General features: G+C 37.3%; 2 protein-coding genes, 2 non-coding genes and 2 pseudogenes across 6 annotated transcripts; 4 read left to right on the top strand and 2 right to left on the bottom strand.

The window, feature by feature from the left end:
- The first annotated feature begins 18824 nt into the window (after positions 1–18824).
- Positions 18825–18931, top strand: LOC119868577. The gene has a single exon (XR_005386572.1). It is a non-coding gene; the product is annotated as a U6 spliceosomal RNA (small nuclear RNA).
- A 225-nt stretch (positions 18932–19156) lies between these two features.
- LOC119868644 lies at positions 19157–19314 on the top strand. Its single transcript, XR_005386623.1, has one exon. It is a non-coding gene; the product is annotated as a small nucleolar RNA SNORA62/SNORA6 family (small nucleolar RNA).
- A 2220-nt stretch (positions 19315–21534) lies between these two features.
- Positions 21535–25240, top strand: LOC100684236 (SH3 domain-binding glutamic acid-rich-like protein 3). 2 transcript variants are annotated; one of them, XM_038587786.1, is made up of 3 exons: positions 21535–21707; positions 24373–24546; positions 24944–25240. In XM_038587786.1, exons 1-3 carry the CDS (start codon positions 21660–21662, stop codon positions 25007–25009), a joined length of 288 nt encoding a protein of 95 aa, XP_038443714.1. In that variant the 5' UTR covers positions 21535–21659; the 3' UTR covers positions 25010–25240. The 2 variants fall into 2 exon arrangements, with proteins under 2 accessions (XP_038443714.1, XP_038443715.1); XM_038587787.1 differs by having other exon boundaries at positions 21537–21707; positions 24373–24540; positions 24944–25222.
- A 40431-nt stretch (positions 25241–65671) lies between these two features.
- SH3BGRL (SH3 domain binding glutamate rich protein like) lies at positions 65672–203832 on the bottom strand. 2 transcript variants are annotated; one of them, XM_038587784.1, is made up of 4 exons: positions 203630–203832; positions 86900–87085; positions 82363–82443; positions 65672–67970 (listed from the first exon to the last, which is right to left on the bottom strand). In XM_038587784.1, exons 1-4 carry the CDS (start codon positions 203672–203674, stop codon positions 67938–67940), a joined length of 345 nt encoding a protein of 114 aa, XP_038443712.1. In that variant the 5' UTR covers positions 203675–203832; the 3' UTR covers positions 65672–67937. The 2 variants fall into 2 exon arrangements, with proteins under 2 accessions (XP_038443712.1, XP_038443713.1); XM_038587785.1 differs by lacking the exon at positions 203630–203832 and adding an exon at positions 103347–103476.
- On the bottom strand, positions 94331–94656 carry LOC100688917 (annotated as a pseudogene).
- On the top strand, positions 147780–149061 carry LOC491985 (annotated as a pseudogene).
- Positions 203833–288358: the final 84526 nt, after the last annotated feature.

The following is a 288358-nucleotide window of genomic DNA, read 5'->3' as shown; positions in this document are numbered from 1 at the left end:
AATTTGGATTACAATTCAATGTCAGGGAGGAGGGGCAAGATGGCAGAAGAGTAGGGTCCCCAAATCACCTGTCCCCACCAAATTACCTAGATAACCTTCAAATCATCCTGAAAATGTACGAATTCGGCCTGAGATTTAAAGAGAGAACATCTGGAATGCTACAGTGAGAAGAGTTCGTGCTTCTATCAAGGTAGGAAGACGGGGAAAAAAGAAATAAAGAAACAAAAGGCATCCAAGGGAGACGGGCCCTGCGAGGAGCCGGGCTAAGGCCAGGGCGAGTGCCCCCAGGACAGGAAAGCTACATCCCGGAGAAGCAGGAGCTGCACCAACCTTCCCGGGCAGAAAGGGGCTTCCAGGGAGTTAGAGCAGGACCCCAGGAGGGCGGGGATGCCCTCAGGCTCCCTGGGACACTAAAAGACACCTGCGCGCCCAGGAGAGTGCACTGAGCTCCCTAAGGGCTGCAGAGCGCACTGCGGGACCCGGAGCAGCTCGGAAGGGCTCGGGCGGCGGCTCCGCGGAGAATGGGCTGCGCGGCCGGGAGCGCGATCCTAACAGCGCAGACCAGGAGCACAGGGCGCCGGACACAGCCCAAGATCCGTCCTCCCCTGGGGACAGGCAGAGGCCGGGAGGGCCCAGGACAGCAAGGACGCTCCTGCCCCCAGCTGAGCAGATCAGCGGCCCCGCCCCCGGAGCCTCCAGGCCCCTGCAAACTGAGTAGTTCCTGCGGGAGCTGAATCCAGGGTTCCTGAGCTGGCACCACCACTGCGGTTGTTCTCCCTGGGGCCTCACGGGGTAAACAACCCCCACTGAGCCCTGCACCAGGCAGGCGGCAGAGCAGCTCCCCCAAGTGCTAACACCTGAAAATCAGCACAACAGGCCCCTCCCCCCAGAAGACCAGCTAGACCGACAAGGTCAAGGGGAAGTCAAGTATATAGAATCAGAACATACTCCCCGGTGTTTTTTTTTTTTTTTCTTTTAGATTTCTGATTGCTTCCCCCACCATTTTTTTCACCTTTCTTTTTCTTTCTCTTTTTCTTCTCTTTTTTCCTTTTTTTCTTCCTTTTTTCTTTTTTCATTTTCTCTTTTCTTTCCTTCTCTCTCTCTCTTTTTCACCTTTTCCCAATACAACTTGGTTTTGGCCACTTTGCACTGAGCAAAATGACTAGAAGGAAAACCTCACCTCAAAAGAAAGAATCAGAAACAGTCCTCTCTCCCACAGAGTTACAAAATCTGGATTACAATTCAATGTCAGAAAGCCAATTCAGAAGCACTATTATACAGCTACTAGTGGCTCTAGAAAAAAGCATAAGGGACTCAAGAGACTTCATGACTGCAGAATTTAGATCCAGTCAGGCAGAAATTAAAAATCAATTGAATGAGATGCAATCCAAACTAGAAGTCCTAACGACGAGGGTTAACGAGGTGGAAGAACAAGTGAGTGACATAGAAGACAAGTTGATGGCAAAGAGGGAAACTGAGAAAAAAAGAGACAGACAATTAAAAGACCATGAAGACAGATTAAGGGAAATAAATGATGGCCTGAGGAAGAAAAACCTACGATTAATTGGGGTTCCCGAGGGCAATGAAAGGGACAGAGGCCAGAATATGTATTTGAACAAATCCTAGCTAAAAACTTTCCTAATCTGGGAAGGGAAACAGGCATTCAGATACAAGAAATAGAGAGATCTCCCCCCCTAAAATCAATAAAAACTGTTCAAAACCTCGACATTTAATAGTGAAGCTTGCAAATTCCAAAGAAAAAGAGAAGATCCTTAAAGCAGCAAGGGACAAGAAATCCCCGACATTTATGGGGAGGAGTATTAGGGTAACAGCTGACCTCTCCACAGAGACCTGGCAGGCCAGAAAGGGCTGGCAGGATTTATTCAGGGTCCTAAATGAGAGGAACATGCAACCAAGAATACTTTATCCAGCAAGGCTCTCATTCAGAATGGAAGGAGAGATAAAGAGCTTCCAAGACAGGCAGGAACTGAAAGAATATGTGACCTCCAAACCAGCTCTGCAACAAAATTTAAGGGGGACTCTTAAAATTCCCCTTTAAGAAGAAGGTCAGTGGAACAAACCACAAAAACAAGGACTGAATAGATATCATGATGACACTAAACTCATATCTGTCAATAGTAACTCTGAACGGGAACGGGCTTAATGACCCCATCAAAAGGCACAGGGTATCAGACTGGATAAAAAAGCAGGACCCATCTATTTGCTGTCTACAAGAGACTCATTTTAGACAGAAGGACACCTACAACCTGAAAATAAAAGGTTGGAGAATCATTTACCATTCAAATGGTCATCAAAAGAAAGCAGGGATAGCCATCCTTATATCAGATAAACTAAAATTTACCCTGAAGACTGTAGTGAGAGATGAAGAGGGACACTATCTCATACTTAAAGGATCTATCCAACAAGAGGACTTAACAATCCTCAATATATATGCCCCGAATGTGGGAGCTCCCAAATATATCAATCAATTAATAACCAAAGTTAAGACATACTTAGATAATAATACACTTATACTTGGTGACTTCAATCTAGCTCTTTCTACCCTCGATAGGTCTTCTAAGCACAACATCTCCAAAGAAACGAGAGCTTTAAATGATACACTGGACCAGATGGATTTCACAGATATCTACAGAACTTTACATCCAAACTCAACTGAATACACATTCGTCTCAAGTGCACATGGAACTTTCTCCAGAATAGACCACATACTGGGTCACAAATAGGTCTTAACCGATTCCAAAAGATTGGGATCGTCCCTGCATATTCTGAGACCATAATGCCTTGAAATTAGAACTAAATCACAACAAGAAGTTTGGAAGGACCCCAAACACGTGGAGGTTAAGGACCATCCTGCTAAAAGATGAAAGGGTCAACCAGGAAATTAAGGAAGAATTAAAAAGATTCATGGAAACTAATGAGAATGAAGATACAACCATTCAAAATCTTTGGGATGCAGCAGAAGCAGTCCTAAGGGGAAAATACATCGCAATACAAGCATCGATTCAAAAACTGGAAAGAACTGAAATACAAAAGCTAACCTTACACATAAAGGAGCTAGAGAAAAAACAGCAGATGGACCCCACGCCCAACAGAAGAAGAGAGTTAATTAAAACTCAAGCAGAACTCAACGAAATTGAGACCAGAAGAACTGTGGAACAGATCAACAGAACTAGGAGTTGGTTCTTTGAAAGAATTAATAAGATAGATAAACCATTAGTCAGCCTTATTATAAAGAAGAGAGAGGAGACTCAAATTAATAAAATCCTGAATAAGAAAGGAGAGATCACTACCAACACCAAGGAAATACAAATGATTTTAAAAACATATTATGAACAGCTATACGCCAATAAATTAGGCAATCTAGGACAAATGGACGCATTCCTGGAAAGTCACAAACTATCAAAACTGGAACAGGAAGAAATAGAAAAACTGAATAGGCCAAAAACCAGGGAGGAAATTGAAGCAGTCATCAAAAACATCCCAAGACACAAGAGTCCAGGGCCAGATGGCTTCCAAGGGGAATTCTATCAAACGTTTAAAGAAGAAATCATACCTATTCTACTAAAGCTGTTTGGAAAGATAGAGAGATGGAGTACTTCCAAATTTGTACCATGAGGCCAGCGTCACCTTAATTCCAAAACCAGACAAAGACCCCACCAAAAAGGAGAATTATAGACCAATATCCCTGATGACCATGGATGCAAAAATTCTCAGCAAGATACTAGCCAATAGGATTCAACAGCACATTAAGAAAATTATTCACCATGACCAAGTAGGATTTATCCCCGGGACACAAGGCTGGTTCAACACTCCTAAAACAATCAATGTGATTCATCATATCAGCAAGAGAAAAACCAAGAAGCATATGATCCTCTCATTAGATGCAGAGAAAGCATTTGACAAAATACAGCATCCATTCCTGATCAAAACTCTTCAGAGTGTAGGGATAGAGGGAACTTCCCTCGACATCTTAAATGCCATCTACGAAAAACCCACAGAAAATATCATTCTCAATGGGGAAGCACTGGAATCCTTTCCCCTAAGATCAGGAACAAGACAGGGATGTCCACTCTCACCACTGCTATTCAACATAGTATTGGAAGTCCTAGCCTCAGCAATCAGACAACAAAGAGACATTAAAGGCATTCAAATTGGCAAAGAAGTCAAACTCTCCCTCTTCGCCGATGACATGATACTCTACGTAGAAAACCCAAAAGCCTCCACCCCAAGATTGCCAGAACTCATACAGCAATTTCGTAGTATCGCAGGATACAAAATCAATGCCCAGAAATCAATGGCATTTCTATACACTAACAATGAGACTGAGGAAAGAGAAATTAAAGAGTCAATCCCATTTACAGTTGCACCCAAAAGCATAAGATACCTAGGAATAAACCTAACCAAAGAGGTAAAGGATATATACCCTAAAAACTGTTGAGCACTTCTGAAAGAAATTGTGGAAGACACAAAGAGATGGAAAAATATTCCATGCTCATGGATTAGCAGAATTAATATTGTAAAAATGTCAATGTTACCCAGGGCAATTTACATGTTTAATGCAATCCCTATCCAAATACCACGGACGTTCTTCAGAGAGTTAGAACAAATTATTTTAAGTTTTGTGTGGAATCAGAAAAGACCCCGAATAGCCAGGGGAATTTTAAAAAAGAAAACCATATCTGGGGGCATCACAATGCCAGATTACAGGTTGTACTACAAAGCTGTGGTTATCAAGACAGTGTGGTACTGGCACAAGAACAGACACTTAGATCAATGGAACAGAATAGAGAACCCAGAAGTGGACCCTGAACTTTATGGTCAACTAATATTCGATAAAGGAGGAAATCTATGCATTGGAAGAAAGACAGTCTCTTCAATAAATGGTGCTGGGAAAATTGGACATCCACATGCAGAAGAATGAAACTAGACCATTCTCTTACACCATACACAAAGATAAACTCAAAATGGGTGAAAGATCTAAATGTGAGACAAGATTCCATCAAAATCCTAGAAGAGAACACAGGCAACACCCTGTTTGAACTCGGCCACAGTAACTTCTTGCAAGATATATCCATGAAGGCAAAAAGAAACAAAAGCAAAAATGAACTATTGGGACTTCATCAAGATAAGAAGCTTTTGCAGAGCAAAGGATACAGTCAACAAAACTAAAAGACAACCTATAGAATGGGAGAGGATATTTGCAAATGACGTATCAGATAAAGGGCTAGTTTCCAAGATCCATAAAGAACTTCTTAAACTCAACACCAAGGAAACAAACAATCCAAACGTGAAATGGGCAAAAGACATGAAGAGAAATCTCACAGAGGAAGACATAGACACGGCCAACATGCACATGAGAAAATGCTTTGCATCACTTGCCATCAGGGAAATACAAATCAAAATCACAATGAGATACCACCTCACACCAGTGAGAATGGGGAAAATTAACAAGGCAGGAAACCACAAATGTTGGAGAGGATGCGGAGAAAAGGGAACCCTCTTACACTGTTGGTGGGAATGTGATCTGGTGCAGCCACTATGGAAAACTGTGTGGAGGTTCCTCAAAGAGTTAAAAATAGACCTGCCCTACGACCCAGCAGTTGCACTGTTGGGGATTTACTCCAAATATTCAGATGCAATGAAACGCTGGGACACCTGCACCCCGATGTTTCTAGCAGCAATGTCCACAATAGCCAAACTGTGGAAGGAGCCTCGGTGTCCATCGAAAGATGAATGGATAAAGAAGATGTGGTTTATGTATATAATGGAATATTACTCAGCCATTCGAAACGACAAATACATACCATTTGCTTCAATGTGGATGGAACTGGAGGTTATTATGCTGAGTGAAGTAAGTCAATCGGAGAAGGACAAACATTATATGGTCTCATTCATTTGGGGAATATAAATAATAGTGAAAGGGAATAATAGAAGGGAAGGGAGAAGAAATGTGTAGGAAATATCAGAAAGGGAGACAGAACATAAAGACTCCTAACTCTCGGAAAAGAACTAGGGGTGGTGGAAGGGGAGGAGGGCGGGGTGTGGGGGTGAGTGGGTGGCGGTCACTGAGAGGGACACTTTACGGGATGAGCACTGGGTGTTATTCTGTATGTTGGCATATTGAACACCAATAAAAAATTATTTTATTTAAAAAAAAGTAAATAAAAAAAACAATTCAATGTCAGAAAGCCAATTCAGAAGGACAATTATTAAGCTACTGGTGGCTCTAGAAAAAAGCATAAATGACTCAAGAGACTTCATGAGTGCAGAATTTAGATCTAATCAGGCAGAAATTAAAAATAAATTAAATGAGATGCAATCCAAACTAGAGGTACTAACGATGAGGGTTACCAAGGTAGAAGAACGAGTGAATGACATAGAAGACAAGTTAATGGCAAAGAGGGAAACTGAGGAAAAAAGAGAAAAACAAAAGATTATGAGAATAGGTTAAGGGAAATAAATGACAGCCAAAACTAGACAAACACCCCACCAAAAAGGATAATTATAGACCAATATCCCTGATGAACACAAATGCAAAAATTCTCAACAAGATTCTAGCCAATAGGATCCAAATGTACATTAAGAAGATTATTCACCATAAATCCCACCATAAAGTGGGATTTATCCCTGGGATGCAAGGCTGGTTCAACACTCATAAAGCAATCATTGTGATTGATCATATCAGTAAGAGAAAAAACAAGAACCATATGATCCTCTCAATAGATGCAGAGAAACTATTTGACAAAATACAGCATCCATTCCTGATCAAAATTCTTGAGAGTGTAGGGATAGAGGGAACATTCCTCAGCATATTAAAAGCCATCTATGAAAAGCCCACAGCAAATTTCATTCTCAATGGGGAAACACTGGGATCCTTTCCCAAGATCAGGAACAAAACTGGGATGTCCACTCTCACCACTGCAATTCAACATAGTAGTAGAAGTCCTAGCCTCACCAATCAGGCAACAAAAAGAAATCAAAGGCATTCAACATTGGTAGAGAAGAAGTCAAAATCTCCCTTTTTGCAGGTGACAAGATACTGTATGTAGGAAACACAAAAGCCTCCACCCCAAGATTGCTAGAACTCATACAGCAATTTGGCAGTGTGGCTGGATACAAAGTCAACGCCCAGAAATCAGTGTCATTTATAAACACTAACAATGAGACTGAAGAAAGAGAAATTAAGGAGTCAATCCCATTTCCAATTGCACCCCAAACCATAAGATACCTAGGAATAAACCTAAGCAAAGAGGTAAAGGATCTGTACCCTAAAAACTACAGAACCCTTCTGAAAGAATTTGACGAAGATACAAAGAGATGGAAAAATATTCCATATTCATGGATTGGAAGAATTAATATTGTGAAAATGTCAATATTACCCAGCACAGTTCACATCTTTAATCCAATCCTTATCAAAATACTATGCACTTTCTTCAGAGAGTTGGAACTAATCATCTTAAGATTTGTGTGGAATCAGAAAAGACCCTGAATAGCCAGGGGAATATTAAAAAAGAAACCATAGCAGGTGGCATCACATTGCCAGATTTTAGGTTGTACTACAAAGCTGTGGTGATGAATAGAGTGTGTTCGCACAAAAACAGTCACATAGATCAATGGAACAGAATGGACAGTCTAGATGTGTACCCTCAACTTTATGTTGAACTAATAATTGACAAAGCAGGAAATACTATCCACTGGAAAAAAGACAGTCTCTTCAATAAATGGTGCTGGGAAAATTGGACAGCAACGTGCAGAAGAATGAAACTGGACCATTCTCTTACAATACACAAAGATAAACTCAAAATAATATCCTCCAGTTCCACCCACATTGAAGCAAATGGTGGGTATTCGTCCTTTCTGATGGCTGAATAATATTCCATTATATAATATATAAATTTTTTATAAAATATAAAATACAAATGTATATTATATATATATATATATATATATATATATATATATATATCACATCTTTATCCATTCATCTGCTGAAAAACATCATGGCTCCTTCCACAGTTTGGTATTGTGGACATTGATGCTATGAATATCAGGGAGCGGGTATTCTGCCGTTTCACTGCATCGGTATCTTTGAGGTAAATCCCCAGCAGTGCAATTGGTGGGTTGTAGGGTAGTTCTATTTTTGACTCTTTGAGGAACCTTCACACACTTTTCCAGAGTGCTGTACCAGTTCACATTCCCACCAACAGTGTAAGAGGGTTCCCCTTTCTCCACATCCTCTCCAACATTTGTTGTTTAACGTCTTGTTAATATTCACCATTCTCACTCGTGTGAGGTGGTATCTCATTGTGGTTTTGATTTGTATTTCCCTGATGGCAAGTGATGCAGAGCATTTTCTCATATGCTTGTTGGCCATGTGTATGTCTTCTTTGGTAAACTCTCTGTTCACAACTTTTGTGCAATTCATGATTGGATTGTTTGTTTCTTTGCTATTGAGTTTAACAAGTTCTTTATTGATCTTGGATACTAGTCCTTTATCTGATAGGTCATTTGCAAACATCTTCTCCCATTCTGTAGGTTGTCTTTTAGTTTTGTTGACAGTTTTTGTTTTGTTTTGTTTTTTGCTGTGCAGAAGGTTTTTATCCTGATTAAGTCCTAATAGTTCATTTTTGCTTTTGTTTCCCTTGCCTTCACAGATGTATCTTGCAAGAAGTTGCTGTGGCCCAGTTCAAAAAGGGTGTTGCCTGTGTTCTCCTTTAGCATTTAGATGGATTCTTTTCTCACATTTAGATCTTTCAACAATTTTGAGTTTATCTCTGTGTATGGTGTAAGAGAATGGTCTAAGAGAATGGTCTAGTTTCATTCTGCATGTGGTTGTACAATTTTCCCAACAATATTTATTGAAGTGACTGTCATTTTTCCAGTGGATATTCTTTCCTGCTTTGTTGAATATAAGTTGACCACAGACTAGAGTGCCCATATCTGAGTTCTGTATTCTCTTGCACTGATCTATGTGTCTGTTTTTTTTTTTCTTTGCCAGTACCATACTGTCTTGATGATCACAGCTTTGTAATACAGCATGAAATCCAACATTGGGAGGTCCCTGACATTGATTTTTTTTTCTTTTTCAATATTCCTCTGTGTATTCGGGGTCTTTTCTGATTCCATACAAAACTTAAGGTTATTTGTTCCAACTCTGTGAAGAAAGTCCATGGTATTTTGATAGGGATTGCACCGAACATGTAAATTGCCCTGGGTAGCATAGAAATTTTCAGTATATTAATTCTTCCAATCCATGAGCTTGGAAAGTTTTTCCATCTCTTTGAGTTTTCCTGAATTTCTTTCAGAAGTGTTCTGTAGTTTTTAGGGTATAGATCCTTTACCTCTTTGGTTAGGTTTATTCCTAGGTATCTTATGCTTTTGGGTGAAATTGTAAATGGGATTGATTCCTTAATTTCTCTTTCTTCAGTTTCATTGTTAGTGTACAGAAATGCCACTGACTTCCATGCATTGATTTTGTATCCTACCACATTGCTGAATTGCTGTATGAGTTCTAGCAATCTTGGGGTGGAGTCTTTTGGGTTTTCTATGTACAGTGCCATATCATCTGTGAAGAGGGAGAGTAGAACTTCTTTGCCAATATGAATGCCTTTTATTTCTTTTTGTTGTCTGATTGCTGAGACTAGGACTTCCAATACTATGTTGAATAGCAGTGGTGAGACTGGACATCGGTCTCATGTTCCTGATCTTAGAGGAAAGGCTGTCAGTTTTTCCCCATTGAGAATGATATTCACTTTTGGCTTTTCACAAATGGCTTTTGAGATATTGAGGAATTTTGCCTTTACCCCTACACTTTGAAGAGTTTTAATCAGGAATGGGTGCTTTATTTTGTCAAATACTTTCTCTGCATGTATTGAGAGGATCATATCGTTCTTGTTTTTTTCTTATTGATATGATCTATCACGTTCATTTTTTACAAGTGTTTAACCATCCTTGCATCCTTGGTATAAATCCCACTTGGTCATGGCGAATAATCTTCTAAATGTACTGCTGGATCCTATTGGCTAGTATCCTGTTGAGAATGTTTGCATCGGTGTTCACCAGGGATATTGGTATTTAATTCTCTTTTTTGGTAGGGTCTTTGGTTTTGGAATCAAGGTAATGCTGGCCTCATAAAACAAGTTTGGAAGTAATATATCCCTTTATATCTTTTGAAACAGCTTTGGAAGAATAGGCATTATTTCTTTTTATACTTTTGATAGAATTCCCCTTGGAAGACATCTGGCCCTGGACTTTTGCCTCTTGGGATGTTTTTGATGACTGCTTCAATTTCCTTTCTGGTTATTGGCCTCTTCAGGTTTTCTATTTCTTCCTGTTCCAGTTTTGGTAATTTGGGTTTTCCAGAAATGTATCCATTTCTTCCAGATAATCTAATTTGTTGGCATATAGTTGGTCATGATATGTTTTTATTATTATTTGTCTTTCATTTTTATTGGTTGTGATCTCTCCTCTTTCATTCGTGATTTTATTAATTTGAATCTATTTTCATTTTAATAAGCCAGGCTACGGGTTTATCTATCTTACTAATTCCTTCAAAGGACCAATTCCTGGTTTTGTTGATCTGTTCTACAGTTTTTCTGGTCTCTATTTCATTGATTTCTGCTCGAATCTTTATTATCTCTCTTCTTCTGCTTGGTGTAGGTTTTACCAGCTGTTCTTTTCCTAATTCCTTTAGGTGGGAGGTTAGCTTGTGTATTTGAGTTTTTTCCAATTATTATTGTATTGCTATGTATTTCCCTCTTAGGGCTGCTTTTGCTGTATGCCAAAGATTTTGAATGATTGTATCTTCATTTTCATTAGTTTCTATTAATCTTTTTAATTATTCTCTAATTTCCTGGTTGATCCATTCATCTTTTAGTAGGATGGTCTTTAATCTCCATGTGTTTACGTTTCTTCCAAATTTCATCTTGCCATTGAGTTCTAGTTTCAAATCATTGTGGTTTGAAAATATGCAGGGGACAATCCCAATGTTTTGGTATCAGTTGATACCTGATTTGTGACCTAGTATGTGGTCTCTTCTGGAGAAAATTCCATGTGCACTTGAGAAAAATGTGTATTCAATTGTGTTTGAAAGGAAAATTCTGTATATATATGTGAAATCTATTTGTTCCAGTGAATCATTTGAAGCCCTTGTTTCCTTGGTGATATTTTCCTTAGAAAATCTGTCATTTGCTGAAAGTGCTGTGTTGAAGTCTCATACTTACAACTATCTAAGTATCTCTTTACTTTGGTTATTAATTGATTGATATACTTGGCAGCTCCCACATAGGGCCATTAATATTCATGATTTTTAGGTCTTCTTGTTGGATAGACCCTTTAAATATGATTTAGTGTCACTCTTCATCTTTTATTACAGTCTTTGATATGAACTTTAATTTTTCTGATATGAGGATTGCAACCCCAGCTTTCTTTTGAGGACGACTTGAATAGTAAATGGTTCACCACCCCTTCATCTTCAGGCTGTAGGTGTCCTTAGGTCTAAAATGAGTCTCCTGTAGACAGCATATAGATGGGTCTTGCTTTTTATCCAGTCTGATACCCTGTGTCTTTTGATGGGATCATTTAACCCACTCACATTCAGAATAACTATTGAAAGATACGAGTTTGGTGTCATTGAAATAACTATTCAGTCCCTGCTTTTTTGGATTGTTTCTTTGGGCTCCCTCTCTCTTTTACATGGTCACCTTTAATATTTCTTGCACATCCAGTTTGGTGGTCACATATTCTTTCAGTTTCTGTCTATACTGGATGCTTTTTATATCTCCTTCTATTCTGAATGAGAGCCTTGCTAGATAAATTATTCTTGGTTGCATCTTTTTCTCATTTAATACCCTGAATATATCATGTCAGCCCTTTCTGGCCTGGCAGGTCTTTATTTAGAGACCTGCTGTTTATCTCATATTTCTCCCTATATAAGTAAAGAATCTCTTGTCCCCATCTGCTTTAAGATTTTTCTCTTTATCTTTGAAATTTACAGTTTCACTATTTTTTTTATAAATTTATTTTTTATTGGTGTTCAATTTACTATTAAATGTTGAGGTGTTGAAAGGTTTTTATTGATTATTTTTTGGGGGTTCCTCTCTATTTCTTCTTTCTGAATGCCTGCTTCCTTCCCCAGATTTGGGAAGTTCTCAGCTATTATTTGTTTGCATATACTTTGTGGTCCTTTCTCAGCCTCTTCTGGAATCACAATTAGATGTATATTCTTCCTTCTCAAGCTATCATTTATTTCCCTAAATCTTTCCTCAGGGGCTCTTAATAGTTTTTCCTTTTTTTCCTCAGTTTCCTTCCTTATCATCAACTTATCTTCTATGTCACACTCTCTCTTCCACCTCATTAACCCTAGCAGTTAGATCATTCAGTTGGGTTTTCATGTCATTTAATCTATTTTAAAGTTTGGCCTGATTAGATCTCAATTCTACAGTCACAATGTCTCTAGAGTCCTTTACGCTTTTCTCCAGAGCCACAAGTATCTTTATAATTGTACTTCTGAATTGACCTTCTGACATTGTATTGAAATTCAAATTCTGTAATTCTATGGCAGAGAGTACCATTTCTGGTGGTGAATTCTTCCTTCTAGTCATTTTGTCCAGTGCATAGTGGCTGTATGAGCGGGCTGAGTCAAATATATCAACCACGACATAATCAAAACACACTCTAGATGATTCTGAAGAGGTCAGAGACCAGAAAATAAAAGAAAAAGAAGAACACAGCAAAATAAAACAAAAGGACCACTAAAGAAAAAATCAAAATTTTGAAACAAAGTAAAAATAAAAGGCCAAAAACCAAAAACAAAGTAGAAAAAAGAAAAAGAAAAAAAAGTCATGAAAAGAGAAAAAAGCGGGGGGATTCTGGTGGTGAGGAAGTGGTAGTCGAGAGAGAATGTAATCTACCTGAGGGGTCTTAGAGGGTGATCCTCTTGGTTCTGAGTATATTTTGTTCTGTATGTTAGGAGATTCTCAATCCCAAATTTATATAAAACAGCGATACTTATAGCAAGCTCCAACATTGACCACCAGAACATAAACAATATAAAAGAGGAGGGCAGAGTAGGAAGAAAGAGAGAATATAATATCATAGAATTAAACAACAGGGTGTTCCACTTGGTTCTCGGTGTATGTTGGTCCTCTTTTGGAAGGTACTAAATTCCACCATTGTAAAACAAAATAAGGCAGAAAAATAAAAAACAAAAAACAAAAAACAAAAACCCATATCTCATATATTTGCCAAAATTAAATTGAATATGCAGAAGGGAATCCAGAAGTTAAAAATATATCTAAGACATGTAATTATAGAAAATGAAGAGCTGATAAAATGTTGCAGTTAAGGTGGGAAAAGAGAAAAATATATTGGAAATCTTTTTTTTATAATAAATTTATTTTTTATTGGTGTTCAATTTGCGAACATACAGAATAACACCCAGTGCTCATCCCGTCAAGTGCCCCCCTCAGTGCCCTTCACCCATTCACCCTCACCCCCTGCCCTCCTCCCCTTCCACCACCCCTAGTTCGTTTCCCAGAGTTAGGAGTCTTTATTTTCTGTTTCCCTTTCTGATATTTCCCACACATTTCTTCTCCCTTCCCTTACATTCCCTTTCACTATTATTTATATTCCCCAAATGAATGAGAACATATAATGTTTGTCCTTCTCTGATTGACTTACTTCACTCAGCATAATACCCTCCAGTTCCATCCACGTTGAAGCAAATGGTGGGTATTTGTCGTTTCTAATGGCTGAGTAATATTCCATTGTATACACAAACCACATCTTGTTTATCCATTCATCTTTCGATGGACACTGAGGCTCCTTCCACAGTGTGGCTATTGTGGCCATTGCTGCTATAAACATCGGGGTGCAGCTGTCCAGGCGTTTCATTGCATCGCTATCTTTGGGGTAAATCCCCAACAGTGCAATTGCTGGATCGTAGGGCAGGTCTATTTTTAATTATTTGAGGAACCTCCACACAGTTTTCCAGAGTGGCTGCACCAGTTCACATTCCCACCAACAGTGTAAGAGGGTTCCCTTTTCTCTGCATCCTCTCCAACATTTGTGGTTTCCTGCCTTGGAAATCTTTAGTCTGATATAAAAATAAGTTGTAAGAAAGGGAGACAGAACATGAGAGACTCCTAACTCTGGGAAACGAACTAGGGGTGTTGGAAGGGGAAGTGGGCGGGGGGTGGGGGTGACTGGGTGACGAGCACTGAGGGGGGCACTTGATGGGATGAGCATTGGGTGTTATTCTATATGTTGGCAAATTGAACACCATAAAAAATAAATTTATAAATTAAAAAAATGAGTTGTAATGGAAAAGAAAAAAGGAAAACAAAAGACCCTGTAGTTCTATATACTATTTTCCCTTAGTTCTGGAGCTTTCCAATACTGCTTGATCAATAAAGTTGCTCTCCCCTTGTTCTTCTAGCTGGTCTGGGGCAGGGGTCTGCTGTACTGATTCTCAAGTGTCTGTGCCTGGGCAGAGATGCCTGCCCTTGCCTGACTCTGGGCTGAGTATGAGCTGTTTATTCTGTGAAGCCTTTATTGTGTAGAGGCCCTGCCTCTCCCAGGCATAAGTTGAAACAAAGAGGAGAAACAACAATGGTTGTGGTCAGATTTCCAGCTCTGGAGTTGATCTTCCCACGAGTAACTAACCATAGTCTCCAGTCCTCACTTTCAGAGATGCTCCCAGGAGCAGGCACAGGTACAGTGATTTGTAAAGTTGGGGGGTGCCCAGTGGGAGGAGAGTTCTTGCTTTCCTGTGAACTCCTTGCTTCCGTGTGTCCCTGGGGAATGTAGGATCGCCAGTTTTGTCCACTTGGGCACCCTGGAATCCAGGGCCTTGTGCTGCTGGACCTGCACTCCTGGGGACCGCCTCTCCCGAAGAGAATGGGGGCACAACCACCTCAGTCCACAGCTGGCCTACCTAACTGACTTGCTTCTTCCAAATCCCCCAGAGGGCTGTGTCGCTCCAGCCCTTTACCATTTTCGGACCTTGGTTTTGTAGTAAGCTTTCCCCGGTACCTCTCCTCTTATAGTGACTCTGGGAATCTTGAGACTTCACTGCCCCTCCTAGGATTCTGCCTGATTCCTCTGCTAAGCACTTTTCCATGAGGGAAAACTCTGGCATGGATTCCATTCTGGTATCAGCTTTTTCTCTATAGACAACACTCTATAGACAACACTCTACTTTTTTTTATAATAAATTTATTTTTATTGGTGTTCAATTTGCGAACATACAGAATAACACCCAGTGCTCATCCCGTCAAGTGCCCCCTCAGTGCCCGTCACCCATTCACCCTCACCCCCCGCCCTCCTCCCCTTCTACCACCCCTAGTTCGTTTCCCAGAGTTAGGAGTCTTTATTTTCTGTTTCCCTTTCTGATATTTCCCACACATTTCTTCTTGGTTTGCCTCTCTCTCTTTTTTTGTACCTTTTTTCAATTTTTTACATTCCACATATGAGTGAAGTAATATGCTATTTGTCTTTCTCTGACTGACTTTTTCACTGAACATAATACTCTCTTAGTTCCATCACTGTCATTACAAATTGCAAAATTGAATTTTTTATGGCTGAGTAATTATGTATCTTCTTTATTCTTTATCCATTCCTCTATCAGTGAACACTTGGGCTGTTTCCATGATTTGGCTCTTGTAGATAACGCTGCTTTAAACATCCAGGAGCATGTACTCCTTTGAATTAGTATTTTTGTATAGTTTGAGTAAATACTTAATAGTATAATTGATGGACCATAAGGTAGTTCTACTTTTGAATTTTTGAGGAAACTCCACTCTCTTTTCCAGAGAGGCTACACCTGTTTGCACTCCTACAAACAGTGCAAGAGGGGTTTCCTTTTCTCCACATCCTTGCTAATACCTCCTGTTTCTTGTGTTGTTGATTTAGGCTATTCTGAGACATGCGAGGTGATAGATATCTCACAGCAGTTTTGATTTACATTTTCCTAATGATGTTGAGCATCTTTTCCTGTGCCAGCTGTCTGTATGTCTTATTTTTTAAAATGTCTTTTCATGATTTCTGCCCATTTTTAATTGGATCATTCATTTTTTGGGGGTATGAAGTTCTATAAGCTTTTTATATATTTTGGATGCTAACTTTATTATATATGTTATTTGAAAATATCTTCTCCCATTCAGTAGATTTCCTTTTAATTTTGGTGATTATTTCCTTCTCTGAGCAGAAGTTTTTATTTATTTATTTGTTTATTTGTTTTTATCATTTTTTTTAGAAAGGGGGAGAGAGAAAGATGAGGAAGAGGAATAGGGAGAGAGAGAATCTTAAGGCTCCAGCATGGAGCCCAACAACAGGGCTCAGTCTCACAGCCCTGAGATCATGACTTGAACTAGAATCAAAAGTTAGACACTTAACCCATGGTGCCACCCAGACACAAGATTCATTTTTACAGGTCATGGACTTGGAATGTCTTTCCATTTATTTGTGTAATCTACAATGTCTTTCACAAACGTTTCATAGTTTTTAGAGTAGAGACATTTCACCTCTTTGATTAGGTTTATTCTTAGGTAAATTAATGAGTTTTGACGTAATTTTAAATGAGATTGATACCTCGATTTATCTTTCTGCTGCTTAATTATTGGTGTATAGAAATGCAACAGATTTCTGTATGTTGATTTTGTATCCTGTGACATTACTGAATTCATGTATTAGTTGTAGCAGTTTTTTTTTGGTGGAATTTTTCAGGCTTTCTATATATAATATCATATCATCTGCAGATAGTGAAAGTTTGACTTCTTCCTTATTGATTTGAATACAATTTTATTTTTCTTGTGGTTGTTTGATTGTTGAGGCTAGGACTTCCCGTACTATGTTTAACAGTATTGAGAGTGGGCATCCCTGTCTTGTTCCTAACCATAGAGGAAAAGATCTCAGTCTTTCTCCAATTGAAGATGGTATTAGTTCTGGGTTTCTCATATATAGTCTTATGATATTGAGGTATGTTCCCTCTAAACCTGCTTTTTGAAGATTTTTATCATAAATATATGTTGTACTTTGAGAAATTATTGTTGTGCATCAATTGAAATGATCATATGGTTCTTATTATACTTTCTTTTATTAATGTAATATATCATGTTGATTGGCTTGTGAATAATGAACCACCCTTACAAACCAAGAATAAATCCAACTTGATCATAATGAATGATTTTTTTAATGTACTGTTGGATCTGTTTTGATACTATTTTATTGAGAATTCTTGCATCAGTGTTTCTCAGAGGTATTGGCCTTTAGTTTTATCTTTTAGTGGTGTGTTTATTTGGTTTTGGAATAAGGATAACGCTGGCCTGGTAGAATGATTTTGGAAGTTTTCCCTCCTTTTGTATTTTTTTGAATAGTTTGAGAAGACTACGTATTAATTCTTCTTAACTCCTCTACTATCCAGCAATTGTACTGCTAGATATTTACCCAAAGAATACAAAAATACTAATTCAATAGGATACGTGCACCTCAATGTTAATGGTAGCATTATCTACAACAGCCAAATCATGGAAACAGCTCTAGTGTTCATATACTGAAGAATGGATAAAGAAAATATGATATCCAGATACAATGGAATATTACTGAGCCATAAAGATAATGAAATCTTGCCTTTTGGAACAACATGAATGAAGCTGGAAAATACCATGCTAAGTGAAATAAATCACAGAAAGACAAATGCCATATGATTTCACACATATGTGGTATTTAACAAAAAGAAAAACAAGCAAAGGGACTGGGGGGGAGGGGCAAATCAAGAAACTGAATCTTAACTATAGAGAACAAACTGATGGTTACCAGAATAGAGGTGGGTAGGGGCATATGTTAAATAGGTGATGGGGGTTAAGGAGTGCACTGGTGTCATGAGCAGCAGGTGTTGTATGGAAGTGTTAATTAGTATATTGTACACTTGAAACTAATAGTACACTATATATTGACCAACAGGAATTCAAATAAAAACTTAAAAAAAACAACCTATTACTTCCATTTTACAAAGGAAACAGGCATAAAAATATTATATACTTGTTAAAGTTCAGAATTCTAATAAGTGGTGAAACTAGGGTTTGCACCAGGCAATCAGATTTAGAACCCCTGCTTTTTCTTTTAAAATTTAAATTCTATTTGCCAACATATAGTATAACACTCTGTGCTCATCACATCAAGTGCTCTCCTCAGTGCCTGTCACCTGGCTACACTATCCCCCCACCCACCTCCCCTTCTGCAACCCTTTTTTTTTTGTTTCCAAGAGTTAGGAGTCTCTCATGGTTTGTCTCCCTCTCTAATTTTTCCCTCTCAGTTCCCCACCTTTCCCTTATAATTCCTTTCACAATCTCTTATATTCCATGTATGAATGAAATCATATGATGATTGTCCTTTTCTGATTGACTTATTTCACTCAGCATAATACCCTCCAGTTCCATCCATGTGGAAGCGAATGGTGAGTATTCATCTTTTCTGTTTCCTGCGTAACATTCCATTGTAGAACCCCTACACTTAATCAGTACACTGTATTGACTTTATCTGTACTAACGGAATGCAAGTTGTGGAACAATGTATACAATATGATTATATCATGTAAATAGTGTTCTATGTGCCACTTTTCTAATATTTCACATACACTAATTTAACCCTCATTGCATCTCTATAAAACAGATATTTTAATTTCCATTTCATCTATGAGAAAATAGAGGAACAGAGAAATTAGATAGGATGCCTTATAATACACAGTTATAAGTGTATAGTATGGGTTTGAACTCAGGCAGTTTTACTTCAAAGCAGATTTACTTGTGTTCATTTTGGTAGCACATACACTAAAATTGGAACAATACAGAAAAGATTAGCATGGCCCCTGTGCCAGGATGACATGCAAGTTTGTAAAGCATTCCATATTTTTTAAAGCAGCCTTTGTACTTAACTTTCCTATTATAAGTGACCTTTTTCTCTTCAAACTGACCAAAACTAATACAGATCAAACTATTAATAGTGATTTCCTCTGGAAGGGAGGTAGCAGAGAGGTGAAGATCCAATTTTACTTTTTACTATCTATATATCTATATGGTTTGACTTCTATTATGTGCATGAATTCATGTATTATTTGCAAAATCAAAAATAAATAAATCATTCACATTGTTAGAACTTGGAGTGGAGGCCACTGGCTGGCTGACGAACTCACAATTGTATGTAGTATGCTACATGAGGGGCGAATCTTTCTTTCACTAACACCACAAGGGTCTCTGGCTCGATGAGTGGAGTTAGATAGTAATTCTCATTATAAGAAAAAAAAACTCAATCAATCAATCAGTCAATCACATACGTAAAAGGACAAGATAAAGTTTACTACCATCTTTAGAATATATTTTTTCCAAACCTACAAGTGTCTGGTCTATTCTTCAAAATGATTATGAACTCAGATACAAACTTCTGAAGTAGACTTGGATGCATAAACAAAAATCTACATTGCTGATACTTTCAGCTTGATTATCAATAGAACTGCTGCTGCTGTTGTTATTTTTACAAATAATGCTTTCAAATTAATTATCACAAATATCCTATATAATAGGTTAATTCAAATTTTGTATGTCATACCAACCAATTTGTTTTAGGATATCAAAGACATCCTCTTATAAGACAGAGTGCATTAATTCAGCTTGGCACCAAAGGTACAGCTCATAGCAAATCGAGAAAATAAGTCATAATTGCACACCAGAAAGATAATGAAAATAATTTTAAAAATTAGATTTTCTATCACTGCTACCACAAATGAATGTTAAAAGGAAATGGATATCTCAAATTGTTCCTAACCTAGACTCCTTCATTAGTTATGTCCCATCTCCTTTGCCTTTTTCACTTCTATATCCAAATTCTATCAGTCTCCTGTCCTAAATATCTTTGCCTTTCACTACTGTCATTTCATTTTTGTATTGCTGCAGCTGCTTCCTATCTTTCTCCCTTCAAATCCACTTGACATGCTAGATTGATCCACCTTTCATGCCTACAGCTAAATCCTTCATGGTGTCTAATCATCCATGGATTATTAATAAGAGATATAATTTATTGAGTGTCTCATAAGTGAAAGATGCTCTTAGACAACATCTGTACTCATTTAATCTTCACAGTAAATCTGAAAGTTATGGTTTTCTGCATTTTTATAAACAAGAAACAGCCTTGAAAATACTAAAAGTCAAAATCTGACATGAAACCTGAAGGTCTGTATGTTTTTTCCTGTTTATTTCCTCAGTTTCTATTCCTGTGACTTGCTCTTAAAAGCTCCAATTACCACATTGCTTCATGACTGTTCCTTTCACCTTAAACTTCTTTATTCTTATAATTTCCTGGCATATTATACATCTTTCAGGTTTCTGATTAGCTCTCACTTCTTCAGGGATACATGCCTTGACCTACCTAGCATGGTTTAGGTTTCCCTACATTGCATTTACCACATTTGATCAGTTATCACTCTGTGAGTCACTCAAAGATAAATGCTTCATCTTATTCATATTTATATGCTTGTTCTCAAACTTTATACAAGCAGTCTGACACTTATCATCAATAATTATTATCATTTTCTGAACTACTGACATATCAGATCATGTGCCAAACATGTTACATACTTAATTCATTTAATCTTCACCATGATGCTGTCAGGTAGGTATCACTACTCACACTCTAATGATTGATAAAATGACATTCAGAAGAAAGTAATTTGCTAAAGATGCATAGTTATAAGTGGTAGAGCCATAGAATCCAAATTTGCCTAGCACATAAGCTGGTCCTTTACTGTCAATTTCCATTGTTCATTTTTGGCAAATCCAAAAAATCTTTTAAATATTATTGCTTTCTTCAGCCACTTGAAAATAAAGGCTATAATAATGAGCTACAAATGTATTGAAGAGGAAATGGACATTAAAGCATGAGGTCATCTTTTTCCACAGGGTGAACGGAGGAAGTGCTAGAAGAGTTGGTATGTATTGCACTCAATATTACATAAGCCAAAAGGTCAACTACCAGAAGGAAAGCACGTTGTCCCCAAGAAAGGAGGGGCACTGGAGAGGGAAAGGAGGCACTTCAGTGGGCTAAGAAAAAAATGTATCAAAGGCTACTTTGGTGGTCCCCTCCCGTCCAAGTAAGCATTGGCACCATTTACTCTGTCCCTACAAACTTAGGCAATACAAGTTTTAATTTCTCTCTTTCTTTACTCATCCCATTTTATTTTGGTCATTTTATTCCTCAGATGTCTCAGCCCTTCATTGCGGCTGCAGTTGCCAGACACAAAAGCTCACGCTTACCACCATTCCAAAGCAGCAGGAATAGGAATCCGTTAGTTCTACTGTCCAGTTCTTCCCTGTGCCTCGCAGATGAGAGAAAAGAGGCCTTAACAGGAGTTTATTAATCAAGAATTCTTCCCCTCCCCCCCCAGGCCTGCAGTCACCTGGCACCGGAGTTCCTGCATCACAAGGGCACTAGTTTCTCAGCCAATCCAGAGTGCTCAGGCCAATGGCCCTTAGCAACAGCTTTGGAAAAGGGCAGGGCCAGGCTTTGGAACTTTGCATAGCTCAGCCTGAAGCAGTAGTGAAGTGACTGATTCTGGGTTACTTCTCCAAAGTAGCCTTGTAGTGAAAATAATGAGCTCCATTATAATCTATTATACCAGCGTGTCAGGGTCCAGGGAGGTAAGTGGAAAGAAAAGGGCCTTAGAAGGCAAAAAGACTAAATACACTCTAATTGGGGACTTCAGGATTGTGCTAAGACATTACCATCCTCTTCTTGCCTTTCAGTCTTCACCTCTCACCTCTCTAGGGTTGGGAAATGCAGGGGAGAAAAAAGAATGTGGTTATTGCCCTCACCAAGGCTGTACTCTAAGAATTGACTGATCTGGGAAGTTTCTGGGTCCTGAGCTCAGCCAACTTAAGTATTTCCAATACTTCTGCAGATTTTTCAAATGGAAGAGATAAAGAACCCTGTTCTTTAGAAGAGATAAATAACACTGTTTAGGATAGGAAAGGGAAAATGTCAGTGATTAAATGGCCAAAATCCTCAGAAAAGATTGAGTAATCATAAAAGATAAACTGGTAATTTCTAAGAAGAATATCCATTTGCATAGATAAAACATGTCTTAGATTACAGTTTAGATGAATCATGTTGACATTATAAGAGATGTACAGCAGTGGTTTCTAACAGGAATACATTGTGAGCCACATATGTTATTTTATTTATAGTAGTGACTTAAAAAAGGATGAGACTAATTTTAGTATATTTTGTTAAACTCAAAATAGATAAAATTTTACTGTTGCAACATGTAATCAATATTTAAAGAGATATTATATAAATATATTATTCTTATATTAAGTCCTTGAAATCTAGTATGTATATTGTACTTATATAATATTTTATATTGGATTAGCCATACTTCAGGTGCTCAATAGTCACATATAGCTGGCTAATAGTTATAGAAGGACCATTATATGGTTAAGAACCTCATTCTGGAAAAAAAATAAAAGAACCTCATTCTGCAAAGGTTTTGGAGAAGCATGAAAACGAAAGAATTTTGAATTGATTATAAATGTTTAACATTCATCACACGTCTTTTGTGTGTCAAGACACTATGATAGATGCAGGGAGCAATGAGATTTGATATCAGTCTAGAAAGAGTGCATTGCTTTTGTATAAGCTTTATCAATTAGATTAGGGATTTTACCCAGATACTAAGAAACAACAATAACAAGAAGCACTTTTAAAAAGAAAATTATGGGCCTTTTGACTATTTAACATTGTGATTTATGTTATCAGATATGGTACAAAGAGTCTGTAAGAGGGAATGACTCAAAATCAATAAGGACCACAATGTATACAGCAGAAGACTCACACAACTGTTGGTCTGTGACTCTCAAACTGTAACATAAAAATCATCTGGAGGGCTTGATAAAATATTCCTGAGAGCCACTCCCAAATTCTGTAGTTTTGGAGTGGGATAAGGATGATGTTGCCAATTTTATAATCTACATTCAGACTAGCACTTGTCTAAGCAACTGTTCTTATCTTAATGAGGTTCCGCTGAAAAAGTTTTGAAAAAAAAACACTATTAATATGACTTAAATCACATGCACCATGCCTTCGCAATTTTTAAAAATAATGAGCCTTAGAAAGTAGAAATGTTGTATAATGGAATTTCAGAAACTTCTTAGCTATCAATTACAAATAGACAGGGTTTTCTAACCATGATTGTATTACATTTTTAAGTCATCAAACAAAAAACCTTCTGCCATGCACCTTTTCAGAAATCATACTTGAATAAGCTGGAGTTTGTATTTGTCAAATTGCTTTTACATGTATTCTCATTCTAGTATCAGAGATTTTATTTGGCAAAATTGCCCAAGAATGTCATGTAAAATAGGTAGAAAACTCAAATTTTAAAATTTATGGTATAGTTATTTACCAAAAATTGCAATTATAAAATATGATTAAAAGATAACTAATTAGGAATGCCTGGATGGCTCAGCGGTTGGGCGTCTGCCTTCAGCTCAGGGCATGATCCCGGGGTCTCAGAATCAAGTACCGCATCAGGCTCCCTGCAGGGAGCCTGCTTCTCCTTCTGCTTGTATCTCTGCCTCTCTCTGTATGTCTCTCCTGAATAAAAAAATAAAATATTTTTAAAAAGATAACTAATTATTACAATTTTACTTCTTGGTAGTGTTTCAGAAAAAAAGACAGTGTAAGAATATACAATCTTTCAGCAGATAATACAAATCTAATAGTTCATATAAGAGGATATAACAAGAACTCCACTTTTATACACTACGCTATTTTTAAATCGTAATCTCCTGATATACTTTATTTTCTCATTCTGTGGATTTTATCTCTGTACTTAGGTATAGTCTCTGATTATGGTTTAGCACATGTAGTATGTTTCTTCAAAATTAAAAACCTGGTATGTTCATTTCTTACACAGAGCTACCATAGATATTAGTATAAATTAATGCAGTGATAAGTTGAAAAGTGTGCTTCAACTGTTAGAAGAATGTTATACTACTTCATGTGCAGTATGAAATCAATATGGTAAATATATATATATATAGCCCATTAGAGATTTTTAGTTCTTACTGAAACCTTACTGTATTTCTTAATATACATATTAAACATATTTATATATTACATATATCTACTATATATGTATGTATGTGTTTATCACAAGAAAATTATGTAATTTTTGCTCCTCAAAGAAACACCACACTATTAAAAGCTATTCCTCTTCCATAGCATAATGGATGGGGAAAATAAAACATAAATCATTAGAGTCAGTTGATTAACATCATTTTATCTCTTTATATACTTGTTTAGGTGAAGCAGAGACAGGAAGAAGTTACCAGAATTCTAGATACTTATAAAATAAAGTATGAATTAATAGATATTTCCATCAGTTTGAAGGTACTTCAAGAAATGAGGATGAAAGTTTCCACTCCTAAGGCTCTACCACCTCAGATATTCAATGGCCAAGAATATTGTGGAGTAAGAGTAAATGTCCATTTTTATTTTATTTTCATTTCATGTCCTAAGGTCAAATACATGGAGAAAAAATACAATTATGGGCTGTGAGGGCCAGTATTCTTCATTTATACAATAACTTAATTATGTTTCTAAATATAAGGCAATATGTACTACATTATGAAAAAAGTATCATAAAAGAAAAGTATATCATGCTGCTTGTTTTGAGATACATAGTATTCTCCTTCATACATTATAGTATGAAATGATTGCGGCTAGGGGGAATATTTTTTTTACCTTAGATGGCAGATATTTGCAAAGGCCCAGATAAGATAATTAGCAAACTTACCCAAACACTTGAATTTAATTATTTCATAAGTGGAAATAATCGGCATTGATATTACAAGTTAATTTTAATTTCTTTTAGGATTTTGAAATGTTTCACAAGGCAAAGGAGAACAAAGAGATTTTGAAATTCCTGAAGATTGAATGAATATGTGGTGATGATACAAAAGATATTTACTGAGATCGATCTGCATATACCTCTGTATACACTGGTTACTTTTAATTATAACAATAGAAATATTCCATTAAAGTTAATTGATACCTAGATTAATTTGCAATCACTAACATGGGGGCTTTTACAATTTCAATTTTGCATTAAAATCATTTCTTTTTTACAGAGTGAAAATTTTATAAAGCTATGAAAAAAAACACATTAAATTTCTATCAAGATCAAGCTTTTGGGATGCCTGGGTAGCTTGGTGGTTGAGTGTCTGCCTTCGGCTCAGGGCATGATGCTGTATTCCCAGGATCGAGTCCCACATAGGGCTCCTTGCATGGAGCCTGCTTCTCCTGTCTCTGCCTCTCTCTATGTCTCTCTCTGTGTCTCTCATGAATAAATAAATAAAATCTAAAAAAAAAAAACAAACTTTTAAGTCACTAGTAGCTGTTAATTTATAGGCATAAAATAGACTTTTAGTGCAATTTTCAATTTACTTTGAGCTTTATTTTTAAATATTTCTCAGTATATTTTTTAAAAGTTTACATACTATACTAAGGTTGTTTAAAGTTTTTATTTATTTATTATTAGAGATAGAAAGAGGGAGCACCAAGGGGCAGAGGCAGAGGGAGAATCTCAAGCAGACTCCATGCTGAGTGTGGAACCTGAGAGGAGGCTCCTATCTCATAACACTGAGATCATGATCTGAGTTGAAATCAGTCGGAAGTTTAACTGAGTGAGCCACCCAGGCACCTGTACTGGAGCTATTTTAAAAAGGAAAGAAAAAAGCATATGACTGGGTCCCATTCCAAGTCTTCCTAAATGGAAATAAGGGAGAGAATTGCAATTTGTATTTTAACAGACACTTCAGGTATTTTTTTTTTTTTGGTATACTAAGATTTGGGAACCAATATTAAGGAATAACAACTTTAGATCACTCCTCTCTTTACCTCCACATTTGCTATAAAATGGTAGTTTTCTTCCAAATTTGTTTCTACACCTGTGGTTTCTATCTTGTTGCATTGTACCTCAATCCACTCAAACCCCAAGTCAGAAACCTGGGTATCATCCAAAATATCACCCACACCCCTCACTCTCGTATGCAATCAATCATCAAACCCTACATGAGCTAGTCTTGATATCCGTTATCCCACTATTCTTTAGCTCTCCAGCTGTTTACCTTGATCATGCCCTAATCATTCTTCCTTATACTATTGCAGTAATATCTTAACTCTCTTCTTCCAGTTTTATTATTCTATATCTGTCCTCTGCTGCTAAATCAGTGCGTTTCAACCTTTACTGAACTTTGTAATTATCTGAGGACTTTGAAACACCATAATTTCTGGATCCTATCCTTATTTATTTATTATTTATTTATTTATTTATTTATTTATTTATTTATTTATTTTACTATTTAATTTTTTAAATTTAAATTGTAATTAGTTAACATAAAGTGCAACATTGGCTTCTGGAGTAGAATTCAGTGATTCAACACTTACATACAATGCCCACTGCTCATTACAAGTGCCTTCTTTAATACCAAACATCTGTCTGGCCCACTGCCCACCCATTTCCCTCCATCAGCTTTGTTTGCTCTTTATTGTTAAGAATCACTTTATGGCTTGTTTTCCTCTCTCTTTTTTTCCCCTTTCTCAAATGTCCATCTGTCTTCTTACTTAAATTCCACATATGAATGAGATCATATGGTATTAAATATGACTTACATATTTCACTTAGAACTATAGCTCCATCCATGTCTTTGTAAATGGCAAAATTTCATTCTTGTTTGTAGCTGAATAATATTCCAGTGTGTATGTACATATACATATATATACCCACATCTTCTTTATCCGTTCATCGGTCAATGGACATTTGGGATCGTTTCATAATTTGACAATTGTTGATAATACTGTTAGAAACACCAGGGTGCATATGTATCCCTTTGAATTAGTATTTTTGCATCCTTTGGATAAATGCATGGTAGCACAATTGCTAGATCATAGGGTAGTTCTATTTTGTAGTTTCTGAGAATCCTCCTTACTATTTTCCAGAGTGGCTGCACCAAGTTTACATTCCAACTAACAGTGCAAGAGGGTTCCATTCTTACCACATCCTCACCAAAACTTGTTTGTTGTGTTCACTATAGCTATTCTAACAGGTGTGAGGTGATATCATGATTTTGATTTGTATTTACATGATGATCAGTGATGCTAAGCATCCTGAAATGTGTCTCTAAGCCATTTAGATATCTTCTTTGGAGAAGTGTCTATTCATGTATTCTGTCCATTTCTTAACTGAATCATTGGTGATTTTGAAAACTTTTTTTTATAGACTGTAGATACTAACCCTTTATCAGATATGTCATTTGCAAATATTTTCTCCCATTATGTAGGCTGCTTTTTAGATACATTAATTGTTTACTTTATGTTGATGAATTCCTAATTCATTTTTGCTTTTGTTTCTCTTGCTTCCATCGACATGTCTAATAAGAATTTATTACAGCTGAGGTCAAAGAGGTTGATTCCTGTTTTATACTCTAGGATTTTGAAGATTTCCTGTCTCACTTTTAAGTCTTTCATCCATCTTGAATTTTTTTTTGATTATGGTGTAAGAAAGTGACCCAAGGGCACCTAGGTGGCTCAGTGGTTGAGCCTCTGCCTTTGGCTAAGGTTATTATCTGAGAGTCTTGGGATTGAGTCCTGCATCAGGCTCCCCACAGGGAACCTGCTTCTCTCTCTGCCTATGTCTCTCCCTCCTTCTCTGTCTCTCATGAAAAAATAAATAAAATCTTTAACACAAAAAGTGGCCCAGTTTCATTCTTTTGCATGTTGCTGTCCAGGTTGTTCAACACTATTTGTTGAATAGACTGTCTTTTTTCCATTATCTATTTTGTGCTTTGTCACAGTTTAGTTAACCAGATAGTTATGGATCCATTTCTGGGTTCTCTATTCTGTTTCAATCTTCTATGTATCTGTTTTTATGCCAGTACCATACTATCTTGATGACTACATATTTGTAAATATAGCTTGAAATTTGGAATTGTGATGCCTCCATTTTTTTTTCTTTTTTAGAATTACTTTGGCTATTCAGGTTATTTTGTGGTTCCACACACATTTTAGGATTGTTTGTTCTAGCTCTGTGGAAAATGCTGGTGGTATTTTGACAGAGATTGTATTGAATGTGTAGATTGCTTTGAGTAGCATAGATATTTTAACAATGTTTGTTCTTCCAATCCATGAGCATGAAATGCTTTTCCATTTCTTTGTGTCTTCTTCAGTTTCTTTCATGAGTACTCTATAGTTTTCAGAATATAGATCTTTTACTTCTTCAGTTAGGTTTATTCTTAGGTATCTTATGGTTTTTGGTGCAATTGCAAATGAGAGCAATTCCTTGATTTCTTTTTCTGCTACTTCATTATGGTTGTATAGAATAAAACAAATTTCTGCACATTGATTTTATATCTTACAACTTTGCTGAATTCATGTATGACTTCTAGCAGCTTTTTGATTAAGTCTTTTAGAATTTCTATATCAATCACGTCATTTTCAAAGAGTGAAAATTTGACTTCTTCCTTGCCAATTTAGATGCTTTTGTTGTCTGATTGCTGAGGCTAAGACTTCTAGTACTCTGTTAAATCATAATGTTGAGACTGGACTTCCTTGTCACGTTTCTGACTCAATTTTTCTCCATTGATGATATTATCTTGGGGTCTTTCATTTATGGCTTTTATGATGTTTAGTTAATCCTCCATCAATCCCAATTTTGTGAGGGTTGTTATCAAAAAAGGATGCTAGGGGCACCTTTGTGGCTCAGTCAGTTATGCATCTGACTCTTGATTTTAGCTCAAGTCATGATCTCAGGGTCGTAAGAGCCAGCCCCACACAGGCTCCACAATGGGCATGGAGCCTGCTTAAGATTCTCTCTCTTCCTCTCCCTCTACTCCTCCCCTCACCTCTCTCTGAAAAAAGAAAGTAAGAAAGGATGTTGTATATTGTCAAATGCTTTCTACATCTGTTAATAGGACTATATGGTTCTTATTCTGTCTTTTGTTAATGTGATGTATCCCATTGATTGCTTTTTTAATATGAACCACCCTTGTAGCCCAGGAATAAATCCCACTTGATCATGGTGAATAATACTTTTAATATACTGTTGAATTCAACCTGGTAGTATTTTATTGAGAATTTTTGCATCCATGTTCATCAGGGATGTTGGCCTGTAGGTCTCTTTTTTAGTAGGGTATTTGTCTAGTTTTGGAGTCAAGGTAATGCTGGCTTCTAGAATGAGTTTGGAAATTTTCCTTCCATTTCTCTTTTTTACAACATTTTAAGGAGAATAGGTATTAATTATTTAAATGTTTGGTAGAATTCCCCTAGGAAGCTATATGGCTCTGGCTTTTGTTCTTTGGGAAATTTTTGATTACTGATTCAATTTCTTAGCTGATTATGAGTATGTTCCATTTTTCTATTTCTTCCTGTTTCAGTTTTGGTAGTTTGTAGGCTAGCAGGAATTTTTCCATTTCCTCCAGGTTGCCCAGTTTGTTGGCATATAATATATATTTTTTTTTTTTGCATTTCTGTGGTGTTGGGATGTCTCCTCTTTCATTTTTTATTTTTATCTATTCTAGTTCTTTCTCTTTACTTTTTCACAAGTCTAGCCAGGAGTATATCAATTTTATTAATTCTTCCAAAGAACCAGCCCTTAGTTTTGTTCATCCATTCTACTTTTTTTGTTTGTTTCCATATCATATATTTCTGTTCTAATTTTTATTATTTCCTTTCTCCTGGCTTTAGACTTTATTTGCTGTTACTTTTCTAGCTTCTTTAGGTATAGTGTTAGATTATATATTTGAGACTTGTTTGCTTCTTGAGGTAGGCTTTTTTTTTTAATTTATTTTTTATTGGTGTTCAATTTACTAACATACAGAATAACCCCCAGTGCCCGTCACCCATTCACTCCCACCCCCCGCCCTCCTCCCCTTCTACCACCCCTAGTTCGTTTCCCAGAGTTAGCAGTCTTTACGTTCTGTCTCCCTTTCTGCTATTTCCCACACATTTCTTCTCCCTTCCCTTATATTCCCTTTCACTATTATTCATATTCCCCAAATGAATGAGAACATATAATGTTTGTCCTTCTCCGACTGACTTACTTCACTCAGCATAATACCCTCCAGTTCCATCCACGTTGAAGCAAATGGTGGGTATTTGTCATTTCTAATAGCTGAGTAATATTCCATTGTATACATAAACCACATCTTCTTTATCCATTCATCTTTCGTTGGACACCGAGGCTCCTTCCACAGTTTGACTATCGTGGCCATTGCTGCTATAAACATCGGGGTTGAGGTAGGCTTTTATCGCAATATACTTCCCTCTTAGGACTACCTTTGCTGCTTCCCAAAGATTTTGGACTAACATGTTTTCATTCTCATTTCGTTTCATCTATTTTTTTATTTCTTCTTTACTTTTTGGTTAATCCACTCATTCCTTAGTAGGATATTCTTTAATCTCCATGTATTTGTAGTCTTTCCAAAAGTCTTCTTGTGTTTGACTTCAAGGTCTGAATCATTTTGATCTGAAAATATGCATGTTATGATCTCAATCTTTTTGTACTTTTTTAAGGCCTGATTTCTGACACAGTATGTGTTCCATTCTGGATAATGTCCCATGTATACTCGAGAAGAATATGTATGTATTCTGCTGCTTTGGTTGAAATGCTTAGTATACATCTGTTAAGTCCACCTGGTCCAGTGTGTCATTCAAAGCCCTTGTTTCCTTGTTGATTTTATTTAAATGATCTGTCCATTGTTGCATGTGGGGTGTTAAAATCCTCTACTATTATTTTAGTATTATCCATGAGTTTCTTTATGTTTATTATTAATTGATTTATATATGTGGGTGCTCCCAAGTGGGAGGTATAAATATTACAATTGTTAGACCTTCTTGATGGATAGATCCCTTAACTATGCTATAATGTCCTTCTTCATCTCTTGTTACAGTTTTTGTTTTAAAATCTAGTTTGGGGCAGCCCCAGTGGCTCAGCGGTTTAGCACCGCCTTCAGCCAAGGGCAGGATCTTGGAGACCCAGGATTGAGTCCCATGTCACCCCCTCAGAATTAAATAAAATTAAAATCTCAGGATTAAATAAATTAATTAAAGAATGTATGTATGTATTTATTTATTTTAGAATTTCCTGGAACATAAGTAAGCACTGAAGTACTGACTATTATGACTTTCAAGGGAGGCAATAGTTCTAAACTGTTACTAATGCTGTGATAGAGGTAGGTACTGGAACTCAGCAGCATACCAAGAATAAATAAATAAATAAATAAATAAATAAATAAATAAATAAATAAAATAAACTCAGATATAGGCAGGGTGAATGCAGGGTTCTAAGGGAAACCAGGGATGCAAGAGTGATTGATAGCTCTTCTATGAAGGCTCACTGAAGGATGGGCAGTGCAAACTTTCAGCTTCCCATCTAGAGGTCCTGGGCACCACCAGGGCCAGGATCATTGTTTAAAGCCTTCTGGGAGGAAAACATTGCAGTCATTTGGAAGCCAGAGTTGCTTACACCAAGCTTGGGTTGTATATTCAGTCTCACACTCTACTAAGAGAATATCAAAGATGGCTGAGTGTAAGCTAGCAGTTATGGAAGCCCTTTAAGATCAGGAAATGAATAAGACTTTTTTGAACATAGTGACTAGAGAGTAGAAGGATACAGACATATCAGTCACAGTTAAAACCAGTTTATCTTTTAAAATATAGAAAATAACTACCGTGTGCATTTTTCCCTTTAACACGTTATTTGTCTAGCTAAGAGACTAAGAAAACTGAGGGGGATTGTCACCCATCATGATAACGTTAACTGGAGATGTCCATAGGAATGTTAATCTGGGCAATATAAAAAGTCTGCTGATTTTCAGATAATGCACTCTAATAGCCATCTACTGAAAAGGTCTTTTTCTCATCTCCTAAACCCCCTGTAATGAATTGAATCGCAGTCCCTGGGGCACCTGGGTGGTATTGTCAGTTCAGCATCTGACTCTTGATTTTGGATCTAGTCATGATCTCAGGGTCATGAAATTGAGCCCTTCATGGGGCTCCATGTTCAGCACAGAGTCTGCTTGAAATTCTATCTCCTGTCCATCTGTCCCTGCTGCTCATATTCTCTCTCTCCACCTTCCTCTCATTAAATAAATAATTAAATAATATATCTATACAGTCACATTCTAGTTCCTGGCATCTATGAATCTTACCTTATTTGGACAGAGGTTTTACAAATGTAATTAAGGCTCTTGAAATGAGAGAAGGTCATCCTGGATTTCCCAGGTAGGTTCTAGATACAATGAGAATCCTTATAAGCGTAAGGCAGAAGGTTAGTAAATAGAAGAGAAAGCACTGTGGCCACTAAAGAAAAGATTGGAATAATATTGGCATATGCCAAGAAATTCTTGGAATCAAAAGCAGCTGAAAGAGGAAAAGAATAGATTCTCCCTTAGAACCTCCAGAAGGAATACAGAATTACTGACACTTTGATTTCAAACATCTGGCCTCTAGGACTCTGACAGATTAGTTTGTTCTTTTAAGCTGCCCAGCTCATACTAATATTTTATGAGACTCATAGAAAACAAATATGCCCCATGTACAATTTCCTAAAATTAAGACAAAAAAAATACCTGGGGTCATGGATGAGGTTAAAAGAGGTTTTCCTTTATACTGTTAAAGAAGAGACACAGGTATATTCCTAAGGTCATGCTATAAATGAGAAAGCTGCTGGAATAACACAAGAATCACTCCAAGTCCCAAGTATTTTTCATTAATTTATTTATTTTTTCCAAGTAGTTTTTGTAAATTTTGTAATGCAGAGATTTTCAAAAGGTAGGTGGATACATAATAAAATTAATAGAGTTGTATGCTATGAGCATTTTTTGAAAACGGAAATAAAACAGTGGAAGATACTCCATTATATGGCACATACTTTTATTTTAAAAGTTTGTTGTATTAAATTTATTAATTGTAATATTAACTATTAATAACACTGACTTCAATATATTGATTATTTAATGTGCCAGCCATGTGTTATCTCATAGGTGAATGGGTCTACATCTTATAGCTGATGAAAAGAAAGTTTAGAGGATTAAATTAAGTAATTCAGCAATGTCTAAAACTAGTAAGTGATATAATAAGCAGAATTTGCAATTAAGTAGGTGGAAATAGAAGGTATTATACTAAGCAAAATAGGTCAATCAGAGAAAGAAAATTATCATATATAATTCCACTCATATGTGGAATTTAAGAAACAAAACAGAGGACCATAAAGGAAGGGGGGAAATAAAATAAGATGAAATTAGAGACAGAGACAAACCAAAACAGACTCTTAACCATAGAAAACAAACTGAGGGTTGCTGGAGGGGAGAGGGGCTGGGAGTACTGTGTGATGGACAATAAGGGGGGTACATTAAAAAAAGGAGGGTATATGATGTAATAATGTAATGTAGCACTGGGTATTATATACAACAGTTGAATCACTGAACTCTACCTCTGAAACTAGTATAACAGTATATGTTAGTTAATTGTGTAAAATTAAAAATGAAAGAAAGAAAGAAAGAGAAAGAAAGAAAGAAGAAAGAAAGAAAGAAAGAAGAAAGAAAGAAAGAAAGAAAGAAAGAAGAAAGAAAGAAGATAAAGTGTGGGAAATGTTTACAAGCTTAATGTCCCCATGTTGAAAGTTTAGAAAGACAGACATAGTATTGAATATGAATAAGTGTTATTGGGAATATTAGCTGTATGACTCTGGGAAAATAATGTAATTCATTTCATCTGTAAAAAGTAGATAATAATATCTACTTTGTATATTTGCATAGATTAAAGAAAATAACCCTTGGAAATAATTTCAAGGAAATCTGATCACAGATTTTTAAAAAAGATTTTATTTATTTATTCATGAGAGACCATAGACACAGAGAGAGAGGCAGAGACACAGGCAGAGGGAGAAGCAGGCTCCATGTGGGGACCCCGACGTGGGACTCGATCCCGGATCTCCAGGATCATGCCCTGGGCCGAAGGCAGGTGCCAAACCACTGAGCCACCCAGGGATCCCCCTGATCACAGATTTTAATATAGTTTAGCAGTTTTTGTTTTAATTTTGGAAGAAAAAATTAAAAGTGTATGGTACCAACTTTTAAAAAATATTTAAAAGTAGTAGACATTGTTCAGAATCTTATTGAAAGGCAAATAAAAAAAAAACTACCTGGGACAAATGATTATGATTAAGACATACAATATATTGTTTGGGAGGAAAATCTGGGGAATGAATTTTGGAGGGAAATTAAGGCATCAAAAGTACACGTTTACTAGAGAATTTAGAAAGCCACTCAATGCCAAGAATGAAAAGTATGCCCAGAGAAGACTTGGCAAGGCCCTGAACAGCACTCATTTTGGTAAAAAAGTTAAACTATCTCTTATTTTAGATGACATGATCTATACATAGTAAATCATAATAACTCCACCAGGAATCTACTGGAAGTAATACATAAATTCAGAGGAGTTGCAGGATACAAAATTAATACCTAGAAATCAGTTGCATTTCTATACACTAATAATGAAGTAACAAAAAGAAAAATTAAGAAGACAACTCCATTTACAATTGCACCAAAAAGAAAAAAAAATGCCTAATAAACTTAACCAAACTGGTAAAAAAATGTATACTCTGAAAACTATAAAATATTGATGAAAAATTTGAAGAGAATACAAAAAGTGAAAAGAGATTCCATACTCATGAATTGGAAGAATTAATATTGTGAAAATGTCCATATTAAAAATGTCCAATTATAAGGCAGTGCACAGACTCAACACAATCTGAATGCCAACAGCATTTTTCACAAAACTAGAACAGATAATCCTAAAATTTGTATGGAACCACAAAAGACTAAATAGCCAAAGCAATCCCTTTTTTAGATGTAATTTATTTATTCATGAGAGAAACAGAAATCTTTTTTTTAAAAGATTTTATATATTTATTCATGAGAGACACAGAGAGTGAGAGAGAGGCAGAGACACAGGCAGAGGGAGAAGCAGGCTCCATGCAAGGAGCTCGATGTGGGACTTGAACCCAGGAATCCAGGATCATGCCCTGAGCAAAGGCAGCGCCCAACCACTGAGCCACTCAGGCATCCCAAAGAAATCCTGAGGAGAAAGCAAAAAACAAAGGTGGAGGTACCACAATTCCTGATTTTAATACAGGCTACAAAGCTGTAGTAATCCAAAGAGTATAGCAATGGCACAAAAATAGACACATAGACCTATGGAACAGAATGGAGGTCCCCCAAAAAAACCCATATTTATATGATCAATTAATTTATCACACAGAAGGCAAGAATATCCTATGGCAAAAAGACAGTCTTCTCAATAAATAGTGCCAGGAAAAATGGACAGCTATATATAAAAGAATGAAATTGGACCACTTTCTAACACCATGTGCAAAAACAAACTCAAAATGGGTTAGACTGAAATATGATATCTGAAACCATGAAACTCCTAGAGGAGAATACATGCAATAATTTCTGTGACATTGGCAAAACTAATGTTTTTCTAGATATGTCTCCTAAGGCAAGGGAAATAAAACAAAAATACACTATTAGAAGTACCTTAGAATAAAAAAGCTTTTGCAGACTGAAGTAAACCATCAATAAAATTATTTTTTATAATAAATTTATTTTTTAATTTCAATTTGCCAACATACAGAATAACACCCAGTGCTTATCCCGTCAAGTGCCCCCCTCAGTGCCCGTCACCCAGTCACCCCCACCCCTGCGCTCCTCCCCTTCCACCACCCCTAGTTCGTTTCCCAGAGTTAGGAGTCTTTATGTTCTGTCTCCCTTTCTGATATTTCCCACATACTTCTTCTCCCTTCCCTTCTATTTCCTTTCACTATTACTTGTATTCCCCAAATGAATGAGAACACATAATGTATGTCCTTCTCCGATTGACTTATTCACTCAGCATAATACCCTCCAGTTCCATCCACGTTGAAGCAAATGGTGGGTATTTGTCATTTCTAATGCCTGAGTAATATTCCATTGTATACATAAACCACATCTTCTTTATCCATTCATCTTTCGATGGACACTGAGGCTCCTTCCACAGTTTGGCTATTGTGGACATTGCTGCTAGAAACATTGGGGTGCAGGTGTCCTGGCGTTTCATTGCATCTGTATCTTTGGGGTAAATCCCCAACAGTGCAATTGCTGGGTCGTAGGGCAGGTCTATTTTTAACTCTTTGAGGAACCTCCACACAGATTTCCAGAGTGACTGCACCATTTCACATTCCCACCAAGAGTGTAAGAGGGTTCCCTTTTCTCCACATCCTCTCCAACATTTGTGGTTTCCTGCCTTGTTAATTTTCCCCATTCTCACTGGTGTGAGGTGGTATCTCATTGTGGTTTTGATTGGTATTTCCCTGATGGCAACTGATGCAGAGCATTTTCTCATGTGCATGTTGGCCATGTATATGTCTTCCTCTGTGAGATTTCTGTTCATGTCTTTTTCCCATTTCATGATTGGGTTGTTTGTTTCTTTGGTGTTGAGTTTAAGAAGTTCTTTATAGATCTTGGAAACTAGCCCTTTATCTGATATGTCATTTGCAAATATCTTCTCCCATTCTGTAGGTTGTCTTTGAGTTTTGTTGACTGTATCCTTTGCTGTGCAAAAGCTTCTTATCTTGATGAAGTCCCAATAGTTCATTTTTGCTTTTGTTTCTTTTGCCTTTGTGGATGTATCTTGCAAGAAGTTACTGTGGCCGAGGTCAAAAAGGGTGTTGCCTGTGTTCTTCTCTAGGATTTTGATGGAATCTTGCCTCACATTTAGATCAATCATTTAGATTGACTCCTTAAATTCTCTTTCTTCAGTCTCATTGTTAGTGTATAGAAATGTCACTGATTTCTGGGCATTGATTTTGTATTGTGTCTGCCACATTGCCGAATTGCTATATGAGTTCTAGCATTCTTGGGGTGGAGTTTTTTGGGTTTCCTACGTACAGTATCATGTTATCTGCGAAGACGGAGAGTTTGACTTCTTTGTCAATTTGAACGCCTTTTATTTATTTTTGTTGTCTGATTTCTGAGTGTAGGACTTCTAGTACTATGTTTACTAACAGTGGTGAGACTGGACATCGGTCTCATGTTCCTTGTATAAGGGGAAAGGCTCTCAGTGTTTTCCCATTGAGAAAGATGTTTGTTGTGGGCTTTTTGTAGATGGCTTTTAAGATGCGGAGGAGTGCTGTCTCTATCCCTACACTCTGAAGAGTTTTGATCAGGAATGGATGCTGTATTTGGTCAAATGCTTTCTCTGCATCTATTGAGAGGGTCATAGGATTATTGTTTTTTCTCTTGTTGATATGATCTATCACGTTGATTGTTTTACCAGTGTTGAGCTAACCTTGCATCCCAGGGATAAATCCCACTTGGCCATGGTGAATAATCTTCTTAATGTATTATTCGGTCCTATTGGCTAGTATCTTGTTGAGAATTTTTGCATCTGTGTTAATGAGAGATATTGGTCTATAATTTTCCTTTTTGGTGGGGTCTTTGTCTTGTTTTGGAAATAAGGTGATGCTCGCCTAATAAAATGAGTTTGGAAGTATTGCATCCCTTTCTATCTTTTGAAACAGCTTTGGTAGAATAGGTATAGTTTCTTCTTTAAACATTTGATAAAATTCCCCTGAGAAGCCATCTGACCATGGACATTTGCGTCTTGGGAGGTTTTCGATGACTGCTTCAATTTCCTCCCTGGTTATTGGCTTGTTCAGGTTTTTTTTTATTTTTATTTATTTATGATAGTCACACACACACACACACAGAGAGAGAGAGAGAGAGGCAGAGACATAGGCAGAGGGAGAAGCAGGCTCCATGCACCGGGAGCCCGACGTGGGATTCAATCCCGGGTCTCCAGGATCGTGCCCTGGGCCAAAGGCAGGCGCTAAACCTCTGCGCCACCCAGGGAACCCCTGTTCAGGTTTTCTATTTCTTCCTGTTACAGTTTTGGTAATTTGTGGTTTTCCAGAATTGCGTCCATTTCTTCTAGATTGTCTGCTATATTGGCTTATAGCTGCTCATAATACGTTTTTAAAATCGTTTGTATTTGCTTGGTATTGGTTGAGATCTCTTTTATTTGTGATTTCATTAATTTGAGTCTTTTCTCTTTTGGTTTTAATAAGGCTGGCTAATGGTTTATCTATCTTATTAATTGTTTCAAGGAACAAACTCCTGGTTTTGTTGATCTGTTCTACAGTTCTTCTGGTCTCTATTTCATTTAGTTCTGCTTGAATCTTTATTAACTCTCATCTTATGCTTGCTATACTTTTTACTTGCTGTTCTTTCTCCAGTTCCTTTAGGTGCGAGGTTAGCTTGTGTATTTTTCTCCAATTTTTTGAGGGATGCTTGTATTGTGGTGTATTTCCCTCTCAGGACTGCTTTTGCTGTATCCCAAAGACTTGACAGGTTCTATCTTTATTTTAATTAGTTTCCATGAATCTTTTTAATTCTTCTCTAATTTCCTGGTAGACCAATTCATCTTCTAGCAGGATGCTCTTTAACCTCCACTGTTTTAATTTCTTCCAAATTTCTTCTTGTGTTTGAGTTCCAGTTTCTAAGCTTTGTGGTCTGAAAATATGCAGGATAAAATCAATCTTTTGGTATGGGTTGAAACCTGATCTGAGACCCAATATGTGGTCTATTCTGGAGAAAATTCCACATGCACTTGAGAAGAAAGTCTATTCAGTTGTGTTCAGATGGAAAGTTCTGTATATATCTGTGAAATCCTTCTGGTCCAGTATATCATTTAAAGCTCTTTTTTCTTTGGAAATGTTGTGCTTAGAATATCTGTCATTTACTGAAAGTGCCATGTTGAAGTCTGCTATAATTAGAGTTTTATTATCTAAGCATGTTATTAATTGATTGTTGTACTTGGCAGCCCCCACATTCGGGGCAAAAATATTCATGATTGTTAGGTCCTCTTGGTCCTCTTGTTGGATAGATCCTTTAAGTATGATACAGTGTCCCTCTTCATCTCTCACTACAGTCTTCGGGATAAACTTTAGTTTATCTGATAGAAGGATGGCTACCCCTGCTTTCTTTTGAGGACCATTTGAATGGTAAATGGTTCTTCAACCTTTCATTTTCATCCTGGAGTTGTCCTTAGGTCACAAATGAGTCTCTAATAGACAGGAAATAGTTGGGTTTTGCTCTTTTATCCAGTCTGAAACTTTATGTCTTTTGATGGGATTATTTAGCCCATTCACATTCAGAGTTACTATTGAAAGATATGAATTTAGTGTCATAATAATACTTATTCAGGCCCTGTTTTTTGGATTATTTCTTTGGGATTTCTCTTTCTCTTACAAGGTCCTCCTTAATATTTCTTGCAGAGCTGGTTTTGTGGTCACATATTCCTTCTGTTTCTGCCCATTTTGGAAGCTCTTTATCTCTCTTTCTATTGTGACTTACAGCCTTGCTGGAAAGAGTGTTCTTGCTGCATGTTCTTCTCATTTAGGACCCCGAATATATCCTGCCAGCCCTCTCTAGCCTGCCAGGTCTCTGTGGAGAGGTCCGCTGTTAATCTAAAATTTCTCTCTGTATAAGTTAGGAATCTCTTGTTTTTTGCTGCTTTAAGGATCTTCTCTTTATCTTTGGAATTTACATGTTTCACTCTTAAATGTCGAGGTGTTGAACAGTTTTTATTGATTTTGGTGGGGACCTTTCTGTCTCCTGGATCTAAATGCCTTTTTCCCTCCCCAAATTAGGGAAGTTCTCAGCTATGATCTGTTCAAATATGCTTTCCGGTCTTCTGTCCCTCTTGGCTCTCTCTGGAACCACAATTATACGTTGATTTTTTCTTCTGAGGCTTATTTATTTTCCTTAACTTTTCCTCATGGTCTTTAATTGTTTTTATCTTTTTTCCTCAGCTTCCTTCCTTGCCATCAACTTGTCTTCTATGTCCCTCCCTCTTCTAACTCATTAACCCTCATCGCTAGGACCTCCAGTTTGCATTGCATCTCATTTACTTGATTTTTAATTTCAGCCTGATTAGATTCAATTCTGCAGGCATGAAGTCTCTTGATTCCTTTATGCTTTTTTCCAGGGTAACCAGTAGGTTAATAATTGTGCTTATGATTTGGCTTTTTGACATTGAATTGTAATCAAAATTCTGTAACTATGTAGCAGATAGTACCATTTCTGATTCTTTCCTTTGTGGTGAGTTCATCCTTCTAGTAATTTTGCTCTGCACAGAGTGGTGTATGAGCAGGCTGAGTCCAGAATATCAACAAAGACCTAAGTAAATTTCACCCTAGGTGATTCTGCCGAGGTCAGAGACCAAAAATTGAAAACAAAGATCAGGACAAAAGACAACAAAAGGACTACTAAAGTGAAAAACAAATTTTAAAACAAAGTAGTAAAAAATAAAACGCCAAGAATCCCAAAGAAAAAGAAAAAAAATGGCGTGGGTACTTGTAGATGGTGGTGGTGATGAAGTTGTAGTGGAGTGACAATGTAATCTCCCTGAGGGGTTCTAGAGGATGATCCTCTCAGTTCTGAGTTTATTAAGTTATGTATGTTTGAAGATGCTCAGTACCAAATTTATATAAACCAGAAATATTTGTAGAGAGCCCTACCATTGACCCCCAAGGCAAATTAGATAAAAGAGGGGGTTAGTATGGGAATAAGGAATCTCACAGAATGAGCCAGCACAGTATAGCACCTGGTTCTGGATGCATGTTGGTCATGTTTTAGAAGATATTAACTTCTGCCATTGTAGAACAAAATGAAGTAGAGAAAACAAAAAACACACACAAAAAAATATCTTGTATATCTCCCCAAATTAAGTTGAGTATGTTGAAGGAAATCTAGAAGTGGAAAATATATCTAGGACCTGTAATTGTAGAAATATGAAAGTCAAAAAAAAAAAAAGAACCTTAAAAATAAAGAGGTGGTAAAATATTGTAGTTAATGTGAGAAAGGAGAAAAAGATGGCAATTTACAGTCTGATATAAAAATGAGTTGTCCTGGAAAAAGGAAGAAAAATAAAATAGGAGGGTTAGTCTCTGGCTTTGTATACTGTAAATCCCACGACTTTCCCTGGAGATTTATAGTGCTGCTTCTCAAGAACCTGCTCTTCCCCTGTCCTTCCAGCTGGTCTTTGGGGGAGTTGCCCCCTGTGCTGATTCTCAGGTGTGTATACCTGGGGGAGCTGCCCCACCCCCTGTCAGTTTCCAGCTCAGTGAGCACTGTTTACCCCATGAGGCCTTTGTTCCCTGGTGGCCCCACCTCTCCCAGGGAGAGGATGAAACCAGGAGGAACAACTCTGGCAGCAGCCAGGTCTCCATCCCTGGAGTCAGATCCTGCAGTAACTAACAGAGTCTCCTAGTGTGCACTGGCCTAGATGCTCTCGGGGTGGCACTGGGGTGCTGATCTACACAGCTTGCAGGGTGCCCCACATCAGGAGTGTTCTCATGTCCTGTGCCCTCTCTGCTTCTTCCTGTCCCAGGGAGCGTGCATGATCATAAGCCGTGTCTGTTTGGCATCCTAGGGTCTGGGGCCTGTGCTGCTGGAATCCTGTTCCTGAGTCCATGACTCCCAAAGGAAGCAGGGCGCAGACACCTCCATCTTGAGCTGCCCTCCTGACCAAGAGGCTTCTCCTGAATGCCCCAACTTTGTGCGCTACAGCCCTTTACCAACATTGACCTGCATTGTGTGGTGCACTCTCCCCAGGTGCACTTCCTCTATTAGTGACTCCAGGAATCTGGAGGCTTCTCTGGCCCTCCTGTAACTCTGCCCGATTTCCCTGCTAAGTGCCTTTCTGTCCTGGAAGAACCCAGTTCAAATTTTTTAAAGTTCCCGCATCTCCGGGGGTGGACTTTCCTGTCCCAGAGGCTTTCACTGCCTGGATTTAGCCAAGCTCCTTGCAGTGCCCCTCCCCAACTTGGTTCTTTTTATTTTATTTTTTTTCCAGCTTCCTACCATGTTAGAAGTGAAAATCCTTCTCTCTGTAGCATTCCAGCTGTTCTCTCTTTAAATCTCAGGTCGAATTCGTAGATTTTCACGACAGTTTAAAAGTTATCTAGGTAAGTTGGTGGGTCCAGGTGAGGTGAGGACCCCTACTCCTCCGCCATATTGCCCCCTTTTTTCCTTTTTGACTTTCATATTTCTACAATTACATGTCTTAGGTATATTTTTCACTTCTGGATTCTCTTCTACATATTCATTTTAATTTTGGCAAATATACTAGATATCGTTATTCGTTTGTATTTTTTTAATTTTTCCCCCTCAGTTGGTTTTAAAACGGTGGACGTTAGTACTTTGTAAAACATGACCAATATACAGCCAGAACCAAGTGGAACATGCTGTTGGCTCATTCTGTGAGATTATATTCATTTTTCCTTCACACTCTGCCCCCCTCTTTTATTATGTTTATGTTTTGGTGGTCAATGTTGGGGCTTGCTAGAAGTATTGCTGGTTTATATAAATTTGGGATTTATCATCTTCTAACATACAGAACAAAATACATTCAGAACCAAGAAGAGATCACCCTCTAGTACCCCTCAGGTAGACTACATTCTCTCTCAACTACCACTTGATCACCAGCAGCATCCTCCCTTTTTTTCTCTTTTTCCTTACTTTGCTACTTTTTCTTCTTTTTTTCTTTTTTCTTCTTTGTTTTTGGTCTTGGCTTTTTATTTTTAGTACTTTGTTTCAAAACTTGTTTTTCTCTTTAGTGGTCCTTCTTTTTAAAATTTTGTTGTGTTCTTCTTTTTCTTTTATTTTCCGGTCTCTGACCTCTTCAGAATAATCTAGAGTGTATTTTAATTAGGTCATGGTTGATAGTTTTGACTCAGCCCACTCAAACAGCCACTATGCACTGGACAAAATGACTAGAAGGAAGAATTCACCACAAAAAAAAGAACCAGAAATGGTAATCTCTGCCACAGAATTACAGAATTTGGATTTCTTTTGTTTGTTTATTTGTTTGTTTGTTTTTCCCAGAATTTGGATTTCAATACGATGTCAGAAGGTCAATTCAGAAGTACAATTATAAAGCTACTTGCAGCTCTGGAGAAAAGCATAAAGGACACTGGAGACTTTGTGACTGCAGAATTGAGATCTAATCAGGCCAAAATTAAAAATACATTAAATGAGATGCAAGCTCAACTGGATGATCTAACTTCTAGGGTTAATGAGGTGGAAGAGAGAGTGTGTGACATAGAAGACAAGTTGATAGCAAGTAAGGAAGGAAGGTGAGGGAAAAAGAGAAAAACAGTTTAGAGCCCATGAGGAAAGGCTTAGAGAGAAATAAATGGTAACTGGAAAAGGATGAATTGCATCTAATTGGGATTACAAAAGAGGCTGAGAGAGAGAGAGAGAGGACCACAAATATATGTGAACAAATCATAGCTGAGAACTTCCCAAATCTGGGGAAATTCAAAGGCATTCAGATCCAAGAGATGGAGAGACCCCCCAAAATAAATAAAAACCGTTCAACACCTCCACACTCAATAGTGAAACTTGCAAATTTCAAAGATAAAGAGAAAATTCTTAAGCAGATGGAGACAAGGGATTCTTCACTTCTGGGGAGAAATATCAGAGTAACAACAGACCTCTACACAGAGACCTGGGAGTCCAGAAAGAGCTGGCAGGATATATTAAGGGTACTAAATGAGAAGAACATGGAAAGAAGAATACTTCATCCAGCAAGGCTGTCATTCAGAATAGAAGGAGAGATAAAGAGCTTCCAGTATAGGGAAAAACTGACAAAATATGTAACCACCAAACCGACTCTGCAAGAAATACTAAGGGGGACCCTGTAAAAGAAAGAGGGATCCCAAAGAAACAATACACAAAAATAGGGACTGAATAGATAATACTATGAAACTAAGTTCATTTCTTTCAATAGTTTGAATGTGAATGGGATAAACGGTTCCATCAAAAGACGCAAGGAATCAGACTGGATAAAAAGCAAGACTCATCTATATGCTGTCTACAAGAGACTCATTTTAGACCTAAGGACACCTCCAGTCTAGAAAATGAAGGGATGGAGAACCATTTACCATGCAAGTGATCCTCAAAAGAATGCTGGGGGTAGCAATCCTCATATTAGATAAATTAAAGTTTATGCCAAGACTGTAGTAAGATATGAAGAGTGACAATATATCATATTTAAAGGGTCTATGCAACAAGAAGACCTAACATGTATTAATATTTATGTGCCTAATGTGGGAGCAGTCAAGTATATCAATGAATTAATAAGCAAAGTAAAGAGATACTTAGATAATAATACACTAAGAGGGACTTCTTGATGGCTCAGTATTTGAGCACCCACCTTTGGCTCAGGTCATGATCCCAGGGTCCTGGGATCCAGTCTTACATTGCACTCCCCACAGGGAGCCTGCTTTTGTCTGTGCCTGTGCTTCTGCTTCTCTTTGTGTTTCTCATGAATAAATAAATAAAATCTTTTTAAAAAAATACAGTAATGAGACTTCAACATGGCATTTTCAGGAAATGACAGGTCTTCTCAACAGGACATCACCAAGGAAACAAGGACCTTAAATTATTCACTGAACCAAAGAGATTTCAAAGATATATACAGAGCTTTCCATCCAAATACAACTGAATACATATTCTTCTCAAGTGCACATGGAACTTTTTCCAGAATAGACCACATACTGGGTCACAAATCAGGTCACAACTGATACCAAAAGATTCAGATTGTCCCCTGCATATTTTCAGACCACAATACTTTGAAACTAGAATTCAATCACAAGGAAAATTTTGTAAAAAACTCAAACACATGGAAGTTAAAGACCATCCTACTAAAAGATGAATTGGTCAGCCACGAAATTAGAGGATAATTAAAAAGTTTCATAGAAACTAATGAAAATGAAGGTACAACTGTTCAAATCTTTGGGATACAGCAAAAGTGGTCCTAAGAGGGAAATACATGGCAATAAAAGCCTCCCTCAAAAAATTGAAAAAAAAAAACCACAATCAAACCTCAAACCTCAAGGAATTGCAGAAAGAACAGCAAGTAAAACCTACACGAAACAGAAAGAGAGATAATAAAGATTCGAGCAGAACTCAATGAAATAGAGACCAGAAGAACTGTAGAACAGATCAACAAAACCAGGAGTTGGTTCTTTGAAACAATTAATAAGATAGATAAACCTTTAGCCAGCCTTATTAAAAAGAAGAGAGAGAAGACTCAAATTAATAAAATCATGAATGAAAAAGGAGAGATCACAACCAAATGATAGTATTATCCAAAATATTATATATTATTATTATTTTCTTGGAAATACAAACGATTTTAGAAACATATTATCAGCAACTATACACCAACATATTAGGCAATCTAGAAGAAATGGATGCATTTCTGGAAAACCACAAATTGCAAAAACTGGAACAGAAAGGAATAGGAACCCTGCACTGGCCAAAAACCAGCAAAGAAATTGAAGCAGTCATCAAAAGCCTTCCAAGACACAACAGTCAAGGGTCAGATGGCTTCCTAGGGGAATTCTATCAAACGTTTAAAGAAAAAATACCTATTCTACTAAAGCTGTTTCAAAGGATAGAAAGAGATGGAATATGTCCAAACTTGTTTTATGGGCCAGCATCACATTGATTCTAAAAACCAAGACCCCACAAAAAGGAGAATTATAGACTAATATCCTTGATTAACACGGATATAAAAATTCTCAACAAGATACCAGCCAATAGGATCCAGCAGTACATTTAGAAGATTATTCGCCATGACCAAGTGCGATTTATACCCAGGATGCAAGGATGGTTAAAATCATGTAGTATAATGAACTTCATAGATCACATCAACTAGAGAAAAATAAGAACCATACGATCCTCTCAATATATGCAGAGAAAGTATTTGACAAAATACAGCATCCATTCCTGATTAAAACTCTTCAAATTGTAGGCGTAGAGGCAACATTCCTCAAAGTCTTAAAAGCTATTTATGAAAAACCCACAGTGAGTATCATTATCAATGAAGAAAAACTGACCACCTTTTCTCTAAATCAGGTACATGACAGGGATGTCCATTCTCAACACTGATTTCAACATAGTGCTAGAAGTCCCAGTCTCAGCAGTCAGACAACAAAAGGAAATAAAAGGAATTCATATTGGCAAAGAAGAAGTTCAACTTTCCTTCTTTCAGATGACATGATACTGCATGTAGAAAACCCAGAAGAATCCACCCCAAGATTGCTAGAATTCATCCTGCAATTCAGCTATGTGGCAGGATACAAAACCAATTCCCAGAAATCAGTGGCATTTCTATACACTACCAATGATACTGAAGAAAGAGAAATTAAAGAATCAATCCCATTTACAATTTCACCCCAAAGCATAATATACCTAGGAATAAACCTAACCAAAGAGGTAAAGGATCTATATCCTAAAAACTACAGAACACTTCTGAAATTCAGGAAGACAGAAAGACATGGAAAAACATCCCATGCTCATGAATTTAAGAATAAATATTGTGATAATGTCTATCCACCCAGGAAAATTTACATGTTTAATGCAATCCCTATCAAAATACCATGGACTTATTCACAGAGTTGGAACAAATCATCTTAAGTTTTGTATGGAACTAGAAAAGACCCCAAATATCCAGAGGAATATTAATAAAGAAACCCAATGTTAGGGACATCACAATGCTGGATTTCAAGCTGTATTACAAAGCTGTGATCATCAAGACAGTGTGGTACTGGCACAAAAACAGACACATGGATCAGTTGAAGAGAATAGAGAACCCAGAAATGGGCACTCAACTCTATCATCAACTAATATTTGACAAAGCAGGAAAGAATATCCACTGAAAAAAGACACTCTCTTTAACAAATGGTTTCAGGAAATTTGGACAATGTGAGAGAAGAATCCATCTAAATCTTAGAGAAGAACACAGGCAATATCCTTTTTGAAGTTGGCCACAGCAACTTCTTGCAAGACACATCTATGAAGTAAAAATAAAACAAAAGCAAAAATGAACTATTGGGACTTCATCAAGATTAAAAGCTTCTGTACAGCCAAAGAAACAATCAACAACACGAAAAGATAACCTACAGAATGGGAGAAGATATTTGCAGATGATGTATCAGATAAAGGGATAGTATCTAAGATCTATAAAGAACTTATTAAATTCAGCACGCAAGCACCAAAAAATCCAATCATGAAATGGGCAGAACACATGAACAGAAATTTCACTAAAGAAGTCATACACATGGCCAACAGGCACATGAGAAAACTCTCTCATTGACTTTCTATCAGGGAAATACAAATCAAAACCACAATGAGATACCACCTCACACCAATGAGTATGGCAAAAATTAACCAGACAGGAAACATGAAATGTTGGAGTGGTTGTGGAGAAGGTGAACCCTCTTGCACTGTTGGTGGGAATGGAAACTGGTGCAACCACTCTGGAAAACAGTGTGAATATTTCTCAAAAAGTTACCCTTTTTGATTCAGCATTGCACTACTGGGTATTTACCCCAAAGATACAGATGTAGAGAATTGCTGGGACATGGACACCCACATGTTCTTAGCAGCAATGTCCACAATAGCCAACCTGTGGAAGGAGCCTCAGTGTCCATTGAAAGGTGAGTGGATAAAGAAGATGTGGTATATTTATAAAATGAAATATTACTGTGCCATCAGAACAGACAAATACCCACCGTGTGCTTCAACATGGATGGAACTGGGGGGGTATTATACTGGGTGAAGTAAGTCAATTGGAGAAGGGCAAGCATTATATGGTTTCACTAATATGGGGAATATAAGATATATTGATAGGGATTATAAGGGAAAGGAGAGGAATTGGGAAAAATTAGAGAGAGATACAAACCATGAGAGGCTCCTTACTCTGGGAAACAAACAAAGGGTTGCAGAAGGGGAGGTGGGCTGGGGGTTCGGATAACTGAGTGATGGGCACTGAGGAGGGCACTTGATGGAATGAGCACTGGGTGTTATACTATATGTTGCCCAACTGAACTTCAATAAAAACAAATGCAAATAGACAAATGGATAAGGCAGTTGTGGAACACACACACACTGGAATATTATGCAACCACAAAATTTTGAGACCGTATGATATGTGACAACATGGGTGGCTCTAGAAATTATTATACTAAGTGAAATAAGTTAGACATTGAAAGACAAATACCATATGATTCACTCATAGATGGAAGCAAAATAGAGAAAAGGAAAGAAAGAAAAGAAAGAAGAAAAGAAAGAAAGAAAGAAAGAAAGAAAGAAAGAAAGAAAGAAAGAAAGAAGAAAAGAAAGAAAGAAGAAAGAAAGAAGAAAGAAAGAAAGAAAGAAAGAAAGAAAGAAAGAAAGAAAAGAAAGAAAGAAAGAAAGAAAGAAGTGAATAAACAAACAAATTAGAATTGGACTTTTAAATACAGAGAACAAAGTGATGGTTGCCAGAAGGGATGGGTAGAGTTGGGCCAAATGGGTAAAGGAAAATGAGAGATACAGGCTTCCTGTTATGGAATGAAAAAGCACGGGATGAAAAGACAGAGCATAAGGAATATAATCAATGACATTATAGTAGAGTTGTATGGAGATAGATGATACCTACACTTGTGAGCATAGCATAATGCATAATAAAGTTTGATCACCATGTTTTACACCAGAACCTCAAATAAAATTTCATGTCAATTGCACTCAAACAAACTTATCTTAAAAAGCACTGCGACTTGAATGAACAAAGAAAAAAAGAGATAAATAAACATAGATTCTTAAACACAGAGAACAAACTGGTGGTTACCAGAGGTGAGGTCAGTGGGAGGATGGGTGAAATAGTTGAATAGGATTAAGAGTATACTTATGAGGAGCATTAAGTAATGTATAGAATTGTTGAATAACTATATTGTACACCTGAATTTCATATAACACTATATGTTAATTATACTCAAATTAAAAAAAAATTAAAAAGGATAAAAAACCTGTAGCTTGATTGACAAAAAGAGAAAGTATTCAAAATACTAAAATAAAAAAAATAAAGATGAAGACACTACTAATCTTAAAGCAATTTAAAGGATAAGAAAATACTATAAAACTATGTTTATACTATATAAACAATTGTATACCAACAAATTAGAAAACTTAGATGAAATGGAAAAATTCTGAGAAAAAAGTTCCAAAATTGACTCAAGAAAAAAAAAAAACAGAAAATATGTACAGTACAGAACTAGAAAGAGTAGATATTGAATCTGTCATCAAAATCCTCCACTGCTGTGGTTAGGACACCCAAAACTAAATTAAATAACAGTGGTGAGAGTGGACATCCCTGTCTTGTTCTTGACTATAGAGGAAATCCTTTCAGTTTTTCCCCATTGAGGACGATGTTAGCTGTGGGTTTTTTTGCATATGGTCTTTACTTAACTGTAAAGAGCAAACTGATGGTTACAAGACGAGATATGGGTGGGGGAATGGGTTAAATAGGTAATGAGGATTAAGGAATGCACTCATTGTGACGAGCACTAGGAGTTGCTTGGCAGTGTTGAATCACTAAATTGTACACCTGAATCTAATATAACACTGTATGTTAACTAACTGGAATTTAAATAAAAACTTTAAAAAATCCCCCCAACAAAGAAAAGTCCAGGACCAAATAATTTTAATGGTGAATTCCACCAAACATTTGAAAAATAATTAAAACCAACTTTCAGAATCTTCTGAAAAATAAAAGATAGAATGCTTTCTATTACATTAGATGAGACCAGCATTACTATTAAACTAAAGGCAGACAAAGACAGCAAATGAAAGGAGAATTTCAGATCACTATTTCTTATTAATATACATCTAAAAATCTTCAACAACCTACTTGGACACTGAATGTAACAGTATATGAAAATACACCATGAACAAGCAAGATTTGTCCCACAAACGTAAGGTGGTTCATCATAAGAAATTCAATTATTTCAATACAGAATATTAATAGACTGAAGGAAAAAAAACACATGATCATCACAATTCATGTAATAAAAACATTTGACAAAATTCCATACCATTTCATGATGAAAAGACCCAGAGAACTAGGCTAGACAAATATAATACAGAATGCTATAAAGGACACTTATGATAACCTATAGCTAAAATCATTTTCTTTTTTTTTCTTTTTTTTTTTTCTAAAATCATTTTCAATTGTTAAAAGACTGAAAACTTTTCTCCTAAGATCAGGAACAAGACAAGGATACCTGTTTCACCACTGCTGTTCAACATTTTACTAGAAGCTCTAACCAGACAAATGATGAATAAATAAAAAATAAAAAATCAACAAGAGGTACCCAAATTAGAAAGGATGAAGAAATACTATTTCTACTGACAGATATCAAGATATATATATTCTCTCAAAGAAGTCACAAAGAAGCTACTAGAGCTTAAATATGTGATTTAGTTCTAATTTCAAGGCATTATGATCTGAAAATACGCAGGGAACGATCCCAATCTTTTGGTGTTGGTTAAGACCTGATTTGTGAACCAGTATGTGGTCTATTCTGGAGAAAGTTCCATGTGCACTTGAGAAGAATATGTATTCAGTTGCGTTTCAATGTAAAGTTCTGTAAATATCTGTGAAATCCATCTGGTACAGTGTATCATTTAAAGCTCTTGTTTCTTTGGAGATGTTGTGCTTAGAATACCTATTGATTGTAGAAAGTGCTAAATTGAAGTCACCAAGCATAAGTATTATTATCTAAGTATTTCTTAACTTTGGTTATTAAGTGATTGATCCTGAATATATCCTGCCAGCCCTTTCTGGCCTACCAGGTCTCTGTGGAGAGGTCTGCTGTTAATCTAATATTTCTCCCCATAAAAGTTAGAAATTTCTTGTCTCTTGCTGCTTTAAGGATCTTCTCTTTATCTTTGGAATTTGCAAGCTTCACTATTTAATAAAATGTCAAGGTGTTGAGCGGTTTTTATTGATTTTAGGGGGGGATCTCTCTATTTCCTGTATCTGAATGCCTGTTTCCCTTCCCAGATTAGGAAAGTTTTCAGCTATGATTTGTTCAAATACATATTCTGGACCTCTGTCCCTTTCGGCGCCCTCGGGAACCCCAGTTAAATGTAGATTTTTTTCCTTTTGAGGCTGTCACTTATTACCCTTAACCTATCCAAATGATCTTTTAATTGTTTTTCTCTTTTTTCCTCAGTTTCCCTCTTTGCCATCAACTTGTCTTCTATGTCACTCACTCGTTCTTCTACCTCATTAACCCTCGTCGTTAGGACCTCTAGTTTGGATTACAACTCATTTAATCGATTTTTAATTTCTGCCTGATTAGATCTAAATTCTGCAGTCATGAAGTCTCTTGAGTCCTTTATGCTTTTTTCTAGAGCCACCAGTAGCTTTATAATTGTGCTCCTGAATTGGCTTTCTGACATTTAATTGTAATCCAAATTTTGTAACTCTGTGGGAGAGAAGACTGTTTCTGATTCTTTCTTTTAAGGTGAGGTTTTTCTTCTAGTCATTTTGCTCAGTGCAGAGTGGCCAAAAACAAGTTGTATTGGGAAAAGGAGAAAAAGAAGAGAAAGAAGAAAAGAAAAAGAAAAAAAAAGAAGGAAAATGAAAAAAAGAAGAAAAAAAGGGGGGGAAGCAAACAGAAACAAACAAACAAACAAACAAACAAAAAACAAGGGAGAGTATCCTCTGATTCTGTATACTGTAAATCCCTCGACTTCCCCTGGAAGTTTCCAGTGCTCCTTGGTCAATAATTTGTTTTTCCCTTGTCCCTATAGCTGGTCTTCTGGGGGAAGGGCCAGCTGTGCTGATTTTCAGGTGTTAGCACTTGGGGGAGCTGCTCAGCCCCCAGCCTGGGGCAGGGCTCAGTGAAAGTTGTTTAACCTGTTTATCCTGTGAGGCCACTGTGAGTCTCAGTGGAGGTTGTTTATCCTGTGAGGCCCCAGGAGGAACAACAACAGTGATGGCGGCCAGCTCTCCAGCCCTTGAGTCAGCTCCTGCAGAAACTAGGGAGCTCTCAGTCTGCAGGGCCTGGATGCTCCGGGGGTGGGGGCCACTGATCTTCTCAGGTGGGGGCCGCCCAGTGGTAAGAGCGTCCTTGCTGTCCTGTGCTCTCCTGGCTTCTGCCTGTACCGGGGGTAGCGCCAGATCTTGGGCTGAGTCCCTGGCGCCCTGTGCCCCCGGGCCTGCGCTGTTGGAATCGCGTTCCCGGCTGCGCAGCCCCCTTCCGTGCGGAGCCTTTGCCGGAGCCACTCCCGAGCTGCTCCTGGGGCTGCGCAGCCCCCTCCGAGCATAGCCTCCGCCAGAGCCGCTTCCGAGCTGCTCCCGGGGTGCGCAGCTTCCTCCCAGCTGAGCTGCCGCCTGAACCGCTTCAGAGCTGCTCCCGGGTCCAGCTGGGTACGCGCTGCAGCCCTTTAGGGAGCTCGGCCGCGGGGTGTGGCGTGCTCTCCCCAGGGCGCAGGTCCTCTGTTAGTGTCCCAGGGAGCCTGAGGGCATCCCTGCCCCTCCTGGGATCCTGCTCCAACTCCCTGTGAGCGCCTTTCCCTCCGGGAAGATTAGTGAAGCCCCTGCTTCTCCCGGGCGGTGCTTTCGTGTCCTGGGGGCACTCGCCCCAGCCTTAGCCCGGCTCCTCGTGGGGACCCTCCCCCTTGGATGCCTTTTGTTTCTTTATTTTTCCCCTGTCTTCCTACCTTGATAGAAGCGTGAACTCTTCTCACTGTAGCATTCCAGATGTTCTCTCTTTAAATCTGAAGCCGAATTCATAGGTTTTCAGGATGATTTGAAGGTTATCTATGTTTATTGGGGACAGGTGACTTGGGGATCCTACTCTTCCTCCATCTTGCCCCGCCCCTGTTAACAGTTTATTTTTAATTTTGTTTCAACATCATTAATAATCAGGGAAATGCAAATCAAAACCGCAACGAGAGATCAATTTATACTTGTCAGAATGGCTAGAATAACAAAGACAAGAAATAAAATGTTTTGGCAAGAATATGGAGGAAAAGGAACCCTCATGTCTTGTTGGTAGAAACACAAATTAGTGCAGCCATTGTGAAAAACAGAATGTAGATTCCTTAAAAAAATTAAAAATAGATTTACTATATGTCCAATAATACCACTACCCGGTATTTAAACAAAGAAAATGAAACACTCATTCAAAAAAGTATATGCACTCTTATATTTATTGCAGCATTGTTTAGCCAAGATACGAAAGTAACCGAAGTATCCACTCATAGAAAAATATATCAATAAAATGTGGTAATGGAATATTACTCAGTCATAAAAAAGAATGAGATCTTGCCATTTACAACAGCATGAATGGACCTACAAGGTATAATACTAAGTGAAATATGTCAGATTGAGAAAGACAAATATCATATGATTTCACTCATATGTGGAATTTAAAAAAACAAAATAAATGAACAAAGAAAAAAGAGACCAAAAACAACTCTCAAGTACAGAGAACAAGCTAGTGTTTGCCAGAGTTGAGGTGGGTGGAGAGAGGGGTTAAATAGACAAAGAGGATTAAAGAATGCTTATCTTGATGAGTGCAGAGTAATGCATAGAATTGTTGAATCCCTATATTATAAAATGTAGATATTATAAAATTTGGAGAGTAATATTTTTAAGACAGAGTTACTTGATGACCCAGAATACCCTTTCCTTTTCATAGCTCCTTAGAACATATCAAACAAATTGTAAGGAGCAAAAAATGTAGAATGGAGTGGGAGGGCTATTCACCACTTAGCTATATAGACTGATGTACCACATGCTGAGTTGTCATTTACCATACCAGATGCTTAATTTGTATTTTTTCCATGTCCACTCTACTCTAGCTATTATAGATTTAATATAAATAATCTTTCCCAGTGCTTTATTATTTTTCTCTTTCAAAGATGTTATTTATTTATTTATTTATTCATGAGAGACACACAGAGGCAGAGACATAGGCAGAAGGAGAGGCAGGCTCCCTGTGGGCAGCCTGATGTGGACTCGATCTCAGGACCTCAGGATCATGACCTGAGCCAAAGGCAGACATTCAACCACTGAGCCACCCAGGTGACCCTTTCTCAGTCATTTCATTTAATATTTTATTAATATTTAGAAATATTGAAATCATGTATGATATGTATACATTTAATCTGATATTGTGAGGGAATGTGAAAAGAAATGAACTTATCCATTATTTCTCACAAGCTTCATCTACATGAACAAACAAGTTTGATTATTTTGACAGACTTAACCAATTCAAACCAGGACAGAAGCTGTGAATCCAGTACATCATTTGACATTTTTCCCTGACAGATGAAAAACAATCAGTGCAAGAATCAAAATACTTTGTGAGTATAAAGCCAGATTAAAATTAGAAAAACAAAACAATGGAGGTAAAATCTGCACTTCCTTTTGTTTCCTAAGTTATTTGCATCAATTGCCTTAAAATTCCATTTCACAGAGCACAGTTTCTGCTGCCATAGTAATAGCAATATTTAGTAGGACCAGGATCTAATTTTTAAATATACATAAATTTAAAATAAGTTTTAAAAAGTTTTTGAACTCCAGAATTTTACTCTTTATTAACCTTTTTCAGAAATATAATTATTTTATATATGGGGTCTGGGAGTGTAGGGGGCATAAAAAGACAATTTCATTCATGCTAACTTTTAATGTGATGAAATGAGAGGCAAAACTACAGATTTTGGAGTTACGAGGACTTAGCTAGCTGCCATTTCTCAACTGTGTGTTCCTGGGAAAGTTATATCACTTCACTTTATTCATCAAAAATATGGAGATAATGATACCTACTGCATAAATTAGGGTTCTCATAGAAAAAAATAGCAATAATACAAACAATCCTTCTCTCTCTATATATATATCTCCTATTGGTATGTGTGTGTGTGTGTGTGTGTGTGTGTGTGTGTGTATTTGGTTTAAGTGATAGTTCAGGTTGGAGTCTGGAAATTCCAGTAGCAATTGATGTTGCAATCTTGAATCCTGAGGCTGTCTGGAGGGAGAATTCCTTCTTCCTCAGGGGGCCTGAGACTTTCTCTTAAGGCCTTCAACTGATTGAATGAGGTCTCTCTACATTATGGAGAGTGATCTGCTTTAATAAAAGTCTACTAGATTAAATGTTAACCATATCTAAAAAATACCTTCACAGCAATATCTAAACTGATGTTTGAACAAACATCTGGGAATTAGAGCCTAGCTAATTTGACACATAAATCTAATCATTACACCTGCTTATGGTTGTTGTGAGGATTAACTGAATTTATGTGGGCAGGGGACCTATGGAGTGCTTAGAGTATGTGCCCAGCTTTCACCATACCCAGTCACAATCTAATAATTGGGATTTGAGTGAAGAAAAGAAGGAAAAAGTGCTCTGTATGTTCTGGTGTTATTTTTGATTTACTTAAAAGTGGGGAAATGGAAATAAATTTACTAAAACAAGCTCCCATTACAGTTTCTCTGCTTCTTCCCCTACATTAACCAAGTACTAGTGCAAATTAATTATTCCCATGGTAATGCAAATTAATAACTCAAGGTCTTCTAGAATCTCACACAGTTAAGTAGTTTGACCAATTTCTGGAATTAAGGCCTTTTCTTTATCCTTACATTTTTAATAAGGGTAATTAGGTTAACCTTCTCACAGTGTGGACTTTTTAAGAAACCAAGAAAGATCATGTACTTTTAAGGTTATGATATTTGGTTAAAATTTTGGGAAACGTATTTTTTTCCATAAATCACGTGGCATGATTGGTTGGAGGGATTAAATATTTTGACCTTAGGGCATACAGCTATACTAAAATAAGAAATGGTACCAGATGGTAACTTAATTCCATAGGAAGAGATTAAAAGAATCAAAATGGCAAATAAGGTTAATATGCTCATAAAAAATCCTCTATATTTTTGCTGTTCTCTCTTCTCAGACTCTTAGATCCATAAGATTAAATAAAGTAATAATTAAAACAATGTTTTTTTGAATTTGTAATATATGGTCATAATAAACATAATAATAACAGTACAAAAGGGACAGAGAGAATAGAATTATATTGCAGTAAAGTTTTTATATCTCATTGGAATTAGGTCAGTATGAATCTGGGGTGATTTTGACTAAAATGCATATTGGGACTCTAGGCAAACATTAAAAAGTTAAAATATAATTTGAAAATTATCAAAGACATTAAAAGATTATAAGAGAAAATAACTAATTCAAAAGAAAACAACATGAAAGGAAGAGAGGAACAAAAAGACATGAGGTATAGAAAACAAAAGGCAACAAGACAGATGTCAATCCATCAATATCAATAATAACATGAAAATGGGTTAAAAACCTCATCTAAAAACAAATTATATCAGATTGGATAAAAAAACACAACTTCTAAGATTAAACTGCCTATGGGGGACACATTTTGGATTCATAGATAATAACTGTTTTTTTTTTTTTTTTTTTTTATTTATGATAGTCACACAGAGAGAGAGAGAGAGAGGCAGAGACACAGGCAGAGGGAGAAGCAGGCTCCATGCACCGGGAGCCTGACGTGGGATTCGATCCCGGGTCTCCAGGATCGCCCTGGGCCAAAGGCAGGCGCCAAACCGCTGCGCCACCCAGGGATCCCGATAATAACTGGTTTAAATGAAAGGATGGAAAAGATATAGTATGCAAACAACTACCATAAGAGAAGTAAATCAATAATATCATAAAAATAGACCTTCAAAAAACAAAAATGTCATTAGAGAAAAAGAGGAACATTTTATAATTATTTAAATCATTCCATGAAAAAAATAAAGCAGTTATGAAATTATATACACCTAACAAATTACCTCCAAAATAAATAAAGCAAAAAATGGCAGAATTGAAGTGAAAAGTAGACAGCTGAGCAATAATAGTTGGAGAGATTAAAAGCCCTGTATTCAATAATAATAGTATAATTACTCAGAAAATCAACAATGAAATAGAAGAAAAAAATACATCAATAAGTCCAAATAATTACCTTTAGAATACTCCAGTGAACAACATTAGACTACTTGCTCTTCTCAAGTATACATAAAATATTCTCCAGAAATCATGTTAGGCAATAAAACAAAGCTTAACAAATTTAAAAGGACTGGAATCATATAAATATGTTATCTAACAACAAGAAATTGAATTAGAAATTAATAACAAGAAATTTGGGAAACTCAAAGAAGATAAAGATTTAAAAAAATAAACATCGGGGTGCAGGTGTCCCGGCGTTTCATTGCATTTGTATCTTTGGGGTAAATCCCCAACAGTGCAATTGCTGGGTCGTAGGGCAGGTATATTTTTAACTGTTTGAGGAACCTCCACATATACAATGGAATATTACTCAGCTATTAGAAATGACAAATACCCACCATTTGCTTCAACGTGGATGGAACTGGAGGGTATTATGCTGAGTGAAGTAAGTCAGTCGGAGAAGGACAAACATTATATGTTCTCATTCATTTGGGGAATATAAATAATAGTGAAAGGGAATATAAGAGAAGGGAGAAGAAATGTGTGGGAAATAGCAGAAAGGGAGACAGAACGTAAAGACTGCTAACTCTGGGAAACGAACTAGGGGTGGTAGAAGGGGAAGGAGGGCGGGGGGTGGGAGTGAATGGGTGACGGGCACTGGGGGTTATTCTGTATGTTAGTAAATTGAACACCAATAAAAAATAAATTAAAAAAAAAGATTTAAAAAAATAAAAATAAAAACCTCCTGAGTAATCAATGAGTCAAAGAAGAAGTCATCAAAAAATTAGAAAATACTTTGATACAATTACATGGTAGAAGAGATACCATACTCAATAAAATACCTTGATATAAGTGAAAACAAAGTCATAACATTCCAGAACTTATGGGATACAGCTAAAACAGTTCTCAGAGAAAAATTTACAAATAATATTTTAAACTAAGAAACATCTCAAATTAATACATTAACCTTCAGCTTTAAAACGCTAAAATAAGCATTTTAAATGCAAGAAAGCTGAAAAACTAGTGTGGAAATTAGTAAAAAGGGAATAAAGAAATAAAGTAAAACAAAAATTCACATAAGTTGGTTCCTTGAAAGAGCAATGAAGTTGGCAATTATTTAGCTAGACTAACCAACAAAAAGAGCAAGGACTCAGGAAAGAAAACAGGGACATCACCATCAACTACAAAGAAATAAATAGGTTCATATTTAGGAACAGAATTAACAACTTTATTTCAACAAATAAGGTAATAGATAAAATGGACAATTTCCTAGAAATTAAAAAACTATAAAACTAATTAAGAACAAAGAGTATCAGAACAGATCTGTAACAAATGAAGATATTTAATTAGTAATACAAAAAATGTCCATATAAAAAGGCCTCAGATAAGGTGTCATTACTGGTAAATTCTGCAAAACATTTAATGAAAGATTAGCACCAATCCTTACAAAAAGAAAAATAGAAGAGGAGGATGAATTCACAATTCATTCTACAAAACCAGTATTACTGTGATGCTGAAAGTAGACAGAGTCATCACGAGGAAACAATGACAGAACAATATTCCTTATGAATATAGGTGCAACATTGCTCAAAAAACCAAATCCAGAAAGGTATTATGCATCATGGCCCAGAGGTACTTTTCTCAGGAATGCAAATTTGGTTCAACATATTAAAATCAATTTATGTCTATAGCTAATATCACCCTCAATGGGAAAAACTGATAACTTTCCCTCTATAGTCAGGAAAAAGACAGGGATTTCCACTCTCGCCAATGTAATTTAATATAGTACTGGAAGGTTTACCCACAGCAATCAGACTAAAGTCATAAAAAGTCATCCAAATCAGCAAGGAAGAAGTCAAACATTCACTATTTGCAGATAACATGATACTCTACATAGAAAACCTGAAAAACTTCACCAAAAAATTGCTAGAACTGATACACAAATTAAGTAAAGTTGCAAGATACAAAACCAACTTAAAGAACTCTGTCGCATTTCTATACACCAATAATGAAGGAGCAGAAAGAGAAATCAAGGAATCAATTCCAAATACAATTGTACCAAAAACAATAAGATACCGAGGAATAAACCTAACCAAGGAGGTGAAAGACCTATATCCTGAAAACTATAAAACGCTGATGAAAGAAATTGAAAATGAGACAAAGAGATGGAATGACATTCCATGCACATGTATAGAAAAAATAAATACTGTTAAAATGCCTCTACTACCCAAAGCAATCTATACAATTAATGCAATACCTATCAAATACCAACAGCATTTTTCACAGAGCTAGAACACACACAATACTAAAATGTGTATGGAAAATCAAAAGACCCTGAATAGGGGCATCTGGGTGGCTCAGTTAGTGAGAAGATAACTCTTGATTTTGGCTCAGATCATGATCTTTGGTTCATGGGATCAAAACCCTCTTCAGAATCCTCACTCAATAGAGTATTCTGGAGATTCTTTCTGCTCTTCACTCCCACTCTCACTTTCTCCTAAATAAATAAGTGAAACTTAAAAAAAGACCCTGAATAGTGAAAGCAATTATGAAAAAGAAAAGCAAAACTGGAGGCATCACAATTCTGGACTTGAAATTATATTACAAACATGTAGTGACCAAAGCAGTATAGTACTGGCACAAAAACAGACACATAAATCAATAGAATAAATATAAAACCCAGAAATTAACCCACAATTATATGGTCAATTAATCTTCAACAAAGCAGGGGACGATATCCAGTGGGGGAAAAACAGTCTTTTCAATAAATGGTGTTGGGAAAACTGGACAGCTACATAGAAAAGAAAGAAACTGGACCACTTTCTTGCATCATATGCAAAAATAAATTCAAAATGGATGAAAGATCTAAATGTGAGACAGAAAATCATCAAATGCTAGAGGGAACAGAGGCAGTAAACTCTTTGGCACTGGCCATCACAACTTTCTATTAGATATGTCTCTTGAAGCAAAGGAAACAAGAAAAATAAGCTATTAGACTTCATTTTAAAAAAGCTTCAGCACAGTGAAGAAATAACCAACAAAACTAAATGGCAATCTACAGAATGGGAGAAGATATTTGGAAATGACATATCTGATAAAGGAGAATGTATATATCCACTGTATATTCTTTTCTGCTTTGTCAAGATTAGTTAATAATATAGTTGTGAGTTCATTTCTGGGTTTTCTATGCTGTTCCATTGATCACATGTCTGTTTTTGTGCCAGTATCATACTGCTTTGACAACTATAGTTTTGTAATATAGTTTGAAGTCCTAATTTGTGATGCCTCCAGGTTTGCTTTTCTTTTCCAGGGATGTTTTCGCTATTTGGAGTCTTTTTTAGGCCTATACAAATATTAGGGTCTTTTGTTCTAGCGCTATGGAAAATGCTGGTGGTATTTTGACAGGGATTGCATTGAATATGTAGATCGCTTTGGGTAGTATAGACATCTTAACAACTTTTGTTCTTCCAATCCATGAACATGGAATATTTTTCCATTTCTTTGTGTCCTTTTCAATTTCTTTCATAAGTGTTCTGTAATTTACACATCTTTTACCTCTTTGTATTCCTAGATATCTTATGGTTTTTGGTGCAACTGCAAATAGGATGGATTCCTTGATTTATTTTTCTGCTTCTTCATTATTGGTGTATAGAAATGCAACCGATATCTGTACATTGATTTTATATCCTGCATTCTTGCTAAATTTATGTGTTAGTTCTAGCAATTTTTTTGGTGAAGCCTTTCAGGTTTTCTACTTAGAGAATCAAGTTACCAGCAAAAAGTGAAAGTTTGTCTTCTTCCTTGCTGATGTGAATGCCTTTTGTTTCTTTTTGTTGTCTGATTGCTAAGGCTAACACTGTCAATATTATGTTAAATGATAATCCCGATCTTGTTCCTGACCATAGAGGAAAAGCTCTCAGTTTTCCCCATTGAGGATGATATTAACTATGGCTCTTTTGCATATGGCCTTTATATTGTTGAGGTATGTTCCATCTATCCCTATTTTGTTAAGGGTTTTTATCAATAGGGGATCCCTGGGTGGCTCAGCGGTTTAGCGCCTGCCTTCGGCCCAGGGCATGATCCTCGAGTCCCAGGATCAAGTCCCGCATCGGGCTCCCTGCATGGAGCCTGCTTCTCCCTTTGCCTGTGTCTCTGCCTCTCTCTTTCTCTTTGTGTCTCTCATGAATAAATAAATAAAATCTTTAAAAAAAAGGGTTTTTATCAATAATGGATGCTGTATGTTGTCAAATGCTCTTTCTGCTTCTATTAAGAGAATCACATGATGCTTAATATTTTATTAATGTACTGTATCACATTGATTTGTGAATATTAAACTGCCTCTGCAGCCCAGGAATAAATCCCATTTGATCATGGTATATAATTAATTTAATGTAATTTGAATTCAATTTGCCAATATTTTATTGGGAATTTTTGCATCCATGTTCTGTTGGTGTAATTATTTTTGGTGGGATCTTTTTTTTGGTTTAGGAATCAAGGTCATGTTGGCCTTGTAGAAGTTTGGAATTTTCCTTCCATTTCTATATTTTGGAACAGTTTGAGAAGAATAGGTATTGACTCCTTTTTAATTATCTGGAGGAATTCTCTTGGGGAACCTATCTGGCCCTGGACTTCTGTTTGCTGGGGTATTTTTGATTATGGTTTCAATTTCTTTGCTGGTTATGAGTCTATTAAAATTTTCTACATCTTCCTGTTTCAGTTTTGGTGGTTTGTGTGTTTTCAGGAATTTATTCATTTCTTCCATATTTCCCAGTTTTTTGGCATATAATTTTTCATAATATTTTCTTATAATTGCTTATATTTTTATGGCATTGTTTGTGATCTGTCCTCTTTCATTCATGATTTCATTTATTTGGGTCCTTTATTCTTTTCTTTTTGATATGTCTGGCTAAGGTTATATCAATTGTATTAATTCTTTCAAAGAACTATCTCTTAGTTTTGTTGATCTGTTCTACTAGGTTTTTTTCCCTATATCATTTATTTCTGCTCTATTCTTTATTATTTCTCATTCTCCTCTGGCTTTAGGCTTTATTTGCTGTTCCTTTTCTAGTTCTTTTACGTGTAAGATTAGGTGTGTATTTGAAACTTTTCTAGCTTCTTGAGGTAGTCCTGTATTACTATGTAACTTCCTCTTAGGATCTCCATTTATGCATCCCAAAGGTTTTGGACCATGGTGTTTTCATTTTCATTTGCTTCCATATATTTTTTTTTAAATTTACTCATTAACCCATTCATTCTTTAGTAGGATGCACTTTAACCTCCATGTATTAATAGTCTTTCCAAAATTTTTCTTATGATAACTTGAACTTTCATAGCCTTGTCATCTGAATATATGCATATGTGATTTTTATCTTTTTGTATTTAATGAGGGCTTATTTGTGGCCCAGTATGTGATCACTTCTGGGAAATGAGCTATCTGCACATGAAAAGAATTTGTTTTATGCTGCTTTACGATGAAATGTTTTGAATATCTCTGTTAAGTTCATCTGGTCTTATTTGTCATTCAAATCCATTGTTTCCTTTCTGATTTTCTACTTAGAAGATCTGTCCATTGCCGTGAGTGGGGTGTTATAGTCCCCTACTGTTATTGTAGTATTATCAATGACTTTCTTTATATTTATTATTAATTGATTTATATATGCATGTACTTCCAAGTTGGGGGCATAATAATTTACAATTATTAGATCTTCTTGATGGATGGATCCCTTAATTTTGATATCATGCCCCCCTTCATATTTTGTTACAGACTTTGTTTTAAAATCTAGTTTGTCTGATATAAGTATGGCTACTTCACCTTTCTTTTGACCTCCTTTAGCATGATAGATGGTTCCCCATCTCCTCAGATGTTTTTAGGTCTAAAATAAGGCTATTGTAAGCAGTATATAGATGGGTCTCTTTTTTTTAATCAACTGTATGCCTTTTGATTGGAATATTTAGTCTACTTACATTCAGAGTGATTATTGGTAGATATGAATTTAATAGTATTGTGTTACCTGTAAGGTTGATGCTTCTGATGATCTCTGTTCCTTTCTAGTCTTTGTTGCTTTTGTTCTTTCTTTCCTACTCAAAGAATTCCCTTTAATATTTCTTGCAGGGCTGGTTTAGTGGTCACAGACTCCTTTGGTTTGTGTTTGGCTTGGAAACTTCTTATCTGAATGACACCCTTTCTGGGTAAAGTATTCTGGATTGCATATTTTTCCCATTCAGCACATTGAATATATTATGTCTCTGTCTTCTGGCCTGCCACCTTTTTGTGGAAAGATCTTCTGTTAGCCTTATTTGTCTTCCGTTTATGCTTTCAGGACTCTTTCCTTGTCTGTGTATTTTGTGAATTTGACTAGGGTATGTCACGGTGTGGGCTGGTTTTCATTGAATGTGATGAGTTCTCTGTGCCTTTTGGATTTTGATGTCTGTTTCCTTTCCCAGATTCAGGAAATTTTCAGCTATAATTTGCTCAAGTAAACCTCCTATTCCTTTTTTCCCCCCTTCTTCAGGGGCTCCTATGATATAAATGTTATTACATTCTAATATGTCACTTAGTTCCCTAAGTCTACCTTCATGTTCCATTACCTTTTATTTTCTTACTTTCATCTTTATTATTTTACATAATTTTTTCTTCTGTATCACTGATTTGTTCCTCTGCTTTGTTCATCCTCATTGTCTTTGCATCAGTCAGTTTCACTTCTCAATTATAGTATTTTTAAAATTTCAGCCCAACTAATTTTTAGTTCTTTTATCTCTGCAGGAAGAGATTCTTTAGTGTGTTCTATGCTTTTCTCAAGCCCAGCTGGTATTTTTATGATTGTTGTTTTAAATTCTGATTCTAGCATCTTACTTATATCTGTTTTGACTAAGTCCCTGGCCATTACTTCTTCCTATTCTCTGTGGGTGGGGTGAATTCTTCTGGCTTGTTATTTTATGAGTCACTGTTGGTGTTTTGTTTTGTTTTGGTGTGTGTGTGTGTGTGTGTGTGTGTGTGTGTGTGTGATAACTAGGTAAGCCTGTTATATTCCTGCTCCTGAGAGTAATTGCTATATTTAGAAGAGGTCCTACACTGTCCTAGGCCTGATGCTTGACAAGGTGTATCAGAGTGTGTGCTCTACTTTTGTGTTTTGGCTACTCCTTCCCTTAGGTGAGTCCTCTGCAGAGTTTCTCCTTGTAGTGGAGAGTGGACATTTTATCCTGTGTGACAAGTTTAACCTAAGCATATTTTGGTCTGCTTTTTAAAAAGAAACCTGATACTATTTGTCCTAGAGCTGAAGCTTTGCAGCATTTTGTGATCCATAGATCTGGTATGTGCAAGGGGTTTGTGCTGATCTTCTGGGGGAGGGTCCTGCTGTGCTAATTTCTCAGTTGGATTTGCTCTAGTGAAGATACACCTGCAGGGCTCCCTGATGGTGGTTTTTGTAAGTGGCTGGAGACTCCACCAGGGGTGCTGTGTTGCTCACTGAAGTTGGTCAGTGATGATGAGGGGGGATGGCAGGGTCTTATTCTCTTGGTCTCATAGCAAGGAGTTCACACCTGCTGCACTTTATGAAGCTCTCAAAGAAGAGAAAACAATCTTCCCTCTAATGTTCCTAGCTTCCATCAGATCCCTGCCTTCACCATGTCTGTTCAAGCTGTCTATCTTCCAGGCAGCACAGTACTCCTGAGTTTTATCTCAGGCCCATGGCTGGGTTTCAAAACTCCAAATTTTGGGGACCTACTTGGCACAGACCTACACTGATCCTCTAAGAGACAGTCTTGCCAAACTGTGTCTTGTGCCAGTCTGTCCCAGAAAAGTAGTCACATGACCATGCAGCAGTTCAGAATTTATGGTACATTGAAAAAAAAACTGGCACTAAATTTTGCTGCTATCAGCAGTTGTCTCTGTTCCTATGGTAGTGAGCAGGGCTGTACATTGGCTCCTGCCAGCTCTTTTGTCCCCAGAGAGGCCATGCCACCATTTCCAAATGCACTCCAAGAGGGGAACTGTTTCTCCCCATGTAACCCAGAGGATCCTCAGACCACACTGCCTGCTCTTAGGCCTCAGCCCTCCTTCCCCTTAGGTGCACCACTAAGCCCATGAGGCATGACTCTGGCAATGGGTGTAGACTTCTAAAACTTCAGACTTTGAGCTCTTCTAGGTTATAAACTTACAGTAGTCCACCCCTCTTCTTTTCTCAGTCAATGGGTCTGGGAAAGAGTTTTTCCTAGGCAATCTCTTGCATGCTTTTACTCTTTCTCTCTTTCTCACATCTGTCTGTGATCAGGACTCCCTCCTCTCTGCAACATCTGCAATTATTTTCTCCTCCAAATGAACTCTCCACAGCTCCTACAGTTCATGATTAGCCATTTTACTACCTCTAGATATGCAGTTTGTTTTGTCAGTTCTCAGATTGATTTTTGGGTGTTTAGAATAATTTGATATTTATCTTAACTCTGAAGCCAAAAGTGTCATTTTCTTTTGACGGATTCCATTTTGACATTGTTAACTTAGTCTATAGTAAAAAAATCCCAGTGCAATAAAACATACAGTGGTGTATTGGTTTTAGGTGTATAATGTAGCAATTCAACAATTCCATATATTTTTCAGTACTCATCAAGATAAATGTGATAGATGTCTCTTAACACTATAATTCATCGGCCTGTATATATAGTATACTGATCCTTTTATTTGAAACAACCTATTCATATAACAGAAAATATGCTTTTATTTTTCAAAATGTCATAGTAGCAACAGTATGAAATTTATTTCTCCTATGAGAAAACACACCAATGAAGGTATAATTCCAAAGGTATTATAGTGTCTAGTTCCATCTTGTGAAAATCTGGATTGGAATGAAAAATAGATTTTTAAAGACAAACTATATAGAATGCTTCAATGGAGACAAGGTAATCTTGAAGGATGAAAAGTGGGTTGACATTGTTTTCAATAATCCACTTTCATTACTCTGAGTATATAACTCCAATATTATATTAAACAATTGGATTAAATGTTAATTTCTTTCTCTTTTTGCATGTCCGTGTCATGAATAACAATGATTTCAAAAATATAAGGGAGGTATTTATAAGACTATGAATTGCTAGTTGGTAGTATTATGTCTTACACTCCCATTTATAATATCAAAATAATTCACCATGATTAATGTTAGGATAGTGAGCCGACAAAAGCAATAGTGATTTGCCACGTATTATTTATCATTTAAGAATATTGCAATTTAGTACTATTACTTTTCTTACAATTTAAATGAACTGAAATATAATTTTTGAATAAATAAGTCTAAAAAATATCCGCATAGATGAGTACAAACAGCATCATCAGTATTTAATAAAGCTCAAGAGAAATTATTGACCAAACGTTTTTTTAGTATTTTCCAGAATCTATTACAAGGCACCCTGTTTCATTTATTGTTCTTCATGGCCTATTTTTGTAGAGAAAACAATGGAATAGTTCCTTGTGCGATTCTAGTGTATACAGCAAAGTTTAGAATCTTAAAAAAGGAAACTTAGAAACTGTATTCAAATTATTTTCTTTCTGTTATTGTTCTTTTCTCCTTTCACACCTTCTGAAACATGTATTACTCATCTTAAATTACTATTATACTTAGAAACTCTGGGAACACATAAATTATGTTTCTAAAGGACTGACTTTATTTTAAAACATTGCATCACGTTTGAATCTCAGTAAGCAAAGCCATGTATTCATTGTATGTTGATTTTGGCAAAAAGAACAGACTTGCATACATCAAATGATATGATAAAGTAATTTAAAGTAAAAGATTTTTTTTAACATAATAAAGTAGTGTGGAATTAAAGCACAATATGTATATCTTCTGGGTAAGTAATTTAAGCCATAATGTTTCTTGTTTTCTTAGAAGTTCTAATAATTAACATTTTTTTAAATGGGCCCTTTTATAGATACTTGTGCTATTCACTGGAATAGAAGCACAGAAAAGATTCTCTCTGCTTAGATTAACAAATTCACACAATATGTGCCTAACCTGAAATAAATATATCAAATATCTGAGAAGTAGTGTGATTCATGATGACAAGTTATTTTAAAAGGGGGATTGCTAAGATTTTTTTTTTAGCAAAGACCCTACAAAAACCAGTCTTGGGCACTGAGTGCTGAACTATTTTATAATAGCTAATTAAAAGTCTGAGTTCTTTGCCAAAGTATGCTGTTTTAAACTTACATGCTATCCCACATTCATAACATATATATGCATATTTCACTGGGGCAAGCAACTTAGAAATATGATTGCATCATAGCTGTGCAGTTATACAAGGAACTTGTCAACTTAATGCATTTATTTTTTGTAAAAGTTCACCTGTCTAATCACTGAAATATACAATGAAAGGCTACATTTAGAGGCCTAGAAAACCCATGGTTTAGTATAAAGAAATTTCAATTACAAAATAATGGGAATGTTATAATTACCAAAAAATATGATATCTAATATATCATAAACTTTACCTGCAACTACTTTTTAATCACAATAACATCACACCAAAAGAGTACATATTTTTGTTAACTAAAATTAAAGAGGCAATTTGGGAACAAGAGACAGATTCCTTCTCTCTGTGTTTTAAATTCCTCCACATCGAACTACAGATACATTTAAGCTGTCAATCACAATACCAAAAAAGGGACAGGACTTTGCTTTTTAAAATCATTGAAATACATAAAATGCCTTGGAAGATAATGATACTATTCCATAACATCTAAATATTTTATGTGCAGTTCCCATTCTCCTATCATAGTATTCATATTTTAATTATGTATTTATTTTGATTGTTTGCATGTGAAAAACTAATCTATTATCTCAACATTAGGCTAATTTCTTTTAGAGCCAAGATAATTTTAAAATCAATAAAGACTCCTTTTTCAAGATGCTTAAGGCAGAGTGCATAAGATTCATGCTTGCTGCTTTGCCTGAGCTTCTGCCTCCTGAAATGAAAAACAAACAAAACAGATATATTTAAATATCACAAAGCATACATTTTTGTACATTTTGTATAAACTATATGAGCTCAAATTATTAAGAATATTTAAAAGCAGGGGGCCCTGTGTGGCTCAGTTGTTTGAGCATCTAACTCTTGGTTTCCACTCTGGTCATGGTCTTAGGGTCCTGGGATTTAGTCCTGTGTCTGGCTCTACGTTCTGGAGGGAGTCTGCTTCTTTCCTGCTCTCCCTCTTCCTCTGCCCCTCCCCCACCCATGTGCTCTCTCTATTTCAAAAATAAATAAATACATCTTTAAAAAATAATATTCAATGGCAAATAATGGCTCCCAGAGAAGATTGCTTAAAAATTATTAATAGAAAAACTATAAAATAGAAACTTCTGTTTAGAAGCATATATAAGACTGACTAATCATTACTAATTGTTTGAAATAATTCCAAAAAAAGTGATTTATAAGTATAGTTCATATTTTATTTAAAAGTAGATGATTTCTGGGATCCCTGGGTGGCTCAGCGGTTTAGCGCTTGTCTTTGGCCCAGAGTGTGATTCTGGAGTCCCCGGGTCGAGTCCCGCATCAGGCTCCCTGCATGAAGCCTGCTTCTCCCTCTGCCTGTGTCTCTGCCTCTCTCCCTCTCATGAATAAATAAAATCTTTAAAAAGAAAAGTAGATGATTTCCTTTCTGTGTGATTTTTCACCAAAATTGAGTGTTCAAAAACATTGTCATCTAAAGTTTATAATTAATTGTTTTTGTTTAATTAAGGTTTAAGTTCCTTGGAAAATATATTATTTGTTAAACGATTGTTGTTTTTAAATTTTACAACAGTAGGCAGGAAAAGAGGTCAAGTTGTTTTCTTCTCCTTGGGCAATGAGTATCTGTAGCGTTGGAACTCTGACCTATAGATGTGCTCTGGCTCCTACTACAGTACTCAACACAAAATATGCTTCAAGGAAAGTTTGAAACTAAAGATGGGTGGCAAGAGTGACTTTGGTGAAAGCAACTTCAGAGTTAGGTTGTAGAAATCATGTATGCTGGACAATATCATTCTAAATACACCTTCCATAAGTTGAATACTTGATAATCTCAGGAGTGGAAATAGTTGAATACACCCAAATGAGCCTCTGACACTATGCCCAGAAAAAGGAGAAAAATAAAAAACTAAAACAAAAAAAATGATAGATTTTTACAAAACAAAAAAGGTAGAAATGAAAAGAAAAAAGGACACTGAAATTCATTTTTAATATATCTTTAATAAAACAGATGTAAAATATTATTTGACTCACCTCCCAAAACCCTTCACCAAGAAAAAGGTCCTAAGCTCTTTTTTAAAACTCCAAACATAGTATTTGGGTGTCAAAATGAATATATCTTAGACCCACATTATATATATTTTTTTCATATTATAGAACAACCTTTCAAGAATTTCCTCACACGCAGAATGAATTTTACACTAAGACCTCTCAAAGGCTTAGCACATATAGCTGGGGAAATAGTTATATAAAGATGTAAATATGTCCTAATGTGAAATCCTTCTTCTTGTGCACATCTAATACCTCTGAGTAACTAGTATTTTGGAAACAGCCTAATTCCCTAAAGTCACATCCTATCAATCTTTGCTGTAATTAGTTATATTTAACTCTCAGTCATTCCTTTTAATGGAAGAAATTATTAGCACAAACATCCAAAACAAAATGGCAATTCAAAATTCTTTGTAATATCTTCACATCATATTTAAATTATTTATCTTTTAAATTACATTATCCATCAAATATGTATATTGTGCTAAAATATTTGTTACTACATAGATGTAAGTATCCAATATTCATAGTTCATAGATTATCTAACCAAGTAGAGATATTTGGAAACAGGAGTATGAGGTATCCTCCCCCTATATTCCTAATATAAACATCATTGGATAAATGCACTGATTTTGAGTCAGATAATCCTGGGTTCAAATTCGAGCTCTGGTACTTAATTATTATGTATCCTTGGACAAATTACTTAAATTACCTGAGCATCAGTTTCCTCCCCTGTAAAATGCCATAGAGGACACTTAGCTCATAAGGATGGTATAAGGATAAAATGAAATGCATGTGAAGTGTCTAGTTTAGCGTTTGGCCCATTGCAGGCAACTATCCTACTTTCCTGCTTTTCTCCTCTCCAATTTTTGCCTAGTAACTAGGACCAATACCACAGCTAAGTGATGTTAATATAAAATTTCTCTTGGAGAAAAAAATAGGATGGACTTAGTGGAAATAGGACTAACTCTAATTTCACAGCAGAGGCAGATTCCATTTCTTCTCCCTACAGAAAGTTCAACCAAAGCTAATGAGAAAGTTTCTCAAACCAGCATTCTCTATTCTCTCAAAATACTAGTGAACATCAGTTAATGGTTTTTCTCTCAACATGAACATAACCAAATTTTTACTATTTAGTAAAAATACATTATTTCATATCTGAAAATCATCACCTCTACTATAAAGAAATGCTAGTGCTAAGGAATTATCTTTTGTATTAATAAAATAAATAGTAAATATCAGCCTACCCTGTTTTAAATGCACCCAATATAAAAATAATATAAAAATTGTTTTCCACAGGAGGATTCCTTATTCTATGGAAATATTTGTCATAAGGTACTTTTAAATATCAAGTTCTCCACTGCATTGGCTTTTAATGATTTTTATTTTTATTTAATTTTTTTTATAAACACAATTTTTTATATTTTTTAATAAAATAATTTTTATTGGTGTTCAATTTGCCAACAAACAGAATAACACCCAGTGCTCATCCCGTCAAGTGCCCCCCTCAGTGCCCGTCACCCATTCACCCCCACCCCCCCCCGCCCTCCTCCCCTTCCACCACCCCTAGTTCGTTTCCCCAGAGTTAGGAGTCTTTATGTTCTGTCTCCCTTTCTGATATTTCCCACACATTTCTTCTCCCTTCCCTTCTATTCCCTTTCACTATTATTTATATTCCCCAAATGAATGAGAACATATATTGTTTGTCCTTCTCCGATTGACTTATTTCACTCAGCATAGTACCCTCCAGTTCCATCCACGTTGAAGAAAATAGTGGGTATTTGTCGTTTCTAATGGCTGAGTAATATTCCATTGTATACATAAGCCACATCTTCTTTATCCACTCATCTTTCGATGGACACCGAGGCTCCTTCCACAGTTTGGCTATTGTGGACATTGCTGCTATAAACATCGGGGTGCAGGTGTCCCAGCGTTTCATTGCATCTGTATCTTTGGGGTAAATCAGCGCAATTGCTGGGTCGTAGGGCAAGTCTATTTTTAACTCTTTAAGGAAGCTTCACACAGTTTTCCAGAGTAGCTACACCATTTCACAAGGCTTTTCTTCCTCAGGCTGTCGTTTATTTCCCTTAATCTAACCTCATGGTCTTTTAATTGTTTGTCTCTTTTTTCCTCAGTTTCCCTCTTTGCCATCAACTTGTCTTCTATGTCACTCACTCGTTCTTCCACCTCCTTAACCCTCGTCATTAGGACTTCTAGTTTGGATTGCATCTCTTTCAATTGATTTTTAATTTCTGCCTATTAGATCTAAATTCTGTAGTCATGAAGTCTCTTGAGTCCTGTATGCTTTTTTCTAGAGCCACCATTAGCTTTATAATAGTGCTTCTCAATTGGCTTTCTGACACTGAGTTGTAATCCAGATTTTGTAACTCTGTGTGAGAGAGGACTGTTTCTGATTCTTTCTTTTGAGGTGAGGTTTTCCTTCTAGTCATTTTGCTCAGTGCAGAGTGGCCAAAAGCAAGTTGTATTGGGAAAAGGAGAAAAAGAGAGGAGAGAAAGAAGGAAAGAAAAGAAAAAAAGAGAAAAAAAGAAGAAAAAGAGAAAGAAAGAAAGGGAAAAAAAGGTGGGGGAAGCAAACAGAAATCAAAAAGAAAAAAAAAAAAAAACCACGGGGGAGTATCTTCTGTTTCTGTATACTTTAAGTCCCTTGACTTCCCCTGGAACTTGTCCGTGTAGCTGGTCTTCTGGGGGAGGGGCCTGTTGTGCTGATTTTCAGGTGTCAGCACTTGGGGGAGCTGCTCTGCCCCCTGCCTGGTGCAGGGCTCAGTGGTGGTTGTTTACCCCGTGAGGCCCCAGGAGGAAGTACCACAGTGGCCTTGGCCAGCTCTGGAGCCCTGGATTCAGCTCCGGCAGTAACTACAGAGCTCTCAGCCTGCAGGGCCTGGATGCTCTGGGGGCGGGGCCGCTGATCTGCTCAGCTCGGGGCAGGAGCGTCCTTGCTGTCCTGGGCCCTCCTGGCCTCTGCCTGTCCTGGGGGGAGGCCGGATCCTGGGCTGTGTCCCCGGCGCCCTGTGCTCCTGGGCCTGCGCTGTTGGATTCCCGCTCCCGGCCACGCAGCCCCCTCTCCGCGGAGCACCCACCCGAGCCCCTCCGAGCTGCTCCCGTGCATGCGCTGCAGCCCTTTAGGGAGCTCGGCGCACTCTCCCCGTGCCCAGTTGCTCTGTTAGTGTCCCAGGGAGCCTGAGGGCATCCCTGCCCTTCCTGGGGTTCTGCTCTAACTCCCTGTGAGTGCCTTTCTGCCGGGGAATATTGGTGAAGCTCCTGCTTCTCCGGGAAGGTGCTTTCCTGTCCTGGGGCTGCTAGCCCAGGCCTTAGCCCGGCTCCTCGCTGGGCCCCTCCGCCTTGGATGCCTTTTGTTTCTTTAATTCTTTTTTCCCCATCTTCTTACCTTGATAGAAGTGCGAACTCTTCTCACTGTAGCATTCCAGCTGTTCTCTCTTTAAATCTCAGGCCAAATTCATAGATTTTCAGGATGATTTGAAAGTTATCTAGGTAATTTCGTGGGGACAGGTGATTTGGGGACCCTACTCTTCCGCCATCTTGCCCCTATCCTACAAACCCATTTTTAATGAAAGCACTAGTTCATTCAGTGAATAAACTATTTTTTTGACCCTAAGTTTGGACATTTAACTTGTTTTCAAAGTTTCAAAGTTATATAACACTTTGAAACATACTTTTTATCCATAAAACTCATTCAGTATTTCATTATTTTGGTTGACCCTACTGTTAGATATTTAACTTGCTTCTCAAGTTTTAGGATTCCAAATAACATTTTGATATGTGTTTTTATCCATAAAGCTTTTTCCATGTATAGAATGATTTCAATAGACTATAATACCCAACGTGAAATTACTGCATGAAGGACCATAAGCATGTGAAGGTCCTTGATATCTATTTGCCATTCTGGTTTTCAAAAGGAAATACTAATTTATACCACCACCAGTATTATGTGAGAGCATTTGTTTCAATGCACCCTTCTTGGCATTAATCATTATCACCTTGTTTTTTCTTCACTAATTTCACAGATGAAAATTGAATCTCATTTTATCACGTGGTCTTTATTGTCAGTGCATTTTTCTAATGTGGGTTAACTAGTTGCATTTCTTATTTTGTTTATTTTCTATTCACCAGTTCTTTCTGGAAAGCTTATTGTCCTATTAAATTAAAGGGAAAAAACCCTCTGAAAGTTTAGTCAAAGAATAGAAAAATAATTCTGGAATCAAATTTATCACTTATAGTCTTGGAACAAATCTATTAAATAATAACATTCAAAATCTCCCCTACCACCAAATAAAATGCACAGCATAGGGAATATACTCAATGGTATTGTAATAGTGTTGCATGATGACAGATGGTTACACTTGTGAGTTTAACATAACTTATAGAAAAGTTGAATCACTATGTTGTATACCTGAAACTTATGTAACATTGTGTGTCAACTATGTTCAAGTAAGTAAAACAAAAACAAATCTTCCTATAATCACTCCACCTTTCTACTCCACTGTCAATTTCAGATCTCTTCTTCTTATTCCAATCTATTTGCTCTCTCCTTGATAAAATGTACTGTTCTTTTACTTTATTCCTATTCCTAGGCATAAGGATGGGAAAAAAAAAAAGAAACCACTATAACCAAGCTGACTGGCTCCACTATGAATTCATCAACTCTAACTTTAGCTGGACTCTCTATTTTGCTCAGCCATGCTTCCATTCTCAATCTTAATCAACTCGTTAGTCTGTTTTCAACAACTGAATCCATTCAATTATCCTCAAAGTTTTAATACCTTAAATTTCCCATCACTCCTAGCAGATGATCTTATGCTCACAATATGACATTTTCAAATATGAACTTCGCTAGCCTCCCCACATATTACAATTTCTATTTTTATCCATGCTCTCTTCATATTCTCCAGTCTCAGAAAAAAAAATACATGTCATCTCCTTTCCAAACTAACTCTTCTCCTCGATCACTCACTTTTTTGTTTCCTCCATGACGTTTATTTCCCAGTCACTCAGGTCAGAAGCCCTAGAGACAGCTTCACTTTGTCCCAGTTCCTTATATACATCTCATAAGTTGCTATGTTTTATCATACATAAGTTTTCTATATCTTCTAAATTCATCTTTTCCTTCCCATGGTGCTCCCCCACTTAGGTCCTCTCCATTACTTATTCTGGATTCTTAAGTTACCCTCTAATGGGTTGGCTTATCTCTAATATCTAATTTCTCAAATGTTTTACAATCCTTACAGAGGCCAATTTTCTTAAGACATGGATCAAATAACATCTTAAAAATGCAGAGATAATTTTACTATTATCTTCCCCCATTTCCTACCATGACTTTTGGATACCTAAAGGATAAAGATGAAAGTACTTAACACAGCATTCATAATTTAGTCCAAACTACCTAGCCAACCTCAAATCCTCTATTTAATATGCCCTATTCTGCAGACATGCTGCCCTTCACTCTGCTTCGTGAACATACATACCATCATGTGAAACTATATCTCAAAGCAGTGGTTCCTGTTGCTGCCTCTGTGAAAGACATCTTAGCTCCATTTCAGTATTTTTGAATGCCTAACAACTCAAATGCCATTTCCTCTGTGAAAATTTCCCCAACTCCACAGTAATAATTTATTATTATTTCTTCTGGACACCTACAGCCCTTTAGTCAGGGCATCCAGAATTTACCATAATATGTGTTTGATCATAATTATTTGTAGACATAGTTGTTGTAGAATTATTGTAATACTTTCCCTTCAGGATGTTGAAAACACTTTGAAGGTAGTGACCATTCATTCTCCATATTTGTCCCACCATTAAAGTCAAGTTAGGGCTTGACAATCAATACTTGCTGAATGAATAAGTGAATGAATGAATCATACTTTAAAGTGAAGGAAAGGGAGTAATTCATCACAGAAAATAGATTAGTCTTTTTTCATACTTCCTCTTATATAAACAAATCAATGACTTAACATGGGTTTTCCTAACCTGATTTTTTAAGTTTTTTAAATTGGAATTCAATTTGCCAACATGAAGCATAACACTCAGTGCTCATCCCGCCAAGTGCCCCCCTCAGTGCCTGTCACCCAGTGACTCGAACCGCACACCCACCTCCTTTTCCACAATCCCTTGCTCATTTCCTGCAGTTAGCTGTCTCTCATGTTTTGTCACCCACACTGAGATTTCCCCCTCATTTTCTCTCCTATCCCCTTTATTCTGTTTCAATATTTTTTATATTCCACAAGTGAATGAGACCATATAATCTTTGTCCTTCTCCGATTGAATAAATTCACTCAGCAATGGGAACCCTCCAGTTCCATCCACATTGGAGCAAATGTTGGGTATTTGTCATTTCTAATGGCTGAGTAATATTACATTGTATACATATAACACATCTTCTTTATCGATTCATCTTTTGATGGACACCGATGCTCCTTCTACAGTTTTGCTATTGTGGACATTGCTGCTATAAACATTGGGGTGCAGGTGTCCCGGCTTTTCACTGCATCTCTATCTTTGAGGTAAATCCCCAGCAGTGCAAATGCTGGGTCATAAGGCAGTCCTATTTTAAACTCATGGAGGAACCTCTACACAGTTTTCCAGAGTGGCTGCACCAGTTCACATTCCCACCTACAGTGCAAGAGGGTTCCCCTTTCTCCACATCCTCTCCAACATTTGTGGTTTTCTGCCTTGTTAATTTTCACCATTCTTCCTGGGGTGAGGAGGTATCTCATTGTGGTTTTGATTGGTATTTCCCTGATGGCCAGTGATGCAGAGCATTTAATCATGTGCCCATTGGCCATGTGTATGTCTTCCTTTGTGAGATTTCTGTTCATGTCTTTTGCCCATTTCATGATTGGATTGTTTGTTTCTTTGCTGTTGAGTTTAATAAATTCTTCATAGATCTTGGATACTAGCCCTTTATCTGATAGGTCATTTGCAAATATCTTCTCCCATTCTGTAGGGTGTCTTTTAGTTTTGTTGACTGTTTCTTTTACTGTACAGAGGCTGTTTATCTTGATAAAGTCCCAATAATTCATTTTTGCTTTTGTTTCCCTTGCCTTTATGGAAGTATCTAGCAAGAAGTTGCTGTGGCCAAGTTCAAAAAGGGTGTTGCCTGTGTTCTCCTCTAGGATTCTGTTGGACTCTTGTCTCAATTTAGATCTTTCATCCATTTTGAGTTTATCTTTGTGTATGGCATAAGAGAATGGTCTACTTTCAGTCTTCTGCATGCAGCTGTCCAATTTTCTTAGCACCATTTATTACAGAAACTTATCTTTTTTGCAAAGGATACTATTTCCTGCTTTGTCGAATATTAGTTGACCATAGAGTTGAGGGCCCATTTCTGGGTACTCTGTTCTTTCGCTGATCTATGTATCTGTTTTTGTGCCAGTACCACACTGTCTTGATGACCACAGCTTTGTAGTACAACCTGAAATCTGGCATTGTGATGCCTCCAGCTATGGTTTTCTTTTTTAATATTCCCCTGGCTATTAGGGGTCTTTTATGATTCCACACAAATCTTAAGATGATTTGTTCCAAGTCTCTGAAGATTGTCCATGGTATTTTGATAGGGATTGCATTAAATGTGGAAATTGCCCTGGATAACATTGACATTTTCAGAATATTAATTCTTCCAATCCATGAGCATGGAATATTTTTCCATCTCTTTGTGTATTCCTCAATTTCTTTCAGAAGTGTTCTATAGTTTTGAGGGTATAGATCCTTTACCTCTTTCGTGAGGTTCATTCCTAGGTATCTTATGCTTTTGGGTGCAAATGTAAATGGGATTGACTCCCTCATTTCTCTTTCTGCAGTCTCATTGTTAGTGTATAGAAATGTCGCTGATTTCTGGGCATTGATGTTGTATCCTGCCACACTGCCGAATTTCTGTATGAGTTCTAGCAATCTTGGGGTGGAGTATTTTGGGTTTTCTATGTAGAGTATCATGTCATTGGCGAAGAGGGAGAGTCTGACTTTTTCTTTGCCAATTTGAATGCCTTTTATTTCTTTTTGTTGTCTGATTGTTGAGGCTAGGACTTCTAGTACTATGTTGAATAGCAGTGGTGAGAGTGGCCATCCCTGTCTTGTTCCTGATCTTAGGGGAAAGGCTCCCAGTGCTTCCATATTGAGAATGATATTTGCTATGGGCTTTTCGTAGATGGCTTTTATGATGCTGAGGAATGTTCCCCCTATCCCTACACTCTGAAGAGTTTTGATCAGGAATGCATGCTGTATTTTGTCAAATGCTTTTTCTGCATCTAATGAGAGGATCATATGGTTCTTGTTTTTTCTCTTGCTGATAGGATGAATCACATTGTTTTACGAGTGTCGAACCAGCCTTGCATCCCGGGGATAAATCCTACTTGGTCATGGTAAATAATCTTAGTGTATTGTTGTATCCTATTGGCTAGTATCTTGTTGAGAATTTTTGCATCCATGTTCATCAGGGATATTGGTCTATAGTTCTCCTTTTTGGTGGGGTCTTTGTCTGGTTTTGCAATTAAGGTGATGCTGGCCTTATAGATCGAATTTGGAAGTACTCCATCTCTTTCTATCTTTCCAAACAGCTTTAGTAGAATAGGTATGGTTTCTTCTTTAAACGTTTGATAGAATTCCCCTGGGAAGCCATCTGGTCCTGGCCTTTTGTGTCTTGGGAGGTTTTTGATGACTGCTTCAATTTCCTCCCTGGTTATTGGCCTGTTCAGGTTTTCTATTTCTTCCAGTTCCAGTTCTGATTGTTTGTGGTTTTCCAGAAATGTGTCCATTTCTTCTAGATTGCCTAATTTATTGGTGGATAGCTTCTTATAATATGGTTTTAAAATCGTTTGTATGCCCTTGGTGTTGGTGATGATCTCTCATTTTTCATTCATGATTTTATTAATTTGAGTCTTTTCTCTTTTGTTTTTAATAAGGCTTGCTAATGGTTTATCTTATTAATTCTTTCAAAGAACCAACTCCTGGTTTTGTTAATCTGTTCCACAGTTCTTCTGGTCTCTATTTCTTTGAGTTCTGCTGGAGTATCTATTAACTTTCTTCTGCTGGGTGGAGGATGTATTTGCTGTTCTTTCTCTAGCTCCTTAAGGTGCAAGGTTAGCTTTTGTATTTGAGTTCATTTCAGATTTTGGATGGATGCTTGTATTGCGATATATTTCCCCCTCAGGACTGCTTTTGCTGTATCCCAAAGATTTTGAATGATTGCATCTTCATTCTCATTAGTTTCCAAGAATCTTTTAAATTCTTCTCTAATTTCCTGGTTGACCCTTTCATCTTTAGCAGGATGGTTTTTAACGTCCACGTGTTTGAATTCCTTCCAAATTTCTTCTTGTGATTTAGTTCTAGTTTCAAAGCATTATGGTCTGAAAATATCCAGGGGACAATCCCAAACTTTTGGTATCTGTCAAGACCTGATTTGTGACCCAGTATGTGGTCTATTCTGGAAAAAGTTCCCCGTTGACTTGACAAGAATGTGTATTCAGTTGCATTTGGATGTATAGTTCTGTAAATATCTGTGAAATCCATCTGGTCCAGTGTATCATTTAAAGCTCTTATTTTTTTGGAGATGTTGTGCCTAGATGATCTGTCAATTACAGAATGCACTCTGTTCACGTCTCACAATATAAGTGTATTATTATCTAAGTATGTCTTAACTTTGGTTATTGATTGATATACTTGGCAGCTCTCACATTAGGGGTATAAATATTCATGATTGTTAGATACTCTTGTTGGATAGATCCTTTAAGTATGATATTGTGTCCCTCTTCATCTCTCACTACAGTCTTTGGGGTAAACTTTAATTTATCTGATATGAGGATGGCTACCCCTGTTTTCTTTTGAGGACCATTTGAATGGTAAATGGTTCTCCAACCTTTCATTTTCAGGCTGTAGGTGTCCTTACTTCTAAAATGAGTTTCTTGTAAATAGTTGGGTCTTGCTTTTTTATCCAGTCTGAAACCCCGTGCCTTTTGTTGGGATCATTAAGCCCATTCACACTCAGAGTTACTCTTGAAAGATATGAATTTAGTGTCATCATAATACCTATTCAGTCCCTGTTTTTATGGATTGTTTCCTTGGACTTCCTCTTTCTTTTACAGAGTCCCCCTTAATATTTCTTGCAGAACTGGTTTTGTTGTCACATATTCTTTCAGTTTCTGCATATCTTGGAAGCTCTTTATCTCTCCTTCTATTCTGAATGAGAGCCTTGCTGGATATTGTTTCCTTGGCTGCATGTTCTTCTCATTTAGGACTCTGAATATATCCTGCCAGCCCTTTCTGGCCTGCTAGGTCTCTGTGGTGACGTCTGCTGTTAACCTAATACTTCTCCCCACAAAAGTTAGGGATTTCTTGTCTCTTGCTGCTTTAAGGATCCTCTCTTTATCTTATGAATTTATAAGTTTCACTATTAAATGTCGGAGTTTTGAATGATTTTTATTGATTTTTGGCGGGAGGGGGGGTGGATCTCTCTATTTCCTGGATCTGAATGCCTGTTTCCCTTCCCAAGTTAGGGAAGTTCTCAGCTATGATTTGTTCAAATACACTTTCTGGTCCTCTGTCCCTTTCGGCACCCTCTGCAATCCCAATTAAATGTAGTTTTTTCCTTTTGAGGCTGTCATTTATTTCCCTTAACCTTTCCTCATTATCTTTTAATTGTTTTCTCTTTTTTCCTCAGCTTCCTTTCTTACCATCAACTTATCTCCTATGTCACCCACTTGTTCTTCTACCTCATTAACCCTCATTGTTAGGACTTCCAGTTTTGATTGCATCTCATTTAATTGATTTTTAGTTTCAGACTGATTAGCTCTAAATTCTGCAGTCATGAAGGCTCTTGATTCCTTTATCCTTTTTTTCTGGAGCCACCAGTAGTTTTATAATTGTGCTTCTGAATTGGCTTTCTGACATTGAATTTTAATCCAAATTCTGTAACTCTGTGGGAGAGAGGACTGTTTCTGATTCTTTCTTTTGTGGTCAGTTCTTTCTTCTAGTCATTTTGCTTAGTGCAGAGTGGCTATAAACAAGTTTACTGGGAAAATGAAGGAAAAGGGGAAGAGGGGAAATCAAACAAAAAACAACAAAAAAAGAAGGACTTATACTGTAAGTCCCTAGACTTCCCCTGGAGCATTCCAGAACTTCTTGGTTAAGAACTTGCTTTTCCCTTGTCTTTCCAGCTTGTCTTCTGGGGGAGGGGACTTCTGTGCTGATTCTCAGGTGTGTGCACCTGGGGAAGATGCCCTGCCCCCTGCCAGGTGCACTGTTCTGTGGGAACTGTTTATCCCATGAGGCCCCTACTCCCTAGCATCCTCACTCAGTCCCAGGTACAAGGCGACATCAGGAGGAAGAACAGTGGTGGCAGCCAGATCTCCAGCTCTAGAGTCAGCTCCAGCAGTAACTACCACAGCTCCCAGTCCGCAGGGGCCGTGATGCCCTGGGGGCGGGGGGGCGCTGATCTGCATAGCTCCGGGCGCCTGGTGCTAGTAGCGTTCTTGCTGTCCTGTGTCCTCCCGGCCTCTGCCTGCCCCAAGGGGAGCACTGGATCCTAGGCTGTGTCCCGTGCGCCTTGGGATCCGGGGTCTGTGCTGCTGGAATCATGCTCTTGTGGCCGTGCAGCCCCCTCCACATGGATCTGCCACCTGAGCTGCCACTTGACCTGCTCCCAAGGCCCCACTGGGCTTGTGTTCCATCCCTTTAGGGAGCTCGGTCAGAGTGTGTGGTGTGCTCTCCCCCTGTGCGCACTTCCTCTGTTAGTGACCCTGGGAACCTGCGGTCTCCACTGCCCCTCCTTGGATCCTGCAGGAGCTACTGCAATCACCTTTTCTTCCGGAAGATTGGTAAAGCTCCTGCTTCTCCGGGACTGGGGTTTCCGGTCCTGGAGGCACTCACCACCTGATCTTAGCCAGCCTCCTCACTAGGGCCCCTCCCCCTTGGATGCTTTTTTATTTAATTTTTTCCCTGTCTTCCTACCTTGTTGGAAGCATGAGCTCTTCTTACTGTGGCATTCCAGCTGTTCTCTCTTTAAATCTCAGGCCGAATTTGTAGGTTTTCAGGATGATTTGAAAGTTATCTAGGTAAGTTGGTGGGGACATGTGACTTGGGGATCCTACTCTTCTGCCATCTTGCCCTGCCTCCCCTAACCTGATTAAACAAAATATCTTACCTAACATTTCTTATGCCTTAAATTATACAAAGTCTAAAAGAAGATATTTTATGCTTGGAAAAAGAAAATTCATCAAGGAAACAGAATTTCACAGTGACTCAGACAACATTGCTAGTAAATGGTCTCTGCTGAGAACATGAACAACAGACCCTCAAAATTGGAGAAGGAGCTGGAGTTCAATGAATCTGTTCAACATAAAATTAGTTGCTAACAACAAAAGATAAAATGGTAGAACAGGAATCATACATTCTGATTAAGCCAGCGTGTGTAGAAAAGAACATGGTAAAAGGCAAAGTATATTTAATGTCCATAGCTTTAAGACATTTCATTAAATAGGAAATTTAATTTTTCATTCTTTTCTTTATATGATATCCCCTGGAAATACTACCACTTGAAAAATTAATTTGTTATTGGCAGCAAGAAAGCCTCAAGTTTAGCCAGCAATTTAGTGACCAGTTTTGAAACTCAAATGCTTTTACTTGATTTGAATGCATGACTCTAGCATTTGCTTTCACACAAAGACAATAGAGGCTGCCAAGAAGATTACTATGTACTAAGATGAGTTCTGTTGATGTAGAACCATGCATGACAGCTGAAATAATGGAGTCTTTAAAATTGGTAACCACTTATTATTTATAAATGGGTCAATAAGAAATTTGCTGCTTTGGATAACTTGATGGAGAAGTCACTCCACCTACATCCTACTCATATACTTTATGTATTTGATTATGCATTGTGTGCCCTACCTGTGTGCCCTACCTGGATTTAAGTACATGCAGAGAAGGAAGAGTTCTGTTACCTATGTTACACTGCCTCTGGCTTAACTTGAATACTTGATAAAGGTAGAAATCTCACTGACTAAAAATTCCAGCAGTAATATAATAGATTATAAAGCAAGAAAACAAAGGAATCATACCTTTGAACCAGGTGGGGCTGTCAAGCCCAAAAAGGCATACACTGCATTATTTTCTCTAGCTTCAAAGAAAGCATCATAGTCCTTAATGAAAAGAAGGCAAGAAGAATTAGCAGTATGCAACCAACAAAGGAAATGAAAGATTAAATTATTCAAAATTAACTCATTGGTCAACCTTTTGGGGGGCATACAAACTATCTAACTTCCAAAATGCTACAATTTTGGAAAGACTAGTAAAGAGGCAAGACATATTACATCCCACTTAATATAGGTTAGAATATATGCTGTTTGGTGGGGCAGAAATGGCAAAATGACTTATTCCATATCACATAGCATTTAAGTCTGTTTGAGGTCAAGTAACTTTCTCCACAACCCAAAGCAACCAACTATTTGTCAGTAAGAGTTTGGTTATTTCTGGTAGGAGGCTGTTGTTTCTGTTTCCCATTATTTCTCTTTCATTATTTATTAAGGTAGAGATATCCTCAGAACCTACAGTATACCTCATATTAACTAGGCCATGCATGTAATAAATCTATGCTGTATTTGGAGGAAGGGAATGTAATTTTCATGAAATATGACCAGAAGAGCAAACAAACTACTTAGATGTTTCAATTCAAGGATCCAAGAAAAACCTCACATGACTGAATTTGGTTGGGCTTCCCACTGTCATCCTCTAAGCCACCAAGTATGTTTTAGAAGTGACAAATAGAATTGCCTAAATTTGACTATGACATATAATCAGTAGCAAATCTACTTAGAAAACACAGCCATTGTCGGTACCTGGCTTATTTTGTTTAAAACACACAAAAATAAGTTTGTCATCTCGGTGGATTTATTGTGGGTGAAAAATATTCATAATTTGCTGGTTTCTCTAGAGATTGCCTCATGAATAGATTGTTAATTACAGGGTTAAGTCCTGGCACTTGAAGAATCTGGAGATATACAGTTTAGATATATGTATAATTTCTGGTACTTGGAGAATCTCTCAAGCCATTAATGACCCTAAATTGGAACCTTACTCCAAGAAATAGCAAAGTTTCTCTTTTATTTAGGGATCTTCTAACGCAATCAGAATTGTTTAGCACTACTGAAATCTCCCCAAGGATTGACTCAAAGCATCTTATTGTGTACCCTACATGTTGGCAAAGGAATAAACCCTAAACAACAGGCATTTATGAACAGCCTCCTATGAGTTTACTCTTCAAAAGTGAAACTATTTTGATATTGATAGCAATTTCATACTGAGACACATGACCTATAAACTACTCAAAATAAACAAACAATATACATCATTTCTACACTCAACCACTTGGAAGGAACTTCAAAATGCTAGCTGAAAGAGTCACAGAAGAGTTATTTCTTACCTTTTGTTCAAAAATAACTCAAGCCAGTCTTTAAATTCATGTGAAAGAATATAGATTCAACTATATTGAAATATCATAAAATGCTACTATAATTGTCTGTTTCAAGATCACAGTATAATATCATTTTGGGGGCCTGGACTTAGCAAACACAAACAGATTTGTAACTCCGAGACAAAAGAACATCACCAGATTCTCAATTAAGTCAGATTAAATTAGTTTATTTTGCAAATACATATTGAGTACCTACTACATACCAATCATTGTTGGTGCTAAGAATACAAGAGTATACAAAACATTAAGATCTTCATATCTATTCATGGCTCAATCCTAGGGAATTCAAATTTAAAATATTTACAAAGAGTAAACAAAACAGATTGTGATATAGTCTGCTTCTTCTATAGGAATTTGCTTGAGGGAAAAAAAAAGATATTTTGTTTACACCTCTGTGATTCCACTAACATTAACCTGTATATTGGTATCATAATCATTATCAATTCATGAAAATGCTCTAGTTCTTCATATACATAGCATAAGCTCTTTCAGAATCAAGATTATCCTTAAAAATGTACCTATGTAATAGAGCCTCATCTATGTAGTAGGTTAGTTGTTTTAGTCACATTCCAGGCTGGAAATAAGAACCTAATCCATAGTTCAGTGTTCTCAACAGGATATAACTCCCCACCCCCACCCCCAGGGAAATCTGGCAAAGTCTAGAGATATTCTTGGTTTTTCACAACTGGGAGGGTGCTACTGGCACTCACAGACAGAAGACAGGGTTGCTGCTAAACTTTCTATGATGCACAGGGTAGCTCCCAACAACAAAGTATTCTCCAATCCAATATCTCCATAGTGCCAAGTTTGAGAAACCTTCAGATATTTTAAACAACGGAATTCAATACAAAATATGAAGAATTTATTTACAAAGGAACTGATGAAAGGCAAACAGGAAATGGTAAGGGAACCCAAAGATTAGCAACAGCAAGAGGCTGCTACCACAGCTATACAGCTAATGGAAAAAGTGCAGAAGATGATATTACAGAACCCAAGAGTTGGGATACCTGGTACCACAAAGCAGACACAGCCACTGTCATGGACATCTCCAGAAGCCAGGAGGGTTACACCTTGGCTTTTCCTTTCCTCTGTCCTCCAATCTTTCAACCAGTATCTCCCATTATTGGCCAAACCTAATAGCCAGTCAGCAATGAATACTGCGAAATTTAATTTACTGAGGTCAGCAACCCTTCCATAATATAGAATGGAGGAAGAAAATAAAGATAGGATCTTTGTATAAACAGGAAAATGAAATATACACTGGTTTAAAAGAAAAAGTAAGAGCTTTAGAATAAAACAGATTTAGCAAGTCAGTTAGCCTTCTTCTAGGCCTCAATTTCTTCATCTGTAATACAGGAATAAAAATACCTACGTCATGGGATTAGTATGAAAACTAACTATATAATACACATAAAGCATGTAATATAATAACTGACATAGCATATATTTTCTATGAATGGTTACTATATACGCTTCTCCCTAAGAGTCTGTATAGGGACAAATCTTAATTTTCATTGTTATTAAAATCCTAACTTAGTGCCTGGTACACAGCAGACATTCAATAAAAATGTGATCCTTTATCCATTAACAAATATTTGTTTGGTCGAGTCTCACCTCCTGCTCCATCCTTTCCAGCTCCCTATTTCTCACTGATACCTGATTTCTGTAACATACTACATTCCCTTACATTGTGGCTTCTGATGGAGAAATTAGCCAGGTCAATGTGGTTTCTCAACTGTTACCCTTATAACCTAAAATGTGTTTGTTTTCAAGTCCAAACAAATTAAAATTCCTGCTTCAAAAAAAGTTAAGAAAATATTTGCTGGCTTATATCAGACTGGATGGCCTCTGAGGCCTCTTCCAGCTCCTGGGATGCAGCAATTTGCAGAAATTAGAGAATCACTGAGGTTTTATTATCTTAATGAATAGCCTTATTGCCTTTTCCTTATCTGCAGAGTATGTCTTTACATATCGGCCCTGTTGGCAGCAACAGATGAAATATTCAGGACCCTCCTCAGAACTTAAAAATTCAATTCACAGAGAAAATATTTTGTGTCAATAAAGTTCTCAATTTTTCCATGCTCCCTTCCCTAGATTTTCAGAATTGACACACGAATAAAGATCCCCACCAAAAAGTGTCCTTTTACTTGCATATATATATCTATGAACTAAAAGATTTGGATTGCTGACTCTAATACAGTTGTTCTTCAGTCATGCTAATTCTGAGGATATAGCAGGGCAAACAATTCCTTACTGGAAATTCCTATAGCCCTCACATTTGCTTCTTGTACTATCTCATCACATAGAAATGGATTCATAACCACACTCCAATTGTTTCAGGCGTGTATGATTCTTCCCACACCTCACTCCCAACAGCTCCTTAAGAGAAGAAAACTATTATATTTATACTTGTACTTGCCATGGTAGCAAGAATGGTCACCAGCTTCAAATGTTAAATATATAGTGACAGAAGAATAAAGGAAACTACTCTATGGTTTAAATAAAGACTAAAGATGGTATACATGAAAGCACCAGTCACAAAGCAAAACTCCATTTTTGTTTCCCTTGTTCTTTACATGAGTTAAATTAGCTAACTTAACATTTTATGAAAATTCATTAATAATACCAAAATAAAAGTATTATTGACTTCAAGGAGAAAATAAGGTATTATTATTTTTAAACTATTTTTCATCTAAATATGCAGTTGACTTCTCAAAAGCTTCTTCATGGACATAGCAGACACAATGCAATTGCTCTATATAGAATTAAGAAGAAATGGAAAAGCAGGGTGCCTGGCTGGCTTAGTTGATAAAATATGCAGTTCTTGATCTTGGGGTTGTGAATTCAATACACAGGTTGTGTGTAGACACTACCTAAAAGTAAGATCATAAAAAAAGAAATGGAAGAACAACTCTGTGTTCAAGGTCTATATTATCCATTTACAGGAAATTTCAGGGGGCATGATTCATCCATTTGCTTCCTAGTAAAAATATCCCAGCTGCCTAATATGGATGAAGTGATGAACAAAAAAAAGCCTGTATACAAATTTGGGATAAAAGGGATTTGATGTATTTGAGGTGATACATTTGATAAAACAAGAGTTTAGATTTTAATTTTTTTCTTACCCCACGGTACTGGCTTTCATTGAAAATCTGAGGTGGCAGCGGGTACCCTGTGGCTGGTCGATTGTTTTCAGGTACATTTTCTCTCATCCACTTCCGATTCTCTTCATTGGCTGCAATATCTTTTTCTTCAAATCCTATTTTGTTAGCTTCTAAAAAACCAAGCACATCTTGCTGTTTCTTCTTAATCTAGAACCCAAAGGACAAAGAAACTATGTTGTTGAACAAACATTTTGTTGTTTTCATTTTTCAAATTAAACAAAAGTCAGTGTTTGAGAACTAGCAGAAATGAATTCAGACAGGGATAAAAAATTGTGGCTTCACAAAAGACGTGGTTTTTCCACTTTATTATTTTGCTGTTAATGGTGTCTCATAAGTCGATTGAATAGCTTTCAGCCCATAGATCCTTTTATCAACCTCTTTTTTTCTTTTTCCATCAAAAACTCCACATCAAATGACACAAAAGTAAGGCTAGCTAAAGTGTATCAATAGCCTAAACCACAGTTAAATAAAAATTGAGTAATGGAAGCTGTGCTTTCTGATTATCTCTAAGCCTCTCTTAGTTTCAGCCCTTGTAGGAAGTCTTTCCAAAAGATTCAAGTCTATACGGTGTCTTTTTTTTTTGCCTTAAATTTTATCTTTAACTATAATTTTACATTTTTAAATTAAAAACTTTATAATTATTATACCTCCTAAGTGCTTTAGGTTTGCTTCATAGCAGAATAGTTTTTAAAAATATACTTGCTATCATTTTTTCCACTTATTATTCATTAACTTTTTATTTTATTCCCAGTGTATTTAGCATGCAGTGTTATATTAGTTTCAGATTTACACTATAGTGATTCAACAATTCCATATATTACCCAGTTATCATCACAAGTGCACTCCTTAATCCCTATCACCTATTTCACCCATCCTCCCCAACCACCTCCCAAATGGTAACCGTAAGTTTGTTCTCTATAGTCAAGAGTCCGTTTCTTAGTTTATTTCTCTCTTCCTTTCTCCTTTGGTCAATTTTTTTTTAAAATTCCACATATGAGTGAAGTCAATATGGTATTTATCTTTCTCTAATTGACATATTTTGTGAGCATAATACTTTCTAGCTTCATCCATGTCCTTGCAAATGGCAGGGATTTGGGTTTTTTAAAATAGCTGAATAATTTTCAATTATGTATATAAAACCGCATCTTCTTTATCCATTTATCTAGCAATACACACTTGGGCTGCTTCCATAATTTGGTTATTGTATATGCAGCTGCCATAAACTTAGGGGGTGCGTGTGTTCCTTTGAGTTAGTGTTTCTGTATTTTTGGAGTAAATACTTAGTAGTGTAATTACTGGATCATAAGGTAGTTCTATTTATAAATTGTTGAGGAAACTCCATACTGTTTTCTGCAGTGGGTGCACCAATTTGCATTCCCACCAACAGTGCAAGAGGGTTTCCTTTTCTCCGTATCCTTACCAATAATCATTATTTCTTGTGTTTTTCATTTTAGACAATCTGACAAATGTGAGGTGATATCTCAATGTGGTTTTAAACTGCACTTCTCGGGGCCCCTGGGGGTCTTGGCTAAAACTCTGTCTTTGGCTCAGGTCATGATCCTAGGATCCTGGGATCAGGCCCTCATTTGATTCCCTGTTCAGCAGGGAGTCTACTTCTCCTTCTCCCTCACCCCTCACCCGTGCTCAGGTGCCAGTCTCAATAAATAAATAAATAAATAAATTAATTAATTAATTAATCCTTAAAAATAAAATAAATTGCATTTCTCTGATGATGAGTAATATTGAGCATTTTCTCATGTGTCTGTTGGCCGTTTATATGTCTTTTGTTTCTTTTCTTCCAAATTTTAATTTAATTCTAGTTAGTTAACATATAGTGTAATATTGATTTCTACTCATTATCAATACTCATTGGTAATGAGTAGAATTTAGTGATTCATCACCAACATATAACACCCAGTGCTTACTATAACAAGTGCCTTCCTTAATACCCATCACCAATTTAGCCCATTCCCCACCCACCTCCCTTCAACAACCCTGTTTGTTCTCTATTGTTTAGAATCTCTTATGGTTTGCTTCCCTCTCTTTTTTTCTCCTTCACATACGTTCATCTGTTCTGTTTCCTAAGTTTCACATATGAGTGAAGTTATATTGTCTAAATCTGACTGACTTATTTTGCTTAGCATGGTTCACTCTAGCTCCATTCACATCATCGCAAATAGCAAGAATTTTTTTTATCTTTTTGATGACTGGTTAATATTCCACTGTGTATATATATCTCCTCTTCTTTATCCATATATCAGTCAGTGTACATTTGGGCTATCTCCATAGTTTAATTATTACTGATAACGCTGCTATAAACATCAGGGTGCATGTACACCTTTGAATCTGTAATTTTGTATCCTTTTTGTAAATACCTTATAATGCAATTGCAAATAGCAGGATCTTATTCTTTTTTAATGGCCGAGTAATATTCCATTGTATTATATATATATATATATATATATATATATATATATATATCTTATTATACAGCAATTGCACTGTATGTATAGATGTATTATACATATATAATATATATACATATATACACACATACATATATAACATTTATGTATATAATACATATATGTCTTTTGTTTCTTTTCTTCCAATATATGTATATATAATACATATATACATACAGTGCAATTGCTGTATAATAGGATACTTCTATTTTTAACATTTTGAGGAACCTCCATAATATTTACAGAGTAGCTGCACTGGTTTGCATTCCAGCAACAGTGAAAGAGGGCTCCTCTTTCTCTGCATCCTCACCATCATCTTTTGTTTCCTGTGTTTATTTTAGCCATTCTGGCAGGAGTGAGTTGATATCTCCTTGTGGTTTTGATTTGTATTTCTCTGATGGTGAGTGATGTTGAGCATTTTTTCATGTGTCTGTTAGATATCTGAATGGAAAAATGTCTATTTATGCTTTCTGCCCATTTTTAAAATAGAGTATTTGTTTTTTCTGTGTTGAATTTGAGAAGTTCTTTATGGATTTTGGATACTAGCCCCTGATCTGATATGTCATTTGCAAATATCTTCTCCCATTCTGTAGTTTGTATTTTAGTTTTCTTGATTGTCTCTTTCTCTGTTTCTCCATTTTGAATTTATTTTTGTGCATAGTGTAATAAAGTAGTCCAGTTTCATTCTTCTGCATGTTGCTGCCCAGTTTTACCAATAGCATTTGTTGAGTAGACTTTTTTCCATTGGATATTTTCTACTCTGTTAAAGATCAGTTGACCATATAGTTATGGATCCATTTATGGGTTTTCTACACTGTTCCATTGACTTATGTATCTGTTTTTGTGCCAGTACCATCCTGTCTTGATGACTTTGTAATATAGCTTAGAATTCCAGAATAACAATTCCTCTAGTTTTGCATTTATTTTCCAATATTGCTTTGGCTATTCAGCATCTTTTATGGTTCCAAACAAATATTAGGATTGTTTGTTCTAGCTTTGTGAAAAATGCTGTTGATATTTTGATAAGGATGGCATTAAATGTGTAGACTGCTTTGGGTAATTTAGACATTTCTACAATGTTCTCCTAAGACATGAACATGGACTTTTTTTGTATTTTTTGGTGTCCTATCCAATTTCTTTCATAAGTTTCCTATAGTTTTCAGATCTTTTACCTCCTTGCTTAGGTTTATTTCTAGGTATCTTGTTGTTTTTTTGGTGCAATTGTAACTGAGATAAATTTCTTTTTCTGCTGCTTCATTATTGGTATATAGAAATGCAACAGATTTCTGTACATTTTACACTGCAACTTTACTGAATTTATCTTTTCTAGCAAGGTTTTTATGGAGTTGTTTGGATTTTATACAGAATATCGTGTTATTTGACTTTCTTGCTGATTTGGATGCTTTTTATTTCTTCTTATTGTCTGATTGCCAAAGCTAAGACTTCTAGTACTATGTTAAATAATAACAATGAGAATGGACATTCCTGTCTTGTTCTTGACCATAGAGGAAAAGCTTTCAGTTTTCCCCTCTTGAGGATGATATTAGTTGTGGGCATTTTGTATATGGCCTTTATGATGTTGAGGTATGTTTATAACTACTCTTTTCAAGGGTTTTTATCAAGAATGGATGCTGTATGTTGCTAAATACTTTTTCTGCATTCATTGAGATTATATGGTTCTTTTTCTTTATTTTATTAATGTGGTTGATCACATTGATTGATTTGTGAATATCGAACCATCCTTGCAGCCCAGAATAAATCTAACTTGATTATGGTGAATAATTATTTTCATGAGCTATTAGATTTGATTTGCTCATATCTTCTTAAGAATTTTTTGCATCCATGTTCATCAAGAATATTGGTCTATAATTCTTTTTCATTTTTAATTTTTTTCATTTGTTTTTATTGAAGTTCTATTTGCCAACATATAGTATAACACCTAGTGCTCATTCCATCAAGTGCCCTCCTCAGTGCCTGTCACCCAGTTACCTGAACCCCAGCCCACCTCCCCTTCTGCAACCCTTTGTTCATTTCCCAGATTTAGGAGTCTCTCATAGTTTGTCTCCCTCTCTAATTTTTCCCACTCAGTTCCCTTCCTTTCCCTTATAATCCCTGTCACTATTTCTTATATTCCCCATATGAGTGAAACCATATGATTATTGCCCTTCTCCAATTGACTTACTTCATTCAGCATAATACCCTTCAAGTCCATCCAAGGTGTTATTCAACAGATGAATGGATAAAGAAGATGTGATATATATATATATATATATATATATATATATATATATATATACACACAATGAAATAGTCCTCAGCCATCAGAAAGGATGAATGTGAATCTCCTTTTAAGTGGGGTCTTTGTTTTTGGATCCAAGGTAATGCTGGCTTCCAAAAACAAGTTTGGAAGTCTTCCTCCCATTTCTATTTTTGTGAATAGCTTGAGAAGAATAGGTATTAACTCTTCTTTAAATGTCTACTAGAGATCCTTTGGGAAGCCATCTGGCACTGGACTTTGGTTCTTTGGGAAATTTTTTATTACTGATTCAATTTCTTTGCTGGTTGTGGATTTGTTCCAATTTGTATTTCTTCCTATTTCAATTTTGGTAGTTTGTAGGTTTGCAGGAATTTGTCCATTTCTTTGAGGTTGCACAGTTTGTTGGCATATAATTTTTTATAATATTCTATTATAATAGTATTTTTAAAAAATATTTTATTTATTAATGAGAGGGGGGAGGGAGAGAGGCAGAGAAATAGAAAGAGGGAGAAGCAGGCTCCATGCAGGAAGCCTGAGGTGGGACTCAATCCTGAGTCTCCAGGATCAGGCCCTGGGCTGAAGGCAGTGCTAAACTGCTGAGCCACCCGGGCTGCCCTATAATTGTATTTCTGTGGTGTTGTTTGTGATCTCTCCTCTTTCGTTCATGGTTTTTTGTTTGTTTGTTTTTTGTTTTTGTTTTTGTTTTTGTTTTACTTTGATCCTTTTTCTTTTCTCTTTGGCAAGTCTGGCTAAGGGTTTATCAGTTTTCTTAATTCTTTCAAAGAACCAGCTCTTAGTTCAGTTGATCTGTTCTACTAGGTTTTTTGTTTCTTTCTATATTGTTTATTTCTGCTTTAATCTTTATTATTTCTTTTCTTCTGTTGGCCTTGCTTTATTTGCTATTCCTTTTTTTCTAGCTCCTTTAGGTGTAAGATTAGGTTGTGTATTTGAGAATTTTATTGCTTCTTGAGCTAGAACCATGTTGCAATATGCTTCCCTCTTAGTACTACCTTTGCTGCATTCTAAAGTTTTTGGACTCTTGTATTTTCATTTTCATTTGCTTCCAAGTTTTTTATAAAATTTTAATATCTTAATTTTCTGGTTAACACATTCATTCTTTAGTAGGATGTTCTTTAATCTCAATATATTTTTGTTCTTTCCAAATTTTTTGTGGTTGACTTCAACATTCATTGTGTTGTGGTGTGAAAATATGGGTTATATGACCTCATTCTTTTTGTACTTTTTGAGGGCTGATTTATGACCCAGTTTGTGATCTATTCTGGAGAGTGTTCCATGTACAATTGAAAAGAATTTGTAATTTCCTGCTTTAGGATAAAATTTTTGAATCTTTCTGTTAAGTTAATTTGTTCTAAAACGAGAGAAGGACAAACTAGAAGAGATTCTTTACTATAGGAAACAAACTGAGGGTTGCTGGAGGGGCATTGGGTGGGAGCATGGGGTAACTGAGTGATGGGCATTAAGGACAGCATTGATGTAACGAGCATTGGGTGCTATATGCAACTGATGAATCACTAAGTTTTACCTTTGAGACTAATAATACACTATATGCTAATTAATTGAATGTAAATTAAAAAATAAAAAACATAAATAAATAAAAAGGAAAAAAAGTCATCTGATCTAGTTTCTTATTCAAAACCATTGTTTCCTAATTGAGTTTTTGCTGAGATGATCTCTTGATGTAAGTGGGATGTTAAAGCCTACTACTATTATTGCACTATTATCAGTGAGTTTCTTTATGTTTATTATTAATTGTTTTATATATTTGTATGCTCCCAAGTTGGGGGCATAAATATTTACAGTTGTTAGGTCATCTAGTGGGATAGTCCTAATTATTATGTTGATGATGATCAGATGATTCTTCAGTGCCAGATTTGGTGAGGGAGACACCCTCTCAAACTCACTGAAGACTCTCAACTGATCACCTAGAAGGGATACAGACTTTGGAGTCAGATGGCCTGGGTTTGGATCTCAGGTCTATCACTTTCTAGCTGTGTGACCCCATGGGCAAATCACCTAATCCCTGAGCTATAGTTTCCTCTGCCATAAAACAGACTTCTAACAGGGCTGCTTTAGGACTTAGAGAAGATACAGTACATAAAGTATCCAGCCTGGTGCCTGGCACAGAGAAGATCCCCCATGCACATTACTTTCTCTCCTCTTTATTTGTCCATCCCACGTGGGGAGGCCTGGGCACCTCTGTGTCACAGCTTATGTATGTGGCACTCCAAGGTAGGGTGGGGAACTCATTGTCTCTGTGGTTAGGTGAGGTATTATCTACATCATATCTTCCTTTAAGCACACATGTCAGTATTGATGCACAGAAACTGATGTGAAGACACAGAGGTGAAGTTCCCTACCCGAGTTCACAGCAGAAAATGGTGATAGGTCCAAAAAAGACCTTGGAGCCTTCAGTCTTCAAATTTTAAAAGATTTTATTTATTTGTTCATCACACACACACACACACACACACACACACACACACACAGGCAGAGACATAAGCAGAGGGAGAAGCAGGCTCCCTATGGGGAGCCCCATGCAGGACTTGATCCTGGGACACCCAGGATCATACCCTGAACTGAAGGCAAATGCTCAACCACTGAGCCACCCAGGCAACCCTTCAATTTTTTAAAACAAATTATGCCTGTAATTTACTTTTCAGTTTCCTTTGCAGGATTGAAATGTCTTTTTCGCATCACATTTCCATGTTATTTGCTCTTGGTCCTCTTTTCCAATTACTCATTCTTCAAGTATTTTCTTATCTCTTCATCAAGATCATTGCAATGACCAAAAATTTTCAGAATGCTGTGATTTTTTTTGGTGACATTCCTTCAGCAAGTTAGTCAAGATGTTGCATTCTTCAGTGTGCAAGTGTGGGGATAAGTCAGGATGCATCTTTAGGAGGTGACAGAGCACAACAGAGCAAACTGACTCTCAGTCACACTGGGAGGGCTGAAGTGACAGTCACTAGTGAAGATTCTCCATGCAAAGGCCAGCTGCCTGGATGCTGAAGGCAGGGCAGCTCCGGTGGCAAAGGGTCCCACGCCCTCCACCCCCTCCACCCCCACATGCTGGACAGCATGAAAGTGATTATGCTAGATTAAAATTAATTAAAAACATGTAAATATATAAAAACAAAATGCCACATGACAAAGTTGAGTATGTTGCTGCAGAATGCCCTTCTTCATCTCCTATTACAGGCTTTGCTTTAAAATCTAGTTTGTTAAAAAAGTAAAACAAAGTCTAGTTTGTTTGAGATAAGTATGGCTATTCCAGCTTTTTTTTGTGATTAATTCCTTAATTTCTATCTCTGCTGCTTCATTATTAGTGTATAGAAAAGCAACAGATTTCTGTATGTTGATTTTATATCCTGTGACTTTACTGAATTGATTAGGGGTTCTAATAATTTTTTTGTAAAGTCTTTAGGGTTTTCTATATATAGTATATCATCTGAAAATAGTGAAAATTTTAATTCTTCCTTGCCAATTTAGGTTCCTTTCATTTCTTTTGTTATCTCATTGTTGTGGTTTGGATTTTCAGTATTATGTTGAACAAAAGTGTTGAGAGTGGACATCCTTCTCCTGTTCCTGACGTTGGAGAAAAAGCTCTTAATTTTTCGCCATTGAGTATAATGTTCACTGTGAGTTTTCATGCATGGACTTCAGTATTTTGAGGTATGTTCCCTCTAAACCTAGTTTGTTGAGAGCTTTTTATCATGAATGCATGTTGTACTTTTACAAATGCTTTTTTTCATCTATTGAAATGATGATATGGTTTCTATATTTTCTCTTATTGATGTGATGTATCTTGTTGATTGACTTGTGAATACTGGATCACCATTGAATCCTGGGGAAAAATACCCAATTGATTGTGGTGATCTTAGCTTGTTTTGTTTTGTTTTTGATGAGCTTTTTTTATCCATTCTGTCAATTTATATATTTTGATTGGAGTGTTTAGCCCACTTGAATTCAAAGTAATCATTGATAGATATGTATTTATTACCATTTTGTTACTTGTTTTGTGGTTGTTTCTATCACTTATCTCTGATCCTTTCTTCTCTTGCTCTCTTCATTGTTTGCTGGTTCTTTGATACTTAGATTCCTTTCTATTTATACTTTCTGTCCTAATAAGCATTCTAAAACAAAAAGAAACAAATCTTTCCTTAACCATGCTATAAGTCAGAGTTACTCTACATTTGATTTTCATTGTTTAGAACAGAAATTGGATAATATATGAGCTAAATCTACCTGTATATGAAGTTTGGAATATACCTGTACCACTCATGAGCCATTAGCATGGGCTTCTAAGGTTCTATTTCATGTGTTTGTGCTACTTCTTTGATAGAAGATTTGAAATCCTTACCTTCCCACTCTGTGACATTGGATAAAGTTTGGTCATGTCTGAATCACTTTTTCTGTCCTCAAACACTTCCTTATTCTTTCTTTTCCAAAACTGGTCAAAATATAATAAGAGAATGAACTAATATAATGTCAGCATTTCTACCTGATGTTTTAACAATATTTGGGGGGGTTATAGATTAACACATTGAAATACAAAGCTTTTATTATTATTTCTGTATTACCAGATAGAGATAATACACTTCTTTCGCCTGCTAATCATATGTAGGAGAGAGCTTTAAAATAGTAAAATTAAGACTTTTTAGTTAGGTTTCTCCATTGATATGAATTTTTTTAGAACTTTAATTCACACATCTATGTTAATTAATTAATTTATTTTTTTTATCTATGTTAATTTAAATTTAAAACTATTACTTAACATTTCTGTTAATTTAAATTTAAAACTATTACTTAACATTTCTGAGTTGCAGAGCTCAATCAATAATTTTTTTTAATGGAGTCACACTAAAAAGCTACATGGGGCAGAAGCATCAGAAATATAAAATCAACAGAAGCAGTTCTCTCAAAGGATATAATAATACAAAACATCAACAAAATCACCACCACCAACAACAAACTTCTATACAGTCAAGTTCCCTCTGGATTTGTACCCCTATACTCATTATACACATACATGCATACATACACAGAGGTTGTATTTTTGTCCTTCTAACTTGCTTGTGATTGTGAGTAAACAACTTTCTCTTTCATCACATAACCCCAGGAAAAATTACTCTCTTCTTTAAAGATGCATCACAATCCAACAAAATTTGCAACAAGATATTTTTATTACAAGAAATATATTTCCTTATTAGTTTATAATGTCAAAATTTTCCCCTAAATATAACATATAGGCTTTTATGAATTTTGAGGAAAATCAATGTAAAAATCAGTAATCAGGAGTGAGTATCTAGTGGACTAATGCACTAAGTGGAGGATTCAATTAAATCATTGTTTTCAATCTTCATGATACAATAGGTGTTCAGTTAGTCCAAAATGTGACAAGTGATTTGTCAGCCATTTGTATATTTACAAATTTAGTTTTTTTATAAAGATGATACATAAATATGGTACTTTCAGGCACTTATCATTTTAACAGATATATATATTTTTGGCTTTTTTATTGGAGTTCAATCTGCCAACATATAGCATAACACCCAGTGCTCATCCCATCAAGTGCCCCCCTCAGTGCCCATCACCCAGTCACCCCCACCCCCCCGCCCACCTCCCTTTCCACCACCCCTTGTTCGTTTCACAGAATTAGGAGTCTCTCATGTTCTGTCTCCCTCTCTGATATTTCCCATTTTCTCTCCTTTCCCCTTTTTCCCTTTCACTATTTTTTATATTTCCCAAATGAATGAGACAATATAATGTTTCTCCTTCTCTGATTGACTTATTTCACTCAGCATAATACCCTTCATTTCCATCCATGTCGAAGCAAATGGTGGGTATTTCTTAACAGATATATTTTTAAACAATTTATTTTATTTTAGGGAAAGAGCAAGCTCGTGTGAGTGACAGCATGAGTGAGCACAGAGCCAACACAAGACTCAATCTCGGGACCCTGAGATCATGATCTGAGCTGGAACCAAGAGTCAGACACATGACAACTGAGTCACCTCGGCACCCCTAACAGATATTTTTGAATAAATGAAGAGTTAATGTTATAGCTCACATGCTAAGAATTACACATGGCCCTGGGTAAATGTCATTTGTCATGTCAGTATATTAGAGTAAAAAGGCACAGAGCCTAAATGAATCTTTGAGGCCTTTTGCTCACTATTAAATGCTATGCTGAGAACATTGTACACTCTACTGAGTTAAGATGCTGGTTAGGCCTAGTATCACTGGGCATTATAGCATATGTTCACTGGTATCTTTATCTTTCAACCATCAGCTCCAGACTGAAAATATTTCTTCCATGCTCTGGAAGTACCTAACAGTAAGTATACATGCTTCTTGGAGTGTTTACATTTCTACAAAGCTAGACAGAATGGGCCATAATAATACTTTAAGTAGGTTTTGCCCTGTCAAATGTTCAGCTTTGAATATTCAGGTTATGTATTTTTTTCTAATTAAATCATATCTGTGAGTCCAAATTTTCACATATCATGATTATTTCCAACATGGAATATTTTATATCTAAAGAGTTATTATTGACTTTCTTATATGTCTATAGGCACATGTTCAGTGCAACACATCCTGACAAAAGGGGTTCTGCTGATGCTAATTTCCTAATTTCCTAATGGAACTTAAAATGAAGGGACACAGAGAACATATGTGACTGAAAGCTTCACTTTCGGAACAATTAAGAATGGATGTCATAAGGGTTTACTAAGGAATAAAATTTAAATTCCCTACAGGAAAATAAAAAATAAATTACTTCAAAGTTAAAAGGTTATTAATATCCTTTTCAGCACATAAATGCATTTACAAGTAGAAAATAGCACTGTCCAAGAATTTAAATCTTTTTTTTTTCAGAGCAAACCACACCCTTCACCTCAACCCAAGAATGAAAAATTATTTCTGCCTACATGCCAGGGTTTGAGATTCAATGTATCCTTCCCTCCAAAGACACAGATCAGGGCCTCTGAACAACTAACACCTGGAGGAAACAGCTGCTCTCCAGCTAGCCTCAGTTAGTTTGTCTGTCATGCCAAGAATCAAGCTTCTTTTGAAGAAAGGAAACTGAAATGGTTTCTGCTTTAGTAGGTGCCAATGTGAATGTCTGAATTCCAAGGAAACAATAAAACTTCAGTAATCATGCTTCAAATGGGAAAACAAGAGTATTTTTCATGAAAGTGCCAATCTACCATAAAACATTTAATCTAGGTGGAGGTTTTGTCTTGCTTTATAATCAATATCTGTCACACATTCTCAGCTGACACTTGAATGAACATTGACAGAGGTTCCAATTATGATGTACTAAAATTTAAAATGATTGTCTGAAACTGTGTTTATTTATTTATTTGAAACTGTATTTAGTAGCTACTCAACAATATATCTCAGAGGCCTTTTAAGTGTTTAATAACTTCATTAGTTTCTCTAAAATATCTAAAGAAAGATGTCAGATTCCCTTCCAAGATTACAATCTAATGAAAAGGATTAAATATACTAAACAATACACAACATAGTATTTAAATATGAAGCTAAGACAACCATATGTATAACATGGTGAGAGGGTCCAAATGAATGACAAAGCCAATAGATACAGGGAACTAAGAAGACAGAGCAAGTGCTTATGGCTATTATTGATGTTACTTAGATTAAACTTAATAATACCTAGCACAAATGCTATATATTATATCTATATTGCATGTGACCTATAATTTTATTGAAAGATGTTATACTTAGTAAAGTTCAATATAACTGGCTTATGAAAACTAGGCTTACAAATGTTGTAACATATTGCACTAGAACAACGAAGGTACAGTATTACAAAATAAACTTGGAAACTTTCTAAATGGATGATTCACAATTTCTATGACTAAATGTTTATGCATAATTAGTCTATAATTGAATAAACAATTGTATGGATGTGTATTTTGTCTTTTTAAATAGCTTAAAATTTGTGACCCAGGCAATTTCTGCAATTAGGAATTCAAATATATAGATTCCCTCCAATTGGTTCTGCTTATTTCAAATGCTGCCCTAAACAGGGCCACTCTATTTTGTAGGAAAATAGTAAGACTGTATTTGCCTACTCTGTACCTAAACATTTAACAGTAAAGTGTAGGAGGAGTGAACAAATAATATTTAAATCTGCCAATCTACTTACAAAATACATCCAAAAGGAAAATCACATCTGAATTACTGGTTAGTTTTTTTGATGCTGGACCAGTGCTGTGTTGCCACTGGGTAGTTGTTCAGTAACTAGAGATCTGTATGCATTTTAAGTGAATATGGTCATAAGTCTTTAAGCCACTCTTCCTGTTGCTTAATATAATGCTTAATATAATGATACAACCACAGCAAGACACTTGTTTACATCTTGTCTATTTTGCAATATTTTCAAAAATGCTTTGGTCATAATCAGCCATGTAAAATTTGTAATCCATGTCTATTTGCCAACAAGTCCACAACAAATCTGGGTCAAGATGACGATTAAGAATTTTCTTGGGCAGCCCGGGGGGCTCAGCAGTTTAGTGCTGCCTTCATCCCAGGGTATGATCCTAAAGTCCCGGGATCCAGTCCCACCTCGGGCTCCCTGCATGGAGCCTGCTTCTCTCTCTGCTTGTGTTTCTACCTCTCTGTCTCTGTGTCTCTCATGAATAAGTAAATAAAATCTTTTTTAAAAAAGAATTTTCTTGTTGTTCTCCCACCTCTACCCCTAGCTCCCTGGAATTCTCCTGATTGATATTCCACAAAGTGGCAGCAAAAGAGTACAATCTAAGCCTTGTTATTTCACTGTCACCAAAAGAAAAAAATCTACTGTTATTATTTTTTTTAGTTGTACTTTTACCACATCATGTCAACACAGATGTTAAGGTTCAAGTAATTTTAAAAATAGAGCTTGTGTGAAAAGAAGAAATAGTAGATATTTAAGGTAGTTTCTCAGAAATAGCTATTTCTTAAGGTGGTCATAGTAAGGAAAATACAGTCACGTTTATTTTCTAGGTTAAAAAGGCTTTTCTTGACTAAATGAAATATCAGTTCTGAATAACCTCATTTATCCAGCCCTTTCTTATCTGGCAGTTTTTTCTATCTGTACTTTTTGGCAAGAGTCAGAAGGATTGAAGTTCATAAGCTTCACAAGATTTAGACTATGTGGGCTCACAGAAGCTATGGGTTCATCTAGTATAAAGAGACATTTCGGGGTATTAGCAGATGTTCAGTAACTATTTCCAATTTTATAGGAATTTCAAGTTGTGGTTGTGTTCAGACAAGACTAGGAGACAGATATTTTCTTCTTATTATTTATACCAATTAATCACAACTAACATCTATGGAAGGCCAATTAAGTGACAGCAGCCAAGTTAAGTGTTTTATATGTGCTATTTCATTTAGTATTTATAATAGCCTTATAAGGTAGATATTACTACCTCCACTTTACAGATTAGAATATTGAATAAGTTAAGTTAATTTACCCAAAGTCACAAAGCTAGTGGGTGGCAGGGCTGATATTCAAACCTAGATATCTCTAACTCCAGAGCTTAAGTTTGTTCCACTACGTTTCCCTGTACAGCTTCATGATTATATTATATTGATTTTTAAAATTTATATAAGATTGACAATCTCTTACAAAGATCAATAACACTTTTTGATGTATTCTTACTATATAATTTAATACTAAATTTTACTTACCAGACTATAATTTTGTGTTTATTGTCATCCAAATGAGTGTGTATACAATTTAACCAATCTCACATCATTATAAACAAAGGTGATTTGAATACTCAATTCCAATTCTAGGATCCTTTGCTCCTAGAAAAGGATTAGTGCTGGACCTCTTCCTTTTTTCTGTAAATATTCTATTTTTTTTATTCATGAGAGACACACAGAGAGAGGCAGAGACATAGGCAGAGGGAGAAGCAGGCTCCCTGTGGGCAGCCCAAAGCGGACTCAATCCCAGGACCCAGGATCATGCCCTGAGCCAAAGGCAGATGCCTTACCACTGAACCACCCAGGCATCCCAGTGCTGGACCACTTCCTAAGTAATGTTAGGGGCTACCATTCAATCAAGAATGGTTAGCATAGCATAATGTACAGAGAAGGTGAACCACTATGTTGTATACCTGAAAATAATGTAACATTGTGTGTCACCTATAATGAAATAAAAAAAATATTATATACAAATAGTATAGTTTCTATGTACACACTGGGCCTCCAAGCAATTGTTCTTACCCTAATACACAAGTAAAACTAAAATAAAATAGATATTATTTATAGGCTCAAGGAATTTATAAATTATAAGATTATAAATTCCATACTAGTGGATAATTTAAGCAATGGAATCCAGTCAGCCCCTAATCAAAGTCTGGTCTCTTTCTGCTGCATGGAAATGCATAGATTAAGGCTGGGTTAATAAGGAGAAACAAAAGGATACAGACTCCATGTTAGGGTGTGCTAACAATCTGCTGCAGAATTTTATATATTCCAGGTCCCTGTCTGCATTGCACAAAATATAATCCAACTCTAAAGTCTAATATAGTAATTATTATTTATTAAGGGTTGCTTATGGGCCAGGCATTATACTAAGCCTTTTACACAATTATTTTTTCACATACTTATCTTATTTAGTTTCCACAACAATATTAAGAGGCAACTGCTATTATTTTCATTCCAGATTTATAGACGAAGAAACTAATGCTCAAATGAATTAGAAATTTCCTTCAAAGCACATTTGTCTGATCTGTCAGAGTGAAAAGCACCGCTTAAACACTAAGCATAATGAATAACAAAATAATGCATTGCCATACTTGTTATCTTGTGCTAAATTGCACTGTCAACTTAATGATGGATCTTTGAGTGCAGACATGGTTCATAATTCTTTTGTATCATTCTTAATTCTAAACTTTATCCTAGAATAAGAGCAAGAAAAATCATTGATTGTTTTAAAGGTTTTATACACAGGGTAGACTTTTCTAGATAACTCCTTCAGTTTATTCCCACTCTGAAGTTCTGTAATAATGAAACAAACATACCACAAGTAATAAAATCCTTCTGGCACTTTAAGACTTGGTAAGAAAATGTTACAGTGAGGAAGCAGTCATTCATATGAATCCCAATGCCTTTATATATTACAAATGTCTCCTTCTAAAACTGTCATATATTTGGACAAATAAAGTGTAAAGTTAGGTACATTTCTAAGTGCTTCCACAAAAGTGTTAGTTACTTGTGGCCATAGGTGGCTACAGGAAATTAGTGCTAACAGATAAATATAGCAACAAATATTTTCAGCTATTCTGGCTGCTTTGGGAATGCCATTAAAATAAAAACTTTCCTTGAAACAAATCATGCTATTATAATTAAATATCAAAGCTAAATATTTGTGACAAGTGCTAGGTTAACATATGTGGATTTTATGTTCCAAAAAAAAAATTCAGGCTTTTTGCATTAAGAATTTAAAGATAAACAAACCACCTTATTCCAGCCTTCACCTCCCTGCTCTAACCATTTAAATCATTATTAATTCAGTGCAATGAGTTTCTATACAGATTTCAGTCTCCTTTAGGAGAACTTTCTTATAATAGAATAAAGGAAATTTTGTATATGAAGAGGTATAAAATGCTGGTTATTCTATAATTAGCAAAGATATTCTCCAACTCACCATCTCTTTATGAAACAAATTCTGGCAGTATGGAAACTTAATTACAAAAAATATGGCTTCTTCCTAAAGCCACAGTTCCTACAAATGCTACAGGGTTTCTAATTCTGGTCAGACAGATTCTCCACGAAGCCTTCCCATAAAAGGATAAGCAAAACCACAGGAATCCTCCAACAGGCTAATGTGAGGTCACAGGGCAGGCATATGAAAACCAAATATGGTAGCTAAATTCTCCAACTCACAACACATACTTTAATTTTTTTTTTATTTATGATAGTCACAGAGAGAGAGAGAAAGGCAAAGACACAGGCAGAGGGAGAAGCAGGCTCCATGCACCGGGAGCCCGACGTGGGATTCGATCCCCGGTGTCCAGGATCACGCCCCGGGCCAAAGGCAAGCGCCAAACCGCTGCACCACCCAGGGATCCCACAACAGATACTTTAAAAAGGGAGGGGAGGCTGTAACCACCAACTCCAAACAATCAGTTTGGAATCATAAGAAAAGTAAGCAATTAATATCTTCTCATTAGTGTTAACTGGCTGACAAATACAAACCAATCTACCATGTATGAAATTAGCTTTGCCTTTTTATTTTATATTCCTTTATTTTTATAAATTTATTTTTTATTGGTGTTCAATTTGCCAACATATAGAATAACAGCCAGTGCTCATCACATCAAGTGCCCCTTTCAGTGCCTGTCACCAATTCACCCCCACCCACCGCCCACCGCCCATTCCACCACCCCTCGTTCGTTTCCCAGAGTTAGGAGTCTCTCAAGTTCTATCTCCCTTTCTGATATGTCCCACCAATTTTTAGCTCCTTTCCCCTTTATTCCCTTTCACTATTTTTTATATTCTACAAATGAATGAGACCATATAATGTTTGTCCTTTTCCGATTAACTTATTTCACTCAGCATAATACCCTCCAGTTCCATCCACGTCGAAGCAAATGGTGGATATTTGTCGTTTCTAATGGCTGAGTAATATTGCATTATATACATAAACCACACCTTCTTTATCCATTCATCTTTCTATGGACACCGAGGATCCTTCCACAGTTTGGCTATTGTGGACATTGCAGCTAGAAACATTGGGGTGCAGGTGTCCCAGCGTTTCATTGCATCTGCATATTCGGGGTAAATCCCCAGCAGGGCAATGGCTGGGTCGAAGGGCAGATTTATTTTTAACTCTTTAAGGATCCTCCACACAGTTTCCCAGAGTGGCTGCACCCTTTCACATTCCGACCAACAGTGCAGGAGGGTTCCCCTTTCTCGACATCCTCTCCAACATTTGTGGTTTCCTGCCTTGTTAATTTTCTCCATTCTCGTGGTATGAGGTGGTATCTCATTGTGGTTTTGATTTGTATTTCCCTGATGGCAAGTGATGCAGAGTATTTTCTCATGTGCATGTTGGCCATGTCTATGTCTTCCTCTGTGAGATTTCTCTTCATGTCTTTTGCCCATTTCCTGATTGGATTGTTTGTTTCTTTGCTGCTGAGTTTAATAAGTTCTTTATAGATCTTGGATACTAGCCTTTAATCAGATAGGTCATTTGCAAATATCTTCTCCCATTCTGTAGGTTGTCTTTGAATTTTGTTGACTGTATCCTTTGCTGTGCAAAAGCTTCTCATCTTGATGAAGTCCCAATAGTTCATTTTTGCTTTTGTTTCTCTTGCCTTCATGGATGTATCTTGCAAGAAGTTACGTGGCCAAGTTCAAAAAGGGTGTTGCCTTTGTTCTCCTCTAGGATTTTGATGGAATCTTGTCTCCCATTTAGATCTTCATCCATTTTGAGTTTACCTTTGTCTATGTTGCAAGAGTGTGGTCTGGTTTCATTCTTATGCATGTGGATGTCAAATTTACCCAGCATCATTTATTGAAGAGACTGTCTTTTTTCCAGTGGGTAGTCTTTCCTCCTTTGTTGAATATTAGTTGACCATAAATTGAGGGTCCACTTCTGGATTCTCTGTTCTGTTCCATTGATCTGTATGTCTGTTTTTGTGCCAGTACCACACTGCCTTGATGACCACAGCTTTGTAGAACAACCTGAAATCTGGTATTGTGATGCCTCCAGCTATGGTTTTCTTTTTGAATATTCCCTGGCTCTTCCGGGTCTTTTCTGATTCCACACAAATCTTAAAATAATTTGTTCTAACTCTCTGAAGAAAGTCCATGGTGTTTTGATAGGGATTGCATTAAACGTGTAAATTGCCCTGGGTAACATTGACATTTTCACGATATTAATTCTGCCAATCCATGAGCATGGAATATTTTTCCATCTCTTTGTGTCTTCCTCAATTTCTTTCAGAAGTGCTCTGTAGTTTTTAGGGTAGAGATCCTTTACCTCTTTGGTTAGGTTTATTCCTAGATATCTCATGCTTTTGGGTGTAATTGTCAATGGAATTGGCTCCTTAATGTCTCTTTCTTCAGTCTCATTGTTAGTGTATAGAAATGCCACTGATTTCTGGGCATTGATTTTCTATCCCGCCACACTGCCAAATTGCCGTATGAGTTCTAACAATCTCGGGTGGAGTCTTTTGGGTTTTCCAAGTAGAGTATCATGTCATCGGCGAAGAGGGAGAGTTTGACTTCTTCTTTGCCAGTTTGAATGCCTTTTATTTCTTTTTGTTGTCTGATTGCTGAGGCTAGGCCTTCCAGTACTACGTTGAATAGCAGTTGTGAGAGTGGACATCCCTGTCTTGTTCCTGATCTTAGGTGAAAGGCTCCCAGTGCTTCCCCATTGAGAATGATATTTGCTGTGGGCTTTTCGTAGATGGCTTTTAATATGCTGAGGAATGATCCCTCAATCCCTACACTCCGAAGCATTTTGATCAGGAATGGATGCTGTATTTTGTCAAATGCTTTCTCTGCATCCTTTGAGAAGATCATATGGTTCTTGGTTTTTCTCTTGCTGATATGATGAATCACATTGATTGTTTTACGAGTGTTGAACCAGGCTTACATCCCGGGGATAAATCCTACTTGGTCATGGTGAAGAATCTCTTAATATATTGTTGTATCCTATTGGCTAGTACCTTGTTGAGAATTTTTGCATCCATGTTCATCAGGGATATTGGCCTATAATTCTCCTTTTTGGTGGGGTCTTTGTCTGGTTTTGGAATTAAGGTGATGCTGGCCTTATAGATTGAATTTGGAAGTACTCCATCCCTTTCTATCTTTCCAAACAGCTTTAGTAGGATAGGTATAGTTTCTTCTTTAAAGGTTTGATAGAATTCCCCAGGGAAGCCATCTGGTCCTGGCCTTTTGTGTCTTGGGATGTTTTTGATGACTGCTTCAATTTCCTCCCTGGTTATTGGCCTGTTCAGGTTTTCTATTTCTTCCATTTCCAGTTTTGGTAGTTTGTGGTTTTCCAGAAATGTGTCCATTTCTTCTAGATTGCCTAATTTATTGGCGTATAGCTGTTCATAATATGTTTTTAAAATTGTTTGTATTCCCTTGGTGTTGGTATTTTTCTCTCCTTTCTCATTCATGATTATATTAACTTGAGTCTTCTCTCTCTTCTTTTTAATAAGGCTGGCTAATGGTTTATCTATCTTATTAATTCTTTCAAAGAACCAACTCCTGGTTTTGTTGATCTGTTCCACAGTTCTTCTGGTCTCGATTTCATTGAGTTCTGCTCAAATCTTTATTAACTCTCTTCTTCTGGGTGTAGGATCTATTTGCTGTTTTTTCTCTAGCTCCTTTATGTGTAAGGTTAGCTTTTGTATTTGAGTTCCTTCCAGTTTTTGGATGGATGATTGTATTGCGATGTATTTTCCCCCTCAGGACTGCTTTGCTGTATACCAAAGTTTTTGAATGGTTGTGATTTCATTCTCATTAGTTTCTAAGAATCTTTTAAATTTCTTTTAAATTTCCTGATTGTCCCTTTCATCTTTAGCAGGATGGTTTTTTACTTCCACGTGTTTGAAGTCCTTCCAAATTTCTTCTTGTGATTTAGTTCTAATTTCAAAGCATTATGGTCTGAGAATACACAGGGGATGATCCCAATCTTTTGGTATCAGTTAAGACCTGATTTGTGACCCAGAATGTGATCTATTCTGGAGAAAGTTCCATGTGCCCTTGAGAAGAATGTGTATTTAGTTGAGTTTGGATGTAAAGTTCTGTATATATCTGTGAAATCCTTCTGGTCCAGTGTATCATTTAAAGCTCTTGTTTCTTTGTGGATGTTGTGCTTAGAATACCTAGCAATCGTAGAAAGTGCTACGTTGAAGTCACCAAGTACGTGTATTATTATCTAAGTATGTCTTAACTTTGGTTATTAATTGGTTTAAATATTTGGCAGCTCCCACATTTGGGGCATATATATTGAGGATTGTTAAGTCCTCTTGTTAGATAGATCCTTTAAGTATGAGATAGTGTCCTTCTTCATCTCTCACTACAGTCTTCGGGGTAAATTTTAGTTTATCTGATATAAGGATGGCTACCCCTGCTTTATTTTGAGGACCATTTGAATGGTAAATCATTCTCCAACCTTTTATTTTCAGGCTGTAGGTGTCCTTATGTCAAAATGAGTCTCTTGTAAACAGCAAATAGATGGGTCTTACTTTTTTATCCAGTCTGATACCCTGCGCCTTTTGATGGGGTCAGTAAGCCCATTCACGTTCAGGGTTACAATTGAAAGATATGAATTTAGTGTCATCATGATACCTATTCAGTCCCCGTTTTTATGGATTGTTCCATTGGACTTCCTCTGAAAGAGGAATTTTAAGAGTCCCCCTTAAAATTTCTTGCAGAGCTGGTTTGGTGTTCACAAATTTTTCAGTTCCTGCCTGTCTTGGAAGCTCTTTATCTCTCCTTCTCTTCTGAATGAGAGCCTTGCTGGATAAAGTATTCTTGGCTGCATGTTCTTCTCATTTAGGACCCTGATTATATCCTGCGAGCCCTTTCTGGCCTGCCTGGTCTCTGTGGAGAGGTCTGCTGTTAATCTAATATTTCTCCCCATAAAAGTTAGAGTTTTCTTGTGTCTTGCTGCTTTAAGGATCTTCTCTTTATCTTTGGAATTTGCAAGCTTCACTTTTAAATGTTGAGGTGTTGAGCTGTTTTTATTGATTTTAGAGGGGCTCTCTCTATTTCCTGGATCTGAATGCCTGTTTCCCTTCTCAAATTAGGGAAGTTATCAGCTATGATTTGTTCAGTTACATATTCTGGACCTCTGTACTTTTTGGCGCCCTCGGGAACCCCAATTAAATGTAGATTTTTCCCTCTGAGGATGGTTATTTATTTCCCTTAATCTCTCCTCATGATCTTTGGTTTGTCTCTTTTTTCCTCAGTTTCCCTCTTTGCCATCAACTTGTCTTCTATGTCACTCGTTCTTCTACCTCATTAGCTCTCCTCGTTAGGACCTCTAGTTTTGATTGCATCTCATTTAATTGATTTTTAATTTCTGCCTGATTAGATGTAAATTCTGCAGTCATGAAGTCTCTTGTGTCCTTATGCTTTTTTCCAGAGCCACTAGTAGCTTTATAATAGTGCTTCTGAATTGGCTTTCTGACATTAAATTGTAATCCAAATTTTATAACTCTGTGGGAGAGAGGACCGTTTCTTATTCTTTATTTTGATGTGAGGTTTTCCTTCTTGTCATTTTGCTCAGTGCAGAGTGGCCAAAAACAAGTTGTATTGGGAAAAGGAGAAAAAGAGAGAAGAGAAAGAAGAAAAGGAAAAGAAAAGAAAAGAAAAAAAGGAAAAAAAGAGAAGAAAAGAAAAGAAAAAAAGGCAGGGGGAAGCAAACAAATCATAAAATAAAAAACAAGGGGTATTATCCTCTGATTCTGTATATTGTAAATCCCCTGGGCTTCCCCTGGAACTTTCCAGTGCTGCTTAGTTAGTAATTTGTTTTTCCCCTGTCCCTCTAGTTGGTTTTCTGGGGGAGGGGCATACTGTGCTGATTTTCACGTGTTAGCACTTGGGGGAGTTGCTCAGCCCCCTGCCTGGTGCAGGGGTCAGTGAATGTTGTTTAATCTGTTTATCCTGTGAGGCCAGTGTGAAGCTCACTGGAGGTTGTTTATCCTGTGAGGCCCCAGGAGGAACAACAACAGTAGCAGCGGCCAGCTCTCTAGCCCTAGAGTCAGCTCCAGCAGTAACTACTGCAGCTCTCAGTCTGCAGGGGCCTGGATGCTCTGGGGGCGGGACCGCTGATCTGCTCAGCTCAGGGCTGCCCCGAGGCTGGAGTGTGCTTCCTGCCCAGGGCCCTCCTGGCTTCTGCCTGTCCCGGGTGGAGCGCAGGATCTTGGGCTGTTTCTCTGGCGCCCTGTGCTCCCTGGCCTGCAACTGTTGGAATCGCTCCTGGTTGCGCAGCTCCCTCTGCGTGTACCCTCTGCCCCAGTCGCCCCCAAGGTGCTCCCGGAGCCTTTGCCTGAGCCACCCCGAGCTGCTCCCAGGGCTGCACAGCTCCCTCCCCACGGAGCCACCGCCTAAGCTTCCTCCACGCTGCTCCCGGGTCCAGAGTTGCACGCTGCAGCCACTTAGGGATCTCTGGCGGGGGTTGTGACGCGCTCTCCTGGGGCGCAGGTACTCTGTTAGTGTCCTCAGGAGCCTGAGGGCAGCCCCGCCGCTCTTGGGATCCTGCTCCAACTCCCTGTGATGGCCTTTCAGTCCGGGAAGATTGATGAAGCCCCTGCTTCTCTTGGACGGGGCTTTCCTGTCCTGAGGGCACTTGCCCCGGCCTTTGCCGGGCTCCGTGCAGGGCCCCTCCCCCTTGGATGCCTTTTGTTTCTTTATTTCTTTTTTCCCCATCTTCCTACCTTGATAGAAGGGTGAACTCTTCTCAGTGTAGCATTCCAGCTGTTCTCTCTTTAAATCTCAAAGATTTAGGTTTTCAGGATGATTTGAAGGTTATCTACGTAATTTGGTGGGGACAGGTGACTTGGGGATCCTACTTTTCCATCTTGCCTCTCCAGCTCTGCCTTTTTATTCTTTTCCTTTTCAATTCTAATAAAGGCTACTATGAAATGTGCTAACATGGACACATTCAACAATAGTGTATGGCATGTGAATAAATAAATTAGTAAAATCTGCCCCTGTACAGAAGAAAATATAGATTTTTCAAGTATTTCATGTTAATAGCTTCTGCCCTATTGTTGGGAAGGCACTGTCTTACACTATGACCAAGAAAAAAGTATATAAGTAACATCCTTTGGTACTAAGGATAGGTCCTGAGGGGATTCTGTTCCTTACTTGAACTCCAGGATGGAACAACATCCTGAGATCTGGTCCATGGCCATAAAGAGAGAATTTCCCCTACTTCTCACTACCAAAACCCCATAATTAAGAACAATTAAGTCCCTTTCTTTCCAGGGATCATAGAGTTTCAATCAGAATAATTATATGCCTTTGCAATTTTGAAGCCTGGTTAATTCAGTCAAAGTCAAACAAAATTAGGAGCATTTTGAGAGTGTGCATCAAGAGCCATGGAAACATTCAAGTTCATTGATACAGTAATCTCACTTCTAGATTGCTAGTTTAAGTAAATAAACCAAAGAGGGTATAAACTGTGCCTAAAGAGGTTATGCGATGTTTTGGTATGTTTTTACTGTTGTCATTTATTTGTTTCATTTTCTAGCAGTTCAGGATCGAAAGTGGCCTGCATCCAACCATTTGGGCTTGGCTAAGTAAACAGGTGTGTGGTCATTTGAAATATTGCTGAGTACAATTGAAACTGACCACTGTATGATTATGTAGCAAAAAAAATGATAAAAAGAGTGAACAAGAAAGTCTAGAGAAGTATTTACTATGTCTAGCATAGTATTTGCTATGAAGCCAACTTATAAAAAGGAAAACTCTTTTTAAAGATAAGACAGGTAGGACACCTGGATTGTTCAGCGGTTGAGTGGCAGCCTTCTGCTCATGGCATTATCTTGGAGCCCCTGGATCAAGTCCCACATCAGGCTTCCTGCATGGAGCCTGCTTCTTCCTCTGCCTATGTCTCTGCCTCTCCCTCTCTCTCTCTGTCTTTTTTTGTCTGTCTCTCATGAATAAATAAATAAAATATTTTTTAAAAAAGATAAGACAGGAGTTCAAACACAATTATTATGAGTACTTATATTGATAGCAGGAGTGCTACCTCTTAGCACCTTGCTCAGGAGACTAATTGAGTAGTGTTAAGATCATAAGACTATGGAGATCCCCCACCAAACCTTTTTTTTTAAGAGGAGCTCAAGTGTGCAATGGGGGGAAGGGGCAAAGGGAGAAAGAGAGAGAGAATCTTAAGCAGGCTCCATCCCCAGCGCAGAGCCCAAGGTGGAACTTGATCTCAAGACCCTGAGATCATAACCTGAGTGGAAATCACAAATTAGATGCTTAACTGACTGATCCACCCAGGTGCTCTCTTCCACTACCAAACTTCTTTAGTGATGTTATATTGCTTTACACATTTTTAAGAATATTTCAAATAACAATTTATGTATGTTAAGCTCTTAATAGAGTCAGCATAGTATAGTGCACAGACCATAGATCATGGGACCTGTGGTGAACACACTCTCATGGGATCCCCTCCCATGATCCTTGCCTCATAGTATTGCTTCCTTGTATAATCTCTTCCTCTGGAATGTGGAAATAATTCATTATTTGCTTCCAGCTAATAGAATATGGCAAAGGTGATGGGATATATCTTTACTGATGATGTTATAAGGCTTTATCTTTCTAGCTGACCCACACTGGAGTTTTTCTCTCCTTTTTTTTTTAAATTTTTTTATTTATTTATGATAGTCACACAGAGAGAGAGAGAGGCAGAGACATAGGCAGAGGGAGAAGCAGGCTCCATGCACCGGGAGCCCGATGTGGGATTCGATCCCGTGCCTCCAGGATCGCGCCCCAGGCCAAAGGCAGGCGCCAAACCGCTGCACCACCCAGGGATCCCTTTTCTCTCCTTTTTTGGAAATTAAAAAACAAACTGCCATGATTAGTACAGCCTCAAGGAAATGAATTCTGGCAACAACCATATGAGCTTGAAAGTGGATTCTTCCATAATGGATCCTCTAAATGACAAGCTACTCCTGGTGCACACCTCCATTACAGCCTTGTAGAGAACCCAGCTAATCTATTACAGATTTCTTGAGCCACCGACACTGTGATATAATTAATGTGCATTGTATTGTTTTAAGCCACTAAATTTATAGTACTTTGTTTACAGCATAGAAAATTAATACAGAACATGACTGACTGGGTTTGTATTTATATCTTCCACTTATTATCTGTGTGATTGAGCAAATTAATTACCCTCTCTGAGTTTCAAATGCTTCATTTATTAGTTGAAAGTAACAGCACTCACATACCAGAATGATTATAGAGAAAATTATAGATAAGAGGAGCAATGTACCTCTCACACTGCCTGTCACAAAGCAGCCTAGATTGTAAATTATAAGCACTTTTATATCTGGAACCTTGTCTATTTTGCTCATGGTTTTATCCAGTGCCCATTATCATATTTTACCTATAGCAGGCATTCTATAAATAAATGAAAATAAGCTCTCAAGGAATGGCAGATGCTATTTTAAATATACATAAAGAATCCTTGTTTTCAAGTTACTAACAACAATGAATTACATCATAGTGCACTAATCACAACACAGGGCAGTCTTTCCAGAGCACTATGATAGAGTATGCAGATGAAGAGCTAGACTCTGGAATCAAACTTAAGAATATTGTATCTGCATAATTCAATGTAACTTTTTGATAAGCAGCTATAAATATCAATAGAAATTGCACATGAGAGTGATAAAGAGGTGCTTAAAGCAAATAATGTAGTCCCTAGGTATTCATGATAGGGCTATTGGTCTATAAAGTGCTGGGCTGACATCTGAACATTCAAAAAGTCTAGTAACTTTCCTCACTTCCTGGGGCTCTGAGAAACAAGATGGGCTGTTAAGTATACCCAGAAAATGTTTGAGGGACCACTCAGAGACTGTAAAATTCTTCCAAAAACAACCTTAAAAAGATGAAACTGTTCACTTACTGCATTATAGTAAGATTCCAGAAGTGTTGTGCTTAGAAAAAGTGTCATCCTAAGTAAGAAATTTTATCTTGATAATAGTACATAAAAGATACTACTAATTTAAGAGCATCTGATGGAAAGTTGGATGGCTGTTAGGTATTGTCAAGCAATACATTTCTTGAGTTGTAGAGTAAATTTCCATTAAAAACGTACTGCCTAGAGAACACAGGCAACACCCTTTTTGAACTCGGCCACAGTAACTTCTTGCAAGATACATCCACAAAGGCAAAAGAAACAAAAGCAAAAATGAACGATTGGGACTTCATCAAGATAAGAAGCTTTTGCACAGCAAAGGATACAGTCAACAAAACTAAAAGACAACCTACAGAATGGGAGAAGATTTTGCAAATGACGTATCAGATAAAGGGCTAGTTTCCAAGATCTATAAAGAACTTATTAAACTTAACACCAAAGAAACAAACAATACAATCATGAAATGGGCAAAACTCATGAACAGAAATCTCACAGAGGAAGACATAGACATGGCCAACAAGCACATGAGAAAATACTCTGCATCACTTGCCATCAGGGAAATACAAATCAAAACCACAATGAGATACCACTTCACCCCAGTGAGAATGGGGAAAATTAACAAGGCAGGAAACCACAAATGTTGGAGAGGATGCGGAGAAAAGGGAACCCTCTTACACTGTTGGTGGGAATGTGAAATGGTGCAGCCACTCTGGAAAACTGTGGAGGTTCCTCAAAGAGTTTAAAATAGACCTGCCCTACAACCCAGCAATTGCACTGCTGGGGATTTACCCCAAAGATGCAGATGCAATGAAACGCCAGGACACCTGCACCCCGATGTTTCTAGCAGCAATGTCCACAATAGCTAAACTGTGGAAGGAGCCTCAGTGTCCATCGAAAGATGAATGGATAAAGAAGATGTGGTTTATGTATACAATGGAATATTACTCAGCCATTAGAAATGACAAATACCCACCATTTGCATCAACGTGGATGGAACTGGAGGGTATTATGCTAAGTGAAATAAGTCAATCGGAGAAGGACAAACATTATATGGTCTCATTCATTTGGGGAATATAAATAATAGTGAAAGGGAATAGAAGGGAAGGGATAAGAAATGGGTAGGAAATATCAGAAAGGGAGACAGAACATAAAGACTCCTAACTCTGGGAAATGAACTAGGGGTGGTGGAAAGGGAGGAGGGCGGGGGGTGGGGGTGAATGGGTGATGGGCACTGAGGGGGGCACTTGACGGGATGAGCACTGGGTGTTATTCTGTATGTTGGCAAATTGAACACCAATAAAAAATAAATTTATTATTAAAAAAATAAAAATAAAAATAAAAACATACTGCCAAGAGGGTGCCTGGGTGGCTAATTCAGTTAAGCTTCCAGCTCTTGATTTAGTTCAGTCATGATCTCAGGGTCCTTGAATTAAGGCCTGCATTGGGCTCTGTGCTCAGCATGGAGTCTACTTGTTCTCTCTCTCCCTCTCTCCCTCTCTCTTTCTCATGAGCAAATAAATAAAACCTTATAAAAATACATTAAAAAAAACCCACAACATACTCCCAGGAGTGCCTGCCTGGCTCAGTTGTTAGATCATGGGACTCTTGATCTTGGGATCATGAGTTCAAGCCCCCATGGGGCATAAAGCTTACTTGAAAAAATCCTATCAAATTATAAAACTATTTTTTTCTTAGAATTTGTTACTTTATCTGGAATTTATTAAACTGCTCCAAATGTAAAATAATTCCCACTCCTAACTGATAGATAAATCTGAAGCCATAGAAAAAATTCCAAAGTTAACAAACCCTATATCCACAACACTTAGCTAGTGTTGACCATAAAAATCCACCAACATTTGTAACTGTTAAAAGGGGAAGACCAAAAACATTGTGAAACAATGAGTAGGGAAGTCATTGACTTAACCTCTGAAAGTCCCCCAAATCATTCTATGATGAAGACCAATAATACTCTCAAATAAAAAGACACATGCACATTCTCAGATATGCAATTCCTGTTAACTCCAGGTTGAAAGGAAATTATTTCTCCACTTCCCTTTATTTGTTCAAAGGGAAAGAAAACTGTTTTTGCCTATGTCCTACTACATTTTTAGCCCAGGTAAGATGTTTTACTATGACCAAATTCTGTCTCAGTATAATAAAAACATTTTAAGGCAATGGCTTTTTCAATTAAGAGAGGTATTATGAAAAAAAAAAAAAAAGAGAGGTATTATGGTGGCAACAGAAAGCAGGGGAACAAAACAGAATGATTCAGGAAAGTGTGACCTATTGTTAATTACATTACTAAAATGCAGAGAGAATCTCCATTGGCCACAATGAAACAGAACATCAAATGCAGGGAAAAAAAAACATAATCTTTTTGCATGTTGACCAATTTCATTGAAAAGGCACAAAATGCTCCAATTCAACTCACCCACATTCAATTTATTTAACTTTAAAATTACCATTCTATCAAATACATAACAGGACATATCAAATATTTATACACATTATCTAACTGGGTTAACTTTCACAAATAATTATGCTATATTTTTAGATCACAGGGTCAGCTTCCCAAACAATAAAAACTTTATCTAACTAAATAGCATAGTTTATTAATGTAACAGAATGAGGCAAATAGGTGTGACCTTTTTTTACACACTGAAAACAGTCACTCAATTTAAAGAAAACCCTCAGTCTATTCAAGGTAAAGTATTTCAAGTGGCCTTACACAAACATATGATGATCTCAACTTTTTTTTTCTTTTTTAAAGGAAATTGTAAGAATCTTTACAAAGAAATGCACATTAATAAATGATGTTTAAAATTTAAAAGTTGGGGATGCTTGGGTGGCTCAGTGGTTGAGCGTCTGTCTTTGGCTCAGGGTATGATCCTGAGGTCTGGGATCAAGTCCCACATCAGGCTCCTTGCAGGAAGCCTGCTTCTCCCTCTGCCTAAGTCTCTTCCTTTCTCTCTCTGTGTCTTTCAAGAATAAATAAATACAATCTTTAAAAAAATCTAAAAGTTGTTTATATGACTATTTAAGGTGCACAGGTTCAGTTGGTAGACAATTCTTTGTCCAATTATCTTCACACACACATAAAATGCATGTCCCTGATCACTCTCTCTAGACCCTCCTGGGAAAATAACTGCTAACCATATTCAGCTGATGATGGGTCCATAGCATAATCTTTACACATAAAGTTCTGTCTATGATTTCATAAAGCAAACACAAAGAAGTGAATACTACTTTTTCAGATTACATTAGCAATAATGCTAATTTTGACCTCTATCATTGATGAAGTGATAACATTTCATTACAAATGAAATTAAATACTTTCCTTTCAGGGAAGCATAGCAACATAGAGAATTCTGTATCCTGGGCAAAACAAATTCATTTGCCATAGGAAAAATAACTAGCCTGAAGCCTTAGTTGACCAGTGAACCCCAGGTAAACATTACAGAGAACACTATGAATGTATTCCTGGACTAAAGCCAATATAAATCATGTTCTGAACTGACCAGCTGAGAATAACTATGTGTTACCTAATTAGTTAAATAAAACCAGGATCAAATGGTCCAAGAAGTTAACCAACTAGTAAACTAAGGTTGCTAAACAAAAGAAGCCTGGATCATGCAGTTCTGTCGGCTCATCAGTGAGTTTCTGTGCAATTTAGTTGCTACCATTGTTTTTGGACTTATGACCATCAAGAACCACACCATGAGAAGCAATAAGAACTACTGTAAAGATTTGTGAAAAATCTGATATTTTTACTCTAATTGCAAACTAACAAGTAAACCTGCCATAGTTTTAAGGATGGTGGCAGAAAACATAACCACTTCTAGGTCACAACAGTAGTATCCAGATTATTAGCATTTTCTTGTACCTTTTCTCTGTTCCTCAATTCCTTTATGGTGACACAGGACGCCAAGTGAGGGAACCAGATATTTTATACTGAGTCATATGCAAATTTCCCTTAGCTTTAGAGAGAATGAGAGAGAGAGAGAGAGAGAGACACTATCCCACTTTTCAAGGCTGGTTGCATCCTTAAAATGATAATACAGAACAAAGGTAGTCAGTGCCTTTTTTCACAAGATGTGCACAAATGCAAGGGATCAATGGAGAACTGTCTGCCAATATCTACTATTCACAACGTATTTGTGTATTATACGTTCTCAACTTTTCTACATTTCTTATGAGGAAGCTAGTCTAAACATCAAATGTAATTTTGGGTGATGAAATCCTATAATTTCACCACTTGGTTGCAGAGAAAATTGTAGGAGTTAGGTTAAACAGAAATTATATTAAAAATAGAAATAATGGATTCCTCAAGAATCCATCAACCCAGACTGAACTCTTCTTCTACCAGGGATTGCACAATCATTCAACAGTCCCTCATAAGATAGGTTGTTTATTTGTAAAATCAATTCTTGTTACCAAAGTTACATCTTTAACTTCTCTCTCAAAACCCTAAGTTTAGACAAGCTGCACAGCATTTATTCTCTGTAAACAAGCCTTTGCCTTAAGGGTATTGATTCTGATTCAGGAAATGATTTGTTGAAATAAACTAATACTAGTCAAGTTTTAAAAAAAAGATTGGCATTTATCACTACAAAATTCTTTTTGAAAGTAAATTCTATGAGAAAAAGGACTATAATGTTGGGGCTCCTGGGTGGCTCAGGAGTTGAGCGTCTTCCTTTGCCTCAGGTCCTGATCCTGGGGTCCTGGGATCAAGCCCCACATTGGGCTCCCCACAGGGAGCCTGCTTCTCCCTCTACCTATGTCTCTGCCTCTCTCTTTGTGTCTCTCATGAATAAAGAAATAAAATCTTTAAAAAGGGACTGTAATGTAAATGTTACTACTTAATGTTATATAAAAAGCATTGCATTTTTCTAAAGATTTTATTTACTTGACAGAACACATGAATAGGGGGAGGGGCAGAGAGGGCGAGATAAGCAAACTACCCACCAGGACCTCTGAATCAGGACCTGAGCCTAAGGCAGATGCTTAGCAGACAGAGCCATACAGGGGTTCCCTAGACACACTTTATTTTTTAATTTGTTTTTATTGAAGCTCAATTTTCCAACATAAAGTATAACACCCAGTGCTCACCCCATCAAGTGCTCTTCTCAGTTACTGTCACAGAGTTACCCCAACCCCCCACCCACCTTGACTTCGGCAACCCTTTGTTCGATTCCCAGAGTTGCAAGACTCTCATGGGTTGTCTCCCTAATTTTTCCCACTCATTTCCCCTCCATTCCCTTATAATCCATTACACTATTTCTTATATTCCTTGTATGAGTGAAACCATATGATGATTGTATTTATACAATTGCCTTACTTCACTAAGCATAATACTCTTCAGATCCATTCATGTCCAAGCAAATATTAGGAACTCGTCCTTTCTGATGGATGAGTAATATTCCAATGTGTGTGTATATCTATATGTATATACTCCACATCTTCTTTATCCATTCATCTGTCAAAGGACAATGTAGCTCCTTCCACAGTTTGGATATTGTGGACATTGCTGCTATGAACATTGGTGTGCCAGTGTCCTGGTGTTTCATTACATTTGCATCTTTGGGATAAATAATTGCTGAATCATAGGGTAGCTCGGTTTTTAGCTTTTTGAGGAATCTTCACACTGTTTTCCAGAGTGGCCGGATCAGTGTGCTATCAAACCAACAGTGCAAGAGGGTTCCCCCTTCTCCACAACCTCTCAAACATTTGTTGCTTCCTGTCTTGTTATTTTTAGCCATTCTCACTGATGTAAAGTGCTATCTCATTGTGGTTTTAATTTGTTTTTAATTTTTTTTGTTGGAGTTCAATTTGCCAACATATAGCATAACACGCAGTGCTCATCCTTCCAAGTGCCCCCCTCAGTGCCCATCACCCAGTCACCCCAACCCCCTGCCCACCTCCCCTTCCACTACCCCTTGTTTATTTCCCAGAGTTAGGAGTATCTCATGTTTTGTCACCCTCACTGATATTTTCACTCATTTTCTCTCCTTTCCCCTTTATTCCCTTTCACTAATTTTTATATTCCCCAAATGAATGAGACCATATAATGTTTGTCCTTTTCCGATTGACTTATTTCACTCAGCATAATACTTTCCAGGTCCGTCCACGTTGAAGCAAATGGTGGGTATTTGTCGTTTCTGATGGCTGAGTAATATTCCATTGTATACATATACCACGGCTTTTTTATCCATTCATCTTTCGATGGACACCGGGCTCCTTCCACAGTTTGGCTATTGTGGACATTGCTTCTATAAACATTGGGGTACAGGTGTCCCGGCGTTTCATTGCATCTGTATCTTTGGGGTAAATCCCCAGCAGTGCAATTGCTGGGTCATAGGGCAGTTCTATTTTTAACTCTTTGAGAAACCTACACACAGTTTTCCAGAGTGGCTTCACCATTTCACATTCCCACCAACAGTGCATAGTCTACAGCCATACCACCCTGAAAGTGCCCAATCTTGTCTGGTTTTAATTTGTATTTCCCTGATGGCAGTGATGCAGATCATTTTCCCATGTGCTTAGTGGCCATGTGTATGTCTTCTTTAGTGAAATTTCTGTTCATGTGGTTTGCCATTTCATGACTGGATATTTTGGTGCTTGGGTGTTGAGTTTAATAAGTTCTTTATAGATCTTGGATACTAGCCCTTTATCTGATAGGTAATTTGCAAATATCTTCTCCCATTCTGTAGGCTGACTTTGAGTTTTGTTGACAGTTTCTTTTGCTGTGCAGAAGATTTTTAACCTAATTAAGTCTCAATAGTTCATCTTTGCTTCTGTTTCCTTTGCCTTTATAGATGTATCTTGCAAGAAGTTACTGTGGCCAGCTCAAAAAGGTTGTAACCTCTGTTCCCCTGTAGAATTTTGATGGAATCTTGTCTCACATTTAGGACTTTCAACCTTTTTGAGTTCATCTTTGTGTATGGTGTAAGATAATGGTCTAGTTTCATTCTTCTGCACATGGCTGCCCAATTTTCCCAGCACCATTTATTGAAGAGACTGTGCTTTTTCCAGTGGATAGTCTTTCGTCCTTTGCCGAATATTAGTTGACCATAGAGTTGAGGGCCCATTTCTGGGTACTATATTCTCTTCCACTGATCTATGTGTCTGTTTTTGTGCCAGTACCAACTGGCTGGACGATCACAGAAATGTAATACAGCTTGAAATCCGGCATTGTGATGCCCCTGGCATTGGTTTTCTTTTTCAATAGTCCTCTGGCTATTCTGGGTGTTTTTTGATTCCATACAAAACTTAATATTATGTTCCCAACTCTCTGAAGAAAGTCCATGGTATTTTGATAGGGATTGCATTGAACATGTAAGTTGCCCTGGGTAGCATAGACATTTTCACAATATTAATTCTTTCAATCCATGAGCATGGAATATTTTTCCATCTCTTTGTGTCTTCCTCAATTTCTTTTAGAAGTGTTCTGTAGGTTTAGGGTATAGATCCTTTATCTCTTTGGTTTATTCCTAGGTATCTTATACTTTTGGGTGCAATTGAAAATGGGATTGATCCCTTAATTTCTCTTTCTTCAGTCTCATTGTTAGTGTATAGAAAGGTCACTTATTTCTGGGCATTGATTTTGTATGAGTTCTAACAATCTTGGGGTGGAGTCTTTTGGATTTTCTATATACAGTATCATGTCATCTGTGAAGAGGGAGAGTTTGACTTCCTTGCCAATTTGAAGGCCTTTTATTTCTTTTTGTTTTCTGATGGCTGAGACTAGGACTTCTAGTACTATGTTGAATAACAGTGATGAGAGTGGACATCCCTGTTTGCTCCTGATCTTAGGGGAAAGGCTCTCAGTTTTTCCCCATTGAGAATGATATTCACTGTGGGCTTTTCATAAATGGCTTTTAGAATATCGATGAATGTTCCCTCTGTGCAGTTTGAAGAGTAATTTGTCAAATGTTTTCTCTGCATGTATTGACAAGATCATATGGTTCTTATTTGTTTTCTTATTGATGTGATCTATCACATTAATTATTTTATGAATGTTGAAGCACCCTTGCATCTGGGGAATAAATCCCACTTTGCCATGGTGAATAATCCTCTTAATGTACTATTGATCCTATTGGCTACTATCTTGTTGAGAATTTTTGCATCCATGTTTATCAGGGATATTAGTCTATAATTCCCTTTTTTGGTGGGGTCTTTGTCTGGTTCTGGAATCAGTGTAATCCTGGCCTCATATAACAAGTTTGGAAGTATTCACTTCCTTTCTATCCTTCTAAACAGCTTTAGTAGAATAGGTATTATTTTTTCTTAAACATTTGATAGACTCCCCTAGGAAGCCATCTGGCACTGGCCTTTTTTGTGTTGGGAGGTTTTTGATGACTACGTCAATTTCCTTGCTGGTTATTGGCCGGTTCAGGTTTTCTATTTCTTCTATTCCAGTTTTGGTATTTTTGGTTTTCCAGAAATGCATACATTTCCTCTAGATTGCATAATGTGTTGGCATATAGCTGCTCATAATATATTTTAAAAATTGTTTGTATTTTCTTGGCATTGGTTGTGATCTCTTTTCTTTCATTGGTGATTAATTTGAGTCTTTTCTGTTTTCTTTTTAATAAGGCTGGCTAGGAGTTTATCTGTCTTATTAATTCTTTCAAAGAACCAACTCCTGGTTTTGTTGATATTTTCCACAGTTCTTGTGGTGTCTATTTCATTGAGTTCTGCCCCAATCGTTATTATTTATCTTCTTGGTGTAGGTTTTACTTGCTGTTCTTTTGCAATTCCTTAGGTGCAACATTAGCTTGTGTATTTGAGTTTATTCCAGTTTTTTGACTGAGGCTTTTGTGATATATTTCCCTCTTAGGACTGCTTTTGCTATCTCAAAGATTTTGAATGGTTGTATCTTCATTTTCACTAGTTTCCATGAACCTATTTAATTCTTCCCTGATTTCTAGGATGACCTATTCATCTTTTAGTAGGATGGTCTTTAACCTCCATATGTTTGAGTTTTTCCAAATTTCTTCTTATTGTCGAGTCCTAGTTTCAAAGCATTGTAGTTTGAAAATATTCAGAGAACAATCCCAATCTTTGGTATCAGTTGAGACCTGATTTATGACCCAGTATGCGGTCTATTCTGGAGAATGTTCCATGAGCACTTGAAAAGAATGTGTATTCAGTTGTGTTCAGATGGAAATTTCTGTATATATCTGTGAAATCTATTTGGTCCACTTAATCATTTAAGGCCCTTGTTTGGTGATTTTGTGCTTAGAAGATCTGTCATTTGCTGAAAGTGCCCGGTTGAAGTCTCCTACTATTAGTGTATTATTATCTAAATATGTCTTTACTTTGGTTATTAATTGATTGATATACTTGGCAGCTCCCACATTAGAGGCATAAATATTCATGATTGTTAGGTCTTCTTGTTGCATAGACCCTTTAAGTATGATATAGTGTCTCTCTTCATCTCTTAGTACAGTCTTTGGGATAAACTTTAATTAATTTGATATGAGGATTGTTGCCCCTGCTTTCTTTTGAGGACCAATTGAATGGTAAATGGTTCTCCATCCCTTCATTTTCAGGCTGGAGGTGTCCTGAGCTCTAAAATGAATCTCTTGTAGACAGCAAATAGATGGGTTTTGCTGTTTTATCCAGTTCAATACCCTGAGTCTTTTGATGGAATCATTTAGCTCATTCACGTTCAGAGTAACTATTGAAGGATGAATTTAGAGTCAGCATATTATCTATTCAATCCCTGTTTTGTGGATTGTTCCTTTGAGCTCCCTCTTTCGTTCCCAGGGTCCCCCTTAGTATTGCTTGCAGAGCCAGTTTGGTGGTCACATACTTTTTCAGTTTCTGTGAATCCTGGAACATCTTTATCTCCCATCTATTCTGAATGAGAGCCTTGCTGGATAGAGTATTCTTGGCTGCATGTTCTTCTCATTTACTATCCTGTATATATCATGCCAACCCTTTCTGGTCTGCCAGGTCTCTGTGGAGAGGTCTTCTGTTACTCTGATATTTCTCCCCATATAACTTAAGAATATCATTTCTCATGCTCCTTGAAGAATTTTGTCTTTATCTCTGAAATTTGCAAGTTTCACTTTTAAATATGGAGGTGTTGAAAGTTTTTTATTTATTACTTTTGGAGGGGGGGTCCTCTCTATCTCTTCTAAGTGTTTGTTTCCTTCCCCAGATTTGGGAAGTTCTCAGCTATGATTTGTTCACGTAAACTTTGTGGTCCTCTCTCTCTCTCTCAGACTCTTCTGGAATCCCAATTAGATGTATATTCTCCCTTTGCAAGCTAACATTTATTTCCCTAAGCCTTTCCTCACAGGCTCTTAATTATTTCCCCCCTTTTACCTAAGCTTCATTCCTTATCATCAACTTCTATGTCACTCACTCTCTCTTCCACGTCATTAACCCTAGCAGTTAGAGCATCAGGTGGAATTGCATCTCATTTAATCTATTTTTAATTTCCACCTGATTACATCTCAATTCTGAAGTCACGAAGCTTCTAGAGTTCTTTATGCTTTTTTAGAGCAACCAGTAACTTTATAATTGTATTTCTGAATTGACTTTTTGACATTGTATTGAAATTCAAATTCTTTAACTGTGGCAGAGAGAACCATTTTTAGTTCTTTCTTTTGTGGTGAATTTTTCCTTCTTCATTCTGTCCAGTGCATACTGGTTGTATAAGTGGGCTGAGTCAAAAATATCAACCACATCCTAAATAAAATACACACTAAATGATTCTGATGAGGTCAGAGACCAGAATATAAAAGAAAAAGAACAGAACAAAATAAAACAAAAAGATCACTAAAGTGAAAAACAAATTTTAAAATAAAATTGTAAACATAAAAAGCCAAAAAACAAAAACAAAGAGGAAAAAAGAAAAAACAAAAGGAAAGAGGGAAAAGAGAAATAAAAGGAGGGATGTTGGTGGTGAGATAGTGGTAGTGGAGAGAGAATGTAGTGTACCTGAGGGGTCCTAGAGGGTGATCCTCTTGGTTCTGAGTGTATTTTGTTCTGTATGTTAGAAGATGCTCACTCCCAAAGTTATATAAACCACCAATACTTATAGAAAGCCCTAACATTGACCACAAAAACATAAACAAGATAAAAGAGGGGGGCAGAATGTGAAGTAAGAGAGAATATAATCTCACATAAGGAACCAACATGATGTTCCACTTGGTTCTGGGTGTATGTTGGTCATGTTTTAGAAGGTACTAACTTCCACCATTGTAAAACAAAACAAGTCAGAAAAAAACAAAAACCAAAAACCCATATTCTGTATATCTACCAAAATTTAATTGAATATGTGGAAGGGAATCCAATAATGAAAAGTATGTCTAAAGATGTAATTGTAGAAATATGAAAGTCAAGATGGAAAAAACTTAAAAATGAAGAGCTGGTATAATATTGTAGTTTAGGTGTGAAAAGAGAAAAAATATTGGAGATTTTTAGTTTGATATAAAAACAAGTCACAATGGAAAAAGAAAAAAACAAAACAAAAGAAAACAAAGGAACTCTCCAGTTCTATATACTGTTTTCTCTCAGTCCTGGAGCTTCCCAGTGCTGCTTGGTCAATAAACTTGCTCTTCCTTTGTTCTTCCAGCAGTTCTTCTGTTGGAAGGTCTGCTGTGCTGATTCTCATGTGTCTCTGCCTGGGAGAACATGCCCTGCCCCTTGCCAGGTTCTGGGCTCAGTGAAAGCTATTTATCCTGTGAGGCCTTTGTTCCCTAGAGGCTCCAGCTATCCCAGGCAGAAGGTGAAACAAAGAGGAGAAACAACAATGGTGGTGGCCAGATTTCAATCTCTGGAGTTGAGCTCCCCAGGAGTAACTAACTGCAGGCTCCCAGTCCTCACTGGCCTAGATACTCCTGGTGGCTGGCATGGGTGCACTGATCTGCACAGCTTTAAGGGCACCCAGGGGCAGGAGAATTCTTGCTTTCCTGTGCCTTCCGTGCTTCTGCCTATCCTAGGGGCAAAGCAAGATCGCTGGCTTTGTCCACTTGGGCACCCTGGGATCCGGAGTCCTGTGCTGCTGGACCCACACTCCCAGGGACTATCCCTGCCTAAGGTATCAGGGTACAGCTACCTCCATCCAGAACCTGCCTGCCTAATAAACTGGCTTCTCCCAAATACAACACAAGGCTGTGGCACTACAGTCCTTTACCAGTATCAGACCTTGGTTTGTGGTTAACTATTTCCCAGGCAACCCCTCCTCTTATAGCGACTCTGGGAATCTTGAGGCTTCACTGCCCTTCCTGCAATTCTATCTGATTTCCCTGCTAAGCATTTTTCCTTCAGAGAGAACTCTGGCACGGATTTTAAAGTTCCCACTTCTCCAGTGCTGGGTTTTCCTGCCCCAGAGGCTTTTGCCACTCTGCTTTAACCCTACTATTCATGGTTCCCCTCCACCATTTTATTTATTTTATTATTTTATTTTATTTTATTTTTATTTTATTTTATTTTATTTTCTTATTTTATTTTATTTTATTTATTTATTTATTTTTACTTTTTGCCTTCCAACCTTGGTAGAGGCAAAAACTTTTCTCTGTGTAGCATTCCAGCTGTTCTCTCTTTATTTTTTTAAAGATTTTATTTATTTATTCATGAGAGACAGAGAGAGAGAGAAAGAGAGAGAGGCAGAGACAGAGGTAGAGGGAGAAGCAGGCTCCATGCAGGGAGGCCAATGTGGAACTCAATCCAGGACGTTGGAATACACCCTGAATCAAAGGCAGATGCTCAACTGCTGAGCCACCCAGGCGTCCCAGCTGTTCTCTCTTTAAATCTCAGGTTGAATTCATAGGTGTTCAGGATAGTTTAAAAGTTATCTAGGTAAGGTTGTAGGGCCAGTGAATTGAGGACCCCTATCCTTCTGCCATCTTGCTCCTCCTCCCCTAGCCACTAGGGGAGGCTTTAAATACTTTGTTGTCAAGGGCCATTTCTATCACTACAGAAAGTTTTATCAGACAGTGCTATGTGAGAACTGACAGGAGGGGGAATTCAGTACTTCACAAATCAGAACACAACAGCAGCTTGCTGAAAGGTCTCATGTTTATTACTGAACTAACCTACTGGTATAGAGGAATAGTAACAGAGAAAGTAATTTCCTTGATAAGACATGTCTATTGGCCAGGTAGGAAGGATGTTTTCAACAGTGATGGAATAGGAATATGTGATTTCCATGTAGGTTAAATAGGTGTGCCAATTATGTTTGCTATCTTATGATGTGCAATGCTTCCTCATAGACCAAGCTTGGTTCTTCTCCAGTGCCTCCTCTTGCAGTTGTACCTGATTTTATTACCAGTTTTCATCTGAATCCACTGGGGAATGGGACAATTCTGCTTCTGTTTCTTGGCCAGGAATCGATTGATTCTGAAAGTCTTATGAAAAGACATGGTGAGGAATATCAACCACACACAACCAGGATGGCGGCAGAAAGGAGAGAGCAACAGCATTGCTTTTGTATTTTGTTGTGATTTTAATCAACATTAGAAATAAGCATACACTATGGGGAATAAAAACTACAAAAATGAAAAAACTAATTTTATTTTATGATTTTTAAAAGTGTTTCCCTATGATTACAAATATAGCCAAAACCTGTGAAGAATTCTAGGATAGTTAAATACTGAAAAGTCAGGGTCAATTATCAGCTAGTCTCCATGGTGAGAAAATAAGTTATATTTTCTTCGTTAAGATTCACACGCACAAAGGGGAATGAATTTTAGGACAGTAGATAATTTTTTGAAGTATATCTAAATGCTATGAGCATCTGACTCACTCAGATTATAGCAAAGAATCATGAGTAAAATTAACAGCAAACAGTTATCAAATCCATGCCTATCATGGCCTTTATAAAATTTGAATGTTACTGATTAAGTGTACAAATTACCAAAGCAATAACATTTCATAATATCTATTTGTTGGTTGATAAACATACAGTTTCCTTAAACATTTATGGGTTGTTCAAAAGATCTACATCATACATGTTTGTTAATGAATCTTCATCATAGAATCCTGCCACTTTTTAAGGCTTGAGACTCGCAAACATTTCAGTGACTAGATTTGTAGGGCAGCAGGGAATAAGTAATCAATATTTCCAGCCTTCCAGAATGTGTGCAATTCCATTTTTTGGCATAAAAACAATGAAAATGATGAAAAATTGATTCATTGCTATACTTAATTAAAAGATCTTTTAATTAACTTTTTTTTTCAATGTTCCTCAGTCCATGTTTATATCTTGGTAAGGAAATCCACTCTTTCCTCTAATCCTATAGAGTAATTCTTGTTCTACAACCTAGCTTTCCAGGGAGTATAAAGGACAAAAACACTATTTCTGTTTTATAAAAGTTTAAAATTAAGGAAACTAAATTCAATGTTCCACGCTTCAGTAAAATAGTTATATATCTTAAATACTTACGTCACCTGCTAAATACAACACTAAGCCCTTTAACATTATAACATTTTATGAGGTCAGAAAACATTTCTTAGAGCAGTAAACGTTGTCCAATAAGACATGGCTAGAAAACAGTGGAACAGAGATTCAAAGCAAGTAGTTTTTAATTTTTTTTTCTAGTTCTAAGTTTTTGTTTAAATTCTAGTTAGTAAACAGGAGGAGGCAGGGCAAGATGGCTGAAGAGTAGGGTCCCCAAGTCACCTGTCCCCGGGAAATTACCTATATTACCTACAAATCATCCTGAAAACCTACAAATTCGGCTTGAGATTTAAAGAGAGAACAGCTGGAATGCACAGTGAGAAGAGTTCACGCTTCTATCAAGGTAGGAAGACAGGAGAAAAAAGAAATAAAGAAACAAAAGGCATCCAAGGGGGAGGGGCCCTGCGAGGAGCCGGGCTGAGGAGCTAGGCTAAGGCCTGGGCAAGTGCCCCCAGGACAGGAAAGCCCCAGGAAAGCCCTGCCCAGGAGAAGCAGGGGCTTCACCAATCTTCCCAGACGGAAAGGCGCTCCCAGGGAGTTGGAGCAGGATCCCATGAGGTGCGGGGATGCCCCCAACCTCCCGGGGACACTAACAGAGGACCTGCCCCCGGGGAGAGCACGCCATACCCCCGCGGCCGAGCTCCCTAAAGGGGTGCAGCACTGGCACGGATGGAAACGGGAGCAGCTTGGAGGTGGTTCGGGTGGAGGCTCCCCAGCGGAGGGACCTGTGCAGCCCCCGGAGCAGCTCAGGGGCAGCTCGGGGGCAGCTCGGGCAGAGGCTCCACACGGGAGGGGGCTGCGCGGCCGGGCATCTTGATTCCAACAGCACAGGACCGGGAGCACAGGACCCCGGGGACAGAGCCCAAGATCTGGCGCTACCCTGGGACAGTGAGAAGCCAGGATGGCACAGGACAGCAAGCACGCTCCAGCCACGGGGCGGCCCCGAGCAGAGCAGAGCAGTGCCCCGCCCCCCAGCATCCAGGCCCCTGCAGACTGAGAGCTCCCTAGTTGCTGCAGGAGCTGACTCCAGGTCTGGAGAGCCGGCAGCTGCTACTGTTGTTGTTCCTCCTGGGGCCTCACAGGATAAACAACCCCCACTGAGCTCACAGTGGCCTCACAGGATAAACAGGTTAAACAACATTCACTGAGCCCTGCACCAGGCTGGGGGCCGAGCAGCTCTCCCAAGTGGTATCACCTGAAAATCAGCACAGGAGGCCCCTCCCCCAGAAGACCAGCTAGAGGGACAGGGGAAAAACAAACTATTGACCAAGCAGCACTGGAAAGTTCCAGGGGAAGTCAAGGGATTTACAGTATAGAGAATGAGGATACTCCCCCTTGGTTTTCGTTTTCTGATTTGTTTGCTTCCCCCCTCCTTTTTTTCTTTCTTCTCTTCTATTTTTTTCTTTACCTTCCTTTTGTTTGTTTGTTTTCTTTCTCTTTTGTCCTTTCTCTTTGCTCTTTTTCTCCTTTTCCCAATACAACATGTTTTTGGCCACTCTGCACTGAGCAAAATGACTAGAAGGAAAAACTCACCACAAAAGAAAGAATCAGAAACAATCCTCCCTCCCACAGGTACAAAATTTGAATTACAGTTCAATGTGAGAAAGCCAATTCAGAAACACTATTATACAGCTACTGGTGGCTCCAGAAACAAGCATAAGGACACATGAGACTTCATGACTGCAGAATTTAGATCTAATCAGGCAGAAATTAAAAATCAATTAAATGAGATGCAATCAAAACTAGAAGTCCTAACGACGAGGGTTAACGAGGTGGAAGAACGAGTGAGTGACATAGAAGACAAGTTGATGGCAAAGAGGGAAAGTGAGGAAAAAAGAGACAAACCGAAGATCATGAGGAGAGATTAAGGGAAATGAATATCCTCAGAGGGAAAAATCTACGTTTAATTGGGGTTCCCAAGGGTGCTGAAAGGGAAAGAGGTCCAGAATATGTATTTGAACAAATTCTAGCTGAAAACTTTCCTAATCTGGGAAGGGAAACAGGCATTCAGATCCAGGAAATAGATCTCCCCATAAAATCAATAAAAACGGCTCAACACCTCGACATTTAAAAGCGAAGCTTGCAAATTCCAAAGATAAAGAGGAGAGCCTTAAAGCAGCAAGACACAAGAAATCTCTAACTTTTATGGGGAGAAATATTAGATTAAGAGCAGACCTCTCCACAGAGACCTGGCAGGCCAGAAAGGGCTCGCAGGATATATTCAGGGTCCTAAATGAGAAGAACATGTAGCCAAGAATACTTTATCCAGGAAGGCTCTCATTCAGAATAGAAGGAAAGATAAAGAACTTCCAAGAAATAGACAGGAACTGGAAGAATTTGTGAACACCAAACCAGCTCTGCAAGAAATTTTAAGAGGGACTCTTAAAATTCCTCTTTAAGAGGAAGTCCAATGGAACAATCCACAAAAACAGGGACGGAATAGGTATCATGATGACGCTAAACTCATATCTTTAAATAGTAACTCTGAACGTGAATGGGCTTAATGACCCCATAAAAAGGCACAGGGTTTCAGACGGGATAAAGAAGCAGAACCCATCTATTTACAGTCTACAAGAGACTGATTTTAGACAGGACAACTCCAGCCTGAAAATAAAAGGTTGGAGAACCATTTACCATTCAAATGGTCCTCAAAAGAAAGCAGAAGTAGCCGTCCTTATATCAGATAAACTAAAGTTTATCCCGAAGACTGAAGTGAGAGATGAAGAGTGACGCTTTTTCACACTTACAGGATCTATCCAAGATGAGGACTTAACAATCATCAATATATATGCCCCGAATGTTGGAGCTGCCAAATATATCAATCAATTAATAAACAAGGTTAAGACATACTTAGAAAATAATACACTTATACTTGGTGAATTCAATGTAGTGCTTTCTACAATTGATAGGTATCCTAAGCACAGCATCCCCAAAGAGACAAGAGCTTCAAATGACAACTTGACAGATGGATTTCACAGATATCTACAGAACTTGACATCCAAACGCAACTGAATACATATTCTTTTCAGTTGCACATGGAACTATCTCCAGAATAGACCTCATACTGAGTCACAAATCAGGTCTTAACCAATACCAAAAGATTGGGATCGTCCTCTGCATATTTGCAGGCCATAATGCTTTGAAATTAGAACTAAATCAGAAGAAGAAATTTGGAAGGATTTCAAACACGTGGAGGTTAAGGAGCATCCTGCTAAAGGATAAAGGGTCAACCAGGAAATTAAGGAGAATTAAAAAGATTCATGGAAACTAATGAGAATGAAGATACAACCATTCAAAATCTTTGGTATACCACAAAAGCAGTCCTGAGGGAGAAATACATCGCAGTACAAGTATCCATCCAAAAACTCGAAAGAACTCAAATACAAAAGCTAATCTTACACCTAAAGCAGCTAGAGAAAAACAACAAATAGATCCTACACCCAGCAGAAGAAGACAGTTAATAAAGATTCGAGCAGAACTCAATGAAATAGAGACCAGAAGAACTGTGGAACAGATAAAAAAAAAAAAAAACAGGAGTTGGTGGTTGAAAGAATTAATAAGATAGATAAACTATTAGCCAGCCTTATTAAAAAGAAGACAGAGAAGATTCAAACTAATACAATCATGAACGAGAAAGGAGAGATCACTACAAAAACAAGGAAATACAAATGATTTTAAAAACATATTATGAGCAGCTATTCGCCAATAAATTAGGCAATCTAGAAGAAATGGATGCATTCGTAGAAAGCCAAAAACTACCAAAACTGGATCAGGAAGAAATAGAAAACCTGAACAGGTCAATAACCAGGGAGGAAATTCAAGCAGTCATCAACAACTTGCCAAGACACAAAAGTCCAGGGCCAGATGGCTTCCCAGGGGAATTCTATCAAATGTGCAAAGAAGAAACCATACCATTCTACTAAAGCTGTTTGGAAAGATAGAAAGAGATGGAATACTTCCAAACCCGTTCTATGAAGCCAGCATCACCGTAATTCCAAAACCAGACAAAAACCCCACCAAAAAGGAGAACTATAGACCAATATACCTGATGAACATGGACGCAAAAATTCTCAACAAGATACTAGGCAATACGATCCAACAATACATTGAGAAGATTATTCACCATGACCAAGTAGGATTTATCCCCGGGATGCAAGGCTCCTTCAACACTTGTAAAACAATCACTGATTCATCATGTCAGCAAGAGAAAAAACAAGAACCATATGATCTCCTCAATAGATGCAGAGAAAGCATTTGACAAAATACAGCATGCATTCCTGATCAAAACTCTTCAGAGTGTAGGGATAGAGGGAACATTCTGCAGCATCTTAAAAGCCATCTACGAAAAGCCCACAGAAAATATCATTCTCAATGGGGAAGCACTGGGAGCCTTTCCCCTAAGATCAGGAACAAGACAGGGATATGCACTCTCAACACTGCTATTCAACATAGTACTAGAAGTCCTAGCCTCAACAATAAGACAACAACAACAAAAAAAATAAAAGGCATTCAAACAGACAAAGAAGTCAAACTCTCCCTCTTCACCGATGACATGATACTCTACTTAGAAAACCCAAAAGACTCCACCCCAAGATTGCTAGAACCCATACAGCAATTTGGCAGTGTGGCAGGATACAAAATCAATGCCCAGAACTCAGTGGCCTTTGTATACACTAACAATGAGACGAACGAAAGACAAATAAAGGAGTCAATCCCATTGCCACTTGCACCAAAAGCAATTAGATATCTAGGAATAAAGCTAACCAAAGAGGTAAAGGATCTATACCCTAAAAACTATAGAATACGTCTGAAAGAAAGTGAGGAAGACACAAAGCGATGGAAAATATTCCATGCTCATGTATTGGAAAAATTAATATTGTGAAAATGTCGTTACCCAGGGCAATTTACACGTTTAATGCAATCCCTATCAAAATACCATGGACTTTCTTCAGAGAGTTGGAACAAATTATTTTAAGATTTGTGTGGAATCAGAAAAGACCCTGAATAGCCAGGGGTATATTAAAAAGAAAACCATAGGCCATGCCCATGCTGGGGGCATCACAATGCCAGATTTCAGGTTGTACCACAAAGCTGTGGTCATCAAGACAGTGTGGTACTGGCACAAAAACATACACCTAGATCCATGGAACAGAATTGAGAATCCAGAAGTCGACCCACAACTTTATGGCCAACTAATATTCGATAAAGGAGGAAAGACTATCCACTGGAAGAAAGACAGTCTCTTCAATAAATGGTGCTGGGAAAATTGGACATCCACATGCAGAAGAATGAAACTAGACCACTCTCTTGCACCATACACAAAGATAAACTCAAAATGGAAGATAAACTCAAAATGGATGAAAGATCTTAATATGAGACAAGATTCCATGCAAATCCTAGAGGAGAACACAGGCAACACCCTTTTTGAACTTGGCCACAGTAACTTCTTATAAGATTCATCCATGTAGGCAAGAGAAACAAAAGCAAAAATGAACTATTGGGACTTCATCAAGATAAGAAGCTTTTGCACAGCAAAGGATACAGTCAACAAAACTCAAAGACAACCTACAGAATGGGAGAAGATATTTGCAAATGACTTATCAGATAAAGGGCTAGTATCCAAGGCCTATAAAGAACTTATTAAACTGAACAGCAATGAAACAAACAAACCAATCACGAAATGGGCAAAAGATATGAACAGAAATCTCACAGAGGAAGACATAGACATGGCCAACAAGCACATGAGAAAATGCTCCTCATCACTGGCCATCAGGGAAATACAAATCAAAACCACAATGAGACACCACCTCACACCAGTGACAATGGGGAAAATTAACAATGCAGGAAACCACAAATGTTGGAAAGGATGTGGGGAAAGGGGAACCCTCCTGCACTGTTGGTGGGAATGTGAACTGGTGCAGCCACTTTGGAAAACTGTGTGGAGGTTCCTCAAAGAGTAAAAAATAGACTTGCCCTACGACCTATCAATTGCACTGCTGGGGATTTACGCCAAAGATACAGATGCAATGAAATGCCGGGACACCTGCACCCTGATGTTTCTAGCCGCAATGTCCACAATAGCCAACCTGTGGAAGGAGCCTTGGTGTCCATCGAAAGATGAATGGAGAAAGAAGATGTGGTCTATGTATACAATGGAATATTACTCAGGCATTAGAAACTACAAATACCCGCCATTTGCTTCGACGTGGATGGAACTGGAGGGTATTATGCTGAGTGAAATAAGTCAATCAGAGAAGGACAAACATTATATGTTCTCATTCATTTGGGGAATATAAAAAATATTGAAAGGGAATAAAGGGGAAAGGAGAAAAAATGAGTGGGAAATATCAGAAAGGGAGACAGTACATAAGAGACTCTGTGAAACAAAGTAGGGGTGGTGGAAGGGGAGGTTGGTGGGGGAGGGAGCGGGTGACTGTGTGATGGGTACTGAGGCGGGCACTTGATGGGATGAGCACTGGGTGTTATGCTATATGTAGGGAAATTGAACACCAATAAAAAATAAATTAAAAAAATAAATTCTAGTTAGTAAACATCCAGTGTAAAAGTTTCTGGAGTATTATTTAGTGATTCATCTCTTAGGTACAACACCGTAGGGTAAGTAGCCTTTAATAATTTTTTTAAAATTTTTATTTATTTATGATAGTCACAGAGAGAGAGAGAGAGAGAGAGAGGCAGAGACACAGGCAGAGGGAGAAGCAGGCTCCATGCACCGGGAGCCCGATGTGGGACTTGATCCCGGGTCTCCAGGATGCGCCCTGGGCCAAAGGCAGGCACCAAACCGCTGCGCCACCCAGGGATCCCCACCTTTAATAATTTTTAAGAATTATTTTATTTATTTATTTATTCATGAAAGACACAGAGAGAGCAAGGCAGAGACACAGGCAGAGGGAGAAGCAGGATCCAGGCAGGGAGCTCCATATGGGACTCAATCCTGAGACCACAGATCATGACCGAGCCAGGGTCAGGCGCTCAACTATTAAGCTCGCCAGGCATCCCTTAATTATTATTTAAATTGAAGAATGGTTGACATAGTATTATATTATTTTCAGGTGTAAAATATAGTGATTTGACTTTTTTTTAAAGGTCTTATTTATTTTAGATAGAGAGAGAACACAAGCAAGGGAAGGGACAGAGGGAGAAGTCCACTCTCCATTGAGCTAGAAACCTGACACAGGGCTAGATCCCAGTACCCTGGGATCATGACCTATGCCTAAAGGCAGACATTTAACTGACTGAGCCACCCAGGTGCCCTGTGATTCAACATTTATATACAGGAGATGGCGGAAGAGTAGGTTATCCAAGTCCTGAAAACCTATGAACTCGGCCTGAGATTTAAAGAGAGAACAGCTAGAATGCTACAGTGAGAAGAGTTCGTGCTTCTATCAAGGTAGGAGGACAGGAAAAACATTATAAATAAAAAGCCATCCAATGGGGAGGGGCGCTCATGAGGAACCAGGCTAAGGCCTGGTGGCGAGTGCCTCTGGGGCAGGAAAGCCCAGTCTCAGAGAAGCAGGAACTTTACCAATATTCCCGGATGGAAAGGCGATGCCAGGGAACTAAGGCAGGATCTCAGGAGGGGTAGTGGAACCCACAGGTTCCCAGGGTCACTGAAAGAAAAAGTGCGCCCCAGGGGAGAGCACACCACACACCCAGGGCCAAGCTCCCTAAAGGGATGGAGCACGCACCTGGCAGCCCTCGGGAGCAGCTTAGGCAGCAGGTCAGGCAGCGGCCTTGCACAGAGGGGGCTGTATGGCCCCGGGAGCACAATTCCAGTGGCACAGGCCCCATTGCCCAGGGTGCCAGGGGACACAGCCCAGGATACTGCACTCCCTTTGGGACAGATGGGAGCTGGGAGGCTCAGAACAGCGAGGACACTCCTAATGCAGGGTGCCCTCCAGCTGTGCAGATCAGCGCCCCCAAACCCCGGAGCATCCAGGCCCGGCCCCTGAGGACTGGGAAACTACAGTAATTACTGCTGGAGCTGACTCTAGGGCTGGAGAGTTGGCCACCAACACTATTGTTCCTCCTGGTGTCACCTTGTGCCTAGGACTGAGCAGGGCCTAGTAGTACAGGGGCCTCAAGTGGTAAACAACTCCCACTGAGCCGTGCACCTGGCAGGGGGCAGGGTAGCTCCCCCAGGAAACACACCTGAGAATCAGCACAGCAGGCCCCTCCCAAAGAAGACCAGCTGGAAGGACAGGGGAAAAGCAAGTCCTTGACCAAGCAGTGTTGGAGAGCTCCAGGGGAAGTTGAGGGACTTACAGTATATAGAATCGGGGGATACCCATCCTTGTTTTTTTGTTTTTGTTTTTGTTTTCTTTCATTTCTCATTTTTGTTTTGTTTTTGTTTTTATTCTTTGTTGGATTCTTTCCCTCTTTTTTTCTCTTTCTTTTTCCTTCCTACTTCGAGTACAACTAGATTTTAGCCATTCTGCACTGAGCAAAATGAATAGAAACAAGAACTCACCACAAAACAAAGAATCAGAACAGTACCCTCTCCCACAGAGTTACAGAATTTGGATTACAATTGGATTTCAGAAAGCCAATTCAGAAGCACAATTATAAAGCTACTGGTGGCTCTGTAAAAAAGCATAAAAGATTCAAAGCCTTCATGACTACAGAATTTAGAGCTAATCAGGCTGAAATTAAAAATCAATTACATGAGATGCAATCCAAACTAGAGGTCCTAACGATGAGAGTTAATAAGGTAGAAGAAAGAGTGAGTGACATAGATGACAAGTTGATGGCAAGGAAAGCAGCTGAGGAAAAAAAAGAGAAAAATAGTTAAAAGATCATAAGGAAAGCTCAAGGGAAAAAATGAGAGACTCAGAAGGAAAATCTACATTTAACTGGGGCTCCAGTGGGTGCCAAAAGGGACAGAGGACCAGAATGTGTATTTGAACAAATCATAGCTGAGAAATTCCCTAACTTCCCTGATCATAGGGAGGGAACCAGGCATTCAGATCCAGGAGATAGACCCCCTTAAAATCAAAAAAACACTTTCAACACGGACACATTTAATAGTGAAACTTGCAAATTCCAAAGATAAAGAGAAGATCCTTAAAGTAGCAAGAGATAAGAGATCCTTAACTTTATGAGGAGAACTATCAGGTTAACAACAGACCTCTCTACAGAGACCTGGCAGGCCAGGAAGGGCTGGCAGGATATATTCAGGTTCCTAAAGGAGAAAACCATGCAGCCTGAATACTCTATCCAACAAGATTCTCATTAAGAATAGAAGGAGTTATAAAGAGCTTCCAAGATAGGCAGAAACTGAAAGACTACTCGACCAACAAACCAGCTCTGAAAGAAATATTAAGGGGGACCCTGTAAAAGAGGAAGTCCAAAGAAAAAACGCAAAAACAGGGACTGAATAGGTACTATGATGACACTAAATTCATATCTGTCAATAGAAACTGTGAGTGTGAATGGGCTTAATGATCCCATCCAAAGATGAAGGGTTTCAGACTGGATAAAAAAGCAAAACCAATCTATTTGATGTCTACAAGAGACTCATTTAGACCTAGAACCACCACAGCCTGAAAATAAAAGGCTGGAGATCCATTTACCATTCAAATGGTCCTCAAAAGAAAGCAGAAATAGCAATCCTCATGTCAGATAAATTAAAGTTTATCCCAGAGACTGTAGAAAGAGATGAAGAGGGATACTCTATCATATTAAAGGATCTATCCAACAAGAGGACATAACAATCATGAATATTTATGCCCCTAATGTAGGAGCTGCCAAGTAGATCAATAAATTAATAACCAAAGTTAAGACATACTTAGATAATAACACACTAATCCTGGGAGACTTCAACATGGTGCTGTGTGTAAATGACAGATATTCTAACCACAACATCTCAAAAGAAACAAGACCTTTAAATGATACACTGGACCAGATGGATTTCACAGATATTTACAGAACTTTACATCCAAATACAACTGAATACACATTCTTCTCAAGTGAACATGGAACTTTCTTCAGATTAGACCACATACTGTGTCACAAATCAGGTCTTAACCCATAACAAAAGACTAGGATTGTTCCCTGCATATTTTCAGACCATAATGCTTTGAAACTAGAACTAAATCACAACAAGATGTTTGGAAGAAATTCAAACACATGGAGATTAAAAAGCATCCTGCTAAAAGATGAAAGGACCAACCAGGAAATTAGAGTAGAATTTAAAAGATTCACGGAAACTAATGAAAATGAAGATACAACCATTCAAAATCTTAGAGATACAGCAAATGCAATCCTGAGAGGGAAATACATCGCAATACAAGCATCCCTCAAAAACTGGAGAAAACTCAAATACACCAGCTAACCTTGCACCTAAAAAAAACAGAAGAAAGAACAGCAAACAAAACCTACACCCAGCAGAAGAAGATAGTTAATAATGATTTGAGCAGAACTCAATGAAATAAAGAACAGAAGAACTGTGGAACAGATCAACAAAACCAGGAGTTGGTTCTTTGAAAGAATTAGTAAGATAGATAAACCATTAGTCAGACTCTAAAAAAAAAAAAAAAAAAAAAAGAAGATCAAATTAATAAAATCATGAATGAAAAAGAAGAGATCACCACCAATACGAAGGGAATACAAATGACTGTAAAAACATATTATGAGCAGTTATATGGCAATATATTAGGCAATCTAGAAGCAATGGATGCATTTCTGGAAAACCACAAATTACCAAAACTGGAACAGGAAGAAATAGAAAACCTGAACAGGACAATAACCAGGGAGGAAATTGAAGCAGTCATCAAAAACCTCCCAAAACACAAAGTCCAGGGCCAGATAGCTTCCCTGGGGAATTCTATCAAACGTTTAAAGGAGAAACCATACCTATTCTAGTAAAGCTGCTCTGAAAGATAAAAGGAGATAAAAATACTTCCAAACTCATTTTATGAGGCCAGCGTCCCCTTAATTCCAAAACCAGACAAAGACCCCACCAGAAAGGAGAATTATAGACCAATATACCTGATTAACACAGAGGCAAAAATTCGCAACATGTTACTATCCAATACGGTCCAACAGTACATTAAGAAGATTATTCACCATGACCAATTTGGATTTATCCCTGGAATGCAAGGCTGGTTCAACACTTGTAAAGTAATCAATGTGATAGATCATATCAACAAGAGAAAAAACAAGAACCATATGATCCTCTCAATAGATGCAGGGAAAGCATCTGACAAAATACAGCATCCATTCCTGATCAAAACTCTCCAGAGTGTAGGGATAGAGGGAACATTCTGCAGCATCTTAAAAGCCATCTACAAAAGCACACAGCAAATATCATTCTCAATGGAGAAACACTGGGAGCCTTTCCCCTAAGATCAGGAACAAGACAGGGATGTCCACTCTCACCACTGCTATTCAACATAGTACTGGAAATCCTAGCCTCAGCAATCAGACAACAAAAAGACATTAAAGGCATTCAAATTGGCAAAGAAGAAGTCAAACCCCCGCTCTTCGCCGATGACATGATACTGTTCATGGAAAACCCAAAATCCCCACCCCAAGATTGCTAGAACTCATACAGCAATTCAGCAGGATACAAAATCATGCCCAGAAATCAGTGGCATTTCTATATACTAACAATGAGACTGAAGAAAGAGAAATTAAGGAGTCAGTCCCATTCACAATTGCACCCAAAGCATAAGATATATAGGAATAAACCTACCAAAGAGGTAAAGGATCTATACCCTAAAAAATACAGAACACTTCTGAAAGAAATTGAGGAAGACACAAAGAGATGGAAAAATATTCCATGCTCATGGATTGGAAGAATTAATATTGTGAAAATGTCAATGCTACCCAGGGCAATTTACACATTTAATGCAATCCTTATCAAAATACTATGGATTTTCTTCAGAGAATTGGAACAAATAATCTTAAGATTCGTGTGGAATCAGAAAAGACCCCGAGTAGCCAGGAAAATATTGAAAAAAAATCAGAGCTGGGGGTTTCACACGGCAGATTTCAGACTGTACTACAATGCTGTTAGCATCAAGACAGTGTGGTACTGTCACAGAAACAGACACATAGGTCAGTGGAACAGAATAGGGAATCCAGAATGGCCCCTCAACAATATGGTCTTCTAATATTTGACAAAGCAGGAAATACTATCCCTTGGAAAAAAGACAGTCTCTTCAATAAATGGTGCGGGGAAAATTGGACAGCGACATGCAGAAAAATGAAACTAGACCATTCTCTTACACCATACACAAAGATAAACTCAAAATGGATGAAAGATCTACATGTGAGACAAAAATCCATCAAAATCCTAGAGGAGAACACAGGCAACACCCTTTTTGAACTTGGCCAAAGCAATTTCTTGAAAGATATATCCATGAAGGCAAGAGAAAGAAAAGCAAAAATGAATTCTTGGGACTTCATCAAGATAAGAAGCTTTTGCACAGCAAAAGAAACGTTCAACAAAACTAAAAGACGACCTACACAATGGGAAAATATATTTGCAAATGACATATCAGATAAAGGGCTAGTATCCAAGATCTATAAAGAACTTATTAAACTGAACAGCAAAGAAACAAACAATCCAATCATGAAATGGACAAAAGACATGAACAGAAATTTCATAGAGGAAGACATAGACATGGCCAACGAGCACTTGAGAAAATGCTCCTCATCACTTGCCATCAGGGAAATACTAATCAAAACCACAAGGAGATACATCACACCAGTGAGAATGGTGAAATTTAAGACAGGAAGCAACAAATGTTGGAGAGGATGTCGAGAAAGGGGAACCCTCTTGCACTGTTGGTGGGAATGTGAACTGGTGCAGCCACTCTGGAAAACTTGTGGAGGTTCCTCAAAGAGTTAAAAATAGACCTGCTCTATGAGCCAGCAATTGCACTGCTGGGGATTTACCCCAAAGATACAGATGCAATGAAACGCCAGGACACCTGCACCCCGATGTTTCTAGCAGTAATGTCCACAATAGCCAAACTGTGGAAGGAGCCTCAGTGTTCATCAAAAGATGAATGGATAAAGAAGATGTAGTCTATGTATATATTGGAATATTACTCAGCCATTAGAAATGACAAATACCCACCATTTGCTTCGACATGGATGGACCTGGAGGGTATTATGCTGAGTGAAGCCAGTCAATCGGAGAAAGACAAACATTATATGGTCTCATTCATTTGGTGAATATAAAAGATAATGAAAGAGATTATAGGGGAAAGGAGAGAAAATGAGTGGGAAATATCAGAGAGAGAGACAGAACATGAGAGACTCCTAACTCTGGGAAACGAACAAGGGGTTGTAGAAAGGGAGTTGGGAGGGGTTTGGGGTGATTGGGTGATTGGCAGTGAGGGAGGCACTTGAGAGGATGAGCCCTGGGTGATATGGTGTATGTTGGCAAATTGAACTCCAATAGAAAAATAAGTATAAATGAATAAAAAGAAAAAAGAAGTTCCCAGGGGGAAAAAATGCTCACCAGGATAAGTGTAGTTATCATCTATCACTGCACAAAGTTATCACAGTATTATTGACTATAATCTCTATGCTGTACTTTTCATCCCTATGACTTATCTATCTTATAAGTGGAAGTTTGTACTCTTTACTACCTTCACCTATACTGTCTATTCCTTCTGCCATCCTTATTATGTGTTGACTGTTTCTCGCCATGTATTTCCGCAAGGCTTTCAGAATCAAGTGATTCCTGGCCAAGAAACAAAAGCAGAATCGTCCCATTCTCCAGTGGATTTGGAGGAAAACTGGTAATAAATTCAGGTACTACTGCAAGAGGAGGCACTGTAGAACCTCACCTCTGGGAACCAGCTTGACTTTAGCTGCATGAGTCCATGATTTTTACAATGACAAAATAGAAATAGAAGTTAAATAATTAAGTAAGGTATAGGGAAATAATGCCAGTAATTTATTAAATAATTAGGATTCATTTTTTATTCTAAAAATCAAAAAGGGTCTAATCAGGCAAACCAATGAAAAACCCAATCGCATTCAATTAATAAAAGGAAAATTGTTGGATTAAAATATAAATGTACTTTCTTTAAAGACTTCAAAAACAGTTATTTCCATTTAAATATATACTTTTTTCTAATACATTTTCCCAGCATTTGTTTTCAAGTCTAGAACTGAGGTTAAAAATGGATTTAAAATGCTATGGTATAAAATCCATTAAAAAGCAAGCTATGTTCATACATTTTATTAGATTGCCTAACTTAGGTTATTAGGAGAGTGCTGTGTTCTTCAGGAAAGTCTTAGGAAATTTCTATAATTATGTAGTATCCATTTTATCCTAGCAGGCTTTTTTTAAAATATCAGATGTTTAGACTGGGATATATGGTATGAGTTAAAATTGTATTTTTCCTATTCTTTACCAGATAATATGTTTTCAAATATATTTTTTGAGGCTGTACTAAATACAATCATTTCCTCAGTAAACACAGTGGCTGAATAGTTCAAAGAACAATTATTGTCACAACTTCTGGTCAATATGCACTGTGGGGTTCATCTACATGAAAATGTGATTAGTGAAAGACTGGAAATTCTGTGTGTTTTTTTTTTTAAACAAACTATTATGCAGTCAATTTGACCAAAAGTTAAGACTGGAATATTTCTTGTAATTATTACATATCCAGACATAGATGGAATTTCTTTGTTATGTTTAAATTTCCTATTGAATGGATACCTACAATTTTTTTGACATTTTCTATCAAAATATCTGGTATATTGGGCAGGCCGGGTGGCTCGGCGGTTTAGCGCTGCCTCTGGCTCAGGTCGTGATCCTGGAGACCCAGAATCGAGTCCCACATTGGGCACCCTGCATGGAGCCTGCTTCTCCCTCTGCCTGCGTCTCTACCTCTATCTCTCTCTGTGTCTTTCATGAATAAATAAATAAGATCTTAAAAAAGAAACAAAACACACAAAAAACAAAATATCTGGTATATTAGAGTAATTTTCCCGTCTAACCTAGCAAAGTGTAGAGGCTTCACCAAACCCTCCTTGGCATTTGATAACTTATTCCCATGTAATGATTTGGTCTAGAAAGGAGATGCCCATAATTTCTGTTCATTTGGCAGAGCAAAAGGACACAGAATGAAGGTCTCTAGCTCCTCCATTGAGCAGAGGTAAGGAATACATTTGGATATAGTCAATATATGTCTAATTCTAATAAATCTACTAGCACAATTAAAAAAATGCTTCATCTGTTTCTGAACACCATTAAGGGAGGGAAAAAATTAAACTAAGGTGTAAATCCTGCAATTTTTAAGGGCATATAGCTGCTCTTATAAAGAACCAGAATCTGGCCCTGAATTTTCTTTTAAGAGAAGGAAGGGATAGGAGAGCACATGCATGCAGGGTAGGTGAGGCAGAGAGAGAGAGAGAGAGAGAGAGAATCTTAAGCAGGCTTCATGTCCAGCATGGAGTCTGATACAGGGCTCAGTCCCACAACCCTGAGATTATGATGTGAGCTGAAATCAAGAGTTGGATACGTAACCGACTGAACTACCCAAGCACATGGAAAATTTGTTGCTTAAGTGAAAAAAACAGAGGAGGCGAGTCAAGATGGTGGAGGAGTACGGTCCCCAACTCATCTGGCCCCATCAACTTACCTAGATAACTTTCAAACCATTCTGAACACCTACGAATCTGACCTGAGATTTAAAGAGAGAATAGCCAGAATGCTACAGATAGAAGGGTTTTCTATTCTAACAAGGTAGGAAGGTGGAAAAAAATAAAATTAAAGAGAATCAAGTGGGGGAGGGGCACCCCAAGGAGTCAGGCTAAGGCCTGCGGCCAAAGCCTCTGGGACAGGAAAACCCAGCCCTGGAGAAACAATAGCTTTAAAAAAATCCGCACCAGATTCTTCCTGGACAGAAAAGTGCTCAGCAGGGAAATCAGGCAGAATTGCAGGAGAGTCAGCGAAGCCTCCACTTTGCCAGAGTCACTAATAAAGGACGTGTGCCCAAGGGAAGGTGCACCACGAACTGTGAGCCATTCTCAGTAAAGGACTAGAGCATGCATCCAGCAGGGCATCTGGAAGAAGCCAGTCAGTTAGGCTGGTGGCTCCAGACTGAGGTGTCTGCGCCCTGCTGCCTTCGGGAGCCACCAGCTGGGAGAGCGATTCCAGCAGCGCAGGACCCTGGATCCCAGGGTGCCCAAGCGGACATAGCCCACGACCCTGCACTCCTGCTGGGATAGACAGAAGCAGGGAAGGCACAGGACAGCGAGGACTCTCCTGCCACTGAGTGCCCCAAGCTGTGCAGATCAGTGCACCCACTCTGGCTCCAGAAGCATCTAAGCCAGTGTGGACTGGGAGACTGTATTAGTTACTAGTGGGGAGCTGACTACAGAGCTGGAAATCTGGCTGTGGCCATTGTTGTTTTTCCTCCTTGTTTCACCTTGTTCCTGGAGTGGTGGGGCTGCCAGGGAACAGAGGCCTCATGGGGTAAACAGCTCCCCCTGAGCTCGGCACCCAGCGGTGGGGGCATCTCCACCCAGGCACAAACACCTGAGAATCAGCACAGCAGGCCCTCCCCCAGAAGACCGGCTGGAAGAACGGGGGAAGAGCAGGTTCTTGACCCAGCAGTGCTGGAAAGCTCCAGGGGAAATCAAGGGATTTACAGTATACAGAACTAGAAGGTACGCCTCCTTCTTTTTTTTCTTTTTCCAGTACAACTCATGTTTATATCAGACTAAAAATTTCCAGTATTTTCTCTTTTCCCGTCTTAACTACAATATTTTACCACCTCTTCATTTTTGAGTTTCTTCCTTTTTGACATTCATATTTCTCCAGTTACATGTCTTAGATATATTTCCACCTCCAGATTCCCTTCAAAACACTCAACTTAATTTTGGGAGATATACAAGATATATTTTTTGTTGTTGTTGTTGTTTTGTGTTTTTCGTTTTCTCTGCCTCATTTTGTTCTACAATGGCAAAAGTTAATACCTTCTAAAACATGACCAGCATGCACCCAGGACCAAGTGGTATACCGTGCTGGTTCATTCTGTGAGATTATATTCACTCTTCATTCCCATTCTGCTGTCCTCTTTTATCTCATTTATGTATTAGTGGTCAATTGTGGGGCTCTATACAAGTATTTCTGGTTTATATAAATTTGGGACTGAGCAACTTCTACATACAGAACTTAATATACTGAGAACCAAGAGGATCACACTCTAGGACCCCTCAGGTAGACAACATTATCCCTCCACTACAACTTTGTCACCACGAACGTCTCCAGCCCCCCTCCCTTTTCTTCTCCTTTTTTTCTATTTTTTTCTCTTTAATTTTGCTTATTTCTCTTATTTTTTTTTCACTTTTCTTTTTTTTCTTCTTTGGGATTCCTGGCATTTTATTTTTTTACTACTTTGTTTTAAATTTTGTTTTTCACTTTAGTGGTGCTTTTGTTTTATTTCGTTCTGATCTTTGTTTTCAATTTCTGGTCTCTGGCCTCATCAAAATCATCTACAGTGAAATTTACTTAGGTTGTGGTTGATATTCTTGACTCAACCCACTCATACAGCCACTCTGCACTGAGCAAAATGACTAGAAGGAAAAACTCAATGCAAAAGAATCAGAAACAGTACTCTCTGTCACAGAGTTACAGAATTTAGATTATAATTCAAAGTCAGAAACCCAATTAGAAGCACAATTATAAAGCTACTGGTGGCTCTGGAAAAAAAAGCATAAGGGATTCAAGAGACTTCATGACTACAAAATTTAGATCTAATCAGGCTGAAATTAAAAATCAATTAAATGAGATGCAATCCAAACTGGAGATCCTAACGATGAAAGTTAATGAGGTAGAAGAAAGAGTGAGTGACATAGAAGACAAGTTGATGGCAAGGAAGGTAGCTGAGGAAAAAACAGAAAAACAATTAAAAGACCATGAGGAAAGGTTTATGGAAATAAATGATAGTCTCAGAAGGAAAAGTCTACATATAATTGGAGATTATAGAGAGAGCTGAGAGGGACAGAGGGACAGAAAAAGCATATTTGAGCAAATCATAGATTTGAACTTCCCTAATTTTGGGAGGAAAACAGGTATTCAGATCCAGGATATACAGAGGTCCCTCCAAAATCAACAAAAACCGTTCAACACCTCAACATTTAAAAGTGGAACTTGCAAATTTCAAAATTAAAGAGAAAATCCTTAAAGCACTGGGAGACAACAGATTTGTAACTTATATGGTGGAGAAATATTAGATTAATAGTAAACCTCTACACAGAGATCTACGAGGCAAGAAAGGGCTAGCAGGATATACTCAGGGTACTAAATGAGAAGAACATGCAGCAAAACATACTCTATCCAGCAAGGCTCACATTAACATTAGAAGGAGAGATAAAGGTCTTCCAAAATAGGCAGAAACTGGAAAAATATGTGACCACCAAACCAGCTCTGCAAGAAATATTAGGGAAGATTCTGTAAAAGAAATAGGAAGCCCAAAGGAAAAAATCCACAAAAACAGAGCCTGAATAGGTATTACAATGACACTAAATTCATAGCTTTCAATAGTAACTCTGAGCGTGAATGGGCTTAATGATCCCATAAAATGACACAGGGTTTCAGGCTGGATAAAAAAGCAAGACCCATCTATTTGCTGTCTACAAGAGACTCATTTTACACATAAGGACACCTACTGTCTAAAAATGAAAGGGTAGAGAACCATTTACAATTCAAATGATCCTCAGAAGAAAGCTGGGGTAGCAATCCTCATCTCAGGAACATTAAATTTTATCCCAAAGACTATAGTAAGAGATGAAGAAGGACACCATATCATATTTAAAGGATCTAACCAACAAGAGGACCTAACAATCATGATTATTTATGTCTCTAATGTGGGAGCTGCCAAGTATATCAATCAATTAATAACCAAAGTTAAGACATACTTAGATAATAATACACTAATACTGCGAGACTACAACATGGCGGTTTCTGCAAATGACAGATATTCTAACCACATCTCCAAAGAAACAAGAGCTTTATTTATTTTTTTTAATTTTTATTTATTTATGATAGTCACACACACACACACAGAGAGAGAGAGAGAGAGGCAGAGACATAGGCAGAGGGAGAAGCAGGCTCCATGCACCGGGAGCCCGACATGGGATTCGATCCCGGGTCTCCAGGATCGCACCCTGGGCCAAAGGCAGGCGCTAAACCACTGTGCCACCCAGGGATCCCCCGAAACAAGAGCTTTAAATGATATACTAGACCATATGGATTTCACAGATAGATACAAAATATTGCATCCAAATGCAACTGAATATACATTCTTCTCAAGTGCACGTGGAGCTTTCTCCAGAGTCCACCACATGCTGGGTCACACATCAGGTCTCAACTGAACCCAAAAGACTGGGATTGCCCCTGCATATTTTCAGACCACAATGCTTTGAAACTAGAACTAAATCACAGGAAGAAATTTGGAAGAAACTCAAACACATGGAGGTTAAAGAGCATCCTGCTAAAAGATGAAAGGGTCAACCAGGACATTAGAGAAGAATTTAAAAGATTCACGGAAACTAATGAGAATGAAGATACAACCATTCAAAATCTTTGGGATACACCAAAAGCAGTTCTAAGGGGAAATACATTGCAATACAAGCATCCCTCAAAAAAACTGGAGAAAATTGAAACACAAGTGAACCTCGCACCTAAAGGAACTGGAAGAACAGCAAAGAAAACCTACACCAAGCAGAAGAAGAGAGTTAATAAAGACTCGAGCAGAACTCAATGAAAGAGAGACCGAAGAACTGTAGAACAGATTTAAAAAAAAAAGCAAAAAACAAAAAAACAGGAGTTGGTTCTTTGAAAGAATTAATAAGAGATAAACCATTAGCCTGCCTTACTAAAAACAAAAGAGAGAAAAGAATCAAATTAATAAAATCATGAATGAAAAAGGAGAGATCATAAGCAATACGCAGGATATACAAACAATTTTAAAAACGTATTATCAGCCCTGGCCCGAGCCTGAGCCCTGGCCTCCTGAGTCGCCCTCTGGCTCTCGAGCAGCATGAGCTTCACCACCTGCTCCACCTTCTCTTCCAACTATCGGTCCCTGGGCTCTGTGCAGTCGCCCAGCCACTAGGTCTGGCCGATCAGCAGCAGTGTGCCAGCGTCTACGCAGGCACGGGGCTCTGGATCTCCATATCCTGCTCCACCAGCTTCCGGGGCAGCTGGGGATCCAGGGGCCTGGCTGCGGGGATGGCTGGGGGTCTGGCAGATATAGGGGGCATACAGGGCGAGAAGAAGACCATGCAAGACCTGAATGCCCGCCTAGCCTACTACCTGGAGAGGGTGAGGAGCCTGGAGGCTGATAATCAGAGATTGAAGATAAAAATCCGGGAACACCTGGAGAAGAAGGGCCCCCAGGTCAGAGACTGGGGGCATTACTTCAAGACCATCGAGGACCTGAGGGCTCAGATCTTTGCAAGTGCTGTGGACAATGCCCGCATCGTTCTGCAGATTGACAATGCCCGGCTTGCTGCTGACGACTTGCGTGTCAAGAATGAGACGGAGCTGGCCAGGCGCCAGTCCGTGGAAAGCAACATCCATGGGCTCTGCAAGGTCATTGATGACACCAATGTCACTCGGCTGCAGGTACAGAGATTGAAGCTCTCAAGGAGGAGCTGCTCTTCATGAAGAAAAACCACGAGGAAGAAGTAAAGGGTCTACAAAACCAAATCGCCAACTCTGGGTTGACGGTGGAGTTGGATGCCCCCAAATCTCAGGACCTCAGCAAGAGCAAGGCAGATATCCGGGCCCAGTATGACAAGCTGGCTCAGAAGAACGGGGAAGAACTGGACAAGTACTGGTCTCAGCAGATCAAGGAGAGCACCACAGTGGTCACCACACAGACCGCTGAGATCGGAGAAGCTGAGATGACCCTCACGGAGATGAGAGGTACCGTCCAGTCCTTGGAGATCAACCTGGACTCCATGAGAAAACTGAAGGCCAGCTTGGAGAGCAGCCTGAGGGAGGTCAAGACTCACTATGCGATGCAGATGGAGCAGCTCACTGGGGTCCTGCTGCAAATGGAGTCAGAGCTGTCCCAGACCCGGGCAGAGGGTCAGTGCCAGGCGCAGAATTTTGAGGCCCTGCTGAATGTCAAGGTCAAGCTGGAGGCTGAGAATGCTACCTACTGTCACCTGTTGGAAGACGGGGAGGACTTCAGTCTTACTGACGCCCTGGACAGCAGCAACTCCTTGCAGACCATCCAGAAAACCACCACCCGCAAGATCATGGATGGCAAGGTGGTGTCTGAGACCAACCACACCAAAATTCTGAAGTGCTGAGGCAGCAAAACAGGGTACCCTTTGAGGAGCAGGAGGCCAAAAAAAGGTTCAGAGGTCAAAAAAATGTATTATCAGCAAATATACACCAAAATATTAGGCAATTTAGAAGAAATGAACTCAATTCTAGAAAACCACAAACTACCAAAACTGGAACAGGAAGAAATAGAAAAGCTGAACAGGCTGATTACCAGGTAGGAACTTGAAGCAATCCTCAAAAACCTCCCAAGACACAAAAGTCCAGGGCCAGATGGCTTCAGGGGAATTCTATCAAACGTTTAAAGAAGAAAAAATACCTGTTCTACTAAAGCTCTTCCAAAATACAGAAAGGGACAAAATACTTCCAAACTCATTTTATGAGGTCAGCATCACCTTAATTCCAAAACCAGAAAAAGACCCCAACAAAAAGGAGAAAAATAGACCAATACCCCTGATGAACACTGATGCAAACATTCTCAACATGACACTAGCCAATAGGATCCAATAGTACATTATGACGTTTATTCACCATGACCTAGTGGGATTCATCCTCGGGATGCAAGTTTGGTTCAACAGTGTTAAAACAATCAACAAGATAAATCATATCAACAAGAGAAAAAACAACCATGTGATCCTCTCAATAGATGCAGAGAAAGCATTTGACCAAATACATCATCCATTCCTGATCAAAACCCTTCAGAGTGTAGGGATAGAGGGAACATTCCTCAGCATCTTAAAAGCCATCTATGAAAAGCCCACAGGAAATATCATTCTCAATGGGGAAAAACTGAAACCCTTTCCCCTAAGATCAGAAACACGACACGGATATCCATTCTCACCACTGCTATTCAACATAATACTATAATTCCTAGCCTCAGCAATCAGACAACAAAAAGAAATAAAAGGCATTCAAATTGGCAAAGAAAACTGAAACTCTCCATCTTCATAGATGATATGATGCTGTCCATAGAAAACCCAAAGACTCCACCCCAGATTGCTAAAACCCATACAGCAATTCAGTAATGTGGCAGGATACAAAATCAATGCCCAGAAATCTGCGGCATTTCTATACACTAACAATGAGACTGAAGAAAGAGAAATTAAGGAGTCAATTCCATTTACAATTGTACCCAAAAGTATAAGATACATAGGAATAAACCTAACCAAAGAGATAAATAATCTATACACTAAAAACTACAGACACTTCTTAAATATTTTTTTTTAATTTTTATTTATTTATGATAGTCACAGAGAGAGAGAGAGAGAGAGAGGCAGAGACACAGGCAGAGGGAGAAGCAGGCTCCATGCACCGGGAGCCCGATGTGGGATTCGATCCCGGGTCTCCAGGATCGCGCCCTGGGCCAAAGGCAGGCGCCAAACCGCTGCGCCACCCAGGGATCCCCAGACACTTCTGAAAATATTTCCGGAAGACACAAAGAGACAGAAAAATATTCCCTGCTCATGGATTAGAAGAATTAAAATTGTGAAAATATCTATGCTACCCAGGGCAATTTACATATTCAATGCAATCCCTATCAAAATACCATGCACTTGGGCAGCCCTGGTGGCCCATCAGTTTAGTGCCACCTTCAGCCCAGGCCATGATCCTGGAGATCTGGGATCGAGTCCCATGTCGGGCTCCCTGCATGGAGCCTGCTTCTCCCTGTGCCTGTGTCTCTGCCTCTCTCTCTCTCTCTCTCTCTGTGTGTGTGTGTCTGTCTGTCATGAATAAATAAATAAAATCTTAAAAAATACAATGGACTTTCTTTAGAGTTGTAACAAATCGTCTTAAGATTTGTGTGAAATCAGGGCAGCCCGTGTGGCGCAGCGGTTTAGCGCTGCCTGCAGCCCAGGGCGTGATCCTGGAGATCCGGGATCGAGTCCCAAGTCGGGCTCCCGGCATGGAGCCTGCTTCTCCCTCTGCCTGTGTCTCTGCCTCTCTCTCTCCTGCTCTGTATCTCTCATGATTAAATAAAATAAAATCTTAAAAAAAAAAAGATTTGTGTGAAATCAGAAAAGACCCCAAATACTAAGGGAATATTGAAAAATAAAACCAGAGCTGGGGGCATCAAATGCCGGATTCTAATTTGTACTACAAAGCTGTGATCATCAGCACAGTGTGGTACTGGCACAAACACAGACACATATATCAATGGAGGAGAAAAGAGAACCCAGAAGAGGGCCCTCAAGTTTATGGTCAACTAATGTTCAACAAAGCAGGAAAGACTATCCACCGGAAAAAAATACAGTCTCTTCAATAAATGGTGCTGGGAAAATTGGACAGCCACGTGCAGAAGAATGAAACTAGACCATTCTCTTACACCATACACAAAGAAAAACTCAAAATGGATGAAAGATCTAAATGTGAGACAAGAATCCATCAAAATCCTAGAGGAGAACACAGGCAACACTCTGTATGAATTTGGGCACAGCAACTTCTTGCAGTATATATCTATGAAGGCAAGGGAAACAAAAGCAGAAATGAATTACTAGGACTTCAACAAGATCAAAAGCTTCTTCACAGCAATAGAAACAGTCAACAAAACTAAAAGACAACCTATAGAATGGAAGAAGATATTTGCAAATGACTTATCAGATAAAGGGCTAGCATCCAAGATCTATAAAGAACTTATTAAACTCAACAGCAAAGAAACAATCCAATCATGAAATGGGCAAGTGTAATGAACAGAAATTTCACCATTGAAGACATACTCATGGCCAAGAAGCACATGACAAAATGCTCTGTATCACTTGCATTCAGGAAAATACAAATCAAAACCATAATGAGATACCACCTCACACCAGTGAGAACGGTGAAAATTAACAAGACAGGGAACAACGAATGTTGGAAAGGATATGGAGAAAAGGGAACTCTCTTGCACTTTGGGTGGGAAGGTGAACTGATACAGAGACTCTGGAAAACTGTGTGGAAGTTCCTCAATGAGTTAAAAATAAAGCTCCCCTACAACCCAGCATCTGTGATGCTCAGGATTTACCCCAAAGATACATATGCAGTGAAAGACTGAGACACCTGCACCCCAATGTTTATAGCAGCAATGTCCACAATAGCCAACCTGTGGAAGGAGCCTCGTTGTCCATCAAAAGGTGAATGGATAAAGAAGATGTGGTATATGTATACAATGGAATATTAGTCATTAGAAACGACAAATATAAACCATTTGCTTCGACGTGGATGGAACTGGAGGGTATTATGCTGAGTGAAATAAGTCGATCGGAGAAGGACAAACATTATATGGTTTTATGCATACAGGGAGTATAAAAATAGTGAAAGGGATTATAGGGGAAAGGAAAGAAAATGAGTTGGAAATATCAGAAAGCATAACAGAACATGAGAGACTCCTAACTCTGGGAAACAAACAAGAGGTAGTGGAACGGGAGGTGGACAGGAGGGTGGGGTGATTGGTTTCTGGGACTGAAGGGGGCACTTGATAGGATGAGCACTGGGTGTCATAGTATATGATGGCAAATAGAACTCCAATACATACATACATACATACATACATACATACATACATACACAAATACATAAATACATAAATAAATGAGAAAGATACAATTGAAGTTGGTAGACTATTCATAAATTAAACTACTGCATACCGATGGATGTATACTTTCAACAACCATACTATTTTATTTTAAAGAAGGAGAGATAAAGAGAATTACAACACTAATTTGAATTATAGAGTTAAAAATAGATCTGCCCTACGACCCACCAATTGCACTGCTGGGGACTTTCCCCAAAGATACAGATGCAATGAAATGCCGGGACATCTGCACCCCGATGTTTCTAGCAGCAATGTTCACAATAGCCAAACTGTGGAAGGAGCCTCGGTGTCCATCGAAAGATGAATGGATAAAAAAGATGTGGTCTATGTATACAATGGAGTATTACTCAGCTATTAGAAACGACAAATACCCACCATTTGCTTCAACATGGATGGAACTGGAGGGTATTATGCTGAGTGAAGTAAGTCAATTGGAGAAGGACAAACATTATATGGTCTCATTCATTTGGGGAATATAAAAAAATAGTGAATGGGAATAAAGGGGAAAGGAGAAAAAATGAGTGGGAAATATCAGAAAGGGAGACAGAACATGGAAGACTCCTAACTCTGGGAGATGAACTAGGGGTGGCGGAAGGGGAGGTGGGCGCGGTTTGGGGTGACTGGGTGATGGGCACTGAGGGGGACATGGCAGGATGAGCACTGGGTGTTATGCCATATTGGCAAATTAAATTACAATAAAATAAATTAAAAAAAGAATTTAGTATTTTTTTTCACAGAAACTCAAATGGATAAGAATCTGTATGTCAGGTCAGCAAGTATTTATGAAGTGCTTGTTCTGAGTTCAACATTACACTAAATGTTCTGGGGACTACAGTTAGAGAAGATAAAAGTACTACATAGGAACAGAAGTCATAGGCATGTGAAACTTTATAAAAATATGAGACTTTATATAATGAAATGTTTTATTATAAGATTTATATTATGAAAGGGATTCTTTCTCTAAAACATTTATGCGTGTATCTTTGGGAAGAGGCTCCAAGCTTTTCATCAGATTATCAAAATTATTAAAGTTGGAAGGTCTAAAATGTGTTATTGAAAAGAAATATGGAAAGACATAGGATGGAAATAATTGCTGATAAATTTTATAATCCAATAAGCAACAGAAAGATCTAACCTTCACAAAGCACTTTAAGCCTTCACATCATTTCTTTCATTTAAACCAAGAGGAAAAAAAAAAACAAAAACAAGAGGAATTTGAAAAAGATTCTTAAGTTATGAAATGAGATGAAGGATACAGGAAGGAAATTGGTAGACCAGTAATATGCAGAATGGGTTAAAAAATGACTGAAGGTAATAAATTATTTTTTAAGTCTAAAGGGATAAGGAGTCAATTGGAAGGTGTGGACTATAGAAGTGTGTAGGAAGCAGAAAATCTAAGAAACATTATTAAATGATAAATTGATAGAATTTTGGGGAAATATTAAGGGTTAGGAGTTTTGAAATCATTCATTTATTTACTTTTTTAAGATTTTATTTTTATTTATTTATTAGGGAGCGAGAAAGAGAGAGACAGAGAATGCAAGCCAGGAGAGAGAGAGAGGGACAAGCAGATTCTGCGGAGTGTAGAGCACAATGAGGGCTGGATCCCAGGACTCCAAGACTATGAGCTGAGCCAAAACCAAGAGTCAGACACTCAACCAACTGAGCCACTTGGGATTCCCTAAATTCAATCACTCATTTAATAAATATTTATTGAGCTGAACCTATTTGGTTCTTGGCACTTGTAAGAAACAGAGATAAGAGCAATAAATATGCAGGGAAGGTCCCTGCATCTATGGAGTTTATAATCTAATGAGAAGCAGACAATAAATAGGAAATAGGAAAACACACTAACAAATTGATGAAATAATTTCATATGTTAATTAATTGATGCATGCTATTAGTGAAAGATGACTTCCAAAACACAAAGAGGACAAGTGCAAGGAAACAAGTAAGTGCGAATTAATGGACTTGGCTTTTATTTATTTTTTTAAGATTTTATTAATTTATTCCGAGAGAGAGAGAGAGAGAGAGGCAGAGTTACAGGCAGAGGGAGAAGCAGGCTCCATGCAGGGAGCCTGACATGGGACTCGATCCCGGGTCTCCAGGATCACCCCGGGTTGCAGGTGGCACTAAACCGCTGCGCCACTGGGGCTGCCTGGACTTGGTTTTTAAAACAAAATTTCTCATTTCATTAAAATATGATGCTGACAATAACATGGGACAACTGGCAAAAGCAGAACATTGTTAATGAAGGGAGAACTTCCATATGAATGTGTATTATATAAATGTGTGTTGAAGAGGGTATATCTGAGAGGGCAAAGATGGTGAAAGAAGGAGCAGAGAGTAAAGATGTTGAGTTATGTTTTAAATAAATTGAGCCAGGAGTCCTTTATTTTGAGGGAAATCAACCCATGGGTATGACAGCAAAATGTACCATCCTAACAAAGGAAAAAAGCTACCTCAGCACAATAAAACGATGATAAATTCAGTAAATGCTATCTTTTTTATAGCATTTGAAGAGGATTTTGTTTATGATAAACATATACTGACTATATGCACAGTAAGGAATGAACAATAGGTAAATTAATGCATTAAGCTTCTCTTTCGTTTTCTACTCCCACAGGTAATTGTTGATATAAGTCTATGTCTTATAGAGCTGTTACCACATAAATGCAGTCTAAAATATATACACACATTAGCATGCAAGCTTTGTTATCTTTACTAGATTACAATCTCCTCAAGAGGAGGTTCCACATCTAATTTATGTTTGTGTCCATCAAAATACCAGAATGTCTCACACATTGTGGGTATTCAATAAATATTTTTAGGTTAAGGCCTCTTCAGGGCAGAAGACCTTATTTACACCACAATGTATCGTTTTGATGGTTCTCCTCTCATGAGAATACTAACTGGATTTATTCTATTGGCACTATAACCACTGTAAAATTATTGACTAGCAGTATTTTCATCTTTCAGTCAAAACCTGTTTTGATCCAATTCTAAATAATAAGAAAACGAACTCAAGAAAAACAGAATGTATGGATTTTCAGGCCCCAAAACTAAGCCAGAAAAGAGGCAGGCAAAGAGATAAGGCATGGAAAAATGCTTTGCTAGTGCCTCTAATTCCTCCCAGGTTTTTATCTTCCTCTACCCAACATCTAAAATGTCTTCTGTTTACAGACAGTAAAGAATCTTTTTTAAATCTGTTAACAAATACTTAACATATGAGCTACAAAATCTATTTAGAATTGGTTAGAGTTAAAAGATGACTATTTACAACTGGTTTTTGCTCTCTACCTGTGTGTGTTTGAGAAAGCAAACAATTCAAAGATGAAAAATACACCTTAGGGAAACAAACATGAATGATATTGCATGCTGTATGTTGGCACAATATCCCAAGGCTCACAAAAGATGAAGCTCAAATAAAATCTTCATGGAAATGTGCACTGTTGGTCAACATTTTAAAGTTAGGTGGTATTCTACTACTTAACTACTTCCTTACAACTGGTCATCAGAGATAGCTACATGAACATAGTCATAAATAAACATGACCTGTCTAGTCCTGTAGCTTATAAGTGCCCTTCCACTGGTCCTTTTTTTTTTTTGGTGTTCTTCCACCATTTTTGGATATGTGTTTTACAAAGAGTTGTAAGGTTCTGCATAGGGAAGGCACATATGTTAGATGCAAGAATTTTAAAAGTCAGGATGGGAAACCAACCTTAGATTGGTTGATTCTAGAAAAAAAGAAGAGTGAATGAATCAACACATACGAAGTGCTAAAAACAATGTCTGACACATAGCATTTAAGTAATGTTAGTTGTTATTACTGATGTTATTATTTACATAGCTGAGAGAGGTGGTATTGGTGTATTGGTAATATTACTCAATGTTGAGTTAGAAAAGTAGGTTCAGAATTAATTTATTCTAACTACTAGATAGATGATCATAAGTTAGTCACTTAAATTTTCTGGGCCTCAGCTTTCTACTGTCCAAAAGAGTGACATGAATACTTATGCTCATAAGTTGTTATGAGTATTAATGTTAACTGTGAAAATATGTGAAAGGACTTTGTAAATATAATAAAGTAAGGTTTTAAATCAATAAAATTTCTTGACTTTTGTCTCACTACCATACTTCTCACTTGAGTCTATCTGATTTCCATAGTCTCAAATCTACAGACTGTATCTGCTTTCTTACTGAGGATTCCCTGGTACTCCAAAACCATATCAGGATTTCTTTTCACTTTCTTTTCTACTCTACTCTATTCTATTCTATTCTCTCTTACACACCTACCCACATGTGCATATACACACTTGTGAGTGCGTGCACACACACACACACCACAAAAATTACTGAATTTCAGATCAGTTTCTTTCTTTTTCTCCTAGAATCCTATGTATTATATCTCAAATGGTTCCCTGGACCTAGACTAATTCCAAACACTGCCACTTCTTTTAGGAATTAATTATTCATTTTTATTCATTTTTCAAGCTATGTAGTTATTAGCCCTTTAAGAAAGACTTGGCTTGGTCTCCCCAGGTCCTCAGCTCCATAGCGTTAGTTACTTATAGTACTTGATTCTTTTTGATGTGGCTTCTGATGCTCAAAATGCAGACTCTTGAGTCACATTCCTACAGATCATAATTCAATATGTTTACAGTGTCCATGAATGACATTTTGAACAAGCATCCTGTGAGATTTCCCCCCACTACACTATGAATACCAATGAAATGTTTATAGAATCCTTGAGACATTCACCAATCTCTTAGTCCTATCTTTGCTCTTACTGTTGCCTCTCTCAGGAATGTTTTTTTCCATCACTAAGAGTAAAATCTTGCTTATTTTTTGAAATCCAGCTCAAATGTAGCCTCCTAGTCCATTTCTCCCACACCTAATACATGTATTCTTTTCTGATGAATAAGATATAGTACTTTATCAGCACTAGGATACAAGGAAGTATTGAGCCATCATAGAGTTTCTGGGCTTTACAAGTTTTTATAAGATCTGTAAAGTGGGTAAACTAATAGAAAAGTCTATAGTACTTGGCATCTGATTGATCAAGACAGTAACTCAAATCGCATAGAAACTGGAAAGGAGGACTAGCAGCTATGTCAGGACCAACCATTGAGAATGAGAAGTAAACAAAAACTACTTGTTAGCAAGAACACTGTTTAAGTTCAGTAAGGAACAGTCAAGTGATAACAACGCAATGGTCTCAGGGGAAAAGATGGCTGGTTGCACAACTACCTAAATGAGTTTATGCAGTTGGGATTGGCTATATAGTAACAAGGAGGAAATAAGGGAGGGAGATAGGGAGCTAACAGCAGAATTGGCAGTGACATGAGAAGAGTAGAAGCTTTGGACATAGTTATTATGTGGCAAAATGGGATTTGAACCCACATCAACCTAATTTCATATACTATTGGATTTTCAGACCTTAATGTGACTTGGAATATAATTCAAGAATTCTTGAATGGGCTCAGAATTCTGTTTTTTAAAAAAATAAACGCCTTTCTAGGTGCAGGTGGGCAGTCTATTAATCATATGTGAGAAACAGTGAACTATTGCTTTTCACTGTTTACTTGAGGCATTGTTTCTTTCCCTCTCCTCATATGCATGTTCGCCTTTCAGGGATACCCAACTACCTAGCAAGCACAAACATTAAAAAGATAAATTCGCTAAACTCTTTCCTCTTTTCCCCATCCTTGCAAGCTCTGAGTTCTTAAAATTAGACTCCTTTAAATGTCCCAAAACATAAGGGCAACTGCTTTTCTGAGATAGTTTGGTAGTGGTCCCTGGAAGACATATTAGATCCCAAACCCTTAAGCTCACAAATGCATGTTTTCTTCATTAAAATTAAATATCATCATCATCATCATCATCATCATCATCATCATCATGATACCTTACATTTTATCAAGTGCCCACTATGTGCTAGGCACAACGTAAAGCATATCATACTATCTTAATTTTAAAAAGAAAAATGTAAAATTGAAATCATCTTTATTTGACAAAAAAGAAATCGAGCCTTTGAGAAGGAAAAGTTAAGTAACTTTCTCAGGATAACCAACAGTGAATGATGGTTTAAACCACTACCTGGAATTTTAACCCATACAGTCTGAATTTAAACCCTATGCTCTTAACTGTTCAACTATGTAGCCTGTGGAAACTCAGATATTTCATGACTGCTTATCAGTTCATAATTATACGCACTAACTATTGGCATAAGTCAAAGACACTCTTACAAAAATTTTAAAGGAAGACAAAAGGACTTAGTCCAAAGCCCAGGATTATAATCCTTCATGGTACTAGAATATGCTTGGTAAACCACTATTACCCAGCAAATACAGACATGATCAAGTATTGTGTGCCTCAAGATTCAGAGAGGTTTAATGATTTTAGAGAGAGACAGAATTGTAAAAAAAAAAGATGAATAACTCAAGTCACATCTAAGAACTTTTAATTTCTATAATGTCTAATGCTATGTTAAATATCACACATCCTCTCAAAAAAGAAGGAAGTTTTTTCCATATTACAGGAAAAATACACAATGGAGAACATTTTGTTGTAACAATTTGTTGCCATAAAACAATGTAATCAAAATAACATCTACTGGCTGTCTTTGGACACAAAATAGTAAAATTGGTAGAAAAGAATCATTAAAATTTTTAAATGGAAGAATTGCATTGAACTGTTCATAAATTCACTTTATAAAATTTATCAAAGACAACTAAAGTGAAGAAAACCATTTCCTCATCATAATATAGAATTGATTTTATAATGTTCACTCCATTGTTTTTAGCAAGTGAGCAAGTTAAGAGTATTTCTACTTTGGAGCAACCCCTGTATAATAGGAACCTACTTCTTCACATGCAATTTGAGAAATTTAGAAAGGACCAGTCAAGTGACCTGCTTCAAATGGCCTATGATTATTCTGGAACATGGGAAGAGCCTAGGCAATAGAGTTAAACATTAATAGTAAAGTCAAAGATGAAATAATCTCTTGAATGATGGTGTAGAAACAGCACAAGCTTTCTCAATAGGATATTCAAGATGGGCCTATTAATTACTTATAGGTAATTAAGATGGGCCTCCCAAATGAATAAGTGTAAAAGCAAACCACTGCTATAACTCCTGTGGAGTCCAAGCTTACCAGTTCAAATTCACTTTACCAACATTAACAGTAGCTGGCTTTTGTACTTCTTATTAGAATAATGCTAAGGTAAGATCCAGGGTATAAATTCTGGCTATACAAATTTACTGGATATAAGACCTCAGTCATGTTATTAAATACTTTGAGACTTCATTTTCTTGTATGGAAAGTGGGTATAATACACCTACTTCAAAGGGATGTAAGGAATAAATGAAAGGACAAATGTAAGTGACTGGCTTTGACCCTGGCAATCCCCAAACCCTCAACAAATAGAAAGTCTTTCCACATCTTTCTCCTCCTTTTCTTTTTTTCTATCAAGATTTTATTTAAATTCAAGTTAGTTAAGATATAGTGTATTAATTTCAAGGATAGAATTCAGTGATTTATCACTTACATATATCACCCAATGTTTACTATAAGTGTTGTCCTTAATGCCCATCATAATCCATTTACCCCATCCCCCCACCTTCCTCCACTCCATCAACCCTCAGTTTATTCCATATGGTTAAAAGTCTATTATGGTTTGCCTCCCTGTTTTTATTTTATTTTTCCTTCCTTTCCCCCTTGTTCATCTATTTATTTCTTAAATTCCACATATGAATAAAATAATATTTTTCTTTCTCTAACTTATTTCGTTTAGCATAATATACTCTAGTACTATCTATATGAATGCAAATAGCAAGATTTCAGTCATTTTGATGGCTAATATTCCATTGTGTGTGTGTGTGTGTGTGTGTGTGTGTGTGTATACACCACCTTTTCATTATCCATTAGTCAGTTGATGATCACTTGGACTCTTTCAATATTTTGACTATTGTGCATAATGCTGTTATAACCATTGTGATGCATATGCCTCTTCAACACTATTTTTGTATCCTTTTGATAAATACCTAGTAGTGCAATTGCTGGGTCATAGGTTACTTCTAATTTTAACCTTTAAAGGAACCTCCATACTGTTTTCGAGTGGCTGTACCAGTTTACATTCCCAATAACAGTGGAAAAGTGTTCCCTTTTCTCCACATCCTCGTTAATACCTGCTGTTTCCTGAGCTGTTAATTTTAGTTATTCTGACCAGTGTGAGGAGTTATTTCATTACAGTTTGATTTGTATTTCTATGATGAGTGATGTTGAGCATGTGTCTGTTAGTCATTTGTATGTCTTCTTTGGAGAAATGTCTCTTAATATCTCTTGCCCATATCTTAACTGGATTTTTTTGTTTTTGGGTGTTAAGCTCTTTAAATATTTTGGATGTTAGGCATTTATCTGATATGTCATTTGCAAATATCTTCTCCCATTCTGTAGGTTTCCTTTATTTTTTGTTGATTGTTTACTTTCCTATTCAGAAGCCTTTTATCTTGATGAAGTCCCAATAGTTCATTTTTTATTTTGTTTCCCTTACCTCTGGATCCATGTCTAGCAAGAAGTTGCTGTAGCTGAGGTCATTGATATTTGACTTCAAAGATGTTGGTTGTGTTCTACTCTAGGATTTTGATAGATTACTATCTTACACAAGCCGTTCATATGTTTCTAATTTATTTTCATAAATATGGTGTAAGAAAGTGGTCCAGATTCATTCTTCTGCATGTAGTTGTCTAATTTTCCCAACACTCTTTGTTGAAGAAACTTGTCTTTTTTCCATTGGATATTCTTTCCTGTTTTGTAGATTATTTGACCATATAGTTGTGGGTCAATTTCTGAGTTCTCTATTCTGTTCCATTCACCTATATATATAATTTTTTGGGCCAGAAACATACTGTCTTGATGATCATAGCTTTGTAATACAGCTTGAAGTTTGGAATTGTGATGTGCTTCCACCTTTGGTTTTCTTTTTCAACATTTCTTTGGCTATTCAGGATCTTTTCTGGTTCCACACAAATATTAGGATTGTTTGTTCTATCTCTGTGAAAAATGCTGGCATTATTTTGATAGAGATTACACTGAATATGTAGATTGCTTTGGATAGTACAAATATTTTAACAATATTTGTTCTTCCAATCCATGAGAATGGAATATTTTTCCATTTTTTTAGTGTGTCTTTCTCAATTTCTTTCATAAGGGTTCTATAGCTTTCATATTACACATCTTTTATCTCTTTAGTTAGGTGCATTCCTATGTATCTTATTGTTTTTGGAGCAGTTATAAATGGGATCAATATGTTGATTTCTCTTTCTGCTGCTTAATTATTGGTGTATAGAAATAAAACATATTTCTGTTGATTTTATATCCTGGCACTTTGCTGAAATCCTATATTAGTTCTAACATTTTTTTGGTGGAGTTCTTCACATTTTTTACGCAGAGTATCATCTTATCTTCAAAGAGTGAAAGTTTGACATCTTCTTTGCTGATTTTGATGCTTTTATTTCTTTTTGTTGTCTGGTTGCTGAGGCTAAGACTTTCAGCAATATGTTGAACAACAATGGTGAAAATAGACATCAATGTTGTGTTCTTACTTTAGAGGAAAAGCTGTTAGTTTTCACTAATGAGGACGATTTTAGCTGTGGGTCTTTTGTATATATCTTTATGTTGTTGAGGGTTATTCCCTGTATTTCTACTTTTTTGTGGGTTTTTATTAAGAAGGGATGCTGTATTTTGTCAAATGCTTTTTCTGTATCTATTGAGAAGATCGTGTGGTTCTTATCTTTTCATTGGTTAACATGATATATCATGTTGATTTATTTGCACATATTGAGCCACCCCTGCAGCCCAGGAATAAACCCTACTTGGTCATGGTGAATAATCCTTTTAATGTACTGTTAGATTTGATTAACTAGCATCTTGTTAATAATTTTCCATCCATGTTCATCAGGGATAATGGTCTGTAATTGTCCTTTTTAGTGGGGCCTTTGTCTGATTTGGAATCAAGGTAATGTTGGCTTTATGAGGTGAGTTTGGAAGTTTTCTCTCTGTTTCTAATTTTTAGAATGGTTTCAGTAGAATGGGTATTAATTTTTATTTAAAAGTTAGATACAATTTCCCCGGCAGCCATCTAGCTCTGGACTTTTGTTTATTGGGAGATTTTTGCTTACTGATTCAATTGTTTTACTGGTTAGGGGCCTGTTCAAATTTTATATTTCTTCCTGATTCAGTTCTGGTAGTTTCTAGGTTTCTAGGAACTTATCCATTTCTTCCAGATTGCCTAATTTGTTGGGATATAATTGTTCCTAATATCCTCTTATAATTGTATTTGTGCCATGTTAGTTGTATTCCCTCCTCTTTCATTAATGATTCTATTTGTGTCCTTTCTCTTTTCTTTTTGATAAGTCTGTTTGGGGTTTGTCAAATTTGTTAATTATTTCAAAGAACCCACTGCTACTTTCTTTGATCTGATCTTCTGGTGTTTTTGTTGTTGTTGTTGTTGTTGTTTTTCTGTATCATTGACTTCTGTTCTAATCTTTATTACTTCCCTTCTCTTGCTGGACATAGTCTTTATTTGCTGTTCTTTATTCCAGCTCCTATAGGTGTAAGGTTAGGTTGTGTAATTGAGACTTTTCTTGCTTCTTGAGGAAGACTTGTATTGTTATATACTTCCCTTTTAGGACTTCCATTGCCACATCCCAAAGGTTTTGGACTGTCATGTCTTCATTTGCATTTGCTTCCATGTATGTTTTGATTTCTTCTTTAATTTTCTGATTAATCTATTCATTTTTTAGTAGGATGTTTTTTAACCTCCATGTATTTGTGGGCTTTCCAATTTTTTTGTGTGTGTGGTTGACTTCAAATTTCATAGCATGGTGGTCTGAAAATATGCATGATATGATCTCAATCTTTTTGTACTGTTTGAGTCCTGATTTGTGATCCAGTATTTGATCTATTTTGGAGAATATTCCATGGACATTAAAAAATAATGTGTATTTTCCTGCTTTGGGAGGAAATGCTCTGAATATGACTGTTAAGTCCATCTGATCCACTGTCACATTCAAAGCCCTTGTTTCTTTTTTGATCTTCTGCTTACATGATCTGTCATGTGTAGGGTGCCATGAGTAGGGTGTTAAAAGTTCCCTATTGTTATTATATGCCATGAGTAGGGTGTTAAAAGTTCCCTACTGTTATTATAATATTATCATTGAATTTCTTTATATTTGTTATTGATTTATATATTTGACTACTCCCGAGTTAGGGGAATAAATATTGCCATGAGTAGGGTGTTAAAAGTTCCCTACTGTTATTATATTATTACCAATGAATTTCATTATATGCCATGAGTAGGGTGTTAAAAGTTCCCTACTGTTATTATATTATTATCAATGAATTTCATTATATGCCATGAGTAGGGTGTTAAAAGTTCCCTACTGTTATTATATTATTATCAATGAATTTCTTTATATTAGTTATTGATTTATATATTTGACTACTCCCAAGTTAGGGGAATAAATATTGAAATTGTTAGATATTCTTGTTTGATAGATCCCTTCATTATGTTAAAGTGTCCTTCTTCATATTTTCTAACAGTCTTTGGTTTAAAATCTAGTTTTTCTGATATAAATATGGTTATTCCAGCTTTCTTTTGATATCCATTAGCGTGAGCAATGGTTCTCCACTCCCTCACTTTCAGTCTGGAGGAGTCTTTGGGCCTAAGCTGAGTCTCTTGTTAGCAGCATATTGATGGGTCTTGTTTTGTTTTGTTTTAAATCCATTCTGACATATGTCTTTTGATAGGAGCATTTAGTCCATTTAGATTCAGAGTAATTACTGGTAGATATGAATTTAGTGTCATTGTATTATCTATAGTCACCATTCCTATAAATTGCCTGTGTTCCTTTCTAGTCTTTGTTGCTTTTAGTTTCTCTTTCCCTCTCAAAGAGTACCCTTAAATATAAATAATAGTGAAAGGGAATAGAAGGGAAGAGAGAAGAAATGGGGAAATATCAGAAAGGGAGACAGAACATAAAGACTCCTAACTTTGGGAAATGAACTAGGGGTGGTGGAAGGGGAGGAGGGCGAGGGGTGGGGGTGAATGGGTGACAGGCACTGAGGGGGGCACTTGACGGGATGAGCACTGGGTGTTATTCTGTATGTTGGCAAATTGAACACCAATAAAAAATAAATTTATTATTTAAAAAAAGAGTACTCTTTAATATTTCTTGTATAGCTGGTTTAATGTTCATGAACTCCTCTAGTTTTCACTTATCTTGAAAACTATCTCTCCTTCTATTATGAATGATAAGCTTTGATGGATAAAGTATTCTCGGCTGCATATTTTCCCATTTAGCACTTTGAATATTTCCTGCCACTCTCTTCTGGCCAGTAAAGTTTCAGTGGACAGATCTGTTGCTAACCTTATGTGTCTACCTTGGGGGATTAAGGGACTTTTGTCCTAGCTGCTTTCAGGATTCTCTCTTTACCTTCCTATTTTGTAACTTTCACTATTACATGTCTTTATTGTTGACCTGTTTATTTTTTGTTTTTTAATTTAATTAATTAATCATTATTTTTTTTTATTTTGAGGGGAATTTGTGGAGGCCAAGAAAATTAAGGCCATTCCACCTTAAGTTCAGTGTTAGCACAAGTACAGCCATCTCAGGCCCCTGTGAATAAGAGCTGAACTTTATCTTACTTCAGTTACAGAAAAAAACAGCTTACAGCTTAACGCCCTAGAAAGCCCCATTTTAGAATGAAAACAGCTCAATGCCAGTGGCAGGAAGCCCCATATTAGAATGAGAACAGAGCTCAAAGCCAGTGGCAGGATGCCCCATATTAGAATGATAACAGAGTTCAACGTCCTATATCAGAATGAGAACAGAGCTTAATGCCCTTGAAAGCCCCATATTAGAATTAGAATATAAACAGAACTAGAGAAATTCTTCCACGCCTTCTGGAGGTCCCCTAGACCAGCCCATAAGACTAAGCTGGAACCCACCTCGGGGTCCAAGTCCCTGCTCCGCTGTGTCGAGTATACTTGGACCCAAGCTCGAGCTTGTAAATAAACCCTCGTGTGTTTGCATCGGTGTCGGCTCCTTGGTGATTTCTCCGATACATAATCTTGGGCACAACAGAATTCTCTGTGCCTGTTGGGCTTGAATGCCTCCTTCCTTCCCCAGATTAGGAAAATTCTCACCTATTATTTGTTCAAGTAAAGTTTCTGCCTCTCTTTCCCACTATTCTTCTTCTGGGACTCCTATGATACAGATATCACTTTGTTTTATGGAATCCCTGAGTTCCCTGAGTGTACTTTGGTGATCTAATAGTTTTCTCTCCCTCTTCTTTTCAGCTTCATCATTTTCCACAATTTTATTTTCTATATCACTTATTCTCTCCTTTGTATCTTTAATCTTCATTGTGATTATATCCAGTCAGTTTTGCCTCTCAGTTATAGCATTGTTTTTCAGACTGACTAGCTTTTATTTCTTTTATCTTGGCAGCAAGGTTTTCTCTGCTGTCTTTTATGCTTTTATCAAGCTCAGCAAGTAGTCTTACGACTGTTGTTCCAAATTCTTGTTCTGATATATTGCTTATATCTGTTTTAAGCAAGTTTCTGGCTATGATTTTTCTTGACCTTTCTTCTGGGGAAAATTCCTCTGTCTGGTCATTTTAGATAAGTTTCTGTCTTTTGTGTGCTTTGAAAGGTTGTTATGTTTCCTGCATCTGAGAGTAATGCTATATTAAAAAGGGTTCATACACTGTCCAACCCTTCAGGAAATATTTCCGGTATATGCTGTGTGCACCCTGCTGTTATATTTTGGTTGTTTTTTTCCCATTGCTCAATCCTCTGCAGAGTTCCTCCTTGCTTGCAGTGTGGAGTGTTTGAACCTTTAACTAGGTTTGCTTTGATTTATTTGTTATTTGTTAACATAAGCCTGGGGGGAAAAAGGAAAAGAAAGCCTAATCTAAAAAAGAAAAAAGGAAAAGGAACTAAAAACCCAAACAAACAATCAAAAAACTACAAACTTGATTCCAAAGAAAAAGGAAGGAAAATAAAAGCAAAAGAAACCTGATCCCCCACTCCACCCCCAAAAAAGGAAATGAAGAAACAACTAACAAACACACACAAAATATAAGCCTAATTACAAAGAAAAGAAAAAACAAAAAATTAAAGACTAGTCCTACTTCCACCAGAACTTCAGGTGATGCTTTGAAGCCCTCTATGATCAGTAGACCTGGTGTATGCAGGGTGCTGCCTGTGCTGATCATCAGGGGAAGAGGCCTACTGTACTGGCTCAGAGTCAGACTTGCCCTGGTAAATATGCACTTACTTGCTAGGCACAGGGGGGTGGGGTTTGGTGTAAGCAGATCTCACCTCCACTGGGGGCCACTGTGTTGCTCTTTGAAGTTGAAAATGGTGCCATCTCACTCTCTTGTCCTTGGACCAGGGTTCTCACACTCCACCAATTATTCAGGAAGTTCTTACAGAATAGTAAAGTGCACTTGGTGACACAGCAATTCTGCTTTTTATGTTTGGTGCGTGGCTGGGATTCTAAACTCCTAATCTTTAAGGACTTGGCACTGGACGGACCTGCTCCCCTCCTGTGGAGTACAGCCTCACAGCTGTGCTGTGTCTGGTGTCCTTTGTCCTAGAAAAATAGTCCTGTGCCTGCACAGTTCATGGAATCTAAATGTAACACAGGCAAAAGCAGCAACCAGGTTACCCACCCTCTGTGCATGCCTCTGTCACCTGCATATTAAAGGCAGTTTGCTGGTGCTTATGGGGTTTTGCCCTTGGAGAGGCAAAATGCCCTCTTCCAAATGTACTCCAGGAAGGGGAATGTTCTCTCCCTGTATGACCAAGAAGATCACTACATCACGTTTGCACTCTCAGGACAGCATCTAACTTCTCCCCAGGAGTATATGTCACAGCTCTGCTCTGGTGAAAGTCGCACACTTCCAAAACCTCAGAGTTTGAGCACCATATGCCATTTGCAAAAAAACCTGCAACATGAAGATCCCCTTGCTCACCAGTCTATGGTGTAGAGAGTTTTTCACATACTGTTTGCAAAAAAACTTGGAATATGCAGATCCCCTTGCTCACCAGTCCATGGTGTAGACAGGCTTTCATCTTTGTGAACCCCACAACACACTGTCTTGATGCCTCTCTCTTCTCTCCCTTTTCTCTATCCATGGAAAAGGTTCCCTCCCCTCAGTGGTACCACAGTGTTTCTTTCCCCCAATTACTTCCACGCACCTTGCATCTGCCACACTGTCTCCTTCCTACTGTGGAGATCCTTCTCAAAATCCTTAGACTAGTTTCCTGAATGTCCCATGTGATATGACCTCAATACAGCTGTGTTTGAGGGATGAGGAAAGCCCAAGGTCTCCATACTTCTCCATCATCCTAACTCCTCCCCACCTCCTCCTTTTCTTCTACTCATTAATCAAACTTAAGCCAAAGTTCTACCTTTCCCAGAATATGTTTTAGGCACACTGATTTTCCTTATTTTATCTGAATTCTTATAGTAGTGATTTTTTTTTTACCTGTGGTCAAGAGATTACTGTGAGGAGAGAAGAACAGAGTTATTACTATAAATGACTTACAAAACATTTTCTAGAGATTGAAAGAATAAGTTCAACATATGACTGTTTTCCAATATATATAGAAACTATTGTGTAAATTAAAATGAAAATTCACTTCAATGTGTTAACCAAATTCATGGCAGCTTTTGTTATTATTTATTTTCTTAATCAATGGATAGTAAAAACTCAAATACTAATTTGCTATATTTCCATATTTATATTTTGAAAAGGTATATCCCACTATCACAATCAGCTCTATAGTTGTATGATGTTCTCCAGTTGTTTAGAGCTGACTTGGACTAGGGTGAAGGAAGTGAGGCACTCACCTAGAGTAAAAATTTAAGGGGCCCCAAAAAGCTCAGTAATCAAGATGAATAATATTTTTAAGTAATTTTTAAAATAAAAATTAATGCAAAGAATATATTATGAACAAAATATCAAAATTTTACACAAAAAATGATCTGATGAGGCCAAATTTATGGTGAAGTAAGCTAGGTAAATGAGATTAAATGTAGGGTCAGATGCTGGTTCATAAACATTGAGAATTTGACCCTGTATGTCCAAAGAAAAAGGAAATATTAGATCATTATTTCACAATATGAAAACTGTTTCATAAAATATTCAGCTAGATCTTTGAAAGGGTAAGCTATTCTATGCCATGAGTGCTTTTGCAAAATAGATACCTTTACCATGCAAAAACCAGAGCAAGCATAGGAGAGAGAATGAGAAGAGAAAGAGATGAGTATGCATTTGAAGGTATTAATTTAGCAATAGGATAAACAGTTCTGGGTCAGTATCAACTAAACAGTAAAAGTCCTGTTGTTCAAAAGGGCTGACCGCTAACCTACACTTATTTTCCACAGGGCAGGTAAATCATCTTTATCATCATTATCATCATCACACTATTTATTGAATACTTATTATATTCTAAGTATTACATTAAGAACTTCACCTTGTTTAGTCATCAGAATATTCTGTGATATATATACAGTCATATTTCACTCATTTTATATAATGAGTTTCAGAAGGGATGAAATGATTTGTATATAATGCTGTACCTAGTAAAGGATTTTATGGACAATATGAATTGATCCAATCTTTAATAATAATAATAATAATAATAATAACAAAAGTAACAATATTATCAAATGTTAAATGTTAATTCAACAATTACTGTTTCAAGTACTGTACTCATTTAAACTTTATAATAGCCAGGTAGGTATTATTATCTCTGTCTTACTGAGACGCCTAATTAGACGTGTGTGTGTGTGTGTGTGTATTTTTTTTGTGAGTGTGTGTGTATTTATTTGCAATAAATTTCTAAGCACAAAATGGAGCCATTCTTGATCAGGGTGCCACAATAGGAAACTAAAACTTACATAACTTTTGTTTTCCTACATGTTACACTTGGGCAAAAACAGTATAACCAGTCAGCCAATCCCAAAATACCAGGCCAACTCTCAGCCTTCTCACCCTAAACATGTTTGACTATGTGGCCCCAACCCCCTAGATGTTTTCTATTTTTCTTTTCCTTGTTCTTTATTCTTTATTCTACAGAAGCTTCCTGCCTTCCATCCCATTTTGCAGTTCTCTAAATAGAGATTGCCTGCTTTATGAAGTGTTAAATAAAGTTTGTTTGTATTACCTAAATTGTTTACTCATTTTTAAAAATATACACACATATACATATAATATATGAACATATATATATCTAAGCATTTACTATGTGCAAGGTATTATGCTAATTACGGCACATATTATCTCAGTTAATTTGCTGGTGCCCAGAGAATATTGCTACTGTAGCCTTGGACCCAAAGCTGCCACTTTTACAACTGGGGTCTTCTAACAACTTGGCATTAGTGTTTATGTGCTAAGTTTCATATACTATAAGGCTCTGAAAGGTTCTTCTAGAGACATTACTGGTATCATTTATGAAAGCCAATAACTGTTATGAAACAAGAACCAAAGAAGACTACTGGAATTTAAATATAAAATATTCACATTTTAATCTCAAAACAAACTAGCATGCTTGTGTGGTTTTTCTGACAACTGCATCCTATTTTTCTACACTAATTTTCTAATTCTTTGACACCAAGTGAGTGTCAAACAGTGCAATTCTGACACTACCTGCAATTAGATAGGATTCCATAAATTAGAGGGCCCAGTCCTAGGATTGCCCTCAATTCAGATGTGAGCCACAAGTGGGGATCCCAGGAAGCCCACACTTCTAACTACAAATTCAGGGGTTCACATAACTGTCTCCCCTCAAGATGACTAGAACACCTTACACAACTTAGGAAAGTTTTAGAAAAAAAGTAACTTTACTTACTCTTAGTTTATTGTGAAGGATAAAATTAAGCAGCCAGATCAAAAGGTATATAGAGTGAGGTTTGGAAGAATCCCAAGTGTAGGAACTTTTGTCTTTGTTGAATCAGGGTGCACCATTCTCCTGGAACTGGATATACTCAACAATTTGGAAGCTCTCCAAACTCTGTCATTTAGGGTTTTTTATGAAGATTTCATTATGTAGGCATGATTGATTAAATCACTGGCCACTAGTGATCGAACTCATTCTCCAGCCCTCTCCACTCCCTAGGGGTGGAGATGAAAGTCCCAACCCTCTAAAAATTTGTTTTTGCTGGAGATTAGCTCTCATTCTAGAGCTATTTATATGCCACACCCTGCCAAGAGCCACATCATTAACATACAATCAGGTGTGGTTGTTATGAATATCAAAAAGCACTCCTATCATTCAGGGAACTCAAGGATTTAGGAGTTCTGTGCCAGGAACTGGACAAAGACTCTCTCTCTCTCTCTCTCTCTCTCTCTCTCTCTATATATATATATATATATATATATATATATATTTTTTATATATATATATAATTTAAATTTTAACTGTGAGCAGTTGGAAAGAGTTAGGAATCCCCCTCCAGTCAGCTATAGCAACAAGTCAACTCCTTTCTAGCAGAGGACAAAATCCTACAGAAATTTGCTACCTTATTTAGATCCCTAGTTTCACATGGAATTGATTTAAAAAAAGTGTCCGAAACCTAATTTTATCTGTTTAAAAAATGACAATGGATACTGATATCTTCAAGGCCAATAATATGTACAAAACGAAATTCAGTTTTCCTTATTAAAAAAAAAAAGCCTAATGTCACAATGTTAGGAGTGACGAGTATTCACTTGACTGCAAATGGATAAATAGAACTTAATCTGCAAGTGCATATACCTAGTATGTCTGGTGAAATGTGTCATTCTTGTTGGCAGAAAATTATTTTCCTGAAAGAAAAAGAGTGAACAATGCTTATATTCACAGGCTTCATGCTAAAATTATATTTAAATTTATTTCTATTCGAAAATTTTTCTAGAGCAATCCAACATGGTTTTTCTGGCTTCTCTCCCTATAGAGCCACAGACTATCAACTAGTGAATGTTTTTGCTTTCAGTGTATCAATACATTGTTCTCAAGAGCAGTGACCTGGGAGTAAGTTAACTTGGAGTCTGGTTCTTGAGCTGTAGATCTTTATATATATAATCAAGGATTTAAAATAGTTAATTTCTAAGGAAGCTTCCTACTCTGCTATGCTATTGTTTCATGAAGTCTTCCACTTTAACAGATAACCCAGGGATAATAAGTGATGTCCAAATTTTCCTGAATGTTTATCTCCTCTAGAATCTAGTTTGAAAAATAAGACCTTGCTTTTCCTCAAGAGTGTTACATAAAGAATTATGCTTTCAGGTGACTACTCTTTTAATAGACTAGTTCTTTACTTAGGTTATAGGCATGAAATTGTGAAATTCAACATACTATGACGTAATTAGGAACTCCAAGAGACCAATAATTTCATTTGGGGGAAAGTAATTATAGAAGCCACCTAGCATACTTTGATCTTAAGGCAAATGAGGGAAACCAAGCTTTCATCCTATTTGGCTCAGAGTCAAAGCTGAAATACAGGAATCCACAAGCTTATGTCCATGTGTCAAGACTCAGTTAGGGCCACACATTGCAGCAATGAAAGATCTCAGGGTTATTATGTTGAAAATAGTAGTGCCAATAATATTACCACCACTTTAATCTTATAGAGGATTTTAGAATTTATAAAGTTTACCATCATGTTCTCAAGGCTCTATTTAATGTATCTTCTGATTTCTATCCCATTTTTATTTCAAAATATCTCAAAAAATTGTTATTATTCTTCCTGAAATGTTATTTTTCTTGCATGTCATCTAACTGGTTCTTCTTTCTTTTAGGGCTAAATGTAATTATCACCACCACAGTGGGACCTTCCATGACCATACTACCTGAAGTAAGTCTCTTGTTATGCTTTCACACTAGACCTTAACTTCTTCATCCATGAACTTATCACAAGTTGTAATTACATATTTATGTGTTTACTTCTTTAGTATCTGTATTTTCCACTAGAATGTAAGCTTAATGAAAGCAAGGGCTATGACAATCTTATTCATTGATGAATCCCCAGGGCCTAGGGCAGAGCCAAGCACAGAATATGCTCCAAATGTACTTTATGAATGAATAAGTAAATTAATACATATTCACTCGTTCTTTACAACAACTTCATGAAATAGGTAGAGTGAGCACTGGTATACTCATTTTCTAGCTGAGGTCACTGAGGTTCACAGAAACTAAATGACCTATTACGTAGCTGTGAATGGTGGAACTAAAATTCAACCTCTGAATTTCCTGCTCCAAATCCATGTACTTTTCACTACATCATATGTCTAGTAACTCCCTAATTACTAGTAATACCATTTCATTTAATCATTGACTCCTTCTCCATGGCCTCTGGAAATGAATTTTAGGCACCGGAGATGAATATGCATCACAGATTTCCTTAAAGAAGAGTTATTCAATTATCTATGTACTTTTCAAAAGATCTCCTTTTCATCCAGGCCACTCAGGATTCCCAAACTTCAATAATAATGAATCTCAAAACCTCTAAGTCCTTTATGTAACTTACAAGCTATAGCTCATGTATCACACTTAATGTCATTTTGTTGAAGAAAAGAATTAAGAGTTATATATCCAAAAAAAATGAACAAAGTAAAATGAACTATATACTATAGTTTAAATGGACCGTTCTTCTTATTTTTTTTGTATGTCCCAGTTTATTTTTATTTTTATTTATATATATATATATATATATATATTTTTTTTTATTGGTGTTCAATTTACTAACATACAGAATAACCCCCAGTGCCCGTCACCCATTCACTCCCACCCCCCGCCCTCCTCCCCTTCCAACACCCCTAGTTCGTTTCCCAGAGTTAGCAGTCTTTACGTTCTGTCTCCCTTTCTGATATTTCCCACACATTTCTTCCCCCTTCCCTTATATTCCCTTACACTATTATTTATATTCCCCAAAGGAATGAGAACATATAATGTTTGCGGGACCCGTTCTTCTTATAAACAGTATATTTATATTGTTATTATATTAATAATAATGATCACTAGAAAAGTCAATGGGCAAACACTGTAACCATGAGGCATTTTGGACAACCTAGTGTCTAAAATTGCCTGCTTGATAAACTATATAGAAGCATGAAGCTACATGGTCACCATTTATTTTGTAATAATTTCTATAAATTAGAGAGTGTAGTAATCCAAGAGATTAATGAAATATGTTATCATGTTAGTTAATACTTCAGAGATTAGTTCACCATTTATTGTACTCAGCTCAATGTTGGTTTAGGCTATTTAACAACATGCCAGCTTACAAAAACTGAAAAAATTTTAAAACACCAATTTTTAATTCCACGATTTAAAGAGGATTTGTAATTAAGAGATCATTGTTATTTTTACAAAGCAAGTGGAATTATTGTCTTTAAGACTTGACCAAGACATCAAGTAAAAAATAATTCTTTTGTGAAGCAAAAGTAAAAATTGGTTTCTTTTATACTAGGAAGTTGACAACAGTTCCAACTGATAGTTTGTTCAAGAATTTTTGTGCACTTTTCGTATAGACTCAAGCCCCAAGAATTTTTGCAAGCAATTAAGCAGGTTTTCTGTGTTTTGAAACAAATCTAGCCGAGTAAGGGCATACGGTGGTGAGAAATGTAAAGAAGAAAAATGTAAAGAAGAAAAAAATTGGTTGTTTTTAAGTAGAAAAATAAAACGAAACTCTTAAATGAGGGACTAATTGTTTTAGCTCTAGTGATCTCCTTCAGATCAGAATAAAATGTGGCAGTTCTAAAATCATGAAGTAATTAAAAAATTTGCACCACATGTTCAACTGGTTTGGAGGTCTAACAATTATTCAACATCTGGTTTTGAGTCTCCATTTTTCACAATGATATCTTTGTAGTGAAAAGCCGAAAGTATTCATGTCAGGTACAACTTTACAAATTTCTTCATGACAGGCTTGAGAGATCTGTAATACAGGCAATGTTAAATCCAACATTACCTAAAAGGAACAAAAGTAGTGACAGAATTAAATGAATTGACTGAGAATATACGGCAATGGCAGAGCAAGGAGTTCTATTGGTTTCCTATTGTCACAAAAACAAATTATTTCAAATTTAGTGGCTTTAATCGACACAGATTTATTCACTTACATCTTGAGGTTAGAATTTGAAATTAGTCTAATGGGGTTAAAATTAAGATGGTGCCAAGGATTGTTCCTTCTGAGGTATCTAGGCAGAACTCCATTTTCCTAGCCTCTTCTAATTTCTAGAGGCTACATGCACTTCTTGGCTTGTGACCCCTTCCTTGCATCACTGTAACCTTTTATTTCCATCATTATATCCCCCATTTCCCCCTCTGTCATCAAATCTTCTTTTGCTTCCTTCTTAAAAGGACTCTTGTAATTACATTTAGGCCCACCAAGATAACCTAGGATTATCTCCCCATTAATTCAATCATACCAGCAAAGTCCCTTTTGCCTTATAAGGTGATATTAACAGGTTCCAGAGACTAGGACCGGGATATCTTTGGAGGCTATATTCAGTTTACCTTAGGAATAAAACCGAATCCAAGCACATTTATGTTTCATCTACTAAACCAAGGATGACTTGCTCATGGCAATATAGCCACCATGAGTTGTTACGGTTTTTCTGTGTGATTCTGGGATTCTGACAAAAGAAATAACTCATTCTCTCTCTCTCTCTCTCTCTTCTCTCTCTCTCTCTCTCTCTAACTCACAGACACACACACACACACAGTTAACACAGATTATCAATGCAGTTCAAAATAATGTTTTTTTAACTAACATACAATAATAAAAATATAAAGAAATATTTGAGTCAAATTTCAACAGAGCAAAACATTTTCATGTTAAAAAAATGAAACCAAATTGTTAAATTCTAGCTTTAAGACTGTCAGCAATAGACCAAGATGTAGAGTAAAAGCCTATATACCAACATTTGAAAAAGATGGCTGGTAATTATCTAGTGAAGTCAAATATTGCAAATGAAAACGCTCTACATAAACTAGATAATTCCTTAACTGTACCTTATCTTATCCTACCCCCAAAATATTTTGACCTCCATAGATAAGACAAAACTTCCTAGAGATTACAACTAAATTATGACGATTAGTACTGATATCAGCTATTTATGTAAAACCACATGTGTTCTCCCAGTAATGTCACTGATGACCTATTTGATCTTGATAAAGTCTTTTCATCTTTCTGAAACTCAGTTTTACGGGCAAATAAGTTTAAACAAAATGAATTTATAAATTCCTTTCAGATCAAAAGTTATTATCAAGGATGACAAGAATAGATGTCCTTATTATAGTGAAATACAGAGCAATCTAAAAATACGAATTGAAACCAAGAAAATTCTAATCCTCACTCTACTACTACTTCTTTAAGAATTCCAAGACTGGTCATTTAATATTATCATACCTTAGTTTTCTCCAACCACTGATGCTTAGCAACCTTCACATAAATTAATTATTCTATTGCTTCTTATCTTCATGAAGCTTTGAGAAGAACTAATAAGAATTATATTGCATTTAACTGTCTTTGATACGAGATATGACCCATCTGTTAAGTCATAAAGATCTTAGGCATATAAAAGCAGGGAAATTTGCTTAAAATCTCCCTTGAGGAAAAAAAAATTTGGGGTTAGACATTAAAATAGGTCTGTGTTTGGCTCCTTCTGCCAAGTTGTCTCCACAATTCTCTAGATTATATAGTCAAAGTGTTCTTCTGGAAATAAGGTTATACTGGCAATCTGTAATATATTGATTCTGCTCACAGTGATGTGTCTTTCTCAACAAAATAGGCAGGCAGGCAGAGTTCTTGTGGTGCCAGATTAGATAGTTCAGGGCTCTTATCATAATTCCTTACAGACAATTGCCAAATAACCAGACCATCGGAAAAATGCTCAATAGTTCCCTATAGAAAGCTCACCTTACTCCTTCATTACTGACAATATTCTTGAATCTCCTATTTTCAATTATCTATACTATGTCAAAGGAAACTGATATTCTCAATTTATTTTATTTATTTATTTTTTATTTATTTATGATAGTCACACAGAGAGAGAGAGAGGCAGAGACACAGGCAGAGGGAGAAGCAGGCTCCATGCACCGGGAGCCCGACATGGGACTCGATCCCGTGTCTCCAGGATCGCGCCCTGGGCCAAAGGCAGGTGCCAAACCGCTGCACCACCCAGGGATCCCGATATTCTCAATTTAAACATTGGTTTATTAGCTTCTGTAACAAATTACCACACATTTAATAGCCTAAACTGACACAATTTTTTTTATCTTGAATTTCTGGAGGTCAGAAATCCAACATGTCTCATTGGGCTAAAATCAAGGTTTTGGCAAGGCTGCATTCTCTTCTGGAGACTCTATGAGATAATCTATTGTATTGCTCTTTCCAGCTTCTAGAGGCTGTCTGCATTCCTTGGCTCATAGCCCATTCCTACATCTTCAATCCAGAAATGCCTGTTAAATTGTTCTAATATGACATCAATCTGACAATGACTGTTCTGTCTCCATCTTTCACTTGTAACAAACCTTGTGATGATATCAGTCCCTTCTGGATAATCCAAGATAATCTCCCCATCTCCAAATCTTTAATCACTTCTGCAAAGTCCCTTTTGCCATGTAAGGTAATATAGTTACAGGTTCCAAAGACTTGGACATCTTTGGGAGGTCATTACTCTGCCTACCATAATTGGCCATAATACTAATAATTAATCCACTATAGTTGTATGCAGGCATTCATCTATGCAAATTCACCCAATGAATTCACCCAATAAATGTAGCCAGAGTAGTCCAATGATAATAAAAATGCCCATCTTCAATTTGCCCTAATAGAGAAGAGATTTGAAAATTTCTTTTCTACTTAATTATAAAACATAAGCACAGCTCTTACCTCTATCACATTTATTCCAAGTGTCATTACCATCACTCTCTCTCAGTCATAAAGACTGTATGAACACATCATTCATCTTAATATGCTTTTATTAAAATTAAATTTCTCAGAAATATAAGTATATATACCCAAAACTACATGAATACTTACACCAAGGATTCAGAATTTAAAACTTTAATGATAATTAGTAAGATTCAAATTAGAAAGTGGCAGCCAGGATGGTAAAAGACATAAAATATATGCAATATATGGAATACTTGAAAGAACTAAGAATTCTCAGTCTGGAAACAGATATTCAAAAAAACAAGAATTCATGATGTTAGTCTTACCTGTGGTGAAGGGCTCTAATATCAAAGAGAAGATTTAGTTCCAAATTTAAAAAATCAGACCACCAGGTAGAAGTTAGAATGAACCACATTTTGGCTTAATTTAAAATTACTTTTTAAAAAATATTTATTTATTTGAGGAGAGAGAGAGAGACAGAGAGAGAGACACAGAGAGAGAATGAGTGGGGGAGGGGGGTGTTGGGCAGAGGTAGAAGCAGGTTCCCTGCTGAGCAGGGTGCCTGACAAGGGGCTCCATCTTAGGACCCTGGGATCATGATGTGAGCCAAAGGCAGATTTTTTTTAAAGATTTTTATTTATTTATTCATGAGAGACACACAGAGAGAAAGGCAGAGACACAGGCAAAGGGAGAAGCAGGCTCCATGCAAGGAGCCCGATGTGGGACTCGAACCTGGGAATTCGGAATCATGCCCTGAGCTAAAGGCAGGCACTCAACCACTGAGCCACTCAGACGTCCCCCAAAGGCAGATATTTAACTGACTGAGCCATTCAGGTGCCCTTGATACTACTTTTAATGATTAGAGTTGTCTAACAATGAAACAGCTTATTTGGTTTTTTTAAGATTTTTTTATTTATTCATTTGAGAGAGAGACAGAGAGAGCAAGTGAGAGCATGAGCAGTGGGGAGGGTCAGAGAGAGAGGGAGAAGAAGACTCCCTGCTGAGCAGAGTGTCTGACATGGGGCTTGATCCCATGACCCCAGGATCATGCCCTGAGTCAAGGACAGACACTTAACTGATTGAGCCACCCAGGCACCTCAGAAACAACCTATTTGAATAATTATTAGAAGTTGTATTTATTAACTTAGTAGCTAATAGTAGTAGTTATGAATAGTGTTTAGTAGTAGAAGTTAACCAGAATTGTTTAACAATGAAGCAATATGTTTGAAGAATTACTAAAAGTATCAATTGAGAAGGAAATATTTAAAAGGCTGCAAAAAGAAGACATCTGCATTGAGTAAAATGTTGGACAGATTGGAAGATGCTATGAGTCTAAAATTAGGCTTTGCAGAGATAAAAGTTCTTCCACATAAAATCTTACACTAATGTTTCTTACTTTATTAAGGCAGCAGCATCATTAGTAAAAGTAAAGTGTTGATCACCAAGTGTTTACTGAATATCTCTTATGGTTTAAGGTTTGAAGACATATGTGACACAGTCCTTATCCTCAGACTGTTTAATGGAGTGATCAGAACATAACCATAAGAAGGCAATGGGCAATATTATGAGCATCCCTCATGAAACATATAGACGATAAGTGCTAAAGGAGTTTAGATGTAGAGAATTACCTTACTTTAAGTAAGCAGGAAAGACTTCATTTGTGAAAAGGGGTAATGAATGGCTAAGACCAAAGCCAGTGAAATGGGTGGAGAAGGATAATTCAGGTGAAGAGAACATGGAGAGCAAAGTCACAGAAGTGAGGACATATATGGCACATTTAAGAAGTAGCAAGCCCAGCTGTCTGGTCCAGAGAGTGCCACTAGTACAATGCTTTCTACTGATTTCACACAAGATGATTTTTAATACATGAATGGAAATATTTAATTATATATATTTACTCTAATATGTAATATAAAAATAGATAATTAGCACATTAAATCCATGATTCCACAGATACTGTTGTCTGGGATAAATTAAGTTCTTTCATTCATACATCCATGGATTCCATAAGCATATATTCATTACATAGTTTCTGGTCACTAGGCCCTGTCATATGGTCTGAGAACACAACACTAACCACTTTAGGTTAAGGCACAGCATTTCTTTTTCTGAGGATTTGAATTTATTTACAGTATGATTTGTACTGGCCTGTAACTTTGGTTAACAGTCCAACTAGGATCATTGTATTTCCTCAGTCTTAATCATATAAAATTAATGGAATTGGTATTGGGAGGTTATAAAACTCAGGTCAGGCTCAAAAGGCTTGAAAAAAGCCCTGGGTGTTGAACAAAATATAGTCTCTACTTGTACAGGGCTTTTATGATGAAGTCAGCTTTACTTATCAGGTAATTATCTAATCCACTGTCATTTTTTTAAGATTTTATTTATTTATTCATGATAGTCACACACAGAGAGAGAGAGAGAGGCAGAGACACAGGCAGAGGGAGAAGCAGGCTCCATGCAGGGAGCCCGACAGGTTTTCGATCCCGGGTCTCCAGGATCGCGCCCTGGGCCAAAGGCAGGCGCCAAACTGCTGCGCCACCCAGGGATCCCCTAATCCACTGTCTTTTTTAGGAAAGACTGAAGTTGACTCAGCTTTAAATCAGCAATTTCTAAGAAACTATAATAAAGCTTCCTACGTGGTTTCTCTAATTATTTAGACAAAAATATGTATTTCTAATCTCTGAGTTGAAGAAAAAAAGGAACAAAAAGACTACTGACAAAAAAAAAGACTGAACAAAGGATAATTTGTGATCCTTTTGTTATACTATATTAAAAAATGGAGTTAAAGGAAAATGCAGTAAGATCACAAGGGAGATTCAAATTAAGCTTTTTGTATGAAATGAAATTAGTAAATACAAAACATCTTAAATCAGATTGTCACAGATTAATTATGACCTGAAATAATGTCTTCTAATATATTTATTTATTTATTTATTTATTTATTTATTTATTTATTTATTTATTCATGATAGAGAGCGAGAGAGGCAGAGACACAGGAGGAGGGAGAAGCAGGCTCCATGCCGGGAGCCCGACGTGGGACTCGATCCCGGAACTCGATCCCGGGACTCCAGGATTGCGCCCTGGACCAAAGGCAGGCGCTAAACCGCTGAGCCACCCAGGGATCCCCTGTCTTCTAATTTCTATTCTTGATTAACTCTCAGTATTGCTTACAACTATGTGGTTTTTGTTTTAAGCACATAATCTGTGCTTTAGTTCATATTCTTGATTTATAGGTGTATTTGAAAGAAATAATATTTGGGTTATATGTAATAGGGCTTCATGAAATTTGTTTATAATTTTGGATGGTCTTGAGACTGCAAATTTGCCTAAAATACTCAGAGTAGATTTTTAATATCTTACAATTAAGTATAATAAGTACTAAGAGAAAAAAAAAGAAGTACTAAGAGATTCCAAAGAAATGGAGCAATGAAAACAATGTAATCATTTTCAATAGCATGATTTTTTTCATTAATAACATCATCAGCTATCAAAAATGAACAATGCCTAGTACTTGGGCTTTAGCAAATTACTGATTTGAAAGTGCTTAAACAACTGATTTTGAGATTAGTTTAAAGTCAGTAACTCACAAGTCTCACAAAATAACCAATAAATGACAATATTCCTTTTTGGCATGATCTTAGAGTGTACTCATCTACAGGTATGAACAATAAATACCCAGAATGTTTCCCCACAAAAAAAGAGGGATACAAAAAAGGAGAAAAAGACCATCAAACCAATTTTAAGCTTTTTAAAATAAGGTGGATTGCAAAGTCAGGAAAAACACTTTGTCCTCCACAGAGGTAAATATTTTATCATTAGATATTTAGGAAATATACATTGAATTGATAACGGGTATATCTCTATGTATTGCATAGTGCTTTACTTCCTTTTCTTCCATGGTTTCAAGAATCTGATCTCCCTGTTTACTACACAAATAGAGGCAAGCAGGAGAACCTGGGTAGTTCAGTTGGTTAAGCGTTTGCCTTAGGCTCAAGTCATGATCCCAGGGTCCTGGGATAGAGACCCATGTTGGGCTCCTTGCTCATGGAGAGCTTGCTTCTCCCTCTCTTCCCTGCTTATTCTCTCTCTCTCTCTCTCTCTCTCTCTCTCAAATAAATAAGTAAAATATTTTTTTAACACAAGGTAAAGAATATCCTTCATTAGTCATGCAGAATTCTAACAATCTTAGTTCCCAAGTCTAGGACAACAAGGAATAGAAAGTAGTACTGCAGCATATTATCAAAGGAGGTTGTAAATTTCCCTCTTTGGAGAATTTACTAAGAGGAAATTGATTACCCTCTTGGGACAGTTCACAGGCAGTCCTTAGGTGGTTGGACTGGATGACCTCCTATCCTTTTCTATCCAGATGCTTCTAATAGTTTGTTTTCAGTATGTTTGTTGCTGATAAAAATAGAAGAGACTGAAAGCCATTTTTTTTTTTACAATGGATAATGAACTTCCAGTGTTAGACTCTAGGATTATGGTTTTTTTTTTTAAGATTCTATTTATTTATTCATGAGAGACACAGAGAGAGAGGGCAGAGAGGGAAGCAGGCTTTCTGCAGGGAGCCCAATGTGGGACTTGAACCCAGGACCCCGGGATCGTGCCCTGAGCCAAAGGCAGACACTCAACCGCTGGGCCACCCAGGCGTCCCAGACTCTAGGATTCTTAATAACAAGTAATATTAATAACAAAAAAAGATTTTCCATATCCTTTCCATGTAGATATAGTCTCTTTAGTTCACTAAAACATCATTATAAAAATTTGAAAGCCATAATTCTATTTTAAGACGAAATATCTGGTACTAGGAGAAAATTTATACACCAGAACAGGACCCAACTGGATTTCAATGTTTATTAACTCTTGGTAATGAGGCAACCATTTTTTTAAAGATTGTATTTATTCACAAGAGACACACAGAGCGAGGCACATATGTAGGCAGACAGAGAAGCAGGATCCCTGTGGGGAGCCCCATGCAGGACTCCATCCTGGGACCCTGGGATCATACCCTGAGCCAAAGGCAGACATTCAACCACTGAGTCACTCAGGCATCCCAAAGCAACCATTTTTTGACAGAGTTCACATGTTTGTGGTAGTGAGAGTTAGAAATATGATGGAAGGGGAAAGGAGGGACTAATATTATCTTCAGTTATCTAATAATTGGTGAAAACATAGAGAAACATTGATTGTTTCAGCACTTAGCCTGTTTGCTATATAGTTAATTAAAGGCAAACATGTTGAATAGTCCCCACACTGGAAAGTCTGGCTCAAGAGATAGTGCTTGTCAAATTTAATTGTAGCAGTGGCATGAACTAAGCTCAAAGGAAACAAAGCACACTGATATGCAGGACCCTGAACTAAATATTAAATCATACAGTTGGGAATCCTATAATCCTTGGAAAAGAAGGAAAGAATCAGGAAGAGCACAAAGGGAGAGACAAAAATAAGATGATTGAAGTGTTATAAGTTAAGGAGTTAGGGACACCTGGGTGGCTTAGTGGTTGAGCATCTGCCTTTGGCTCAGGGCATAATCCCTGGGATCTGTGATGGAGCCCTGTTATGGACCGCCCCCCCCCCCCACATCAGGCTCTCCGCAGGGAGCCTGCTTCTCCATTTGCCTATCTGTCTGCCTCTCTGTGTCTCTCATGAGTAAATAAATAAAATCTTTTTAAAAAAGGAGTTAATGAATACATCTTATATTTTTGTAAGGCATAATTGTTAATACAAAAGATCAAAGCTGGGGTGACCACGAAGAGATCATAGAGTGATCTAAAAGACATTTTTTCAGATAATAAAACAGGAGCCTAGTATGCTTTGCTCCATAGTTCCACGATAACTGATAGAAATGGGCACTAAAACCTCAAATCTTTGACTTGTCATAATTGCTACATTTGAATTAAATCAAAACCATATAGTAATCATACCCATACAAATGTTAAGATCTATTTCCCACACCTTTCTCCAGGGAAATGGCAGGGAAATTGAGTAAAAGTTAATTTAATTAATAAACTACCACTGTTTTCAGAATAGTTATTCAAGGCTAAGATCATTGTCAGGGCAACTGGAAGAGGTAGACAAAATACTTGGGTACATTTGATGGGGGCGGGGGGCAAGTGAATGTTAATTCCTGGTAGACAGAATACCAACTTGAACATAACTAGTCCCTAAAGTAGTTGTGTTTTTGAGTCCCTCACATATACCTCCTTATTTGTAAGCCATATAGTTTGGTCCCCAAAATTGACATCTCTATATGTCCTATCTTATTCTGGCTCAGGGAACAGGCTGAGGATTATTTTTGGCTCTTCTCACTCTTGAGGACCTGTGTCAAGAATCTAGCCCAGTGGATGACAATAACTATTTTCTGAATGAATGGGTGAATGAATGAATGAATTTTGAGGTAAAAGAAGGGAATCCTCAGTACAGCCTATAGATCCAGAATAGGCAGGGCCTGTCCATCCTATCTAAGACTCAGCACTTGAATATCTCTGCCAAATTTTTATATAGTATAGGTATGTATATATATTATTAAGTTTCTTCAATGGAGAAGTACTAAACCAGAGCTCCAAAAACTCTCTGATGTTGAATTTAATAATTTAATGTATATGCAGCCCCAAATTTCTGATTTCTTTCCATTTTTTTCTTTGTCTTTTTTTCCTGAGTTGCTTACACCAGATCCCAAATCAGCCCAGAAATCTTGGAAGCTAGATTAAGATTGGGAGGATGGGGGCAGCCCGGGAGGCTCAGTGCTTTAGTGCCTCCTTCAGCCCAGGGCATGATCCTGAAGACCCGGTATCGAGTCCCATGCTGGGCTCGCTGCATGGAGCCTGCTTCTCCCTCTGCCTGTGTCTCTGCCTCTGTGTGTGTGTGTCTCCCATGAATAAATAAATAAAATCTTAAAAAAAGATTGGGAGGATGGGAACTAAATGTAAAAGAATAAATTGAAAAAAAAAAGATAAGTTTCACTTTCTTTTGACTAAAATAATACATCTTGGGATGCCTAGGTGACTCAGTGGTTGAGTGTCTGCCTTCGGCTCAGGGCGTGATCCTGGAGTTCCAGGATCAAGTCCCACATCAGGCTACCCACAGGGAACCTGGTTCTCTCTCTGCCTATGCCTCTGCCTCTCATGAATAAATAAATAAAATCTTTCTATAAATAAATAAATAAATAAATAAATAATCCAACTTCTAGAAGTTAGAGTGTAGAAAGCAAAATATTCTAAAGATTCAAACTAAGTTTTACTGAAGTTTAGCAAGTAAAAGTAAGGTAAAGTTTCTAGCTGTTCTTCATAATTTCTGTAAGAACTTTGACTTTCCTGACTATTCTTTTACAAGGGTAATTTAAATTTACAACTAAAAATAGGGATCCCTGGGTGGCGCAGCGGTTTGGCGCCTGCCTTTGGCCCAGGGTGCGATCCTGGAGACCCGGGATCGAATCCCACATCGGGCTCCCGGTGCATGGAGCCTGCTTCTCTCTCTGCCTATGTCTCTGCCTCTCTCTCTCTCTGTGTGACTATCATAAATAAATAAAAATTAAAAAAAATAAAATAAAAATAAAGACATTTTGCTACATAATCATCAGAGACTTTATATGATAACTGAAATTAGCAAAGGTTTCTATACTTTAAAAAAATGCTTTCTGAAGTAATTTAGATTTGTCTTGATAAAAACATCCATTGAACATTTCAACAAATAATACAAAAATGTTTATTTAGTTTCATTGTTTTATAATCTTGAATATTCATCTTTGTCATAATTTCTAAAATATTAATTCTTGAATATTTCAGCCACTGGTGATTCAACAATGAAATATAAAACCAACGATGTTCTGATAAATCTAGGCTGGGAAAACGGATAAACAGGATTTTTCAAGGCAAATTCCAATTCACTTAGTTTTGTTCTATTTTAATTCTTCTAAACTATCTTTTTTTCGTTTTGTCAAACTATTCAAATAGTCTACCTACTCACCCCTTCCTCATTATATAATGCATTTCTTTAGGCTTTCTTTTTTTTAGATTTTATTTACTTATTCATGAGAGACACACAGAGAGAAGGCAGAGACATAGACAGAGGGAGAAGCAAGCAGGCTCTATGCAGACAGCCCTATGTGGGACTCAATCCCGAAACTCTGGGATCATGCTCTGAGCAGACGCTCAACTGCTTAGCCACCCAGGCGTCCCTCTTTAGGCTTTTAATTAGGTTTTTGTCTTCACCATTCTACCGAAACTATTTCCAAGATCATTAATAATTTCTTTATTTTGGATTTAATAGCCTTTTAAAATCGGTACTCTAGTTTCTAAAGGATGCTACTCTGATCTCTCTTAATGAATCCTCCTGTTTCCTGCTGCACCTGCTTTCTTTCACACCATCCTGAATGTGAACATCCACTAAGATCCTGTCCTTGTTCTCAGCCTTCTTGTCATTTCACTCTATAATTCCTCCCTTCAAGCGAGGTCATTATTTCCTATGGTGTCAAGTCCTTCTTTGTGAGTAACTCCAAAATCTATTCTCCAGCCACCATCTTTCCCAAGTTGTAGTCAAACATTTCCCACTAGCAACTACAGATCCCCATTTGAATGACATGTTTGCACTTGAATTTAAACATGTTATCCATTCATGCATCAACAAATATTTATTTGGAAACTTACAATGTATAAGTATATTCTGGACAGTGAGAAGCTCATGGTCTGGTGGAGAAGATAGGTAAGTCATTTTCTCTGTCGAATTTTGAAATAGTACTATATTAAAGTAGAGCTCTAGGGAAGCCCAGGTGGCTCAGCCATTTAGTGCCATCTTCAGCCCAGGGCTTGATCCTGGACTCCCTGAATGGAGTCCCACATCAGGCTCCCTGCATGGAGCCTGCTTCTCTCTGCCTATGTCTCTGCCTCTGTCTCTTTCTCTGTGTCTGTCATGAATAAATAAATAAAATCTTTAAAAAAATATGGGATCTCTGGGTGGCGCAGTGGTTTAGCGCCTGCCTTTGGCCCAGGGCGCGATCCTGGAGACCCAGAATCGAATCCCACGTCGGGCTCCCGGTGCATGGAGCCTGCTTCTCCCTCTGCCTATGTCTCTGCCTCTCTCTCTCTCTCTCTCTCTCTGTGTGACTATCATAAATAAATTAATTAATTAAAAATAAATAAATAAATAAATAAATAAATAAAGTAGAGCTCTACAAAGTATCTTACATTTTTACAGACCCATCATTCTGAGAGGAGGAAAGCTAAGAGATAAACTGTAAAAACACTGACTTGGCCTCAAAATCTGTTCTTTTATGTACAGAAACCTACGTTATGTGATTTTTTAAAATTGGTAGAGACAATCTTTTTAACTTAAGATAAATGTTTACAAAAAGGCTAATCCTATTTTATACAATATGCAATCTGTATTTTTTATCATATGCTTTCATACAGAATAAGGGCTTGTCATTAATCATATGAAATGAAAGTTGCCAAATAATCCTAAAATTTGGATGGAATCAGAAAATACTCCAGACAGTAAGAGGAATTTTGAAAAAGAAAACCAAAGCTGGTGACATCACAATGCCAAACTTCATGCTCTATTACAAAGCTGTCATCATCCAGACAGTATAGTACTGGCACAAAAACGGACATAGAGATCAATGGGACAGAATAGAAAACCCAAAAATGGACCCTAAACTCTATGGTCAACTAATTTTGACAAAGCAGGAAAGAATACCAAATGGAAAAAGACAGTCTCTTCAACAAATGGTGCTGGGAAAATTGGACATCCACATGCAGAAGAATGAAACTGGACCATTTTCTTACACTATACATGAAGATAAACTCAAAATGGATGAAAGACCTAAATGTGAGATAATTATTCACCGAAATCCTAGAGAAGAACACAGCCAGCAACCTCTTTGACCTTGGCCACAGGATCCTTTTGCTAGACACATTTCCAATGTCAAGGGAAACAAAAGGAAAAATGAATTATTGTGACTTTATCAACATTAAAACCTTCTGCACAGAAAAGGGAACAGTCAACAAAACTAAAAGGCAAATATAGAAAGGGAGAAGATATTTGCAAATGAAATATCAGATAAAGGGCTGGTATCCAAGGTCTATAAAGAATTTATCAAACTCAACATCCAAAAAAACAAAGAATCTAGTCAAAAGATGGGCAGAAGACATGAACAGACATTTCTCCAAAGAAGACATCCAAATGGCCAACAGACAGATGAAAAAATGCTGAACATCACTCAGCATCAGGGAATTTTAAATCAAAATTTAAATAAAAACCACAATGAAATACCACTTCACACCAGGCAGAATGGCTAAAATTAACAAGTCAGGAAGCAACAATTATTGGTGAGGATGTGGATAAAGGGAGACTCTTACACTGTTGGTAGGAATCTAAGCTGGTATAATCTCTAGGAAAAACAGTATGGAGGTTTCTCAAGAAGTTAGAAATAGAGCTAAACTAAGACCCAGAAATTGCACTACTATGTATTTATCCCAAAGATACAAATGTATTGCTCCCAAGGGGCACCTGCATCCAATGTTTATAGCAGCAATGTCCACAATAGACAAACTATGGAGGTTCCATCAACAGATGAATGGATAAAGATGTGGTATATATATATATATATATATATATATATATATATATATATATATATAATGGAATATTACTCAGCCATTAGAAAGAATGAATACTTATCATTTACATTGACATGGATGGAACTGGAGGGTATTATGCTGAGCAAAATAAGTCAATCAGAAAAAGACAATTATCATATGGTTTCACTCATATGTAGAATACAAGAAACAGCACAGTGAATCATAAGGGAAGGGAGGGAAAACTGAACGGGAGGTCATCAGAGATGAAGGAAAACCATGAAAGAGTCTTAAGCAAATGAAATAAACTGAGGGTTGCTGGATGGGGGTGGGTGGGGGAATGGGGTAAATGGGTGATGGGCATTAAGAAGGGCATGTGATGCAATGAGCACTGGGTATTATATGCAACAGATGAATTGTTGAACTCTATATTGAAAACAATGATGTTGGTTAATTGAATTTAAATTTAAAAAAGAAAGTTCCAAAAAAAAAAAAATAAAAATAAAAAAAATAAAAAAGAAAGTTCCTTTACATTTTTACTAAAAAAAAAAAAGAAAATAGACACATAAATTACTGCTTGCCATTCCAACTTCAAATATTTACAAGAAATCTTATAATAGCAATCAAATGATGGTCCTTGTTGCAAGTGTGGGTTTAGAATGAGGTCATAATTATGTCAATCATTCGAAGATGGTCTACCTATTTTTTCTTATAATTTTTTGTTGGAGCAATTCATGTTTTGACAACCCAATAATTCAGATTTTGCTTTTTTTGTTTCCCCAGAATCTCTTAATATGAGCTACTGCACGATAAGTATCTAACTGTTGTACCACCAGCCCCTTTTTAGATGTTCTTTATATATCCCAAGCAATAATATGCTTATGTACAGTTTCCCTAGTTTTACACATTATCCTAAAAGTGTAATTCTAATATTTCTTTATCCAATCACATTATGTAGTAAAAAGTCAAATAATCTCTATAAATTATTGACTTTCAAAAAGTAATTATATATTAATTTATAGAAAATCTACTTGGTCATCTAGATATAAATGACTTAGATAATACTGTTAGATGTTTTACATTTTAAAGCATCATATAGTGCATTACTTCTCATGAAATCTAGAATCACTTACTTTCAAAAGTACACACATGCTATGTTGCTGGTGGGAGGTCCCTCGAGCAGGCCCTGGTATTTGGGCAGTATAAAAATTCTCTGGGATGTATAGTTTTAGTTGTTGAGGTCAACCTTTTGGTAGAGTCAGACTTAAATCCACGTAGGATATATAAACTTTCTTAAGGCCCCCAAGCAGAGTCTGACCATAACCACTCAATTTTAAGGGGATATAAAAACATACCAAACAAAGATTATTCTTTAATTTAAATTTCAAATGTAGAGACGCCTGGGTGGCTCAGTGGTTGAGTCTGCCTTTGGCCCAGGGCACGATCCCGGAGTCCAGGGATCAAGTCTTAAATTGGGCTTCCTTCAAGAAGCCTGCTACTCCCTCTGCCTATGTCTCTGCCTCTCTCTGTGTGTCTCTCATGAATAAATAAATAAATAAATAAATAAATAAATAAATAAATAAATATCTTTAAAAAAATTTCAAAATGTAATCATAAGTCCTAATGCAACTGGGCAATAACTCAATGGTTACACATACTATCTTCATAATATTTTTGTGCTTGCCTTTCAACAAGTTTTCTTTTAAAAAATCACATAAATTCTATGGTATAAAATTGGCCTTATTCTGGATTTTGACACATTTCCTACTTATTTCCTTTAAAAGTTACCAGGTCTTTTTCTTCTTACCTGGTCAACTCTCTATATCACCATCATCACCCCTGATTGTCCTCTCATCATTAGAAGATTTAATTTAATATTTCTAAAATTTTAAGTAGAAATTTACTGAAAAAGCTATACCTCAACTACTGCATTTTTGGGGTTTCTAAATAGCTGATGCACAAGACCAATTATGTATACATTTCTGAAAGAGTAAAATCAGATTCTGTAATTTTTAGTAATGGATTTCCAAACCAATACTTATAGAAGCTTTCTTCCATGCTACTGTCATTTTATATCATTTATAAATGACATAAACTCTTGTGAGGGTTATGAGAAGCAAAGAAAATTTTAATGACCTACAGATAACATAGGCAACAGTCAATAACACATGCCATACCCTAAAGCTACATGCTCTAGCTGAAAGCTTAAAACCCCTTCTAAAAATAATTTGTCTCACCTACTTTTTGTTAGACTGCCTTACACAAGAAATCTTATATTGGGATAAAAGCACATATTTTACATTCTAAGTAATAGTATATATTGAACTATTATGACTTTGATTTTCTGCTCTGGATAATTTTCTTTTTAGAGAGGGAGAGAGGTGGGGGGCAAGGGGCAGAGGGGGAGAGAGAGAGAGAGAGAGAGAGAGAGAGAGAGAGAGAGAGAGAGAGAGAGAATCTTGAGCAGGCTCCACACTTTGGAGCCTCATACAGGGCTCCATCTCACAACTCTGAGATCATGACCTGAGCCTAACTCAAGAGTTGGAAATTTAACCAAATGAGCCACCCAGATTCCCCTGAAGAATTCTTAGTTCTCTACATGATATACTAGGCCACTAGAATTTTTCTTTGTACTGCTATAAAACAATTAACTAAGAAATACTTTTCATGATTTTCAAGTTTATTCGAAAAGCAATTTTGCAACGACTTTTTTTTTAATTTTTATTTATTTATGATAGCCACAGAGAGAGAGAGAGAGAGAGGCAGAGACATAGGCAGAGGGAGAAGCAGGCTCCATGCACCGGGAGCCCGACGTGGGATTCGATCCCGGGTCTCCAGGATCGCGCCCTGGGCCAAAGGCAGGCGCCAAACCGCTGCGCCACCCAGGGATCCCCTGCAACGACTTTTAAATTAGTTTTAGAACTACATTCATAGTGGATAATCAAGAAATATCAACCAAAAGGTCAAATACCATGGTTGTTAAGATCATGGGCTCTGGCATCAGACAAACTTAGGTGGAAGTGCTTTGCTAGCTCTCTGAGTCTGTTTCCTTTTCATAAATGGACAGAGAAACTGCTGACTTTATTGAGTTGAAACAGGAATTCAATTATATAATATTGTACTTACCACTATCCCTGGCATATTTTAAGCACTCACTGACAAAGTATTGCATGAGAAATTAAAATGAGGTGATTAATCATATTTTAACATATGATATAATTGTCTATGCTTATTGTCCTTCCAAATCAACTTTGAAATATCACGCTGAATAGAATGGTTTGTGATATCACGCGGCTGTTTTTTTTTCATGCAACTACTATTAAGTGTATATTTAGTGCTTTAATTCTAACATTGAGGAATATGCTGCACCCAAAATAATTGGCTGAGTGGTAGTGGCAAAACAGACAAAATTTTCTCTATTTTTCTTGAAAGATTTTATTTATTTATTCATGATAGACACACAGAGAGAGGCAGAGACATAGGCATAAGGAGAAGCTGGCTCCTCACGGGGAGCCTGATGTGGGACTCAATCTCAGGACCCTGGTATCATGACCTGTGCCAAAGGCAGATGCTCAACCATTAAGCAACTCAGGTGCCCCCAAATTTTCTCTATTGTAACTGTTAACTGAGATAAATATTCTCTGGTATTTAAAAGATAAAGTACTATTTGTCTTGACTCACTGTTTGAAATATCTTAAGCAAAAATGTATGGCTTTAACTCCAACTCTGATAGTGTCTCATTTCCAGAAAGGACTAAGCCAAAGGGACAGAATTCAGAGACTAGAATCCATAATCAGAGTTTACAAGTCATAGCACTGTTGCTTTGCTAATGAATTTAGAAAATTTACAGAATCATAAAAAGCCACTTTTAAATTATATTAGCCTATGACAACATGAAAATACTTTTCAGGGAAGAGAATTTGAGTCAAAAGAACTCAATACATGGCACAAATGCTATTTAAAAATATGTCCTTGGATAAGCAATTTTATTTAAAAATAAAAGAACTAAAATATATCTGAAACTGATGCTACTAACCAACCTCTTTACTTTCCCCAGTCCCACCTAATTCTCATGTACAGATTATGGATGAAGAAGACACATTTGCCTGGTTAAGCATATTCCAGTCTTTTTCTATCTTTTCATGTATCATCCAGTCTTAAATAGTAGTTATAGGTTCATAGTCACATGACAAGAGTTTAATGTACTATTGACAATTTTTGTTTAATAACTATACATTAAGAGGATGTGTAAATAACAGTATTTAGGAGTGGGTTCTGGAGTCCGAACAACTTGGTTTCTTCTTTTTTTTTTAAGCAAGCTCCTTGCTCAGTGTGGAGTACAGCATGGAGTTTGAATCCACTACCCTGAGATCAAAACCTGAGCTGAGACCAAGAGTAGGGTGCTTAACCAACTGAGGAACCCATGTGCCCCCAGAACAACTTGGGTTCTAATCCCAGTTCTGCCACTTGAAACTTTTTTTTAAAAATTTTATTTATTCATGAGAGACACAGAGAAAGAGACAGAGGCAGAGACATAGGCAGAGAGAAGCAGGCTCCATGCAGGGAGACTGATGTGGGACTCGATCCCAGGAGTCCAGGACCACACCCTGGTCCAAAGGCAGGCACTAAACCGCTGAGCCATCCAGGGATCCCCGCACTTGAAACTTTTTGATCTTAAGCAATATACCTAATGTTTCTGGGTCTTAGACATACTCCCTTAGGCATACATATTTACAGATGTAAACATACATTTGTTTAATCTTGCTCTGGATTGGAGGAAATAATTAAGTACTAGGTTTAAAAGACTTTCTGGTAGGCAAGAAAGAAGAACTGAAAGCAACAGACAGTCATAGTCTGAGATTCCAACAGAATCTCAATATGTTTAATTTTATCAGTAAGAAATGAAATATTACATTCACTCTTGATAATTCAATTAACTAGCAGAAAATATTTCTGTAAAAGATATGTGTTTAATTGTACAATATATATCTTAGAGAAGAATTTAGGGATTAACTACAGAGAATTAGAACATTTGACCTGAATGCATCTGGGGCTTCAATCTATTTATTATTTTACAGGTCAATCCAGGGGGAGAATTGATCTTATGGTGTATTGTTCAGAACTTCTCCTCAATACAGAAACTAGCCTTTGAGCTAGAGATAAACCCATTTTATATTTCTCTTCTACCAGCTCATAAATCTAAATTTATACTAAATTTCCAAGATACATTCTTCCCTAAAACCATTTGACTCTTAAATGCCCAAGAATCATTGCTGATAATTGTGATTTCCAAGCCTCTTTAAGTTGGGCCAAATTATTCCAAAAACTGCCACTGTTGCTGTGAAATTAAGGAAGTCAGTCATCAAACATAGGGCACCAAGTTGAAACCACTGATACTGAGTTCCTGCATTAACCAGGTGAATGCCGTCATTTTCCACCATTTAGAACCAAAAAGTATTTCTAAACATTCATATGATGAAAAATTTCTGATTTTGTTCCTTTAAGTAGTTTATGAATACTTTTAAATAGCATCCAAACAAATTTTGACAGTTATAACAAAGACCATAGCATACATCAAAACAATGTTCAATTTATAAATATAAGGTCAGAGAAGCAAAATATTCTGCCACCTAAAATACAATTACTTGAGAATCATATAGATGAAGAATTGTAGTTTATTATCCCACATGTATATTATCCAAATGAAAATAATACTGTGACTAGTGACTCATACTTTGGCAATCACAAGCATTTATTTACTCGTTTTTATAACTTGTATAGTGAATAGTGTCATAAAGAAATGTATATTTCATTTTGCACATGGATAATTGTCTTAGCAGTCATAAAAGAGATAATTTTTAAAAAGTTATTTCATAAATAAAACCCACAGAAACCATCTATCTACCACAATCTCAACATTTTACACTAACCCTACCTAGAATGCATAGAGACCATAAGATGGAGATTATGATGAGTCCAGAGAAAAGAAGTATCAGAAAAAAACCTCCCAAACCAGTTAAAATTCTCCAAGCAATCATCATTCTAGCAGTTCTCATCAAAGACTAATGTTGATTTTTGTTAAAAGTTACTGAAATTTATTAAGTTACACAGGGTCTGTATTTATTGTTCCTGTTCCATTAAATATAAATTTATAGGGCATTACAATCTCAACAAGAACAACAACAGCAAAAAAATGTTATATACTTCTGTGTTACAGTGGGTCAAGACATACACAAACAGTCCTGAACAGGCAGAAATCACCCCCTATAGACAGACAACTTTGGAATTGTATTCCTGCTAAATAGTTTCCACAAAAAGAAACAGTATTCAGGCCTGACTTTCTATACCTTGACACAAAAAACAATTCCAAATGGGCGTGTCTTCTCTATCCCCCTGTCCTTGAGTGAACAGTCATTTACTCCACTTAATGACATTCAATTTCAGATATACTATCTCTCCTCCACATCAGCTCATTTTTCTAATCCCTGTATATGTATATGCTCAGGCAATTCTTCCAATTCTTCCAGTCATTTCTGTACCTCTCACCTCATGTTCACATTTATCTTCTCATGCCTCCTCTACATGCATCACTGGGACATTGTATTTCTTGGTGGTTAAATACATGTTATTGTATTCAAACAGCTTGTGCTGGATTCAAGTTCTGTGACATCCTATTTATATGACCCTGAGAAAGCTGTTTAACCTTTCTGGACCTGTATTTCCTTATCTTAAAAATAGAGATAATCATAAAACCTAATTCACAGGACTAGGAATTGTCAACAAAAAATGAGATAGTACCTGACACACTTAAGTGTTTCTATTATTATTATGGCTTTCAAGAAATTTATTACAAAAACCAACACGCCTGTTTTCATTTCTACATTTTTGAGAACCAAATGCTACCAGTATTGGGGCAGAGTTGAGTAAATATTTGAAAACTTTTTTTTTTTTTTTGATCAGGCTATGTGGGAAAATAAGTCCTGAAATAAGCACAGAAAAGATTAATATCGTTTTGGACTTATATATTCTCTTGTGCCTGGTAAAACATTGAATATTGGTTATTTTCATAACAACCATTAGGAAGAGTCAGAAGCCAGTGAAAGATTAGCAATCCAAAACCAAAAGCTTTCTTTTAAATGCTATTCAGAGAACTACACTTAATAACTTATCTTAGTAACTTATAAGAGTGTCTCACTTTGAGCAATCATTGGGTTCCCATTAAGATTTTTGCCCCAAGAAGGTGGGGCAAGACGGTGGAAGAGTAGGATCCCCAAGTCACCTGTCCCCATCAACTTACTTAGATAATTTTCAAATCATCCTGAAAACCTACGAATTCAGCCTGAGATTTAAAGAGAGAACAGCTAGAATGCTACAGTGAGAAAAGTTCGCGCTTCTATCAAGGCAGGAAGATGGAAAAAAATAAAGAAATAAAAAAGCATCCAAGGTGGAGCACCCCGTGAGGAGCCAGGCTAAGGCGGGGCGAGTGACTCCAGAACAGGAAAGCCCCGTCCCGGAGAAGCAGAAGCTTCACCAATCTTTCCGGATAGAAAGGCGCTTGCAGGGAGTTGGAGTAGGATCCCAGGAGGGGCAGGGATGCCCTCAGGCTCCCTGGGGCACTAACAGAGGAACTGCGCCCCGGGGGAGAGTGCGCCACAAACCACTGCCGAGCTCCCTAAAGGGCTGCAGCGAGCACCCGGCGGGGCCTTGGCAGCAGCTCAGGCAGCAGGTCTGGCAGCGGCCTTGCACAGAGGGGACTGTGTGGCCCCGGGAGCACAATTCCAGTGGCACAGGCCCCAGAGCCCAGGGCGCCAGGGGACACATCCCTGGATCCTGCACTCCCTTTGGGACAGATGGAGCTGGGAGGGCTCAGGACAGCGAGGACACTCCAGGCTGGAGGGCAGCAGGGCCCCGGGAGCAGCTTAGGAAGCGGCGGGGGCAGCGGCTCCCCAGGAGGGGGCCCCGCCGCCACGGGAATGCAATTCCAGTGGTGCAGGCACCAGAGCCAAAGGCGCTGGGGGACACAGCCCAAGATCCGGTGCTCCCCACAGGACAGGCAGAGGTGGGGAGGACACAGGGCAGCAAGGACACTCCTGCCAACAGACGGCCCAGAGCTGTGCAGATCAGCGCCCCCCACCCCCCGCCTGCCCCGAGAGCATCCAGGCCCCTGCGGACTGGGAGCTGCAGTAGTTACTGTGGGAGCTGATTCCAGGCCTGCAGAGATGGCCGCCGCCACTACTGTTGTTCCTCCTGGTGTCACCTTGTACCTGGGACTGAGCCGGGCCACCAGGGAGCAGGGACCTCACAGGATAAACAGCTCCCACTGAGCCGTGCACCTAGAAGGGGGCTGGACAGCTCCGCTAGGTGCACACACCTGAGAATCAGCACAGAAGGCCCATCCCCCAGAGAACCAGCTGGAAGGACAGGGGGAAAGCAAGTAATTGATCAAGCAGTGCTAGAAAGTTCCAGGGGAAGTCGAGGGATTTACAGTATATAGAATCAGAGGATACTCCCCCTTGTTTTTTGTTTTCTGTTTGTTTCTCCTCCACCCCTTTTTTCTCTCTTGTTCTCCTTTTCTCACTACAACTTGTTTATGGCCAATCTGCACTGAGCAAAATGACTAGAAGGAAAAACTGACAACAAAAGAAAGAATCAGAAACAGTCCTCTGTCCCACAGAGTTACAGAATTTGGATTACAATTCGATGTCAGCAAACCAGTTCAGAAGCACAATTATGAAGCTACTGGTGGCTCTGGAAAAAAGTATAAAGGATTCAACAGACTTCATAACTGCAAAATTTAGAGCTAATCAGGCCGAAATTAAAAATCAATTAAATGAGATGCAATCCAAAATGGAGGTCCTAATGATGAGGGTTAATGAGGTAGAAGAACGAGTGAATGACATAGAAGACAAGTTGATGGCAAGGAAGGAAGCTGAGGAAAAAAAAAGAAAACAATTAAAAGATCATGAGGAAAGGTTAAGGGAAATAAATGACAGCCTCAGAAGGAAAAATCTATCTTTAATTAGGGTTGCAGAGGGCGCCAAAAGGGACAGAGGATGAGAATACGTTTTGAACAAATCATAGCTGAGAACTTCCCTAACTTGGGAAGGGAAACTGGCATCCAGAGATATCCTCACCACTAAAATCAAGAAAAAACATTCAACACCCCAACATTTAATACTGAAACTTGTAAATTCCTAAGATAAAGAGAGGATCTTTAAAGCAGCAACAGACAAGAAATCCCTAACCTTTATGGGGAGAAGTATTAGGTTAACAGCAGACCTCTCCACAGAGACCTGGCAGGCCAGGAAGGGCTGACAGGATATATTCAGGGCCCTAAATGAGAAGAACATGCAGCCAAGAATACTTTATCCAGCAAGGCTCTCATTCAGAATAGAAGGAGAGATAAAGAGCTTCCAAGATAGGAAGAAACTGAAACAATATGTGCCCACCAAACCAGATCTGCAAGAAATAATAAGGTGGACTAGGTGAAAGAAAGAGGAAGTCCAAGGAAACAATCCACAAAAACAGGGACTGATTAGGTATCCTGATGACATTAAATTCGTATCTGTCAATAGTAACTCTGAGTGTGAATGGGCTTAATGACCCCGTCAAAAGGCACAGGGTTTCAGACTGGATAAAAAAGCAAGACCCATCTATTTGCTGTCTACAAGAGACTCATTTTAGATAGAAGGACACCTACAGCCTGAAAACAAAAGATTGGAGAACCATTTACCATTCAAAAGGTCCTCAAATGAAAGCAGGGGTACCATCCTTATATCAGATAAACTAAAGTTTATCCCGAAGACTGTAGTAAGAGATGAAGAGGGACACTATATCATACTTAAAGGATCTATCCAACAAGAGGACCTAACAATCATCAATATTTATGCCCTGAATGTGGGAGCTGACAAGTATATCAATCAATTAACAACCAAAGTTAAGACATAGTTAAATAATAATACACTTATACTTGGAGACTTGAACACAGCGCTTTCTACAATTGATAGATTTTCTAAGCACATCTCCAAAGAAACAAGAGCGTTAAATGATACACTGGACCAGATGGATTACACAGATATTTCCAGAACTTTACATCCAAACGCAACTGAATACACATTCTTCTCAAGGGCACATGGAACTTTCTCCAGAATAGACCACATACTGGGTCACAAATAAGGTCTTAACTGATGCCAAAAGACTGGGATTTTACCTGGCATATTTTCAGACCATAATGATTTGAAACTGGAACTAAATCACAAGAAGAACTTTGGAAGGATTTCAAACACGTGGAGGTTAAAGACCATCCTCCTAAAAGATGAAAGGGTCAACCCGGCAATTAGAGAAGAATTAAAAAGATTCATGGAAACTAATGAGAATGAAGATACAACCATTCAAAATCTTTGAGATACAGCAAAAGCATACCTGATGGGGAAATACATCGCAATACAAGCATCCATCCAAAAACTGGAAAGAACTATAAATACAAAAGCTAACCTTGCCCCTAAAGGAGCTGGAGGAAAAACAGCAAATAGATCCTACACCCAGCAGAAGAAGAGAGTTAATAAAGATTTGAGCAGAACTCAATGAAATAAAGAACAGAAGAACTGTGGAATAGATCAACAAAACCAGGAGTTGGTTCTTTGAAAGAATTAGTAAGATAGATAAACCATTAGCCAGCCTTATTAAAAAGAAGAGAGAGGAGACTCAAATTAATAAAATCATGAATGGGAAAGGAGAGATCACCACCAATTAAAAGGAAATACAAACGATTTAAAAAACTTAATATGAGCAGCTATATGCCAATAAAGTAGGCAATCTAGACACAATGGACGCATTTCTGGAAAACCAAAAACTACCAAAACTGGAACAGGAAGAAATAGGAAACCTGAACAGGCCAATAACCAGGGAGGAAATTGAAGCAGTCATCAAAAATCTCCCAAGACACAAAAGTCCAGGGTCAGATGGCTTCCCAGGGAATTCTATCAAACGTTTAAAGGAGAAACCATACCTATTCTACTAAAGCTGTTCACAAAGATAGAAACAGATGGAGTACTTCCAAATTCATTCTATGAGGCCAGCATCACCTTAATTCCAAAACCAGACAAAGACCCCACCAAAAAGGAGAATTATAGACCAATATCCCTGATAAACACAGATGCAAAAATTCTCAACAACATAGTAGCCAATATGATCCATCTGTACATTAAGAAGATTATTCACCATGACCAAGTGGGTTTTATCCCCAGGCTGCAAGGCTGGTTCAACACTTGTAAAGCAATCGATGTGATAATATCAGCAAGAGAAAAAACAAGAACCATATGATCCTCTCAATAGATGCATAGAAAGCATTTGACCAAATACAGCATCCATTCCAGATCAAAACTCATCAGAGTGTAGGGATAGAGGGAACATTCCTCAGCATCTTAAAGGCATCTACAAAAAGCCCACAGCAAATATTATTCTCAATATGGAAACACTGGGAGCCTTTCCCCTAAGATCAGGAACAAGACAGGGATGTCCACTCTCACCACTGCTATTCAATATAATACTAGAAGTCCTAGCCTCAGCAATCCTGCAACAAAAAGAAATAAAAGGCATTCCAATTGGCAAAGAAGTCAAACTCTCCCTCTTCGCAGGTGACATAATACTGTCCATAGAAAACCTAAAAGACTTCCCCCCAAGATTGCTAGAACTCATATAACAATTCGACAGTGTGGCAGGATACAGCATCAATTCCCAGAAGTCGGTGGCGTTTCTATACACTAACAATGAGACTGAAGAAAGAGAAATTAAGGAGTCAATTCCATTGACAATTGCACCCAAAGCATAAGATACCTAGGAGGAAACCTAACCAAAGAGGTTAGAGGATCTATACCCTAAAAACAACAGAACACTTCTGAAAGAAATGGAGGAAGACACAAAGAGATGGAAAAATATTCCATGCTCAGGGATTGGAAGAATTAATATTGTGAAAATGTCAATGTTACCCAGGGCAATTTACACATTTAATGCAATCCCTATCAAAATACCATGGACTTTCTTCAGAGAGTTGGAACAAATAATCTTTAGATTTGTGTGGAATCAGAAAAGACCCCGAATAGCCAGGGGAAGATTGAAAAAGCAAACCATAGCTGGGGCAGATTTCAGGTTGTACTACAAAGCTATGGTAATCAAGACAGTGTGGTACTGGCACAAAAACAGACACATAGATCAATGGAACAGAATAGACAAACCAGAAGTAGACCCTCAACTTTATGGTCAACTAATAATCGACAAAGCAGGAAAAACCATCCACTGTAAAAAGGACAGTCTTTTCAATAAATGGTGCTGGGTAAGAAGAAAGAAACTAGACCATTCTCTTACACCATACACAAAGATAAACTCAAAAAGGATGAAAGATCTCAATGTGAGATAAGATACCATCAAAATCCTAGAGGAGAACACAGGCAACACCCTTTTTGAACTTGGCCACAGCAACTTCTTGCAAGATACATCCATGAAGGCAAGAGAAACAAAAGCAAAAATTAATTATTGGGACTTCATCAGGATAAGAAGCTTCTGCACAGCAAAAGAAACCATCCACAAAACTAAAAGACAACCTACAGAATGGGAGAAGATATTTGCAAATGACGTATCAGATAAAGAGCTAGTATCCAAGATCTATAAAGAACTTCTTAAACTCAACACCAAAGAAACAAACAATCCAATCATGAAATGGGCAAAAGCCATGAACAGAAATTTCACAGAGGAAGACATAGACATGGCCAACAAGCACATGAGAAAATGCTCCACATCACTGGCCATCAGGGAAATACAAATCAAAACCACAATGAGATACCACCTCACACAAGTGGGAATGGTGAAAATTCACAAGACAGGAAACAACAAATGTTGGAGAGGATGTGGAGAAAGGGGAACCCTCCTGCACTGTTGGTGGGAATGTTAACTGGTGGAGCCACTTTGGAAAACTCTGTGGAGGTTCCTCCAGGAGTTTAAAATAGAACTGGCCTATGACCCAGCAATTGCGCTGCTGGGGATTTACCCCAAAGATACAGATGCAGTGAAACACCGTGACACCTGCACCCCGATGTTTATAGCAACAATGTCCACAATAGCCAACTGTGGAAGGAGCCTTCGTGTCCATAGAAAGATGATTGGATAAAAAGATGTGGGGTATGTATACAATGGAATATTACTCAGCCATTAGAAACGACAAATACCCACCATTTGCTTTGACATGGATGGACCTGGAGGGTATTATGCTGAGTGAAATAAGTCAATCGGAAAAGGACAAACATTATATGGTCTCATTCATTTGGGGAATATAAAAAGTAGTGAAAGGGAATGGAGAGCAAAGGAGAGAAAATGAGTGAAAATATCAGTGAGAGTGACAAAACATGAGAGACACCTAACTCTGGGAAATGAACAAAGGGTAGTGGATGGGTGGTGGACGTAGGGTTGGGGTGACTGGGTGATGGGCACTTGGTGGGATGAGCACTGGTTGTTATGCTATATGTTGGCAAATTGAACTCCAATAAATAAATTAAAAAATATTTTTGCCCCCAAATCTCTAAATTGTGTGTTAAAAACTATATGGTAGAAGTCTTAATGATAATACCTTAGTACTGCAACCTGAATAGTGCACATTTATGTTATAAATGAAGTATACTCGCTTTTTCCTGTTTTAGTACTATTTAAAAATACTCATGCTTTTTAAAAAATAAAAATTTATTTTGCCTATATGTGTAATTTTGATAACAAGCTCATAAGAACTATAATTACTGAAACAACACACAAATTTCTAGTAACTCATAAGATAAAAAAACTGAAACAAAACATAAATAGCATATATTTCCTATTTGTATAGTCTTCAGCAATCCAGTCTAACAGCATACGTAAAAAGAGATAGGAGTCATTTTTTTAAGGCTTTTAGAACCCTAAGTCTTTACAAAGGGAGAAATACAATTGTTCTTTAATAGAAATTTTGAAAGGAGTTTCTTTTTGAATCTGCTTTTGGGGGAGGGGTAGATGAGCAAGAAAGCAAAGAATAAATAGTAGTATTGGAAATGCCTATCACCTAAAATGAAACTAACTTCTGATCAGGAATTTAACTAAAGTTATTAAGCTGGTCTTTAAAATTTTACAATTACTGTGTTGGGTGTGAGACTCTGAGGAACTCAAATATTACTCTGAAATATCATAATTAATATAAGTGGATAATAATAAAGCAAGAAGCTCATGAGGTAAGGTTCAAAGGCAATATAAAAAGTTTTAGGTTTTCAACCTAAATTTCCTCAAAAATTGTAATGTTAAGTATTCTGTCTGAAAACTGTCTAAACATACCCATGCATGGTGGCCAGAAAAGACGAAGTTCAAAGTTCAAGGTTTTTGTGATTTCACCTAACCTTCAGTTTTATCCCAAATCCATTTTAGGGGTAAATAAACAAAACAAACAACAGTAAAAATATGAAATAGCTGCTGTTCCAAAGCCCAGAAGAAGGAGGCAGTTACTACATCCTACATCAGGAACTCACATATCTACTCTTGCTACTTTTAGCTTTTCTTTTGAGTTGTGAAAAACAGGCGCTTTCATTTATCATGGATATACACTCAGGTTGCACCCCAGTTTATCTTATTCCTTCCCACAGCTGCTGAAGAATTCTTACTCTAAATTAAAAGTACATGAACCCAGAAGGGACCTGTCCTATCATTTGAAGAAGCAGCAACTGGAGTCTGCCACTACACAAGAAACTGCTTACTTGTTAGTTCCCTTTTTAGTTCTTAATATATTTGAAGCAGTTAGAAACTGTTAGAAGTTATGTCTTTTGGGGGAAAAATTCATAATAAGGAACACTATGGAAGGAAAAAACAGGTCCTTTGTCACATTAGTTTAAAAAAAAAAACCCACAACGTTGCATCATTGTTCTCAATCCCCCCCGCCCCCATTCTGCCTAGTTCTAACACTCTTTAAACTGAATTAAAACACACTCTCCTACACACTGGCAAAATAACTCTTTGATTAAACGGGCCTCACTTCAAAAATAATCACAATGTTTCAGTAGGCCTCCACTCAATTGTCATCAGCACGTTTTACATCTTTACAGAAGTGCATGCCTGCCTTTCATCTCAGTACCTAGAGCACATATGTCAAATTTCCCCCTCCTGAAACTCACCAGTGTGTGATTTTACTTGACTCCTTCCCCTAACCTTAAAGACCCAATACCACCATCTCCCATTTACCAAAATTCAGTAACTTTCTTTTTCCTTCAACGTAGAAATGTGATCTTCCATCGTAATGGAAACAAAGCTAAACTCCATAGAAAAATGGAATCGAAGCAACAAAGGAAAGAAAGAGAAGGGGAAAACGGGTGGAAGACCGTGTGTCTTCCTAAGTAGTGGCTGCCAGATGAACTTCTGCAATTTTACGGTTCTGGAGCAGCAGGGGCCTGGTGTGTAGGAAAACAAAGGTGGTCTCTCCACCCTCCTTACCGCCGTTGAACCAGAGGAAGATGCAATATACACACGGATCACCATCCTGGGAGCAATGGCCGCTGTTGTTTGGGTCCTGCAAAGGGCTTGAGAGAAACTGCAGCAAATGCTGGAATTCAGCTAGAAGTGGAAGAGAGGTGGGAAGAAGAAAGGGGGGGGGAGGGTGGAAGGGGAACTCGCCAGAGTCCCGCCTCCTCCCTTGACTGCTTTCACTGAGCTCAGAATACTGCAGTCCCAGTCCCAAAGCCTGGAAAATACAGGCTCCTTTGCATCATTTCTATTTTTTTAAAATAGGGAGTCTCGAATTGCACCGCGAGATCTGTTGAAACATTTATTTTTGACGATTCTCTCCGCAAGAGGAGGCAGAGGAGAAAGAAAAAAAAAAGCAAAAGGGAGCATTGTATTAAATTATATTAGAATGAAGGACATTTTCCCACAGAAACTGAAAGTTCTGCACATAACTTCCTGCTCAGAAATGTATGCAAATAAGACAGATCTTCCTTAAATGAAGACTCCCTATGTTGAATCAGACACTAGTAAGAAAGCCCATGCTTTCAAAGTTTTGTGCATTTTAAGACTCCTATTATGTAATGATTATTCCGACGATAGCTGGTCACAGAAATTAGGCATTGAAGAAGTGAGCAAAGCCACAGAAGACTTAAGAAAAGTTTCAGGTTTCCCTAAACCCAGAAATGGCAGGACCAGTTTTCTTTTTGAGTTTTACTTTTTGTTATGATAGGGAACATGGTCTCTGAAAATTTGTAGGAGGCCTGACTGGCAAACTCAATAATGGAGGAAGAAATTGCAAACAATAAAAAATTGAAAATACAGTATAAGAAAGTGAATGATTTGTTTTGTTTTGTTTTTTAACTGACTGAAGAAAAGAAAATTTAAATTATATGTTGCAGAGATGTTGAAATGATGAATAGAGGGAACGGACGATTATATTTAGCTCTAAGGAAATGTATAAACAATTGATAATGTCCAGAGAGGAACCCTATACTTCAGAGTAGAATTTCTTTTTCCCAAATTATGTCAAATGAACAGAACTAAAAAAACTTTCAGTCAGTCATCTGTCCTAATTCTTTACTTTTCCTCTGCAGTTTTTCCTCCCTCTCCATTCTAGTGGTGTAATCACTTTTGTCTAGGTTCAATAATTGTAATACTTTCCTAACTGTTCTCTGGCCACAAGTTTTCCCTTTTTTCAATCGATGTGATCCATACAACAGCATTGAAAGGTGGATATTACTACAACAATTTTACAGATGAAGAAACTGACACTCAAGAAAATAAGTAATTTTCCCAATGTCATATAGCTGATAAATTCCAGAGTCAGGACTAGACCTTAACTCCAACCAATTTCCAAGGCCACCCTCTTAACCATCATTATTGTATCGCATTGCCTGGAACAGGGCAAGCACTCAGTAACTGTTAGCTATTTTTTCTCCTAAAACATTACTTTAATATATCACTAAAAACAATGTAGGCTAAAATACTATAGATAGTTCTTTATTGGCTATCAAACCAAACCTAATATTTCTAAGGAGCACTCTCCATGATCCTACCTTATACTTTCCATAGTCTTACCCATTGCTTCTCCAGAGTAACTTCCTTGCATAATCATTGTTTACACCCCCATTGCAATCACCATATTTATTCTCTTTTGCATGGCTTTTCTCTTTCTGTCCCATTCTTCACTTTTCTCCCATGTCCTTATACCCTTTTCTGTCTTCATCTGCCCAACTCTTGCCTTTTCTAGATAAAACTCAGAATTATTATACAAATAATCAGGCAGAAATAAGTCAGGATGATAAGCTATCTTCATCATTGTTAATTTCAGGGTGACTGTTATTGGGCTTCCCAGTCCACAGGACAGGAAAATCTTCCTTAAGGTTTTGATTTGGCAAAATGGGCATAATTTGCCATATGCATATATAGTCAATCTTCCTGCCTCTTAATGATCAACATGTATTCTATTTGGACCCAAGGCCTCTTTTCAACTGAAAAAAATATATAAAGAGAAAGAAAGAAAAACTCTTGTATTCATTCTATATTCCCATATAATAAAATTTACATCTGGAGAACACTGGATGGCAGAATGAGTAATGAGTTCAGTGGGCCTTATCTAAAACTCTCAGAATGGGAAGCTGATTCTTGGTATTTAATTTACTTTAAATTCAGACATATTAATCTAAGTGAAAATTTCCTAAATAAATTTATATATAAACAAAATCTGTTGGCCTTTATTGACATTAGGAATACATGAGGGGGCTGGCTTTACCAGTATTTTTATCCTAGAAATTAACATTATAGATTATATTAGACTTGTTCCTTACTATATTCAACTATCCCTGGAATGTGTATTCTATAATAGTCATTGTTGCTTCATTTTAATCTTACATAAAACAGTTCCTCAAATCATTTTTAATATTATTTGACTGGAAAGGTTAAGGCCGGATTAAAGTAAGATGAATCAAAGAATTTTCAAATGGTATTTGTGACCTATTGCCACAGGAAATCTATTTATTTATTAACCAAAAGTTAACATTTCTAAAAAATTATAAAATAAATGCATGCTATGTTCAGAAAACTTAGCAAACATTGTAAAGAAAGTATCTTGAGATAACCACTTTTAATATGTTGATGTAAACCCTTCTAAACCTAGTCAGAGATAGATGACAGTGTGTAAGAAGGGTTGAGAAAAGTAACAGGGAGGAAGGGAATAAATATATTTTAAAAATCTATCATAGGATACATACCATTTTGTAAATGGCTGTTTTCCACTTAGAAAATATTTTAAAAATTATCCAATATTATTCTATGTGATTTTTAAAGGTTTTATATGATTCCATTTTATAGATATTCCAAAAGTTATGTAACCAGTTCTGTATTATTGGACATGTTGCTTATTTTAAATTATTCTATATTGTAGTTAATGCTGCAGTATACGTTTATCAATAAATTTTTGCCCACATCTTTAATAATTCAGAATAAATTCTGAAAATAAATTTATATATAAACAAAATCTGTTGGCCTTTATTGACAACATTAGGAATACATGAGGGGGCTGGCTTTACCAGTATAAATTTTCAGAATAAATTCTTTTTTTTAAAGATTTTATTTATTTATTCATGAGAGACAGAGAGAGAGAGAGAGAGAGAGAGAGAGAGAGAGACAGGCAGAGGGAGAAGCAGGCTCCATGCAGGGAGCCTGACGTGGGACTCCATCCGGGGTCTCCAGGATCAGGCCCTGGGCTGAAGGCGGCGCTAAACCACTGAGCCACCTAGGCTGCCCCAGAATAAATTCTTAAACGTGGAATTGCTGGCATATTAGATAGGACTCCAGCCTATTGTCACAATGTTACAATTTGGACCCAGCATTGCCCTGGTCTAGACTGGAAAGAAATGTTGATTTCCTTGAGAAACTATTTGATGTTACCCCAATCACAAGAATGGGGCTAAGGAGCTATGAGTGGAGATTTTTATGACTATGGTTGTAAATAGTGGAGCCTAAGGACAGTTCTTAGCAGGTTTTACTCCCCTCTCCTCCTTCACTGATTTTCCTGATATATCGGGTCCCTATCTTTAGCACTTTTCTGATATGGCAGGTAAATTCCTACAAATGCTTCTCTGTCCCATATACCCTTTGCTGAGCCAGGTTCTCAGCAAAGGGTATATGGTTAATGGTGTCAGAATGAGTACAGCTCTACACAAAATATAAATTTTGGTTTCCTGTTTTGAATTTTTAGGCCAAATTCTGAGCTGGTGGGTTTAACACAGTTTCAGTGAGCTGTACATAATAGTGGTAAAATTGGGGTATATGGTGTAGGAATAGGTGAACAGATAGAATTAAACATAATTGAGCTTATCTGTCACATGGAAAAGTTCCATAACAAGAGTCTAATAATTTCTGGTGGAAATGTCATACATATTGCATAGGATAAGAGCTAGAAGACACCTTCTATTCAGAAATTCTACCTCAATTTCAATCTCCATATTTCCTACCACTCAAAACTTTTTTCTATATTCACTGGGGATTCTGTTTATGATGGAAAGAATCTCCTACACCTTCAACCCTCTCTCTGTTCTTTCTACCTCCTTGCCTTAACTGATACTTGTTTCTTCAGAACAGCACTTTCCCTTCTCAAATGGAGACTGCTTATGCTCTCACACCCCACTCAGGGTTAGGAATCTCCAGGTGGGTTATCTTTAAAAGAGAAGGTCTGCTTAGAAGTTTCATTTCCTTTCTTGGCAAATGGTCCCCAGGCAAAAGCAGATCTGATTTATCACTGAGTCCTTTGAAATTGAAATCAATCCCCATTTCTTACTCTGGTAATTCCTCACTTTCTTGCCAAGGTTGTTGATATTTTTAAGGTTTTTGTAAAGTGTCTTCTAAAATTTTAAATTGCCTTTGGCAAGAAGGTTGTTTCAAATCATCCAGTACATTGCCAGAAGCAGAAATATTTCCTATTTTTAAACTTTTGAGAAAGTAAAAGTATTATTTATCCCATAATACAAAAAGAAGACTACAAAATCATAATTAAGAAATGCTTAATTAGGGGATCCCTGGGTGGCTCAGTGGTTTAGTGCCTACCTTCGGCCTGGGGCATGGTCCTGGAATCCCAGGATCGAGTCCCATGTCGGGCTCCCTGCATGGAGCCTGCTTCTCCCTGTGCCTGTGTCTCTGCCTCTCTCTCTCTCTCTCTCTCTCTCTCTCTCTCTGTGTCTGTCTCTCATGAATAAATAAATAAAATCTTTTTAAAAAAGAAATGCTTAATTAAATATATACAAACCATTACCACATCAGCTTCTTTAAATATTAAATTTAGTATTCATCAGTATTTCATTTCACTTGAAAACAATTTGGAATTTAGATTTTTCTTCTATAGTAGCAGAATTCCCAAGTATATCTAACAATTGCAGAAATATCACTGTCAAGCATGATTTAATGAATTACTTTGTGCCAAGTAATTTTGAATTTAAAAACAAAGTTATAACATATTAATACTTTTGATTTAACATTTATATTTAAGTAAGAAGATAGGTACATTTAGATTTTTAAAAAATTGTTGATACACTGTGTATGGGAGTTTCCAAAATAATACTGCCTAGATTTTTATTTTATTTTTTTAAAGATTTTTTGTTTATTCATGAGACACACACACAGAGAGAGAGAGAGAGGCAGAGACACAGGCAAAGGGAGAAGCAGGCTCCATGCAGGGAGCCTGTCGTGGGACTCTATCCTGGTTCTCCAGGATCAGGCCCTGGGCTGAAGGCAGAGCTACCCGCTGAGCCATCCAGGGTGCCCAAGACTGCCTAGAGTTTTAATGGTATTCAAAGAGCCTTGAATGTTGGATGAAACCACCAACAATGTTATGATGCTCTGGTCTCCACCCTTCTGTCTGCACTGGTAGATGAAAGACTAAGAAAATATATTTTCTCTATTAATAGACAACACATTAACATACATATTTAAAAATTACTGCACTTTGGAAGACTAACTGTTTTTTTTCTCCAAGGGTCACCATCAATGGCAATATCTGCAGTGGAAACAGAGTAGGTTAAATAACAGAGCACTGTGCTTAGGAGGTCTGAGCCTGTCTCACCTGCTACATAGTGATATTCATCAGCATTAAACAACTTTAGGATTTGGTGCTGGAAAGTGTCTTGGAGGTACTAGGTCCAGAGTTTTGATCTCATCCAAGATGTTATGTCCATAAGTGTAGTAGCTACAGGGTGTCATACACCCATGGGAAATAAGTGGTCTGTACTTGGAAAAATAACGGTTAAAGAAAAAATTTTTATGAGCTCTGTACAGAATTCCAGTAGAGGGGTAGAAAATTATTTTATCCATTGTCCCTGAGCAGTAACACAAAAAGGTCTCAGGGAACTGAACAGGACTACAAGCCAGAAGAACTATTTCTAAAACCTGCTGATATTTGTAGTAAGGGCTACTGACCCATTAATCTTCCACTGAGTGCCACTGATCCCAGGAGAGTAGCGAGTCAAACTGTGAAGATAACTCAGTTATCATCAGAATGAGATGTTATGGGCTAGATTGGAGGGTGATTTCCCAGGTATTAGTTCTTCCCAAATGAGGCCTCCTTTCAAATCCCTTTCTTACACACAACCCCTCAACACACACCCATCACAATTCCACTATTTAAAGAGTCATAGATCTGAAAGGGACCTCAGAGGTCATTCTAATCCCCTAGCTCCCTCCACACACTAACAATAACACCATAAATGATCATCCAGGCACTACTGGTGAACACCTCCAGTTACAGTGAACTAATTCGCAATTCCTAAGGCATTCCTATACTGGTTTTGGTCAGCATAATATTTTTTTTTTCCTGAGGTTGAGGTGAGCACTGTTTCCTTTTATGTTTCTTTGATACTAATAATTCATAGTTATAAACTCACTTCTATTTTTGTCAAGCATTTGCAATAAGAAGCCTTCTCTCCTCCAAGTTAATATTTTCAGTTTCTCTAACCAGTCTTTCTTTAAAAAAAGACTTTATTTATTTATTTGTTTGTTTATTTATTTATTTATTTATTTATTTATTTATTTATGAATGGTACAGAGAGAAAGGCAGAGACATAGGTAGAGGGAGAAGCAGGCTCCATGCAGGGAGCCTGATGTGGGACTTCATCCCAGGAACCCGGGATTCCGCCCTGTGCCAAAGGCAGATATGTTCAACCACTGCACCACCAGGCATCCCTAGTCTTTCTTTTTTAAACTAGTCTTAATAAGCTGTAATGTCCAGAGGTTTCTCCTCTAAATATGTTCCAGTTTGTCAATTTCTGTCTTTTGCAGAGGGTGATTCCCAGAACTGAATGTCATATTCCGAGTATTATATGACTAGCATCAAGTACAGTATTATAAGATACTCATTCTGGATCATGTGTTTCTCTTTAAGCCCTCCTACATGGTGAGGAATGGTTTTTCTCATTGTGGTTTTAATTTGCATTTCTCTGCTTACTGAGAAGTTATATACCTTTTGATATATTAATTGCCTTTTGGATGTTTCAATTGGGGGAATATTTGTGCAAAATTTTTGCTCATTTAAAAAAATTTCTTTGTCTTGTCTCTATTCCAAACACCAGCCTTGTAACACTTATAATTTTTTAGTTTTAAGTTTCACTGAGTTAATATACAGTGTAATATTAGTTTTAGGTTTACAATAGAGTGATTGAACGCTTCCATACAAAATCCTGCACACATCACAAGTGCCCTACTTCATCCCCATCGCTTATTTAACCCATACCCATCCACTTCCCTTCTGGTTCCTATCAGTTTGTCCTCTATAGTTAAGAGTCTGTTTCTTCTAATTATGTACTATATGTTGGCTAATAGAATTTAAACTTTAAAAAAAGAAAAAAAAAAGAGCCTGTTTCTTGGTTTGCCTCTCTTTTTTTTCATCCCTTCGTTCATTTGATTTATTTCTTAAATTCCACATATGAGTGAAAATATGGTATCTGTCTTTCCCTGACTGACATATGTTGCTTAGCATACTACTCTATAGCTCCATCCACGTCATTACAAATGGTTAGATTTCATATGCTATCATATGCTAAGTAATATTCTATGGTATATATAACACATCTTCTTCAGCCATTCATCTATTGATGGACACTTGGGCTGTTTCAATAATTTGGCTTTTGTAGATAATGCTGCTATAAATATTGGGGTACATGTATCCCTGCAAATTAGTATTTTTGTATTCTTTGAGTAAATACCAAGTAGCACAGTTACTGGATCATAGCGTAGTTCTATGTTTAACTTTTTGAGGAAACTCTTACTGTTTTACAGATTGGCTGCACCACTTTGCTACCCGACAAGTGATGCAAAAGAGTTTCACATTCTCCACACCTTCACCATCTCTTTTTATTTCATATATTGTCTTTTTCATATATTGTCTTTATTATGCTGAGGTATGGCCTCTCTAACATCCTTTGGTGGGAGTTTTATCATAAATGGATATTGTACTTTGTCAAATGCTATTTCTGCATCTACTTAAATGATCACATGATTCTTATCCTTTCTTTTATTGATGTGATGTATCACACTGATTGTTTTATGAATATTGATCCATACTTGCAACACAGGAATAAATTCCACTTGATCATGGTGAATGCTTATTAAAAGATATTGTTGGATTTGATTTGTTGGTATTTTATTGAGAATCTTTGCATCTGTGTTCATCAGGGATATTGACCTACAGTTCTCTTTTTTAAATGCTGTCTTTATCTGATTTGGTATCAGGGGAATGCTTGCCTCATAAAATGAATTTGGAGGTTTTTCTTCCATTTCTATTTTTTAGAATGGTTTGAGAGCAATAGGTATTAGCTTTCCTTTAAATGTTTGATAGAATTCAAATGTGAGCCCATCTTGTCCTGGACTTTTGTTTGTTGGGAGATTTTTGATTACTGATTCAGTTTATTTTTGCTGGTTATCAGTCTTTCTCTTTAAGTTTGATTAGGTTATATGTTTCTGGGAATTCATCCATTTCTTCCAGGTTGTCCAATTTGTTGGCATATTGTTTTTCATTAAATTCTCTTATAATTGTTTATATTTCTGTGGTATTGGTTGTGATCTCTCCTCTCATTTATGATTTTATTTGGGTCTAGTCTCTTTTCTTTTTGATGAGTCTAGTTAAGGGTTTTCACTTTTATTAATTTTTTTCAAAGAACCAGCTCCTGGGTTCATGGATCTGTTCCATTGTATTTTTAAAATTTTCTATATCATTTATTTCTGCTCTAATCTTTATTATTTCCTTCCTTCTGCTGCTCTTCATTAGTTGTTCTTTTTTTCTAGCTATTTTAAGTGTAAGGCTAGGTTTTCTTTTTTATTTGATGTTTCTCTTGCTTCTTGAAATAGGTTTATAGTGCTATATACTTCCCTCTTTACATGGTTTTTGCTCTATCTCAAAGGTTTTAGAATGTACCGTGTTCACTTTCATTTGTTTTATATAAAGTTGTATTTCATGGTTGAGTCACTCATTGTTTAGTAGCACATTGTTTAACATTCATGGATTTGTGACTTCCAGATTTTTAAAAAAAACTATTGATTTCTAGCTTCAATAGCATGTGGTCAGAAAAGGCTCATGGTATGCCTTCAATCTTTATGTATTTGCTGGAGCTTGTTTTGTGACTAATATGTGATCTCTTCTGAAGAATGTTCTGTGTGCACTTGTAACAATGTGTATTTTGCTGTTTTCAGATGGAATATTCTCAATATATCTGTTAAGTCTATCTGGAACTGTTTGTCATTCATAGCCATTGTTTCCTTGCTGATTTTTTGTTTAGATGATGTGCCCATTGATGTAAGTAGGTTGTAAAATTTCATTTTTTTGGATTATTATCAATTAGTTCCCCTAATTTTGTTATTAATAGATCCATATATTTGTGGACTCCCACGTTTGGTGCATAAATATTTACAGTTTGTATATCTTCTTGTTGGATTGTCCCTTTTATTCTTATATAGTGTCTTTTTGTTTTATTCTTATATAGTGTCTTTTGTTTCATTAAATTTTCTGTTTTAAAGTCTAGTTGGTCCAATATACATCCATTTACATGATAAATATTTCTCCATCCCCTCACTTTCAGTCTGTAGGTGCCTTTAGGTCTAAAATGAGTCTCTTATAAGCAGCATATAGATTGTTCTCGATGTTTTATCCATTCTAATGCCCTATGTCTTTTGATTGGAGCATTTAGTAATTTTGCATTCAAAGTAATTATTGATAGACATGCATTTCTTGCCATTTTATTACTTTTTTTGTCATTGTTTCTTGAGTATTTCTGTGATCCTTTCTTGTCTTTCTTTCATGGCTTCCTCAGTTTCTTTAGTGATATATTTTGGATTCTTTTCTCTTTATGTTTGTATGTTTATTAATGGTTTTTGACATAGGGTGACCATTAGGTTTATATATAACCTCTGCAAATAGCACTCTATATTAAATTGATGGTCATTTAAGTTTAAACTCATTTTTTCTTCTCTTTTCCCCATGTTTTTGGTATATGTTATTATATTTTATGTAATTTTTTTGTGAGTTCCTAGGCTAATTCTGTAAATAAATATTCATTTTTACTGCTTTTATGTTTCCTGCCTTTAAACTGTCACTTTTGGACTCTCCCTTCCACTCAAAGTGTCCCTTTAATATTTATTACAGGGCTGGTTTAGTGATCACAAACTCCTTTAGTTTTTGTTTGCCTGGGAATCTCTTTAAATCTCTTTCTATTCTGATTGAGAGCCTTGCTGGATAGAATATTCACAGCTGCAGAATTTTCCCATTCAGGGTATATGAAATTTCCCATTTGAGTATATCATGCCACTCTCTTCTGGCTTGCCAAGTTTCTTTTAAAAATTCTCCAGCCAGCCTTATGGGTTTTCCCTGGTAATTTAATGACTTATTTTGTCTTGTTGCTTTTAAGATTTTTTCTTTATCACTATATTTTGCATATTTAATTACAAAATACATTGGTGTTGGTCTGCTTTTGTTGATTTTTATGGGAGTTTACTGTGCCTCCTAGACCTGGGTCTGTTTCTTTCCTTGTTTTAGGGAAGTTGTCAGCTATTATTTCTTCAAATTTTCTACCTCTTTTCTCTGTCTGCTTCTTCTGGGATTCCTCTAGTAGGAAAGTTATTACTTTTAATGGAGTCAGAGTTTCCTAAATCTATTCTCATTTTGCACAATTCTTCTTTCTTTTATTCAGCTTCATTGTTTCCATTACTTGTCTAATCTAGGTCATGAGTTCATTTATCTACTTCTCCTAGCCTACTATTCATTACAACATGTGTTGTTGCTCTAATTTATAGCACTCTTCATCTGATTGATTCTCTTTTTAACTCTTTTGTATCTGTGGTAAGTGTCTCACTGATGTTTTCTTTTCTGAAGCCCAGTGAATATCCTTATGATTGCTGCTTTAAATTCTCAATCAGGCATATTACCTATTTCTTTTTCACATTAGATCTCTTAATTTGTCTTTCTCTTGTTCTTTCATTTGGGATAAATTCCTCGGTCTTCACATCTTGTCTAAGTCTCTGCCTTCTTCTCTGTGTTAGAAAAGCCACTTATGTCTCCTGCTTCTAAAAATTCTGGCTTTATGATGAAAAGGTCACATGGTGTCCAGGGCATGGTGCTTCAGGGAATGTCTCTTTGGTGTGTGCTCTGTTATTATCTTCTGGGTGCTCTAGGCTTCAGGCCAGTCATCTGCAGAGACTCTCCTTGCCTCTGTTTGGTCCCTAGTCTGAATGTAGCAAGTTTTTACTAGGTGTGCTCTGGTCTGCTTATGAAATGAAACCTGTCACCCTCTCCACTGTAACTGAGGTCCTGAAAAACACTGGTACAGAGATGTAGTGTAGTCATGGGTTTGTGTTGGTCTCTTGGGGGGAGGGTCCTACAGCACTGGGACTGAGGTAAGCATAACAGATTAAGACAGTTTCACTAGAGCTCAGATGGATGAGAATTGGTTTAAGCAAGTTATGCAGCCAGTGTGGGCACTGCAGTACTTCCTGCAGGTAGCTCTGTGTTTATGCTGAGGAACTGAGGAAAGAAATGATGCCAGACACCTGTTTTTCATGTACAGGTGTCTCCATAAAACCTACTCACAGGGAACATATCAGGAATAGCAAATAATGTCCCCACTGTGTGACCCAGGCACTCTTCAGATCACTGTTTCCATGCTCTCTGCTCAGGGTTTGTTTGCCTGTTTTCCTCCATCTACCTGCCTCTCCTTGTGACCCTTACATTTGCTTTAAATATCTTCTATCCTGAGACAGGGCATTTTACTATTCTAAAAGGGTCATTTTATAAACAGTAGATCTTATTTTAAGGAGATATATATATATATATATATATATATATATATATATATATATATCAAACTTTTTCTTTCTAGTTAGTTAGCTTTAAGTAAATTCTTTAAGAATCTTCTCAGACCCTGCAGACATAAAGATCTTCTCTTATATTCACTTACAAAGTTTTATTATGATTATTTTTACTTTTAAAACTAGAATCCATCTGAGATTGATTCACATGGAAGATTTGAGATACGGATCAAATTTAATTTTTCCACATAGATATCCAACATTTTTATCACTAGTAGTTGATAAAAAACATCCACTTCCCTGCCAGAGTGCAGTGACTTGGGATTTGGAGCAAAGCAAGCTAAACAGCCAGTGTCCACATTAGCCACCCTCAGGAGATGCCTCTGTGCTAAGGGGTGAGGGAGGGAAATGGCGTCCTCCACTCTTTTGTCCATGGAGGGCACCTCTCATAGATGTACTCCAAGAAGAGGGAACAGTCTCTCCTCATACATCTAGGAGATCCTCAGATTAGCTATTTTCCCCAAGGTTACCTGCCTGCCTTCTCTCTGGGATTAAGGCAGCACCTTCAAGCTTCTATCCAAACCATGCCATGGGCCTCTAAAATTCTAGTCTTTAAACCCCACTGCTTTCAAAAACTCAGGAAAATAAATTCTTTTTTACTTTCCCAGTCAATGCCTTTGGGGAAGTGTTTTCCTTGTGCAATCGACTGTACACTTCTCTCTCTCTCTCTTCCCTCCTTTCACCTTTCTCTGTGAATAGGGCTCCCTCTTCTCCACAGCATGTGATTGGTTTCTCCCCCAAACCACTCAACTCCTCATTTCCTATATTCCTCAAGTGGCCTCTTCTCACACTCTACTAATGCAGTTTGTTCTATCAGTCTTCAGGCCAACTTCTTGAGTATTCAGAATGATTTGGAAGCTTATTTGAGGGATGAGGCAAGCTTAGGGTCCTCCTACTATGTTGCTATCTTAGCCCCCCAGCCCCCAATAATAAACTATTTCTTTTTGTTACCTAGAAGTGTTTCTTTAATCAAGCTGTACTTATGATTTGCATATTTTTTCTGGTATATATGATTTATATATCTTATATACTTAAAATGTTTCTTTTAAAATAATAAACTAAGAGATATAAAAATGAATTAATCTTAGCAACATAACATTGTGTAGAAATATTAAGTTCCAAAACATTACTTATAGAATGAACCTTTTTAAATTAAGTTAAAAATACCCAAAATTATAGATATCCTCAGAATACATTTCAATTCAATAAAGCTAAATAAAATAGAAATCCTGAAAAAAAATAAACATGACATTCAAGGTAGGTCACCCATGGTAATGGAAGAGCAGGAGAAAAATACATAGCTAAATGCCAAATTGCTGTCAAGGTGATGTCTCATTTTGATTGTTGGATTTGTGTATGTTTTTTACATTATAAAAACTGATTTACTAAATCAATAACTAAAAGTTATCAATATATAAGACTAATTAAAGAGTATATCATAGAAAATGTTTATAATGAAGTCAATTCTGTATGTTTTATGTCAATTTAAAAATGTGTAAGTGATATATGTTTCAAAAATTATTTTAGAGATTATGGAAGTATAGTGTTTAATGATAACTAATTGAGAAGACATTTTTCCATCTCAGATTAAGAGAATTTTTTTCAAATATTTTCCAAAAATTATGTCTGTTCATTCTTATTTCTTATTTTATATTTTTTATTTTTGTGTTCAATTTACCAACATACAGAATAACACCTAGTGCTTATCCCGTCAAGTGTCCCCCTCAGTGCCCGCCACCCATTCACCCCCCCCCCGCCCTCCTCCCCTTCTGAAGTATCAGATAAAGGGCTAGTTTCCAAGATCTATAAAGAACTTCTTAAACTCAACACCAAAGAAACAAACAATCCAATCATGAAATGGGCAAAAGACATGAACAGAAATCTCACAGAAGAAGACATAGACATGGTCAACATGCACATGAGAAAATGCTCTGCATCACTTGCCATCAGGGAAATACAAATCAAAACCACAATGAGATACCACCTCACACCAGTGAGAATGGGGAAAATTAACAAGGCAGGAAACAACAAATGTTGGAGAGGATGTGGAGAAAAGGGAACCCTCTTACACTGTTGGTGGGAATGTGAACTGGTGCAGCCACTCTGGAAAACTGTGTGGAGGTTCCTCAAAGAGTTAAAAATAGACCTGCCCTACGACCCAGCAATTGCACTGTTGGGGATTTACCCCAAAGATTCAGATGCAATGAAAAGCCAGGACACCTGCACCCCGATGTTTCTAGCAGCAATGTCCACAATAGCCCAACTGTGGCAGGAGCCTCGGTGTCCATCAAAAGATGAATGGATAAAGAAGATGTGGTTTATGTATACAATGGAATATTACTCAGCCATTAGAAACGACAAATACCCACCATTTGCTTCAACATGGATGGAACTGGAGGGTATTATGCTGAGTGAAGTAAGTCAATTGGAGAAGGACAAACATTGTATATTCTCATTCATTTGGGGAATGTAACTAATAGTGAAAGGGAATATAAGGGAAGGGAGAAGAAATGTGTGGGAAATATCAGAAAGGGAGACAGAACATAAAGACTCCTAACTCTGGGAAACGAAGTAGGGGTGGTGGAAGGGGAGGAGGGTGGGGGGTGGGGGTGAATGGGTGACGGGCACTGATGGGGGCACTTGACAGGATGAGCACTGGGTGTCATTCTGCATGTTGGCAAATTGAACACCAATAAAAATTATTTTATTAAAAAAAAAGAAATCAAAAAGAAAAAAAAAACACGGGGGAGTATCTTCTGATTCTGTATACTTTAATTCCCTTGACTTCCCCTGGAACTTGTCCTTCTAGCTGGTCTTCTGGGGGAGGGGCCTGTTGTGCTGATTTTCCGGTGTTAGCACTTGGGGTAGCTGCTCTGCCCCCTGCCTGGTGCAGGGCTCAGTGGGGGTTGTTTACCCCGTGAGGCCTCAGGAGGAACAATCCCAGTGGCTGTGGCAGCTCTGGAAACCTGGATTCAGCTCCAGCAGTAACTACAGAGCTCTCCGCCTGCAAGGCCTGGAGGCTCCGGGACGGGGCCGCTGATCTGCTCAGCTCGGGGCAGGAGCGTCCTTGCTGTCCTGGGCCCTCGTGGGCTCTGCCTGTCCCGGGGGGAGGCCGGATCCTGGGCTGTGTCTTCCGTGCCCTGTGCTCCGGGGCCTGTGCTGTTGGATTCCCGCTGCCCGCCGCGCAGCCCCCTCCGCGGAGCCGCCGCCGAGCCCCTCCGAGCTGCTCCCGGGTCCAGCCGTGCGCGCGCTGCAGCCCTTAGGGAGCTCGGCGCACTCTCCCCGGGGCGCAGTTGCTCTGTTAGTGTCCCAGGGAGCCCGAGGGCATCCCCGCCCTCCTGGGTCCTGCTCTAACTCCCTGCGGGCGCCTTTCCACCTGGGAAGGTCGGTGCAGCTCCTGTGTCTCCGGGACCGGGCTCTCCTGTCCTGGGGACTCTCCCCCCAGCCTCAGCCCGGCTCCTCGCGGGGCCCCTCCCTCTTGGATGCCTTTTGTTTCTTTATTTCTTTTTCCCCGTCTTCCTACCTTGATAGAAGCGCGAACTCTTCTCACTGTAGCGTTTCAGCTGTTCTCTCTTTAAATCTCAGGCCGAATTCGTAGATTTTCAGGATGATTTGAAGGTTATCTAGGTAATTTGGTGGGGACAGGTGATTTGGGGACCCTACTCTTCCGCCATCTTGCCCCTCCTCCTCATTCTTCTTTCTACTACTTTAGTAATTCTATAAGAAAACTTAAATTAGAACTGTATTCCAAAAATATATTTCATAAAATATTATTTTGGGATAATATTGAGAAATAATGCACTCACATACATAACAAAATAGTTTCATGCTCACATTTGGGAAAGACTATATATTATGTTTACCCTATTGGATACCTTAATTTACTTTAGTGTACCCAAACTCTGGAAAGTCTTGCAGTAAGGACATGTGAAAACATGTGTTTAACTTGCTTGATCTCATGTTTCCTAAATTTATTTGGTCATAGAAAAAAATATTTTTCTCAAAACTATCCCATTAACATTCAATGTTCTGAGGGACAACAGTTTAGGTAACACTGGTCTACTGGTCTAGCATAATATATCCCTAGTAAACCCACACTAACTTTTAGTGATCAGCATTTTATTTTCAAATTACTTTTTAATACATTTAGAATATTTCTTGGAATACTACTGCTTCATTAAAATAAATAATATTCTCCCATCATAATTGTTATGGGAACCCTTTTATTCCTCAGTAAAATAATTGTTCAATTTCATTCACTGATATCCTCACTACTAAGAAGTTGTTCTCATGTGCCTCATAGAGCCTGAGAATTAGGATAATACCATGTGTGACTACCAAGTGTATCTGTAAGTATTTACAAAGAGGTCTTATACTATAATAAAGCAGATGACTGCTACTACTATGAAAACATAAACTACAGAAAAGAACTCTTCTATTTTTAGACTATAAGACTGAAAATAAATGCCTTTGGAGTGATGATTATGTGCAAGCATTGTGAATAGCTCTATATGTGCATTATTCCATCTAAATCTTCATAACAGTCATGTGAAATAGCTGTTATTATCCTTATTTGACAGAAGATAAAACTAAGGCACAATGTTTAAGTAATTTGATCAAGGTCCTGTAACTCCTAAAGACAGAAGCAATATTGCAAAATAGGTTGGTTTAATTTCATGTACTCTTAACTATTATGCTATACTGCCTCCGTGAGGACAAAGACCACAATTTATTTATATCTTAAATACTTCACAATGCCTAGCATAGTTGTTGCTCAAAAAAATATTTGCTGAATGAATGAATATATAAATAAATACATTTCAGCAAGGTCAAGGAACTTTCATGTATTCAAAGAATTTATGTGCTCTAGGTAAATAACTAGCGATCTTGGAACTTCAGTTCTTGTTTATTAATGTTGTCCTACCCCTACTAGTGTATAGAAGTCTGTCCAAATACCATTAATATATTTCAAAACTAATCTTTGATATTATGGAATTAAACTGAAAGATTTTAAAAACAGCTTAATAGATTTCTGCATACCCTTGAATAAAGGACTGTAGTATGTTTGAGTTCTCTATGAATAAGTGGATCAGTGTAATAAATACATATATTTTTAACATTTTAATTCTTTTTTTAATAATAAATTTATTTTTTATTCGTGTTCAATTTGCCAACATACAGAATAACACCCAGTGCTCATCCCGTCAAGTGCGGGGGCTCAGTACCCGTCACCCATTCACCCCCACCCCCCGCCCTCCTCCCCTTCCACCACCCCTAGTTCGTTTCCCAGAGTAAGGAGTCTTTATGTCCTGTCTCCCTTTATGATATTTCCTACCCATTTCTTCTCCCTTCCCTTATATTCCCTTTCACTATTATTTATATTCCCCAAATGAATGAGAATATATAATGTTTGTCCTTCTCTGATTGACTTACTTCACTCAGCATAATACCCTCCAGTTCCATCCACGTTGACGCAAATGGTGGGTATTTGTCGTTTCTAATGGCTGAGTAATATTCCATTGTATACATAAACCACATCTTCTTTATCCATTCATCTTTCGATGGACACCGAGGCTCTTTCCACAGTTTGGCTATTCTGGACATTGCTGCTAGAAACATCGGGGTGCAGGTGTCCTGGCGTTTCATTGCATCTGTATCTTTGGGGTAAATCCCCAACAGTGCAATTGCTGAGTCCTAGGGCAGGTCTATTTTTAACTCTTTGAGGAACCTCCACACAATTTTCCAGAGTGGCTGTACCAGTTCACATTCCAACCAACAGTGTAAGAGGGCTCCCTTTTCTCCACATCCTCTCCAATATTTGTGGTATCTCATTGTGGTTTTGATTTGTATTTCCCTGATGGCAAGTGATGCAGAGCATTTTCTCATGTGCGTGTGAAAGAAATTGAGGAAGACACAAAGAGATGGAAAAATATTACATGCTCATGGAGTGGAAGAATTAATATTGTGAAAATGTCAATGTTACCCAGGGCAATTTACACATTTAATGCAATCCCTATCAAAATACCATGGACTTTCTTCAGAGAGTTAGAACAAATTATTTTAAGATTTGTGTGGAATAAGAAAAGACCCCGAATAGCCAGGGGAATTTTAAAAAAGAAAACCATATCTGGGGGCATCACAATGCCAGATTTCAGGTTGTACTACAAAGCTGTGGTCATCAAGACAGTGTGGTACTGGCACAAAAACAGACACATAGATCAATGGAACAGAATAGAGAACCCAGAAGTGGACCCTGAACTTTATGGTCAACTAATATTTGATAAAGGAGGAAAGACTATCCATTGGAAGAAAGATAGTCTCTTCAATAAATGGTCCTGGGAAAATTGGACATCCACATGCAGAAGAATGAAACTAGACCACTCTCTTGCACCTTAGACAGAGATAAACTCAGAATGGATGAAAGATCTAAATGTCAGACAAGATTCCATCAAAATCCTAGAGGAGAACACAGGCAACACCCTTTTTGAACTTGGCCACAGTAACTTCTTGCAAGATACATCCAGGAAGGCAAAAGAAACAAAAGCAAAAATGAACTATTGGGACTTCATCAAGATAAGAAGCTTTTGCACAGCAAAGGATACAGTCAACAAAACTAAAAGACAACTTACAGAATGGGAGAAGATTTATCAGATAAAGGGCTAGTTTCCAAGATTTATAAAGAACTTATTAAACTCAACAAACAAACAATCCAATCATGAAATGGGCAAAAGACATGAACAGAAATCTCACAGAGGAAGATATAGACATGGTTAACATTTTAATTCTTATTCTCCACTAATGAGACTATTATTTTACTAGAAAGTGATCATATTAAGTATCACTAACCTTTGTGCTAGCATCATCATTATTTGTTAACTTAGGAATTGTAGAAAAATTATTTCACCATTCTAATTGATCACCTACTATAACTCCAGGGTTTCACAATCTCATAAAACACATCTAAGTAAATAACAGGATAGTGATAAATGCAGTAAGAGACAAAAGCATAGATGCTATAGGAAGAAATTCAGTAAGATAAGGTAAACCTAGAAAGATTATGCTAATTCAAAAGACAATTTACTGAGCAACTATCATGTGCCAGATACGATGCATATTGTAAAAGAGACAGAGATGCATTAATACAAGAACACTACACTTAAGAAGTTCATAACTTTGTAGGAATGACTGACAAGAAAAAATATGGAACTGACTGAGGAGTACCATAGAAGCTGCATATAAAACAGTATGGGAGCACATTAAAGGGAAATACTAAGTCTTGGATGAAAAGAGAAAGGCTTGGGAAGCCCCAGTGGCGCAGCGGTTTGGCGCCGCCTGCAGCCTAGGGGGGGATCCTGGAGACCTTGGATCGAGTCCCACGCAGACTCCCTTCATGGAGCCTGCTTCTCCCTCTGCCTGTGTCTCTGCCTCTCTCTGTCTCTATGAATAGATAAATAAAAAATCTTAAAAAAATGAGAAAGGCTTGCTGAAAAGTGAGCTTTTTTCTTTTAAAATGTTATTTATTTATATTGTTTGGGATATGTAGTATACTCAAATGGTTCAAATAAAGCAGTGAATTAAGGTTTATATTGAAGAGTTCCATTAACATCCCCTTCCATCTGCACCACTCTTTCCTACGCCCTACAAATAACTTCTCTTGTTAGTTCTTGTGGATAATTTCCAGTGTTTCTCTATGTAAATATGTAGAAATGAAGACATGCATTATTATCACTTACATCCTTTATTTATTTAAAAGCTATACTCTTCCTTTTCTTACTTTTTCCACTTTACTATATATCCTGGAAATCTTCCCAAATCAGCATATAGAGAGAGGTTCCTCATTGGTTTTTAAGCAGAAGTAAAGTACTCCATTCTGTGGGTGTACCATAATTTACTTAAACAGTTTCTTAGTGATGGACATTTCAGTTATTTCCAATCTTTTATTACTACACACAGCACATCAATAATTAGCTTTGTATGCATGTGCAGGTATATCTGTAGATATAAGTTCTCATTAGGATTGCTAAATCAAAGGATAAATTCATTTGTATTTTTGATAAACATTACCAAATTATCCCCTATAAACACTGTTCTACCAAAATACATGAGAATGTTGGGACACCAGGGTAGCTCAGTGGTTGAGTGACTACCTTCAGCTCAGGACATGATCCTGGGGTTCTGGGATGGAGTCCCACATCAGGCACTCTGCAGGGAGCCTGCTTCTCCCTCTCCCTGTGTCTCTACCTCTCTCTGTATTTCCCATTAATAAATAAAATTAAATATATATAAATAAATAAAATTTTATATACAAATATATTCATATATATATGAGTTCATATATATATGAATGTTTATTTCCCAAAGCTGATTGGTGAAAATTCTTTCTTGTTGTAGCTGATTGCATATTTCCCTTATGATTAGCTCTTGTCTGTGATATGAACTGCAAATATTTTCCAGCTTTTCAGTATTCATTTTTAAATTTTTATTATTTTTTTTAGTCATGCAGAAGTAATTTTTTTCTTTTAAGTAGTCGACATTGTTAATCTTATCTTTTTTGGATTCTAGATTTTTTACCATAGTTTAAAAGGCCTTTCTTATCCCTTGGTTTTTTTAAAAAAATTCACCCATGCTTTCTTCTCCTACTCTTGTAGGTTTCTTTTCTTTTTTTTTAACATTTGGAGTTTATTCTGGGTGTGCAGTGTATGTTATGTTCTGATAATCTCTTTGCACTTATTTATTTCTTTGTTTTGTTGGAATACTTTAAGGCAAATTACAGACATGTCTGCTCACTCCTGAAATAATTCAGTATGCATATCAAACTGATAGGACTTATTTTTCCATAAAACTACCATGCCATTATCATATCTATCCAAATTAATAGTTATTCCTTAGTATCCAGGCTATATTAAAATTTCCCTGATTACTTCAAAGATGTATCTTTACAACCATTTATTTTTTTTCTTTCATCAGTATCCAAATAAGGACCATATATCACATTTGGTTGTATGTCTCAAGTTTGTTTCATTCTACATCCTTCTGCTTTTTCCTATATTATGTATATACATTTAAGGAGCAGAAAGAGAAGAGCCAGAAGAGTGCAATATCACTCTTTAAAAATCGCTTTAGACACTTCTCAAATACTTTTGAGAAAGAAATAGAATTTAAACAAATAACGGCTTTGTCCAGCATATTTAATTTTATCAAGACTTGTGATTCATAAAAAGTAACTTGTTTTTGATAAATTGTTTTTGCATTATCTAGAATTCTTCAAAAAGTTCCTTGTGAATATACTTATCAATTCTAATTTTATATACTTATTGTTTTATTTGTAATATTTTCTGATGGGAGGAGAAAATAATTTCACTAATGTATCATAATTTGTGTACAGTATGTACAATGACCCTGAAACAGTGTGGCGGAAGTGTGGTGAACAATGTTGCTCAAGTTACTTGGACATAAAGTGCAAAGAGAGAGGAAAATGTCAAATCATTCGGGACTCTTTAGGGGCACTAAGGATCTTGGATTTTCTCTTGAGAACAATGGGAAGTCATTGAAAAATTTTAATTTTTCACTTGTATACTTTCAACTCAGGAAAATTCTTAATATTTCTATGTTTATTAGCAAGCTCACATTAAAAATATAGAAGAAAATAACTAGTTCACATGAAATACATATAAGAAAATGTAAACTGATTGTCATACACCAATATGTGAGTAAAAACTCAGTAAATTATGTTGTCAAGTCTAGAAACATGCCATTGCATTTCTGTTTACATTTCCACCAATTCCTGACATATAAGAACTCAGGATTCAAGTGTCAGTATTTGAAAAGAAAATAAATGGTATTTGTAGCAATAGAAAATTTGTACATTCATTTCAGAAATTACTTCCTTGCCATTTATTTTCCTTCCCGCTTACTTAAGGCATGTTTTCTTTTTTCTGTGATGAAAGCTGCAATTTCACCATTGATTGGTCCACTTATAAAATCTCATTTTCTCATAAGCAGATCTCCAAAATGCATATTATCAATCATTTAATATTTACCATATGAGAATGAAGTTACTTGTAATACATAGATTGATTGGTAAAAGCAGATTCCCCTTAGTCATAAAAACAATTGTACTATTGTTGTAATAGTGCTATATATTTCTCCATGTTCATTTCAGTCTCTTAAAATCAACGTTGGAAAATAGCATTTTGTAGCAGAGAATACATCAGGATTGAAGTCAATCAGAAAAATGTCACAATCCCAATTTCACCACATATTTGTAATATATCTTGGCCAAGTCACAGTAACTCTAAGTCTTAGTCATTTTTTATATACATAATAGAAATAATAACATCCAACAGGCAGAGTTACTATGAGAATTGAGTGAGTTTATGGAAAGCATCTGGCACACAGTAAATGCAAAATATGATTATGATGCTTTATTTTGATAGTTAACATAATCTTAATGGTAGATTTAGGGGATTTGAGATATATTATTTCTCAGTATGATATATATGTAAATATAATATGTAATATGTATATGTATAATAACTACTATGTAATATTATAGATGTAATATGCATATATATACATATATAATATGTACGCACTGTGTAATGTGTATACATTTCGTATATGTATATTACATATGTAATATGCATGTGTATATACATACATATGTATGTATGCATATATGTAATATATGTATATTACATGTCATGTAATGTATGTATATATATTATGTGCATACGTACAATATGTATATATTATGCAATAGACATGCATAATATGCAATATGTAATATTATATGTACATATATATACAGTTAGCTGGTAATCTCTCATTTACAAGTGATACATTTCATCACTGATATTTCTCATTGGTAGTCATTGACAGTGTTTGAAGCATTATTGATTTTACTCTTGATGCTTCTAGTGCATCCACTTATAATTTTATAAATTAGGCCATTTGCATTGCTAGACAAAGTGATCTTGCCTTATTTTGCTTTCCTTTCTTAATATATCCCATTCCTTTTCTGTTATACATGTATTTTTTTACTAGAAAAGTAATATAGCCATAAGTGACTTTCATTTCCCAGACCCCATCATCATGGATGTAAAATAGTTATTCTAGCAATCATCCAATAATATTACTATGATTCTGGATTCACTTGCTTTACAAAATCTAGTACCTGCTCTCACCTCACTTTACTCATAACCCCAGTACATCACAAATAGGTTTGGGAATCCTTAGTGGATTCTCTCACATGCCATAAGAACCAGTCTTCTTGGTTGCTACTTGGTGCCTGCCATTTTCTTTCTCTCCTTACTAGAGTAAGGAAGCTGTGGAATCCATGGCCTCTTAAGGCACCATTCATTACTGATGGCCTTTGAAGGTTCTTGCTGCTACTGGCACTTGAACATTTTTACACTAAGTTTACTAATATCTATTGCTTTTGCCTAAGAGGGATATCTGAATTAAGGGTGCCATCTCCCATCTGAGGTTGTTGACGTTAGTGCTCCAGACACTTCAATGTAAGGATTAAATATTTGATGTGTTATGGAAATACAAACACTGAGGCAAAACAGCTGTGTAATTAGGTGAAACAGCTCATTGCAGTTTTCACTTTGGGCTTTCTTATAGGACTGAAATGTGTGAGTCCCTGTGAGTGTGCTGGATTTGTGACTAATCCAACTGAAATATATACACCTGTGCTGTAATTTAAAACACTCTAATGGAGCTGACTCCTTGTCTTTGAATTTATCTTTAGTTCTGTAACTTTTTCTTCACTGAGGAGGAGGTAATTTTCAAGAGATTCTATGGCCCTTCAGGTAGCTAGGCTCTTGGCACTGCTCTGCCACCAGTTCTCCAAGTATACAGACATGTCAAAAATCCAAGTAGAACAAAGCTTGTGGGCATACTGAGCCCCTCTACGACCTGTTTTCCTGGTAAAACAAAAACAAAAACAAAACAAAACAAAACAGCAAAACAAAACAAAAAAAAAACACGTAGTATGTGCTGCAGTCTGTGTCTTCATTCAAGAATCAGTCTTCACTGGGGGTTATTCTGTATGTTAGTAAATTGAACACCAATAAAAAATTAAAAAAAAAAAGAATCAGTCTTGCAAGAATGGAAAAATAAAATAAGGAATCCTTTAGCCATTCTAAGATGGGTTCACAGGCCCAGATTCTTACATACCAACAACCCTGGACTGTTTGTGACATAGAACAACAAAGGTGATAGAATAATGTTGGGTTACAATCCAAATTTCAAATTACCTCTGTGGTGAATTAGAACTATTTTTCAATAAAAGCATTTGCCTTTCTGTCTCTGATCCCTTTTACCCTAGAAAAGTAGGTCTCCAGATTCTTTGTGTCTTTCGGAGCTTTCTGAGGCTTCTCTGGAAGAGCTACATGTTCAAAAAGCACTGTTATAAAGCCTATGGGTATGGGCAAGCAGAAGCCCTAGCTCACAATGACAACAACCCTAATCTCATTCTCTGACTCACCATATACTCTAACATCTCTTTTCTCATGGAAATCAGACACAGCCAACTGTAAAATTTCCTACACAAAGGACAGATGCTTTATTTTTGTACCTAATTTCTCAAGCTCTGGACTCATAGATGTAGGAAAAGTGTCATTCCCCAATTCTTCTGTGAGCAATAGATCATGTTGTTAGATACCACTGTATTAGATCCATTTTCTGTCAGCTTTAGTCACATTAGGCCAGGCATATGGAATTTCAATTCTCAACTCCCACTCCAAAGTAAGGGGATCTGCAGACAGTCAGGATTTCTGCTAAATTTACAAAAATTGAGGGTGAAGAAAAATAATATTTTTTTGGAAAGTGTTATTTTTTAGAGTATTTATTGCCAAGTGCTAGCACTGCATGTGTTAGCTCTTAATCTGTGTGCTCTGCTGCCACTCCCTGTCTCCTGGCATGTTTGGCAAAGTCTAATATAAATATTTTATGTTGTGAATCTCCTGAGAGTCACGATGGGGTCATTCTAAATTTTTTTGTGCCTATCACCTGGACTCTTTTACATAATAGCTTATATACAAAGAAGCATTTCTTCCATAAAATCTATGCAACTGTGATTTAGAATCCTTTAATTTTGGTTATGATGAGTGAAAAAATTGGTTTCCAAGAGGCTGCTCCCATGAGTTCTGCTCTCTGGGTTTATTTTTTTAATTCTATATTTAAATTCAATTAATTTAACATATAGTGTATTATTAGTTTCAGGGGTAGAATTTAGTATTTCATCAGTTGCATATAACACCCAGTACTCATTCCATCAAGTACCCTCCTTAATGTCCATCACCCAATTACCCTATACCCCCATCCACCTACAGCAACCTTCAGTTTGTTTCCTAAAGTTGAACACCTCTTATGGTTTGCTTTCCTCTCTATTATTATTTTTCCTTCCCTTCCCTTACATACACCTGTTTTGTTTCTTAAACTGTACACATGAGTGAAATCATATGGTATTTGTCCTTCTCTGAATGACTTATTTTGCTTAGCATAAAACCCTCTACTTCCACCCAAACTGTTCCAAATAGCAATATTTCATTCTCTTTGATGGCCAAGTAATAATCCATTGTATAAGTATACTATAGCATCTTTATCCATTCATCACTTGATGGATATCTGGGCTCTGTCCATATTTTTGTTATCATAGACATTGCTGCTACAAACGTTGGGGTGCATGTACCACTTTGAATCACTGTGTATGCATCCTTTGCATAAATATTCAGTAGTGCAATTGCTGGGTGGTAGGGTAGATCTATTTTTAACTTCTTGAGGAACTCTCATATTGTTTTCAATAGTGCCTGCACCACTTTGCATTCCTACCAACAGTGTAAGAGGGTTCAACTTTCTCCACATCCTCATCAAAATCTGTTGTTTCCTGAGTTGTTAATTTTAGCCATTCTAGCAGATAAGAGGCATTATCTCCTTGTGATTTTGATGTACATTTCCCTGATGCCAAGTGATGTTGAACATTTTTTCATGTGTCTGTTGGCCATTTGTATAACCTTTTTGGAGAAATGTCTGTCTGTTTATGTCTTCTGCCCATTTCTTGATTGGATTATTTGGATGTTGGATGTTGAGTTTGATAAGTTCTTTATAGAACTTGGATAATAACCCTTTATCTTATAAGACACTGGCAAATATCTTCTCCTATTCTACGAGTTGCCTTTAAGTTTTGTTGACTGTTTTCTTTGTTCTGAAGAAGCTTTTTATCTTGGTAAAGTTCCAATGGTTCATTTTTGCTTTTGTTTCCCTTGTCTCTGGTGATGTGTCTAGTAAGACGTTGCTAGAGCCGAGGTTAAAGAGGATGCTGCCTCTGTTCTCCTCTGGGATTTTGATGGATTCCTGTCTCCCATTTAGGTCTTTCATCTATTTTGAGTCTATTTTTGTGTATAGTGTGAGGAAATGGTCTAGTTTCATTCTTCTGCATGTCACTGTCCAATTTTCCCAAATCCATTTGTTGAAGAGACTGTTTTTAATTGGTTATTTATTAGTTGACCACAGAGTTGAGGTTCAATTTCTGGGTTCTGTATTATGTTCTATTGATAGATTGTCTGTTTTTGTTCCAGTGCCATACTGTCTTGATGATTACAGCTTTTTTTTTTTTTTGATTACAGCTTTTTGATAGAGCTTCAAGTCCAGAATTGTGATGCCACCAGTATCAACACCTCTTTCAACATTCCTTTGGCTATTCAGGATCATTTCTGATTCCATACAAATTTGAAGATTATTTGTTCCAGCTCTGTGACATAGTTGATGGAGTTTTGATAGGGACTGAATTGATGTATATATTTTTCTAGGTAGCATAGAAATTTTCACAATGTTTGTTCTTCCAATCCATAAGCATCATGTTTTTCTGTTTCTCTGCGTTTTCCTCAATTTCATTCATAAGTGTTCTATAGTTTTCTGAGTACAGAGCTTTTGCCTCTTTGCTTAGGTTTATTTCTAAATATCTTATGCTTTTTGTTGCAATTGTAACTGGGAATGACTCCTTATTTTTTCTTTCTTCTGTGTCATTGTTAATGTATAGAAATACAACTGATTTCTGTCCACTTATTTTATATCTTGTCACTTTGCTGAGCTCCTTTATGAATACTAGCAATTTTAAGGTTTTGGGCTTTCCACATAGATTACCATGTCACCTGCTAAGAGGGAAAGTTTGACTTCTTTGCCAATTTGAATGCCTTTATTACTTTTTGTTGTCTGATTGCTGAGACTAGGACTTCTAGTACTATGTTGAACAACAGTGGTGATAGAGGGCATCCATGTTGTGTTCCTGACCTTAGGAGAAAAGCTCTCAGTTTTTCCCCATTGAGAATCCTATTTACTGTAGGCTTTTAACATATGGCTTTTATGATATTGAAGTATGCTCCCTTTATACCTCCACTGGAAGTGTTTTAACCAAGAAAGAATACTGTACTTTGTCAAATGCTATTTCTGCATCTATTGAGAGGATCATATGTTTATTGTCCTTGCTTTTATTAATATACTGTATCACATTGATTGATTTGCAGATGTTGAACCACCCATGCAGACAAAGAATAGATCCTACTTAGTCTTTGTGAAAAATCCTTTCAATGTACTGTTGGGTCCTCTTGCCTAGTATTTTGGTGAGTATTTTAGCTTCCATGTTCATAAGAATTATTGGTCTATAATTCTCACTTTTGGTGGGATCTTTGTCTGGTTTTGTGGTCAGGGTAATGCTGACCTCATAGAAAGACTTTGGAAATTTTCCTTCCATTTCTATTTTTTGAAACATATAAGCTCATTCTAAAATATTTTGTATGATTTGCTTGTGAAGCCATATGGTCCTGGACTTTTCTTTGTTGGGATTTTTTTGATTACTGATAGAATTTCCTTGATAGTGCTTGGTCTATTTAAATTGTCTATTTATTCCTATTACAGTTTTGGTAGTGTATATGTTTTCAGGAACTTATAGCAGCACTATCCAATATAGCTAAAGCATAGAAAAAGCCCACATGTCCATCAACTGATGAATGATTAAAGATGTAGTATACATAGACAATAGACAAAGGAATATTAGCCATAAAAATAATGAAATCTTACCATTTTCAATGATCTGGTTGGAACTAGAGTGTATCATGCTATGTGGAATAAGTCAATCAGAGAAAGAAAATGCCATGTGATTTCATTCATATGTGGATTTTAAGAAGCAAAAAAGATGGACATAGGGAAAGGAAGGAAAAATGAAATAAAGACAGGGAGGAAGGAAAACCATAAAAGACTCTTAAATATAAGGAACAAACAGGGTGCTGAAGCAGAGGTGGGTGGGGAGATGGGGTAATTTGGTGATGGGCATTAAAGAACACACTTGATGTAATGAGCACTGTGTTATATGCAAATGATGAATCACTTAATTACATAATTCTACTCTGAAACTAGTACTAAAGCACATGTGAACCAACTTGAATTTAAATACAATTTTGAAAGAAAAGACTATATTCTACTTTTTTTTCGGATGTAATATACTGAATATATCTGTTCAATCCATCTGGTCCAATGTGTCATTCAAAGCCACACTTTTCTTGCCTATTATCTGTTTGGATGATCTGTCCATCTATTTAAAAGGAGTGTAAACTTCCTCTACTATTATGGTGTTACTATTGATCAGTTCCTTTATGTTTGCTATTAACCATTTAATATCTTTGGGTGGTCCCATGTTGATTGCATAAATATTTACGATAGTTATATCTTCTTTTCAGATTATCCCATTTATATAGTGCCTTTCTTTGTTTATTGTTGAAGTCATTGTTTTAAAGACCATTTTGGGGGCAACTGGGTGGCTCTGCGGGTCATGCATCTGGCTCTCATCTCAGGTCATGACCTCAGAGTTGTGAGATGAGCCACACGTTAAACTTCATGTGGGGTGAAGTGCCCACTTGGTATTCTCTCTCTCTCTCTCCCCCAATCCTCTGCTCCCCCTTTCTTTTTTCAAAAATAATAAATAAACAAGTCTATTTTGTCTGGGAAAAAAGTCTTATATTTTTTATATAACTATTGATACTGAAGCATTCTTTAACATAGATTTTTATGATAAGTACTTCTGCATCCCCTCCCTTTCCATCTGCAGGTGACTTTTGGTCTGAAATGCACCTATTACAGGCTGCATACATATTGGTCTTCTTTTTTAACCAATCTGACACCCTATGGCATCTGGTTGGAACATTAGTTCATTTACATTCAAAGTAATTATTGAGAGAGATGCATTTGTTGCCTTTTTGTTACTTGTTTTGTAGATTTTTCTGATGTTTTTCCCTCTTTCATGGTTTCTTTATTTCATTGGAGTTCAATTTGCCAACATTTAGAATAACACCCAGTGCTCATCCCATCAAGCGCCACACTCACTGCCAGTACCCAGTCACCCCCACCCTCCGCCACCCTCCCTTTCCACCACCCCTTGTTCTTTTCACAGAGTTAGGAATCTCTCATGTTCTGTCTCCCTTTCTGATATTTCCAACTCATTTTCTATCCTTTCCCCTTTATTCCCTTTCACTATTTTTTATATTCCCCAAATTAATGAGACCATATAATGTTTGTCCTTCTCCGATTGACTTATTTCACTCAGCATAATAACCTCCAGTTCCATCCACGTCAAAGCAAATGGTGTGTATTTGTCGTTTCTAATGGCTGAGTAATATTCCATTGTATACATATACCACATCTTCTTTATCCATTCACCTTTTGATGGACAATGAGGCTCCTTCCACAGTTTGGCTATTGTGGAAATTGCTGCTATAAACATTGGGGTGCAGGTGTCCCAAAGTTTCACTGCATCTGTATCCTTGGAGTAAATCCCCAACAGTGCAATTGCTGGGTCGGAGGGCAGATATATTTTTAACTCTTTGAGGAACCTCCACACAATTTTCCAGAGTGGCTGCACCAGTTACATTCCCACCAGCACTGCAAGAGGGTTCCCCTTTCTCCACATCATATCCAACATTTGTTGCTTCCTGTCTTAACTTTCACCATTCTCACTGGTGTGATGTATCTCCTTGTGGTTTTGATTTGTATTTCCCTGATGGCCAGTGATGCAGAGCATTTTCTCATGTGCATGTTGGCCATGTCTATGTCTTCCTCTGTGAGATTTCTGTTCATGTCTTTGGCCCATATCATGATTGGATTGTTTGTTTCTTTGCTGTTCAATACGTTCTTTATAGATCTTGGATACTAGTCCTTCATCTGATAGGCCATTTGCAAATATCTTCTCCCGTTCTGCAGGTTGGCTTTTAGTTTTGTTGACTTTTCTTTTGCTATGCAGAAGCTTCTTATCCTGATGAAAGCCCAATAATTCATTTTTGCTTTTGTTTCTCTTGCCTTCATGGATGTCTCTTGCAAGAAGTTGCTGTGGCCAAGTTCAAAAAGGGTGTTGCCTAAATAATAATAATGATAATAATAATTAATAATAATTAATAATAATAATAATAATAATAATAATAAAAGGGTGTTGCCTGTGTTCTCCTCTAGGATTTTGATGGAATCTTGCCTCACATTTAGATCTTTCATCCATTTTGAGTTTATCTTTGTGTATGGTGCAAGTGAGTGGTCTAGTTTCATTCTTCTGCATGTGGATGTCCAATTTTCTCAGTACCATTTATTGAAAAGACTGTCTTTTTTTCAGTGGATAGACTTTCCTGCTTTGTCGATTATTAGTTGAGCAGATAGTTGAGGGTCCACTTCTGTATTCTCTATTCTGTTCCATTGATCTCTGTGTCTGTTTTTGTGCCAGTACCACACTGTCTTGATGACCACAGCTTTGTAGTACAACCTGAAATCTGGCATTGTGATGCCCCCAACTATGGTTTTCTTTTTTAATATTCCCCTGGCTATTCGGGGTCTTTTCTAATTCCACACAACCTAAAGATGATTTGTTCCAACTCTCTGAAGAAAGTCCAAGGTATTTTGATAGGGATTGCATTAAATGTGTAAATTGCCCTCGGTAGCATTGACATTTTCACAATATTAATTCTGCCAATTCATGAGCATGGAATAGTTTTCCATTCCTTTGTGTCTTCCTCAATTTCTTTCAGAAGTGTTCTGTAGTTTTTAAGGTATAGGTCCTTTACCTCTTTGGTTAGGTTTATTCCTAGGTATCTTATGTTTTTGGGTGCAATTGTAAATGGGATTGACTCCCTCATTTCTATTTTTTCAGTCTCATTGTTAGTGTCTAGAAATGCCACGGATGTCTGGGCATTGATTTTGTATCCTGCCACACTGCAGAATTGCTGTATGAGTTCTAGCAATCTTGGGGTGGAGGCTTTTGGGTTTTCTATGTAGAGTATCATGTCATCTGCGAAGAAGGAGAGTTTTGACTTCTTCTTTGACAATTTGAATGCCTTTTATTTCTTTTTGTTGTCTAATTCTGAAGCTAGGACTTCCAGTACTATGTTGAATAGCAGTGGTGAGAGTGGACATCCCTGTCTTGTTCCCGATCTTAGGGGAAAGGCTCCTGGTGTTTCTCCATTGAGAATGACATTTTCTGTGGGCTTGTTGTAGATGGCTTTTAAGATGCTGAGGAATGTTCCCTCTATCTCTACACTCTGAAGAGTTTTGATCAGGAATGGATGCTGTATTTTGTCAAATGCTTTCTCTGCATCTATTGAGAGGATCATATGGTTCTTGTTTTTTCTCTTGCTGATATGATGAATCACATTGATTGCTTTATGAGTGTTCAACCAGCCTTGCATCTCGGGGATAAATCTCACTTGGTCATGGTGAATAATCTTCTTCATGTATTGTTGTATCCTATTGGCTAGTATCTTGTTGAGAATATTTGCATCCATATTCATCAGGGATATTGGTCTATAATTTGCCTTTTTGGTGGGGTCTTTGTCTGGTTTGGAATTAAGGTGATGCTGGCCTCATAGAACGAGTTTGGAAGTATTTTTATCTCCTATTATTTAGTTTTTATTGGTGTTCCATTTGCCAACATACAGAATAACACCAAGTGCTCACCCCATCAAGTGCCCCCCTCAGTACCCGCCACCCAGTCAACCCCACTGCCCACCCTCCTCCTCTTCCACCACCCCTAGTTCATTTCCCAGAGTTAGGAGTCTTCCATGTTCTGTCTCCCTTTCTGATATTTCCTACCCATTTCTTCTCCCTTCTCCTCTATTCCCCTTCACTATTATTTACATTCCCCAAATGAATGAGACCATATAATGTTTGGAAGTCCTCCATCTCTTTCTATCTTTCTGAACAGCTTTAGTAGAATAGGTATGGTTTCTTCTTTAAAAGTTTGATAGAATTCCCCTGGGAATCCATCTGGCCCTGGACTTTTGTGTCTTGGGAGGTTTTTGATGACTGCTTCAATTTCCTCCCTGGTTATTGGCCTGTTCACGTTTTCTATTTCTTCCAGTTCCAGTTTTGGTAGTTTGTGGCTTTCCAGAAATGCATCCATTTTTTTCTACATTGCCTAATTTATTGGCATATAGCTGTTCATAATATGCTTTTAAAATCTTTTGTATTTCCTTAGTGTTGGTAGTGTTCTCTCCTTTCTCATTCATGATTTTGTTAATTTGAGTCTTCTCTCTCTTCTTTTTAATAAGGCTGGCTAATGGTTTATCTATCTTATTAATTCTTTCAAAGAACCAACTCCTGGATTTGTTGATATGTTCCACAGTTCTTCTTGTCTCTATTTCTTTGAGTTATAATCAAATCTTTATTAACTCTCTTCTTCTCCTGGGTGTAGGATCTATTTGCTATTTTTTCTCCAGCTCCTATAGGTGCACAGTTAGCTTTTGTATTTGAGTTCTTTCCAGTTTTTTGATGGATGCTTGTATTGTAATGTATTTCCCCCTCAGGACTGCTTTTGCTGTATCCCAAAGATTTTGAACGGTTGTATCTTCATTCTCATTAGTTTCCATTAATCTTTTTAATTCTTCTCTAATGTCCTAGTTGACCCTTTCATCTTTTAGCAGAATGGTCCTTAAACTCCACGTTTTTGAAATCCTTCCAAAGTTCTTTTTGTGATTTAGTTCTAATTTCAAAGCACTATGGCCTGAAAATATGCAGGGGACGATCCCAATCTTTTGGTATCGTTTCAGACCTGATTTGTGACCCAGTATGTGGTCTATTCTGGAGAAAGTTCCATGTACCCTTGAGAAGAATGTGTATTCAGTTGCATTCGGATGTAAAGTTCTGTAGATATCTGTGAAATCCAACTGGTCCAGTGTATCATTTAAAGCTTTTGTTTCTTTGGAGATGTTGTGCTCAGAAGATCTGTCGATTGTAGAAAGTGGTACATTCAAGTCACCAAGTATAAATGTATTACTATCTAAGTATGTCTTACCTTTGGTTATTAGTTGATTGATATACTTGTCAGCTCCCCCATTCGGGGCATAAATATTGATGATTGTTAGGTCCTCTTTTGGATAGATCCTTTAAGTATGATATAGTGTCCCTCTTCATCTCTTACTACAGTCTTTAGGATAAACTTTAATTTATCTGATACAAGGATGGCTATCCCTGCTTTTTTTTTTTTTTGAGGACCATTTGAATGGTAAATAGTGCTCCAACCTTTTATTTTCAGGCTGTAGGTTTACTTATATCTAAAATGAGTCTCTTCAGAACATGAGACTCGTAACTCTGGGAAACAAACTAGGGGGGGTGTAAGGGGAGGTGGATGGGGGGTGAGGGTGACTGGGTGATGGGCACTGAGGGGGGCAATTGATGGGATGAGCACTGGGTGTTTTTCTATATGCTAGCAAATTGAACACAAATAAAAATAAATTCATATATAAAAAATAAAATAAAATGAGTCTCTTGTAGACAGCCAATAGATGGGTCTTGCTTTTTTTTATCCAGTCTGAAACCCTGTGCCTTTTGATGGGGTCATTAAGCCCAATCACATTCAGAGTTACTATTGAAAGATATAAGTTTAGTGTCATCATGATACCTTTTCAGTCCCTGTTTTGGTGGATTGATCCCTTGGACTTCCTCTTTCTATTACACAGTCCCCCTTATTATTTCTTGCAGAGTCGGCTTGGTGGTCACATATTCTTTTAGTTTCTGCCTATCTTGGAAGCTCTTTATCTCTCCTTCTATTCTGAATGAGAACCTTGCTGGATAAAGTATTCTTGGCTGCATGTTCTTCTCATTTAGGGCCCTGAATATATCCTGCTAGCCCTTTCTGGCCTGCCAGGTGTCTGTCAAGAGTTCTGCTGTTATCCTAATGCTTCTCCCCATGAAGGCAATGGATTTATTCTCTCTTGCTGCTTTAAGAATGTTCTCTTTATCTTTGGAATTTATAAGTTTCACTATTATATGTCAAGGTGTTGAGCGGTTTTTATTGATTTTAGGGGGGACCTCTCTATTTCCTGGATCTGAATGCCTGTTTCCCTTCCCAGATTAGGAAAGTTCTCAGCTATGATTTGTTCAAATACATATTCTGGACCTCTGTCCCTTTCGGCGCCCTTGGAAACCCCAGTTAAATGTAGATTCTTCCTTCTGAGGCTGTCATTTATTGCCCTTAACCTATCCTCATGATCTTTTAATTGTTTTTCTCAGATTCCCTCCTTGCCATCAACTTGTCTTCTAGGTCTCTCACTCCTTCTACCACGTTAACCCTTGTTGTTAGGACCTCTAATTTGGATTGCATCTCATTTCATTGGTTTTTAATTTCTGCCTGATTAGATCTAAATTCTGCAGTCATGAAGTCTCTTGAATCCTCTATGCTTTTTTTGTAGAGCCACCAGTAGCTTTATTATTGTGCTTCTGAATTGGCTTTCTGACTCAGAATTGTAATCCAATTTTTTAACTCTGTGGGAGAGAGGACTGTTTCTGATTCTTTCTTTTGAGGTGAGTTTTTCCTTCTAGTCATTTTGCTCAGTGCAGAGTGGCCAAAAACAAGCTGTACTGGGAAAAAGGGAGAAGAGAAAAAAGAAAAAGAAGATGAAAGAAAGAAAAAAGGGGGGGAAGCAAACAGAAAACAAAAAACAAGGGGGAGTATCCTCTGATTCTATATACTGTAAATCCCTCGACTTCCCCTGGAACTTTCCAGAGCTGTTTGGTCACTAACTTGCTTTCCCCCTGTCGTTTTAGGTGGTCTTCTGGGGGAGGGGCCTGCTGTGCTGATTCTCGGGTTTGTGCACATGGGGGAGCTGCTCAGCCCCCGGCCTGGTGCAGGGCTCCGTGGGAGTTGTTTATCCTTTTTATACTGTGAGGCCACTGTGAGGTTCTTTGAGGGTTGTTTATCCTGTGAGGCCCCAGGAGGAACAACAGCAGTGGCAGCGGCCAGCTCTCCAGCCCTGGAGTCAGCTCCTGTAGTAACAACCTCAACTCCTGTAGTAACAACCACAGCTCCCAGACCACAGGGGCCTGGATGCTCCGGGGGCAGGGGCCTCCGATCTGCACAGCTAGGTGCCGCCCAGCGGCAGGAGAGTCCTTGCTGTTCTGTGTCTACCCAGCCTCTGCCTGTCCTGGGGGGAGCGCTGGATCTTGGGCTGTGTCCCCCAGTGCCCCGGGCTCCAGGGCCTGTGCCACTGGAATCATGCTCCCAGGCGGCGCAGCTCCCTCTGCCCGAAGTCGTCGCTGGAGCTGCTCCCGGGCTGGTGGGGCTCTCGCTGTAGCCCTTTATGGAGCTTGGCCATGGCGTGTGGTGCGCTCTTCCCTGGGACACAGTTCCTCTGTTAGTGCTGCTGGGAGCCTGAGCGCATCCCTGCTCCTCCTGGGATCCTGCTCCAACTCCCTGGGAGCGCCTTTCCATCTGGGATGATTGGTGAAGCTCCTGCTTCTCCAGGACTGGGCTTTCCTGTCCTGTGGGCACTCGCCGCAGGGGCTTAGCCCGGCTCCTCACAGGGGCCCCTCCCCCTGGATGCTTTTTTATTTCTTTATTATTTTTCCCCCATCTTACTACCTTGATAGAAGGGCAAACTGTTCTCACTGTAGCATTCCAGCTGTTCTGTCTTTAAATCTCAGACCGAATTCGTATGTTTTCAGGATTATTTGAAAGTTATCTAGGTAATTGGTGGGGACAGTTGACTTGGGGACCCTTCTCTTCCGCCTTCTTCCCCCCTCCCTCTTTCATGGTTTCTTGATTTTTATTTTTTAGTGATATACTTGAAGACTTCTTATCTCTTGCATCTCTATTCCTTTTTTATTTGTGGTTACTGTTTGGCTTATATATAATGTTCTTTTGTATACATCATTCTACATTAAGCTGATGGTCATCCAATTTTGAACTTATTCTTTTCTTATCTTTCTTCTACATTTCAAATACTTGGTATCATCCTGTTATTTTATAAATCCCTTGAAAGATTTTTACAGAAATGCTTATATTTTTTTATTTTTTAAAATATTTTATTTATTTATTCATGCGAGACACAGACTGAGAGAGAGAGGCAGAAGGAGAAGCAGGTTCCATGCAGGGAGCCCGATGTGGAACTTGATCCCAGGACTCCAGGATCACACCCTGGACCAAAGGCAGGCACTAAACCGCTGAGCCACCCAGGGATCCCCGAGAAATGCTTATATTTTAATGCTTTAGTGCTATTTACTTTTCATACTCTGACTTATGTCTTTCCTTTCCACTCAAGGAGTCTCTTTTAATATTTTTTGTATGGCTGGTTTAGTGGTCATGAACTCTTTTATTTTTTGTTTGAAAACCTCTTTATCTCTCTCTTTTTTTCTGAATTGTACCCTTGCTGGATAGAATATTCTTGGATGCAGATTTTTCCCTTTCAGCACTTTTGAATATATCATGACACTTTCTTCTAGCCTGCCAAGTTTCTGCTGAAAATTAGTTGATAGGCTTGTGGGATTGTATTCTAATGTAACTGTCTTCTTTTCTTTTGCAGTCTTTAAAGGTTTTTTATCACTATATTTTATCATTTTAATTACAATGTGTCTTAGTGTGTACCTCCTTGGGTTTAATTTGTTGAGAGATCTGTTTTCCTCCCCAGATTTGGGAAGTTTTCAGCTATTATTTCTTCAAATATATTTTTTGTCCTTTTTTTTCTCTTTTCCTTCTGAGGTCCTTATAATCAGAATGGTATTATGTTTAGAGAACTCACTGAGTTCTTTTCCCATTGTGCAGTATTTGTTTGTCTCACATCTCTTCAGCTGATTTGCTTCACATTACTCTATCCTCTAAGTCACTGATACTTTCTTCTGCTTCCTATAACCTACTGTTTATTCCATCTATTGTATTTCTAATTTCATTTATGGAGTTTTTCATCTTTGATATGTTATTCTTTAACCTCCTTTCCAAGGAATCTCACTGATGTCCTGCACTCTTTCTTGAGGTCCAGTGAATATTTTTATGAATATTTCTTTAAATTCTCTATCAGGCATACTACTTATTTCTGATTTGCTTAGATCTCCTGCCATGATTTTGTCATGTTTTTTTTCATTTGGGACAAAATCCTTTGTCTCCTCATTTCGTCTACCTCTCTGTGTCTAGTGTGTGTGTGTGTGTGTGTGTGTGTGTGTGTGTGTGTTGGGAATTCCTCTGCTCTTAAAAATAGTTGCTTTATTAAGAAAGGTTTTGTAGTGCCCTGCAGTGCAGTGTCCATTGTTCACCAGAACCTAGTACTTCAGAGGAGTCTCCTATGTGTGTTGCTTGCATCTTGCTATTGTGCCTGAGTAGCTTTCCCTTTCAGTCCAGACTGCACTGACCTTCTGCCTATCAATGGTTGTGCTTCTCTCTGTGCTGTTACGGAGACAAAAGCAGGCTGATTCTGAGTGGTTGTGATGGTAGGAGGGCTTAGGAGCAGGGCACAGGATTAGCAAAATTTGCATTGAGCCACTAGTCCTAGGCCAATTCCCCCAAAGTAAGGTGGTGGCCAGAGGCACATAATGCATTAGCACCAATGGCCAGGGACAAGTCACATAGCTGAAATGGTGGTAAGGGACATACAGTGACTTCGCATGGCATGTGATATCTGTGCATATAGAGCCTGGGTAGCTAGTCCTAAGTAAATCCCCAAAAGAATGGAGGCAGCTGTGGGTGTGGTATAGCAGCAACAGTGGACAGGGTCACATGGCATCTATGTCCCAGGTGGATAAATGGAGAGTGAGGTGTCTAGGGTGTGCAAACTGTGTGGGGCTAGCTGGGTGGGGCACCTGCATTAACTACATGTGTGCTAAAGCCAAGGTGGAGGCTGGCAGGCTTAGAGTGTGCCAGTCCTCAGGAGAATTTGTGGGTGAGGCAAACTCTTTGCAAGTTATGTAGCAAGTATCTGTGCTGTGGCTGGGGGCATGCAGCCTCTGTGTGCATGGTGGTTGGGCAGGGCATTCATGGTGTCAGCAAAATTTGCACTGAACCTGTAATCTTAGGTCAGATTCCCATAAGCCCTATGGTAGCTCAGGTGTGCCCAACTTTAGATGCAGCAGCCGCAGCCAGGAGCCTGTAGCATCTTTGGACATGGCAGCTAGATGTAGATCCAGGTGGCCTCAGGCCTATGGCATCTGTGTCTGGGACAGCTGATCTAGGCATACATTATTTAAAAAAATTGTGCTGTGCCCACAACAGAAGCCAGCATGCTTGGAGTGGGTGAATCCTCAGAAGGACAGCAGGGTACACTGCTGGCAGGTTAGGTAGCAAGTGTCTGTGCTGTGCAGCTTCCTACAGGTGGCTCTGTGTTTATGCTGGGGGAAGGGAGGAAAAATAGTGCCCGTCAGCTACTTTGATCCTGGAGAAGTCCCCCAAGAAACTCCTAAATCCTTATAAATAGATTTCTCCATTTGCCCCAGGCATCGTGCAAAGTATTGATTCTGTTGCCTCTCTGTGGGCTGTTGTCTCATTAAGGGCAGGTACTCAGCTCAGCTATCACTTGCCCTCTTGCTTGCCCAATGCTGAGTCAGCTGACTTTCAAAGCTCCAGGCTTCAAGTCCAGCTGATTATACAAACTCACAGAATTCGACCCCTCTGGTTTTCAAGGCTAGACATTATGGAGATTCATACTCCCATGTGGGCTCCTTGGTGCTTTCCACTCTTGGCACCTGCAGGTCCTTCCCTCCTGTGGGAAGCTCCCCACCAAAATTTCTGCCCTTCATAAATTCTCTGATATAACTTCTTCTCTAAATTTATCCCTGGAGCTTGTTCTTCCATTCTTCAGATCACTCTCTGGTTTATTGACTTGGATGGGAGTAATGTCTAGTTGTAAATAATGGGACAAGGTGAGTTTAGGGACCTATTCCACCATCATCCCCTTATTTAAGCGGTTTTTAAAACAGAATCCTGCCTGTAGAAAAACTAGCTTTCAAAAATGAAGCAGAAATTAAGACATTCCACAATAAACAAAAGCTGAGAAAATTTACTGATTGCAGATCTATCTACCTTACAAGATAGGCTAAAAAGAGTCTTTCAAGCTGAAATGAAAAGACAGACAGTAACTAGAAGCCATGGAAAGAAATAAATGATTATAGTAATGGTAATTACACAGGTAAATATAAAAGACAGTATTATTATACTTTTAGTTTACAACATATTTTTTGTTCCTTTTATGTCTTAGGAGACTAATGCATAAAAATAATTAAAACTCAATGTTAATGTTCACCCTTGTATAAATATGTGACAAAATAAGAACATAAAGGGGACAGAGAGGTAAAAGAGCAGAGACTTTGTATTCTATTGAAGCTAAGTTGGTATCAATTTAAAGTAGATAACTGTACTAGAAATTTAATTTAGGATGCTAATGTTAATTCCTATTTAGTCACTAAGAAAATACTTTTAAAATTTATATAAAAATAAGAAGGGAATCAAATTGGCACACTCCAGTAGAGTGAAACAAAAAAGATGGTAATGGCAGAAATGACATACAGAAAAAGTAATCTGTAATACCGAACTAACAGAAACAATATTCAGATACTAGCTGTCTACAGCTAGTATCTGTAAATGCCATTGCCCACTAAAAAGAATGAGAACCTTGGAGAAATGGCTGGGTCCATGTCTGAATCAGGAATATACCAGATGATCCCCAGACATCTTAACATACCAGACATCCAGGAATCCAAGGTAAAAGAGGTTGCTGCCTGTGTTTTCCTCTAAAATTTTGAAAGATTCGTCCTTCACATGTAGGTTTTCTTCCATTTTGAGTATATTTTATTTTATGGTGTAAGGAAATGATTCAAGTTCATTCTTTTGCATGTAGTATCCAATTTTCCCAACATAATTTTTTGAAAAGACTGTCTTTTTTTCCAATGGATATTCTTTCCTGCTTTGTCAAAATTAATTGACCGTAGAGGTGAGGGTTCATTTCTGGGTTCACTATTCTGTTCCATTGATCTATATGTCTGTTTTAGTGCCAGCACCATACTGTCATGATGATTACAGCTTTGTAGTACAGACTGAAGTCCACAATTGTGATGCCTCCAGCTTTTTTTTTTTTCTTTCAACATCACTTTGGTACTCGGGCTCTTTTCTGGTTCTGTACAAATTTTAGGATTGTTTATTCCAGTTCTGTGAAAAATGTTGATTGTATTTTGATAGAGATAGAATTTAATGTGTAGATTGCTTTCAGAAGCATAAACATTTTCATATATCTGTTCTTCCAATCCATCAGCATGGAATATCCTCCTCAATTTCCCTCATAAGTGTTATACAGATTTCAGAGTAGAAATTCTTTACTTCTTTGGTTAGAGTTATTCCTAGGTATCTTATGGTTCTGGTACTATTGTAAATGGGATCAATTCCTGATTACTCTTTCTTCTCCTTCACTTTTAGTGTGTACAAATGCAACAGACTTCAGTACATTGATTTTATATCCTGCCACTTTGCTGAATTCTTGTATGAGTTCTAGCAATTTTGGGGTGGAGTCTTTTGGATTTTCTACATAGAGTATCATGTCTGTGAAGAGTGAAAGTTTGACTTCTTTGCTGATTTGGATGACTTTTATTCTTTTTGTTGTCTGATTGCTGAATCTAGGGTTTCCAGTACTATGTTGAAAAACAATGGTGAGAGTGGATACCCCTGTCATTTTCTGACCTTAGGAAAATTATTTGATGCCAGGTTTTTATATACAGCTTTTATAATATTGAGGTATGTTCCCTCTATCTCTACATGGCAGAGAGTTTATCAAGAAAGGTTGCTGTATTTTGTCAAAAGCTTTTTATGCATCTATTGAGAAGATCATATGGTTCCTGTCCTTTTTTTTATTGATATGATGTATCATTTAGATTGATTTGCAGATGTTGAACCACACTTGCGGTCCAGGAATAAATCCCACTTAGTCGTGATGAATAACCATTTTATATGTACTGTTGGATCCAATTAGCTAGTATCTTGAAGAGCATTTTTGCATCCTTGTTCATCAGGGATATTGGTCTGTAATTCTTCTTAGTAGGGTCTTTGTCTTCTTTGGGATCAAGGTAATATTGGCCTCCTCAAAAGATTTGGGAAGTTTTCCTCCATTTCTATTTTTTTTGAAACAGTTTGAAAAGAATAGTATTGACTCTTTAAATGTCTGGTAGAATTTCCCTGGAAAGCCATCTGGTCCTGGCCTCTTGTTTGTTGGAAGATTTTTGATTACTGATTCCATTTCTTTGATGGTTATGGCTATGTTTATGTTTTCTATTTCTACCTGTTTTAGTTTTGGTAGTTTATGTTTCTAGGGATGTATCCATTTCTTCCACATTGCCTAATTTTTTGGCATATAATTGCCCCTAGTATTCTCTTATAATTATTTGTATTTCATTGGTGTTGATTATGATCGCTCCTCTTTCATTCATGATTTGATTTATTTGGGTCTTTTCTCTTTTATTTTTAATAAATCTAGCTAGGACTTTATCAATCTTATTAATTCTTTCAAAGAATCAGCTCCTAGCTTTGTCGATCTGTTCTACTGTTTTTTTCCTTACTTCTGTATCATTGATTCTTGCTCTAATCTTTATTTCTATTCTCCTGCTGAATTTCAGCTTTACTTCCTCCTGTATTTCCAACTCTTTTAGGTATAAGGTTAGGTTGTGTATTTGAGACTTCTCTTGCTTTTTAAGAAAGGCCTGTATTGCTATACACTACCTTTTTAGGACTCCCTTTGGTGCATGACAAATGTTTTGAACTGTCCTGTTTTCATTTTCATTTGCTTCCATGTATTTTTTAAAAATATTCTTTAATATCCTGGTTGATCCATTTATTCTATAGTAGGGTGCTCTTTAGCCTACATGTATTTGTTGTCCTTCCACATTTTATTTCTTGTGGTTGACTTCAAGTTTTAAAGCATTGTGCTCTGAAAATATTCGTGGTGTAATATCATTTTTTTCTCTAATGGTTGAGCCTGATTTGTGATGCAGTATGTGATCTATTCTGAAGAATATTCCATGTGAACTTGAGAAGAATGTGTATTCTGCTGCTTTAGGATGAAATGCCCTGAATATGTCTGTAAAGTCCACCTGGTCCTGTGTGTCATACAAAGCCCTTGTTTCCTTGTTGATTTTCTGCTTAAATGATCTGCCCATTGCAGTGAATGGGTTGTTAAAGTCCCCAACTATTATTGTATTATTAGTATTATGAGTTTCCTTAAGTTTATTATTAATTGAATTATATAATTGGCTTTTTCCAAGTTGAGAGCATAAATATTTATAATCGTTAGATCTTCTTGTTGCATAGGCCCCTTTATTATGATATAGTGTTAATCTCTTATTACAGTGTTTGGTTTAAAATCTAGTTTGTCAGGACACCTGGGTGGCTCAGTGGTTGAGCATCTGCCTTTGGCTCAGGTCGTGATCCCAGGATTCTGTGATTGAATCCCACATCAGGCTCCCACAGGAAGTCTGCTCCTCCCTCTGCTTATGTCTCTTTTTAAATCTCTGTGTCTCTCATGAATAAATAAATTAAATATTTAAAAAATGAGATAAAATCTAGTTTGTCGGAGATAAGTATGGCTACTTCTGCTTTATTTTGGTGTCTAATCCATGATAAATGGTTCTCCACCTCCTCAGTTTCAATCTGGAGGTGTTTTGGCATCTAAAATGAGTATCTGGGTGCAGGTGTCCCGGCGTTTCATTGCATTTGTATCTTTGGGGTAAATTCCCAATAGTGCAATTGCTGAGTGAGTCTAAGTAAAATGTAAAAGGTTAACTTACACACCAGATCTTAATCCCTAGAGCAACTATTAAACTAAAAAAAATAGATTAAGGAGATATTGTCAAAAAATAAATATGTTAAAAAAATAAAAAATAAAATAAAATAAAATAAAATGAGTATCTGTAAGCAGCATACCAATGGGTCTTGTTTTTTATACTCACTGTGATACTCTTTTTTCAAATGATTTTATTTATCCATGAGAGACACAGAAAGAGGCAGAGACATAGGCAGAGGGAGGAGAAGTAGGCTCCATGCAGAAGCCCGATGTGGGACTCAATCCTGGAACTCCAGGATCATGACCTGAACCAATGGCAGATACTCAACTGCTTGAGCCACCCAGTCACCCCAATACTCTGTATCTTTTGATTGGAGTGTTTAGTACATTTACTTTCAGAAAAATTATGAAAAGATGAACTTAGTGCCATTGTATTACCTGCAATGTTGCTATTTCTGTTCGTTTCTGGTCTTTGTTACTTTTGGGCTCTATTTCCACTCAAAGGATCCCTGTTAGTATTTCTTGCAGGGCTGGTTTAGTGTTCACAAATTCTTTTAGTTTTTGTCCTGGAAACTCTTTATTTCTCTTTCTATTCTTAATTACAGACTTGTTGGATAAAGTATTCTTGGTTGCATATTTTTCTTATTTAACACATCGAATATATCATGGCAGTCCTTTCTGGTCAGCCAGATCTCTATGGCAGGTCTTCTGTCAGCCTTATGTGTCTACCTCTATATGTTAAGGACCTTCTTTCCTGAGCCTCTTTCAGGATTTTCTTTATCTTTGAAATTTGCAAGCTTCAGTATAAGATGAAGTGTTGACCTATTTTTGTTTATCCCGAGGGGGCTTCTCTGTGCCTCCTGGGCATCAATGCCTGTTTCTTTTCCCAGGTTAAGTGAGTTCTCAGCTAGAATTTTTTCAAATAAACCTTGTGTTCCTTTCTCTTGCTCTTCATCTTCTAGGACCCTATTATATAGATCTTATTTTGCTTTATGGAATTGCTGATTTCTTTAAGTCTCCCTTCATGCTCTAATAGTTTTATTTCTCTATTCTTTTTACTTTCCTTATTTTCAATCATTTTATGTCCTATGTACTGATTCTCTCTTCAGTTCATTCATCTTCATTTTTATGGCCTTCACTTTGGGACTGTATCTAGGTAATAGCATTTTTATTTCACCCTGACTAGATTTTAGTCCTTTTACCACTACAGCAAGGGATTCTCTAGCATCTTTTATGCTTTCTTCAAGCCTAGCTGGTATCTTTATAAACATTGTTTTAAATTCTAGTTCAGACATCTTTCTTATATCAGTATTGATTAAATTCTTGGCCATGAGTACTACTTCCTGTTCTTTCTTTTGGGGTGGTTTTCTCCATTTTGTCATTTTGTCCAGAAAAGAAAGGAAGAAAGAAAGAGAAACAAAAACAACAAAAAATTCAGGAAGTGCTTCTGGTCTATGGTGTGTACACTATGCTGTTGCATTTTGGCTGTTCTTTCCCACTTGTCTACTTTTTACAGAATTCCCCCTTGCTTGTAGAGGAGAGTGTGTATTGATTTGTTTGTCAAGATAAAAAAGAAAGAAAAAAACAAGCCTGATCCAAGATAGGAGAAAGAGAAGAGGAACATAAATGCAAACAAATATTCAAATAAAAAGGTATAAGCCTAATTCCAAAGAATAAGAAAGAAAGAAAGAAGGATAAACAAGTAAGAAAAGAAAAAGAAAAAATAAGATGAGTGTCTGAAAATTAAGAGATGGTAATAAACAAAACAAAACAACAATTATAAAATTATGAGCCTGATCCCTACAAAAAAAAGAGAAAAGAAAAATACATATATAAAAGGTAAAAATAAGAAATACAAAAATAAATATTAAAAAAAATAAAATTATGAAAAGTGGAAGAAGAAGGAGAAGGAGAAGGAGAAAAGAGCCTGGTCTATTTCTGGTGGAAGCTGATGTTTTGGAGCCTGCTTGCTTTCTTATTCTCTCTCTCTCTCGCTCTCTTCTTTCTTTCTTTCTTTTAGTGAAAATTTTTTTCTTTTCTTTTTATTTAAGTTCAATTAATTAACATATAATGTATTATTAGTATCAGAGGTAGAGGGCAGCGATTCATTAGTCTTCTATAATATCCCAGTATTCATTACATCATGTGCCCTCCTTAATATCCATCACTCAGTTACCCTGACCCCATACCCTCTTCCCTCCTGCAACCCTCAGTTTGTTTCCTATGATTAAAAGTCTCACGTTTTGTCTCCCTCTCTGATTTCATCTTATTTTTCCCTTTCTTCCCCCATGATCCTGTTTTGATTCTTAAATTCTACATATGAGTAAGATCACATGGGAATTGTTTTTCTCAAAGTGATTTATTTCACTTAGCATAATACCCTCTAGTTCCATGTACATCATTTCAAACGGCAAAATTTCATTTTCTTTGATGGCTGAGTAATATATATATATATATATATATATATATATATATATATCCATTCATCTGTTGACAGACATCTGGACTCCTTCCATAGTTTGGCTATTGTGGACATTGCTGCTAGAAACATTGGGGTGCAGGTGCCCTTTGGGCCACTATTTTTGTATATTTGGTGTAAATAACTAGTAGTGCAGTAGCTGAGTATTATTAGGAAAGCTCTATTTTCAACTTTTAAAAGAATGCCTATACTGTTTTCCACAGTAGCAGCACCAGCTTGCACTCCCACCAACAGTATAAGAGGGTCACCTTTCTCCACATCCTCACCAACATCTGTAATTTCCTGACTTGTTAATTTTAGCCATTCTGACTGGTATGAAATGATATCTTCTTGCAGTTTTGATTTGTATTTCCCTTATGCCAAATGATGTTGAGTATTTTTTCATTTCTTTTGGCTACTTGTATGTCTTCATTTTTTTTTTTAATTTTTTTTTTTCAATTTTTATTTATTTATGATAGTCACACAGAGAGAGAGAGAGGCAGAGACATAGGCAGAGGGAGAAGCAGGCTCCATGCACCGGGAGCCCGACGTGGGATTCGATCCCGGGTCTCCAGGATCGCGCCCTGGGCCAAAGGCAGGCGCCAAACCGCTGCGCCACCCAGGGATCCCGTATGTCTTCATTGAAGAACTGTCTATTCATGTCTTCTGCCAATTTCTCACCTGGATTATTGTTTCTTATGTGTTGAGTTTGATAAGTTCTTTACAGAACTTGGATACTAACCCTTTATCTGATAAGACATTTACAAATATCTTCTTCCATTCTGTCAGTTGTCTTTCAGTTTTTTCGAATGTTTCCTTTTCACTACAAAAGCTTTTTATATTGATGAAGTCCTAATAATTCATTTTTGCCTTTGCTTTCCTTAACTTTGGAGATTTGTTTAGCAAGAAATTTCTGCAGCTGAAGTTACAGATGTTGCAACCTGTATTCTCTAGGATTTTGATGGATTCTTGTCTCACATTTAGATCTTTCATCCATTTTGAGTCTATCTTTGTGTATGGTGTGAGGAAACAGTCCAGTGTCATTCTTCTTTATGACCATTATTCTACACTCTATATCTGACATCTGAGCTATATCCATACTGATTAGGTCCCTGGCAGTCAGTACTGCCACTTGTTCTCTACTTCGAGGTGAGTTTTTCCATCTTGTCATTCTGTCCAGAGAAGTATAGATAAATGAAAGAACAAAATACTAAGATGGTAACAATGACCCTAGAGAAATATACAGTAAACAAATCGGAAGAGACCCAAAACCAAAAAGAAAAAAAAAATAAAAATATTATCATCAAAAAGGTGGACAGAACAAAGCAGTACACTGTATTCTGTGCATATTTTCGTCTATTTGTTAAGAAAATGGATTCCAAAATTGTAAAGAAAGAAAAACTCATACATGTACAAAAATAAAAATAAATAGAATTAAAGGATAGAATGTAACAAAAAAATTAAAAGCCAAAAAAGAAGGAATATAAACAGACTGGTGTACATAACAGAGCAATACAATATATCTTGGGTATATTTATATTTTAGTCCATTTGTTAGTAGATACTGCATCCCAAAATTGCTAAGAAAAACTCTCTCTCTCTCTCTCTCTCTATATATATATATAGATATAGATATAGATATAGATATATAGATATATAGATATAGCTAGATATTATATTATAATATATATTTATAATATTTATATAAATATATTTATATTTATTTATATAAATAAGTAAATACTTATTTATTATATATATTGCCATGGATTGCTCTATGTTGGTTTTGTTCCCTGAAGGCTTTCTGTACTGTACTTTATGTACTGTTTTAGAGGATAAGAATGAAAATGGCAGCATCCCAATCTCCAGCTCCTGAGCTGAAAGGTTGAAACCCCAGTTTTCAGTGCACCCTTAGGGAAAAGCAGTCAATCACTCTTGTCTCCCTGTTCTCCATCCTCACTCTGTGCTCACCCAGTCTATGACCAAGTGATTCTGTTTCAGGCTAGTGACCCCAGTTTCTGTTTCCATACCCTGCAAACTCTTCCTCGGGGGAGAAGGGGAGTCTTGGCCATGATTTTGCAGCTAGCTTGGCCCTTGCTCAGAGAGCAGTTGACCAACCACACCATGGCTTTTGGTTTATTGCAGCCCTGATCTGAAAGCCCACTCCTGGGCCCACTGATTGCAGCCAGTTTCCCCATACCAATGCCTGGGAACTCTGCTTTACTCTGGTGCCTCTGTTCTTTCTGTGACTCTGGGGATCCTGAGACTGCAATGTCCCACCTAATAATCTGCCTTGATTCACCACCTGAGCATCTTTCATGTAAGGCTGTCCCTCACCAGAGTAGACTTCTAAAAGTTCCGATTTGTGTTCCATGCTATATCACTTTCTGGTGGTCAGCTTACAGAGGTTCCCTCCCCCCATGACTTATCATCCTATATATCTCAGATTCAGTTTCTACCTTGAAGAAAGTGGTCAGTTTTCTATTTGTAGAATTGCAGCTATTATTTTCTTAGATCTCTGGTTGAGTTTGAAAGTGCTCAGAATGATTTGATAACTATCTAGCTGAATTCCTGGGACCAGACAAAACTAAGGTCTCCTACTCCTCCATCGTTTTGGACTCCTTTTGAAACATTATTTAATTAGCAGACTTGAACCATGTGGGGGACTTGTGTTGGTCTTCTGAAGTTGAGGACTGTTGTGCTGGCTCACAAGCTGACTTGTCCTTGTAAAGATACCCCTGCCTGGTGCAGGGGGGCAAGGTTTAGTATAGGGGACTCCAGCATCCACTGGAGGTGCTGTGTTTCTCTCTGAAGTCCGTCTATGCTGGTGGGCAAGGGGGAGGGAAGGGTGATAGAGGAAGAATATGGCATCACTCTACCCTATCATCTCCAGAGAGGGGACTCCTGGCCAAAGCTGCTCAGGAGACCCTCTCAGAAAAGTGAAAAATCTCCTGTGTCCCGAGCTTTTGTCAGTTCCCTGCCTTTACCCTGTCTGTTTCTGGGCCCTCTGTGTGCCTAGTGTACTTTATTTCTGGCCAGTGGCTGGGATTCAAAACTCCAAGTTTTAAAAGGCCTTGCAAGGTGTGGACACCAACCTCTTCCCCGGAGGAGAGCCTCACAGTGCACCTGGCATTGTCCTGTCCCAGAAAAGCAGCTTCACATTTCCAGTGTGGAAGCTAGAGTATATTGTGATGCCCAGCGAAAAGCGGCAACCACGTTCTGCCATCTGTGCATGACTCAGTCCCCTACTCTGTTTTTTTTTTTTTTTCCAGAAAAGCAGTTGTGTGGAGGCTTGAATAGACTGTGGCAGACAGAGAAAAGCACTGGCCAGTTATATGAAGCCTGTCCCAGGATCTGCTCTCTGTTCAGTTCTGCTGCAGAAAACCAGCTTCTTGGTGCACACACAGAGGTTTAAGCCTATTATGGCTCACAGGAGAAAATTGTTAAGAAGTTTTCTTCCCTCTGTGTATACTTCCGACCCTGCTGTTGAGCACTGCTCAATGACTCCTGCTGCCCTTTTGTCCTTGGAGGGGCCAAATACATTTTTCCAAATGTACTCCAGGAAGGGGAGTGACCTCTCTCCCTATGCAACCCAAGGGATCCCCTCACTGCACCTTATTGTCTGATCCCTATCTGCTGCACTTACTTCCACTCTCTCCCTCTCCCTTTTGCTCTATGAAAAGGGCCCCCTCTTCTTTGAGGCTATACAGCTGTTCCCTCCCCAAATCATGGTTCCAAAACTCACATCTGCCATGTTTTCTCCCTCCAACTGTGCATATTCCTAGTTGTTCAAAATAGTTGGATATTGATCTAGCTGTGTTTGAAAGACAAGGCAAACTGAGAATCCTACTACTACTCTGCCATCATATCTTCCCCTTATTCCCTGCTTTCCGGGTTTAAAAACAAGATATCTTTGTTCATTAACACTATGGGATTGGCATTATGGGTTGTTTCCAGATATGCTGCCAAATATGAATATCTTTTGCACTATGCTGAAGATTCATAGTGGATTGAATGTATTTAATCACCTTGGTATATAAAAAAAAAGAAAATTCAGGTCCAAATTAGTTCTAGCTTCTTTTCTTTTTTAATAATCTCAGTCATTGCTAATGCTCTCACAAATCAATGCTGAGATCCTTTGAGAAAAATTAAATGAGTAAAAAAATCTGATGTTTCTGTTTACCTTGCAAAATCAGTGAAAAACATGAAATGATACCTGGCTATTTGCAAATTATATCATTCTTTTTTTTAATTTTTTTAAAATTATATCATTCTTAAAGTAAAATGATAGAAGAAATTTTTTTGTTCTAGTTTCAAGTTTTTATTTAAATTCCAGTTAATGGACTTATAGGGTAATATTATTTTCAAGAGTGGAATTTAGTGATTCATCACTTATAGAAAAGAGTGCTCACCACAAGTGTCCTCCCTAATACCCATTACTCATTTAACCAATTCCAGGCCCACCTCCTCTCCAGTAACCCTCAGTTTGATCTCTATATATTTGAGTCTATTTTATTGTTTGCCTTATTCTTTTTCCCCCATGTTCATCTGTTTAATTTCTTAAATTCCTTATATGAGTGAAATCATACGGCATTTGTCTTTCTCTAAATGACTTATTTCACTTAGCATAAGACTCTGTAACTCCATTTACTTCATTGCAAAGGGCAAGATTTCATTCTTTTTGATGGCTGAATAATATTCCACTATATATGGACGTGATATAATCACATCTTCCTTATCCAGTAATTAGCCAGTGGATATTTGGGCTCTTTCCATAATTTGGCTCTTGTAGATAATGCTACTATGAACATTAAGGTGCATGTATCCATTCAAACAAATATTTTTTAAGTGCATAAATACCTAAGAGTGCAATGCTGGATCATAGGGTAGTTCTATTTTTTAATTTCTGAGAAAACTCCACACTGTTTTCCATAGTGTCTGTACCTGTGTGCATTCCCAAAAGAGTTCTAAGAGGTTCCCCTTCTTCTGCATCCTCACCAACATTTTATTTCTGTCAAAATGTCTTTTTAATTTTAGCCATTCTGAGAGGTTTGAGGTGATATCTCATTTCAGTTTAGATTTGCATTTCCGTGATGTGATGTTTAGCATCTTTTCATGTGAATGTTAGCCATCTGTAGGTCTTCTTTGGAAAAATGTTTATTCATATATTCTGCTCATTCTTTAAATGGACTATTCATTTTTTGGGTGTTAAGTTTGATAAGTTATTTATATATTGTGGATACTAACCCTTTATTAGATATGTCATTTTCAAATATCTTTGCCCACTTCCGAAGTTGCTTTTTAATTTTTTAGTTTCCTTTGCTGTGCAGAAGTCTTCTATTTTAATGAAGTCCCAATAGTTTATTTTTCCTTTTGTTTCTTTTGCCTCAGAAGACAGATTTGGTTGCTGTGGACCCTGTCAAAGAGATTATTGCCTGTGTTCTCCTCTAGAATTTTGATGGTTTCCTGTCTCACATTTAAGTCTTTCATCTATTTTGATTTTTTTTTTAAGTATGGTGTAAGAAAGTGGTCCAATTTTATTCTTTTGCATGTAGCTGTCCAGTTTTCCCAACAACATTTGTTGAAGAGACTGTCATTTTTCCTTTGGATATTTTTCCTGCTTTGTTGAAGATTAAATGACAATATAATTGTGGGTTAATTTCTGGATTTTCTATTCTGTTCCACTGATCTGTGTGTATGTTTTTGTGCCAGTACCATACTCTTTTGAGCAGTGCAGCTTTATAATATAACTTGGGGTGAAAATTTTATTTTTTCCTTGCTGATCTAGATGCTTTTTATTGCTTTTGTTGTTTGCTGAGGTTAGGACTTCTGATACTACGTTAAATAACAGTGGTGAGAGTAGACATCCTTCTCTTCTTCCAGACTGTAGAGGGAAAGCTCCCAGTTTTACCCATTAGGGATGATATTAAGTGTGGGTCTCGATAATATGGCCTTTATAATTTTGAGGTATGTTCTCTCTATCCCTACTTTCTTGGGAGTTTTCATCAAGAATGGATGTTATACTTTGTCAAATGCCTTTTCTGCATCTATTAAAATAGTCATATGATTCTTATCCTTTCTTTTATTACTGTGGTATATTGTGTTGATTAATTTGCTAATATTAAACCACTCTTTTTTATAATAAATTTATTTTTATTGGTGTTCACTTTGTCAACATACAGAATAACACCCAGTGCTCATCCCCTCCTGTGCCCCCCTCAGTGTCTGTCACCCATTCACCCCCACCCCCAGACCTCCTCCCCTTCCACCACCCCTAGTTCGTTTCCCAGAGTTAGGAGTCTCTATTTCTATCTCCATTTCTGATATTTCCCACACATTTCTTCTCCCTTCCCTTATATTCCCTTTCACTATTATTTATATTCTCCAAATGAATGAGAACATACACTGTTTGTCCTTCTCTGATTGACTTACTTCACTCAGCATAATACCCTCCAGTTCCATCCACGTTGAAGCAAATGGTGGGTATTTGTCGTTTCTAATGGCTGAGTAATATTCCATTGTATACATAAACCACATATTCTTTATCCATTCATCTTTCGGTGGACACCGAGGCTCCTTCCACAGTTTGCTATTGTGGACATTGTTGCTATAAACATCGGGGTGCAGGTGTCCCGGCATTTCATTGCATTTGAATCTTTGGGGTAAATCCCCAACAGTGCAATTGCTGGGTCTTAGGGCAGTTATATTTTTAACTCTGTAAGGAACCCCCACACAGTTTTCCAGAGTGGCTGCACCAGTTCACATTCCAACCAACAGTGTAAGAGGGTTCCCTTTTCTCCTAATCCTCTCCAACATTTGTGGTTTCCTGCCTTGTTAATTTTCCCCATTCTCACTGGTGTGAGGTGGTATCTCATCGTGGTTTTGATTTGTATTTCCCTGATGGCAAGTGATGCAGAGCATTTTCTCATGTGCTTGGTGGCCATGTCTATGTCTTCCTCTGTGAGATTTCTGTTCATGTCTTTCGCCCATTTCATGATTGGATTGTTTGTTTCTTTGGTGTTGAGTTTAATAAGTTCTTTATAGATCTTGGAAACTAGCCCTTTATCTGATACGTCACTTGCAAAAATCTTCTCCCATTCTGTAGGTTGTCTTTTAGTTTTGTTGACTGTGTCCTTTGCTGTGCAAAAGCTTCTTATCTTGATGAAGTCCCAATACTTCATTTTTTCTTTTGTTTCTTTTGCCTTCGTGGATGTATCTTGCAAGAAGTTCCTGTGGCTGAGTTCAAAAAGGGTGTTGCCTGTGTTCTCCTCTAGGATTTTGATGGGATCTTGTCTCACATTTAGATCTTTCATCCATTTTGAGTTTATCTTTGTATATGGTGAAAGGGAGTGGTCTAGTTTCATTCTTCTGCATGTGGATGTCCAATTTTCCCAGCACCATTTATTGAAGAGACTGTCTTTCTTCCAGTGGAATCAGAAAAGACCCCGAATAGCCACTCTTCTCACTGTAGCATTCCAGCTGGTCTCTCTTTAAATCTCAGGCCAAATTCGTAGATTTTCAGGATGATTTGAAGGTTATCTAGGTAATTTGGTGGAGACAGGTGATTTGGGGACCCTACTCTTCAGCCATCTTGACCCTTCTCCTCTAAACCACTCTTGCCACACAGGAATAAATCCCACTTGATAGTGGTAAATGTACTGTTGGATTGAATTTGCTAGTATTTTGTTGACTATTTTTACATCTGTGTTCATCAATGATAGTAGCCTATAATTCTCTTTTCAATTAGGTCTTTGTCTGGTTTTGGAATCTGGCCCTGCAGAATGAGTTTGGAAGTTTTCTTTCTATTTCTATTTTTTTAGGCAGTTTGAGAATAATCGGTATTAATTTTTAAAAATTTTGGTAAAATTCCCCTGGGAAGTCTTCTGGCCCTGGGCTTTTGTTTTTTGGGAGATTTTTGATTACTGAATCGATTTCTTTGCTGGTTTGGGGAGTTAATTTTTTTCCTGTGATTTACTTCAAGTTTCATAGTGTTGTGGTCAGAAAATGTGCAGGGTGTGATCTGAATCCTTTTTGCTTGTGACATAGTATGTCATCTATTCTGAAGAATGTCCCTTGTGCACTCAAGAAGAATTTGTATTTTGCTGCGTTAGGATGAACTATTCTGAATATATCTATTAAGTGAGTTTGGTCCAGTGTGTTATTTGAAGCCATTGTTTCCTTGTTGATTTTCTTCTTAGATTATCTGTCCATTGATGTAAGTGGGGTATTAAAGCCCCATACTATTATTGTATTAGTATCAATGAGTTCCTTTATGTTTGTTATTGTTTTATATATTTGGTGCTCCCTTGTTGAGTGCATACATATTTGCAATAGTTAGATCTTCTTGTTGGATTGTCCCCTTATTATGATAAAGTACTTTTCTTCATCTCTTGTTACAGTTTTTAAAATGTAGTTTGTCTGGGTGTGCCTGGGTGGCTCAGTTGGTTAAGCATCTGCCTTTGGCTCAGGTCATGATCCCAGGGTTTCCTGATTGAGTCCTGCAACTTGAACTCCTGCTCAGTGGGGAGTCATCTTCTCCTTCCTCCTGCTTATGCTCTCTCTCTGTCCCCCTCTCAAATAAATAAATAAAATCTCTTAAAAATTACAAAATAAAACATAGTTTGTCTGATATAATTACTACTAGTCCAGTTTTCTTTTTTGTGTCCATTTTCAGGATAAATGATTCTCTACCCCCCCCACTTTCAATCTGCAGGTGTCTTTAGATCTAAAATGAATCTCTTATAGTAGTATATATATGGGTCTCATTTTTTTTAAAAAATCCATTCTGACACCCTATGTCTTTTGATTGGGACATTTAGTCCATTCATATTCAGAATAATTGTTGGTAGATATGAATTTAGTGCCATTTTATTATTGGTTTTCTTGTTTATGGGGATTTTCTATTCTTTCTAGTTTTTGTCCTTTTTGGTCTTTCTTTACCACTGAAAGAGTCCTCTTTAATACTTCTTGCAGAGCTGGTTTAATGGTAATGAGATCCTTTAGTTTTTGTTTCCCTAGGAAACTCTTTATCTCTCCTATTCTGAATTATAACATTGCTTGATAGAGCATTTTTGGCTGTAGATTTTTCCCATTAAGGATGTTGAATATATCATCCCACCTCTTTCTTGCCTGTCAAGTTTCTGTGGAAATATCCGCTGCTAACCTTATTGCTTTTTCCTTGTAAGTTAGGATCTTCTTTGTCTTGCTACTTTTAGAATGTTTTCTTTATTTTATTTTGCTAATTTAACTACACTATGTCTTTTTTTTATTTATGATAGTCAGAGAGAGAGAGAGAGAGAGAGGCAGAGACATAGGCAGAGGGAGAAGCAGGCTCCATGCACCGGGAGCCCGATGTGGAATTCGATCCCGGGTCTCCAGGATCGTGCCCTGGGCCAGAGGCAGGCGCTAAACCGCTGCGCCACCCAGGGTTCCCTAATTTAACTACACTATGTCTTAATTTTCACCTCCTTTTGTTCATTGTTATGGGAGTCCTGTGTGCTTCCTGGATGTGGATGTCTGTTTCCTTCCACAGATTAGGGAAGTTTCAGCTATGATTTCCTTAAATAAAGCTTCTGTTCTCTTTCCCCTCTCTTGTTCTTCTGGGATTCCTATTGTATGAATGTTATTACACTTTATGGAGTCACTGAGTTCCTTATGTCTACATTGGTGTTGTAATATTTTTCTTTTTGTCTTCATTATTTTCCATTATTTTATCTTTTATATTATTTATTTATTCATTCCTCTGCATCTTCCATTCTTATGTTCATGACATTTAATCAGTTTCTAATCTTGGTTATTGCATTTTTCATTTTGTGTGCCTAGCTTTTAGTTCTTTAATCTCTGTAGTAAGGGACTCCCTGGTGTCCTTCTCTGCTTCTGTCATGCCCCGTGTGTATCTTTTTGATTGTTACTTTCAATTTGTTAGAAAAGCCCATATGTTTCCTTCTCCTGAGAATATTGACTTTATGAAGAATAGGTTACATACTGTCCAGGTCCTGAGACTTCAGGACATGTCTTTGGTGTATGCTTTGTGCACTCTGCTGTTGTGTTTTGGATGCTCTTTCCCTCAGGTCAGTCTTTTTCAGACTTTATCCTTGCCTTCAGTGTGAGTGTTTGGACCTTGGCTAGAGTGTGGTGACTTTTAACTAAGTGTGCTCTGGTCTATTTGTTAAGTGACCTGATGTTATTTCCACTAGAGCCTAAGATTTGCAGAACTAAACATGGCAGACATGATGCATGCAGGGGGTTTGTGCTGGTCTTCTGGGGGAGGGTCCCAGTGCACACTGGTCTGAGAAAAACAGCACCAGCAGAGAACAGAGGCACAGAGCTTGGTATAAGGTGTTTAGATCACCAGTGTTGGTGTTGTGGTACATAGTGAAGTTAATTTATGCTGAGAGGCATGGGAGAGAAATGGCACCAGCCCACTCCCAGGTCCCTGGAGAGAATTTATGCCTTCTGCCACTCAGGAAGCCCTAGCATAATAGTGAACTACCTCCCTTTTAGTGTTCCAAATATCCCTCAAATTACTACCTTCACATTGTCTGTCTCTCCATCTGCCTGCCGGAGCAACACAGTGTACCTTGGGCTCTATCCCAGGGAGGCTGACTGAATTTTAAAACTCCAAACTTTAGGGATCTGGTTTGGTGGGGACCTGCACTGGTCCTCTGGGGGAAGGTCTCACTGATACAGGTTTGTCCCAGAAGGGTAATCTCACCAAAGTAGAGGGGCATGGAGTTTGTAGTAAAGCACAGCAACAAGCCAGTTTCCAGGTTAACCACTGGGAGGTGCATCCCAGGAAATCCTCAGATCATGCAGTCTATACTGGGCTATCTGCCCTCCTTCTCCAAAGGAGCACTGCAGCACCCTCAGGGCTCCATATCAGCCATGCTGTGGACTTCTAAAACTCCAGTTATTGAACCTCACTCATTGTAAAAACTCCCCCAAATAAGCCCCTCTCCTTTTCCCAATCACTGGCTTTGGGGAAGTGTTTTCCTTGTGCGATCTCCTGTGCACGCTTCTCCCTCTAGTCTTTCTCTGTGACTAGGACTTCCTCCCCTCTGCAGTACCCATGATCTGTTTCTCCCCTAAAATACTTCTCCACACCTACTTTCTACAATGTGGCCTCTTCCCTCCCTCTAGTTGTGCAGTTTGTCTCGTCAGTCTTCAGGTCAATTTATTGGGTATTCAGAATGATATGGTATTTATCTTGTTTTGTTTGAGGGGTAAGGCAATCTTAGGTTCCTCCTAGTATTCTGCCATCTTAGTTCTTCCCCTAAAAGAACATTTTTAAAACTGGAGATCACAGTCTATTAAGTAGTGAAGTCAAGTCATTGTGTCACAAACATCATTTTTATACAATGAAGTAGTGTAAAGATGTATAAAAATATCTGTCACTTAGAACAATAATCATTTTGTGAAACTTTTGTTTCAGTTACATATTTATGTGTGTGTATGTATATATGTATTTGTGGACAGAGCCATATAATCTATTTTTGAACTGTGGATAGTAGTCACAAAGACATTTGTGATAGAAAAACCACCAATCCTCTTGTCCTGGAAGGGATTTTTTCTCAGTTCATCATGTTTTGTATCTATTTTCTACTCTATACATTGAAACGGCGAAGATTTATGCAGCACAACATAGCTACTAGAGATATTGCCTGGAGGCGGGCACAACTTTTCAGACATGTTTACTAAAACAGAGTACCAGTTGCTCCGGTAATTCCAAATAGACCTAGTTTCCTCTGTAGGGATAGTTCCAATTTCATATAAGTTGAATACCTGAGATGGCACATCTTTGTTGTGAATCTGGGCCCTGTAGCATAAATTGAAACCTTTAAATTATAATTTAGAAAAACAACCCTCACGTATTTCCAGTAACATCTAATGTGAAAGTGTAGGGGACTGAATAACAAAAAGTTAGACAGTTAAAACCTAGGAAAGATATTGTATCCTAAGTGTCGGTGCCTGCAATGATAGAGAAATAACTATTTGGGATTTTGTTACTGAGGCCAAGAATATGTAAGTTGTTGGCTGGACTTCTTTGAAATTCTTCTTTGCATTAGTTCTTCTTGAATAGATCACCACAGAACTAGAACTTTTCTAGATATCTTTTCAAATTGGTTATACTCAGGTGGCTTTGAACTTTAAATAGCCAGCATCCATGTTCTTCCAGTGTTCTGACAAAGGCAATGCTGTCATTTAGAACCACCAATATTTCTAAGTAGTTCATATAATCCATTGCCTTTCCATTAGGTGTCATGAGGTGGCAGAAACTTTTGTTTGTCTCTGAAGGACCCTACTAAACATTTATCTTCATCAATTATTGGGGTTTTATAACTTATGCTCTACAAATATAGCAAGGTACTGGCTTCCTAATAAGGCATATTATACAGCTTGTATCTGGTCATAGTAACTGTGAGTATGATAATCCATGCCCATTTGTAATTTTTCACACTTTTTCACATTACCACAGTAGGTAAGGTATGTGGACAGAATGATTTCATATGATTCCATTAGTTGACAGTTCTTCAATATGATTTCTCAGACCATTAATCTCGATAAACCAGACCTTCTAGATCACTAGCTATCAAGTGAGGAAAAATTTGTCATTCAGGAGACATTTAGCAATGTCTGAAGTCATTTGTTTTCTGTCAAAACTGTGGGTGTATACCTAATGGGTAGAGGTCAGGGGTGGTAGTAAACATTATATAATGCCCAAAACAGCCCTTCCTCGCCCAAAACACAGAATTACTTGTCCAAGATGTCAGTAGTGCTGCTGCTGATTTTTAAAAATACTGTCCTGACCCCTATGTTTGACCCCAAATTTTCTTTAATCATTCAAAGCTATAGTAACTTATTTTCTTCATATACCCCTTCATTTACATGGATACTCTATTATGGCCTGAGTCCTTATCTTCCTTCTCAAAATTTTTCTTCTACTTCCCAGAACTTGAATAGTTCTTAAGCTCAAAATTATGTTAACTAAGATCTTAAACTTAGAGTTTTCTAAGATGACAGGCAAGAGAAACAGAGATTGAGAAGTTATTGTTGTGGTTGTCGTTGACTTGGCATAATTTATTTTAAAAATAATTTAAGTATAGTTGACACACAATGTTACATTATTTTAAGGGTGTGGCATAAAGATTTGATAAGTTTATATGTTATGACATGCTCAACACAAGTGTAGCTACCATCTGTCACCATACAGTGCTATAACGATATCATTGACTTACATTCCTTGTGTTGTGCCCTTTATTCCTGTGACTTGTCATTCCATAACTGGAAGCCTGTATCTCCCACGGCCCTTCATACATTTGTCCATCTCCCACCTCCCACCCCTCTGGCAACCATCAGTTTGTTTTTGTATTTATAGGGCTGATTATACTTTTATGTTTAATTATTCACATTTTTTTTAGATTTCAGAGTTGTTTTTGTTTCTATTTGTCTTTAATTTTGGTGAGCTAGTATGCATAACATAAAGGGAGTTTTGTTAAGGATATTATTAGTCTGCTGATGGAAATAATATACTGGTACTTAAAATGGCTAACATTAGGCTCATCAATGTCATGTACACCACAGCAGGGTTGATTCAGCTCACCTCAATGGCTAATGTGGAGAAAATTAATGAGTTCAATTTTAAATATGATAGTTTGAGGTGTCTATTGGTCATTCAAGCAAAGATGTCAAGTAGGTCATTAAATATATGGAATTAGAGGTAAAAATAGATGTGAACATTATCATTTTATAGATGGTAATCAAAGCCACGAGACTGTATGGTAAGAGCTAAGAATATAATACAGATTTAGAAGAGAAGGTAGTCCATGACTAAACTCTTCAGATTAAGGATCAATTCAGAGCCAGTGATCTTTCCACTATATCAAGCTCTCTCAGACGGAAGGGGAATTGCATTTAACAATTTAATAAAATTTTATATTAAACACTTATTATATGGTGGCACTATGGTAGGCTCTTGGATACATCAGTAAATAAAACTGACAGAAACCCCAGACCTTAGAGGAGCTTACGGTATAATAAGTTTCTTTATAACAAAACATGGGTTCCAGAGGTCTTCCCACTTATAATCCTCTGGTTCTCTGAAAACCCAATACCCCATATTCACTATTAGAAAAAAATTCTAGATGCTACCTTATTCTCCCATTTTCTCTATTCCAGCATCTTTGTTTGATGTTGTAGGTGACTTTAGCTTTCCTAGAAAACTGTTGGTTGTTTTGAAGAAGTGAAATAGATAATGCAGCAATCCAGATATTAGGCATTGGCCTCAGGCAAAGGGAAGGGGAAAAATGTTACAAAAAAGGAATAATAGGTATTCATAATGAAATAAATAACATTATAAACCCAAGTTAAGATAAGTGAGCAAAGAATTCTCAGTTCTTAGACTACAAAATATAACAAAGGTAGGACAACATAGTTACACAGTATTGGAGGAAGTAAGGGTAAAGATATGGGCCTGGTTTGAAAATGCCAGTATGCATTAGGAAAGGAAAAATTGTAGAGGGAAAATAAGTAAACTCAAACAATCATATTTTTTATTCTTTATCTTTGCCTTTGCTATCTTGGACTGAGTTTTACTCCCATCAGGCAAAAAATTTATATGAGTAAGAGAACATTAAAAAATGCATCGAACTAAAAACTAATAATAAAACTTTAGACTTTCTGAGTTAATTATTATTATTATTATTGAAGCGTAATTAACATGCCATAGTCTATTAATTTCATGTGTGCAACATAATGATTTGACATTTGCATACATTGTATATATTTAAAAAATAGGGATGCCTGGGTTGTTCAGTGGTTAAGCATCTGCCTTTGGCTCAGGGCGTGATCCTGAAATCCTGGGATTGAGTCCCATATCAGGCTTCCTGCATGGAGCCTGCTTCTCCCTCTGTCTATGTCTCTGCCTCTTTCTGTGTCTCTCATGAACAAATAAAAATCTTTTTAAAATAAAATAAATATTGTGTAGGATATATCTTAAAGTAAAGGAAAATATCCAAAGTTCATATATATTAAAAGTTGTACTTTATCATAGATACACTGTTTTTTTTAAAGATTTTATTTATTCATGAGAGACACAGAGAGAGAGGCAGAGACATAGGCAAAGGGAGGAGCAGGTTCCCCGTGGGGGACCCTAATGTATGACTTGATTCCAGAAACCTGGGATCATGTTGAAGGTAGTTGCTCAACCGCTGAGTCACTCAGGAGTCCCATAAATACACTTTTTAAACTAAAAAACAGACAGTATTTTAAAAGTGAGTTAGATAGTAACCAAGAGAGCAAAATTATCCTAGAATCTTTGCTTACCATTTTGATCACTGTTTGAATTCTTCTTCTACCTCAGGTCACCCTTAGTTCTTCCTATAACCCATGACCATCTGGTGGGCATTCTCACTGGACTCACCTTAGCTTAAAGTGTAAGACATGACCATAATATTATGAAATCCATAGTTCCAGAAGCACTACACACATAGATGAGCTGGTAATAATCCTTCAGTCTTTTCTTTTTTTTTCTTTTTTGGAGTAAAAAAATTACAGAACTATTGAGTATGTAATCAAAGGTCTTACTTTTACATATTAGGACTCCACATCAGCATAATTATTCTAGCAACCAGTATTTGTTAAGAACAGTTTCCTTTATCTTGGTCAGTTTATGAAGTCCCCTACATAATTCTGTGAATACTCAGGACTCACAATTCTGACCAAGGCAGGATATTTTAAGTATCCTGCTGATGGAAGGATATAGACATTGATCATTCTGTACATTCGAAAATGTCACTTCTTATGGCAAACCTATGTTGGATTAGTATTAACAACCTGGATGAAAAAACAAAAAACAAAAAACAACCTGGATGGTATGTGACCTCCTCCTTATGAAAAGATGACAATACTTCCAGAGAAGGAAGTAGACACTGTGGAAGAGTACCAGTTGCTGGAAAGGTATACTGTGTAATGATGCTGCTCTGAACATAAAATTTCAAAAAAAGTTTTCTACACTTTTATGTGAGAAATTTATTCAGAGAGCCATGGATGTTTGGACCTGTGTGTATAACTGAAAGTCTATCTGTATACCTAGACTCATCTCTTAACCATCTTGGTTCAATTTATCACAGCCATAACTGAGTAAATGGATCTGCATGAAAAGTCAGCCACTCTATGTATGTGTGCCAGGCCCACCAGCAAGAAATGCTACATCTATCCAATAATGATAAAACAATCAGCCAGATTCTCTTCCTATAGCTTTATTTTAGGTCAGAGAAATCTTGGCTGCCTATAGAAACTGCTATAGATCTATGTACTGATATTTCAGGGCAATGAGGAAATCTTCATGGTCCAGCAGGCCCAGATTCACTACAAGCCTCAGTTAGATTTAGTGAGAACATGTAATGGGTACCTGATGCTAAGAGAGACCAAAGGTAGAAAGTTATATAGGGCTACTCATACTGATGTGGACATTTAGGCTCAAATGGTCTAGGCCTATAACTGAACTATCATCTGTAGCATACTGAATTATTGCTAAACTACACTTAGCATCTGTGCCTACTGACAATGTCAATAATCATAAGCTTTCCGGGTGTGCCTGCTTTATCACTCACAAGGACAGCTAGAATGTCCAAAAAAAAAAAAAAAAACAATTTACCGAGACATCTTCTTAGAGAAAAATGTAAGGGAAACATTCATGTTCACTGCTCATGTTCATCTCCTGTTCACTTGCTTATTGAATAAGCAGTTATTGAGTATTTACTATGAGATAGGCACTTGGGATATAATGTTGATTAGGACAGACAAAAAGTATATGCCCTATGAAGCCTACATAATAAAGTGGACGACAAAAACAAAACAAATAAGTAAATTATATAGTATATTAGGAAGTAATACATGCTTTGGAGATAAATAAAGCAAGGAAAGGGGATAAGGAGATTAGTTTTAAATGTGATCATAAGAGTTCTCCCTGAGAAAGTGATATTTAACTAAATACAGGAAGAAGCTGAAGAAGCACACCTTATACAGACATACTCCAGATACATTGTGGGTGTGGTTCCAGACCACTGCAATAAAGTAAATATTGCAATAAATTATGTCAGTTTAACTTTTTGATTTCCAAGTGCATATAAAAGTTATGTTTACACTATACTGCAATCTATTAAGTGTGCAGTAGTATTATGTCTAAAATATGTGTGTGTCTTAATTTAAAAATACTTTACTGCTAATATATGCTAACCATAATCTGTATTTTTAATCATAATCTTTTCATTGTTGTTGGAGAGTCTTGCCTCAAAGTTGACGGTTGTTGACTGATAAGAGTGATGGTTACTGAAGGCTGAGGCAATAGCTGTGGCAATTTCTTAAAATACAATACAGTTTGTCCATTGTTTGACTCTTCCTTTCTAGAACTATTTCACTATAGCATGTAATGTTGTTTGAGAGCATTTTACCCACAATAGAACTTTTTTTCAAAGTTAAGTCAAGCCTCTCAAACTCTGTCCCTGTTTTATCAATTATGGTTAGATAATATTTGAAATCTTTTGTTGTCATTTAAAAAGTCTTCACAGCATGTTCAGTAGGGGTAGATTCTATCTCAAGAAACTTTCTTTGCATCCATTAAAGTTTTATTATGAAATTGTAGCCATTCAGTCAAATATCCAAGCTTCACTTCTATTTTTGGTATTTATTATTTACATTTTATTAAAAAAAACAAATAAAATTTTAAAGTTGAAATTTTAAAATTTTCTTTACACAAAGTAAAATAACTGTGAATTAAAATTGTGCTAGGTTGGAGGTCTAAGTTGATCAAATTAATAATTTTGGAATTTTTCATTATGTTAAAATTAACTAAAATTTCTCTTCTTTTTCAATTTGCACATTTAAAATTTTAGCATTGATCCATTTTTTACTCATCTGGGTCTCTCATATCAGTAAAGCAGAAATTACTTACATAGGATAATGTAACTTATTTAGGGGAAATGTAGAAAATGTTTATTTAGATAGCTGTGTTTTGTTTTTATTTTTTTCCTTTTTAAAATTTTTTAACAAGGCTAATGATTTTATTTTTTGTATATTTTTTATTGGAATTCAATTTGCCAACATATAGTATAACACCCAGTGCTCATTCTTTTTTTTAAATTTAAATTCATTTTGCCAACAGGTAGTATAACACCCAGTGCTCAGGCTTCATTTCTAATTTTAGTCCACTTGCTATTTCCACCACATCTGTAGTTACTTTCCCCACAGAAGTCTTGAGCCCCTCAAAGTCATCCATAAGTGTTGGAATCAGCTTCTTCCAAACTCCTGTTAGTATTGGTATTTTGATCTCTTTCCATGAATCAGAAATGTTTTTATAATGTCTAGAATGGTAAATCCTTTCTAGAAGGTTATCACTTTACTTTGCACAGATCTATTAGAAAAATTGTGATCTATGAAAGCTATAAACTTATGGAATGTATATATTGATTGATAAGACTTGGAATTTGAAGTTACTCCTTGATCTGTGAATGGCAGAATGTATGCTATGATTGTAGACATGAAATAGTATTAATATCATTATACAATTCCATCAGAGCTCTTGGATTACCAGGTGCATTGTCAATGAGCAGTTACATTTTGAAAGGAATCTTTTTTTTTCTCAGCAAGTCTCAACAGGGAGCTTCAAAATTCTGTAAACCTGTTGTCAAAAAATACGTGTCATCCAGGCTTTGCTATCCCATTTATAGAGCACAGGTAGAGTAGCTTTAACATAATTCTTAGTCTCTAGGATTTGGGGCTAAATACCTAGTAGTACAATTGCTGGATTATAGGGTAGTTCTATTTTTAACTATTTCAGTAACCTCCCTAGTGTTTTCCTTTTTTTTAAATTTTTATTTATTTATGATAGTCACACAGAGAGAGAGAGAGAGAAAGAGAGAGGCAGAGACATAGGCAGAGGGAGAAGCAGGCTCCATGCACCAGGAGCCCGATGTGGGATTCGAACCCGGGTCTCCAGAATCGCGCCCTGGGCCAAAGGCAGGCGCTAAACCGCTGCGCCACCCAGGGATCCCCCTAGTGTTTTCCGTAGTGGCTGTACCAATGCACAGTTTGCATTCCACCTAACAGTGCAAGAGGGTTGCACTTTCTCGACACTTGCCGCCAACACTTATTGTTTGTTGATTTTACCCATTCTGACAGCTGTGAAGTGATACATCACTGTAGCCTGGATTTGCATTTCCCTGATGATCAGTGATGTTGACCATCTCTTCATATATCTGTTGGTCATTTGTATGTTTTCTTTGGAAAAATGTCTATGCTTGCCTTCTGGCCATTTTTTTTTAACTGGATCATTTGCTGGATGATGAATTTGATAAGTTCTTTATATATTTTGAGTACTAAGACTTTATTAGATATGTCATTTGCAAACATTTTCTCCCATTCTGAAGGTTGCTTTTTACTTTTGTTGATTGTTTCCATCACTGTGCAGAAGCTTTTTATTTTGATGTAGTCCCACTAGTTTATTTTTCCTTTTGTTTCCCTAAACTCAGGAAACATATCTTGGAATAACTTACTAGAGCCAATGTCAAAGAAGTTACTGCCTGTGTCCTCTATGATTTTTATGGTTTCAGGTCTCAGATTTATGTTTTTCATCCATTTGGAATTAATTTTTGTGTATGGTGTAAAAAAGTTGTCCAGTTTCATTTTTCTGCCTGTGGCTGTCCAGTTTTCCCGATACCATTTGTTGAAGAGATTGTCTTTTTCCCATTGCATATTCTTTCCCGCTTTGTTGAAGATTAATTGACCATATAGTTGTGGGTCCATTTCTGGGTTTTACCTTTGTTCTATTGATTGATGTGTCTTTTTTGGTGCTAGTCCCTAACTGTTTTAACTATAAGTTTGTAATATAACTTTAAGTCCAGAATTGTAATGCCTCTAGCTTTGCTTTTATTTTTCAAGGTTGCTTTGGCTATTTGGAGTCTTTAGTGATTCCATACAAATTTTAGGATTGTTTGTCTAACTCTATGAAAAAAAATGCTAGTGGTATTTTGATAGGGATTGAATTAAATGTGTTGATTGCTTTCAGTAATATAGACATTTTAACAATATGTGTTCTTCCAATACATGACCATGAGATGTCTTTCCATTTCTTTGTACCATCTTCAATTACTTTCATCAGTGTATTAGTATTCAGAGTATAGTTTCTTCCATCTTTTCAGTTACATTTATTCCTAGGCATCTTATTGTTTTTTGTGCAATTGTAAATGGGTTTGATACCTTAATTTATCTTTCTGCTGCATCATTATTGGTGTGTAGAAAGATATATGTGAACTACATGATATCCATAAAACTATAGCAAATACTCAAAATTGAGAATGGACTCTAAATATAACATTAAAGAACAATATCAAACCAGAAGGGAGGGCAGCCTGGGTGGCTCAGCAGTTTACTGCTGCCTTCGGCCCAGGGCGTGACCCTGGAGACCCGGGATTGAGTCCCACATCCAGCTCCCTGCATGGAGCCTGCTTCTCCCTCTGCCTGTGTCTCCACCTCTCTCTGTCTCTCATGAATAAATAAATAAATCTTTAAAAAAGAAGGGAAAAGAAAAAAGAAAGGAACAAAGGAACTACAAAAATAGGCAGAATACAACAAAAGGCAGTAAGTATATACTTAAAAATGATTAATTAAATGTAAAAAGGACTAAATTCTCCAATCAAAAGACATAGAATAAGTGAATTGGATTTTTTAAAATAAAAGAATCATCTACATGCTGCCTACAAGAGGCTTACTTTAGAAGTAAGGAAATACATGAATAGGAGTGATGTGATGAAAAAAGATATTTCATGCAAATGGATATTGGTGTAGAAAGAAAACTGGTATAGTTATACTCATGTCAGGCAAAATAGACTGTAGAACAAAGAATGTAATAAAAAAAAGGCATGGCATAATGATAAAAGGATCAATCCAGAAAGATGATATGTCATTTATAAATGTATATGCATTCAACATAGTAGCACCAAAATATACAAAGCAAATATAAAAAGACCTGAAAAGGGAAATTGACAGCAATACAAAAATAGTAGGGAATTTTAACTTCCCACTTAATGAAAGGTTAGATCATCCAGACAGAAAATCAACAAGGAAGCAGTGGCTTTGAATGAAACATTGGACCAGATAACTTAACAGATATATTCAGAATATTCCATCTGAAAGGAATAGAATACATACTCTTCTCAAGTACAGTTCAAACATTCTCTTAGATCACATACTAGACTAAAAAACAAGCCTCAATGAAATCAACAAGACTGAAAACGTATCAAACATATTTTCCAGCCACAATTATATGAAACTGGAAATTAATTTTGAGAAGAAAACTAGAAAAATGTGGAGGTAAAACAGCATGCTGTTGAACAACAAATGTGTCATTGAGGAAATTAAAAGAGAAGTTAAGAAATATTGAGAGATAGATAAATACAGAAATATACCAAAGTTTATAGGATGTAGTAAACGTGGTTTTAAGAGGAAAGTAAATAGCAGTTTAGGCCTACCAGAAGAAACAAGAAAATCTCAAACAATATAATTTTTATCTAAAGGACCTAGAAAAATATCAAGTGAAACCCCAAATTACTAGAAGAAAGGAAATGATAAAGATCAGAACAGGGAAAAAAAAAACAGAAACCAAAAAGACAATAGAAAAGATCAATGAAACTAAAAGCTGTTTTTTTAAAAGATAAACAAAATTGACAAATCTTTAACTAGATTCACGAAATGAGAAAGAGAGAGAAAAAGTTTGAATATATAAAATCAGAAAAGAGAGACGTTAGAACTGCTATCACCGAAATACAAAAAATAATAATAAAAGGCTACTATGAAAAGTTACAAACCAATAAACTGGACAACCTAGAAGATATGGATAAATTCTTAGAAACATATAATTTCCCCTGACAATCTGAAAGACATAGAAAATCTGTATAGATCAACTAATTGTAAGAGCACTGAGTCAATAAACATAAATGCCCCCAAAACAAAAGTCCAGGACCAAATACACTGGTGAATTCTACAAAACATTGAAAGGAGAGTTAATATCTATCCTTCTCTAAGTCTTCCAAAAAATTGAAGAGGAGAGAAAACGTTTGAACTTATTTTATGAAATCAGCATTTCCTTGATATCAAAATCACTCCATTGCTCCCCCAAGAAAAGAAAGCTACAGATCAGTATCAATGATGAATATAGGTATAGAAATCCTCAACAGGGACATCTGGGTGGCTCAGTGGTTGATCTTCTGCCTTCAGCTCAGGGTGTAATTCTGGAGTCTGGGGATTGAGTCCCACATCGGGCTCCCTGTGAGGAGCCTGCTTCTACCTTTGCCTATGTCTTTGCCTCTCTCTCTCTCTGTGTGTCTCCCATGAATAAATAAGTAAAATCTTTTTTAAAAATCCTCAACACACAAAAAAAAAATCCTCAACAAAATATTAGCAAAAGAAATTCAACAATACATGGAAAGGATCAAACACATTGGGATTTAACCCAGGATGCAAGAATGGGCCAACAGCTGCAATTCAGCTAATGTGATACCAAATTAATAAAACAGAAGGATAGAAACAGCACAATTATTTCAATAGGTACAGAAAAACCATTTGACATAACTCAATATTTATTTATAATAAAAACTCTTAACAAATTGGAGATAGAGGGAGTGTACTTCAACATAATAAAGGCTACATATGACAAACTCACAGCTAATATAATACTCAATGTTGAAAAAAAGTTTTTCCCTTAAGATCAGGAACAAGAAAAACAGGAAAATGATCCCCACTATTGCCCTCTGTTTATTTAATATAGTACTGGAAGTCTTAGCCAGAGGTATAAGGCAAGAAAAGGAAATAAAAACATCCAATTGGAAAGGGAAAAATAAAACTGTCATTATTTGCATATGACATATATAGAAAATGCTAAAGTCTTCACAACAAAACTGGTAGATCTAATAAATTCAGTAAAGTTTCAGGATACAAAATTAATATACAAAAATTCATTGTGCTTCATGAATATATTAATAATGAACTATCAGAAAAATAAGTTAAAAATATCCCCATTTACAACTTCTTCAAAAAGTACTAGGAATAAATTTAACCAAAGCAGTGAAAGACTGAAACTGAAAACTGAAAACTGTTAAGACTTGGATGAAAGAAATTGAAGACCCAAATGGAAAGGCATTCTGTGTGTATGGGTTAGAAGAATCAATATTGTTAAAATGTCCATATTACCTAAAGTAATATACAGATTCAATGCAATACCTATTAAAATCCCAGGGGCATTTTTCACAGAACTAGAACAAATAATTTTACAATTTGTATGTAACCACAACAGATCCAAATATTCAAAACAATGTTGATAAAGAAGAACAAAATTGCAGGTATCACACTCCCTGATTCAAACTGTACTATAAAGCTATAGTAATAAAAACAGTATGGTTTTGGCATAAAAACAAACACATAGATCTATTAAATAGAAGAGAAAGCCCAGAAATAAATTTATCTATATCTTTTTCTATATCTATCTATATCTATATCTATCTATATCTATATCTATATCTATATCTATATCTATATCTATATCATCTATATCTATATATATATGTCATCAATTCTTTATGACAAAAGAAACAAGAATACACATTGGGAAAAAACAATCTCTTCAATAAACAGTTTTGAAAACTGATGGTTACTAGAGGGGAGGTGGGGGATGGGTTAAATCGGTGATGAGGATTAAGGAGTATACTTGTGATGAGCACCAGTGTTGTATGGAAGTGTTGAATCACTAGATTTTACACCTAGAAGCAATACTACACTGTATGTTAACTGACTGGAATTTAAATTTAATAACTAACTAAATAACTAAATAAATAAACACACATAAAAATAAATGGTGTTAAGAAAACTAGGCAACTAAATGCAAAACAATGAAACTGGGGGCACCTGGATGGCTCAGTGTGTTAGGCATCTGCCTTCAGCTCAGGTCATGATCCTGGAATCCCAGGATTGAGCCCCTGCTTTGGGCTCCCTGCTCAGTGGGGAGTCTGCTTCTCTCTCTCTCTCTCTCTCTCTCTCTCTCTCTCTGTGCCCCCCACCCCAGCTCACGTACTCTCTGTCTTGCTCACTATCTCCCTCGAATAAATGAATAAAATATTTTTAAAAATAATGACTGGATCACTCTTACACCACATAGAAAAAATAACTAAAAATGGATTAATGACTTGAATGTAAGACCTAAAGCTGTGAAAGTCCTAGAAGAAAACATAGGAAAAAAGCTCACTCAATATCAGTCTTTGTGATGTCTTTTTAGGATCAGACTCCAAAGGCCAAGGGAATAAAAACAAAAACAAATGGGGTCACATCAAACTAAATAGCTTCTGCACAGAAAAGGAAACCATCAACAAAATGAAAACACAACCATCTGAATGGAAGAGGGTACTGCAAGACATATATCCAAAAAGGGATTAATATCCAAAATACATAAATAACACATACAATTCAATTAGAGAAAATGTGATTAAAATGGGCAGAAGAAATGAATAGACATTTTTCCAAATAAAACACATATTCAAGAGGCACAGGGAAAGATACTCAGCATCACTAATAACCAGGTTAATGTGAATCAAAACTATAATGAGATATCATCTCACACCTGTCAGAATGGTTTTATCAGGCAGACAAGAAACAATAAGAATTGATAAGTATGTGGAGAAAAGGGAACCCTAGTGTGCTGTTGGTGGGAATGTAAATTACTGCAATCCTTACGTGAAACAGTATAGAAGTTCCTCAAAACTTAAAAATAGAACTACCATATTATCCAGCAATTCAACTTCTGAGTATCTATCCCAAGAAAATATTTACACTAAGATATATGCACCCCTATGTTTATTGCAGCATTATTTACAATAGCCAAGATATGGAAACAACCTAAGTGTCTATCAGTAAATCAATGGATAAAGAAGATGAGGTATACGTATATAATAAAATTCTACTTATCAATAAAAAACTGAAATCTACCATTTGCTACATTCCATGGATGTACCTTGAGGATATTATTCTAAGTGAACAGTAAGTCAGATGAAGTTAAATGCAATATAATAAAGCAACCAAACAAACAAAACTCAGATCAAAGACAGAGAGAGCAGAGTGAAGGTTGCCAGAGAAGGGAGTTCTTTGAAGGGAATCAAGAAGTACTAAACTCCAGCTAAAAAATAAATAAGTCATGAGGATGTAATGCATAACACAGAGAATGCAATCAATAATATTTTATTAAGTTTTATGATGACAGATGGAAATTAGGCATATTGTAATGATCAGTTCACAATGTATACAAATGTTGTCAGTATGTGATATACATGAAACTAATAGAATACTGTATGTTAGTTATATTTCAATAAAATTAAATGAAAATGGAATGCAAAATACAGATGGCCTCATTTTTTTAAATCAAGATAGTTTCATTTTATTTCAGAGTTTTCTAGTCTTAAATTCTAAGCACACAGCAGTGATGATCATCTTGGATCATACTTTTACAAGAGTGATTAGTGCAAACTGCTAAATATATTCACTATAGAGTAGATGCCTAAAGACTAAGAATCTTGCTGGAACTGATATGCATTATGTCCAATTACAGGAAACAAATACTTACCTAAATAATAATATGCACAAGCTATGTTGAGTAGCAAAAATAAGTTCAAGGGGCTGCCTGTGTGGCTCAGTTGGTTGAACATCTGCCTTTGGCTCACGTCATTGTCTCAGAGTCCTGGGATTCAGCCCCACATCAGGATCCCTGCTCAGTGGGGAGTCTGCTTCTCCATCTCCCACTCACCCCATGTGTGCTCGCTCTCTCTCTCGCTCAGCTCTCTCTCTCAAATAAACAAATCATAAAAAAACTAATAAAATAAAATAAAACCTAGAAAGAATTTCCAATTAGATGTTCAGTTGTGATTCTAAGAATCTCTTATGAATTGGAGACAATTTATATATGTATTTTCCTTATGTACAAAATGTAGTAACTTAAGTACTTTTTTATTGACACAATATAAAAAGAAATTTATCCTCCCATTTCTTTGAATTTTTTGGATATGAAGAGGTAGTAGAGAAAACAGCTTTCTCTAATAAAATACAATAAATATTTGTATGGCATATATTTTCCCACCCTTTTACTTCAACAAAATCATCTCTTTTTTTTTTCAACAAACTCATCAAAAAAAAACAAAAACAAAAACAAACTCCTCTTGGTGAATTTGAAGTGAGTCTGTTGCTAATGGCATATAATTGGCTCATTTCTTTAACTCATTCTTTTGAAATGTATTTTTCATTTATATTTAACATTGTGGATATGTTAGAGTTTAAGCATGCCATTTGATTTTTTGTTTTCTGTTTGTTACCTCTGAGTGTCATTTCTCTGTCTCTCTTTTTATGCCTTCTTACTTATTAGTGGAACATTTTTCAGGATTATAACTTGAATTATTTATAGTATTTTGAGTATATCTTTGTGCAGTTTTCATAGAGTTTCCTCTGGGTATTGCAATATACATATATGACTTAGCATATTTTACCATTTGAACCGTGAAAACAATACTTTCAAAAAGGCACTTTTATTTTCCCCACTTTTTTCCAAGTTGCTTAATTTTTTCAAGTATTTATTTAGTTAACATACAGTATAACACCAGTTTCAGCTGTAAATACAGAGATTCATCACTTACAACAACCAGTGCTCATCACAAGTGCCCTCTTTAATAACAATCACACATCCAGCCCTTTGCCCACCCACCCCCCTCAGTTTGTTCCATATCATTAAGAGTATCTTATGTATAGTTTCCCTCTTACTTCCCCCCTCCCCTATGTTCATCTGTTTGTCTTCTCAAATTCCACATGAGTGAAATAATATGGTATGCATCTGTCTCTTACTGACTTATTTCACATAGCATAATACAATCTAACTCCATCCCACCCATCCACATCATTGCAATAGCAATATTTCATTATTATTATTATTATTATTATTATTATTATTATTTTAGATTTCATTATTTTTGATGGCTGGTTAATATTCCACTGTGTATATATACCACCTCTTCTTTATCCATTCATCACTCCATGAACATTGGGCTCTCTCCATAGTTTGGCTATTACTGATAATGCTGCTATAAACATCAGCGTGTGTGTACCCCTTTGAATCTGTATTTTTGTATCTTTTTGGTAAATACATAAGTGCAATTGCTGGGTCATAGGGTAGTTCTATTTTAAACTCTTTGAGGAACCTCTACACAGTTTTCCAGAGTGGCTGCACCAGTTTTCATTCCCACCAACAGTGCAAGATGGTTCCCCTTTCTCCATATCCTCGCCAACACGTGTTGTTTCTTCTGTTGCTAATTTTAGTCATTCTGACAGGTGTGGGATGGTATCCCCTTATGGTTTTGATTTGTGTTTCCCTGATGATGAGTCATGTTGAGCATCTTTTCATGTGTCTGTTAGCCATCCGCATGTCTTCTCTTGAAAAGTATTGGTGATACCTCGGTGGCTCAGCAGTTTAGTGCCTGCATTTGGCCCAGGGTGTGATCCTGGAGTTCCGGGATAGAGTCTAACATCAGGCTCCCTGCATGGAGCCTGCTTCTCCCTCTACCTGTGTCTCTGCCTCTCTCTCTCTCTCTCTCTCATGCATAAATAAATAAAATCTTAAAAAAAGAAAAGTATCTATTCACGTCTTCTGCCCATTTTTTAGCTGGATTATTTGTTTTTAGGTGTTGAGTTTTTTTTTTTTTTTGGGTTGTATGGAAATTTTATTTTATTTTATTTTTTTAATTTATTTTTTATTGGTGTTCAATTTACTAAAATACAGAATAACACCCAGTGCCCGTCACCCATTCACTCCCACCCCCCACCTTCCTCCCCTTCTACCACCCCTAGTTCGTTTCCCAGAGTTAGCAGTCTTTACGTTCTGTCTCCCTTTCTGATATTTCCCACACATTTCTTCTCCCTTCCCTTATATTCCTTTTCACTATTATTTATATTCCCCACATGAATGAGAACATATAATGTTTGTCCTTCTCCGACTGACTTACTTCACTCAGCATAATACCCTCCAGTTCCATCCACGTTGAAGCAAATGGTGGGTATTTGTCATTTCTAATGGCTGAGTAATATTCCATTGTATACATAAACCACATCTTCTTTATCCATTCATCTTTCGTTGGACACCGAGGCTCCTTCCACAGTTTGGCTATCGTGGCCATTGCTGCTATAAACATCGGGGTGCAGGTGTCCCGGCGTTTCATTGCATTTGTATCTTTGGGGTAAATCCCCAACAGTGCAATTGCTGGGTCGTAGGGCAGGTCTATTTTTAACTGTTTGAGGAACCTCCACACAGTTTTCCAGAGTGGCTGCACCAGTTCACATTCCCACCAACAGTGTAAGAGGGTTCCCTTTTCTCCGCATCCTCTCCAACATTTGTTGTTTCCTGCCTTGTTAATTTTCCCCATTCTCACTGGTGTGAGGTGGTATCTCATTGTAGTTTTGATTTGTATTTCCCTGATGGCAAGTGATGCAGAGCATTTTCTCATATGCATGTTGGCCATGTCTATGTCTTCCTCTGTGAGATTTCTGTTCATGTCTTTTGCCCATTTCATGATTTGATTGTTTGTTTCTTTGGTGTTGAGTTTAATAAGTTCTTTATAGATCTTGGAAACTAGCCCTTTGTCTGATATGTCATTTGCAAATATCTTCTCCCATTCTGTAGGTTGTCTTTGAGTTTTGTTGACTGTATCCTTTGCTGTGCAAAAGCTTCTTATCTTGATGAAGTCCCAATAGTTCATTTTTGCTTTTGTTTCTTTTGCCTTCGTGGATGTATCTTGCAAGAAGTTACTATGGCCGAGTTCAAAAAGGGTGTTGCCTGTGTTCTTCTCTAGGATTTTGATGGAATCTTGTCTCACATTTAGATCTTTCATCCATTTTGAGTTTATCTTTGTGTATGGTGAAAGAGAGTGGTCTAGTTTCATTCTTCTGCATGTGGATGTCCAATTTTCCCAGCACCATTTATTGAAGAGACTGTGTTTCTTCCAATGGAAATGGATAGTCTTTCCTCCTTTATCGAATATTAGTTGCCCATAGAGTTCAGGGTCCACTTCTGGATTCTCTATTCTGTTCCACTGATCTATGTGTCTGTTTTTGTGCCAGTACCACACTGTCTTGATGACCACAGCTTTGTAGTACAACCTGAAATCTGGCATTGTGATGCCCCCGGATATGGTTTTCTTTTTTAAAATTCCCCTGGCTATTCGGGGTCTTTTCTGATTCCACACAAATCTTAAAATAATTTGTTCTAACTCTCTGAAGAAAGTCCATGGCATTTTGATACGGATTGCATTAAACGTGTATATTGCCCTGGGTAACATTGACATTTTCACAATATTAATTCTGCCAATCCATGAGCATGGAATATTTTTCCATCTCTTTGTGTCTTCCTCAATTTCTTTCAGAAGTGTTCTATAGTTTTGAGGGTATAGATCCTTTACATCTTTGGTTAGGTTTATTCCTAGGTATCTTATGCTTTTGGGTGCAATTGTAAATGGGATTGACTCCTTAATTTCTCTTTCTTCAGTCTCATTGTTAGTGTATAGAAATGCCACTGACTTCTGGGCATTGATTTTGTATCCTGCCACGCTACCGAATTTCTGTATGAGTTCTAGCAATCTTGGGGTGGAGACTTTTGGGTTTTCTATGTAGAGTATCATGTCATCGGCGAAGAGGGAGAGTTTGACTTCTTCTTTGCCAATTTGAATGCCTTTAATGTCTTTTTGTTGTCTGATTGCCGAGGCTAGGACTTCCAGTGCTATGTTGAACAGCAGTGGTGAGAGTGGACATCCCTGTCTTGTTCCTGATCTTAGGGGAAAGGCTCCTAGTGCTTCCCCATTGAGAATGATATTTGCTGTGGGCTTTTCATAGATGGCTTTTAAGATGTCGAGGAATGTTCCCTCTATCCCTACACTCTGAAGAGTTTTGATCAGGAATGGATGCTGTATTTTGTCAAATGCTTTCTCTGCATCCAATGAGAGGATCATATGGTTCTTCGTTTTTCTCTTGCTGATATGATGAATCACATTGATTGTTTTACGGGTGTTGAACCAGCCTTGTGTCCCAGGGATAAATCCTACTTGGTCGTGGTGAATAATTTTCTTAATGTACTGTTGGATCCTATTGGCCAGTATCTTGTTGAGAATTTTTGCATCCATGTTCATCAGGGATATTGGTCTGTAATTCTCCTTTTTGGTGGGGTCTTTGTCTGGCTTTGGAATTAAGGTGATGCTGGCTTCATAGAACGAATTTGGAAGTACTCCATCTCTTTCTATCTTTCCAAACAGCTTTAGGAGAATAGGTATGATTTCTTCTTTAAATGTTTGATAAAATTCCCTTGGGAAGCCATCTGGCCCTGGACTCTTGTGTCTTGGGAGGTTTTTGATGACTGCTTCAATTTCCTCCCTGGTTATTGGCCTGTTCAGGTTTTCTATTTCTTCCTGTTCCAGTTTTGGTAGTTTGTGGCTATCCAGGAATGCGTCCATTTCTTCTCGATTGCCTAATTTATTGGCGTATAGCTGTTCATAATATGTTTTTAAAACCGTTTGTATTTCCTTGGTGTTGGTAGTGATCTCTCCTTTCTCATTCATGATTTTATTAATTTGAGTCTTCTCTCTCTTCTTTTTAATAAGGCTGGCTAATGGTTTTTCTATCTTATTAATTCTTTCAAAGAACCAACTCCTGGTTCTGTTGATCTGTTCCACAGTTCTTCTGGTCTCGATTTCGTTGAGTTCTGCTCGAATCTTTATTAACTCCCTTCTTCTCTTGGGTGTAGGATCTATTTGCTGTTTTTTCTCTAGCTCCTTTATGTGTAAGGTTAGCTTTTGTATTTGAGTTCTTTCCAGTTTTTGAATGGATGCTTGTATTGCGATGTATTTCCCCCTTAGGACTGCTTTTGCTGCATCCCAAAGATTTTGAACGGTTGTATCTTCATTCTCATTAGTTTCCATGAATCTTTTTAATTCTTCCTTAATTTCCTGGTTGACCCTTTTATCTTTTAGCAGGATGGTCCTTAACCTCCACGTGTTTGAGGTCCTTCCAAACTTCTTGTTGTGATTTAGTTCTAATTTCAAGGCATTATGGTCAGAGAATATGCAGGGGACAATCCCAATCTTTTGGTATCGGTTCAGACCCGATTTGTGTCCCAATATGTGGTCTATTCTGGAGAAAGTTCCATGTGCGCTTGAGAAGAATGTGTATTCAGTTGAGTTTGGATGTAAAGTTCTGTAGATATCTGTGAAATCCATCTGGTCCAGTGTATCATTTAAAGCTCTCGTTTCTTTGGAGATGTTGTGCTTAGAAGACCTATCGAGTATAGAAAGAGCTAGATTGAAGTCACCAAGTATAAGTGTATTATTATCTAAGTATTTCTTCACTTTGGTTAATAATTGATTTATATATTTGGCAGCTCCCACATTCGGAGCATATATATTGAGGATTGTTAAGTCCTCTTGTTGAATAGATCCTTTAAGTATGATATAGTGTCCCTCTTCATCTCTCACTACAGTCTTTGGGGTAAATTTTAGTTTATCTGATATAAGGATGGCTACCCCTGCTTTCTTTTGAGGACCATTCGAATGGTAAATGGTTCTCCAACCTTTTATTTTCAGGCTATAGGTGTCCTTCTGTCTAAAATGAGTCTCTTGTAGACAGCAAATAGATGGGTCCTGCTTTTTTATCCAGTCTGAAACCCTGCGCCTTTTGATGGGGTCATTAAGCCCGTTCACATTCAGAGTTACTATTGAGAGATATGAGTTTAGTGTCATCATGATATCTATTCAGTCTTTGCTTTTGTGGACTGTTCCACTGAATTTCTTCTTAAAGGGGAATTTTAAGAGTCCCCCTTAAAATTTCTTGCAGAGCTGGTTTGGAGGTCACATATTCTTTTAGTTGCTGCCTGTCTTGGAAGCTCTTTATCTCTCCTTCCATTTTGAATGAGAGCCTTGCTGGATAAAGTATTCTTGGTTGCATGTTCTTCTCATTTAGGACCCTGAATATATCCTGCCAGCCCTTTCTGGCCTGCCAGGTCTCTGTGGAGAGGTCTGCTGTGACCCTAATACTCCTCCCCATAAAAGTCAGGGATTTCTTGTCTCTTGCTGCTTTAAGGATCTTCTCCTTATCTTTGGAATTTGCAAGCTTCACTATTAAATGTCGAGGTGTTGAACGGTTTTTATTGATTTTAGGGGGGGATCTCTCTATTTCCTGGATCTGAATGCCTGTTTCCCTTCCCAGATTAGGAAAGTTTTCAGCTAGAATTTGTTCAAATACATATTCTGGCCCTCTGTCCCTTTCGGCGCCCTCGGGAACCCCAATTAAACGTAGGTTTTTCTTCCTCAGGCTGTCGTTTATTTCCCTTAATCTATCTTCATGGTCTTTTAATTGTTTGTCTCTTTTCTCCTCAGTTTCTGTCTTTGCTATCAACTTGTCTTCTATGTCACTCACTCGTTCTTCCACCTCGTTAACCCTCGTCGTTAGGACTTCTAGTTTGGATTGCATCTCATTCAATTGATTTTTAATTTCTGCCTGATTAGCTCTAAATTCTGCAGTCATGAAGTCTCTTGAGTCCTTTATACTTTTTTCTAGAGCCACCAGTAGCTGTATAATAGTGCTTCTGAATTGGCTTTCTGACATTGAATTGTAATCCAGATTTTGTAACTCTGTGGGAGAGAGGACTGTTTCTGATTCTTTCTTTTGAGGTGAGGTTTTCCTTCTAGTCATTTTGCTCAGTGCAGAGTGGCCAAAAGCAAGTTGTATTGGGAAAAAGAGAAAAAGAGAGGAGAGAAAGAAGGAAAGAAAAGAGAAAGAGAAAAAAAAGGGAAGAGAAAAAAAAACGAAAGAAAAAAAAAAAGAAGAAAAAGAGAAAAAGAAAGGAGAAAAAAAAAGGGGGGTGGGGGAAGGAAACAAATCAAAAAGCAAAACAAAACAAAACAAAAAAAGAACCACAGGGGAGTATCTTCTGATTCTGTGTACTTTAAGTCCCTTGGCTTCTCCTGGAAGTTGTCAGTCTAGCTGGTGTTCTGGGGGAGGGGCCTGTTGTGCTGATTTTCAGGTGTTAGCAGTTGGGGGAGCTGCTGTGCCCCTGCCTGGTGCAGGGCTCAGTGGGGGTTGTTTACCCCCTGAGGCCGCAGGAGGAACAGCCCCAGTGGCGGGGCAGCTCTGGAAACCTGGATTCAGCTCCGCCAGGAACTCCGTCTGCAGGGCCTGGAGGCTCCGGGCGGGGCCGCTGATCTGCTCAGCTGGGGCAGGAGCGTCCTCGCTGTCCTGGGCCCTCCCGGTCTCTGCCTGTCCCGGGGGAGGCCGGATCCTGGGCTGTGTCCCGGCGCCCTGTGCTCCGGAGCCTGCGCTGGTGGATTCGCGCTCCCCGGCCGCGCAACCCCCTCCGCGGAGCCGCCGCCTGAGCCCCTCCGAGCTGCTCCTGGAACCGCGCAGGCCCCTCTGCACGGAGCCTCTTCCTCTGCCCGAGCCCGGCCGAGCTGCTCCCGGGGCCGCGGAGCCCTCTCCACGCAGCCCCCTCCGCGGAGCCGCCGCCCGAGCCCCTCCGAGCTGCTCCGGGTCCCGCCGGGTCCCGCCGTGCGCGCTGCAGCCCTTAGGGAGCTCGGCGCACTCTCCTGGGCGCGGAGTTGCTGTTACTGTCCCGGAGAGCCCGAGGGTATCCCCTCCCTCCTGGGTCCTGCTCCACCTCCCTGCGAGGCCTTTCCGCCCGGGAAGGTCGGTGCAGCTCCGGCTTCTCCGGGCGGGGCTCTCCTGTCCTGGGGACCCTCGCCCCGGCCTCAGCCCGGCTCCTCGCGGGGCCCCTCTCCCTTGGAGGCCTTTGTTTCTTTATTTCTTTTTCCCCGTCTTCCTACCTTGATAGAAGCGCGAACTCTTCTCACTGTTGCATTCCAGCTGGTCTCTCTTTAAATCTCAGGCCGAATTCATAGATTTTCAGGATAATTTGAAGGTTTTCTAGGTAGTTTGGTGGAGACAGGTGATTTGGAGACCCTACTCTTCCGCCATCTTGCTCCTCTCCCCAGGTGTTGAGTTTTTAAGTCCTTTATAGATCTTGGATATGAACCCTTTATGAGCTATGTCATTTGCAAATATCTTTTTAAATTTTTTAAATATTTTTTATTTAAACTCAATTTGCCAACATATAACATCCAGTGATCATCCTATCGAGTGCCCTCCTCAGTGCCTGTCACCCAGTTTCCCCATCCCCCACCCATCTCCCTTTTCACAACCCAACCCTTTGTTTCCCAGAGTTGGGAGTCTCTCATGATTTGTCTCCCTCTCTAATTTTTCCCACTCAGTTTCCCTCTTTTCTCTTATAATCCCTTTCACTATTTCTTATATTCCACATATGAGTGAAACCATATGATTGTCCTCCAATTGACTTGTGCTGAGTGAAACATTTGCAAATATCTTGTCCAATTATATAAGCTTCTTTTTATTTTTTCTGATTCTTTCTTTCACTGTGCATAGGCTTTTTATGTTGATGAAGTCCCAATAGTTCATTTTTGCTTTTGTTTCCCTTGCCTCTGGCAACATGTCTAGTAAGAAGTTGCTATGACTGAGGTCAAAGTGGTTCCTCCCTGTGTTCTCCTTTAGGACTTGATGCTTTCCTGCCTCACGTTTAGGTTTTTCCTTCATTTTGAGTTTATTTTTGTGTATGGTGTAAGAACATGGTCCAGTTTCATTCTTCATGTTGTTGTCCAGTTATCCCAAAATCATTTATTGAAGAGATTGTATTTTTCCCATTGTATATTCTTTCCTTCTTTGTCAAAGTTTAGTTAACCATATAGTTGTGGGTCCATTTCTGGGTTTCTATTTTCAAATATCCATTGATCTATACATCAGCTTTTCTGCCAGTATTAAACTGTCTTGACTACAGCTTTGTAACAGCTTGAAATCTAGATTTGTGATGCTTCCAGGTTTGTTTTACTTTTTCAGGATTGCTTTGGTCATTTGGGATCTTTTGTGGTTCCCTACAAATGTGAGGATTGTTTCTAGCTCTGTGAAAAATGGTGGTGGTATTTTGGTTGCATTAAATGTGCATATAATTTTGGGTAGTATAGGCATTTTAACAATGTTTGTTCTACCAATCCATGGCCATAGACTGCTTTTCCATTTTTTGTGTCCTCTTCAAATTCTTTCATAAGTTTTCTGTAGTCTTCAGAGTATGGATCTTTTACCTATTTAGTTTAGTTTATTCCTAGGTATCTTCTTGTTTTTTATGCAGTTGCAAATGGAATAAATTCCTTGATTTCATTTTCTTTTCTTTTTTTAAGATTTATTTATTTATTCATGAGAGACATAGAGTGAGAGACAGAGGCAGAGACACAGGCAGAGGGAGAAGCAGGCTCCATTCAGGGAGCCCGATGTGGGACTCGATCCTGGATCCCGGGATCACAACCTGAACTGAAGACAGGTGCCCAACCGCTGAGCCACCCAAGCATCCCATTGATTTCATTTTCTTCTCCTTCATTATTGGTGTATAGATTCTAACACATTTCTTCACACTGATTTTGTATCCTACAACTCTGCTGAATTTATATATGAGTTCTAGAAATTTTTTGGTGGAGTTGTTTGGGTTTTCTACATAAGGTATCATGCCTTCTACAAATAGTGAAAGCTTGACTTCTTCCTTGATGATTTGGATGTCTTTTATTTCTTTTTGATGTCTGATGGCAGAGGCCAAGATATCCAGTACTATGTAAATAGTAATGATGAGAGTGGACATTCTTGTTTTGTTCCTGACCATAAGGGAAAGACTCTCAGTTTTTTCCCCACTGAGGATCATATTAGCTGTGTATTTTTCTTTTTTTTTTCCTTTTTTTTAGCTGTGTATTTTTCATATATGGCCTTTATGATGTTGATATATGTTCTCTCTATGCCTACTTTGTTGAGAGTTTTTTATGAAGAATGGATGCTACTATTTGTCAAATGCTTTTTCTGCATCTATTGACAGGATTATATGGTTCTTATCCTTTCTTTTATTAATGTGCATTCATTGATTTGTGAATATTGAACAACCCCTGCACCTCAGGAATAAATTTCACTTGACCATGGTGAATAATAATTCTTTTAATACATTGTTGAATTCAATTTGCTAGTATTTTATTAAGAATTTTTGTAACTATATTCATTGGGGATATTACCTTGTAATATATTTTTGCTGTGGTCTTTGTATGTTTGGGAATCAAGCTAATGTTGGTTTCATAGAATGAGATTGAACATATTCATTGCATTTCTATTTTTTGGAATAGTTTGAGTAGAAGAGGTATTAACTTTTCTTTAAAGGTCTGGTAGAATTCCCCTGGGAAACCATTTGGCTCTAGACTCTTGTTTGTTGGGAGGTTTTTGCTTACTGATTCAATTTCTTTGCTGATTATGGGGTTATTCCAATTATCTATTTCTTCCTTCTTAAGTTTTGTTAGTAAGTTTCTAGGAATTTGCCCATTTTTCCAGATTACCCAGTTTGTCGGAATATAACTTTTCATAGAATTCACTTTTCATTGTATTTCTGTGGTATTGGTTGTGATCTCCCCTCTTTCATTTGATTTTATCTATTTGGGTCCTTTCTCTTTTCTTTTGGTAAGTTTGGAAAGGGGTTTATCAATTTTATTAATTTTTTTTTTCAAAACACCAGATCTTACTTTCCTTGGTCTGTTCTACTGGTTTTTATTTGTTTGTGTCTATGTTATTTATTTCCATTCTAATCTTTATTATTTCCCTTCTTCTGCTGGTTTTTTTTTTTTTCTTCCTTTCCTAGCTCCAACTTCATATATTTGGGACTTTTCTTTCTTCTTGAGGTAGGCCTGTCTTGCAATATATGTCCCTCTTAGGACTGCTTTTCTGGCATCCCAAAGGTTTTGGATTGTCATGTTTTCATTTTTCATTTGCTTCTATGTATTTTTTAAATATTCTTTAACTTTCTGGTTGACCTATTCAATATTTAGTAGGATGTTCTTTTACTTCCACGCATTTGAGTTTTTTGTTGAAGTTGAAGTCAACTTTCATAGTGTTGTGGTCTGAAAATATGCATGGTATGATCTCGATCATTTTGTACTTTTTGGGGGCTGATTTGTAATCCTGAATGTGATCTATTCTGGAGAATGTTCCATGTGAACTAAAAAGAATGTGTATTCTCTTGCTTTAGGATGAAATGTTCTGAAAATATCTGTTAATCTCATTCTGTCCAGTGTGTCATTCAAAGCCACTGTTTTCTTGTTGATTTTTTTATTTATATGATCTGTTCATTGCTGATAGTGGGGTGTTAATATCCTCTTCTATTATTACATTATTATTAATGAGTTTTTTCATATTTATTATTAACTGATTTATATATTTATATGGTTCCATGTTGGGTGCATGAATATTTAAAATTGTTAGATCTTCTTGATGGATAGACCCCTTAGTTACGATATAATGCCCTTCTACATAGCTTGTTACAGTCTTTTTTTTTAAATCTAGTTTGTCTGCTATAAGAATGGCTACTATGTCTTTCTTTTAACATCCATTTGCATGACATATGGTTCTCCATCCCCTTACTTTCAATCTGCAGTTGCCTTTATGCCAAAAATTAGTCTCGTATAGGCAACATATAGATGGATCTTGTTTTTAATCCATTCTGATACCCCATGTCTTTTAATTGAAGCATTTAGTCCATTTACATCCAGAGTGATTATTTATGAATTTAGTGTCTTTAAAGTTACCTCTAAGGTTGATATTTCTGGTAATGTTCTCTGGTCCTTTCTAGTCTTTGTTGCTTTTGGTCTTTCTTCCTCCAAATCAAAGATTTCCCTTTAACTTTTCCTTCAGGGTTCTTTAGTGGTCATGAACTCCTTTAGTTTTTGCTTGTCTGGGAAACTCTCTCTTTCTATTCTGAATGACATCTTTGTGGGTTAAAGTATTCATTACTACATATTTTCCCCATTCAGCATGTTGAATATTTCCTGTCATTGTCTTCTGGTCTACTACATTTCTGTAGAAAGATCTGCTGTGAACCTTATCTGTCTTCCCTTGTAGGTAAGGACTTTTTTCCCTTGCTGCTTTTATGATTCTTTCCTTGTCTGTGTATTTTGTGAATTTGAGTATGATATGTCTTCAAGATGGTCAGTTTTTGTTGAATTTAATGGGAGTTCCTTGTGCTTCTTGGATTTTGATGTTTGTGTCCTTCCAGAGATTAGAGGATTTTTCAGCTATTATTTATTGTAATAAAACTTCTGCTTCTTTTTCTCTCCCTTCATCTTCTGGGACTTCTATGATCTGACTGTTATTACATTTTAATATGTCACTGTGTTCCTTAGGTCTACCTTTGTAGTCCATTATTTTTCTTTCTCTCTTCCTTTCACCTTCATTATTTTCCATAATTTTATCTTCTGTGTCACTTATTTGATCCTCTGATTCATCCATCTTTTTATTATGGCTTCTATTTGGAATTGCATCTTGGTTAAAACATTTTCAATTTTGGCCTGACTAGATTTTAGTTCTTTTATTTCTGCAATAAGGGATTCCCTAGTGTCTTCTCTGCTTTTTTCAAACCCAGCTAGTATCTTTGGAATTGCTGTTTCAAATTTTCTTTCAAACATCTTACTTATAGCCACATGGATTAGATCTCTGGCCATAATTTCTTCCTTTTCTTTATTTTGAGGTGAATTCCTCCATCTTGTTATTTTGAAGAGAAATAAAAGCAAAATAAAACAAAATAAATTTTAAAAATTTGAATAAAAGTTAAAAATAAAATACATAAAGGAAACCAGACCCTAGAAGTGTTTTGGTCTGCTTGTTATGAGGGACTTGATAGAAATAAGGTATAAAGACAGAAAAGAAAAGAAAGTAAAGACAAAAGTAAAGATTGGAAATTACATATATATATATATATATATATATCTTTCTATTTCCAATATAGAAAAACAAACAAAACTAAAGACAAAAACAAACAACAACAAAAAATAAGAAATAAACAAAAACCCAAAAGGACAGTAGATCCTCCTTCCCCTAGAGCTGAAGTTTTGCAGCACTCTATGACTTGGTGTGGGTGAGAGGTTTGTGTTAGTCTTTTGGGGCAAGGGGCTGCTACTCTGATTCTCAGATGGAATTGCCCTAGTATAGATAAGCCTGCAGGGCTTAGGGGTGAAGGGTAGGGCTTGGAGTAGAGGCTCTGTTCTATACTTGGCGGCTCGGTTTAGCTTACTGGTATGGTTTAAACTGGTGGGTAGGGATCCCTGGGTGGCGCAGTGGTTTGGCGCCTGCCTTTGGCCCAGGG

Source organism: Canis lupus, chromosome X (genome assembly GCF_011100685.1).
Source record: "Canis lupus familiaris isolate Mischka breed German Shepherd chromosome X, alternate assembly UU_Cfam_GSD_1.0, whole genome shotgun sequence".
Taxonomy (NCBI): Eukaryota; Metazoa; Chordata; class Mammalia; order Carnivora; family Canidae; genus Canis; species Canis lupus.
Note: the sequence above shows the minus strand (reverse complement) of the source record. Positions and strands in the feature narration are given on the sequence as shown.

What these genes read in the sequence shown, in the direction of transcription:
- SH3BGRL (XM_038587784.1), bottom strand. Translation starts at nt 203,674, where the DNA reads ATGGTGATCCGTGTGTATATTGCATCTTCCTCTGGTTCAACGGCG. An exon ending in ATGAAAGCCAGTACCGTGGG is followed by an intron (nt 82,444 to 86,899) that starts GTAAGAAAAAAA and finishes CTTTTCATTAAG; the next exon opens with GACTATGATGCTTTCTTTGA. An exon ending in CAGCCCCACCTGGTTCAAAG is followed by an intron (nt 67,971 to 82,362) that starts GTATGATTCCTT and finishes TTTTCATTTCAG; the next exon opens with GAGGCAGAAGCTCAGGCAAA.
- LOC100684236 (XM_038587786.1), top strand. Translation starts at nt 21,660, where the DNA reads ATGAGCTCCATTATAATCTATTATACCAGCGTGTCAGGGTCCAGGGAG. An exon ending in GCGTGTCAGGGTCCAGGGAG is followed by an intron (nt 21,708 to 24,372) that starts GTAAGTGGAAAG and finishes ATACTTGTTTAG; the next exon opens with GTGAAGCAGAGACAGGAAGA. An exon ending in AAGAATATTGTGGAGTAAGA is followed by an intron (nt 24,547 to 24,943) that starts GTAAATGTCCAT and finishes AATTTCTTTTAG; the next exon opens with GATTTTGAAATGTTTCACAA.